Source organism: Copadichromis virginalis, linkage group LG11 (assembly GCF_057382275.1).
Source record: "Copadichromis virginalis isolate Kocher_CV1m ecotype Utaka linkage group LG11, C_Virginalis_male_GT1.1, whole genome shotgun sequence".
In the NCBI taxonomy this organism is placed as follows: domain Eukaryota; kingdom Metazoa; phylum Chordata; class Actinopteri; order Cichliformes; family Cichlidae; genus Copadichromis; species Copadichromis virginalis.
The window spans coordinates 30481129-30732937 of record NC_140628.1 but is presented as its reverse complement, the minus strand read 5'-3'; the positions used below and the strand labels follow the sequence as shown (position 1 = coordinate 30732937).

General features: G+C 40.9%; 5 protein-coding genes across 9 annotated transcripts; 3 read left to right on the top strand and 2 right to left on the bottom strand.

The window, feature by feature from the left end:
• The first annotated feature begins 2963 nt into the window (after nt 1–2963).
• hamp (hepcidin antimicrobial peptide) lies at nt 2964–3981 on the top strand. Its single transcript, XM_085471951.1, has 3 exons — nt 2964–3272; nt 3373–3450; nt 3594–3981. The coding sequence occupies exons 1-3, from the start codon at nt 3186–3188 to the stop codon at nt 3699–3701; spliced, it is 273 nt and encodes a 90-aa protein (XP_085328077.1). The 5' UTR covers nt 2964–3185; the 3' UTR covers nt 3702–3981.
• A 59606-nt stretch (nt 3982–63587) lies between these two features.
• Nucleotides 63588–174713, top strand: iglon5 (IgLON family member 5). Its single transcript, XM_085471950.1, has 8 exons — nt 63588–64200; nt 154633–154711; nt 159617–159849; nt 161532–161651; nt 168987–169118; nt 169353–169473; nt 170873–171024; nt 174381–174713. Exons 1-8 carry the CDS (start codon nt 64140–64142, stop codon nt 174482–174484), a joined length of 1002 nt encoding a protein of 333 aa, XP_085328076.1. The 5' UTR covers nt 63588–64139; the 3' UTR covers nt 174485–174713.
• A 14962-nt stretch (nt 174714–189675) lies between these two features.
• Nucleotides 189676–192862, bottom strand: LOC146699023 (free fatty acid receptor 2). Its single transcript, XM_085471949.1, has 2 exons — nt 192736–192862; nt 189676–192124 (listed from the first exon to the last, which is right to left on the bottom strand). Exon 2 carries the CDS (start codon nt 191891–191893, stop codon nt 190886–190888), a length of 1008 nt encoding a protein of 335 aa, XP_085328075.1. The 5' UTR covers nt 191894–192124; nt 192736–192862; the 3' UTR covers nt 189676–190885.
• A 21007-nt stretch (nt 192863–213869) lies between these two features.
• Nucleotides 213870–226745, bottom strand: LOC146699022 (uncharacterized). Its single transcript, XM_085471943.1, has 9 exons — nt 226672–226745; nt 226298–226355; nt 221534–221881; nt 220085–220351; nt 218659–218946; nt 218195–218308; nt 217961–218019; nt 215975–217864; nt 213870–215581 (listed from the first exon to the last, which is right to left on the bottom strand). Exons 2-9 carry the CDS (start codon nt 226335–226337, stop codon nt 215552–215554), a joined length of 3036 nt encoding a protein of 1011 aa, XP_085328069.1. The 5' UTR covers nt 226338–226355; nt 226672–226745; the 3' UTR covers nt 213870–215551.
• LOC146699021 (uncharacterized) lies at nt 226062–236919 on the top strand. Of its 5 annotated transcripts, none has more exons than XM_085471946.1 (6): nt 226062–226271; nt 229090–229149; nt 229819–230184; nt 234019–234258; nt 235969–236065; nt 236388–236919. In XM_085471946.1, exons 1-6 carry the CDS (start codon nt 226262–226264, stop codon nt 236446–236448), a joined length of 834 nt encoding a protein of 277 aa, XP_085328072.1. In that variant the 5' UTR covers nt 226062–226261; the 3' UTR covers nt 236449–236919. The 5 variants fall into 5 exon arrangements, with proteins under 5 accessions (XP_085328072.1, XP_085328074.1, XP_085328073.1 ...); XM_085471948.1 differs by lacking the exon at nt 226062–226271 and adding an exon at nt 227134–228588 and having other exon boundaries at nt 229093–229149; XM_085471947.1 differs by lacking the exon at nt 226062–226271 and adding an exon at nt 227134–228588.
• Nucleotides 236920–251809: the final 14890 nt, after the last annotated feature.

The following is a 251809-nucleotide window of genomic DNA, read 5'->3' as shown; positions in this document are numbered from 1 at the left end:
GTAGAGCTCACTGAGTGGATTATACCCTGTGCAAAAGCCAGTTTAACCAAACAAAGATTTAACATCTTTTTAAGCTATAAAATATCATGTATAGATGCTACATTTAAATGAAACACGGTTGACTGGAAAATTATGAGTAAAGCCTTTCACTTTGGCAGACAACCCCAGGTGTGCTTTTACACTGACATGGCAAAAGATGCTTTCCATTATGAGGGAAATGGGGGAAAGGAGTCATCTTCCCACTCTGAAATATCACCATGGTGTAGTTGCTCATGAGATACTAGATGCTGAAAAGCTAATTCATACTTTTTTTTCAAGCAGACTGCAATTATTGTGTTCTTTAGACTTCTATCCAAGACTAAAAGAAATCTCACCTCGGTGTTAAGCTGGTTTCCCCCCATGTGTTGTATCTGAAGGTACCTCTGAGAGACAAAATCTGTTTGACAAATTAAAACATTTCATAGCTTAAAGTACTTTTTTTTTCTTTGTAATGTTTAGCTTTTTTAGCCCTCTTTTTTGGGGCACATTATGATTTTATAATAGATTTTGAAAATAGATGAAAGGAGACCAGGCAGTAGAGCTGCACAATGACATGCAGCAAGGGTGTACTGAGTGTACAGTTTATAATTTAAATTTTTTCATTCATTGTTTAGTTGAAGTTGCTATGGTAGCATGAATAAGTGCTCTCTTGCCCGTTATTTTTATCTATTAGGACTGGTCTTACTTACTGAAATTTTGGAAGTTCCAGTAGCATATTGTAACCTGCCTCTCACTCCACGCTGACAGGGAAAGTCCCTGCATTGACCAGCAACCCATTAACCTGTACTCCATACTCCTCCCCCCTGAGTGATGTCCCAACACTGGTTCACTCGTGACCCAGTTTTGAGAGAAGACGTATTTAGGGAAATGGTTGACTGCATCGAGGGGCACTGTTTTTGTGTGATGGCTTTGGCAGCTGGCAGATATAATGTATGGATTGTCTTACAGCAGCCTATAAAGCATGTAGGAGCAAGGGGGAGGAGGGGTGACAAATGGATGGGGACAGCAGTAGGGTATGATGATGAAACAGAGACAGACGGGGGCAATGTCCTCGACCGGGGGCAAAGAAACTGGTAGAGTGGCGCCTGCTGAGGTGAATCTGTCCGCCATGCTGGTGCCGGCATTTGTTTGGCAAGTAGATTCCTACTGATAGCCACAGGGACTGCTAACAGACAGGGGCGCCCAGGAAAACAGGACAAAATGTGCACTTGGAAAACTCTGCTATGAATTCTTAAAAAAAACAACTTCAACGTCAGATCTTTAATTTTTCTTTTCTTTTTTTTACACTCTGGGGAAACTGGATATATTACTTTTGTCTTTGTACTGTTAACAAGCGTCAGATCTCGCATCTCACGAGTCATGCTTAGTGAAGCACATCAAATAAAATGACATGTTCATTATTTGAAGACATAACGTGGACTAGATATAGGATTAGAGCCTCTTCTCCTCACACGTGAGCATAAAAGACAAAAATCAAATGCATAGTAAGTAATGAAAATGTGATGATCTTGTAAAAATGATAAAACTATGGATGTGTTCCAACAAATGCGGAGCCATTCATGGCTGTATTTGTTGACACTGATGTTGTGGTCACCCAAAGCAAGCATGTGGGCCAGCGGGGTTATCAGTAAACGAGACAGACTGACGCAGAGGTCCTGTGACATGTTGTTCCTTAATTGAGTCAGGACGGGCGATTGGAAAGACTTTGAAGGTATAATGAGAATTCAAATGGCCTCTGATTTTTATCAGCCTCCACAGCGCGATCATTTATCAGTTTGTTCCTTTATTTAGCCGTTTTCTTATTTCATTTCCACCATTATTGATTTTTGTGTTTATTCACAGCCTGATGTTCCTGTGGAATAGTTTTCTTCCACTGACTGGTTAATTAATCTGTAGGTGTTTCTCATGGCTTCAGTAGCAAAGGAAGGAATGAGAAATCCGGTTTTCCAACAAAACTGTGAGCAGTCTGCTGTTGTTATTATTATGCCATTAAATAAACATGGTTTTTAATTGTGCACAGTTTGAAATTTATTCAGAAACTATGAGATTGCCAGGAAATGAGAAATGTTTTGAGGAAACAAAAGCAGCTGTTATTTTGTATGTTGGTTCTTAATTATCTGCTCTAAGAATGATGCATGAAAGAATAAAAACTATGACATAGAACAGATGCAGATTAAAATACCAGAAACAATGCAATTCTTTGTTGTCAACACACAATAAACCCCACTACATTATTTTATATTCATCTTTAACTCTTGCATATTGAAACACCTTGACTCTCAAATGGAGCTTTTTAATCCTGGCTACTACTCTCCAGCTCTCAAAGGGATTTAATTTGGTTCAACTGCAGGTTCCTGTGTATTATGCAAAAACTGAACGTGTTGAAAATGAGGGGCTAATTATTCCATTTGAGAGGTTGTAATTACATCCTTTAGACTGAGCAATGGATATTCCAAAGTGGCTCCTTCTCCTTAGTGAAGGATTTCCTGGGTCGAAACAAGTGTGACTCAGTCAGCCATGCAATAGATTGACCTATGCTGTCTAGGCCTTTTGCTGGAGAAAGTACTGTGCTCTTACCAGGGTTCCTCCAGAACAAAAGTCCAATTTACTTAATACATATTGCTCTCAGAGATTGTAAAAATAATGGTCTCCAGCAGCGTGTTCATGTGTGGAATTATGTTCTCACAGTGGAAAGTTATTCCCTTAAAAAGTCTGTAGATGATTTCATATCTTTCTCAGACACTGGGACCCCACAATCAAAAATAGATCAGTGAATTTCCCCTAGTATTGCAGGACTACAGTAAGGAGAAATGAAGAGGTCAAAAACTTCCCCATTGGAATTGGGTAACTGTTGCCAGGAAAGGGCTGGGCCTCCAGCAGCGATGAGGCAATACTGAGCCCAACTGTGTATAAAAACCAACACAGTCAGCATACCATCAAACAGGAGAAGGACACGAGCTGACAAGGGTCAGTGAAATATCTAAAGAAATCCACTTGCCCAGGCAATCACCATCCATCACTGGACCTGAAGAATAAATTGAAGGTATTGTGGTGTTCTTCGCTGCACCGGCACCCATGAGAGGGAAGACCCATCAACTCTAATCTTCAAAGGGTAAAACAACTTAACCATTTAAACCCCGACAAAAATGAAGGCATTCAGCATTGCAGTTGCAGTGACACTCGTGCTCGCCTTTATTTGCATTCTGGAGAGCTCTGCCATCCCATTTGCTGGGGTAAGAATTCGTCTTAAACTCACTTCATTTGCTTATTAGATATAAATGTTTTGCCAGGACGCTGAGATGCGCCTCCTCAATGTGCATAATTCATTAACAGGTGCAAGAGCCGGAGGAGGCAGGGAGCAATGACACTCCAGTTGTGGCACATCAAGAGATGTCAGCGGAGTCATCAATGGTATGTTCAATCGACTGAATGAATTAAACCAATTACCAAGAGCAAATTAAAATTTAAGTGGATGCATTTTCCCTGCAGAGTACCTTGGTATATAGAGCGGATGGAGTTGAACACCTTGCTCACGTCTTTTGTCTTTCCCACAGATGCCAAATCACATCAGGCAAAAGCGTCAGAGCCATCTTTCCCTGTGCCGCTGGTGCTGCAATTGCTGCCGAAGCAACAAGGGCTGCGGCTTCTGCTGCAAGTTCTGAGGATTCCCGCAACAGCCACAAAATATTAATTTATTATGCTTATTGACTCTTTCTTAAAGACTTTCTCCGTAGCATTTACTGTGCTATACACATTTTACATAATTTTGAGGAGATGTGAATTATGAAACAGCACCGAAATAGGAGAGCTTCTCTACTGTATTTATTTTATACATTTCAACCATTTTGTGAATTTCTTTTAAAGAGAAAGTCAGATGTGGACATTTCTTTCATTGGAAAAAGTTGATATTTGGCACTGAATAAAGAATACAAATTAAAAGCAGCTGCAAAAATGTTTTCTGTCATTTTTATGGAAATGTTCATCTACAACAGTTAGCAAGAGATTAGGTCTCAGGTTTATGTTATTATTAATCAATATCCTATCCCAATTTTACCTTTTGAGCTTCTACTTTGTTACATTAAATCATTATATCACTAGAAACAGCTGGCATGTTGCATATGCAATGTTTAATACTCACTACACACAACGCACAACTCATACACAATTAACATCAAAATTTGTTCTGCTCTCCATCGCTGACAAATCGTTTACACACTAGTAACTGAACTGACAGTTTATGGTCACATTTATTGTTAATTACTATACATGGTGTTCTATTAGACTCTTAAAATAACGCACAATGAGTTTTTCTTCTTGAGACAAATTACATAGTAAAAAAAAAAAAAAAAACGTTCTTGCATGTTACCTGAGGTTTATCTGGGGAACAATAAGCAGAAGGTGAGAGCAGAAGCAATATAAACATGAATTAGCCTTCTCAGCTGGGGCTATATTACAGATCATTATCATAATTTCTTATCCGCTGAAATGCATATTGTGATCAGCTCAAATTGATTATCTTTTAAAATGATCTCTAGAGTAAAGGGAAATAATGGAAAGCAAATAAAAGAAATCAGTGCTTATGTGGAAGAAGAGTCTCCTTCTCTGTCTTGTAAAGCATGTTAGGTAAGGATGTAAGAGTGTGCCGGGACCTTCAGGTTACCGTCGTGCTTAGCTAGTAGTATTAGAGTTACTACTGGTAAGAAAAAAGTTTGTGAAGTCGACTCAAACTCAAACATGTGGCTTTCACTAGTTGACCTTGATGAGGATGGTGAAAAAATGGTAACAAAATGTATTGTTTACTGATAATAATACATCAAGTTATGGGGAGTAATGAGTGATGGGGGGTGTTTATGGTTTATAATAAAAGTTTAACTGATCAGGTTTCAGGTAGAATGATAAATTATTGTATAATTAGAACTACATTGTGTATTGTTGCGTAAATTATTATATAAACAATATTTGCACAGAAAGAGCAGTTCTGTCATCCTTTTATGGATTTCTTTTCTATCACTTAGTATCGTGCATATTATGTATGCTATATTACACCAAACCTTAGAATAGGTGAGCTAAATATAAAAGCTCGTACTACTAAATTATTTTGGGGAAATGCAGTGCAATGCCACAGCAGGAATAAACTCACAGCAACAGCATCACAAATGCTGCCAGAATAAACAAGCTCATAATTTGTGATAAGCTGTGACCAGCTAGGGGAGCTTGCTAACATAGCAAAGTCGGTTCAGGCTTCTACGCATATGTTTAATGATTTCCCCAGAGCAGACAACAGACACAGGCGAAGGTGCATGCATAAAAGCAGCACACACAAATAAATTCACTGGAATTAGTCAATTTGAACAAAGAATTTGTTTTATAGCAATAAATGTAAAATGGTGGGAAAGCATTGTAAAAGCACTCTCCTGCACATTGTGCATATTTTTGCATCACCACAACTGTCATGCACACTCTAGAGGAAAATTCCAACTGACACCCTTCAACATTTATTATAATCTAACAGCAGCGACTTTAAGTGTGGCTGTTACGCTTTTCATTGGTGCATGCATGAGGAATCAAAACATATTCCTTGTGTTTTGGGCAGATTAGCAGATGAACATACACAGGAGCAGGAATAAATAGGAGCTGAAATGTTCCAGTAGGCAACAAAAATTGAACAAAAAAACAAAGATCTTAAATGTAGAAAAAAAAAAAAAAATATGTATATATATATATATATATATATATATATATATATATTACTAGACCCTTTTCTTTCAGAAAAGCTCTACCTTGAAAGATTCAAAATCTTTTTTGAATCATTTTTACATTCAGCAGTGTCTTTTCAAAATAAATTGAGTAAACAACATGCTTTTAAACTGCACTTTCATTTAAGTGCCTGGGAAAATGAAAGAAAGAAAAGAAATTGCCTACTCAATGGCCAAGAAATCTTATTAATGGCGCTATACACTATACATCCAAGCTTTTAAAGCAGAATTTCGCCTTCTTCATAAATCTGAGCTGCTATGTTTATTTCCAGTTAATTTGTGGACTGATCATTACAAATATTAATTATTTAAGTTATTATAGGCCCCAATACAGTAGATGGTGTATCCACCAAAGCAAATGTTTTACCTCTTGTGCCTTTAACACCATGCAACTTTTAAACTAACTTTCTAATTCTAATTAGAAATTAATTCCTTCAGCCATAAGCTGCATAAAAATGTGCATACACCCCTGTTGAAAGGTGTACCTGAGGGAAATGCACTGAAATACCAAATTAAGAAAATTCTGATGTCAGGAAGTAGCAAAGGTAACGAAGCACAGCTTTCAATAGTTAGCAGAATGATTAATAGCAGCTATGAGACAATTGGGTCTGAATATCAATACACATTTTAGTGGTATCATGTATACTTATCTGGTTTTGATTCCTCAACACTGCTTCATCTTTTAACTTTAGCTGCCTGAACATCCAGCATTATATTGGACTGGATTAATAAAAGACTTCTCTGGGAAGTAGTGTGAAGAACAAAAAAATGTAACAAAGCATGGTGCAAAACAAAAAGAAAACAAAATAAAAAAGTCCAGTGCTAAGTATCAACTGTTATCATTTTCTTTTTAGAAAAGGCAATCAAATTGAACTTTCATTTACATATTTTTCCATAAACGTCTAAAATCCATAGATTACTTAATATTGGGTGGTTCTGTCCTTTTCACATGCAGAGCTCTGTGTTTCTTCAACACCATGCACGCAAGAGTAAGAAAACAAAACAAAGCAACATATAATGGAAATCGAGCATTTAGAACAGTCTGATACTTGGGCTTGCACAGAGGTTACTTGTGCACATACTGACCATGTTTAATATGAGCATCTATTACTGTACCAGTATTTGACAGAAAATAAGGAAAATCCAAATAGGTCAGCTCTGAGAATAATTTAGAACCAAAAACAGAATTATCCTAGAAATCAAGTGGCCTGCATTTGCTTACTGCTTACAAATCTTAGGCTACCTCTGAGTAGAAGATTTTCAGAGAACCGAATGAACCTGAGTGAAGTGTTGAATCCAAGCACGACTTCATGCAATAAACTCAGACCTACTTAATAAAGCCAGGCTTTGGCCTTTATTATGTCCGGGCCACTCAAATGCTAAGAGGAGAAAAGAATCATCAAAAGAAAATCAACATCATTGAGGGCAAATAGAACTTCAATAAGCATTTTTAATGACACAACAAGAATGAATGCCAAAGGCATAACAAGCACAATGATCCCTGCGTTGTCTTGTCTTTGATAGTTTAGCATTTCCACCCCAGGCAAGTTTGTTTATTGGATTTTATTCAAATTAAAGTAGCCTCGTTGAGTGTAATAGTGCGTGTGCGGAAATTTATGTGTAGGAGGGAAAGTGACGAAGAGTCCATAAAAGTTGAAGGCTTCACAGGCAGTATATTGTCAGTAAGATCAGGCTGAAACCTGGCAACAAGCCGCCAGATGGACGAGGCAAACAAACAGGTAGACTTTGAAGCTCAAACAACACATAACATAACATAAGTCTAGCAAGTTGAAAAACTCCCTTTACTGTGCAGTGGGGACTTAAAGAGTAAATGAGAAACATCTGTTCAGGCAGGTATCAAGTAAAACATACTGAGGGCATCTAGTGGACAGGTATGACATTACAAGAACAAAAAAAGAAACTTATCAATGTAGCAAGTAATGGCCCCACCTTACATTCGCTCCTCCACATGGCTGATATTGCAAATTTTCTGTGTGTCATCAAAATGACACAAAGGCTACAATGCTGAGATCAATGAAAATTAATGGAGAAGTGCAGCATGGGCTGTAGAATCTGTTCATCTGTTGTGTGTTTGTGCATCACTTTCTTTGAACATTGAAAACATGTTCAAAAAACATGTTGAAGCTGTAGCTCCAAAGGGAAGCAGTGGACTGGGAAGGAACCAACCCCCTTATAGGAAAAAAAAACTATAAAATCAGGGAAGCCTGGAAACATGTTAGCAGGTTAACTGAGGTGCAGAATAGCATCCAGAGAGACAGGAAGATGTCCATAACTGAGGCTCACAACCAGAGATATACCAGAGAATAGGAGAATAAATGGGCTGCTCTCCAAAGATCAATCCAGGGTGTACTCTCAATGATAAGAATAATAGCATAATAGCAAAAAGGGCAGACTCACCCTGATAGAAGAAAGAGGGAGAAAGAGGCATTACCATTACCATCACACTACTGCCAATTGGCTAATGGATCTATCTATCTATCTATCTTGGACCCCTATCAAGGCTTGGACCCCAATTAATATTTGGTTAAATGCCCCTTAGGAAGCTGCACCCCCACCACATGCTTTGGTAGCCTGTCTAAACTGTTTTAACTTGCAGCATTTATCAGGGTTTGATACCTGCCAACAGTATTGAAATTTCATATTGAATTAAATGACCAAAATCTTCTTCGAAGTACCTTTATACTCAAATCGATTTTCTAGAATTAAATTCGAACATATTTTACAGTTGTGATAGTGCCTGCGGTATCAAGAAGGTAACTATTTGTCATAATTACATATAGATCTAGGCAGTACACCCTTTGGGTAGAGGAGCACTCCACAATGCATTTATGTGTGTGTGTGTGTGTGTGTGTGTGTGTGTGTGTGTGTGTGTGTGTGTGTTAGAGGAATGCCAAGATGGCCTAAGGACGCTTGAGACCCAGTGTGATTTAAAAGGACAGGGATGGGAATAGACAGTTGCTCTCTCACTCTCTTCCCCGTCTTTCATTGATCACCAGATACCTCAGAGGCTGAAGAGTGAACATGTTAATCGACTCCTTAGCTGCCGAGAAACAACCTTCCCCATCCCAAAGCTTTTGGAGAACATTAAGAAGAGTGGTATTGCTATTGACCTGCAGCCATCATTGAGATTCCAACTCTTTTGCCTGAAGAAAGGATCTTCCTCCTGCTGCCCATATCACTTCTCTATACACCTTGTATAATGCATCACACCATACCATTTGCATTTAGATCACCTTTTTTTTTCTAACATTGCACATTGTGTGTTGGGATCCGAGTCGATACTGCGGTGGGCTCCTAAGGAGAATGGATGGAGGTGGTAATGAAGGCGAACCACCAACACAAACAAGCCACCCGGCCGTTCCTCTGCCTAGCACCATGCAGCACCTGGAGTCGTTAGTTTTAATTAAGGGAGGGGAGTGATAGGAGCTCCTCACCCCCTCCTCTCCCACCTATCCACCCACCTATCCCCTCTGGTAAAGAGCAGCTGAGTACTGCTGTTCTCTCACACTTAGACTCATTGCGCATATTTTCTTTCCTTTCATTAATAGTGCTTAATTGCTAAAACAAAAGGAGAAAATAAACGGTGCTTCTACGATCTTCTAGGTCAATATATTGGTGAGAACAGTCAGGACTAGCCAATTAAAGCCTTTTTTCCTGTTTAGTTGTCCATCCCAGTTTTTCTCTTAACATATGCTGAACTGACAAATGTACAGACATTATTTGTTTAAGTATAAGTGCAGATGCCAGTGGATTAGGGTTAAAGAATTAAATACTGATTGAATTTCTTTACTCAATTAGAAGTGAAAGAGTACAGTCTCTGAAATGTACTCAGAGTTAAAAAGTATGTCTTTGAAGGATGTTTCTACCAGCTATTTCTGTGCAAAGTTAACTAAACCTCATGCTAAATTATTGCAATAATAATAAATAACATCAATAGCTGGAAAGACAAAGTTTTCTTGCTTTGCTTTCCATACCTGAACACAAAAATTAATACAGTGAGGGGTTAAAATAGAATTTACCCGTAGATCAGCTGCAGAAGTACAACTCTCAGTAATTTCTATTGAGAGTTCAAGTAGATTTTCTTTGGGTACAAGCTGTAATTGGCTGACCTCTGCTGCTGCCTCACTTTGTTGATTTACACAACGGAATTCAACAAGACATAAGCAGATGCTCCACAAGCGATCTTGGCTGATTTCCATCCCCTACACTGAAAGTATGCTATTTATACTGCCTTTATACTAGGCAGTATACAGCTGTTATAACAGTTGAACTCAGTGAATGAACCTGATGTAACCTAACACTGACCATGAACATCAAAAGCCACTGTGCATCAAAAGCCGACACAATGCTTTGCTGTAAATTTGCACAGCACATCAAAGCAACCCAATTTATCCTGCACTAAACTGCTGAGTGTTTTCATGCAACCTTTTGACAATACAAAGTTAGAATGCCTAGGTTTGTTTTGCAGGACGTTTGGCAACATAAAAAATGTAAAAGAACTTCGCATCATTTGCAGATTCAAAATCTGATTTAAAAAATGAGGACACTGCAGGTTTAAGATTTCAGTTTATCGAAGGTCTAGCTAGCAGGTACACTGCAACGAAATGCACACAGTCTCTATATTTGTCATTATTTGTTGAGTTGATAGAGACTTTACATTTGAAATTACCTGCCACTTAAAAAACATTACCCACTTTATGCTCCTCTTTAGCGTTAGTGCCACTTTAACCATTGAATATAGTGCTATAGAGTCTAATAATCCATACATATATATTGCCTCTTTCATCTCATGGTGCTTGTGCGTGTACCATCTTTTATATGTTATTGTTCTTTCCATTCAGGCTCAGTAATATCTCACCTCAAAGCATTAAACCTAAAATAATGAGACTAATGTACGTGTGTAGAAATGTAGGGAGTACAACAAAAAAATGTTAGATAAATAACTATGAAATTGTGAAAATTCTACCTAAGTAGAAACCGTGAACACGTGGCTGCGAGAATCTTTAGAATCTGTGCTGGCAAAAAAGTCACTTGAGAGTGAGAGTGAGTGATATATAGTTTGTCAAGTGAACAGCACTCAATAGCTATTTCATGAAATTAACCTCCTGACAGTTGCAGAAACTTGAACAGTAGATTCCAGCATCCTTAAACATCGCTTCCCCTTTGTGACCCTGCTCTCAACACTGATAAGACCATAGTCACCTACACTGCCCTGACATTCCACCCACACACTACACAGATGCCTTGTTAGCTCAAGAAGAGGAAAAAGCAAAGCCACCGTCCTCTAAATTCAGGAAAAAGCATGAGATTAGCCAGTAGGCACTGATAATGTCTTCTGATATTTTAGAGAACAGGATTGCAAATCTCCTGTTTGTCTAATATTACGGTCCCTATGATGGCTCCTCCAAGCTTTATCTATTTCATTCTTATTCAAAGCTGCATTTGGAGGATTTGGTTCTTGATAGAATCGCTCTGCTCTAACCCCCTCCCTCCTCTCCACTGAGGCGTATTCCATGATTTACATTACCTATCAAATCTTCCAGTCTCTTGCTGTCAAATACTTTACACAGACTTCCAGCCTATACTGCAAAAGCTTAGGCCCTACCTCATCCTCACAGTGCATATATGCCAAACTGATGGGATTGGAGGGTGCAGCATTTTTTGCAGACTTGTTTCTGAAAAATAAGTCCAGTGTTTTGGAAACCTGTAACACTCGGGTAATCACATTGGTATGTAAAGTCCTGTTCAGACTTGGTTCAGACATGTGGAACTTTTTTCTCATTTTCCAAAGCTTCTCCAGTCCCAGCCACACAGTAAAAATGTATACAGTGTAAAACTATTGTATGCTCCAAGTCCACGCTTGCACTGGGAAATGAGGCAACTTGTGTGGGAGAGGAAATGCCTCTGAGGTGAAGCAGAACTCCGAATCGTCCTCTCTTACAGTTCGTTTCAGCAAAGCTGAAAATGCACTTATGGAATGGTCTTTCTTGGATTGTGAATATACACACATCCACATGAGAATTTCCACACTGTGTGCTCATATAGTGACCTTTAAATATTTCACTGTTTGTCAAAACCTGCACAAGAAAAAAAATGCTACTCTTATATAAAATATTGCACATAGCCATGTGGTGAAATCTGCATAAATCATGTCAGTGTTACTCAGACTTATATTACCCTTGGGAGGGCTATGTGTTTGAGTGCTGCGCAGTACCCCCTGGTCCATGTTGATTATATCAAACAATATGCAGCACGACTGGAATACATAAGGAGACTGGGCACACTCCCCCCGTGGCTAAAACTCTGCAAGAAGAAGCTTTATCTCAGGGCTCAGTTTAATACTCCAGACTTCGGAGAAGCCACCCTGGGGTGGATAGATAGGCCTTGTCATTGTTTTACTGGCTCACACTCCACAATGCAGCTGTATATGCTCCCCTGTGTGCCTCTAGTCAATGTAACGGTGCTACAAAATCGTAGTGCATGGATTTGTCATTCCAGATTTCACGTGTGTTTCATCTCCTAGCAGCCGAAGTGTAGTGAGTCACAAAAATGGATGTCATTTCATAAATGCCTCTGCATAAATGTAACAGTTTCATATCAGAATGAAAGAAAAAAAACCATAATGAGTTTCTTTTTTGTGCCCTACTTCAAAGAGACACTTTGTCATTTGGTGCATGTTAATATGTTATTGTACGAACTTGTATGGATTCATACCTGTAGCAAAGGAACAGACTGTGAAAGCGTATCTAGAGATAAGTAGCTAAATTAGTCGCAGATTTATATAACAAACTAATACAAGACATACATTGCTCGGTGATCATGCATCGGTGCATTTCCATGTAATACTGTAATGCCTTAGAAGACTTATTTAATCTGTTTTCACACTCTAAAGGTCTTTCTCTTTCTCTGTCCGTCCCTCAGCCTTCAATCACATCCATCACGGTGAATGGCCGGTGGCCTGAAACAAGCTTTCCGCCATATAATGGATGGTTCCGATTAGCCGCTTCTGCGTATATGCTCAACGGAGGCATGGTGTGTTGAGCACTGTGAGGCTGGTGATTTGTTAGGCCACGTGTGGCGGTACAGTGGGGATGGATATTAGCGAGCCGTTTGGAGTCCCAGGAGAGCTGACTCCATCAGATCTGCAGGGAAATGTGCATCTATGTTTACTGATGCTCAGTTACCATACCCATGGCTCTTGCGCAAATAGCTTCCTCCCATACTTAAAAATGAGCTTTAGTTGCATCATGCATTGATCTGGAATTCCTTTTCCATCTCCCTTCCCCCAGTGTTTGTAAGGTTCTTTGTCAAGGCATCCCACTTCTCATGCTTCAGCTTGCTTCCCTGCTACATAGTTACACAAACTGCTCTTTTCTTTTGGTGAAAATTCAATTCAACTTCATTTCAATTCAGATTGTGCCAAGAAAGTCTGGATGAGTATTAAAGAAAGAAAAAAAATATGATGGGGACTTTCTGGAAAAAAGTAAAAACAGCTAAAAAGGGGGGAAAGTACATTCTTTTATCTGAAAGTGGGTCAGTAAACAAGAAGATGACACATGAATATATTTTGGTGAATAGCGCATGTTCAGATTTCTGGACAGCTGAGTATCTGTGTAACTCATCTCTAGTGGTGCAGACAATCCAAGGATGCCCCAGACCAAAGCATTATGGGAAAGGAAGAAAATGCATTTGAAGCTAGTACTGGAGGAAAATCATCCCTAATTAAGAAAACCCTTGTGTGGTTTGTTTAGTGTGCTGCGCTGTGCTCTTACATGCATACGCCCCCCAAATTCCTTGCATCCTCTTATGTAATTCTGAACTGATTCCCTAAGAGAGAGCCTTAAAGGGATTTCCTAAGCACCTCTTGAAAGGAACATGTTAACGATAACAACACAGCATTATTTGTTCTTCATGTCACCTCAAGGGGCTTTCAAGAAGGGTCTTTCTGTTTGTTCCTTGGGAAACTAGCTACAGCTTCCTTCCAAGCTTTGCTGAATAATCCTGTGTGGATAAGAGTGAACGTTTGTGAAAACTCAGCTGTTTCGTTATGATTGAAATGATCAATAAACTTGTTCAAATAGTTGTTATGTCAGCCTATGTCATAATGGTCCTCATTAAAAAATTATCATATATACACTACATGGGGGGGGGGGGGGGGCAAAGACTTTCCAAAGGGGCCTCTTTACTCCTTCGGGTAAAGACACTAACTCGAAGAGGAGTTATTTATTAGAGAGACATGCAGCATCTTTCCATCCTGCTGACTCGGCTCTCTAGTGGCACTCCAGAGCATAAATCAGCAAACCCGGGCCTCATTCCCTAAACATTCATCTATATATCCCTGCCCCTGGCCCTGTGAAGTGCTGCAGTATGTGTCTATCATCTGTTGAAACCAAATCTCCATCCAAACTAACGTTTTCCAGTGTGATTACATTCTGGGAGTCAAATGGCTACTGTACAGCATAGCCTGGAGGGGTCCCCCTGGTGCTCAACTGTGACTCTCCTCAAAACACATCCCATCTGTGCTTGCTGCTGCATGACAAGCTAAATGGTGAGGAACAGAGTTTTGGGAAGGGGAGCAAAGATGCACCCAGCTGTTCTCCCCCATCAGATGAGCTGTGCCTGTCCTGGCTTCAGTTAGGGAATCGTGTTAATCCAGTACAATCCCACCTATCCTCTGAATGCTAATTCACATTCTGGAAGACTTGTTTTCCAGCAAAAGATCAAGGATGAAAAGAACCAAAGTGTTGGCTGGTTGAGTGGGAACTTAGGAAGGGAGCATTGGCCATTAGCATTGTGGATGGATTACTAAACATCGTACTAGCACAGGCCAATAGCCCCTTGGATCAGATTCAAATTAAATTCTTGCATTCAGTAAAATGAAATTTTTGCAGCCAACTTGGAACACGTCTGGGCAATTACACAAACTGGACACTTCATTAGGTACACCTTACTTACTGCTAGGTTTGACCCTTTTTTTGCTTTCTTTTTTTTTTTTCTTTTTTTTCTTTTTTTTTTTGCCTGTCCCGTTTGGCTCTTTTGCCATCAGAATTGTTGTCTAAAGGCAAAGAAAGATGCCCAACGGATTTACTTTACCAAACTGACCATCCCAGCCTTGCCGTAATGGTCCATTTGATTCACCTTTTATTGTTTATTTTATTTTCACTTACTGAATACGGGACAGACTTGACTGGGGGAAAGAAGGGGAGAAAGAAAGAGGGAAAGAGAAACAGCTGAGAAGAGGGACGGGGGAGAAGGGCAAAAGACAAAAACCAACAGAACGGGCAGAGAAAAAAAAATGCATATATCAATCACCTGGATCACCTGCTGAGAAAGAAAAAAGAAAGCAAGCAGAAGAGAACAAGAGTAATAGAATAAACAACATCACAATGATATATGGGAATATGACAGTAAATACTAAATATTAAACATTATTGTGCAGCACATAAGATCAACAGAACACAGTGTGCTTTGAGGTAGGAGCCATAAAGGGTGTAGTTTGTGGGTGTGATCACCTGTGTGTACACCTGTGAGCATGGACGCGCTTGTTTTTTGTTTTTTAAAAGGTTCCTTCATGTAATAATCTGCTAGAGGGTGTGGGGGGGCCACAGCCCCGTCCTCCAGGGTATGAAGCAGGTATGGAGGAGATCAAAACTCCAGACATCCAGAGGCCCCCAGAACACAAGAGACCAAGGAAGACCAACAGAGGGGCAGCTGCGCCACTGTCCCGGAAAGAGCTGAGGAGAGTCCCAGATGAGGGCTCATTCAGCAGCCGCGGAGCAGAAGCTAGGGGGAGTTGCAGTGACGCGCCCGTGAGCTCCGCCGGCAGCCAGCTGCGCCTGAGTGACCGAGCCCCAGGCCGAGAGGCCGGGGGCACCCCACCTCCGAAGTGGCCCGAGCGAGCCCCAGGCTCCAGGCCCCGATAAGCGGCCGCCAAGGAGTGAGCCGGTGTGTACCTGGACGCCCATCCCGGAACACAAAGAACCACCAACGCACCGATGTCTGAGGGGGTCCGCCACTGGCAGGGGAAGTGGTGGTAGGGGGAGATAGGCCTCCAAACCTTGGAGGGCCCGAGATGTCCCCAGAGAGGTGGCGCCTGACACCCAACCTGACATATAGACACAGACATACAGGCACACACAGATACAAACATCCATTCCCACCCTCATGCTCTCATATGCACTTACTCCACACTCAACCAACGTGGAGACAGACATAAAGAGACGTTGTACACACGATCACACTCCCCAAGCGTACTCTACAAACCGGGTCTAGGTGCCCCCGCCCCTGGAGGGGGGAACTGCACCCAGACCCAGGTGGTGTTTCCCTTTTCCCTGCGGTGGGGGGAGGCAGACCACCCCGACTCCGCAGCAGCAGGAAGGCTCCACACTCCAGACCTTTTTTTGCTTTCAAAATTGCCTCAGGTCTTCCCGGCACAGACACAACAAGGTGCTTGAAACACTCCTCAGACAATTTGGTCCACAGCGAAAAAAATAGGATCACACTGTTTATGCAAGGAAAGATGGATCAATACTTTAATGTAGTTTGTGCAAAAAGGTGACTGTAGCATCCAGATGCTGTAGCAGAAATTGGGACGAATCAAACCAGGAAACAGTTCTCCAGTCTTCTAATGTCCAGTTCTGTTGAGCATGTGCAAACTGTAGCCCCAGCTTCCTGTTCTCTGTTGACAGAAGAGGCACCTGGTCTGGTCTTACACTTCTGTGGTGTATCTACATCAAGGTTCAATAAGTTGTATGTCCAGAGAGGCTCATTTGTATACTTTAGCATTAATTGAGTTATTTGATTTACTGCTGCCATTGCAAAACTGGCCGTTCTCCTCTGACCTCTGGCATAAAAAAGCAGTTTTCACCCAGAGAGCTGCCACTCATTGGATAGTTTCTCTTTTTGGACCATTCTCTGTAAACCTGAGAGGGGAATCTGATCTGCCAGCAAAATCCCAGTAGATCAGCAGTTTCTGAAATACAGAGATCAGCCTGTCTGGCACAAACAACCATATCATGTTCAAAGCCCCTTAAATCACCTTTCCTTCTTGTTCTGATGCTGTGTCTCAGCAGATCATCTTGACCATGTCTGAATGCTCAAATTCACTGAGTTGCTGTGATGTGGCTGGCTGAATTAATAAGCATTTAAATAGGTGTAACTAACAGAGCGGCAGATGAGTATATTACCTTAATGAAATTGCATTTCAGATATAAATGGAACATGAAAATAACATGTACACAATAGTGAGTCAAATTTACATGACCGTTTAAAAGCAACAGATGGCCGACCAAATTGCAGCAGAAATATAAAAAGTACTATAAGAACAATAAATAAATAACAATTTGATTAAACGGGGTTTAAAAAGTCTGCTGATTTTGACCTGAAATAGAATTTTAAAGAGCTGTTGCTGTTTTGCCATATATTTCAATTCAGTCTCATATCTCCTCATCATACAATCTTTATACTAATCTTTTAATACCAGCAATGTTGGGAAGGTTACTTTTAAAATGTATTCCACTACAGATTACAGAATATATGGCCCAAAATGTACGTATTAAGTTCAGTTACTTAATCTGAGTAACGTATTCTGAATACTTTGGATTACTTGATATATTGTTATGAATGTACTATTGCTGTGTGATTTATTCTCATTACTGAAGGCTACTCGCCACCTAGCTGACATTGTTAGCTGGCGTTAGTTCATAGACCACAGACTGTAGAGTTGATGGATAGCATTAACAACCTGCTAGCTGAAATAATCATGTGCAGTTCTGAAAGCAATACCAACTAGATTTTTAAATCTTAATATAAAATGAGTAACAGTAGGGTGGACATTAGGTAAGGCTTCACTTTTTGCAGTGATCTTGTATCGAAAACTATTTCTGTGTCAATAACATGTTTTCTTTCTGTTTGCTTTGAGAACTGCAGATGATCATTTGCAGCTAGCAGGTTGTAATGCAGCCTTCAGCAATAATAATAGATCACACAGCAAAACATACTGCCAGATGTTTCTTTAGGTTGGAGATGGAGTCTTTTGACACTGAAAGCAGCTCGGTTGCTGGCAAACAGTTTGCATTGCACGGTCAGATATCTGGTCAGAACCTCTTATTGGATGTTCTGTTTGGCAATCCGTGGAATTACAAAAATTTGAGAGGAGATAAAGAGGGGATAGTCTAACATATGACACAGGAAAAGACCGCCGTGTAATCCATTTATTTCAACAAAGTAACTGTATTCTAATTATCACTTATTTAAGCAGTAACTGTAACAGAATACAGTTACTCATATTTAGTATTTTAAATACGTAACGCTGGTACATGTATCCCCAACACTGATTACCAGTAGTGCAGGACTTGCTGCACTTCGTTCAACACAAATTGATTTAGGAGTGTCCATGGCTGCAGGGTATTTGAATTCACATAGCTGATACTTGAAGTCGTTACTTAAGTAATACTTAAGGTTATATGTGATTCATTGTTGCATTAAATGCATACATATAAATGTAAATGTTAGACTGAGTAAGCGATGAAGCAAAGAACCAAGTGTTTCAATGTGCGCCTTAACATATTTTTTATTCAGTTTACAAATGCCTCCACTACCAATACAAAAGTACAGAGGATGTACTGCAGCTGTCAAGGCCAAACCTGACTAACTCTACAAGAAAAAAAATGTTATGCTCAGAAAGGCTTTTCATTTTCTCATCTTCTCTAAAAATAGTTTGTGTTAAGATAAGGTCCCTGGGGGAACTTGTATAAAAACCCACTCCTTGCTCTTCCTTTTTTATGTTCTCCATTATTCTAGCAAAGCTGATAAAGTATTGACTTTTGAGCTTGTAAACCATTATGACCTTTAGTTGTTTTTCTGTGGAACAATCGTGGAAAGACAAAACAAAGGCACCAAAAATTTACCAGTGACTGTTTACTCTGGCTGAAAGCTGGAAGGGAATTATAAAATATGCAAAAGTGACACCAAATGAATACTAAGAATAACAGTTACTGATTAAACTTTAATTTGAGCTTTTTATTCATATAAAAGTTTTGAAACTTGAGGATTGTCAGCAAGCTTTAGACAGCTATAAACTGATTCCTAACCATTCAAAATTTCTTGAAATATAATTTGTCAATAAATCATAACGAATAGCATTATGAATTTGAGCCTCTTTTTATTTGGTTGCATCCTAAGTGCTTTGGGTATTTTTTTATAGAGCACTTTACTTCTCAAATGTAATATCTCTTTCTTCTCCGCCTTCTGAGCCTCCCCTAAAACATAAATCCACTCTAGACTAGCGTGCTCCGTAGTCCGCAACGATTCCACCGTCTCGCAGATTAAGGCAGAGTGATCCAAACAACTTGGCAACACTCTTCCTGACACTGCACTGATTTGCAAACTGATTACCATGTAAGAGGGGAAAAAACACAGCAGTGGATCTGTAGGGGTGTCATTTTTTTCTAAAAAGGAAGCAAATGACACAGAAAGTGTAAAAAAGGCAGAAGATGGCAGAGCAGGGAGGAGGGAATAGAGTGAGGGAACAGGAAAAAGGGGGAAAGGAAAGCTACAATACTACTGATTGGGATGATCTATCTGACAAGATGGGAAGGAAACAGAGTCACAAAAGAAGATGGGCTACCTGCTTTTAGAAAAGAATAAGTGGGGATGGGAGGGGGAGTGATGATGATAAATTTGCAACTCCTTGCAAAAAGTTTAAAAAAAAAGATGTATTTCAGTCAGCTTTTAAAGTACCTATAGTGTAGCTACTTTAAAATAAGACAAGGTCAAAAATAAAAACAGCATGCACAACAGACATGCAACACTTTGCCAGAAATAAATGTCATGGAAAAGATGGTGTTGCCATGTGGCTGTGGGGAGTCCTAATGTCTGCTTTTGTGTATTTGTGTGCAAAGCCATAAGCTTGCAGCCAACCTCCCAACATGGAGACGGGCCACAGTCCAGAGAGCTTAGGTAATTTGACAGATCGTGCCACTCAGGCTGGTGATGCTTGCAGCTCTCCCTTGCTATGGATTGTTTCCCCAAGCTTGTTTGGCCAGGCTGGCATGCCGACATAAGATGAATAGCGGCTCCTTCGCCCGGCCTGTCTGTCTCTGATCTGTCCTCGCTGCTCCAAGGTCAGCCAGCCGCAGAGTTGTGGAGAATAGGAATGTGGGCCTGGGTGGGCTGTTTGGCTGGCAGGCTGAGTGGAGAGAGAGGGATGGGGGCAGAAGCACCAGCAGAGGTGAGAGGAAGATATGTGTGTGTGTATTAAAGGGAGAAGATAGATTTCAGGGATTCTACAAGGAAGGTACATGACTTGGGTGTGAGCAGGTCTGCAAGTGCCCTGTCTTTGTTCTGTGTGTGCGCTTTTCTATTTTTGTGTGTGCAAAGAAAGAAAAGCGGTGAGAAATACATCAAACACCATCAGCATGCTGCTGTGATGGAGCCTGCATTCAGTTTGCTTGGCCACCTGCAGTTAAGTGCATTGGTCTCGCTTTGGTTTCCGCAGCCTCTTGGAATGGAAATCACCACAACTTCTTCTGTTTACCCAATGCTGCTGTTAGATGAGAAATCATCAGCCCTAATAGATAATCTGCAGGAAGAGATACAGGCTGTATTTCAGTCAGAAACACTTACCTACAAAAAAACTGAAATGGTTATGTAATTTTGTTGTTGGAAACCAGCTCAAGGTTTTGAGGATGCTCTTGATGAATATGAGCAAAAAAGATTAATCAAGACGAGAGCCGATCAGCTAATAAAAACATTCACTAACATATTATCAAACAAACAAAATGCAATTTATGAAATGGTTTTCAGCCGTTGAGTTTTATGTTAGGTGACTAAAACTGATTAAAGGGTTAAAGGAAAGCTAACCCAACACATGCTGGTCTTGGATATCCGGATCTTGAAAGTACGTGATGCATGTCTAATCACCAAAGTGACATCTTTTTTTAAATTTTTTTATCTGGTCCTCACTGAAGCAAGGGAAAGAAAAGAAATGCAGGCTTGTGATGGATTGGATGTAAAGGAAAGCTTGAAATTTGGGAGACATGTAACTTATAGGTGTTTGAGCACAGGCCTCTTCTGAGCCATAAAACGTATCATTTTCAAACCAGATGCTCAAATAAACCAGAACACAATGCAGTGCTGTGGTATGGAGGTCATTTTTGGATGTGTGATTTGTTTTCCTGTGCTACCTGAGATCAAATTCTTTTTTTTTCCCAGATTGTGACAAATTTGCTTTTGGCTGTTGTTGTTACTCTTTACACCCACTTGTTCAGATGTGGGTTTTATGTACAGTGTGTATCTCTGGCTCTAGTACCTTTCTGTTTGCATACCTGAGGGGTGTGTGTATGTGTGTGCGTGCATGTGTGTACATGTGTGTCTGAGTGAGTATGTGAGCCTCATGAGTGTACTGTATAAATGTCACTAGATCATCTCTTTGTGGATGCGGCTGAGTAAGTATAGCTCAGAAAAATCAATTTTGTGGCCCATAGGGGAAACATAAAACCACATTTTTTCATCATTTCAAGGCATGTTAGATAAGCTTTAGTCTTAAAGCGTGGCCCCTAAATCATGTGGCCATTTTTTTTAGAATAACGCTGCTGATATAAAAATAAAAATCCATGTACACTGCATTTTTTAGATTTTGAGCAGGTGACTGCTAAGTTAATTTAGGAAATTTGACAGATGGTACCACTCCTGTCGCTCCTCCCAGCTACTTTAATCAACTTTCCTTTTACATGTCATATGATTTGTATTGGGATGCTGTATTTATAGCAAACAATCTCTTGCTTGGGGACATGTGTTTCGAGTGGCCTCTTGAGCCTTCCAACTTCCAGTAATGATGTTTTTCTGATGTGCAACATAGAGCCTCCTTATTTCATCAGCCCACACTTCACCCCTGTGCCTTTCACTTTTGCTCTTAACTTATTTCCCTCTCCTCTCTCTTCCACCATGCCCGCACCCCCTTGTTCAATCTCTGCACTGTCAGTTTGTGGCTCTCGCCTCTCCTTCAGTCATTGATCATGGTGGCAATAGTGTAGTGTTTGCTGGTCTGGAAATGTGTGGCTCAGCAGGGAAGGAAAGGAGATCAAACACTTTAATTACAGCAGACTTGTAGGTGGTGCCAGCTACAGGCAGCAGTCATGTAACAAGGACAGGTAGAAGAGAAGCGCCTGGGAAAACACGGCAGCATCAGAGCAAATATCTCCTTAATCCAGATGCACTCACTCTCGCACCTGCACACATACCTTGACAAACATCATAAATACCTTGCCATTCTTGTGCTCATATATCGTGCTGACATTGATGTGCCCTGAATATGTATCAAATATGAATGCTAGTGAAAGCTCTGCTGAACATATTTATAGGAGAGGGGATCAGTCACTCATGTGTGCAAACACCGCAAGTGCATTAGCATACATCAAGAGTCAAAAACCAGCATGTGCATAGCGTACAATGCATAAACATTCATGCAGTTCATCCATAGCTCACTTACTAATCAAACTAACAAGCTTCATTAGCCAGTCTTCCACTAAAGATTCATCATCCTGTAAGACCTAAAAACCTTTTGTCATCCAGCTTTTATCGCACCGCTGATTCATTTGTATGACCTGCGTTGATTCTGCAGAGAACTACATAGAACGGAGAGAAAGCCTGACACACACTGGCACTGTGATTGATGTCCTGTCTCGCTCATCCCAATGCTGATTCAGAGCTCCAGGCACTATGGGAACCAACTCTCTACTTGACTGGTTTTTATTCCTACCAGGTAGTGCTCGTTGTCACTCAGGACCCAGTCATGACTGCACACGGTGTCAACCAGCTGATCGGGCGGGTTGAGAAACCAGGACCTACAGTACTTTGAAGACAGGCTCAAATGGTTGAATGAGGTCGAGAGATCGGGCTATGTGACCTAAAGGTTAAGAAATCAATATGGAATTGTAATCAGCTTTGGCAATGTGGTAGAGAGGAATAAGTGAGAGACTGATGAAATATAACAGATAGGATCAAGGAATAGGTAAATCATGAAAAGTCAACGGAGAAAGAGCGAGATAAAGAATGGGCACTCTAATTAAGATAGCTACACAAAGCCTTTTGCTGTTAGGATTAGGTTATAATTGTTTGGGCTGCTTTGTGGGTGTCTGCCTTAGAAAGCAAATTAACTCAATACTGATTTTAGTTCAGCCTGAGCAAAGTGTTTTCATTTTTCCTTGTGAAAAAACAGAAGTGCAATAAAACAAGTTGGCACAATGTAATCAAGGAGCCCAATCCTGCGTTATTGTTTGTGAACATAATTGATATTTTAATTCAGATTCTCTGCATATGTATTGCCCCTGACAAAGACATTGAGGACAAATTTAGAAAGATGTGTGAAATAATACATGACAACTGACGGTTGTATTAATTTTGGTGTTTCATCATTTCACATTCTGCAATATTACTTTTTATCTGCTTAAATGTAGTGTTTCAACCATTCCCACAGAGACTGCCGAACACATATCAGCTTTATGGTTGTTTGGTCTGGCTTGCACCACAGAAATTGATTATTTTTTTTCATAAAGAAGCGAGGTCTTTGATATGGAGCATCAATTTTTCAGAAGTGTTTTTCTTTGATAAACAAGGGCCTTTTCCTCACCGGCTGAACACAGGCGCAGGTTTGGACCTAACCCAGTGCAGGCTGGAACGAGAGCAGTCAAAGAAATTATGGAGAAAATAGAGAGAGTGAGACAGAAAGATGGAGAAAGGGGGGTCTTGGAGGGGAACAGCTGAAGATGGAGGCAGCAGCGATGAAGAGTAGAGAATAAATATTTATTTCCTGTAATGTTTTTGCATGACAGATTCTATATTATATTTCAATGTGGTGCTGCACCTCAACCATGAGAAATGTGCTGGCAATGAATTGCACACGCCAATAAAGCACATTGGGGGATTTGGAAAGAAAGAGGAAGGGTAAACAGATAGTAGAGCTGTGCAAGAGGGAGAAAGCTGTAAAAGATAAGTGAGAGAGGAAGCGAAGGAATAGGAAAGAAAGAAGAAAATAACTGATATGAAAGGAGGAGCCGAGGGAGGAGATACAAACAAAGCGCCGACATCAGAAATTGACATCACGGGCACGGTAAATGGGACAACGTACATCAAGCAGATCACGATAGTGTACACAGGGAAAGATGGCAAAAGAATGAAAGAGAGATTTGTGGCCTGCGGAGTGAAGGGCATGAAATGAATTGATCCAGGGACCCACTGGAGTGTGCCCTGGAGGATATGTGCGGTTGGGTCATGGAGAGGAGTGGGCTGTGGGAGCAGGGATGGTTTGGGGCTCTATAGAGCCAGCTAAAAGAAAGAAGAAGGAACAGACAAGGCCCATTAACTCAGGAATAGTAAGATCACCCAGGGAGGGGTGGCAATTTATATCTGCACTGACATGGGAGGGGAATGAGGATGTTTTAAATGGGAATCTGTAAAATCTTCTGTTTTCTGTATTTATGCCGTATCGCTTTTGGTGAGCTGCACAGTTTTGCACCATACTTACACCAACTTTAAGACACAATCTAAAGTTTCTTCTTAATATATGTAATTATAATAATATTTACTTTACACTTTGAGCCATGCTTAACAACTAAACTACAGAAATATATATAAAGAAAGAGAGGGCAGAAAGATTTTTAACAGTATCTCATCATGTGAAACTAAGGATTGTTGGAATATTTTGCCATTGTTGGGAATTGTGTTCATTCATTTATGGTTTAATGACATTATTTAGCATCGTAATGTTGGTCTGCTGGCGGAAAAAAACATGGAAAACCGGAAATAAATGTATGGAAACTACATGTGCAAATTTCAGGAAGAGTATGCAAATACTCATATAGAACTGTAGTGGCCATGATTTTCACACCAGCAAAGTTTAACAGCATAGCCAAACATGTACAGTTTAACAAACTTATGTGTTTTATCAACAATTAAAAGAAATTATCATATACAATCTTTAAAACCTACATTACAGTAAAGACATAAAACCAGCCATGTGGGGCCACAAACCAGAGTATTCCTGTGGTAGGTACTTCAAAAACTGGGAGGAACATAGGGTTACGTAAAAGAGTGGATGACAATGTACACTGCTGGATTTATCCTCTAGAAAAGTTGCCATCTGAAGGAGAGAAGAGAGTGCAAGGTGGTGTCAGGGGAGAGTATAGCAAGGCAGTATCGAACGCTAGTCTGTAGGATGACTTTGGAAATCAAGAAGGAAGAGGGTGAAGGCAGAGGCAAGGATTTAGTGGTGAAAGTTGAAGAAGAAGAAGAATGTTGTGCTGAATTCAGAGAAGAGTTGAGAAAGACTGTGTGATGGGGAAGAGTTACCAGACAACTGCGAAGGTACAGCTGTACTGCTGAGGGTAACTACCAAGAAGGCGTTTGGTGCCTTTGGAAAAAGACAAGAAGAGTCAGTGGTGAAATGAGGAAATACAGGAAAGTATTCAAAGGAAGAGGTTAACAGGAAGCCCCGGGGCAGACTCAGGACACGCTAGAGAGATTATATCTCTCTGCTGGCCTGGGAACGCCTTCCCACAGACAAGTGGAGGAGGGGAGAGGGAGGTCTGGTTTTGTCTTCTTAGGCTGCTTTTTTTTTTGTTGATTTTTGTTTAAATATCTGTAAATCAGTTTGTAAAAACATACATTTAGACACACAGTGTGTTTTTTGTTTTTTGTTTTTTTTACATGGACATCATATATTTTATCTGTCTGTATTTTACATATAGCTGGGACCTTACACCAGATTGTGTTCACTCATCAACAATTAATAGAACATAACATTTGTGTGCAGTTATCAGTTGGTAATAGGTTCTCTAGTGTGTGAGATAAACTGTGAGTAATAACACATACATTTGTATTTTTACATAATTATATTAACATAATATTGCCAGAGTTTAGCGATTTAAGACTTTGGCTGGTTCCTAGCTTCAGACTTTTAATGCAGACAGAAAATATGTGGATGGTACACCACAAGGAGCACATGTTTCAAACTGAGTTACAAATGTGATAATGAATGAATAATAAGAAATAATGAAATATATAACAAAGACAGACTGGAATAGGGGAAAAATCCAATTCACAAAAGATTAATTTAACTGGGGTGTATCAAGTGGTTTGTAATAATTGCAGTGCTCGATTTTAGTTTAATCTGCAGGGAATCTGTCACGTCTACTCTTTCAATATTCCTTGTGCCAGGAAAAGTGGTGGCAAATGGTGGTGAAATCAATGAAGGCATTTGTGTTTTGCTGAATCAGACAGATGTGAACCTGCAGAAACCTGCATTCAGACTTACACTTAAAGAGAAGGAGTTATAACTGTGGCGTTATCGCCAATATACGATAACTACAGTTTTCGATTCCTTTTAGCCACTTCTACATACTGTTTTAGTTTGCTGTTCTATATTGTTAAGTCACTTCTGACTCACCAACTCCATGTTTAACTGTGGGCAGCCACATTCATGCACACACAATCTGATTGTAGGCTTCCTGCCCAGTGTGAAATGATGGCAAGCCAAATTATTTGAGTGGCTAGTGAACACATCCGAACACCCAGGAAGCCAGAGGGAGGCAGCTGTTTTACTGAGGAGTTGGCTGACTAAAGTGTGGCAAAAGTGCCAGTGAATATTGGACTTCATTCAACAGGTGGTGAGAAAGAGACTTCCAACTGAACGCTTATGTTGTTCTGTTTCTTCTGTATGTGTAAGCAATGCTTGCTAAATGTTTTCTAACACATTAACACTTTGATAAATGAACTCTTTATGAGAAATGTTGCTCTGAGTTTGATTTAGAGTCTGATTTCTGTGTACTACCCATCAAACTAATTCGCACACCATTCATTTTGCCATCCAAGTTGAAGGTGTCTAACAAAATGCACTGATTAGAACGTAATAGTAATGACAAGGACAAACTCAGTCCAAAGCCTTTGCAGTTTGTTCACATTGCAGCCTTGCACTATATATGCACACGAGTTTGCCCATGCACTTAAATGCCGTACAACACTGAGAAGAAGCACTGATGTGTGACAGACTTGCCTGATGGCTGGCAATGTGCTTTGCAGGCCATATCAATGGAAGTGTCTTCCTTGCTTCCCCTAAATGCACTCAGACAGTGACAAAGACAGAGGCTGCAGTCTGAATCACTGAAATGGACAGCCTTAGGACGCTGAGTGAAAGTCAGACAGTTTAGTGGAAAGTAGTTAGAGACTGAAGCCTAGTCTCCCGGATCCTGGTGAAACAGGTGAGTGTTGCAGTGGTGCAGAAGCTGACATATGCCAAGGTGGAGGGATAAGACCTCCTGGCTTCAATGTCATCTGTCGCCATTAGAAAATATGTGCCCATGTGGTCAAAAGAAAGAAAAATTATAGAGAAAGGGCAGAAAACCTAGGGAAGAAGGAAATGCAGCTCTGTATTCAGAAAGATAGGCTGGTATATTTCATAATCCAGAGCTGACAATCTAAACTATCAGTAGTACTCAACATAAAAGTGAAAACTTACTTAAACTTACTTAAAACTTACCAGCTTGACATTTAAAATTGTCTTTATAGTTGTGGATGTTGGATCTTTTTATCAGAAAAACTAAAGAGACTCAATGTTATTTAATTTCAAAGTCTTAAAAGGTCTCAACCACTGTGCAGTGTCAAGGTACATTATTGTGAGGTCAAGCTGGCACTTAATTGATATATATATATTTGATAGAAATGCTGCCTATTCCTTCCCTAGATTAAAAAGAAGCCATGCATTAAAGAAGCTTGATTCATTAGACATTTGTACTAACAAAGACAGATATTTTACCAGACTGCAGTTATATTCAATATACCCAATTCTCTATGTCCCTTCAACTTTGCTCCTTTGGTACACTCTCACTGCTGTGATATAAATTTCAGATGGTGCACTCACCTGCAGTCTAAAAACAACTGGCCCTTATCTGCCCACTATCAAATGTCCAGCAAACACGATTAGAAACTGGCAGGTGAACATAGCGGTGCATTCAGCAGCTAAGTGGCTAGGTATTTCCCTCAGCACCTGGTGGCAACCAAAACCAGGAGTAAATGAGAACTATTACTTCATGCTCATGAGACCTCTGTATCAAATTATAAATATTGTTGTGTTCAAAGGTTGTTTCCCTGTCCCCAAATGTCCCGAGAATCAGTTCAATAAGGACAGATCATTCGAAAGAATTGGACATGATTTATAGAAGAACAGAGTTTGAGTAAAAAGTTGTTTGGTGATTACGCCAAGTTACACAGCAGAGTGGAGTCCAAAGTGGTAGAAGTAGGTCAGGACCCCCCGGAATCTCGACACTGGTTGTAGCGGAAGAAATGTGGCAGGTGGAGACTTGGATGAGGATCTCTAACTGGCCAGAATGAGCTGGAGGCAGGAAGGATGCAGGTTGCACGAATGAGACCTGACAGGTGGAATGACACTGCCTCTGAGTTGTGGAAAATGCAATTAGAAAGACAGTAACGATAGCTGGTAACTTGGTGGGAATTGCATTACCAAGCTTAGAAAACATTTATAGGGACCAGGCAAATAACATTGTGAGTGATTTGAGACACCCACTTGCCTCCTCCTTTGAATTTCTACCATCTGCACAGTGCTGTTGCTCACCCATTGTTCACCAAAAACAGGTCCAAATGGTCTTTTATTCCTCAAGCCATCAAACTTCTGAACACGAGCAACACATAGGCTGCCAAGCTGGCCAAAATCGTCCTTAAAATACAAGGAGAGTGAAAGCCTCATCATGTGCTTTATGTTTTTTGTTGATTCATTTTTTTCTTTTCTTTTTTGTCCTGTCCTGTCCATGTAGCAACCAGAATTCTAGCATGAAGGCCAAAAAAATTCCCAACAGATTAACTTTTCCAAGTGGACCATTATGGCATTTGCTATAATGGTCCTCTTAATAGTTATTAGATCTTTATTAGGAGTTTTTTTATTTTGAGTTTTTACAATTACAGCGGACAAGACTGGGAGATGGAAAAGAAAAGAATAATGAAAGAGAAGTTGGAGAGAAAGTTATCAGAAGGGGAGGGAGAGGGAAAATGGAGAAGAAGATGGATAGAGAGAGAAGACAACAACAACACAGCTGACAAACCACAGCAACAACCGACACATGCATTAATTATAGTAAATAATAAATATTAAATGTTCCTGAACAGAATACTTGTTTTACTCATTTAGTGAGTAAATGAGCCTCAGTCATTTGACATCGTAACAGATGAGGTTCCTCTTGCTAAACACCTTGGCCAGCATACACTATGAAAAAGTCGGTTTCTTCTATAGTAGATTAACAAGGAATGGCGTAACCATGATGGAGAGGAGACAACAGCTCTGACCATATTCGGTCTAAGTTGAGCAGGTGCAGGCTCACCAGCACTTTCAGGTTAGCATTTATAAGAATGTCTGAATCTAGCAAATGTTGACAGTTAACCATGTCACCCAATGCTCAAGCCTTTTTAATTCAGTTCGTTTTTTGCTATTGTTACATTTTAATATACTTTTTAAAAAAAAATTTCATTTGTAGATCAGTGTTTCTGAGCTCATGAGCAACAATTTTTTTTTCAGGACAGCTGCAATAAACGTATGATTTATAGGATATGATGCTGGACATTAAACAGAATATAAAGCACTTATAATGAGATTAATCTTAAACATATACTGAAGCAGTAATGCTAATCCATTTAACACCGATTTAAGTCTTCAGCCAGGATGGAGTGCAGAAAGGTGAAGACGTCCTGGTGGGGTACTGACAGGCAGCACAACAGAGGTCATTTCTGCTTGCCTTTGTGTAAAAGTCACTGCACGCCACTGACATGGTGTATACAAATGTGTAATGATTTCTGCTGTAATCAAATTTCTTGACGGGAACAAATAAATTGATCTAGCTATCATTAGAAACACATGAAACAGAGACTGACTGGTTCACAGAATGCGGGCCAGAAAATGATTGGGCCAGAGTGATGACGACAGAATTACGTTGTTATTATTAATGTAGATAAGGGTAAAGAGTTAGACTTCTGCTAATTAAATCAAAATGTATTTCAACATTTGGTAGATTAAAAATATTCCACAGATTACAGAGCAAGCTTAGCTTCAACTTTACAGATGCAATAAGTAAACTTTTTTTGTCTGTTTTCCCATCCTTTGGGGGCCTATGCAACGTTCTTCAGTGGCTTACAAAAGTCATTTTCACTAAATCTAAAATATTCTGTCATCACCAAAGACTTCCCTTACAGAGCCTGAAATAAAGCTGGATGAGAAAAAGTTCATTCAGCAGAGCCAAACTTCAAGAATTCACACACACTTGAGCATATAGGCACTATACTTTATCATTCAAGTAATGCAAGCAATTTCTCATTTTATTCGTACTCCCCCCCAACCCCCTTTTGATGACAAGCTGCAAAGCCAGGCCCTTACATGACACACTTTCTTTTTGAGCCTATAACACCTTATAACCCCTCTTGAGTTCCAATTTATTATCAGGCAGCTGAATGAATAGTAGTTGAGGGACTTACAACCTATAGGTTGTAAGTCCCTCAACTACTATTCAACTACTCAACTACTACTAAAGGGAACATCATATATGATGTTCCCTTTCTTCCTTTTGTAGTCAAGGTAAAAAGGACACAGCTCAGCAATAAAGCCGTAAAGCTAATCACAGCTCAATGTGTGCCCAGCATGCATTTAATACTTTAATACATTTACTGCGCAATCTACATTGTGCCTCTACCCATCCATGCACTTTTATAGGTGGACTTAATAATTAAAACAAATTTGAGGACGTTGTTCTTTAGTATAACACAATTTAATTTACTGACTAGAATTTCCAATTAACTTCACCCACATCAAAACAAAACGTTTAATTGTTTGTGAATTAAATAACATATTTGGTCCTCTTTTCTTTTATACCACAATATGTATCTGTTTGGAGAGTTTGGCCTGTCAAAAATGCTACTTAATCCGCCTCCCTCTCGATTTAGTAAAGACCTCGCGTCACCTCCATCACTGCACTGTGAAACATTTTGTTCTGAATACAGAGCCTTCTGCTTCTGCCCAGTGTCTGCCTATTTTTCTTTTTTCATTTACTTCTTTTCTTCTCTTTTGCCGCAGGGCACAGCATGTCATTGTGCATAGCCGGTATTGCTGACAGAGTGTGACGTTTAGGTGAGAATGCACAATGGCCTTGCAGGTCACTTTTATTCATTATCAAACTTAGATCACAGTGAAATATTCAGCACAGCTCTTAATACGCGTCACCTGCATTGTCACTGTCGAGGTTGAGTCAAATCTCCCGAGTGTAATATCTGCCAATAGCCAGATGAGCTGATCACTTATTCTGAAATTACTTTCCACCTTCCCCAGAGCTCTCCTGTTGTGCTTTGAAATTATCTCTCTGGGTTCTAATATGCTGCTTTCAGAGGTAATCTAACAACATTACAATGTTAAATTGCTTTTGCTTAAGATTTGTGGAAGTGGTCACTATAATAAATCATTTTCTTTATGCAATGAAGTCAAATGGATGCTTTTGTTGTTAGCGCAGTTACTTTACAATCACTGCTGAGGAGGTGCAGGTGTTTGCTTTGACTTATTTATTCCTTATGAATATATGAAATGTAATCACTCAAAATAAATATTCTGTTTGTTGACAGCCACTGCGTCTCCTACATTAATATTCTTAAATGTGACCAAATGTAGATCCAAATAGTGTGTGTGTGTATATATATATATATATATATATATTGTTTTCATTTACAGAATTTGATCCATTCAGTTCATTAGGACTAGAAGACTGTTTTCTCCCATTGATGTGTGTGCAGTGCAGCAAATGAAGGATACTAATGCGTATGCTCTACAGGCCTTAAATTGAAGAGTCCAGCATCCGGTATTCATTTCTGCATAATACATTAATAATGAGTCCTTGCATGCAGTGAGGGTGATGGTGTTAGCTTTTGGTTAGACCAATCTGTAATGTAGGTACGCCTTTTATTATTCTGATTTGATCTGAATCACTAGGTGTGTGAGCGTTGAGAATGACTCAGTAGGTTTTGAAATAACAAAAATGAATAGGCCTAATAATGTTATACATGAGATGATTAAGTTTAGATGTTATTAAATACAAACTGTAATTTAGGCTGATGATAAGCATTTGAGTTTATTTTAAATCCATGTTTTTAAGAATCTATTCTGTACACATGTACTTTTGAATATAAGAATATGAAGGATGGATGTGACCACCATGACATTTGTGATCTTTAAAACTTTTCAGTTGAGCCTTATGGCATTGACAGACCATATTTAAATGAGAGGGTGGAATGCTAAGTTATCAACTATTACTATCAAGTTAGCAAGCTGCAGCTATTAAGTGTATTATGAGTACAACGCAGACTATTAAAATTTCATTTTCACACACCAAAACATGACCACAGACTTCTTTGTGAGAGTATACTTCACAGCAAGTTGCATTACTTCCATTAAAAAGCCATCAGCGCCACAAACACAGTGGAGAGGTCCAGCTCAATTACTTAAATTAGAGGACTTAGAGCTCAGCAGACAGCTGTTGGCCACATTTACTCGTGTCGGCACACCTGACATTTTAACACACCTAACTATAAACCTTGAAAAATTCCAAATATAGGGATTTACACAAAAAAAATAACTCACCCACTGTACATTTGTTGTGAAGGGCCAAACCAGCTATAGATGAAGTTCTTCCCTGGAGTTGGACTTTTTAGAGGCAGTATCAAATCATCATTTCATGTTGAATTGCTGCTTTTGGGACTTCTGCACTGGCTTCGTATTCATTCATCCAGCCACCCATTACTGTCTGCCACTGGTCTATCTGTGTTTTGATCTTTTGTCTTGGAAGTGCAGAAGCTCTCCACCCCTTTAGGGTGGAATTGGAGCCTTTTCCACTCCCTGGCTGGACCACCTGTGCCTCATCAGTTTAATCAGCTGCAGTGCAAAGGGACCAGCTCAGCCACTCAGACCTTGTCAGATTATCACTTAACTCAGTGTGCTAAACAGGCCAGTCTCTTTGCTGATCCTTTTGTAATAATTTCCTTTGAGAACAAACAATGTGTTCATTATCTCTAGTGTCTGCCTCTGCCGGTGGTTTAGCCATCATACTCACCTTTCTCCACAGAACGTTGGTTATCTCTCTTTCCTTAACCAATCGGACACTCAACTGCTTCCTTCACTGATCGTCCTCCTCAAACTAACACCTGCCTGCTCACTCTCTGATGGCTCCTTCTTTCTCACCGATGACAGTACTCCTCGCTGGCGCACTGGCGATGCACTTTGCCCGGTGCAGTGGAAACCGTTATTACGTGCCGCAAGCAATCGACTCTTATCCCCTCTCCACCATAAGACTCATGTTTGTGTGTTTGTGTGTGTGAACCACAAGGACCACACTGCTGTCCTTGTGCAGTTCTTGCGCTTGAGTCCATTAGCCTCCGGTTTAGCCGGTCATGACACCATCCATCCATCTTCTTCCGCTTATCTATGACCTACCCCAGCTGTCATAGAGCGTGAGATAAGGTAGACTCTGGACAGGTCGACAGTCTATTGCAGGGCTAACACAGGGAGATAGACAACCACTCATACTCATAGCCAACTAAATGCCTTCTTACTGTACCAGAGAGAAGCCACACAGACACAAGGACAACATTGACCCCTTATTGCTAATATGAGGAATTTGGAGATACAGTGGGGCAAAAAAGTATTTAGTCAGCCACCGATTGTGCAAGTTCCCCCACTTAAAATGATGACAGAGGTCAGTAATTTGCACCAGAGGTACACTTCAACTGTGAGAGACAGAATGTGAAAAAAAAAAATCCATGAATCCACATGGTAGGATTTGTAAAGAATTTATTCGTAAATCAAGGTGGAAAATAAGTATTTGGTCAATAACAAAAATACAACTCAATACTTTGTAACATAACCTTTGTTGGCAATAACAGAGGTCAAACGTTTACTATATGTTAGGATGCCTGGGTCGTTGACCCAGGGTATTTGAGTTTATTATATTATTTAGACTTTTTAGTCTTTGGTTTCTTTGAGTTCTGTCTTATGGTTTATGTCTCTGTCTTCTTTAGTTGCTCTGTCTCCCCTATCACCTGTATCCCCTTGTCTAGTTCGCGTCTCTGTGTATCCTTAGTTCCTATATCCCCGTGTTCAGTCAGTGTTTGTGTCTGCCCTGGTCCCACGTCTCTGTTCCCTCTGTAGTGCCTGCATGTGAGTCTGTGTTATGTGTTTCCTGTTTTACTTTGAAGGTCTCTGTCTTATCTCAGTGTGTTCAGTTTACGCTTCCTTTTGTCTCGTCAGTTCTGATTTGCCCCAGCTGTTTTTCCCTCCTGTTACTCATTCCCTGATTGCTCCCTCTGTGTATTTAAGCCCTGTGTTTCTCTGTGTCCATGTCGCGATCTACTGTTTATTTGCTGTGTGTTTTTGCCAGTCCACCGGTGTTAGTTTATTTGAGTTTTTTGCAGTTATGTTATGTTTGCGTTCAGCATTAAAGCTGTTTTGGTTTAAGTTTGGCTTTGGAGTCTGCATCTTGGGTCCTATCCCTGTCCGCACACAGCCGTCACCTAACACTATAGGTCTTTACCAGGTTTGCACACACAGTAGCTGGTATTTTGGCCCATTCCTCCATGCAGATCTTCCCGAGAGCAGTGATGTTTTGGGGCTGTCGCCGAGCAACACGGACGTTCAACTCCCGCCACAGATTTTCTATGGGGTTGAGGTCTGGAGACTGGCTAGGCCACTCCAGGACTTTCAAATGCTTCTTACGGAGCCACTCCTTTGTTGCCCGGGCGGTGTGTTTTGGATCATTGTCATGTTGGAAGACCCAGCCTCGTTTCATCTTCAAAGTTCTCACTGATGGAAGGAGGTTTTGGCTCAAAATCTCACGATACATGGCCCCATTCATTCTGTCCTTAACACGGATCAGTCGTCCTGTCCCCTTGGCAGAAAAACAGCCCCATAGCATGATGTTTCCACCCCCATGCTTCACAGTAGGTATGGTGTTCTTGGGATGCAACTCAGTATTCTTCTTCCTCCAAACACGACGAGTTGAGTTTATACCAAAAAGTTCTACTTTGGTTTCATCTGACCACATGACATTCTCCCAATCCTCTGCTGTATCATCCATGTGCTCTCTGGCAAACTTCAGACGGGCCTGGACATGCACTGGCTTCAGCAGCGGAACACGTCTGGCACTGCGGGATTTGATTCCCTGCCGTTGTAGTGTGTTACTGATGGTGACCTTTGTTACTTTGGTCCCAGCTCTCTGCAGGTCATTCACCAGCTCCCCCCGTGTGGTTCTGGGATCTTTGCTCACCGTTCTCATGATCATTTTGACCCCACGGGATGAGATCTTGCGTGGAGCCCCAGATCGAGGGAGATTATCAGTGGTCTTGTATGTCTTCCATTTTCTGATGATTGCTCCCACAGTTGATTTTTTCACACCAAGCTGCTTGCCTATTGTAGATTCACTCTTCCCAGTCTGGTGCAGGTCTACAATACTTTTCCTGGTGTCCTTCGAAAGCTCTTTGGTCTTGGCCATGGTGGAGTTTGGAGTCTGACTGTTTGAGGCTGTGGACAGGTGTCTTTTATACAGATGATGAGTTCAAACAGGTGCCATTCATACAGGTAACGAGTGGGGGACAGAAAAGCTTCTTACAGAAGATGTTACAGGTCTGTGAGAGCCAGAGATTTTCCTTGTTTGAGGTGACCAAATACTTATTTTCCACCCTGATTTACGAATAAATTCTTTACAAATCCTACCATGTGGATTCATGTATTTTTTTTCACATTCTGTCTCTCACAGTTGAAGTGTACCTCTGGTGCAAATTACTGACCTCTGTCATCATTTTAAGTGGGGGAACTTGCACAATCGGTGGCTGACTAAATACTTTTTTGCCCCACTGTATAATAACTACATTTGTTTAATTCAGTTTGATTTATTTTACAGTTGCATTAAGACAACTGAAAAGAGCCACATTTTGTGAACAGCCTTTGACCTCTGATGGGTGAGTATGTCTGATGAATGAATAATAAGCACACCCTAACTGGTCAGATGTCTTTTTGAGTTTGCCTTTGAACTCATTTGTGTAACAATAGCTAGAATATATGTTCCTGCTTCATGACTTCTGTATTTCAAACCTATAATTACTTGATATCTTTTTCTCTTGTGTATGAAAACGTTGCCTGTGATTCTATAGTTTGTGGTTCAAGTCAGACCTTAACTTGTATCAGATCTCTTGTGACCTCATATTAATTTGAACTCCTTCCTAAAGTTACTTACAGCTAGTTAAAAATACTTATTATAAAAAAAGAAACTAAAATATTTATTCAGCTGACAGTTAGACTGTGTAACTGGACACCATAGTCAAGCTAATTTTGCCATATGGATGTTAATGAGTTAAACATATTTTTCTCTGGCAGTAAATTATAAGGGTTCAAGATTGTGTGACTCACAAACCATTTGGAGCAAACTGAAGCCACACTCTTAGTCAAAAATATGAGGGAACTGAGTTCAACAGGGAAATGCATCCTACTTGGATGGAAGACCAGCAGTGCATCTTGAAGCTAAGCTTTTGGAAGCAGCCACCCAGAAGTGGTGCCTGAAGCTAGAATTATACTGCTCCACTCTCAGAGTCAATCTTTGCTGTGGGGAAATTGGCACTTTTGGCCTCCTTAAGCAGGCTCAGCATCCAACACCTGCTGCAGTCTTGGGTTACAGGTGCATTTCTGTCCCTTTAGGGCACTAGTTAGCAGCTCAGCCCATCATCCCAAGACAGGAATGATGCAAACTCATGTCAAATGTTATCTGAAAGACAACAGAATCCATAGCATGAGATTAGTGATTATTTGAAAATGCATTTGACATGTACAAGCATGCAAGCTCTTGGGAATATTTTGCATATAAAATACTTTTTGTCACCCACATTTTTCATTTAGTGTATCCTGGGAGTATATCCCCATTTGAATTTTGTGATTTTTATCACAACACAATCAGCAGAGCAATGTGCTTATGCAACTGCCTTAAAAAAAAAAAACATGTCTTTCTGGAAAACCTTGAGAGAAATGTTTTTCTCAAGGCAGCTTTTTCATTGCCTTCACAGTGAGAAACCTTTCACAGCAAGCCTTAAATGCTTGGGCCTGAACATGAGGGCCATCACTCACTGACGCCTTCTGCCAAAGCCACTTTCTACCGATGAAGCTTGGCACATCTTCTTTTTAAAAAAAGTCAAATTCTAAGCAGTGTTTTTAGAGTGTCAAGACCTTGTGTCATGTCGGTTCAAAGACAAAGGACCAGAGGAGTCCCAGAGAATCAGATTCTCCACTTTTATTCTGTAAATCACAGCGTCGCAAGCATTTCTGCTGTGGAAGGATTTTTTGAAGGCACTGGAGGGGAAAAAAGGGGACACAGAACGAGATCAGTGAACACTTCTCCACTTTCCCAGGGAGGACTTCTCCAAAGGTCACAGTGCCCATTCACACACCAATTTACATTGAGTAGCACTCTCCACAGTTCTTCTGCGCCAAGAGTTTTGCCCAGAAAGCCCGCCATAAATCAGTCATGGACTGAATCCAGCATCAAGTAAAATCTAAAATCTCTTCTTCCATATAGACAGTAGCTGCAAAGGAAGCTTTTTTTTCTTGAGATATTTCTTTGTGATGTTAGATATCGCTTGGTTTTGCTTCTCTAAGTTTAGTTTGCAATTGATGTAGATCAAAGCACAGAACATTTCACAAAGAATCAGACTGTGAATCCCAGCGGTCACTTGAAAGCACTGACAAAATCAGTAAATAAAGAGTGATGATAAATTCTCCTGACATTTATTCAGTTAATCTGTGTTTGAACATTGTTGAGCTGTTTGTATGATTAATATATCACTGCACGCTTGTCTTAATTGAGGTAAAGTGAACAATTATTATGATGATCAAGTCAGAGTTAACCCTCTATTTTGCTGTGTCTTCTTTTTGTTGCTCTGCACCTTCAGTTGTTTTCCCAGGACACCAGATATTAGACTTGCATGTGCATCTCAGCCAGCTGAATATATGCATACTACAACACATGCAAGATCATGAATATGAAAACTGAGCACACCAGGTGGTGAGAACCTAACGATGTATGATTTTTCTTAGTATATATGTAACAAATGTGTAGTCATGTGGAACTCGGCACCAGAGCAACTGCTTCAGCATCACCACATAGACAAGCAGCATACAGAAAAGCCATTATCGTCTGTCATCACTCTCATAGTTATTGTTTAGACATTTTTGTTGCCAATACAGAAGGTGTGTTATCTTGCTGTGATAAATAGAAAACAACAAGTATGTAGTACACTTCAACCTTTTCAAGTGAATAAGTCAGTGAAGAGTTTCTGTGAAGTTATTAAATGCTATCCTTGAAAATGTTTGTAGAATGAAGTTGATATTGTGAAAAGTTGATGTTTTTCCAACTCCAATCAAGTCATTGTTAGTACTTATTAATTACCTTAGTACTTATTTAGTGCCTTATTAAGTAGTTTTGTTCTCCAAACCTAACCAAAAGACTGACATTGTGAAACATTAATTTTAAAATCAGGTGTCAAAGTCATGTCATTGTCATTATACTGATTAGTTGTGGTAGAGGTTTTCGTCTAACTAGAGCTATAGAAGTAATATCAACTGATAATAGCTATTAATTTCAGGTATTATTCAAAATATGACACAAAAAGCTATAGGCGGATACAGTTAGCAATTTATGAGATTATTTAATAGGAAAAGAACAAATACATGTGTTATCACAAGTTCAAATACTTTCATGTATGTAGATAGAGAGTAGCAACATACTTACCTTATGTCACTTCTAATGTAAAAATCACAGACAAGCTATAAATGCCCATATAACATGTCTTTCTTGTCCTGCTCTCTCCCTCTTCCCTTTCCACCTCATCCTCTTCCTCCTCTTCTCAAGCCTCACTTCCTGAGCTGAAGTCGGGGCTCTGACACATGAAAACGTGTATAAACATTTTTATTTATTCTTGATATTATTGCAGTTACTTACAGGGCTTTGGAGCGTGATGTCACGGGGGTGGGCGTGGAAAGGATTTTGGCCTGATGCGCCATTTTCGGGGTCAAAACATCTTATAGCCAACAATATGGCTGTATCTTGGTCATATTACCCAGCAAAACCCAGTATGCAGGTTCATCTGTAACAGTCCTTGTGCCACGATCAACACTGTTGCTTCTACATTAAACAGAAGAGCAGCGACATGGGTGCAGGTCTCCGCGACTCCGGCCATACAGGTGCAGTGGGCGGCTTCAACCTTTCCTGTGATGCTCACAATGACCCATGGCTGCAATGCTGGTTCATTCAGTCTTTGAGAGTGCAGTACCTGAAACACACACAGACAAAGTTCATTTAAAGACAAGAACTATGAGCCAAGGCCAACACAAATGTGTTTCATCTACTTTATCATAAATGTAACAAAGTGTAATTTTTCATTTTTTTATGTATTCATCTATAGAACGCTGCATGTTATATTCTAACATGCGGCGGGTTCTCTGTCAGAAACCCACCTGCAGAAAATGAACCTAAAGTATCTAATGCAAGGATGTAATCACTTTAGAGATGGAGAAAGCATAAAGTGACAATTATGAATCCCTTAATACACTCAAAAAACAGATTCAGGTCCTCCTTTCAAAGAACACATGCAAATTATGTTAGTTGTTCACAAATGCAATTAAAAAATACCAAATCAATTTGATTTTCTTTGTGTAAACCTAAAATTATTCAAAACCAGCACAGGCTGATTCTGAACACAAAATGAATGAGTTTGTTGGGGCACTGGGGGTAGGGGGAGTACATTTTTGCACTTGCACATTTGTAAACTCAAAGAAAAAAATTCAAGCCCCTCATTAAGCCTAAACATTTTTTTTAATCTCACTCAACGCAAATGTAGCACTCCAGCGTTACTGCAACTATTATTCGTGTGGTGAACCTAAATTATTCTCCCTCAAAACGGTATTTGTCACAAGAACACAAAGTTGCTGAGTTACCCAACAGCCCGCCCTCTCCGAAGATTTTGCGCTCTTTCAGGATCATCAGAATGAATGCAGCTGCTGTTGGCCTCTCTCTGTACTTTTCGAACAAAACTACACCTTCAGGTAAGGTAACATTTTTATTTTTCATATATCCAATTGTGTATTACTTTATGAGCTGAATGTATGGCAATGCTATTTATCATAGAAGCTTTTAATAGTTGTTTTTCGAACTTTAGGTGGTGCTACCATTCTCTTCTCTGCTTGGATACTAATTTTTGGACAATATAGACAGGTCTTTTCAAAAGTGCCTTGTTATAGAGGAGAAATTGTGTAGCTGCCAACTTTTAAGTACTCAGAGCGTGTGCTAGCTTATCAGCAGCTAGCCAGCGGCCATGTGCTCAATGAAAGATGATGTCCTATAGCTAACTTCTTTCTTACTGTTTTTTTTTAATATAATCAAATAATGTGGTATTCTGTGCTTATTATCATATAATGCCATTTTCTAGTAGAACGTATTGTTTTGAGGTGTCTCTAAAAGCACTGCATAGTTTACTGAGGGTGCTACCAAAAGCGAACCATGTGGCCGGAAGAGTAACTGTAGTCAGCACAATGCGCACTCCCGTGATGTTCAAACCTACTTATTATTATGAAAGATTTCGGCTACGTCTACACATGCACGGGTATTTTTGTAAACGGAGATTTTCCGTTTTCATTTCAAGAAATAATCCCGTCCACACGTAAACGCAAAACTGAAGGAAAACGCTGCTAGGAACATGCCAAAGCAACAGGTGGCGATATATTCCTAACCGTGTAGAAATGTTGGCCAATCAGAAGTCTAGAAGCCTCGGCGAGAAATAGTAAACAAAGATGGCGCATAGCAGCAGAACTGAGACCTATGTGTAGAGGGACAGTAACTGTGTGTATATGTAAGCATTTAAACACTGCAGAGAGGACAATTAACAGTATTTTGTCTAAGTCCCCTATTGTAGAAATTAATTTCACCGAAACAATAACGTGGCGCACAGTGTGACGCCAAAAAACGCGCACACCTTTGACACTGCGTTTTCTCAATTTTTCTCATCCACACTAAATGCAAAAATGGAGTTCTCAAAAATATCCACCCTGGCAGGCGGGAAGTGTTGGAAGGAGAGACGGATGACAGTCGCCTGGTTTGTAGGGGAGAGCACTGTGAAACCAGTGAAGTGTGGCGGGCCATCGCGGAAAGTTATTCCCCGGGACAGTGAGCCCATATCGGATTGCCCTCGGAGGTTTCCCCGCTCCCTATACTTTATCATTATGCAGGCCGGTATTATTGAACGACTCTGTGTAGAACTACGATGACATGCCGCCTAACAAATGCAGTGAGCGTTTTGGGTCAGAAACGTTTCCAGCCCCTAACTTAACTTATAGCTAATTCAAGAAGAACACGGCCTCGTGAACGCGCATATGTCGCAGCATGCGCTCACATAAGGTGAAACTGGCCCAAACCGCTTCAAAATAAATCTAACCGATTTCTCTTCATGGAGAATTACTGCCTTTTTTACCCACATTTTTGTTGAAATTGTTGCATTCCAAACGTAAACTTTCATGAAAAAAGGAACATAGGCGGATATATTTGTTTTCAAATGCATGTTTCTTACTTACACATTATCATTAGTGAAACCTTTCACAAATCGTCACTTGTTGACATTATTCTCATGTTCTCTTTTAACTAGAAAATCGAAACACGACTACTAATAACTGTTCTGTCTGACTGTATTGAACCTCTGCCACTTCTATCTGTGTCCAGAGCTTTTATTGTTGCCTATATTACGGAAATATTCATGATGTTATTATGGGAACACTGTAAGGAGCAAGTAAAGAAAAACCATGAAATTATTCTTTTACCAATTAAAATGTTATATGATTTATTTTACAGTGTGATCAATTTTGAAGTGTGATCATCATTTTTACATCACTAAGTCACCAAGTTATCTGTCAACTTTTAAGTGTTGGTAAGTAGCACATTTCCCTTGTGTAAAACAGTTTTGGGATTCTATAAGCTTATTTTTCACTGATATTGTCTTATTTTTCTTTCTTTCAGGTAGTTGGATGTGGACATGTAAAAGCTGCAGTTTAGAATTATCTAGCAGGTATTTGTTGTTGAAACATTTTAGACAGGCTCACGGGCATATAAGAGGTGTTATTCGGTTTCCCTGTCCGTACTCAGATTGTCCATGTAGCTTTACTACATGGACTAAATTGTTAAATCACACGTACAAAAATCATTCAGAACAAACAACACAAAACAAATCAGAACAATCCATTTTTCAGTGTCCTATTTGCTCACGCAGAGAATGTATTTCAGAGAGAAATTTTTTCCAACACATAAATACACATCTCAGGCGTCACCAAACTGTCCAATGTGTGTTTAAAAATTGTGAATTTGAAACTAATATATACAGTACATTTCAGACACGCATATACAGAAAACACAACAAATACTCCCTTCATGATTTTAGAGATAATATTTGTATACATAATCAGTTGATTCAGCAGTCTGTATTTACTTAACTTCTAGTTTACTATATTTATGTATGTTTTATTTCCAGGTGAATGCAGAGTTCCTGCAGATCACTACAAAACCCCTGCAGGCAAAGTTCTTGGCTCAGCTGGACAACTTAACAGACAAGCTGATGCAAATTTTTGAGGGGAGCAAAGGAGCAAAGGGCCAAAAGATCAAGGATATCATGGCGATCAGTAGTTTGGTCAGTATTAATGATAAACCCATCAATTAAATGCAATCAATTACATTTATTTCACCCTTGTTTTTCACCCTTGCATTAGTGTGATGACATCGACATAAAGAGGGAGCATACTCTTAAAAGCCTGGTGATCTACTTTAATGAAGATCCAGATCTACTGTTCAAGGAGTATCTGGTACGCTTATCACACTTTCTTTTCTAGATTCAATTTGAGTTAGGTTCATCGCACGCAAAATCCTCATATATTCAAAAGAGACAATATAATTGTGAAATATGTATTATTCTTAATAGTCATTGTTGAAACTTGCACTGGAGAGCACTTTTTAAGGGGACAGTTTCAGCAAAAATTCAATTGTTCATTCTTTTGGTGCTGCCATGTAGGTATCTACTGCCTCTATAAACACAGTAAATGTGGAGAAAACATTCATCCATTTTCTGTCAGTGTTTCAATTCAGTTTATTTAGATAGCGGTATATCACAACAACAGTCATCTCAAGGCACTTCAGAAAGTAAACACTCCAATGGAGTTCAGTTAATTATGCCAATTAGTAAAAAGTCCTCATTATAAGGAACACAGCAGATTGCATCAAGACACTAACTAGTGTCACTGCCATTACAGCAATCTCCTGGTTTCAGGAATAATGTGCATAAAACAAGCTGTTTCAAAAGGTTCCCAATTGTGATGGAATAAGGGAAATTGACCCAGCCCCCACACACACACACACACACACACACACACACACACACACTGATAGACACTGGAGGAGCTGCTGCTCTATATCAAGCCCCTCCCAAAGGGAGGTACATAATACCTGAACCCAAACTATTGATAGGAAACAGATTGACAGGTTTTATTCATGTTTGGAGTGTTTATAGAGGCAGTAGAGACCCATGTTTCAGCACAAAAGGATACAAAAGCTGAGTTTTGCATAATATGTCCCCTTCCAAGTGACAGAGCCCTTAAACCTGAAACATCCTGTTTTTCAGACCTCCTCCACTGAGGATGAACGGTTGAGGTCCACTGCAGCAACTGTCATGGGTATTTACACCATCAGAAGAGAAGGGATTCAGGAGCCAGAGGATGTTGGAGTTGTCATTGAAGGTACTACAGTTATGAACAACCTCGGTAGTGTCATCATGGCATTCATCGTCCTCTTTGGACTGATTTATGCACTTGATCTGAGCTATCCAAATGACCACAAGTACACTTTTGAGTTCTGTCAGAAGATTTTGATGAATCTGGATGGACAAAGGCTCAGTACAAAGATGCAGCAAATGAAAATGAAGATGTTTGCTTAGGCAAACAAGACCCAGCACAAAAGTTGATTTTGGCCTTTTTATATCTTTTGTTCAAACTGTGACCTTTTTTTCTTTCTTTTTTTTGGCCAAATGGAAGTTGTCTATTTTTGTCTGCTGTTCTGTTGTGAGTGATGTGACCTTTAATCTGTACTACTATAGATGGATGAAAGGACTGGGGATTTAGCTCAGAAAAAGTTTCATGGTTGTAACCACCATTTTCTTTTTGATTGCTTTTGGGATTTGCAAAGGTAATAGAAAAATGTTGACAAGTTTTGTGTCTTCCAGTGTTTTAAAGTTGGTCTTCCCGTTCTTATAAGCTTGTAAATGTTTACATGTAATTGGTTTTGGAGAAGCAAAGTTGAAAGTTTTTTTTTTATTAAAATACCTCCCCCTTGGTAACAGAAAAATGTTCTTCATGAAAACACACACATATACATATACATATGTGTATATATATACATATATATATATATATGTGTGTGTATATATATATATATATATATATAAAAACACCCAGCACGCCCCTGCGGGCGGTTTATCCTTCAAGCTCGGGTCCTCTACCAGAGGCCTGGGAGCTTGAGGGTCCTGCGCAGTATCTTAGCTGTTCCCAGGACTGCGCTCTTCTGGACAGAGATCTCCGATGTTGTTCCCGGGATCTGCTGGAGCCACTCGCCTAGCTTGGGAGTCACCGCACCTAGTGCTCCGATTACCACGGGGACCACCGTTACCTTCACCCTCCACATCCTCTCGAGCTCTTCTCTGAGCCCTTGGTATTTCTCCAGCTTCTCGTGTTCCTTCTTCCTGATATTGCTGTCATTCGGAACCGCTACATCGATCACTATGGCCGTCTTCTTCTGTTTGTCTACCACCACTATGTCCGGTTGGTTAGCCACCACCATTTTGTCCGTCTGTATCTGGAAGTCCCACAGGATCTTAGCGCGGTCATTCTCCACCACCCTTGGGGGCATCTCCCATTTTGACCTCGGGACTTCTAGGTTATACTCGGCACAGATGTTCCTGTACACTATGCCGGCCACTTGGTTATGGCGTTCCATGTATGCCTTGCCTGCTAGCATCTTGCACCCTGCTGTTATGTGCTGGATTGTCTCTGGGGCATCTTTACACAGCCTGCACCTGGGGTCTTGCCTGGTGTGATAGACCCCAGCCTCTATGGATCTTGTACTCAGAGCTTGTTCTTGTGCTGCCATGATTAGTGCCTCTGTGCTGTCTTTCAGTCCAGCTTTGTCCAGCCACTGGTAGGATTTCTGGATATCAGCCACCTCCTCTATCTGCCGGTGGTACATACCGTGCAGGGGCCTGTCCTTCCATGATGGTTCCTCGTCTCCCTCCTCTTTCTTGGGTTTCTGCTGCCTGAGGTATTCACTGAGCACTCGGTCAGTTGGGGCCATCTTCCCAATGTATTCTTGGATGTTCCTTGTCTCATCCTGGACTGTGGTGCTGACACTCACCAGTCCCCGGCCCCCTTCCTTCCGCTTAGCGTACAGCCTCAGGGTGCTGGACTTGGGGTGAAACCCTCCATGCATGGTCAGGAGCTTTCTTGTCTTTATGTCAGTGGCTTCTATCTCCTCCTTTGGCCAGCCTATTACCCCAGCAGGGTACCTGATCACGGGCAGGGCGTATGTGTTGATGGCCCGGATCTTGTTCTTACCATTCAGCTGACTCCTCAGGACTTGCCTGACCCTCTGCAGGTACTTGGTGGTTGCAGCCTTTCTAGCGGCCTCTTCATGGTTCCCATTCGCCTGTGGGATCCCCAGGTACTTGTAACTGTCCTCTATGTCTGCAATGTTGCCTTCTGGTAGTTCAATCCCCTCAGTTCTGACTACCTTCCCTCTCTTTGTTACCATCCGACTACACTTCTCCAGTCCGAACGACATTCCAATGTCATTGCTGTATAGCCTGGTAGTGTGGATCAGTGAATCGATGTCTCGTTCACTCTTGGCATACAGCTTGATGTCATCCATGTACAGGAGGTGGCTGACAACTGCTCCGTTCCGTAGTCGGTATCCGTAGCCAGTCTTGTTAATGATCTCACTGAGGGGGTTCAGGCCTATGCAGAACAGCAGTGGGGACAGAGCATCTCCTTGGTAGATCCCGCACTTGATGGTAACTTGTGCTATGGGCTTGGAGTTGGCCTCTAGTGTTGTACGCCACATCCCCATTGAGTTCCTGATGAAGGCTCTTAGGGTCCCATTGATCTTGTACAATTCTAGGCATTCCAGTATCCAGCTGTGGGGCATTGAGTCATAGGCCTTCTTGTAATCAATCCAGGCAGTGCACAGGTTGGTCAGTCTGGTCTTGCAGTCTCGGCTGATTGTTCTGTCTACCAGTAGCTGGTGTTTTGCACCTCTGGTATTCTTGCCAATTCCTTTCTGTGTCCCGCTCATGTATTGACCCATGTGCCTGTTCATCTTAGCCGATATGATGCCTGACAGGAGCTTCCATGTAGTACTGAGGCAGGTTATTGGTCGGTAGTTGGAGGGGACCGGTCCCTTCTTGGGGTCCTTGGGGATCAGGACCGTCCGGCCTTCAGTTAGCCATTCCGGGTGTCTCTCGTTAACTAGCAGCTGGTTCATTTGTGCTGCCAGACGCTCGTGGAGTGCAGTCAGCTTCTTCAGCCAGTAGGCGTGAACCATGTCGGGCCCTGGTGCTGTCCAACTCTTCATACTGGAGACCCTTTCTTGGATATCTGCCACTGTGATGGTTACTGGACCCTGTTCAGGGAGGTCGCTGTGGTCTGCCCTCAGATCCACTAGCCACTGAGCATTGCCGTTATGGGTTGCATCCTTCTCCCATATGCTCTTCCAGTATTGCTCCGTCTCCAGCCTTGGTGGTGCTGTTCTCTTATTTTTCCCTTGCCACTGAGAGTACACCTTTGCTGGTTCTGTGGAGAACAGCTGGTTTATTCTCCTGCCTTCTATCTCTCTGGTGTACCTCCTCAAGCGGCTGGCCAAGGCTGTGAGTCTTTGCTTGGCAGTTTCCAAGGCCTCAGGTATGGACAGCTTGCTGTATTTCTTAGGCACCTTATTTGTCGCACCTTTCTGCAACTCCGTTAGTTGGCTAACCTCCCTCCGTGCTACTTTGATCTTGCCCTCTAGCCTCCTTCTCCATGGAGGGTACTGCCCCTTGTGGCTGTTCAACTTGTAGCCAAGCATCTCACTGATCACTGCTGCCGTATTGTAGATCAGCTTGTTAGTGTCGGTAATCGTGGTTGTAGGTATTGCCCGTAGTGCTGCATTAACATCATCTAGCAGACCTTCTGAGGGTACTTCACGTAATCTTGGTAACCGGCTACAGGGGATCCAGGTTTCAAGCTTGGCCATGATCCTATTTTTCAGGTCAGTTCCTCTCGATCCTTCACTTGGGGCTATGTACCCAATCTCGGGTGGGGGTGATGATATCTCCCCCCTGACCTGGCGTCCTGACTCCTCCTTGCCGTAGCATTTGTGTTGTACCTCGTCAATCTCTAGCTGTGAGAGCAGTCCCTTCTTTCGAATGTTGGAACACTGAGCTACTAGTTGTTTCGCCGTCATTGTGGATGTTGGGTATCGAAGAATCCATAGGTCCCTCATCCTATTCATGTAGCCCCTTCCGCCGGGGTTACTTGCGTAGTAGCATTCCAACAACGCCCTGTTTTCGTCCCTTGCCCACCGATGCCTTCTTGTTCCAGTAGCCCACTTTTCGTCAGGGTGCCCTGGTTCCTCAACACCTGACGCGGACCTTGTTGATCCGGGCGACGTCCGAGCCGGCATGCCTTCATATTTATCTGTCTCGCTCATGTCTGCGGTAGGCTTGCTTAGCATAGGGGGTCTAGCCTTAGGACCCTTACTGGATACAGACGCCCCAGGCAGGAATCGAACTTGCGATCCTCTGTTCCAAAGGCGTGTAGTTTAACCACTACGCTATCCAGCTGCTGTATATATATACAGATTTTGATATATCGTTCACATTTCTTCTGTTTTCTTCTGTTTTTTCACAGCCGTACTTTGCAGTAATGTTTTCTTTAAACTGTATACATGTATGTATACATACATATACATATATATGTATGTATACATGTATGTATACATATATATGTATACATACATATACATATGTATATATGTATGTATACATGTATGTATACATATATATGTATACATACATATACATATGTATATATGTATGTATACATGTATGTATACATATATATGTATACATACATATACATATGTATATATGTATGTATACATGTATGTATACATATATATGTATACATACATATACATATGTATATATGTATGTATACATGTATATGTATATATATATATATATATATATATATATATATATATATATATGTGTATGTATGTATGTGTATTTATGTATTGTTGGGTTGTTTCAAATTCTGAAGTGAAATCTGATTTTACAGATTCCAGTTTGTTTTCAGTATTGCCTAGTAGTACAGAGGTGTGTGCTATTCAGATTTGACATTCATTACAAATGTACGTCAGCACTTTTTTGTGAGCACTTTGATTTTGTTAAGGTTGATTTGACCATGTGACATGTATGTTTATTCACAAAATATTCTGTTTCTGCTTTTAATTCAAGTGAATAAACCCGAGTTGTAAAAACAAATTCATTTTGTCATTATTTTAATAATTAAATTAGTTTTCTGGTAATGAAAATTATGATTTAGTTGAACTCAAAATAATGATTTCAATGCAATGAAAATCTAGCTCACGTGAATGACACTGTATTGAGTTGGACCAACCAAAACCTTTCACATCATATTAATGTACTTTTTTTCATTTTAGCAGTATTTACAAAATTGTGTTCTACTGACTCAATTTAATTGAATTGTCACGATGTATGTAGATTAGGTTGGACCAAAGTAGATGTATTACGTGGAAAACCTGCCATCAGTCCAATTGAGTTCATCCAATGACTTATTTTTTTGAGTGTATGATAAGGAGATTCTGCAGGTCATTAATCAATGTATAAAATTAAAATAAAATGTATTTTTTAGTGACACAGGATACAAACATGGAAGCAATATGTATTATTAGAATTATTTATAATAAATATAAATAAATCATTGGAATTTCTTTAACCATAAAGAATAACTAAATCCTTCAGGACAATGTCACATCAATGCACTGAACTCACTATGTTATCCCTCTAACAGAGCCTCCACATGTTCTCACTGTAATTTCCCCCTTATGAATGAATTTATGCTGCACTAATCTGAATGTTTGGAGGGAAATCAAACGCATTTCACACGTAGTACCTGAGCTGACTTACCTTTGTTTGAATGACGACTTGTAAGCGCTGACTCCACAGACAAGGTACGAAAATATGTCAGGCTACATCAATAGCGGTTGGTCTTCAGGGTTTCTACTCCACGGCCGTATTTCATACGGGTCCACATTTCCAATGCACGCTATTTTCTGCGAGTACCGCCGCTTCGCCTCTGAACGCAATCGGTCTCCATACAGTCCATTCTCTTTTGAGCTGCTTTTAAGCATCTTTCTTGTAGTCGTCGTTCCAACACAGTGTGTTTGTTTTGATTTGTAGACCCCGAAAATGGCGCCACGCTCCCACAATGCATTGCGGCGTGACGTCAACTCCAAAGCCCTACTGTCAGCAGATTAGACACACGACTCTCCCACCTCCATTCAGCAAGCTAGCTACAGAACAACAGTTGATTATAAGCTAAGTCATGCCGAGCAATGTAAGGCTTGAGTCTCCTATAAAATCACATTTTTCCTCTAATAAACAGTTCAATTACATTCTCACATCATATGAGTTTATTTGCTAACCATCCAAGTCCAGCAATTTTAGATCTACAATGAAGAAACTTTGACTAATGCTGACTAACAGCAGCTAACAGCGGCAAAAACAACAGCACTTACTGACAGACAGCCGCCTCCAGAGTTAATGGACATCGACACCAGACATATTGCTAAGGTAAATGGCAGGCTGACAGTCTACACTCACTACAGATGAATGGTCTCCATAACTAGGATAATACACTTGATTTAGGAAGGGTAAAGTCGGCTGGTTTCGGTCATTATGCAAATGTACTGTTTATAAGATTGGGGAAACCTGCAGTCAGCTGAGACTGAAGAAGTCACTTGGATGAGTGACGAAACGTTTCTCCCACTGAAAACGCTACGTCCAGATTAGCACAATCAACTTTTGGAGATTTACTTACCTGCATGATTGAGCATGCATCAAGACATAATCCAGTAGATTGAAGTATGCAATGTATTGATATCTAGTATTGACATTTTACACACCATACCTTTCATAAATCATCTGATACATCCTAATTCTGATTAATATGATGAACTGACAAAAAATACATAACTAAACTAAACTAAAGACAAACTGTGAGAGCAGGAACACAAAGCAGAGAACCAGGAGAACATAGGAGGTAGACTCAGGAAGACGAGCAGACAATCTGACAAAGACAGAGTGAAAGACAAAACTAAAGGCTTTTCTCATATCTCTAATTTGTGCCTTATTGTCTCCTCTGTCCTCTGTCCTGTGATCCAGAAATCAATCTCAGTGTGCCATGCTGAAGAGTGTCTCAGTGATACTGCAATTCCTAAAATGCATCTGGAGGACAGACGAGATTTGAGACAGCAGGCTTGCTAGTTGTAATCGAGGATGCACAGGTGTGTCCTTTGCAGAAATGTTCTTACCTTTGATGACAGCATGACACACAGCTGCAATAAACACAACACAGTGGGAGGAGGAGTCTTCTGAAAATCAGTCCTTTGTATTTATAGCTCGTTTCAGTTAGTTGATCAACTGCATGACTGAAATGACTGAACTGCATTTCACTGTACGTCTGTGTGGGTGATTAAAATTGGCCTCATATCGTATCATATTATACCGCATTGGGAACTTAATCAGAAGTAGTCCCATATATAAAAAATGTCATGAATGCTCTGAGATCATAAAATACAGCAATAGTTTATTGATTTGTTGAGCTAGAACAATTTATGATGCAGCTGAGCCTACGGTCATATTTAATTGACATGGCTTTAAAATGACAGCTCAGAAGCAAAGATGTCTCATTCAGTTAAACAACGCTGTTGCCACAGCTTCTCTCTCCTCGTGTATATTCCTCATCTCCCCCTCTTGCATCTTTGGTGAGAGACACTAAGGATGTGCTCACAAATTTCCCTCAGAAAGTTCTTAACTGAGTGAAGTAACCCAGAAGTTTCTGCTTAGCCGACTATTTGGAAAGGTGCTTCAGTGCTTTCTTATTTTAGCACAGGATATACTGGCACATCCTTTATGAAAGGAAAAGCGATAAGGCCATCCCATAATTCATAGCAACACATCATCAAAGAAACCAACTTGTGGCAGTAATGGCATGTGAGTGTTCATTTTTATTTGATGCCATAAGCTGCTGATGTGTTTTTGCCTTGTGGTGTTTTCAGTCGAGGTCAAGGAAAAGCGATTAGGAAATGGAGGCAGGGAGTGAATTTTATTTTATTTTTTTGAAAGAAACAAGGAGATAAATCTAGGATGTATAACTGAGAAAGAGGTTAAATATCCACAGAGGGTTGATTGAGATAGAGGTGGGAACAAATCACATGTGAAAGCACTTAAGGTGGGGCAGATGGTCAGTAAACGAGGGAAAGGAACAACGGCACAAAGTAAACACCACAACAAGAAACAAGGAAACCTTCTAGCACAAAAACAAGCAAAAGTATTAAAGGGACATGTCAAAACCATCATATAATAACATTTGAAGCAGGTGAATAAGACCTTGATTTCCCCCACTTATTCTATAGTTCATTATAGTCATGAAAATAACAAAACTGATGTCTTAGAGCCAAAGCCTTTAGCATCTTTATCTGCCATTGTCCTGCATTTCCAAAGCGCTATGAACACATGTAAGTAAGCCACACCTTGGGCTGCGATTCTTAAATTGTCATAAGTAAAAGTATCAAGATGGTATATCCGATATGTTAACATGTAACACGATTATATACGGGTCCACATTTCCAATGCATGCATATATATATATATATATATATATATATATATATATATATATATATATGTATATATATGTGTGTGTGTGTGTGTGTGTGTGTGTGTGTGTGTGTGTGTGTGTGTATTGCAGGCCTTTTATGACTACTGCACTAAACACTCTGTCTCCCTCCTATAGCACAAATGCATTCTTTTTAATGTGCAATTCAAAATTGGCTGTAGGTGTTAATGCGTGGGTTGATAATTGTCTATTTTCAGTGTTATCCCAGCTCTCACCTTATAGCTCCATCTGCTACACAAACCTAAGCTGGATAAATGGTTCAATAGGTGGATGGATGCATGGATGGATGGAATACTTTGATTGTTGCTGCTGTTTGTAAATTGTTCCTTAGAAGTCCCATTCTAACTATTTGTTTAACTTTCCTAGAGTGTGCGACTAGTATGGGTGCTGTGTTGGTGTGGCTTAAAAAAAAACACTTCAGTATACTGTAATGAGCCGTACACCGGCATTTTACGCTACACATCATATTTGCACCAAAATGTCTCCTTCAGATGCCTCAGGACATTTCAGTAGAACCTGAGGAATTCTACTTGAACTGGCTATTAGTGCGCAAAAAAAGATGACCAAGCAAATGTTTGTGCTCCTGCTGCCTGATGCCTCACCTCGTAGTTATATTCTGCAGCGTCATCCAATGAAAACTGCTGTTTGGTCTCTGGGAAACAGCCTGAAGCCCCCTGGTGATGATCCTTGACAAGAACACTCAGACAGTTTTACACAGAAGTTGATGTTTGCTTTCTCTGCAAGTCTGAGGTCCATTGTGAAATGTCATACATGGAGGTGACCAAAATAGGACATCAAGGGGTCTAAAAATAGTAACTGGTCTGGGAAGAGGTCAACATGACATGACCTGAAGAAGATCAAGAAGAAATCTGTTTGTTATAAATCAGGTATGTTTATGATTTTTCATGACCTGCCTTGTAACATCTTTACAGTATATAGCACACTTATGTTTACGCATTAACACAAAGCGTGGACATGTAATTATTCTGGTATTTGGCCATAAACAAGTGTGGACTATGGAAAAACAAGATAACGTTATAATTTAATGTAACAGTTCAGTTTCAGTTTCTCAGTTTCAGTCTGAGTCAATGTGGTTGACAAACCAGCCAATATTCCCATCCTAAGAATCACACAAGTCATTAGCATGGCTGCAGAGCAAAGTGCCCATCTATTTTAGAAAATTGAATTATATATTTGGATGCATTTTTAAAGATTTGTACTTGGAGTTGAGTGGCAGACACAATATTGCTTTTGGACTTAATAAGACAAATGTAATGGTAACACCTCCATTATCCTTTTATTCAATAATTTTGTCTCATAAAAAATGATTTTCAGAGTTGGTGGCCTCCTAACAGGTGGCATGCTGCCACGGTCTCAATGCCAAAATAGATTATCCTAAAGGTGATGCTATTTTGCAAATGCATGATAATGAGATTCTCACTGAGTTGCAAATCTGTTAGCGTCAGAAATTTCACTGAACGGCATTATAGCAACATCTGCCGTCCTGTCATGACAACTCTATCAAACAAGACAAAGCATTCGGTCTCAGTGTTCATTTCCACCCCAAATTGTCCTGTATCATTTCGCTAAGAACATTACAGTTCAAAAATAACACCCAAAACTTGGACACGACATCTGGTTAAACTTGATCAATGTGAATCCAGAAAAGAGATTTTGAGGGAGGTCAAAAGCGATGGAAGAAAAAGCTGCAGGGGCTGAGAGATAGATGGATATCAGCTGGGTGATTGAAATGCAGAGCAACACGGACGGACAAGTTGAGAAGCCGGTGATGCATCATTGATTGGCACCGTCTCAGAGTCAGGACAGATACTGTATCACCGCTGAGGTGTTCGATTCAAATTGACAAATGTTCAATCATGTTTTGGAAGGGTAGAATGTGTTTAATTATTGGGTGAAATGAGGGGTATATGTGACCAGTAAGCAGGGCAGAGGGGAAGGGCAAAACTGTAACTCCTATACACAAATTGCAGAGAAGCTTGGCACTGTCAACAATCAATACATTAATTACGGTAGTGTGTGATAATCAAGGAGCGATGCTGATGACAGTCCTACTTTGATTAATGATTTCACTGGGAATCGGTCCAAGCTCAAAGCAAATGTGCCAGAACCGTGACATTAACAGTATAGCATATCTGGTATACGACTGTTTAAATGTCTCTTGATAGACCACGGTAAATGGGTTAAGGCACAGCCAAGAAATGAATGGCAGCACCATAAACAATCAAACATTTAATGGCACATTCCATTCCACTTAGTGTATTCAGTTCTGTGCAGTAATTGATTTTAAAAGCCAACTAGTTTGGTATCAAGAGTGCTGAATCTGTGTCTGGATAGAATTGAATGCACTGTAAGCATATTAAAGTCATGTTGAAACCTTTAATACTTCAGCTCACACAGTGCTTTATCTTCCTTCATCTCACAATTCGAGCCCTTGTGTTTTTTTTCCTCTCTTCCTCTAAATCTTTTTTCTTTGCAAGCATTACAAACACAGCAGAAACCTTCTGAGAAAATACAGTGTGGCACAGATTGATTATAGGTCTCTGTTAATACATTGGAGACCATCACAGTGTTGGGATGCTGCCGAGTTTTGAGGGGAAATGAATAAATCTAGCAGTAAATGCTTGTCTGATTGAACTGCACAAACAGCTGACTTTAGCTTCTTTTAGAATTTCGGTAAGTCTACAAACTGATGAGAAGTTTATAGCGATGATGAGTGTAAATACTTTTGTATACATTTCTGTTTGTCAGTGGAAACCTGCTCTTTCATTTCCCCCCATCAATCACACGTCCCACACTGCGGTACTTCTCGAGGTGAAAAAAAAATTAAAAAAATGTTTCCAAGCAACTGCTGAACAGCTGAGACACAACTATCAAAGACAAGAATAAAAACACAGCACAGTTGTGTGCAAGGCCATTTAGCTGCTTCTTCAAAATAGTTTGGGGGTTAAGCTGAAAGAATCAATAGCTGCCCTTTCTGGTTCTTGTAAAAACATTTGTTATACTATGAGGCAGCACTGAAGTTATTACTACAAAACAACTTGCATGTTTAGCATGATTTTGTAGGTTTAAGGGTCTCATTCATCATTCAGTGGATTTTTTTTTTATCTGACTTCCACGGTTGCATTTATTTTTCAGTGTCAGAAATCATCTCTTTAGTTTGTTTAAACACAGGCAGGAGGCATTTTTAAAATCCAGGCACTCATTATTTTGAAAGGCAACGAGACATAGCTGTATATTGCTTCTGAGAGGAATGTACTGGATTTTTCATTAAGCCATGAACAGAAGTCAATATGGTACTTACATGTTTGGCAATTTTTCCTTCTGCTTTGAAAACTTGCTCCATGTGTTGCTGCTAAAGGCTTGGCAAATGATGGATTCACTCTGTCGCTTCACTCAAGCATCTCTTATTATCAGTATACTGACTTTGAAACAAACATTCTCACTTGGTAATCTTTCTTGCAAAACTGTACAGCAGCCACATCAGCACTCTGCTGATAATGAACTAATGGCTGCCAACATATTGCATGCGCAGCACCAGTTCTGCAGCACAGAATGCTTAGCAATGCCAGCCACATCCAATCAAGACATTGCTCCAGAACTCTGTGGAGGTTACCAAGTAAGAGGACAGAGCAAAGGAAGCACATATGTAATGAGTTGCAGTGGAAACTAGAGCGGGGTAGATAGAGAATGCGATAGAGGAGTAGAAAAAGAGTGAAACATATAAGGCGAATGGACTGGATGAGCTGGCGAGAGCGGATTGCAGAATTGCGTCAATGATAAGAAATGGTGAAATCAATTCTGCACAAATTGAGGCAGATTGATTTGTGAGTGAAAAAAAGGAAATAGTGATGAGAGTAGTTACGGGAGAAAGGAGGGAGCGATGGAAGGGTGGTAGAGAAATGGATGTCACCTATAGGTGACTAGACGCCAGTGGAGAAGTTTATTTTTAGGTTAGTTTAATGTTCTTACTTTGGACTAATTTGTACTTTGATAAAAGCATCATCAATAACTATCGTCATTTATTAACTCTTTTGTTTATTTATTCTCTTTTATTCACAATTCATTTCCTCTCTTCGTTAAAGCCATGGTAATATTAGTCCCTAGTGATCTTTAAGATAAATGAGAATATCTACAGTACCATTATTCTTTCACCTCCTCTTGGCAGAGTTGCTGGACTGTGTGGGTTGCCTTGTGTGTCTGACAGTGTGTATCATCATTCGATTTTTACTTTTCTTAACTAGGGGAACCTTGGAGAAGCAATTAACAGATAATAATAAATCTGATGATTCCCAGTGGCGTAATTGTTTATTGTACTCAAATTATAGATGCTGTGATAATAATCACAGATGATTTATGGATCATTACAACTCTAAAAGAGCTGCACATGCTCACATGGTCCTAAAAAGCAACTATTAATTTAAACATATAGCTCTCATTTTGCACACAGCCCACTGCCAGTCTTGCTGGACTACAGTCACACTGAGAGGCAGGAGTGCATTTGTGCATCTGCTAAATTCATTACTGCAAATATAAAAACTACCTGTCTGTTTGTCTGTGTCCCTGGCCTTGCTCTCTCTCTTTTTCACTCATCCACTTATTCCCTTTTTACACCTCGGGCAAAAAGCGAGGTTCCTCTCCTCATTAACCTCCCTGCCTCTCTCTAGCTCACCTCAGGCCAGCCCCACCTTAAGCTGCACTCATTACTGCTGAATGGGCTCAAGCTGGGTAGACGGAAACTGAACTGAAGTTGGGAAGCAGAGAGAAGGTAAAACGGGGCAAGACAAATAGTCGGTTGAAGAGGGAAGACAGTCATAATGGGTGAGAGACGGGATAAAAAAAGAAAGAAAGTGAGACAACAACTGGGGGGGAAGAAAGGTGCTTTAGTGTGGTTAAAGGAGAAAAGAATAAAAGAGACCGAGCGACCAAGACTACCAGGGCAGAGAATCCATTAGAGAACTCATGAGTGGCTAAGATGATATAAGCAGACATGCTCAAAGCTTAAAACTGTGCCACTTGGCGTGGTTATCCTTGATAGATACCTACCTTCAGAAACCTGTTATTCATCAATGCCACATTTCTGTTGGAACGAGACCAACAATTCATGCTCTGAACAAAGTGTTTCACAGTGTGGACCTATCTTTTCTAACATTTTCACCAGACTGAAGTGCTTTTATAGACCTGTCTGCAGCGCCTTTATTGCTGAGTCAGAGTTCAGTAATCCCAACAGATTTATCATTGATTAATGAGTTGCTGCTTTAAGTACAACAATTATGGATAGAAATGGATACAAAAGTACTCTTGATGATAATGAAGCAAACTGTTTTGTTTTTGCCACTGCTAAATGTTCTGCTTTTTGCTACCCAGATCTATAGGATATGTAGGTGATTAATGGCTTAAGGAATGCTCTTTAAGAGCTATCATTAAGATTTTCATCTTCTGTTTTTTTAATTAGAAGGGGATCGTTTGCGGAGTGAGGGGCAGAACTTGTTCTCAGAGAGAGGAAAATTAACAGCGCTCAGCATCAAAAGCCTCCTCAAGGCCACAAGGCAAACAGCGGACGCTAACTAAGGCAATGATGTGACATGAAACATGACTGGCCGTTCTGACATCAGTCTTCTCTAATAAAGTAATTATGCTGATGTTTTTTTGTCATTATACTTCAATAACACCAGTGACTTGGATCTAGAAAGTAAGAATGCTGCGATGATGGAAAAATTTGATAGAGTGGAGAATTAAAACGAATGAAAAATAGCAGTTGCATTTTAAAAGCCATGAAACAGAGTGAGCGCAAAAGAAGGAGAGAGTGTTAAGCAGCAGACATGATTAAATTCCATCATCTATTACGGCTCGGCTCGACGCTTTCATCTGGTTTCAAGGCCGAACTCTCTGACGCGCTCGGGCTCCGTTCTCAAAAGGTGACTCTTCCTGTGCCTTGTTTTGCCATTTATTATTACTATTACTCCATGCCTATGAGGAAACACATCCATGTATATATGCCCATGTATGCCCACACACACTTGCCCAGACACTCATCATTAGCAGGGGTAAGATCCTTTCAATTTGACTTTCAAAGGGAGAAACTTTTAGTCTCCCTCTATTCACTTCTTATTTTTTTCCTTCCGTTAAACATTTTTTGTTCCTCTTTTCTCTTGTCGAGCTTTTCTTTGTCATCTTCTCTTCAGATTCTAATGCACTTTCTCTATTTCAAGGTACTTTGCAAGCATGGAACGTTGTGGCAGCAGCAATCGGCAATAAAAACAATTGCGTGCTTAAAAAGGATGTTATAACGTTAACTAGTGAGGCTCTAGCAGCAAAGGTTGTGTCAGCGGTGGAAATGAACTAAATTAGCAGGTTCTGGTTAAAGAATCCCTTTTTTAAAATTAAAATCTAAAGCTGTTCTATCCCAACATTTTTTCTCAATTTTAAAAGTTTGCACAGGATGAAAACCAATTAAATGACAGGCGAAGTGTTAACGTCACTCGACCTCTCTCGTCTTCTTCTGACCTACCACTCCCAGCTTTTTCCATCTCATCTTTTTCACATCAATCAAATATCCTAACACCCCCTCCACACACACACACACCTCCCACCACACCTAGTCCCACAGATCCAGCTATCAATCTTCGTCCGTAATCCCCCATATGAATCTCCTACTTCTTCCCCATTCTTGCCTTCTTCCATCTGCAGTCCTCCATTTTCCTGGCAACAGGGAGCTCATATCATAATTCCTCTTCAGCTTCTTTCTTTCTTATCCCTCCATGTTCCATATCATCCTTTCTTGCTTTTCCCCTCCCTGTCTGTATGCTTCCTTGCACCTCTTGGGATGACATAATTCAGGGGACAAGCCTTTCAAGACCAAAGACTCTCACTCGCTCTGCCTGTGTCCCGCTTCCCTTCAATCCTTCTCTGTGGGGTTCTCAGAGGGACAGTGATTACAACCAAGTGACTGATGCCTCTGCCATGCCAATTAATGTGGGGGGCTTAAAGATGGAGCAAAGAGAAAGAAGGAAAATGTGCCTGTGCCCGCATCTCCACACATTACCATATTAAACAGGCTGGTGGGGCATCTCAGCCCAACTGGTAGCTTTAAAACAGACACTTCAGGGACAGGTTTCCCCAGCCAGACATACTCCAAGTCAGACATGTTTGCATAAACGGCCCCACTCTCTCCAGACAAGCTTGGCGACGTGTCCTTCTGTGTTTGTCCTTACAGTCAAGGTGCTAACATTTGACATTATAGTATGGGTCTGCTTTGTAATTGGGTGTGAAATTACTGTCATTCCAGCCTAGGCACTAACATTGTCTGAGTGACTCTGCCTGTGGGTGATAGGTGCATAGAGTCAGGCATACACTGCACATTTGAGCACAGACAAACCTGGCCATGCTACAATGCATCATACACCAACGTGTTTTAAAGTTATAATCCATCAAACTAACTTCAATGTTCCTCCTCCTGTTGAGTAATGATGCACTCAATCCCACTGTGGCCATTCATACTCAGCCATGCATCATGACCCGCTTCGTACATCAGTTATACTGAGCAAAAAACCCAAAAAACAAAACACAGTGACTAACAGTTTGCCACAAGAAAGCCAGGAAAGAATCAAAGAAGCATGCTAGCTCTGTTTAATTGCACCGCGACAGCACCGTGACGCTTGTTAGCCAAGTACAAGAAGAACTACAAGATAATGGTCACTCACTGAAGTCACAAAACATGGGAATGGTGATAGTGTAACATTTTTGCAGTGAGAATTGGATTATTAAGACAAAAGTTAGTTGCAGTAATTGGTTACTGTGGCTAAAAGAACCTTCACTTACAGAGAAATTAAAGACTGAAGCTAAAAACAGAAAATCTACTAAAGGTCAGAGCTCTGATATGACTACTCTAATTAGTGTTACTTTGGAACAAGATGAGGTCTTTCTCCTCGGCAGTGTCTCCTGCTGCACTGTCAGTAAGAAGGTCTTTTCATTCTGCTAGTATATTACAAATTTCTTTTTCTAACAAAGGTGCCCAGTTCCTCTTTAAGCAGCCCCGCGCAGCCACTTCGCCTCAACCAGTCTTTTGCATTACTTTGCCTTCAGCCAATATTTATAATTACTGCTGAAGTGCACGCTCATGCTCATTCCTGACCTTAAACATGTACTTTGCAAGTTGTATTATGTACTTATCTTTTCGTGCTATTATGTTGATTTTGTTTCCTATTCCATTTTCTACTCGTTCATCACAAACATGTGCCCTCCATCAACACAGTTTGAGATGAAAAGGGGTCTTATTGAGCCCTTGTTTAGTGCAGCCTCTCCAAGTCTGCAGGAGCCCTCAATCCCAGCTCACTTCTCAACGCTGCACACTGATGCAGAATTAATATGATTGCTTGTGTTCTTCTCTGCAGTTTCGCCCTCCGTGGGACTAAAACCAGACACTGGACCATTAATGCCTTCAGATAAAAAATAATAATAATAATATTTAATAAAATAGAAAACATCAAACCAGGCTTAACAGCCATAATGACTCTAAAGTGAATAATCAGAACCTATGACGAGATAATAACGCTCTTTAATTCATTCCTGTATATTTCACCCTCAAATGATAAGAGAACCCCTATTCAATAAATGATTATTTATCTTTGTAGCTCCAACATGAAATATCTGCCGTGTGCTCAAATTGGCACCTCTCAAAAGATGAAGCACACAATAGGAGAAAATGATGGTCGGGCTCGTGCTGCTTTATCATCACATGCCATAAACACTAGGTGATTGTGTACAGTTTTTCAGTTGTTTATATGTCGCAAATACACTAAAAACATAGATTTATATTTCACCGAACATCCATCCTCTACTGTTGTTTTCTTTTCATCGTGATTTTTTTATACTTGTGTATTAATTTATGTTTTTGTATTTATATTTTTGGGAGCTTTGATTTTCTTTGACTTCCCATCGATGTCACTTGAGGTCCTGCTGGGTAGAGGTGGGTTTATGCTATATTGCTTGTGCTGTTTCATTGTAAGACTGCAGCCTTGACAATTTTTTTAAAAAGCCTACTGATAAATTTATATGTGCAGTGTAACACTTGTTAACCCACTTCCTGTGTGTCCTTCTGACTCATGTTTTTATTTCACTTACAGCCCACAATTTGCAAAGCTAACTTGTGTAATTTTGAGGAAAAAAATAAAGAAACCTAAAAACAAAATGGGACAAATGATGTTTCCACTGATTCACAGGCTTCTAGTGCTCAGCAAGAATATCTAGTAACTTGCCATACTTTGGCCTCACTTTTTCATCGTGGGAGGAAGCAGAAATTTCCATATGATGATGCATGTCACTCTTTGTAAAAATTAAGAAATATTCCTCTGGCTCAGCTCCGCTTTCCTGCTTACACTGTGCTCAAGGTGTCATGCAGTTTGATGGGAGCTGACGAGGTCTGAGGGTAATTGGCTGTGTAAAGTCTGCGTCAAAATGCAAATTTATGTCAACATTTTCTCAGGTGTTTCTACTTTTATCGCAAAACTTGGAACAACAGAGTACAAACAAACTGCAATTTGTGACAGGTCTATAAACAATATTTGTGAGTACACAGGAACTCAGTTGAATTACTGATTGCAATCATGAATACCATTAATGAAGCTTCCCAAGTGCAAATACTGTATCTCTTGTTTGGATCAGAGTTTTTAGCGTCACACAGAGCCAATCCTTCTATGCTAATGTGGACGCCGTAAAATGGCTGTCCTGCGGCATTTACTGAACGTCCAAGTGAAGAGCAGGAGGAGGATATGCTGATTAGAGGAACAGTATACCATGCTGTGCTTGGCTGAGTTGTTTTGTGCAAACAATAGCAATATAAGCCCTTTTTAAAAATAAAAAAATAACATAATTCAGGCCAAAGACCAGACCTAGACGGCATTTATCAAGCTCTTTTGTAGCGTTACTGACCACTCAAAGCACTTCACGCTATAAGCAATCTACACAGTGCTTCGCTCTATACACTTAAGTGCTTTGTTTCACATCTAAACCTATGTGCAATTTAGAAACACCAATTAACCCCGCATGAAGGTCTCTTTAATGTAGAAGGAAACCCAGGCAGGCACAGGCAGAACATTTAACTCACACAGAAAGACTTCTGGAAAGACCTGTTGTCTTTATGCTGGTGCTCCTGTGATCTTTATACCTTTGGCAAACTAAAAAGAGGACTTGTATTGATTGTATGTCTCTGTCAGATCGTTTTCTTCATCACAAATAATGAAATCAGACAGTAGGATTTTAAAACAGTAGCCAATGGTTAATATTATAAACATTATTGGCTCCTGATTCACTCTACTTTATAAGATCTAATTAATATAGAATACTATTTATAATCAATTCACCCTCTATACATAACTAATGCTGAGCTTTGATTAGCTGATTCATTAATCAGAGTTTTCTTAGTGCTTGTCCGTTCACCTTCCTCCATCTTTCATCTGAGGGAGATATGTAGTCCATTTATCCCCAGCTGTATTTATTCTAACTCTCGATTATAAATCACCAAGCAAAGCTTTATTACTTATGCACTTAGGGGTAATAAAGCATTAATTGGTTATCCTGGGAATAAAGAAACAAATGGAACAGTTAATCACCTAATATGAAAATAATAGTCTCAAGGATGTGATCAATTCTGCAAAAAAAGAATGTACTCCAGGGCACTGAATAAGCTGTATGTTACTACCGGTAACTGAAAAGGCCAGCCGATGTGATGCAATATGACTGTAATGAATTGCCAAATGTTGGGAAAGTATGCAAAAAAAAATGTTATCAAAGTTTTCTGAGATTCATAGCTGCCTATCTGTGTCTCCTTTTTAGCTTTAAAGCAAGATGATTAACTCACAGTGTGAATGGCCCTTTAGATCTTTACAATAGGCAACTGCTTTTTCCGCTTTTAGTACCAGATGCAGCACAGACACTAACATGTTTACAAATGGCTCATTAGGACTCCTGCATAAATATAAAGTGTCTCTCTAAATGGGTTTATGTTGCCTACCATTAAGTCAGGAGCGTAATCAGATGGGGAATTTTCTGCAGCGCCACAGACATCAATCAGTCCAGCGCAAAACTTTAAAGTGTGCGGTTTTCTCGTGCTCTTCACAAACTTCACCATTTTCTGTATCCCCTGACATATATTTACATCAACTGGGCAATATATTCCCACGACAAGATAGCCTGTCATTCTCCCTCATTTCGTTTTCATACATCATGTACAAACCCTACCAGCAGAGCCGATGTGGCTTCACCTGTCCCTTAGCCTTCACCTGTGTTCCCCTGTAGTTAAAACGCCTGCGTGTCCGCCCTCTGGACTGTTTTCTCTGAGTACTGCAGCATCACCAAACCGGCTATAAATCACATTGCATTATCACCGCGCCGTGCTTTGCCTCTCGCTGTGCCCGCCCACCGCACGGCTTCGATTGGCCTGTGCAGGTCCTTGGTCGGCCTCTCTGAGCGGGACATCGGCGCAATCGTAAATCCCGCCTCCTGCTTCGGGATCGGTGATTGGAAGAAGGGGTTTTCTGCTAACTGTCAGTCAGGCTCTTTTCTTTTCGTGAGTCTCGCATTCAGTGCTGCTGCCTGCGACGCGCTGAGTGCGGAGCGAGGAGACGCGCTGCATACCAACAGAGACATACGGAGAAGGCTAATTTTTGGCCAGGACGCACACAGACCCCATCCCGCTCTGTGCCAAAAACAAATTTATATCTGGTCATTGGACAGTTTACATTTTAACCTTTCTTCTCATGCATTTTCTGAAATATTTTTTCTGTCCTTCAGTGAACTAAAAAGCCAATCAAGTGTCTGGGATATTTGTTCTTTCTGCTGTATTTTTTTTCTGGTTGAGGGATTCTGCTCCGAAGAAGATAAACAGCCCTACCCACCCCTCTCTCTCCAACGGGAGTCACCAAAAGGAAAAGTCAAGACTGATGTTTTCATCCACTCACATGTAGAAGCGTTTGGACTATTACTGTTGACACTCGTTCACTGGGTCTTTGTTTTAATATATATATATTTATATATATTTAATCAGATTTCCCGCAACTGCACCCTAAGGGAGGAATACCGAGACATTTGGCTGCAAAAAAGGGAAAAAAAAAAACAAGCATAAAATCAATCAGAACTCCATCATGGGCTGCCCCCTCTTGCGGAACGTGTTTGCTGCTCTGATTCTGGTTCTGCTGTCTAAAGGTAAGTTCCTTATGAGCTACTTTATTGATGTGCTGACGGTTCTGTGCTGCTGCGCCTCTACGCATGCATCTTTCATTTTCTGAAAAGCGGTTGTGGAGGTGAATACTAATGACGATGATGAGGAGGGGGGTGTTCTACCTGCTTGTGAATCACGCGTGTCTGCCGTGTACTACGCTCCAGCCTTCTATTTGCTTACACACGGAGATGTAGAGAAATGCTGTGTGTTTTTGTGCGGGCGCACACCAGTATGCGCGTACACGTGAGCGCAGCGCCAGGTTCATCTCTAAGCCAACCTCGTGGTTGAGTGTATAAGCACGAGTGATGCATATTAAGATGTTTACTACGGAAAGAATTGACTCGCATCCGCGGTCTTCTGTTAACATTCCTTTACGTGGCATGGACTGCCCGGTACCCCCGCGCGCACGACGCAGCATCAGTGCGGGTGGGGGTTGTGAAGTTAACGTGAGTAAGGGTAGTAGCAATGCAGAGACTCGGGAGATAGCCTGTGTTTTGTTCTCTCACTTCAAAACCAAGGCCGAGAGACACAGAGGGCTACATGTTGAAGGATGGACAGTTGGGAAGGCTTAGGGTTTCCAATATGCGCTCGCTGGGTAGTCAAGCTTTAATTCCCTGTTTTATTACTGCTATAAAACATCCTCCCAACAGCTCTACAAAAGAGACAAACACACTTCATTCATCTCCTCTGAAATTCCTCCACTTAAAACTGTTTAGTCCTCAGATAACTTTCACAGCCCACATGATGTGGAGGGTATTTAGGCTTCTTTATTATGAGGAACACAGACTTGAGTGCTGATTTTCAAAAGTCTTCTAATATCTTCCTCTAATAATCTCTCCATGCTATGGGATGTCCCACCATATATTAACCTGTGCAGCGGATTCTCACCATGCACTGTAATTTCCCCCTGCCCATCCATCATGGAAAAAACACACACAAACACGCACATACACATGAGCACACAAATATACACACCTGGCTCAATTAGTCCTGCCTTAGTCCTGTGGGAAATCAGTATATAAATAAATTACTCTGGCCCTTAATAACAATAATTGATGTGTCAGTGCAATAAGATGTGAGGTTAACAACCTGCAGATGCAGACGGGCCCAAGCCCCCTTCGCCTGGGCTCCTTGTGGGCAGGAGAGCCCAACTGGTCATGGTTGGCTTGACACAGCAAGCCCCTTCTCCACACCAGGCAGCGAGCAGACGGACTGCCCTGCAGGATGTACACAGCACACAAACACAATAGGCTCAGCACCTCACAAAACGAGCCCTGCAATCCCATTGAGTCTCGTTTCAGTTTTAAGCCGTTTGCGTTTGGACCCATGGGTTTTGTGATGTGAAGGTGTGACCGATAATTTAAGCCACAGTTGCGGAATGATTGAGTATTGATGGGAATTGTGCACACCAGATTCGTCTTGGAGAGAGTTCCTGCCTGCTCCTATGAGTTTCTGTAGGTCCACAGTGTGTCCATCTTTTGAGGTAAAGAGCATGCATTATAAAGGAAGAACAAGACTGTTAAAAGGGCACCGTTCCCTGGTTGATAAATCATGCAGCAGTGGAATAATCTTTTGAATCTGTGCCCCTGACATTCAAGCAAGTGTCGTGTGCGTGGTTTAAATGGTTAACCAAAACTGTTTAGTAGATTTGTTATTTCCTGTGAGTTTTTATTTCCTGTTTAATGATGTACAAGATGAAAATCTCTAAATGGTTGTACGGCTTTTACGGTATGTTATTCATTTGAAGACATTTCTTCCTCTGGAGATATTTCATCCCCTTATTAATACTCATTTAGTCATTCATATCATGAATGACCAACATTTTTAAGAGAGCGGCATTGTACTTCACAGTGCCATACCAACCAGGTCAACAAAGGTCTTTTCTGTGCTGCATAACACCATTAGGCTATTCAATGGTTTCCTACTGGCTTGGCGTGTGAATGCACAAACCTCTCCATGGGTGTTGCAGCCAGACCCTGGCTTGACATCATATCTTTCTCTTCCTCATTAATTTTCTCTTTTTTCTTAAAATGCATGAGTACCATTAGGCTAGAATGGTGGATGGCCACTCATATGTGCAGTAAAATACCTGCATATTTCTTGCACAAAAGCTGCCTGCAATTACTCCAAAACTGTTTCATCAGTGAACCAGGCCAGTGATGAAAGATTAAGGCTGGAGTCGATCTCCACACACCTCCACACAAAATTAAACAATTTACCCTCTGTTCAGATGATTTCTGTTATGACAGAAACCTGAAATATCTAATAATGAGAATAACAGCCTCGCTGATTCAGTGAAAAGTGAAGATGACAAGAGAAATTGCTCCAGCTTAAAGGTCACAGCAGAGGACATTTAAGGTTATTTCAAAGGATATTATGTTAATGCTGTATTTGGATGTTAAAAGAGTTCTACCTTACAGACATGGATCGGCTCCATTGCAAGAAATTCAACTTTGACAATATACTGAATACAAAACATAGTAAGTTACTAACGTTTAAATAGCCCAACAGATGGATTTTCCCACCAACATGATAGAGGTCGTTGTAAGAGGAAGTGTGCAGGGCAGGAACACAGGTGAAAACAAGTGGGGTCGCTTTGTAGCCCGCCATCCTTATTGTTTCAGCAACATATGGGGGCCAAGTGGGGTCAATGCACATTGCACATGTTAGCACGTAAGCACCTCCTTCTTCCCTGTCTCCTCTCTCTCTCTCTCTCTCTCTCTCTCTCTCTCTCTCACACACACACACACACACACACACACACACACACACACACACACACACACACACACACACACACACACACACACTCAACTGGATCACCAGTCTTGGCTTGGAGATGAAGAGAAGGGAGATGCCAGCATCAACAGATGCCTAGTGCTCCTATTCTGGAGGGGTCTCTGCTTTTTCTCCCTCCCTTTGAAATCCACGGTCTCTCTGTGCTGTTGTTCTCCATGTTTGGCTTACAAATGGTTTGCCATTTTGGCAGGTTTTATGTATCTGCAAATGTTGGAGTAAGAGGGCCTGGATTTGGGCTGAAGAGCTTTGGGGACTAAGGTTGGAGGTATAACCAGCCTTGAGAGGGCCTGTGGTCTGAATATTTTCCCTGAAGGTTTTGCTTTTTTATTTTGCTCGATGTTGTGTGGTCGACTTTAGTGCAGAGCATTGAGCGTCATAAACGGAATAATTTCCTCACATGTAGTGAAGCAGATCAGACCTAAAGAACACTCAGCTGTGACTGGGGCGGCTGTGGCTCAGGAGGTAGAGTGGGGCGTCTACCATTTGGAGGGTCAGATGTTTGCTCCCTGGCTCCTTCAGTCTGCACATTAAAGTATCCCTGGGCAAGATACCGAATCAGGAGTTGCCCCTGTTTGTTGCTTTGCTTTTTTTCAAACCTCATATTAAAAAAGTGGAATAGAGGGGAGAATAAAGTTGAGATTTTTCCAGTCTTAAAGTACAAGAAGAATTTTGCAAATGTACCAAATGTTATTACTTCTGACTTAAGACAGTGTGAAATCACTTGAATTGTCTAAATTAAATACTACCACCAGAAATGAAATGGCTATTGTAACTTTACTTGAATTGTGAATGCAGCACAATGAATTATGATTCATGGCAACCACTAGCAGTATTTGTATTGAATCAAGGTTTTAAGGATGCATCTCAGGGACTGTAAAATGCAACCAGTTCATTTTAATCTTTATTGTCTGCAGTAGGGAGCCTCTGCTTCCGGCATACAAGAACAGAACACTCCAAAGTTGATTGTTGGGTGCATAAAACAGATTAAAAGTGCAGTTGCGGTAGCAATAGTATTAAATGACCAAAAGACCAAAACAGAAAATGACTTCTGCTGTGTTGGTTCTTGTTGCCTTACTGTGTGAGGTTTTCCAGCCGTTTTCCAGCATATCCAATTAGTTTATCAGGGATGAATAACCCCTCAAGCAATGACCGTTTGATCTGTCGTGCTGAAGCTGAAATCTGCGTCTCATAGAGTTTGAAGCTATCTGAGGTCATGGGTTCAAGTCCTTTGAGGATGGTTACCTAGAGTACTGGTGTGGTTGGTAGTTGGGTTCAGCATCACCTTACTGCCCTTGAGATTGTTCCTGTCGGTCATGATTAACACTTTCATGGGCCTCACATATTGGTTTGGCAATTACATGTGATGTCAGTGTTATAAATAATAATTACTGCGAGGTTTGTTTACACTTATATTTATAGTTAAAATATAGGATATGGAGTTCAGCGTAATGGAAAGTAACCAGACTGCTTTCAACCTGGGACACGTGGTTATACAGACTAAAATTACCACTGTAATTCATTTTGTTACAACCTCCCCTCATCTTCCTCTTCTCCCACTCCCAGCCTGAATATGAACTTTATTGTTGGTTTCTCAGTGTTATGAATCCTTATGTTTTATTTATTCCAAGTGAAGGATCATTCAAAAGGTAGCTGAGTGGGTGTATAAGCAGTAGTAAGCAGTGGCTTGCGTATTCATGTGGACTTGTGCCCACAGAGGGACATATGGACTATTGAACATATGTGTGCACACACCGTGGAATAGTCCCTTTACTCGGGCCATTGGGAAGATGAATTTCAGCAATTTTCCCACTAAAGGTGTTAGCAGTAAAATCAATGGAAAGCCAGTGAAAACGTGACATCTTTTCATATACATCAGTGTGTCTATTAATAACTCTCAATGTTCTTCTCAATAGCATTCACATAGAGAAATCAAATAAGTCTCTGAACAGTGCAAATTTCTTCCATTTGGGCCACGAGACTTCAGTCCACAGTGCAGATTTAGCTATCTGCAGGGAAAAGGAGAAACACGAAACAGATGTTTTCTTGTTTGGTTATGTGGAGATGTTATACATTTAGGAGGAATGAATACTGTTGGAAACAGAGAAAGAGAATAGCTTGTGATTTTCTTGCCTCTATTCCGCTTCCTTCTAGTCTTTTTTTGTGCCACAGAGTTAGTGTCACTGGAAACACAATTCAGATTAGTGCAGGCGGCTTGTCCTCAGGGAGCCGGGAGGGACGAGGGTCCCGCTTTTCTCCCTGTCCTCATTACCAAAAGACAAGGAGCTCGCCGGCAAATCAATGGAAAAGGCTTAGGCACTAATGCAGGCCATGTCTGGCGATGGGACTTAGCTTTGTGTGCGTTTTTGTGCCTCGGTGTGTTCATGTCCCATTTTGTGTGTGTGTGAAAGTTTAATCATTTGTGCTACAACAGAAGGCTGGAGAAAAACATTAGTTTCAAACGACTGCTGAATTGCTCGCTGTTGGAATAACCTCAAAAGTCCTGGTTAACTGCGCTGATATTTACCATGGGGGCGTATGATAGCACAGAAGCCCTTTAATTATGCGGAGATAACGTAAGATTCATCTGTGAATCCATTTAGTCCAGCATTAACGCCGTTCCCATTGCAATTATAATGGCTCCGGGCATTGTTGCCATGGCTACTACTACTACTTCAATAGCCAGCAGTTGTGTACAACTTCCTTTACACAGTCAAAAAAAAAAAGTGGAAAAAAAGAGCAGCACCTTGGTCTTTCCCATCAACAGCCCCCTGCAGTGTATGTTGGTATAAAAATATGTGGAACGATCCACGTGTCTCACCGCTCAATCTGTTCTTGCTCTGCTTGATGCGGCTGTCTGTCTGTTGTTCTTGCATTTGCCTTCATCCCTCGCGTGTCCTATTTTGTTTACACAGGTAAAACTACTGGGTGCAACAAATGCTAAATAATGGTTTTATGTTGTGGATTTTCAGCCGCGCTGCTGCCTCTGACATCTCGTGGCGCTGGAGGTGTTCCCGGGTCTGCGCGAAGGGGAAGGGAGAGCAAGAAGGAAGGGGGAGAAATAAATAAAACTGAGGAAAACAGATCAATAAATATTTCAGCAGCTGCTCCCTTCACAGACTTCTCCTGAAGCCATAAGAGATGGAAAGAGAGACAGGGAATGGGGAGGGATGGATAAAGTGGAAGAAAGACAGGGGGAGAACAGGGGTAATTGTGTTCCAGACACTCATTCGCAGTGAACGAGAAAGATGGAGAGTGAACGAGAGCAACAAAAAATGGGGATAATTGTGTCCCAGACTTTTATAGACAGAGAGAAGAGGCATGAGTGAGGGGTGGAGAAGCGACACAGGGCGTGCTAACGAGCACCACATACCAACATTGTCTTCCATGGGAACAAAAAAAGCCATCTGAGAGCAAGAGAGAGAGAGAGCTCCCAGACTTTGGCACTCTATAATAGTGACTATAATAGTAAGAGTCTCTCTCTTCCTGACTTTCACGTAATTTTAATTCCTGTCAGGAGTTAGCAGCAAACCGTGTGGGTGTTTGCAGTTTGTGCAGCGAGTATCTCTAAATGATAATGAGCCGGTCAACAGCTGAGACGGCCAACATGTTGCTCCGAATCAGGCGTGGCCACTGTCATTGTCACTGTGCACCCACTCATCATGAAGTCCTGGTGCCCAGGATGCATATTACATGCAGCTTTCGGCGCACGTAATGTATGTTTAATGCCGAGAGCAGAAAAGGAGAGGAAAAAGACAGAGGGAGCTTATGAGGATGGACAGGCCAGAGAGATAGAGGAGTTATGAAAAAATGATTGAAGGAGGGCTGTTGGGAGGGAGCAGAGAGACAGATGGTGTGAGGGAGGAAGGGGAGGAGGAATTCAAAGACCCGCAACAGGCAGTGATCGAGATGGATTGATTCTGCAGCCAGATGATTAGGTGGAATAAAAAACATGGCAGGTTTATCCTGCCAATGAAAACTGTGTTTGGGTGATATTGCTGTGAGTGGGAGTAGTAAAATTGTTTCAGGGTCACTCGTTGTGTGATATTGCAGCATTAAGGAGCTGGTGCTAATGCGATATGCCACTGATTAGGGAGTCATTCCAGTGAGGCAGCACACCTCTAATAAGACGCTCATGCAGTGTGCCCACATAATAACAAGTGGATTGGTGCTTGTCAAGAATCCAGACTACATAAAATATCATATTTAGATAGCCTTTTAAGTTGCCAACATAGCAATCAAATGTCAGCGCTACGTGTTTCGTTGTTGCTGTTTGGAAAGCTACATAATTAGGAAAACAAATCATGTTGATGCCCAGTTGCAGACAGTACTTGGTGCCATCCACCCAAGCTTGCACTGCTATTTAGAGACATGCCACAATTCTCTTGTAGTTTGCGGCTGGCATGTGGCTCTGGCTCCAGCTGTGAAGGTGCCGGTGGGATTTCTTGTATTAAAGTGTCTATGTTAGCATGACATACTGACAGTAAAGACTCAGTTAGCCAGAATTTCACTAAGGATTTGTCTGTGACAGCCCATAAATTGTCTTGCAGGAAATGTTCCACAGCGTCTGATTCCTTTCTCCAAGCACAGTGTGTTTGATGCTTAAAAATTGCTGCAAAATCATTTTCAATCAGAAGATTAAAGAAAATACCGTATTCGTGATATCGTGGTCCTATTGTGTTAATTGGGATGTTAGGTGAGATTTCATTAAACATTCGTGCACTATAGAATCTTAATTGGGTTTGGGAGAAGAGGCTTCCTGTATTATTGTGTTATGATATTTCACTAATTAAACGTGGAGTTGGATAACACTAAAAGCCCTTGCAGCTTTTCCCAGTTTTTGTAATGCACTGAGCGAAATTCCATTAGTGTTTGGACCAGCATCGGAACAAATAGGGGCACATTTTCCGACTCTGATTATTTAAGTCATTTCAAGGATATAGCATGCTTTTAAATTGCGCTTCAATCACATTTTTCTTCCTGTATTTACTGAGGGATGCGGATGAATAGGGCTTACCTAATTTGTTGTGTAATATCATTCCTGGGGTGCCACTGTGAAGAATCAGCTTCTTTTTAACATTTCAAGGCTGTGCTACAACCCTTGTCAATTACTTTATTTCTTGTCTTCTGTGCTTTAAGAATGAATATTAAATATATAAAGGGTTTTGCCCAAATTATGCTCAGTGCAATATATAATATGATTCTGGGGACGCAAATAAAATTCTCCTATCTTCCCGTCCTCATTTGGTTGCTGTTCACTCCTAGTTGCAGCAGTTATTGCAAAAGTAGAGCACACGGAGATGTATCAATAAAAATGATTGCCAGAGCCTGTCATCCAAAGTCTACTGGGTTAATATAATGTTTGATATGCAGATTAAATATAGTGCTTGAAGCCACACATAGCTTTAAAATTCAAGTTTTTTAGCAACTCTCCCTTTAGAAATGACTTTGTGAAATCGTTTTGTCACAGCACCAAAACATCTCACTCTCTTCCCATCAAGGGGGCACAGGCTGTATCGATGTGACCTTTATCCGGCCAGCAGACCTTCAGTTCCATTAAGAAATAATGAAGGTGTCAGAAAAGGGCAATTAGCTGCTTAATGTTGGGCAACAGTACTCTAATACAACATAGTGTTTTTGCTGACAAGTCAATATCTATCTGACAACAAGCACTGTATTTTAGGACAGACTAAAATCTTATTGGAATAGCTGGCATTTGAGAAATGACTTGGATGAAATGGGCTTCTATGCCTCTTTAAGAAGAAGGCTATTTCTGCTGCGGTAGGTTGGAAAAACAACTATTATAGACTTTGTGATAATGTGATGATGAGATGCAAACAAAAGAAAATGTGGGAAGCATCAAGACAAACGCACGCAGACGCGCGTACACCTTTGCAAAACAACAAAACAAATTTAGTATCAGGGTGATATCAAAGCGAGACCCATAGTATTGAAGAATAAGATATTCGGATATCTGAACGGCTGGAAATAAAAAGAAACCCTTATTATGCCTCATGCTGGCCTGTTTACTGTAAATATCTGCTTGATCAAACCTTCAGTTAGCTTTGTTTGTTATTTTGAGTTTGACATCTGTAATCAGAATTGATCCGTATGCTACAGGGAGGCAGCTAAATCAGACATGACAAATGCAGGGCAGACAGTGCAGGTGCTTTCTCAATCAGGCCGACGTGATTGATCCTCTCTTGAATCCATCATGATCAAGCTTTATTGACATTGGGCTTCTATTAAGATTTCTTTTGACAGTAGAGAGAAAAGAAAGATGGCAGCTTATCACAAATGAAAAAAAAAGTTTGAGTAAAAGATTGTATTTCACTTCAGCTCTACAGAGCATTTATAAAGCCCCAAAAAATGTTGAAGGACTTGTTCTAGTGCTATTGATTTTCCTTTAATTAGATTTATTTTCTTTTTTTACGATCAGAGCAGTTTTGTGTGCTGAATTAATGTGAGTTATGATGGTGAGACCACACTTGTGTTAAGGCGCTGACTTCATACATGCAGAATTCTGGATGTAACTGAAACATAAACATTTGGTATAGAGCTGAGAACATGATTCACTTGAGAAAATCAGATTGATATCATGTACTCAATAAGAAGCACTTTTGCCAATGTCCATCATTTAATGCCTCATTTCTGCTCCCTGAATCACAGCAAAGCTTTTATTCTAAAAATGTCTGTTGTCAGCGTTTTGACAATAGAGTTTGATGTAGCGCGATGATTTTTTTTCTTCCCCCCCTCCTTAAAGATGGGACTTCTAAATGAGCAAAGATTCCCTTTCATATGAGTGTGCTGCACGGGCTGAAAGCAGAGATGGCACAACAGAAGCTGTCAAGCCATATAGACTAAATGGCTTTGAAATGCTGCCTCTTTGAAACTGCAACATTTCAATTCAGAGGACAGCAATTATGCAGTCAAACGTGGAAGTGGATAGAATTGCATTACAGTAGCGCCACATTTAATATAATGTAAAACCCAGCCAGTTTGTGCTTCACAAGTTATGCTTTAGTGCTTAGCCTGGGGGACCCCGCAGCCCTTCTAACTCTGCCCGCACTGCCAGAGCCCGCTCTCATCTCGTACTTAAAGACACGAGTGCATAACCTAAGGACATCTGCTTGCCTTTTCTCAGGTTCCTTTGTTTCTGCAGGGATGCGGACATATGTGATAAAAGTACCATCAGCGTTGTTAAGCTGTCTGCTCTTATTACCTGGGGAACACCACATCTTCACAACCGCTAATAAAAGCTGTCCCACCCTTGCTGTGGGGCCCCGGTAACATACTCCCTTTGCAGCAAGCTTAATGAGATATTAATTACTTTATTCATGCCATGTTCGGTCCAACAAAGAGAGATATATCCATTGGTGAATATACTCCCCTGGCGGGCTGTTCACCTTAAATGGTAATATGGCTTTTTTCAATATCACAGTAGTACAAATAGTTTTAGAAAAGCTATACACAGATGGGCGACAAGTCAATGGAAAACCAAGCAGCAATGTCTTACTAGGTCTCGGGCCTCCATGTACCTCTATAACGGCTTTCAGCTTTTCTTTTAGTGTGTGATCTCTGAATCCTTTGATGATTATGGAAATTATGTGATTCATATGCTGTGACCTTTGCAGTCACAACATCTCAACACAATTGAAAACCTGTGGGAGATTTTGGACTGACATATCAGATCGCACTCTTCAACCATCATCCTAGATGAGAACACTCCCGTCTGGATAGAAATGTTTCATCATGTAATAAAGGTGATCCCTCAGAACAACCTGGTATTGATTTGCAGTGAATCTTCCCTCTAGCTGGACACGAGGACCTCAGACCTGCCAGAAAGTACCCCCCCCCCCCCTCCCCACCCCACAGAATAATAATGCCACTTTCATGGCAGAAGACAAGAGTTTAGGTTTTTCCTTAACTTTGTTAGTCGTCTTCTTCATTATTGTGGCACATTTATGTAAAATTGGCAGTTCCCAACTATGCTATTAAAATTATAATCAGGATGTTTTGTTAAGTAGTTTAGTTTCTTTACACAAATTTTTTTTGTAAACAATAGCACAGCACCAACATACAGGTTTGACCAAATTGTACAAATAGGACATCTATGCTATGATCTCAGTCTCTAGTTTCTTTATGAAGCACTTTTCACAGGCATGTAGTCACAAAGCGATGTGCGACAAAATAGAATAAAATAAATAAAAGAAGCAGGAAGAGACACAATAAAAAAGTAGGCCTATAACAGACGAGTACAGTTAGTAGCAATTCAAAACCAAGACATGGAATAAAACAGAATAAAAGGAAATTGATCATTTAAAAAGCAGTCAACAGAAAGCTCGGTTGAACAAAAAAGTTTTTTATCTGTTTCTTAAAGGAGTCCTTAGAGTTAGCTAAATGTAGCTGTATTGGGAGACTATTCGAAAATGCTGGTGCCAGTGTGTGAAAGACTCTGCCTTTCCCCCAAGTCTTCAATCTAGTATAAAGAACAACTAACAAATTCTGAGCCTGCAATTGAAGAGTACAAGCAGCAGTGTGTTTAAGGAGAAGATGGGCTAGACAGACTGGAGCTTGTCCATTTAGTGCTCTATATGTAAGTTTAAGCATCTTAAAACCATTTGTAAAATCCACCAGGGGACAATTTAGAGAATATAAAATAGGAATAATATGAGGCCACTTACTAGAATGCAACCGTAGTCTGGTTTCAGAATTTTATATTGCTTGTAGGCGTGAAAGAGAACTTTTTATCTATGCATTTAAAAAGTGCTATGCAAAATATTAACAATTGGTACCATGTTTATTTCCTGTTTTTTACACATTATTTGTATTTTTTTTTCTTATTATTATTATATACTAAAAATATGGTGCTTAGCAGTTTGGATAAAGCTAATCTAAAAACCGATCTATTAATAAAATAGATGCTAACATACACATATATGGAAATTTTAATGCATATATGGTCTCGATGAATGCTCAATCATCCAGGTAAGTAAATCCTCCAAAGTTGATTGTGTTCATCTGGATGTAGCGTTTTCAGTAAACTGAAATGCGTAACTGAAAATGCTACGTCCACGTGAACAGAATCAACTTTTGGGGAAATGCATATATGATTACATTTTAGTTCAAAGAAGTGTGAGCCACAGCTAAATTTAAAGGATAAATCCCCTGAATACACTAACACCGGTATAAAAGGCTAGAAAAACTACAACCTATTAAACTGTGTTTTCAGCTCACATTTAAAACAACAAACCAATGATTGAACCTACCCGACTGAGGATGGCTTTTCCAAATGATGTCAAAACAAGATTGGCATGGCAAAGAATAAAAGCAGCTGCCCATCATTTCAAAAGCAAAGTTTAGCGTTAGATGTTGGGAAGTTTGCAAGACAAAGGGTACTGGTGTGACGTTTGAATTACATGGAAAAAATATTACTTGGGAACAATCGATCGTGACAGTGTAACACTAAGGCACTTACATTTCAGGGATACCAGGCTGTCCAGTTCAGAAGCACAAACTATTATGAATCTGTTTCACCTGCTTTGATACAAATGAAAGTGACAAGAGGAGCACTGGAGAGGCAAAAGCTGAGTGTTTTTGCAGGTGGTGGTCACAGACCATTGCTCTCTCCTTATCCTTGCAAAACCATTATATTTTGGGGGGGGGGGGGGGGGGGTTGTCATGTTGTTCGCTCTCCCGTGCACCTGTTGTCACTTTCATTTGCACCAAAGTAGGTTAAATGGATTCACAATGGTTCATGCCTGATGGTTAACTGAATTTGTGTTGTACTGTGATTGAGCGTTCCCTTATTTATTTATTTAGTTATTTATTTATTTTACCAGTGTATGGAAACTGTGTCCGAAAAAGTAATGTTTCACATTCAAAGACGGGGTTGGCAGTGACCTTTATAACAATCCCAGAGACAAAAAAAAAAAACTGCATAAATGATCATTTTTCATTTGACTGACATTTTTTTGGTAAATAGATTCATGCACAACACACAGAGGCCTGTAAAATAACTGACTTTAGGGTGACACTGAATCGAGCCCCAGTGTAATCCTTTTTGCATTCAGGTCAGCAGAAAGCATCACCTGTAATGGTTCCTGCATGTAAAAAAGTGGAAGGTGAGGACAAAACTAGAAGGTTAGTGGTTTCACTGTAAGGCCACTTCTGAGATGGACTGTGCTTTGTCCAAAGAATAATTGAGGCAGATAGAGTTAGCTGAGATCGAAACACAGCAGATGGAGGGTTGTGTTTGGCTGCGGTTGGTTGTTTTATTTATTAGCTCTGCCAGGTTGGTTGCTGCATTCATTTCATGCCTGTGTTACCCCACCTGCATCTTGTGTTGACTTCATGTAGCTCAATAACAAGGGAATACAAGGTTTTCCTCAAAAATAATAATTAAGCAGTGCCAAACTGTGCATTTATTGTAATTATAAATGATTAATGTGTTTAATTTGTATGTATTAGCTTTAAGCCTTTGATTGCGTGCACACACTGGCCTTTTGATCTCTTATATTCCCTTTTCAGTTATAGGTTGCATTATTGAATGCTGATTGCCTTTGATATAAATGCAAAGTCCTGATTTGAGCAGCAGCTTAACTGTGGGTGAAAAATCAACTCAGCTGTCGTGCATTGACTAATATTTACTCTTATCATGTTCCCTGGCATGTTAGCTTTACTTTCGTTTAATTTCACAGTTGTTCATCATAAGGTTAATTATGAATGATTTGAGGAGATTTTTTTGCCGGGTTCAAATGAAATGAAATATTTAGAGATTAAACAGTCCTCAATAGCCCCCGTTTCCAAAATGAGATGGTAAATCTGTGTTAAATTTGAGTTGCTTAAAAATCAGACTCACACATCTGCTGTGTCACGGATTGGGTCTGTGTATTTAGATTTAGCCCTGGCCAGAAAGACAGGTTGCTTGTGAACTGGTAAATTGGCAGTGGCAGACCAAACTGAAAGGTGGTCGAGTCTGACCTCGTGGTCAATTAATCATGATTAGTTTTCAGAGTAGAGGCTGTCAGTGGCATACTTTTTCTATCACACTGAAATTAATTCCTGGAAGAAAAAAAGCAAGCACAGCCTCAAGAATCCATAAAATACTTTTTGACATGCATAATATTTATTTATTTCATATCGTCTGTTGATCTCCTCTGCAGGTTTCCCATAACTAGTATAATAGGGAACAAGTGGCTTCTTTTGTGTCTGTAACAGGATGACCTCCCTGTCTAAAAGATTGTCTGAGACTGCGATTGAGGAAACCAACCCGAGAGTTGTCTCATGATTCATCAAAACCTAAAGGGAAACCATTCTCTCTTTCCTTTTTTCTCATATTCCCTCCACATATCAAACAGGCAGCCACTGCTAAAAGATTCATGCATATGGACTTTAGGGTCATTAAAGAATGATCCACAGCAAAGCTGTTTTTTTCACCCTCATAATGAAATCCAATATTCATGAAATAGATTTTCCTCTCTGCTTGCCCACTCACTCCAGTCACAGATGTGCGTTTACTGTGTATTTAGTCCATGTGTGCACAGGCTTGTTAGGCTAGCATGGGTTAATGGTATCCTAAAGGCGCATTTTCAGGCTACCCAGTTAATTACACAGGGTTGACGGATGACCTTGCCACACGTTACTTGTGTAAAGCAATGTAGAGTTGGGTCGTATCTAAGCTCTTCGAAGATTGGGGTCAGAGTAGAAAAATACATGCCAAGTGCTTCTAGTCGGAGACGGCAAGATAATCAGATAAGCAAATATTTATCTAAAAAATATGGTATGCAAATTTAAAAATTAATATTATTATTCCATCTCATCCTGACCCAAGTGTCCTGCCACAGAGAAGATTCATGCATGTAATGAGGGAGGAGATGCAGAGTGCTGGTGTGACAGAGGAGGATGCTACGGTTAGGGTGAGGTGGAGGCAGATGATTCGCTGAGATCATATCCATCAGCCTATTTTTAATAATGTAAAATTCAACATATGTTGAGCTGTATACCCTTTGCTGTGCATTTATCAATCATGTGGGCGTAGTACTTAAAGCTCTTTACCTGTAGCATCATTTTGCTCAAGGAATTTGATTTGCTGCATGTATGATTATCCATTAATCATACAGCATGACTCGGATGTTAAGGCCTAATTCTTTTATGACGTGATACTCTCAACAGTGACAACGCAATGTAATAACTCCTGAAACATAAAGGGAACCACGTCACAACCCTATCTCTAATCAGTCTGTAAAAGAGGATCTGATTTTTCAGGATCTGACCACCAGGTGGCATTTTCATATTGTTTGGTTTAACCATACCTTGGTGGAACTCCTTAAAAATATGCAATTTATCAAATTTAAATTCTTTAATTTCTTCCAGACATATACTGGGCCTGAATGCCGCAGGTTATTTATTGGACAGTTCATCAGTATGGGTGACAGGAGTTAGGGTTGGACCTTCACTGTCTGAGGGGAAAGGGGTGGAAAAGCTTAAAAGCTTAAAGTAATAACTCACTTCTGTATAAAATGGCCATGTAGGCTTAATTTAATTTTAGGGTTAGCAGTCGGATTAGATTTTAAATAAAAGAAAGCCAGTGACACCAGTGTTGATACCCCAGGGCAGTAATTGTGGTTGAATATTCATGAAGTCATATGGAGGATTGTGTTTTACAATGAGGAGCGAAGGAAAAAAAACAAAGAACATGTAAAATCTGGAATCTCTGTGATTAAAATTGTGCCAGTAAAATACCACTATCATCACTTGCATCAGTAGCAATTTTAATCAAGTCATCTTTTTTGTCATATCATCAAGACATTATGCCACGTTTGATCCTCACCACCTTCATTATGATAACCACCAACACTGTTATCATCAACACTGATAATCAGCTGAATCTTTTCTCGCCATCTTCTTACTGTTATCTCCATCTTTATCACCATCTTTATAATTCCAAGCATCACACTGAAAGCTCTGTGTTTTGTTGTCGCAGCAAGTCACGGTGTTTTTTACTACAATTACATACTCCACTGAAGCAAAGGAGGTAATCCTTTCTCTCACTTTGATTATATTTTATTACACTCGTTCTTCAATCCACCATCACTCTGGTCATCACCCCTCCTCAATTCCATGCACTCTCTCCTGGAATTTCCTGGAATATGACCCCTTTTTGCTCCTCTGATTTTTGACTCGTTTCGCTTTCATTACCACTTTTTCTGTCCGTATGGGTCTTCTTTAAAACTCATTTCCTTGTTTTACTTGAAATGTCTCTTTCTGTGCCTTTGGGTGTTCCTCTCTCAACCCATCTGCTCATCATTTCTGTTTCATTTAACCCACCCTCCTGTTTCCTCACTGTTATGTGATGGACCTCTGTTTCCCTTGCACTCATTCTGCGAGATTGCTGTGTAGCACCAGGCATTCTGCTCTGTGTGGAGATGTTTGGGCTGCAGATGGTATGCAACAGGGGTGCAGGCTCTTCAATTGGAAGGGCAGAGTGTGTTTGTGCACATTTGTATGTGTGCATGGCCAGCATGCACGCATGTACATGAGCGCATTTGTTAACCAGGCCTGTTCACAGTGTGAATCTAAGTGAATCCAGAATCCTGGAAGAAGTACTCATATCAGGAGATCTGTGCCTAGGGCTGCTCGATTATGGCAAAAATGATAATCACGATTATTTTCACTGAAATTGAGATCGCGATTATTTGACGATATTTATTTAACCCTTTAAGACCTACTATAGAACCAAGTCCGCCAGAGCTTATATTATTTTTTTTACATGTTGTAGTGCCGTTTGTGGGAGCATTTCAATTTGCTATGCAACTGTTATAGCCCATATTTTAATAATATGTATGCATTAAGTCCATAGTAATTACATTAATTGCAAAAAAGTGTAATAAACTACAAAAAAATTGAAAATCGTTTTTGTTTTTTGTTTTTTACATATATTTCTACTTGGAGAAATTTAAGAGGTTTATCCCTCAAAACTTTAAATACAAAAAAGTTGCAAAAAATAGTTTACAACAACAGGAAATTTATTTTGAGTGTCTTCATAGTTTTATTTTGGAGATACACCAATTTTTATATACTGCAGGAAAAACGAAAAAACAATCCTATGATGCAAATTTGCAAAGAAAACAGCAGGTGCATCAAAATAAACTATTTCCAGCAGTGCAATTCGAGTTCTAAGCATCCCAGAAACTATTCAGAAAAGTCAAACATGAGCAGTATAGGCTTTTAAGGCCTACAAGTAAAAAACTACAATTTCCGCGAAAATGACGTCACTTCCGGTTTCGGGCAGGAAATGGCGGACATGCGACAGTTCGCGCTGATGTCTGTTTCACTGTGGGAAGTGTTACGAACAGCTGATCGGATCGGCAAAGCGTGTTTCTGGAGTATTATGTTTTTGTTGCTGCAAGCGCTTTTTATGCAGTTTTTGCAAAGCTTTATGTGGAACGAAACCGTGACCGAGGACAAGCTGATGGCATAAGATGTAAGTACAACTCCTCCGGTTTCATATGCAAAACAAATTATTGCGCTAGCTTACACGGTTCAGGTTCTACAGGGATTTAAAAATAGTTACACAACACGGAGCGTGCTGCTCTGACCGGCTTTAAAGGGTTAACAATGACTTTAGAAAATAATATAAAATAGTGTGCAACACCACTGAAGTTTTTTTACCTCTCTTTTCAACCAACAGCAGTCACTCTCCTCTCCAAATAACTTCTGCTTAGCTTTCCGAGCTTCCCTCGGGTCCTCTTAATCAGCGGTCTCCAACCTTTTTTGTGCCACAGACCGGTTTATGCCCGACAATATTTTCACGGACCGGCCTTTAAGGTGTCACGGATAAATGAGGGAGGGGCTAATAATCGGCTCGGTCATTTTTAATGATCGTTGAAAGCCCAGATCGTAATCGTGATTAAAATTCGATTAATTGAGCAGCCCTATCTGTGCCTGTGTGCACACATCAGAATGTTCACGTATGTGTGCAGCTTGCGTGCATGGCTCCATCTTTGCGTGCATGTGTGTGACGACCAGAGATGGGCAGTAACGCGTTACTTGTAACGCGTTACTGTAATCTGATTACTTTTTTCAAGTAACGAGTAAAGTAAGGGATTACTATTGCAAAATCGGTAATTAGATTACCGTTACTTTCCCGTAGGAACGCTGCGTTACTGCGTTACTAAAACCGTGATTTTTTTGCGAGAATGTCTCATGACAGTGACGTAAGCAAGTGCGACGTTGGTGACAGCAGCTGTGTGCAGATCAACAATGGATAATATATCGAGTGCGGGAGAGAGTATGAGCGTGCAGCGTTTAAAGTGTGGAAGTACTGACCTTACTTTGAGTTTGATTCCATAAAAAGTGACAAAAACATTAGCGTCCATCGTGCGTGGGAAGAAAACTTCTTTTTACAGCGAAAAAAACCCCTAAACTTCCGAGCAAGCACCGAGTAGCTACGACGTGATGGGAAACTCACAGAGACACTCGCGCGGATTCTTCAACTGACCGCAGCACACCTGCACCAGGGTAACCCTCCGCCTACCCTGCTCCTGCTTTACAGGTGAAAATAGAGCAAAAGGACCGCTGAGTCTTTGACTTTATTTATTTTCTGCTGTGTTTTACTTGCATCTGTTTGAAAGAGTGAGTGAAAACACAAAAAATATTTTATTTTATGTGCTGGAATGTGTAGAAAATAGGTTTAAATGTTAAACAAATTTATTCAAGTCAGAGAATGTTGCATATAATTAAATGTTTTGCTTGATGCATAAAGTTAAAAGATTAAAACTGATAAAACAAGTTTTAAAAAGAGACTTTTCCATTTGATTACATTTTGTATGATGGATTATGTAGAAAAAGTAGAATTGGGCTGAAAGATCTATCACTTTATCACCTCTTCAGGTTGTAAATCGTGTTTTTAAAAAGTAACTAAGTAACTAAGTAACTAAGTAATTAATTACTTTTGAAAATAAGTAATCAGTAAAGTAACGGGATTACTTTTTGGGGGGAGTAATCAGTAATTAGTTACTGATTACTTTTTTCAAGTAACTTGACCAACACTGGTGACGACAGAGCGATGGGTCACGTCAGTGACGACTGAGGCTTTGAACACACAAGGAGGCTGTGAAAAGGTCAACACAGGGTAATCCCTCCTCCTCCTCTGAATGAGTCATCACAGAAAGTGAAGGACAGCGGAGGGTCCAGTGCAATGCGTACCACACGACTCCCTGAGAGCATGGCCACCCATGGGGACAAATGTCATGTTATCTCAGCGACTGTGTCGTTCACACCTCCATTGCCCCTCACCAATACACACACACAGCGGCTGGAAGAAGAGCATTTGCTCCATTAGCAGGTGTTTTCAAATTGGCTCTGAGCATTGACAGACAGCCATGCAATGAACAAGAGCTTTCTATAAATACAATCTAACAGGCCCGCTTCATCCCATCGTGAGGCGCAGTAAAAGGAACGCTCGCATGCACACTGAATCATGCACACACACCTGGCTTCACACAGGCACACGTGTACACGCGTACGACGCACAAGTTCGACAAACAAGTGAATAAATCAAGGCTTGAATAAATCAGGAGATCTGGAGGGTTTTTTTTTTCGTTCTTTCCTGTTGCCTCATCCATTCCTACCTACTGCTTCATCTTTCAGCCCCAACAGGAAAAGAGAAATTGAATTAAAAAGTGCTTTTGATATCTCTTCCTTGCTGCAGATAAATAAAATGATCAGACCCTGTCAACGGGATGACTTCCGCTCCTGTTTCACCCTCCTCCTAGTCTTTTCAGCACACCCTCATCCTTCCATCTCTGTACCCCCTGCCTCACATCCCACTCCTTTTCTCTGATTGGAATCTGGAAACCCATTTGCTGTCTTGCTCTCAGACCCAACTCAGGCCGTGTCAGGTAGTCTGCACACGTCCCCTTCAGTGCTTGTTCCCTCATTCCCCTCCCTCTCTCCTCCCTTTCCCTTTTTTCTCTCTTTTGCTTTCCGCTTTCGTCTTTATCCCCCCGCCGTCTGCTGCAGACTCTGTGGAGAATTTGCCCAAATTACCTGTCATACTGGCAGCTACGTGTAAATAAGCCCGGAAAGTATGTCGCTTTTTCTGTGTCCCACTCCCTCCCTCCTTCTCTCTTCCCTTCCCTCTCCCCACCTCTACGCTATCTTGTCTCACTTCAAACCAGTCCTCCCCTTCGTTTCAATCCATCACATCTTTCCCCGATTTCTTTTTTTTTCCTGTGGCCTCAACCTCAATCTCCCCTTCTTTCTTTTTTTGCATCTCCGCTCCCTCAGTTCTCCAACAGAACTATGGGGAGGCCGGGGAAGTCTTTGTGGTTCTTTCTAGTGGTGAAAATTAGTTTGTTGCTGGCTCTGTGGGAGGAATTGCATGCAGAGAAGCAGGCCATTGACTACCTGTCATTTAGCCTCTGGGCTTAGAGAATGAGAAATTTCAGCTTTTGGTCTGCTGTCCTGCTCCAAGCTGCTTTGGATGGTGGGGAACTGGGGAGCAGAGTGTCTTGTCTGTACTCACTAAAGAAAAACCAGAGTTTTGTGTTATTTCACTTTCATGTGCTGAATTTATATGTACTTCATCCAATAAATCTTCATGCTCGTTACTTTCCTTTTTAACTATACCCATATACTTCAATATGTAATAGTGCTTTCAGCAAATCCCCATAATAGTCAAGATGGATGGAGGTGGAGGTGTGCCAGTGAGGCCAGGGCCAACCTCTAAGTTCAATTTCTGCGTTGGAAGGTGTAATCATCTTTCACCCAGGGGTTACAGGTGCAAAGACTGTGATTTGGAGTGAGGGAAGTGGAGGATGTTCCAGAGAAGTGGAAAGAGCGATAAGGGAGAAGACATGAAGAGAAGGGGTCCTTAAACCTTGTCCTGGTAACAGTGGCAGGCTATAGCAAGCCATTTTTTAAAAGTTTATGGAGACCCTCCCCCACCACATACTGTACATACACACATACAAATGCAGGCACACGTGCACACACTAACTATAAGCATGTATAGATGTTTGTAGAGTTTTAAAACCTGGGCTACTTCTTTCATCACAGTGTACTGTGGGTTTGACATCTTTAGATTGATTTAATACAGAGCTGGAACTCACTGGGGGTTTGCCTACACAAATCCAGGAAACCACCTCTGTTGCAGAAATTGAACACCTTTTTTTTTTAGCTCTTATCCTGAAGTCCAAAAGCCCATTTTCAGTGTTCATTCAGTCTGGGATTTCATGCTGTGCCTCTCTTTGTCATCAGATAATTTATACATTTGTTCATCTTTTACACCTTTTGTGGAGGGCTATGAGTGTGAGGTGCTGGCAAAGGTTTGCAGAGATGATAGCACCTGTTAGCTAAAGGGGGCTCAATCATGAGCAGTCACGCACCACCTCACTATGATCCTGCCATGTGGGAAAGAGGGCAAGATATGCACACTGAGCCCAAGCTGTAATGGGGATGGAGTATAAGTCCCCTAATTGGGGACGGCCTGCAGGAGGAGGTGATAAAACATGGGCATTTTTGTTTGTTTTTTTGCCTGTACATGAATCTCAAAGGATATAAAACACCTTCTGAAGAAGCATACCAATACAAAATAACATATAATTTTCCATAACATCTTGCTAATCAATCTACAGTAGTATAATATGTTTATGGCTCACATTTATTATGGAAGAAAACTAATGCTTCCTTTGAGTAAACTATTAACATGCCTGGTGTTATATGGACCTCAGGCTGTTTTTTCCACATGCGGAGAAAAAACAGAACATGTAAGAGATAAAGGTGGATGAGCAAGTGTGGGGGGACATTCAAAGAAAACAACAGGTGCTATTTCCCTGGTGCATCACATTTTATCTCTGCAGCTTTTTCTCAAAACCTTAAAAGATGACAGCGAATCTTAAAGGCAACACAAGGTATCAGGTGTTGTGAATTCCAACCTTCTGCACCTCCAGACTCACACACGCTGATAAAATCAGTGTGTTCCAGGCAGTGTCTTCAGATTTTTCTTTTGAGGCTAGCCTCTACCCATATTAGTCCAATCCCTCTACTAGTTAGTGAGTCAGGAAGCCAGAGCCAGAGAAGCAACAGAGAAGACGTTAAAAACTGACAGCAAACTGAGAGAGACCCCTTTGATCAGGGTAGCTCTGTGACTCCACACAGCCCTATTTACTCTGGTCTCCCTGACACACAGGACCCTCTTCCTCACTTCCTCTATGGCCCACTGTTAGTCTGACAAGCTGACGCCAGGTTTGATTTCTCCCACGGTTACTATGCCAAAAAATATCCTTAGAACAAAAACCCAAACAAACATTCTCAAATTAAAAAAGAATACATGAAAAATGTGGGAACCCGTGAGGGAAAAAAAAATCTATCGGCATATTGTGCACCATTACGAGCGAAGAAGGAAACATGCTTTTCCTAATGAGCTCAGGATAAAATTCCCCTCCATGCCATGTTGGCTTTTCATGGCTTGATTTCACATCCATTTATCCGCCCCCTCACAGCAAATGGGCTTGAGAATTTATGCTTTTCTACGACAGTGGTGCTATCAAAGCGAAAGGCTGCCTTTGGATGGAAGAAGAGATAATAAAAGGGGGTATACGACTGGATCAATACCACAGCATTCGTTTGTGTTCAGGCAGCAGCATAAAGGTGTAACAGAGATTGAGCCAGATGGTGAAAAGACATGCTCTAGTAAAGAAGTTTTGTAGGTTTAATTTTGTTTCCATTTCCTGAAAGAGTAATTCATGTCCGAACTGCCAGGACATCCTTGGCTTCTTTGAAAAAGCGCCGCATTACGTTTTACGCTCTGCTGGTGTTTGGTTCAGTGTCTCCCTTTTTTCCCCCTCTCTGTTTGATCTTTTTTGTTTGTTTGTTTGTTTGTTTTCTTTTCATTCTTGCACGCAGGACACAAACAGTAAGGCGGAGCTGGATCACATACAGTTTTGGCTCTCCAAAGATGATTGAATTCCTAAGCCCATTTCCCTTCAGAAAGCGAACGAGGGACGGCAAAAAATTATGCATCTCCCAGGCGCTGCAACAATATCTTCTGCCTTTTCATTCTCTTTCCAATTTAACTGCGTAACAAAATCCCAAGTTCAGATTGAATGATATGACCTGCTTATTCACTCTTCTGTTGTACTTAATACAAGCAGAAGCATTTTTTTTCCAAGCAGTGACACTAAAAACAAAACTTTTATTGGATTTTCTCCATAAATTAAATTTAAACTTTTTAAAAGGAAAGGGCTAAGAGACACAGGGGTTTTGAGACATTGATTTCTGCACATTTCCTTGATGGGAATGCTTTGCAGCTGTACAAATGAGAACATAATGGTATCCCCATGATGCAGTCTTATTGGATTACTCCAGTTTACAGGAACGTGTCTGGTCTATATGTTGGCAGTGCAGTGAGTACCTGAACGTTCTCAGATTTTGATTGATTCAGCACCTTGCATTACTACAACGCTTGTTACTCATCAGCATTTCCCCAACCACTAAATTATCTGGAAAACCCAGAGCAAAGTAGCCCTAATATCCAATTTACGAGCTAGCCTGAGTGTTCGTTCAACAATGTCCAAGAAACGTGTCTTCCATGGTGACTCAAGGTTGAATTCTCAGAATTGTTGCAGCTGGCTACACCATTTAATGACAGTGAGTCTCCTAAGGAAAGTACATCTGCAAGGACTATTACTCATACTCTTTTTTTGTTTTGTTTTTTACAAATGACATATTAGAGCAATGTGAGTTGATGTGATTCCTGAAGTTTGTGGATTTGTGCTGTAGCTCACTTGGAGACAGACCATAGCTTTCCTTTACTATTAAGAGGAACTCTGAATGTGCCACAGAGAATATCTGGGATCCTGTCAGCTTCTCTACATTTTATTGGAAACAGAACTGAGTGCAAGTAAGAAGGGAGAAAGAGTGAAGGCATAAAGTGGGGTAAGATAGATGGGGGAAAATATGTGTATTTGTTGTAATGGAGACAAGAAGTCATGGCAGTGTCGAGAGAAAACACTTTGCTGATGACAGCAACGCTGAAGAGTATCGTTAGCCGTGGTGGGAAGTCGTGCAAATGAAAGTGAAAGGTGAAAAATGATTGGTGAAGGTAGATGGTCAGAGCAGCTGCACATTTTACAGTGACGATGAGAACAAAGAGACTGGGAGAAGGTGACATACAGACACAGAGACATAAACCCGGCTCATGTATTATTGCTGAACATATTGACTAAGCTGGGAAGACAGAAAAACAAGAGAATGACTGACTGCTGTGAAACCAGGTACTGATGGATGGGAGCAATGGATGGCAGAATGACAATAGTGTTATTTAGATGAATGAGGCATTCAATCTTCTTCGTGAACAACATTGTTGAGACTAGTGAGCATTGAGTGCATTGCATATAGTTCATCCTAACTCTGTAAACAACGTCCTTTCAGAAATTTATAAGGGAGGATTTGTTACCCTTCTAGGTTAGAGGCAGATGATCTGTCGACAGAATGATTGCCGCCAACACTCCCAGGGAGGGCAAAACGCATGTTTACCATTGCTGATTGTTTTTTGAATGACTAATACAGGCAAATACAAAATGGTTGTTGTCTGTACCACTTTCTCCCCACAGGCCACAACCTCTTACAGAGGCAATTAGAAACTGAGCAAAGACATAGACGTGCGAACGGAGGGAGCGCTACGTCTGGCTCCTTCTCCCCTTGGGGGAAAACCAGTGTCTGTGACCTTGAGCAAGGTATGCAATTTTCAGTGAGTGAGCATGTGACAAGTGCAGCAGTTGCACTGAACAGAGTCTTATCAATGTGGGAGTCATCTCATCAAGCTGACATGCAGATAATAATATCACTGAAAGAGGAGAAAGACAAAATGTTTAGGGGGAACCGCTCTCGGCTCGGCACGTCTTTCTCCGAACAAGCTCTCGTCCTTGGCCTCAGCCCGGGTTTACTTGTTCTCTGGGACTGTGTGTGTGTGCGTGCAACATACCCAGCAATGTGTTTTCATTCTGTTTGCGTGCATCCCCGTGTGAGTCTGTGCGTGAGTGATCTGTGGTTAGTGCCATCCCTCAGGTGTCTGATATCTGATCGTCTGGATTGATCGGCCCAAGGAGAGCGTGACATTCAGCTCGTACTATCATGCCACACACTCACCCACAAGTCTGTGGAATGACAGTGGTGGTACAGCCCTTTGTTAAAGGGAGTTAATTAAGTCTTTTCGAATCACATGTGAAAAAAGGGGAAAAGGACAGAGTAACTACTAGGAGTTATGTTAATTTTCCGGAAGAGTAGACCCTGTGGTGGGGCTTTCCACAGCTATGATGCAGTGTTGGGGGGGTTCCCCCATACTGCTGTAAGGTGAGTCCCCGGGGATGTCAGCTTCATCTTTAGATGAGACATAGAGGCTTTTAGTGCGGCTCCAGGCAGGAGAGATAGTACCCTGCATGCACTGATCTCTCATCTCTTTATAAGGAATTGTCATCCATGACAATAAAGTGCACCCAGGCATGTCTATAAGACATGGTGCCCTAAAGCGTAAACGTCAGAATGTCTATATGTCAAATGAAAGTTTCAGCATGTGTGGATTGTTGCTAATGGACTAATGGAGTTTAATGGCCATGGTAAAGAGTGCATAGTACCTTTTAAATTCAGTGAATGTGTAACAGCTCTGACATCTCTGTATTTGCTTCCAGTATGTTGAGAGCTTACAATGCATATGCATTTCTATAGTTTTGGGATAAGAACCTTCTTTTGATGTTTGAGTCAAGAATTCAATCTGTGTTGCATCCTGCTTTCCATGTCTTATAATATTTTTATTTTTTGTTTTATATGCTGTCTCTCTTTTGTTTTGTTTGTTTTATTTGTTTGCTTTTTGCTTTCTCATCTATGTAAAAAAACTTTAAAGGAAATCTTCTTTACTTATTTTATTTATTTAAAAAAAGATCCCCTCAAGCTACCAGAGGCCTGGTAGCTTTTGGGACCTGTGCAATAACGTAGCTGTTTCTAGTACAGGAACAAGGATCTTGACAGGGATGCCAGTCCTGGGATCTGCTTGTGCCACTCACCCAGTTTGGAGGTCACTGCCCCAAATGTTCCAGTTTCCACTGGAAGGACGGTTACCTTCACCCTCCACATCTTCTACCAACCCTCCCCTGGCCTTTGGTATTTCTCAGGCTTTTTCCTTCTTTCTGATGTTGCTGTTATTCGGTATAGCTGCATCTATCATTACAGCCTTCTTCTGCTTGTCCGCCACTACTATGTCCAGTTGGTTAACCATCATTAGTTTGTCTGTATCACAGGATCTTAACTTGGTCATTCTCAACTATCCTAGGAGGGATGTCCTATTTTGACCTTGGGACGTCCAGGCCATACTTGGCACAGATATTCCTGTATACTATGCCAACCACTTGGCGTTCCATGTATTTCCTGCCTGCTAGCATCTTGCACCCTGCTGTTACAGTATATGCTGGGTTGTCTCAGGGGCATCTTTACACAGCGTACACCCGGGGTTTTGCCTGGTGTGTTAGATCCCAGCCACTATCAATCTTGTGCTCAGGGCTTGTTCCTGTGCTGCCATGATTGTTGCCTCCAGGCTGTCTTTCAGTCCAGCTTTGTCCGAACTGATGTTTTGTCCACTCCAGGCATGCTTGATGTCATCCATGTAGAGGAAGTAGCTCCTGATTCTTCCTTTCCGTACTCGGTATCTGTAGCCAGTCTTAATGATCTGGCTTAGGGGTTCAGAGCATCTGCTTGGTAAGTCCCACGCTTCATGGCGACTTGTGCAATTGGCTAGAAATTGGCCTCTAATGTTGTCTTGTACATTCCTACCTCAATTCATGATGAAGGCTCTTAGGGTCCTGTTGATCTTGTATAGTTCTAAGCATTCCAGGATGTTTGTGGTTTGCAGTCAACTTGTAGTCAATCCAGTCAGTGTACAGGTTGGTAAGTTTGGTCTTGGAATCTCAAGTTTGTTTATCTCTGTTTACTAATAGCTGTGGTGCTTCTTTTTTTTATCTCTGGTATTTCTGCCAAATCCTTTCAATGCCCTTGTATTGGGCCATGTGCCTATTCATTTTAGCATCTAAGATCTCTGACAGGACCTTCCATGCTGTGCTGATGTAGGTTTTTGGTCAGTAGTTGGACGGACCTGGGCCTTCTGAGGTCCTTGGGAATCAGAATTGTGCGGCCTTTGTTGTGGCCATTATGGGTGTGTTTCATCCATTAGTAGATGGTTCATTTGTGCTGCCAGACGGTCATGGAGTGCAGTTAGCTTCTTTACCCAGTAGGTGTGAATCAGGTACTGGGTAAGGAAGGTGATGGTTACTGGAACCTGATCAGGGGCTAGATTTCCCATTCAATAAAAAGTATTGTGGGCAATAATTTAAACAAAATCTTGTGGTAAAACTTCAACACAAAACATATGATACCATTAGTGATCAAATATATAGAATATCACTTTAAGACTCACAGTGCATTAATACTGAATGATATATCAGAGATTGAAGCAACGCACGGTGCCAACGTCTTTTTTCAGCGACACGGTGTCAAACTATATTCTGCACCCTAGTAAAGAATCCACTTGCTTTCACACACTGGGGAAACTTATTTCAAACTGAAAATTATGACAACTACAGGGGCAATGAAATTCTATATTAAGCCAAAAAGGGAACTAGAATAGTGAAACTCCTTTCTTCATCAAGGTCTGTTGTCAAAAGAAAAGGTGGTGCAGCACAGTGCCAAATCTGCCCATGTCATGAAATGTGCCGCTGGCATCAAATCAATCAGAGTAAATAAATACATAAAACAACTGAAATGTGATCTCCAGGATTTTTGGATAGTTGTCCTTTAAGTCTTGGTCATACATTATTTGCAAATAATTACATGTATTTTAAATGTACATTTTTATGGAGCATACTCTTTTGAAAATAAGGATGTGCGCTTAATCATACAAGACATTCCTGGACTTCTCATAGTGCAGCGGAGGCCAAAAAAACATAAATATTGTTTACCTGTCTCTACAATTTATAACAAGGCTTTAAATACTCCAGGAGCTTGCTTATTGGGAAGGAGCTAATTAGAAAGACATGACATTTTAATGGAAAACAGTTACTGTCAAATAAAGATCTGAGGATTTGTTTGTTTGATGGATCAATTCATCAGTTTTGTTGCTGGATTAAGCTTGGCTCAAAGTAATTCTGCAGATGATTTCCTTACATTCAGTTGTTCGTCCACAATTAATGTTATATTACCTTTAAATTTCCTCAAATTTGATCAGAATGTTTAGGAGAGAATTAAAGAGAGGTGAAAACGAAGAAAAATTGAGACCAAAAATAAATAAATAAAAAGAAAAGAAAACAGATTCAAGATTTGAAGGACAGGTTAAGTCAGAAAAGAGAAAACTGATTAAAAATCAGTCTCTGGCCTCACTGACAGGTAGAAAAGCAGGCGGGAAATAATGAGAAGGTAGAAAAACTTTTATGGTCTAACCTAATGATTTTTTTTAAGACCTAATCTAAATCTAATCAAGTTCTAGACACAGCATTGAAACACCATAAAATACTTAACAAATGTGTTGGCAAAGGGCGCAGCTCTATGTAACAACTGCTATTTATTTATTGCTGAGGTTAGAGGGTATTTACATTAAAAGCTGATTAGTTACAGGAATAAAAGTAACCAGTCCTAATAGTTTAGTTTAGTTCACAAATCGGTTTGTGTATTTTAATTAAAAACACTGAAAATGACTATTGACAGTTAACTGTGTTTGAATTAAGTATGTTATTTTTTTCACCACAGCTCTGATTATGGGCTGAAGTGATATAATGTTCCTTTATGTACAGTCTTTTCTGACGACAGATCTAACCCAGGCCATCAATTCAGTGAATAGTCTTTTCTTATGTGAGCCACAGGGCCACTTTCTCAAAGCAGAGCAGTGGGACAAGCACGACAGCTCTCCCCATTCAGTCTTTTTTTCTTCTTCTGTAAGTTCCCTCTTACAAAGCTTTCTCAGTAGTTGCCAATGGGGGAAAAGTTCTGCATCTGCATACACACGAAGACCTGTGCTCACATAGCATGACACTATAGATAATCGTCTTATGAAGATTTTTTTTTTAATGAAGAGTCTAATTCTGTAAAAAAAAAAAAGAATTATTAGTTGTTATCAGAGAGCTCCAGGGGTGCTAGAAGTCATAGTGGATCCCTTTGGATCTAGATCAAGAGTCCTTCTAGTTGATGATCCCACAAGACATCATTAACATTAGCTTGGATATCTGGCTGCAGGGACAAATACTGTCTCTAATTCCATTTCCTGAGTAATTCCAAGTCATGAAACCCTCTTTAAAATGTGCAACCTAAGCTTGGTCATTATGGACTAAATTAGGTAATTCAAGATTAGTAAAAGCAGACAAAGGATTTCATGGACAACTAATGAGACATTATTCAGTTTTTGTGTTCAGTTTTCCGTGTGCTTGTGCTGTTGTTGCTGCAGTGCCAATAGTATTTTTCTAGCTGGCATTGTATTGATAGAGCTGACATCGTAGTCTGCATTCATCTGGCCAGCAGCCATGGTCATCAGTAGCAGTTATGCCCGTCTTTGATCATCAGCTGGGAGGGCAGTGCATCACACTTCACAGCACCTGGTTGCCTCACGCCCCCAGATACGATACACCTACCACTCTTCCCTGCAGTCTGTTGTGTCCTTCCAAACTCCTTTAGCTAGTCCTGCACTCCAGATGTCCGCCACAGCAAACAGGATGGAAGCAGGGGTGGGGGTATGGAAAAGCAATATTTTATAAACTGGAATTTGCTGAAAGAACCGATCAAAGACTCTCTTGCCGTTCTATTTAAATAATTCCCACTGTTTTTATTACTAAAAGCAGCTATGTTGCAAGGATGCACACTATGTATTTGTTGCAATTCTAATTAGGGACTTGAAGAAGAAGCCGAAGAAGCAGCAGGTTCAGAATAAGGTGAATAATTTTTGTGGCGAGGCAAACAGTTTGTCACACTATTAGACATGTGGCCTTTAGATGTACCCTTGCTGATGTAATTGCATATGTTTAAGTCACTACTTGTTTTGCTCCCAGAGATCAAATGGCTTGACCAACAGTTTCTTAATGCGTGTATTTTCTGAGGTCAATGCCCCCTTTCTTCACCAGTCATTATATGCACAGCATCTTCTAAACCTTTCATAATTTGCTAATGTAGCATTTCAGCTCTGAGGTCTGCTGTAATAACACATTTCTCTGAACATTTAGCCTTATCCAGCGTTTTGCTCAGAAAGCACTATTAATGTTCCATTCCAATTTGTTATTGGTAAACACTGTGAAATTGCATGAGTCAACAGCTTCACTGAAGACCTGATTTGCATGAGTTTGCCTTTTGAAACAACATCCTCCCTCTTAAAGTATGGTTTAGTCAGTACCATCTGGTCCTTAGTTCAGTGCTGTATCAAGCACTGAATAGTCAATCTTGCACCAAGAACGGAAGGTTTCAATTTTCTTCTCAATATATCCATTTGTAGCATTGAGTGTCAAAAAAACAGAGTAAATTATATGATCTAGGACGTGTCATGTCATTTGCCGTGCTGAGTAAACCCTAATGACTATTTTGTGGATGGACTAACATTCGTCTTCCCTGTAGATCTCTGATTCCCGTCTTTAAGTTTTTCCTGTGAAGAGTGTTTATTTTTCTCATCTTGAAATGCCAGACAGTACAGACCATAAAAATCTCTTCTGCGTAGCAGTTGCAGTGAATGTACCTAATGTGTATTTTTATCACGCCTTTGAAAATGGGTGACTGCCAAGTGGAAGGATAATAAGATGTGGAACGTGCGGGTGAATTTTAAAACAATTCCAATTTTGCCCTCCGTTTCCATTATCATAATCTTCAAAGATGCTTGTCTTGTTCATTTTGCTCATGACCCCGGCAAGTAAGTCATTGAATTTCCTGAAATAACTGCAAATAAGAGAGCCATCAATAAGATCCCCAGTGTGTAGGAGTGATAGGACAGCAGAGACTTCAGATATGAAAGGACATCCAGTTGATGGCTTTGCAAATGATCTGAACTCCACTCATGACATGAATGCAAATCTGTCAAGTTTTCCACTTCCTTCTGCAGTGCTGGCTGACCCCCATAATTAGATGAGTGCTGAGAGATGTGTTCGGCTTGTGGCAGAGCTGATGTGAACGAGAATGTTTTTTACATAGTTTAAAGGTTGTAATACACAGGGCGACTCTGATAGTAACACTGTACCTTGAATAGACTGTACCTTGAATAGTCTCATAAGACTGCTTTACTGGGCTCTTTCTTTCCTTTTTGTTGCCAGCGCACTGCTGCCAAAAAATGGCGCCAGTATGTATAGAGGATTTTTCCATATCAGTGGTAACAACATAACAGAGAGCCCTTTTTGATCATTAGATAAATATATCAGCCTTTTCAAAGCATCTGTCTTTAATGTCATCTTTACGCAGGCAGCCATACAAAAGCTTTACATAAGCTAACGCTATCCAAAGATCCAAAGACTGCTTGCATCATACCTGCTAATTAGTGCTACACAACATAATAAGAAAAATAAGCTCCTAGAAATTCACTCTCCAAAAACGGGAAAATAGGAGCACAAATTTCTTAGAAATCCTGTTAGTGCAGTAAAGCACACAGTAAACAATTTTATTTGCCAGGTAATTCGATTAAAAATGCTCCAAAAAGCACCAACACCTCAAACACAGTTTGAGCGGTCCAGTTCAGTGACTTGAATTGATACGGGTGAAGCCAGGCAGACAGCTGCTGGCTACAGCTGCATCCTATTCACACTGCCCATAACTTTAAAATCACACCCTATACAGCTGAAGGAGTAAATTAGCAATAAAGCCTAAATCATTTTGGTACCGTGCTGTAAACATATTTATATCTGCTGTAAAGTTGGGCGACATGGAAATCTATTCCAAGATTTACTCACTTTTGGAGCCAACATCAGGAGGCCACTCGAGGAACTGCGATTTCTGGGATATCTGCAAAGAAGTGGAAGGCTGGACTGCAGTGAGCACAAAGAAAACCTAGGAGAGGTTAAGGAAAACAGAAAAGTGCATCTATACACAGAGTTTACTGTGCGTGAAAGCCAGGGGCAGGGGCATGAGGCATGACTATGGGAAGGTGAACAGATGACACCAAAACAAAGGATGCAAGACAAATAGAAATTGGCACAGACAAGGTACAGAATTCACAAAATCATAAAAAGAACCTCAAGCCATTACAATTTTCAAACTTCTGGATATAAATCGGAAAATATATGCGATTACAGCATAATTAGATTAGATTTTAAAAGGATTGTGATTCTGACATTCAGCATTCACACTGTACCGATTCTGAAGCACCTCGAAGCAAACTTGTGATACGTGATGTACGCTTATATAAATAAAACTGATGTGAGCTGACTTCTTACCCACAGCTGTAGTGACCCAAAGCAAGAGCAATTATGAGACAGCCACAGAGGCCAAACAACACCAAAAAAAAAAAAGGGAAGCATGCAAACAGGAAAATCACAGAAGAGACAGAGATCATGAACAGACAGACAACACTGAAAAGGACAACTGCTGGCCAGAATTGTAGCATAAAAGGCAGCCAGGCCTGCAGTAAACATGGGCAGAGGAGGGCTCAGCCTATCCAAATCAGACAGAGCTCTGAGGAGCTTTCTCACAGGCAGCCACGTAACTTTGGAACAAATCACACCTGCTCCAAAATGTGTGTAAAAACGGTTTAGTCTTCCTCATATTTAAAGATAGTTGGATTTTGTTTTGTCTATTAAAGTTTTATGGTATAAAAAAGTTTAAGAACAGGAAGAAATTTTAGCACAGTTCTCCCTCTTTGCCTTTTTTGGCTCCTATGACAGTCACTTTTTCGTTTTCTTTTCCTATTTAGAGTTTCCAATATTACTCCATTTTTTCCCCCATCTGACATTTCTAATGCCTAGGGAAAACACAAGCGCCATCCTCTTGCTGTCTTTTTTGCGTAATTGAGCCTTCATTTCCCCTTTGAGATTTTGCTCCCAGTAGTAATAAAGTGTTGCATAATCAAAGCAGTGTATCATTCCCTAAAAGCAAGCCTTATGCCTATTCAGTAGCCTACACATCCTTCATAATAATCCCAGCATTACCAGTTTAAATTTTGGAAAACACTTTCTCCATCTAGAGGAGACAGTCTGTGATTGCTTTTGTCTTTCAGAACATTATGAGGAGATCATTAGGAAAGGATCATTTCAGACATCAAGTGGAACTGGCCAATGAACCAAACTAAAGCCATTCCACTTGGAGATGGATTAATGATAATAACCAATTCTAATTTTATATTTTTCGGTCTAATTAGCTGATTGTGTTGTTGTAGTCTATACACATGGCTTAAAACTCTTTTCGATGAACTAGACTGATTGAAAATCTATTTGATCAATCCCATTTTTTTATATTGACTCATTAGAATGACTTATTTTCCTTGTGTAATGACATCTTTAGAGAATATAATCAGAAAAGTCAATATTGAGATAAAACAGGATAGTAAAAACCTCTACAGATGCATTCCAGTGGGAGTATGTTAATGATAATTGCAATGTTCAATTGCATTTGAACTAGTTTTTTCCACCACGTCTTTTTTCTCATGCTTAATAGCGGCGTGGTATCTGTCATTATTCATTTACATCATGACTTGTACATGTTACATATTAGGACTACAGAGTTTTGTTTCTGTGGATAGGGAATTTTTGGTTGGCCCGGGACTTCCATTGCACCGTTTTATGAGCTTCCATTGAAGTACACAAAGCCCCAAGGTGAGCTGGAGCATCCAATACTTGCCCTACTTTACTGAAGCACCCTTATTCTCCATTCCTCTACCAAACATTTCTCTTCTCTTAATACAATATTATCAAAAATGTATTAAAATATACTCCTTATAGCTTTGTGTTTGATTAATTCTTGTGTTTTACCATTCGGTGAAAATTATCCTTGAGCTAACTTTTAAAAAAGTGTCTGTACCACTTTGATTTGCTGTTTAATGAGAAAAAACCCTCTGAAATTTATATTTAAATAAGTTTTTTTTTTTCCTAAAATGAGCCACTGACCATACTAATCATTTTCTGAAGTTTTCCATGAATATGGGAGCTGCTCTACAAAAGTTTGCTGCACTATGATGGTTTAAAAAGAGAAGAAACAGCAAATTGTGATAAGCTGCGCAATAAATTATGCTTCTGGGTCTTTACTCTAATTAGCTACCATACTAGTTTCTGTTTTGAGAGTTGACTTTATTAGTCTTGTGAGTTATGGGTTGCTATTTTTTCGCCATTTTAGTCTCAGTTAGAGATCATTCCAAATGATGCGAGTGACAAATGTGTGCACACACCGTGCCACTGTGTAATACAGTATTCTCTCAATGTGTACGTTTGATCTTTTTAAGAAACTATTTAATTGTGAAATGCAGCGATGAATGTCTAATTGTGTACATTACAGAACCGTATGGTGCTGCTCTAGGTCAGATGTGAGGTGCGCAGGGTTGAGGACACACATAATGGGAAATACGACTGTGCTGAGAAGCAGTTGCTGCACTACACACAAATAAGGCGTGCTGAATGGTAGTTTGGGATCAAGGGACACAGCAGGGGACAAAGAAAACTCTTGATTTGCTGTGTTAGAGAGCTTTACCAAGCACATTTCTACGTGGTACTGGAAAAAAGAAAAAAACAAACAAAGCTGAAAGTGGTGGAAAGAGAAATGCAGTGCAGCACTTTGATCCATTTTCAGGTTTGTCGCGGCCACATGGCGCTACGGTAATACAAATTGCCATAGCGTTACAGTAAGTAAATAAAATAAATAAAAAAAACAAAGTCGCAAGACCACATTTGAGGTTATAGGATTGTAATTTAACTCAGGGACAAGGTAACAAGCATAAAATCTCCTACACCTGGCTGTGGCGCGTGTCCAACTGGCTGTCGGCAGTGTGGAGCCAGCAGCAGGCCTAAGGACTAAAGTGACATGCTACATGCTTTTTTTCCTCCGCTGGTGCTTCTCCCTTTGAGACTTATTGTTTTATTCTGTCACTTATTCGCCTCATGACCACCCTAATCTAATGCAATTTAAGCCACTTACATTTTTCATACAGTGCGCATTAGCGACTTAGTACTGCCTCAATGGACCAGGTTAAGGACCTTCCTGAAGGGCAATGTCATTGTTAAATGCTCCCTCATCTTGGGTTTTATCTGTTGTCTTGTACATTTTTTCTTTACTGTTCTTTCTCCACCCTAGTGTGGAGTGGATGCAAGGGCTCCTTCATGCTGGGGTTCCTCAATGGGTGGCTTAAAACCCATTTGCAGGCTTGAATGGCCTGGTTCTGCTCCAAAACACAACCTTTTGTTTTCATGACATTTTTTTCCCCTTGTTTTGACTGGACAGTATATAACACTGCATGAGAGGAAAGGCCCAGACTGTGGTGGTATGGGAAAATAAAAAAGAAACATAAATCTCTCAGTGGCTCCCCTAAGCCAGAGCATAGTGAGTAAATGACAGAGTTGTGGCTTAACGTTAACATGACATGCACGGATAGAACAGAGACATTAAATTTTACGCGTGTTAGCCTTTATTTGTGTGTTTTTATGAACGTCTTCAGCCCTGATGTGCATATTCAACCTTGTAAGGAGACCCTCCCTTTGCTCACCTAATACAGCTTGTTAACTTATGCTGTGGCAGTCCAAGGGCAGAGCTTATTTTGCATTCAATATTCTCGATTACATAATAGTTATGTTTTACTTATGAAGCTGTGTACAGCCCAGGTGAAATAAATCCATCAGGGACAAGACATGGAGCAGAAAACAGATGTTATCCGGGGCTTTAAATATTAATAAATAAAAGAGTGCACTTGTTAATGTTGGTTGCAAAGATGTTAATGGCCTTGCACTCCACCACTCTTTTGCCCTCTTGCTTTGGTGCATTTCTGCTTTGCTTCCTTCATCTTCCATCCCATTGGTCTATCACGCCATCGTGGAGGTTGTCAGAGATGGAGGAGAGTAGTCTGGCTATAGAAACTCACATCGATCTGCTTGCCTGCAGTCCACACCCAAACCTGCTGACTCCCAGCAGAAAATAAAGGGAGACAAAAAAAAAGTCAACCTTCAGCTCTTTTTATCCTTCTCCACCCTTCCATTATCACAACCATCAACAATACAGGTCACTCTCACACTTTTTTGGTGCTTCTTCCTTCCCTGTGATCATACCATGCCATTTTCTGTCACAACAACATCATCCTTACATCAGATGTGATTTTCCCTTCTGTTTGTTCTCCTGTTAAGCATTTTTTTCTCATTCTAAGATCCAATTTTGCAATTCTCCTAACCGTCTCTCATATTTCTACCTCTCATCCATCTATCTTTCACCCTCTCTTTGCATCCTCTCTGTTCTGCTTCCCCCTGCACATCTATTGCTCTGAGTACACAAACACAGATGATGAAACACACACATATGCTTGCATGTACACACACACACACACTTCCATTTTGCTCCGCTCCTGGCCCCCCCCCCACACCCCTGCTGTTTGCAGCCCATATTGGAGGCTCAGTCATAGGGGATTAGCCACAGACTTGATCAGAGTCTCAGTGGTTGCCAAGGTTGAATCTGTGTGGCATGAAGATTTACACCAGACACTTAATAACACACATGTTAAGGCCTTGATCTTGATGTCTGTTTCTTAGCTTTACAGGGCAGGCCGGACTGCTCATTGTGTGCTTTGAAATTAGCTTTCTGAAGACATGAAAGGTCCATGCTGTACAAATTATCTCTACACCACCAAATACAGCATTTCAACCTGAATATGTTTTGGCGTGCATCATCTATCTGATCCCATCAGTTTTACCTTCTGCCCTCTAGGTGTCACATTATCCCGAAGAGAAGATGGACGTTCCAAAAATATTCACTACAAACGAAATTCCTGTAATAAAAAAAAAAGAGACGTATATCTAACAGATTTATTAATGGATTAAAATGAAACAAATGAAGGTGTTATTTGAAGATCATAACACTTTGTACCCTTGGATTTTTGGACATATTAAATGACGAGTTTTGAATAATTATTTTTTTTCATTCAAAATGGATAACACTTTGGAAAAGAACTCTTCAAATATTAACCGATCGAGGATTTCAAAGAGAAAGCGCAAAATTTCTTTGTCATGAGCCCACTGCTGTGCGGTCGCGTGCACATGTGCCCTAGAAGATCTCTCATTCTTTTTCTCTCTCAGAAAAAAAGGTATGATATGAAATTCTTTGAAAATAACTTTTACTGAAATTTTCTTGATTGGTGGGATGAAATGCTTTTTTTTTTTTCTTTTTAATCAATCACCATTTAGAGCTATTAAAAGACTGTCAAAATACCTTGATGACGGCTGCTCTGTCCAGAGCTTGAGCATTAATTCAGAGCCACTGTGATTTAACACATTGCATATTCACTATCCAATAAGCATGGCAGGAGTACATTATATATTCAGTTTTCCATCATACGACTCTAATTTATAGAACATTTTCATCAAAGCCTGAGCCAAGCTGCTGGATCAATGGGCGTCATGTCTCCTGATTTAGATTGATACTGAACGACAGGAGAATCAGTAACAATTCAGCTCGCGTCTGTTTACAGTTTGGTATGCAGCCATGCTATTACGATACAGCGGCTGCCAATGAGTTGACAGTCAGGAGGCTAAGAGCTTCCCCTCTCTCTACTGTGATAAGACAGATCTGATCCGCTCCTTCGCTTGGCTGATGTCAGCAGTATCATTAGAATAAATGAATCACCATATTGCACTGTCTCCGCTTCTTCACTTCATGCATACAAGAGGAGGAGACTATTGGCAGAAACCTGTGTACACGCTCTGCTATTTTGCTTTTCATTTATTGACCTCTGTGCAAGAACACATGCGTTTGAGCTGTCCAAATCCAGTCAAAAAAACCCTGTTTATTTACACAAATGAGTGTCCATGTTCCTCGTTAGTTCTCCAAACGAGGACTTAATTAGTTAATTGGCTTGTTACGCCGATTGCTCCCAGGGCAGCCGGTGTGGGTTGGCTGTCATTCATAGGAGTCTTCAACATGCAGTAATAGAGGAGGAGCTCTCCAGACCAATGTGAGACAAGGAGGCAAGCAACAGGGGGAAGCACCGTGAGAAAAATGTGGTAGTTGCTGGCTGATTTAATAACGTGTGGCAGTTCAGTGGCTCGACATTCCAGAGTGGGATCCTTGCAATCTCTCAGTCTGCTCTCAATTTCACAGTAGAACAGTGGGTGAGGGGTGACTTTCAATTAGCAGAATGAGCTTAATTAATCAGTGAGGAGGTGATCTGTAATGGGGACCAGCGGCACGGCGTGCTCATCACCGTGACAGGGTGAGAGGTTTTGCTGGGTCTGTCGACATGTTGTGGTGACCTTTACTGCTGCAGATGGGGACCCGCAAAGTGCACACATGACAGCCCAGAATCACTCTCATCCTCATTACTGAGCAATATGGTTGAAGTTTTGTTCATTGTCATACATATTGCAAGTAACCTATGCATGACGCCATTGTCAGCTACAAGGTTTGGCACGTGACAGCAATACACAGATTTTGACTCATCATCATGTACTTGCTGTATACCTCATATATCGGAGGAGAGAGCTGTAAACATTTCTGATTAAATGAAGAGTGGTCATTTCAAGGGACCAGAGAACCAGTTTTATTATAAAAGCAGTTATTTAACTTAAATGTGTGAAATTATGTTCAGTCACAATAAAGGAAATGGTAAATGGCCTGTATTTGTGTAGCATTTTACTTAGTCCCTAAGGACCCCAAAGCGCTTTACACATCCAGTCATCCACCCATTGGTGATGGCAAGCTACATTGTAGCCACAGCTACCCTGGGGCGCACTGACAGAGGCGAGGCTGCCGGACACTGGCGCCACCGGGCCCTCTGACCACCACCAGTAGGCAACGGGTGAAGTGTCTTGCCCAAGGACACAAAGACCAAGACTGTCCAAGCCGGGGCTCAAACCGGCAACCTTCCAATTACAAGGCAAACTCCCAACTCTTGAGCCACGATCGCCCGAAGGATCGAAGGAAGCATAATATTAGCATAATGGTGATATTTTACCACAAGAAGTGGGTGCAGGTACTCTTCTCCTATGTCACACCAAGTTGACTTAGAATTACATAAACATAATTCACGAATATGGCTGACATAGAAGAAAATGATAATGGTTTGTGAAAAGTTTGTAGATTTTTGTGATGCCCTAAATTATTTTGGCTGTGAGTAGGTCAAAAATAAAGGCAAGCAAAGTTCACTGTGTTACGACTGCTGTCGTAATGTTATCTCATTTGCAAATCTCAGTGTGCAGGTGCCTCTCCATGATTGGTGGATCCAGAGGACGGATCATACAGATTGGCTAACTAACTGGAGATGACTTATATGATGACACCGCCATGGACGGGCAGTCATTCATCCTCGGCTCATCCCAACCAGCAGACCTTTCGCTGTTCGCCTTAATCAGGAGTTTGTAGGGGTGGACTGCCTTTTGTTTGATTATAGTTTTCTCCTGTTTTTCTTAGTTAGGGAGGCAAGTTCTGTCATTTGGTTCGATTCTTTTGGTTCGGTAAGTCTGGTAAATCCTTGGGCTCCTTTTGTTTGTTGTTTTGGCGTTGGCCCGAAGTTATAACCAGCTCCTTCTTTTGTGTCAAATAACCTAACAAAGTAATATATTGTAAATAAATCACTGTTAAACTTTACCAATTGTGTGATGTGGCTGCTTGGGGTCTGATGAGGATGGATCACCCTTATGTTGTGGACTGGCCACCCCTAGACGGGCCATAACAGCTGATTTTGATAACAGCCCATGCAAGTCAAAGACTAGACCTCATTTTAATTTCTCCAATTTCACATTCAAACCATCTTCTCATGTATCTCCAGACCACTGACAGCACAGCTGCTGTTTTATATCACTCTTTAGAAATCTCATCACGGCCACTTTTACTGTGCTCTCGGCAACTTCACTATGAACATCAAAACTGAGGAAACAGAGCAAGCAACAACTTTTCAAAGTGACCTGAAGTAGGCATGATCAGTGGGAACAAGAGCCTGCTCATTAAAGCGCTGTGAATTCATCCCCCAGGACTTGCCGATGCAAGTTTTACTGTTGTGTCCTGAGGTTTCTAGAGGAGAACAGTGCCTTTATTCTGTGGCTCACAGCACACTGAAGATGTAGGAGGATACAGCCGCACCAACACAAGCGCCACCTGGCTTACCCGCAAGTCTTGCCTCCTGTGATTTTGTCCATTTCCTCATGGCTAAAACCGAGTTGTAGGGTTGCTGTTTTGACTCACTGGTGTTGATCTGGAAGCATAAGTGCAAGGGGAGCAAACAAGACTTCCAGGGAGCAATCTGAAAAGTAAGAGGGAAAAAGGGGAAGTTGGCCAAAATCGCATATGGCCTTTGATTTTTATGGGCCAATTAATTCCTGTAATTTTTTCGCCTCTCAAGTTAAGCAGTCTAATGCAGTAAAGGAGGCTTTTGATGATGCAGTGGGCCTCAGCTGTGAAAATTTCAACTCAGATGAGCTTCATAATACCTTCTGTGCTCCTCACTGTGCTGTGACGCAACAGACTAATTGGCCTGATGTGTGAATTTGCAAGGTCACATTAATACAATGTAGAAGTATGCTGGAGCATGAACCTATTTACGCATGAGTAAATATATGTGGAGAGCTCGTTTGCTGCGTGAGTTTGCTTGCTTCATATGTATGAGGTGTGTACATGAGTTACGGGGAATGGCGTGGGTGTTGATGGTGCATTCGCATTGGCAGTGGACTCGACAGATCTTCCTCTTAAGGCTAAAATGTTTGCACTTGACTAAAAGCAGAACACCCACATGCAACCAGGCTTTTCATAACTAGCTGGCTGTTATACAAGTTGAATGCTGATGCTACAGCTCCATGGGATCTCTCCTTTTTTTTCTTTTTTCTGCCTTTTCTCTGTCATGATAACTGCATCATAGATCGCTTCAGAAGCAAAGTTTCACAAATGATGTTACAAGGGTGCAAATTATTGTCAAATCCATTTGCTTTCTATTCATCACCGTAGCATTGTGTTTTGTTTAATTGACTGTGAACCTGCTGGTGTGCATCCAGCTCGTGTTCAACAGACGCCAGGCCTTGCAAATGAGTCTGGGGGGAAATAAGAGGAGGCAGCAAATTAGCCAATTCGCATGCATGTCAGAGTGTTGAATTTAGGGTGACGGTGGTGTGATGGACTTGATAGACAGCAGAAACAATGTGAAAACACCAACAACTGTGAGAAGGTCTACTGCTGCATATTTTCTTCGTCACTGGCACAGAAGAGCATTGCACAGAGGTTTGTGCTCCTCTTCTCTATGTTCTGCACAGTCGCTCTCATGCTGAATAGACTACTAATTACTGAGGTACATGCACATAAAAACATTATTTTCTCCTCATTCCTGTTGCATTTAAATTTATGCCTTTGTACCAGATCCATTCACTGGAGGTGAAAATTTGTGACACTGAAATTAATTTGCAAGACTACTGCATGGTGAGTAAATGCTGAGCCAGAAACAAGCAAATGAAAACATACCATATGAGCCAGTTTGGATGTATATGATTTCCTTGATTTGCCAGGCAAAGCCTCTGTATGACTTTGAAAACTCAACCAGTGACATGGAGTGGCAAAGAGATCACAGATCACAGGATTTAATTGCCACTGAAGGGTCAATATGAGCTTGTGGAGTGTGTCTGTGTGGGTGTGTGTGTGAAAGAGAAGGACAGTAAGATGGAGACTAACGGAAAGTGAGTGGCATCTTCCTCCTACTTGCTTTCTGTTTTAGCTCTTATCACATCAAATGTCCCATCACTTTAACATCAATTTGTCACTCTCTCCACAGCACAACTCCAGGGCCTCTTTCATTAGCTGCTATTTTCAGTTGCAGGCCTTGTTTTTTTCTTTTTTTTAAATTATACTTATTTATGCATTATGAAGCTGTCAACTTTAAGAATGCTGTCAGGATCTCAGCTACATTTGACCCTTTCTCCAGAAGGTCTTTAGTGGTGTGCAATCATGCGTCGGCTTGGTCTTACCGGCTATCGCTCATATTGACTTCCTTTTTTTAATATCCTCACTCTAACCATTGGGCCACCAGGCATTTTTAAGCCTCCATCAAATGAAAGTGAGAGTTGATATTAGGGCTGTTCGATATAACGATATATATCGGATGACGATATAAAAACCTCTATCGTTTCATTTTATGCTATTGTTTGTTTCGTGTCGTCGCAAAATAAACTGTTTACGGCAATATTTTTTCATCGTTTTGATCAATGACTGTTTTCTACAGTCATTGGTTTTGATGGTCACTGTAGTGGCTATATTAATTTCCTAAAGTTCTCTCTTTCTCTTATATTTAATATATCCACACTATGGACGGACAAGCGCCTGTTTCTATGCGTTGACATTAGCAACAACGACGGTAAAACTGTCGCGTTTCCGCTTGTTTATTTTCCACATAAACCTTTCACAATAAAGCTCAAGATCCTGTTGAGACTTTTCAAAATAAACTGAATCACGTGAAATAGTATGCAGAGTTTTGACGGATGAGAAGCAAAAAAGAGCCGCCAGGTGCTAAAAAATAAACCTTAGACTCAAACATTAGAACAGGCTTTTCCCCGCAGCACGCCGTGTAATAAATACTCACAAAGAAAACGGCGGCCGTTACAACTTATGTCTAAAAATATATCGTTTTACGCATCAGTTAAAACACTTGACTCCAGCTACACGATGCCCAGCTAGAAACACTCCACGCAAGTCGAGCTGCCCGAGATCGGACGATAGATGTCTTATATCGGGATATGAGATTTTGGTCATATCGCACAGCCCTAGTTGATATTCCTGTCTGAGTGACATTTAAACTTGTGCAACTTGATATGCTAGCATTGGACTTCTTGTTACAGTGAGGGCTGCAGCCTACCACTTCAGGACTCATGTTTTCTGGAAGTCATATAAGTAGCCTAGGCTGTTCGGATAATTAGCAAATTGAGTGGTTTCTTTATACAAGTCAGTAAGCCCATCATGTTTGCCTCCTAGCAGGCTGACACTGACAGGCATGCATTTAATAACTATAATTAGTGATATCCCCTATTCCCTCATTCTGACAAGAGTTCATCTGTATGCAGAAAGGATTGTTGTGTCAAGATTTATGTCCAAGCTAATGTATTTCTTTGCTGTATAGGAAATCCCCATTATCCATATAACTATGGTGATTCTTATCATAGCAACACTGCTTCCATTCAGTTTTGTCACAGATTAGCTAATAATTACACAGCAGGGGTAATTATCTACTGTAATTGTTATGAATATTGTAGTATCAATAACTTTTAACTCCCGACTTTTGACTTTCAGAAACCCATGTGTACACCGCAGCTGTTACTGCAACAAATCAATACAATGAAAAAAATTTTTTAGACCTGCTGTAAGAACATGTGAAGCTGACCTTGATTTTTATCATAAAATTTTAAACCATTCACTAGGCCAGTATGGGAAATCCACCTCATAAACCTTACATCTAGTGAATGTTGAGTGGTGATTCCCCTCCTAAGTAGAAAGTTAATGTAGGAAAATGTTAAAATTTAGTCCACAAAAGTCAATTTTCAGCATTTTAGGGGCTCATTTTAATTATACAGCTAAAATGCACGGTATATTAATAGGTTACATTTGTTGATACAGCTGGATAGGTTTCTTCTGAGGACAATTACTGGATATTACTGGTATTTTTTTTCTACAGAGCAATTCACCACCTGGCATCAAAGCCTATTCCAATATCAGCACCTCCTGCATCCACCCAAGCTGTGCCAAGAACTCATTAGAACTTCCACTGAGTAAAAATGAGCATCTTGGGACAAAGGGAATGGAGAGTAAGCAATACCACTGACTTTCAAAAATTTCAGCAAGTGCATCCCACAAATCCATACTTAATAAAGATTTTCAGCACAGGTGGAACTGGATCACTCACTTTGGATTGGAAGAACAATTCACATGGGAAAATGTGCTGACCTGTATGGTGGTATAGGCTTAATGCATTGATTAGCACAGGGGTCGGCAACCTGCGGCTCCGGAGCCGCATGTGGCTCTTTAGTCCTTATAGTGCGGCTCCGCGTGGTTTGGGAAAATAAATTAGATTTAGCTGAAGTGTATTTTATTTATGTTAGTTCTTTTTTAACTTGTAGTTCTAAATTGGAAGATTATTGTGATATTGAAATATAAAAATAAAATTATATTTTATTAATTTTTCATCACGCAAAATAAGCGTCACACTCGCGGAAGCCGGTGTACTGGGCGAAACGGAATGCATTTATCGACACTTTCAACCCCAGGTAGGCCAGTTATGGATCTTCGGATCCACATTATGTCAGCAGCTATTCTCCACCATGAACTATGTTAAAAACAAACACCGCTCACGCCTCACAGATGACAGCTTCCAGTCCTGCGTAAAGATGAAAGTGACTTCGTACAACCCCGATTTGCAGACGCTGTGCGCAGAGGTTCAGGAGCAGAAGTCCCGTTGTAAACATATCACGGCAGACGCGACACTGTTTCCATGAACATGCTTTTCAGCATCTCTTTATTGACCGCTTTTCACACACGGTTGCTGTACGCATACAGTCGGCTGTAGCTTTTCAGCTCGCAGCCCGACATATACCAACAACAGCATAGATAGCACAGACGTTAAGGCGGCGAGGCGTGATTGCGGGTGCCGCTCAGGTGCGTCCGCCTCCCCTGCAGCGGCGCTGCAGACGATGCCCCGCCATACACATTAACCAGGTAAATTAGCAGAAATGAAAAGGGAGCATCAAAGACAGGGACAGCATCATGCACCAGTCTTGATGTGTGAGCTTTAGACCTCATAGCTTTATAGTAATAAAAAAAAATTTGGACAGAATCAAAATTAAGCTCACCAACCATGTTTTTGTAGCTGGTAAATGGTCTGTATTTGTATAGCACTTTACTTGGTCCTGAGGACCCCAAAGTGCTTTACACTATACACAGCCATCCACACACTGGTGATGGCAAGCTACAGTGTAGCCACAGCCGCCCTGGGGCGCACTGGCAGAGGCAAGGCTGCCGGACACTGGCGCCACCGGGCCCTCTGACCACCACCAGTAGGCAACGGGTGAAGTGTCTTGCCCAAGGACACAACGACCGAGAGTGTCGGAGCCGGGGCTCGAACCGGCAACCTTCCGATTACGAGACGAACGCCCAACTCTTGAGCCACGATCACTATCTTGCAAATCAGTTATTCAAATAATTTTTTAAGTTGCGTATGCTTTTCCTTCTATATATCCTATGTATATCTATGTATATTTACTGTTTCCAATGTGTGATGCTCAACACGGCCAGAGTTTTAAATAATGAGATCAGTGGATGTATAAATAACCTCTTTGAGCCAAAGGTTCAGGCTTCACATTGCTCCAAAAGTTCAGTTTCCAGCTTGCTTTTGAATCTATATAATATCAAAAAGAGGGTATCACAATATCAATAACCGGACCTCATTATGACCGTATCATGATTATCTCAGGCTGTGAGCTGAGATTGGAGCTCCACCCACCAACTCTGGCTGACTCAGAAAGTTTTTCCACCACTCTGCAGCGGATTACTCGATAACTCTTGGTTGGCCAAAAATGCTTTTTCGATGGTGTAGAAAAGTTCAATTTGATTGCGTCACTTAAAAATGAATGTTCAGGACAACACTAGATACACTTTCTTTTTTCATTCCACCAACAGCCTTTTTCTTACCCAGCCCAGTGTGAAGCTAATCCAGGCTAATGATAGAATACAAGGCTCTTCCATCTGTAGCTGAAGGGCAATGTTGAAGAAACAGAACTCAAATGACACTAACATTATTCACTGTGTGACTTAATATTTGGTCAAAATGGCTTCTGACCACATCTTCTGTGAAGGCAGTGGTTGTATTTGCAATTTAGCTAACATAATTTCTTTTTAATTATGTTGGGGTTTTTGCACATTGAAGTCTACAGCAAAGTTTGAACATGAATATGTAATTTTCACTGGTCTTTCTTGCTATCAAAGTAAATGAGAATATGTAATATAGGACATATACATGAAAAAACTGATGAGTATTGGCTAGTTCAACTATAGAAAAAAAAAGTCCAGCATCCCGCAAAGTCAAATATTTGAGCACACACTAATACAAACAAGATTTACATACCAATTATTTTTCATGATATATATTTAAAAAATAATAATAGTGGGTTAGGGTTAATTAAACAAAAGGTCAATCTGGACAGTCCAGAATTTTGTTCTATCGGGGTTAAATTATCTACTGATATTTTTGCTCTTATGGTACAGCTTGTGATATTTGTTCAATCCAACCTGGAAGTTAAATGAAAATTTCATTTTCTTCATTTTTATGACTACGAATTTACTGCTAAATAGTATTCAGTGTTTTAGTTTAGCAATATGGTGAAATATCAGTATATATTATTCAGAAATGGCCACTATTTGCTTGTCGCAATGTAACTTTTTTTTTTTATTAGTGTGTGCTCAAATATGTGACTTTACAGGCCTGCCTGAATGTTTTTTCACATCTTAACTACCTAATGCGCAGACATCTATTGATGGATCTGTCCCAAATTATTAATCCCCGTTCTATATGATGGTAATAATGGACAGAGAAAATGTCAGGCTTTTATCTTTAATAGTCTTTGAGATAGTAGTGTTCAAACATTGCCATAGATTTCAATGTGCAAAAAAAAGAGGCATGAAAGTAGGTTGATGGACCATTTTTCCCCAAAAAAATATGTTCTGAAAAGTAGTTGATATGCAATGCTAAAATTTCACAGCGATCATTATAAATGTTCAGATTTTCTACCACAAATTTCTTAGGCAACTCAGACACGGCTCTGTTGATTTGAGAAGGAATGAGTCATGTGTAAAAGTTGTTGTTCATGGACTTAATACACAGACATTCAAAAACAGCAGAATAATACTTTCCTGGCTATGTTATCTTTGTTTTTTCTTGACAGAAGATGACTTCAGTCATCATTTCTTTGCATTTCCCTCATAGACACCTTTTAACAATAAAAAGAGCTAAAAACATGTCTGTACAGTCTTAGGTTTGTTTTCAGAAACTCCACAAAAACAAATGTTGGCTTAAAGGGAGGGTGGACTTCAGGGAAAAGCAGCTAAACAGCTTGGTTCAGACACTGGATAAACTAAGTGGCTGTGTGAAGACCAAAATAAGTTAAATACGGATTTTGTTTTTTGACTGTGAATCATGCAAAGGTACTCTAAATGAGGATAGATGGTGCTATGATAGTCCGTCCACTTTAATTAATGCACTAATACCAAAATATGAAAACAAGCAATATGTAGTTAAAGTATAAAAACCCCTTGACTTCTCAGAGGTGCATCATATTCTATAAAATCATGTTTGTAGCATAGCTGTCCTGTGAGAACCACATATCTCTAAAGAGTCAGCTTTTCATGAGCTCAGACAGCTCAGCCCTTTTTTAATCTTTGTGACAATGCATTTTCCAGCTAATCCAAGAGGGTTATTAAATAGTTTATTTAGCTTAAGAAGTGGGGCAATTTTCTCAGCCCATAAATCAACATTTAATCCTTCAGTTTATCACAAACATTCAGCATCACCACATTTGGATATACAAGGTTTTCACCTGACAGGAAAGGTATGAAAAGGAAAGGCAGTTGTATACATGTGGGTTTTTTTTATTCATATTATATAGCCAACATTTATTTCAGAGGAGAATCGGTCAAGAAGACACCTTTACAAGGTTAGAAAAATTATCAAATTAACTTAACAAAGTCGAGTAAGACATATAGCATTTGCCTTTGGAATTTTGTGGCATACAGCCATCAGGTAGCACAAGTGCCTCGACTTTGGGCTAAAGTTCAGTACTTGAGTGCTTACATTCCACCACAGAGTGCAGTTAATCAGTGTTGCCTGTCCAGTGCATGTGTAATAAGGCAGCTCCGGTCTGCAAAGCAGGAGTATTAACACGCTTGAACGGACTAATTAAAGGGATCACTGTAAATCATTTCTGTGGCTGCTTAGCGGTCAAAGCGTGTCCTACGCTCTGACCTTTAGCCTTTGCCAGCCAACTCTGCTCACTACACCCGCCTGCTGGACCTGTCCGCTGGATTCAGGCTAACAAGCTATTAGACCATCCAGATGGTAACAGTGGCTGGGGAAACAGGCTTAAACAAGGCTGATCCATTGTCTGCTGCAACTCTGTGTGCGGCTGAAGCCATTTTGTCTCCCTGGAAGCCGTCTCAAGCTCATGGTTGCAGGCTGATATGAAGGGGAAAAAAATAATTCTATGCGTTTTTCATTGAAGTCATTTCACAAGCACTTATAATCTCTTTAGAGGGAAGAAGAAGAAAGCTACTGCTGCGGTTCCTTTTGTTTCCCCTCTTTCCCATCAGAAGCACTCTGGAAAGGAAGCAAACTGGAACAAAGAGACAACAGGGACCAACCACAGAAAAAAATATAAATCTGCTGATTTAATCAGGTTACCATGCCTGTCTCTCACCAAGTGGGTTTACTCCCTGCCTCCAGAACAGGAGGGGGCTCCGGCAGGCATCTCACTGATCTAGTGTAACCATGAGAAGAGATAGTGTCAGTCTTCTGGGGGGCATGCAAGTTCAGGTACTGTTTAATTATCATCTCATTAATGCATGTCTTCTAGACTTAAAAACTAAATGAAACAGCCAGTGTGAATTATTAACCAAATGACCAGTTGAATTTGGTAATTAAGGCTAGGAGTGAAAAGGAAATGAGCAAGCCAGTTGGACTCTCAGAGGGAAATCAGACCACACCTGGTGCTGGCTAACCTTCTCCTGCGTGATGCTCCAGCCCACGGAGCCTCAACATGCTCCCACAGCTGCAGGCCCACTAGGAGATCCCAGCACTGGAAGACCAATTTAGAGCCAAGTTGGACGATGAAATCATGGAAATAAGACTGGCTGTGCATATGAAACACATAATTTCTTGCCAGTCCTACTCACTGAGCTAATCATGAAATCCTGCAGGAGTGAAACTGGGTCTCGATGTGCTATGCAAGCATTCCAGCAGCACCTCGATGTAAATATGTGTTAGGTAATAAGGAGGAGGAATACAATGGAGGCAAAGTACGAGTCAGGTTTTGCAGCCTCCGGGGAAATCACAGTTCCAAACAGCGCCGTCACATGACAGACTGAGGTCCTCATATTAAGAACCAAAGCTAAGGTTCTTAGGTGTCAAAAGAAAGCAGGGGGCTTTGATTTAATATGCGTCAATGTCAGGCACCTTGTGACAGCTGATGGGGAGATATACAGTGGACTGTGTACCATTTAACCCACATGACACACTCCCTGATTCACTCTGGCTGCCTGACAGATCCGCAGCCTCAACTGGGTGAGCTGACTGACATAGTAACTCACAGAAACATGAAGTCTCATTACAGGTAGAGGGGGGAAACGGAGACCCACGAGGCTGTTCCAAGAGCATCTCACCCTCCCCGTGCTTCTGGAGGTGATGGGCAGGATGCTAAAAGGGCAGAGGTTGTGTTTAAAGATTGCTCTTCTTAGATCACACGGTGAAAAAATTATAATGAAAGAGTGAGTGGATGTTAACATCATCAATGGAGGCAACAAGCGGCCGTCTAGCCAGATCTGAGGGGGTGTGTTTGTCTTTTTCAGATCAATAACTCCTAAAATGATGCCCCGAAAGACAATTTATGAGGCATAAAGGACAGACACATTGGGCCATTTCCAAGTACCCAACCTTGGATTCTGAGATATCTTTGTCTGATTTTCTCATTTATTTTTTACCCCTTTACACACTTTCACATCTGATTATCCATTATTGTGATTTCATTTGTGCTCTCTTTGCCAATCTCTAGATTTGGCAGCCAAATAATCCAACCACTCTTTCATCTTTTAGTGTTTTTTGTCACCCTTCTTCATCTTTCTCTGGCTCCCCTTTATCTTGCCACAGCTACATCTCTTTCACTATCCTTCCCTCTTTCATTAACTCCTCCTCTCTTTCGTCTCTGCCCCCCATTCCTCCCTCCCACCCCGCTATGCCGCTGTGCCAGCTGTGTGATGAGCCAGGGGCTGATAAGCGGTGGTCAGCCTCTCTCCAGATGGCAGCCTGAACAGCAGCTGCCTGGGGGGTGGGCCCGTGGGTGGTGATGGTGAGGGGGGTGATTACAGTGTTGTTGCATTTCCAGGTGAAAATGGGCACGCACAAAAGAAAATCAATTGTCGGCAGCATGCTACGTTTTGCCTGTTTGAGCCACAGTTTGACACACACAGGCAGCCTCTCTGCTGTGCGGTTTCTCCTCTGTTGCCGTGGGTGCTGTGTGTGTGATGGTTCAGATTTGTGGAATCTCCACTCGAGAACACCACTGCCTCTGGTTCCGGAAATGACATCCTTGCCTTCCCATCTGACATACTTCTACCACGGCAGCCTGGAGGAAACAGTCTCAGCGGGGATTGCCGCCATATGTGGAAGAGACAGCAATCTAAGTGTGTGCAGTGTCGGGTTAAGCGGACCTGTTATGCAACCACATGAGCGATGTCTGGAAAAGGAAACACAACCTCCCACAATATTTGCTTTTGAAACAAGTCACTGACTTGTCATAATCCTAATTTACTTTGTCTGCATAGCTGGATATGAAGCAGGGCCCTTCTATTCACATCCTGGTTTTTCTCTGTGTGCATTCACAGTGTGGCTCTGAGTGAGAGGCCATCGCAAGGAAAGAACTCTTAAAACAGAAACTAGTTTTAGACAAAGTGAAATTTCTCACAAAACCAACTTTTACAACTATCATACGATAGTCAAATCTTTAAAATCAAAGTGACATCTGGTACAAAACACACACACAAACAAACACGTACTGTAGCCCTGGCATGTACCACTGAGCACACACTTATATTTATGTTCACCTGACTTGCTCCGTCGATTTCCCCAGAATGTTTCTGCAATTTCCTCCAGTTTCTCCCCTCTCTTAAGCCCCCCTTGTCTTAAATTTGGATCCTAACAAGGGCTAAACTCTCTCAGCATCTCATACATCCACTTCAAACAAGGCCTGTTTTCTTAGAGCTGTCGGTGGGAAAAGCCAGCGCCAGCAATAGAGGGTCTCCAAGGGACTTGTATGAGAGGCATACAAGAGAAAAGGGAGTGGGAGAGTCAGAGTGGAAAGAGAAGGATTGGGAGAGAAAGGCAGTGAGGAGAGATACCCCATGTGCATGACAATGAGGAGACCATTCAATTAGCATCGCTTTATGGCCCCTGATGTTGATTACCTCAGACAGGCCAGCAAGTACCATCCTTTTACTGATTAAAACCAAGAGGAGCACAGCAATGAGACTCTTGGAGGGATTGGTCAGACAGTGGAGGCTTTCTAATTTCTGTTTCATAAGTAAGGAGAAACAAGGTCAATATATTCTTGGAAACAGAGCCCACTTGTGTTTGTCACTCCTACCTCCAGGTAATTGGACGTAAATGAAACACAAGCTGGGAAAAGCAGTCAGTAGTTGTCTTTTTTGAAATGGCCTTAGTATGTATGCCTTGCATGATTCTCATCCACCAAGGTAAGTGGTGCTCCACATGTGATTAATTACACTCAGAAATGTCATTACCCCTCACTGAGTAATCAGGATGGCTTCCAGAGGTGTTCTGCACTGATTGCCAAAATGTGTCAACAGTGTCAGGCTTTAAAGATTGTCCAGTTCCGCGTGCGTTAAGGTGGATGATTTTCAGTTTCTAGAGTGGACACAGCTTGATGCTCTCCGACTTCTTTTTATTAAAACAGTCATCTAATCACGGAAAGTTTGTGCAATCACTAGTGTATACAGTCATTCAGACATCCCTCATGTGAATGCACGGCGAGCTGATAATTGACTCTGCCATATTATATTCAGCAGGAAAAACTCCGTCAGAGGAGCAAAAGCTTAAGATTTGGTGTTTGAAAAGCAAGACCCCCCACCGTCTTGTGTCAGTTTTGCACCATCAGTTAAGAGCCATCCTGTGCCATCAGGCAAAATCAGGAAGACATGCCGTTCACCCGAATGGCTTGCGAGTTCCTAAAAATATTCGCCGTGTGTTTGAGTTCTCACCTGCTTTCATGTTTGTCCTCCTCTGTTTTCATGGCTTCAGTCAAGGTGACACTGTCGTCAAATGTCAAGTGGCATAATTGTGGGCACTGGAAAATAAACACTGACATCAGAGCCTCAAAGGCCACTTGCAGCAAAAATCTGTGTCTTATCTGCCTTCTAAAAAGGACTGTGACAGACAGCTTTGACATCCAGTATGGGGGCTGATGTAAGAAGAAGAGCAGAAACAGGAGGGATGGATGCGAGCGGGCAGCTCGAGCGTGTATGGGTTTTTGTGTGTGCGCGTTGTTTTTTTTTTTTTTTAAATTCTCACTGCCACTGCCTGCCTGCATGTCACTGATGGTTGTTGCTTATTTAATAATTGATCCCAAAGCCACTGACCCACTCAATTAAATCCTCCGCAATTCCATCTTACATTTTCCCTTTTCGCAGAGAATATAGAGAAGACAAATAAATAAAGCAATTTCAATGTTCAAACAGTTGCGGGGAGGGATAAACAAGCGGAGGGAATTGGTAAATATGATTGCCTCGGTAATTAAAGAAAGAAGGCGAAAAAGGAGTGGAATAAAAGGAAAGGGGAACGGACGGGAGGATGTGTTAGTCATATCTGAGACGCGTTTGTGAGGAGATTACATGAAGAAAAATAGAAGCGGATTACAATGGGGCAAGAGGGGAGGAGACATGAGAGAGGGAGTGCACTGAGGCAAGAATTGGATGAGGTCTCGGAGGCCCCGAGGTGTAGACTTAGACCTACACTGTGAAAGGCCAGTGGATGCGATGTGTGTGTGTTTATGTGTAACCATACAACAAAAGCATATGGGACAAAGAGAGATAAGGAGAAATAAGGGTCTGATATAAATTAAATATACAGAAATGTTTATAGTAAAACTACATAACTGCTGTTTGTGCACGTGAGTTTGTCACTCCACTTTTTTTTTCCTTTTCCTTTTTTAGGGACAAGGATACCCATCAAGTTCCCCATTGAGTTCCTTATGGCCTTTGCTGCCACAGCTTTGATGAGGGGGGCACATGCCAGTGCACTCGTGTGTGTATTTCTGTCTTTCTGCATACAGTGTGTGGTTGCGCGAACATTTTGTGTGGCTTTGTGAGTGCACTATGGTTCACCGCTCCTCTGAACCTCATTCACTCAAAAGTGCAGGCAGCAATGGAAAGTGAACAGCGGGTGGATGTGCAGTGGGGTGGAGAGAGGTGTGAGTCGCAGCAGTGTTGGCGGGCTGGGAGTGGTGTTTTTTTTACGTGGGGTTGGCGGCTGGCAACCGGAGGTGATGCTGGAAACAGTGCTATGATGGCAGAACTTGGAGGAGGGGATATGGCCAGTGAGTAAGCGGCAGACTAGATCAATGACACTGCGGGTGCGGCTAGAACAAAGTGCCCCAGCCCTGTGTGTTGATGTGGTGGAAATTGCATCTTCAAGGAAACATGCTTGATGAGATTGTGGGATCAATAGAGGACGAGGGCTGCCAGGCTGCTGAGCGGCTAGAGAGGCAAGGGAGCTGAGTCTGGGGCTGAATGAGAATGGGGAGCACAGACCAGGGCTCCATAACCTTCCTCTGATGGTCTAATACAATATGTCATCTCACCCACCAGAGGGGTTCAGCCAGAGAAGTGGGAGGAACGGGCCTGCCAACAGTAACGGCTGTTAAGGTCTTCGGAATCCAGGAGTAAATTGAACAGATTAAATTCCACCACAGCAATCTGGGGATTGGCGGAGAGGTTTTAAGCAGGCTGTGATGCTTAATGGGCCCGTTATGCATGCAGCAAATGTTAGCGATGTCAACAATCTACCACCCTATCTCGTTTACAATGATGATATGGATTAATGAGCACAAAATTTAATCAGTATCTTCACATGTCAGTGGATGGCCATGGCCACACGCAGCAGGATGATGGACGGTTTATGTTTGCATTTACTTTCTGGAAGACATTCAAAAATAATTAACAAGTACACAGCTTCTTTTTTTTGTCTTTGTGTCCTTCTCTCTCTCTTTCAAAATGAACATAAAGACACACAAAAAATTTTTCCTCAACAAGTACTTGATCACAAACTCATTCATGAGGTCTCTATGAGACAAGCGCACACATGCACACACTCACACATACAAAACACTCATCTAAGTCGAGCAATGCGGCAGAGATTTTTCCCCCTCCCCTACTATACAAGGCTGTTTCTATGGCAACAAGATCCAGTTTCTGGCACTGAAGAGGGGAAAGTTACAGGAAGTATGAGCGGCCTCCAAGAGGCGGGCATGGGTATTGTTGGAGGACTGAGTTGGAGAGTTTGGGGTTCAAGAGGAAGGCTGCTGTGTGGGGACAGATTTCCGCTGAATGCTCAATTCAATGCATGGTCTTAATCAATAGCAGCTAATTATTCAGTCTACCCATTTCTTTCAAGCTTAGTATTTAATCTCTTATGATCTCTTTATCTGTCTTCGTGGTCTGTCCTTTAGTTTATTTAGATTCATCAATGGCTCCAGATTGACATCAAGGAATCTGCAGCCAAAATTTAAATGCAAATGGAGGGCCTTTGTGGTTCCACCTCAAGGCCTGACATGTAGGTCAAGGGTGCCTGGAGACAGACAGCTTGTTACTCATTTCTTTCAGTATGTCAGTTTTCCGTCTTTCTCTTCCCCATTAAGATTCTCCCGCCAGTACTTTTCTCTCCTCCTTCTGGGCTTATTGAATTATTCCGTTCACTTTTGAGCTGGTTTCGTGGAAGATTTATCAATGCCTCACCTATAATCTCGGCAGCGGAGTGACCAAGGCTTTGTGATTGCTTGAGAATCCTTCAGTCCTGAATTATAACACTAAGCATGGGTAAACATATTACAAATGCAGCACCATGCAAGTGTAGCTTCATTATCTGCCTTGAGAATTTTCTTTTTCTTCCCGTGAATATGAGCGCCTGTTTGTGCTATGGAATATTTGCCTGAAGGGGACAAGCTGATAGCTTGGCAGTTGTACTGGTGAACAAACTGGAGGCCATTTTCACAGCTAAGTCTTGCTTGACTTAGTGCAATATTAATATCTCTCTTCATCACCAGCCTCACCTCTCCCATCACCTCACTTCCTCTCCAGAGAGATTTCCAATGTGACTGCGACAAACATCTAAGCTTTACTTTTCTATCTTTTTGTTGCTCTTGGTTGCTTCGGCTTACATTCATGGTGTCTTTTTCTCTCACCTTCCTTTTTGTTCCTTTTCTTTCAACTCATTGTCATTTCATTTCCTTTCTCTTTTTTTTTGATTGTGGTGTCTTTCTTCCTTCAGCTCTTTTTCGGCATATGCTTCAAAATGACTGTGATTGACATACCTAAAGAGAATCCCATAGCTTTCATGACTTTTTAAAAATGATTATATATATATATATATATATATATATATATATATATATATATATATATATATATATATATATATATATATATTATTAAGGCAAGACATACACACGTATTTTAATACATTTCGTTCACAGCATTGATTGATTGATTGATTGATTGATTGATTGGTAATTTATTTCAACATGTGAACAATATACAAGTACATTTAGAAAAGAAATGAGAGAAAAAAAAATTATACTATACAAATTACATACAAAAAAACATTCTGATTAATTTACATGTTGAAAGGGAGTGGGAAGAAGTATACACTTATTTAATCCCACCCCTGTCCCATAAATTATCAGTGAATATTTAGTCAGCTTCCTTACTGATATAATTTGTAATAAAAATAGTGAACAGATTTCTGATATACTATATACTATAATATCACATCATGAATTTTTTGTTTGTTTGTTTTTAAATAGAGACATTCACTTAATTTAAATATTTTCCTTTTCTTTATAGATCGAGAAGATCATATTTTTATAACTCTTTTTGAACAGTTTTATGTTTGGACATTGCTTTAATTCCATATTCAGTTTGTTCCATAGTTTCACTCCTTGAACAGAAACACAAAAGCCTTTTCTTGTAGTACGTACCTTCATTGTTTTGAAGTTACAAAAACCCCTTAAATTATAACTTCCTTCTTTCAAAAAAAACATACTCTGAATATTACCTGGCAGTTCTTTATTTTTTGCTTTGAATAGAATTTGTGCTGTTTGGAATTTCACTATATCGTCAATTTTCAATATTTCAGACTGCAAAAATAGTGAGTTTGTATGTTCCCTATAACCTGCATTGTGGATGATTCGAATTGCTTTCTTTTGAAGAGTAAAAAGTGAATGTAATGTGGTTTTATAGTTATTGCCCCAGACCTCTGCACAATAGCTTAAGTATGGTGAAACCAGTGAACAGTAGAGAATATGAAGTGATGTTCTGTCGAATACCTGTTTTGCCTTGTTTAGTACTGCAATGCTTCGTGATACTTTGGAATGAATATATCTTACGTGAGCTCTCCAGTTAAGTTTTTCATCTATTATTACCCCCAGAAATTTATTTTCACTGACTCTTTCAATATCAACACCATTTATTTGAATCTTTGCATTTGTATTTAAACTACTATTTCCAAATAACATAAGTTTAGATTTATTCAAATTTAATGATAATTTGTTTTTATCAAGCCAGAACTTCACTTTACTTATTTCATTAGTCATATCCTCCAATAAATTCTGCAGATCATCACCAGAGCAAAAAATGTTTGTATCGTCAGCAAAGAGAACCATTTTTAATACTTTGGACACTTTACAGATGTCGTTAATGTACAAGTTGAAGAATTTTGGACCCAAAACTGACCCTTGGGGTACACCACAAGCAATGTCCATACATAAGGAGCAACCACCATTTATTTTCACAAACTGCTTTCTGTCACTTAAATAACTCCGGACCCAATCTAAAACTACCCCTCTGACACCATAACGTTCCAGTTTTCTTATTAATATATCATGATCTATAGTGTCAAATGCCTTTGTCAAGTCTATGAATAACCCAGCCACATATTGCTTTTTGTCTATGGAATTTGTGATGTATTCTATTGAATCTAATAGTGCCGATGATGTTGATCTGCTTGATATGAATCCGTACTGACTCTCAGTGAGTAGTTTATGTTTATCTATAAAATTTTCCAGTCTGTTTTTAAACAGTTTTTCAAGAACTTTTGAGAATTGAGGTAGTAAAGAGACAGGCCTGTAGTTTGTGAAATGGTGTTTGTTTCCAGATTTGTATAGAGGTATAACTTTTGCTATTTTCATTCTGTCTGGAAATCGACCAGTTTGAAATGATAAATTACAGATGTATGTAAATGGTTTTATAATAGCCTCAATGACTCTTTTAACCACTATCATATCAATATCATTACAATCCAAAGATTTGTGATTTTTACATTTTTTGACAATTTCAAGAACTTCATTTTCATCAACGGCTGTGAGAAACATAGAATATGGATTTCTGTCAATCAGTGTATCGGGTTTTTCCTGTGCTTTCCCAGGATGAGTGATTGTTCTTGCTAAATTTGGTCCAGCAGTTACAAAGAATTCATTGAGACTATTTGCCACAACATCCATATTGTATTCTTCATGGTCATTACAAATGAAATACTTGGGATAGTTCTTTTGTCCAGTCCCACATTTTATAACACTGTTCAGGATTTCCCATAATCTTTTATTATTATTTCTATTTATATCTAATTGCTTCTTATAGTATTCCTTTTTACTAGATCTAAGTATATTAGTTAACCTATTTTTATATCTTTTGTATCTGATTTCAGCATCTTTAGTTCTCGTTCTTAAGAACTCTCTGTATAGAGCATTTTTCTTTATACATGCATTTTGCAGACCTTTTGTTATCCATGGACAGTCCATATATTTCTGTTTCCTACTATATTGCTTTATTGGACAGTTGGTATTGTACAGTAATGTAAATATTCTAAGGAATTTATTATAAGCACTATTAACGTCCTGTTCCTGATATACTTCACCCCAGTTTTCCTTCAATAAATCTTTTTTAAATGCATTCATTCTTTCTTCTGTTCTTACTCGTCTGTACTCTTTTTTACTGTCCATTTTATTGATCTTGTAATTCCTATCATAGATTGTAAAAATTGGAAGATGGTCACTTATGTCGTTAATCAGGAGTCCACTTACAGTCTTATTTTCAATGTCATTTGCAAAAATGTTGTCTATGAGAGTTGCACAATGTGATGTAATCCTGGTAGGTCTAGTAATTTTAGGGAATAGATTCATACAGTGCATTGTGTTTATAAATTCCTCAGTGGTTTTATGTTTATTTGGGTTTAGCAAATCAATATTGAAGTCTCCACAAATGAAAACTTTTTTGCGAGCTATTTCAATAAATGTTTCTTCTATCCAGTCTTTAAATGTCTCAATACTACTACCTGGAGCTCTGTATATACAGCTAATGATTACATTTTTACTTTTTTCTTTACAAATTTCAACTGTAATACATTCTAGTACATTATCAATCACCATCGTCATCTTTTCCACCACATTAAATTTCAAGGATTTGTCCACATACAAGGCCACTCCTCCTCCTCCTTTGTTTCGCCTAGTTATAAATGTGAATTCATAACCCTCCAGTTCAAAGTCTGTTCCTTTTTCCATATTGATCCAAGTTTCTGATAAGGCAATGACACTAAATGGATGTGAAAACTGGTTAAGATATTCTTTGATATGACTAAAATTAGCATAGAGACTTCTACAGTTAAAGTGGATAATTGATAATTTATTCTCAGTTTTAATCCTCTGATTGTAGTCTTTATTTGTATAGTAGCAGCAATTGTTATTGTTAGATGAGAAAAAGTTGTTGTCTGGATCTATTTCATATTCCAAGTCGTGTGTATTGTGATCCATATAGTTAAATGTTTTCAGTTCCAATTGATCATATTCTGCAACTGTCTGACTGATGCAGCTGATTCTTCCAGATGTATCTGAGTTCTTCCTTCCAGTGTGTGTCATAAGTGAGTGTGTGGTTGTCTGTTACCTTGTTTGCCGTCCAGATCGTGTTGCTCACTGATATTTTTCGAGATCCGCCATATTTTTAATGGTCAGAACTTTGGCTTCCTCTGGTGATCCGTTTAGTTTAATGAATATTTTGCAGTTCGTCGTCCAAGTGCCTTGGATTTTTCCCAGCTTCTTAAGGTGTCGCGCTTTTTTGGCTATTTCAGCGTTGTGTTTGGTTAGATGTTCATTGATAAAGACATTAGATCCTTTTAATTTTCTTCCTTGTTTCAGCAGCGTAATCTTGTGCTTTCGATTTACAAACCTTAATATAATAGCCGGTATGTTGCCGTTCCTCCTGGGAAGAGGGTGGCATGCTTCGACAGAGTTACAGTCCAGGGCAATCCCTTTGGACCGCAGGAAAGCAGCCACCTGTTGTTCCGTGGAGCTAATGTCAAGCTCTCCAGGTTCCTCGTTGCTGTCAGCGGTCACCGCCTGAGCGTATGACCGGGGTTTAATATGGAGCCCAGTGATGATGACGTCGTTTATCCTGGAGTATTGTTCCAGGTCAGCGACCTTACTTTCCAGGTATGCAATCTTTTTATCTTTTTCGGCATTTTGGATGCGGAGGAGCTTTACCTCCTCCACAGTTTCAATGATATTTTTCTGCTGCAACCTGATAGTAGAAATTTCCTCCATTATGAAGTCAAGGGACTTTTTAATGTCCTCGACTTCCTCAGCTGTCGGTGTCCTCTTCGGCCCCATTTTATCTGGTTACCCTGGTAGCAGGTTCGGTCAGCTGATTCCTCAGTCAGCTGTTAGCCTGGTAACGCGTTGGCTAGCCTGCAATTACCTCGTTAACTCCGTTAGTCCAGTCCAATATCCTGTATCAAAGTCGTAATCCAGACAGGGTTGTACCAAAAGTTCTACTTGATCCCAGTGGATTTAAAGGTTTGCACACTTAACAGCTGGTTTACAAGGTGAAATGTAGAGTGCAGTTGCAAAATGACAGTATTTATGAAGGTTGAACTCAAACATTGTACTTGCATCAAAGACAGACATATGGGGTACTTGATCGTACTGTTCACTGACAAGACTTATGCCCAGGGTTAAGTGGAAGAGTATTTTATAAATCATGGACTTTCACCTCGATCTTCATCACATAGTAAGTTCTATTGCTGCTCTTCAATTCATCTGCCCCTCCAGGGGAAAGCCCAAGAAAAAGAACTTGACAAGTTTCCTGCCTTCTCTGTTAAACATGTCAAAGTAGTGCTGAACTATTCAGAGTTATAATTTAAACAGGAAAGATTGGGGTGAGCTGGGCTAGGACATATAGTGTTTGCAAGTACATAAACTGCCTCCACTGCCTTTGCCGTCTGAATAGAGATATCGTGCTCTCTTGGTGAACCAGTATTCAGAGTGATTTAGCTGGAATCTATCTGCCCAACTTAAAATTCTGTGATCAACTCCAAAACTTTGAAGATGCCTCTGACTGGCTTCTGTAAATGAGTTTTTCTTATTTTTTTTCTCCTCTGCTTTTGGTTCATAATCCTCCCATGAGTCAGTGTTTCTTTTTCTCTCTATGTTCTCTTGGCTTCTTTCCCTCCTTGCGTTTCATCTCCACACTCCCTCTACCACTTTTTCTGCCTCTCTTGCTCCAAGTCTCCCTTGTTTACCTTTGTTCTCCCTTGAACGGACTTAGAAAAGCCCAATTCTTCTGACCCTTGGTACCCTGTCCTGCCTCCAGCCTTTCCACGGGAATGAACAAATCTGATGATCAATCCTGTCTCCCTTATTGCACACACAATCTGACAAACACACACACACACCAAACTGTCTAGCTGCCTGCCAGCCAATTACCACACCACATCTCCAACACCGCTACCTGTCCCTACTCCCCACCTGTGTGACTCCATGCTTTAATCTGTTCTCAGCCACTTCCTTCTTCCGTTACAATCCACACTTAGATTAGTCTACTTTTATCACATTTAATTACTCACTGTGCCAAAGTTCGGCCTCCTACAGGGCACGGACCTCCGATTGTCTTGCACCTTCACCTCCTCCATGAATCCTCTGACAGCTCTTGCCCTGTCTTCAACTTGTTCACAATTATCACCTTAGTTTCTTTCTCTTTTTTTTTTCAGCTGTTTGTTTGCTGCTATCTTTCCAGAGCCCTGCTGAGCAAGCACCCCGGTCTTCTAGATGTTTTTTTTTCTGCTCAGCGCTAATTGAAGGCTCTTTGACACGAGCACCCATTTTGTACAACTCCTCCTTGAGTGTGTAACAGACATGTAGTGCGATCTCATTAAATACGCATCTGTTACATAATGAATGCCTAACACTTGCTAATGGGTATCTCTGTCATTTAGCCTCATGTCATCTTGTGTTGTAGGAGAGTGAAGGCAGTGAATGTTTCCTAGATCAGCTCAAAGACTTGAATTGTAGTTTTGCCATCAACTGTTTGCACATGATGTCAAATTTATTTATTTTTTTGTATGTATGGGTTAAAGCTTGGCAGTTTAGTGAACTGTGGGTTGTTTGATTTGCAGGCTCATGAGCTTATTGTTCTGTAAGCTTGACTAGACAGACACAGTGAGTCTTAGATTTTCTAAAAATGGTCTTCCATCACACTTCAGCGCTTCATTATACTAGATATATTTTAGTATGAGGCCCCAGCTGCTTCTCTAGCATCTCCACTGCAGTGTGGGTGTGATGGCAATGAAAAATTGAATGTCCGACAAAAGCTATTGTGGCTTCGGCTTGCAGCCCTCTGAGTTCTTTGCCCTTTTATTACCTAATTTGTTTGGCCAAGTGTAGTTGGATTAGACATGTCATCCTACTAACTGGCACTGGTAGCCACAAGGTCAGTGGTTAACAGCTCACTTGAACTATCCTGCTACCTCCTGAAAAGCACATTTTTTCAGTTGGAAGGTACTTTAAAAGTGAGAGCAAGGAGACACAAGGGCTGGGAGGTTAGAGGCCGTGTCATCCAGTTAAAGCTGTTTACATTTAAGCAAGCCTTAAGGAGGGAAGGCAGGTCTATTGCTGCTGTAAAACAAGATTGTCACGATTGCTGTTATATTTCCAAGAAGAGAGATGCTTGTTTTTGCCTTATTGTATTCATTATAAGTCAAAACTGCTAGTCTAGAGCCCTCAAACCTCTTTGATAGCCCTTTTCCAGCAAATAGAAACAACCACATTGAACAAGGATTAGCCTTTCTGTACAGGTGTCAGGTTGTGTTAACAGCAGAGCACTTATTTGTCCCATTCATCTGTAGTGTTTTTGACCTCTTATCCTCCATCTGAGCAGCCGGCATCCTCCTTCTGACTCTTCACCTCAATTTGCTGCTTCACATCCACAAGGCCCAGGCTTCAAAGTTCTTGTGACTGATGTGCCTGTCTCTCCTCGTGTTTCAGAAGTTCCTTTTGAAGTAAAAGTTCAGTCTGGAACATTTCACGACCAACTTATTTTCTAGCTGTTTCCTTGATTTTCTATTGATTCCCATCTGCCTTGGTCGGGTGGAAAAGGAGATGAAAAAGAGAAAAAGGAGACAAAAAAAGGCAACACCCCCGAGGATGGTGGTGGATCGATGCTAGCTTGACCTCCCATGGGGGGTAAGGTTGGGTGTATTTCTGGTGAAAGTAATTAACCATTTCTGGCTTGACAGTCTGACGTAAAGCAACATACTAACTATAATAATTAGGATGTTATTCAAATTTCCAAAGCTACCTCAACATTCAAGATATCCATGCAGCCCCCTCTGCCATCTGCCTTCATATTGAACTCACAAATTGTGTGACTGCGAGACGTTGGTTGTTATTGAAAATCATTAAAGAACATCAAATTGTGTGCTCAAGGCCAACTTTGAGAATGATTAAGGCAAATATCTGTATCCAAAGTAAGCACAGACAATGTAATGCACTGCATTACTAAATCTTGCCTTGCAGCAGTTTCTCTACTTTTATTGCATCTCTGAGTCTGCTATCACCAGCCTGACACACTGATCGGGAACTCGGAGCACTTTGTGCTACAGCCGTGAACTACAGCGCAGGGGGGAGAGTTGCGTGGAGAAACAGAATGATACTAATCACAATCCCAGATGCTTTCCCTTAAAAATACAAATTAAATTGACATGTTTTTGGCAAGCCACTTATTAATTATGGTAATGTGGTAGACCTCAAAACCTCAATTCACAAACTCTGTATCCCTTCTCTGTGTACTCTGTATCCCAGCGCTGTATTCCTAGAGACTCCTTACAGCGCTCCCTCACCAGTCGTCCTCCATGGCTTTGGCCAAGCGTGCAAATGGCAAATGGACAGTGGGCGCCCCAGTGGCCCTTTCAGTCCATGTCTTATTCATGAGCATGGGTCAGCGCGATGCCCCTCGTCACACACCATGTCAGCAACACACTCTGTCCTGTGCACTGAAGCCTCTTACCACACTCCCCCTCAAAACCTCTTTCTACCCACTAAAACTCCCGTGACATTTTGACTTTATATGCTGCTCTGCCGCTATCCTGCCTAGCAAAGTAGGTGATAATAGTAATAGCGAGTCGTAACAGCATGAAACACTCAGATGAAAAGTAATCCAATGCAGCATTCAACTCGCAGCTAGTCACTCCTCCACTCTAAGTCACACAGATGCTGCATAAATATGATAATGTGATTACTGGTGGGGTTTTCTTATATCGCAGCACATCAGTGAAGAAAATGTAATGTTGTGGTCAGGCTTCAGGCAAGAATGCAGCCTGCCCATCTCATCAAGCATCTCATAAAGAGCAGAGAGGGGTTAGATGATTACATGGCTCTGTGGTTTCATGAAGATGGGTCCAGTTTCCCGGGAACCATGACATCAGTAGTCTGACATTCAGGATAAAATGTCTACTGTGCAGCACTGGCACTGCTAAGCCAGTGAAGTCAATAAAGTAATAAAGTTGTATTGAGTACCGGGCTTTGTTTAAAGGTCGGGTCTCTTTTGGTGGCCAAGTGAAGGTGCTGGCTGTAGAGGAGGCAGTCGCATTGTCAACAATAATATGTGAGCTTCGGAGAACTGCAGCATTAATTGTGTTCAATCTAAGAGCAAAAAAATTGAAAAAAAGTCCTTTGTCATTTTGACCCGATGTTGCAACAGTGTTTCTCAAAGTTATTCTGCTGTGCTCCTTTTCCAAGGCAAAAACAGTTACAGCCTACACCCCACAATTTCTGTCAGTCACTAACAATAAAGCATCCATTATGAATCTTTGTGCAATAAACATCAAAATGATAGCCTCGATTAGGCTTTGCTTTTCATTTGTGTGCTTCATGTTCTGTATAGATATATAATTTAAAAAAAAAAACATTAAGTGCTGGTGCCATGCCCCATCAGTGGGGCACACCCTGCATTTTGAGAAACACTGTGTAAAAGCAACAATACTGACAAGAAGTTTCCCCCTAGAGACTTTCTTTTAGAGGGTGTGCATAGGTGAGTAGAATGAAGCCAAATTAAGGAACTTCACCTTTATAGTAGCTTCATCTTTTTTTTCTTCCTTCCCCTAAGTTCTGGCAGCTTCATTGAGAATCAATTGATCGATTAAATTTTAATAAGACACCAGTGATGGGCTCTCTGCAGGGTTTAAACATCCAATCTATCATGGCCATGGCACTCCTTCTTTCGCCTTGTACTCAGCTCTATCCGTCTCTTTCTTCTAAATGGTTTAGGGAAGGGAAAATTATCTCTTGATTAAAATTTAATTAAAAGCCATTTAAAATGTTCCCTCCTCCTTCAATGCCCTTAACAGAAACAACTTTCCCCTCTAGGTGGGGAGCATCCCACTTTGGTGACCACTCAACTATCCCTGGGACAATGATTATTTCGCAGCTTCTTTTATTGCACCTATAGATCAGTGCAATTAAGGTCCAAAAAGAAGGTTAATGAAAATGCCTTTTTCCTCTTGCTATAGTAAATAAGCACTCTCTTGGGGGTCTGCATGGAGATCCCACTAACTGTACACGACTATTAATCCTGTTTCTTCCCCAAGTCTAGTTTAAATTTTAGTTGAAGAAAGCAGAAATCAACTCGAATCCACTCTCGTTTTATTGATTATAGTGGCTCTGACCTCTCTTGCTCTAACTCGACTTTGGCTGGAGATCGTATCTTGGGCTCTGTCCCCATGCTGTCTCGCTTGGGTCGAGTGAGATGCAGTGGCAAGGGTCAGGATGCACAGCCACACAGAGGTTGCAACGAGGATCCCATCTTCTCAATTAGCCTCCTCCTGAGTCTTCTGGGCCTTTGGGGGCTCAGGATTTAATTAAGCAATTGAATCGATGATTCCCATTTGGCTGGCTCAGGCTACACTGGCTCCCCCTGTGGAAAGTAGCAGAAAGTAATGTGCATTTATGTGGACAGCGTGCCATATCTCTCTCTCTGTGTCCCCTTTAACCACCCTGGTAGCAACGAAGCAGTACTGCTTCTTTCTAGTAAGTCACATTTGAGTGTCTGTGAGCTTATGGATCAGTGTGCCTTTGTCTGTTCATGTGTGTGTGGTCATCCTCCGGCTGTGCTGCTGTGCCTTAATGACCCGTGCAGTGCCTGGGAACTGGGGGTGTCACGGCATCATGACTAACAGCCTGGGCAGATTGGCTGTTGCCAAAGCCACATCGCACTCCTGGCACACACACACAGGCACACCCACGCAAACACACATTTCTACAGTGTGTATCCTGCTGCTTAGATTCCTCTAAATGTGCTTATGTTGCTGTGGATGGCTGCCTTAAGACCTTATTATGAATTTATGTGTCTCCAGGCTAAAGATGTGTGCGCGAGGGCAGAAACGTGTATGCGTTGAGTGCATCAGTATGGAAGGATGAGATTGATTGTGCAGTTGTGACAGACCGCAGCAGGAGGGAACATGTATGTGTATAGCTTAACAAAACATCAAACCAGAGCTGAATTAACCTGCTAGGGGTTCCTGGGGGAAAATAGTGTCCCCTTTATAACTTCCTGTTTTTTCTTTCACCAGGTAAAATGTGCATGTTGAAGCAGAGATTTGAATTATTCTTGCTTATTATTCTCAACAAACTTTGTTTTGACAGTTAAAAGTCATGATCATCTACACAAGGAGAAGTCACATGGTGGTGATATAAGTGTGCCCAAGGATAAGCAGACTAACAGCTGGCAGGGTAAATAAGGTTTTTAATGCAAAACGTAAACAGTGTTTAGCGCGCCACCTTGAAATACTCTAGCAGGAAGAACTCCAAGGCTCAGTTTTCCCCCACAGACGCTCACATGGACGAACCATCGCCCTGAGGCACTTTTTCAAAAATCCCTAACAGGATATCTTTTTGCGACAAAGCTTGACTCCACGGGTGAAGGCATAAACCTTTGCTGATTTAGTCCTCTGGCACTTTTGTGGCATCAGGTAATTTCTTCATAGACGATCACAGGCATCTCACTAATCGACAAGGTGGAAGTCTATGGCTTGGTGTTGAGTTTTGGCTCCTTAACTCCTCTTTGTTGTCAGTGTGTTCAGTTTTCCTGAACACACAGAAGTGAATCAGTGTAACATACAGATTTCAAAACAGGTTAGCATACCAGTGAGCTTGACAGTTGAGCTAGATGGAAGGCTTTTAAATGCAGTTGCCGATCGAAAACCCTTACCAGCAGTAGTCCTTGAGTAGCGGATGATGATGTTTTAGTACACGAAGCTAATGTTTGCTAGCATACCACTGTTGTCAGATATTTATGTCTCCCAAACATTTTCTTTTCCAGAATCATTCAGCCTGTAGTGTTTGGTTTTTTCCCTGTAAAATATTGCTTTCACTTTAAATCAGTTGAGGTCCCTCTCGCACATTAATTTTAATAATATCCTGCAGTGTGTGTTGAGCTATTATCTCCAAATCTTGTAGCATGTACATGATTTAGATCTGAGAAAGAAATTCTCTGAAGTTTCCCCTTTTGTGTGCATGATGCAACCTGATTTCTTAACTGAATGGGATTTTAAAACTCCTGTCGTTTGAGCCCAGCATTAGTTCTATTCTAGGTAACATTTAAGAGACCAGAGATAGAGGATCTTAGGGATCTGAAAGGAGCATACTTAACAATCAGATAATTAATCACGAGTTAGTCCATTTAAGTACTAAAAGAAAAATCTTAACATAAATTCTAAAATACTGAAGAGCCTTTGAAATGTGTTTAGTTTTGGTGCATCATGAATCACATGTTTGCATTAGGAACTCTTAGGTAGGACTATCCAAGTGGATCCATGTAATGATGAAATACAAGTTCTGGGAGCTTCACAGACAAGAAAGGTTGAGGCAAGGATTCAAATTTTATTTTCAATTACAAGGTTGGCTTCCACATATGTGCTGCATTGTGTTTCACAGTGATTCTCAATGCAAGCTTTGCGTTTCCCTGAAAGTATGCAAGAACTCCAGGCTGTTGTGGGTTTTCCTTATTGTGAGGCAAGATAAAAGGACCTTTGGTCAACAACAATAGAAAAATCAATTAAGCTATTTGGAAAAACATTACTTTCAAGGAGTTATTAAAGTTCAACAAATATAAGTGGCAAAAATAACCCTGTTTCTGATTTTGCCATAATCAAGGAAACTTCTAAGGAAACTCTTGTGACGTATGCTGCCACCACTTCATAATAGAGATTGTTAAAGTTGCTTTGTCTACAAAGGATAAAAAAGCTGACAGTCATACATACACTAATAGAGAAGAAAGTATGTGACATAATTGGCTCCTGATATCACAGTCCCTCAAGACTAAGGAAAAAGTAAAGGAGGTCCATTTGTTGATGTTACACTTGTGCACATTTTATGTGTATTGTTTAGTTATTTAATTTAAGAATAAATATCCTTAATAATCACCTCTGTTCAAGAAAGAGGTAAGCCACGGAACCACAAGTCAGTATGTGTGTGTTTGCCTGGAGTTATTCCTTTACCTTTTAAATCTGTTGGAACAGGAGCATTATAAAAGCATCTTGGTTATTCTAAGGCTTAAAAAGAAAAATTAATACTCAGACACTAATCGATTATATTAGATACTCATTTGCAACCGTATTGATCCCAGCAGTGCCATCTTCACCTCCTGACTCAGTCCATGAACAGAGATCGTTCACCTTCAGCCCAAAGATTGTACCTTACAGCTAAAGCCAGCATGATTCAGAAGGCGCAACTTCTACTTTAAAGACGAACACTCTTCAGTTTCAGGTCGCACTCTTCACAGTCTCACAACTGCTAAGCGAGTGGTTGGTTAGTGTTTGCAGGCAAGCTGGTATTTACCATATAATCTGTGCGTGACTGTGGCAATGGCAAGGAGGTTTTCAGTGTAGCATTGTATATGTTGCTAACAACTTCAAGCAAACCCTCGGCAACCAGTCAGGCAATAAACATTTTTCCCTAGTGACTGGTGGTTACCATGGGGTCAGTGACCAATCTTTAGGCCTGCATGACCGGAACTTAGCAATCAATTTCACAGTGACCACCAGCAACCACTCACAACCTGTTGGGGAATGCTCATTTTCCCCTAGCGACTGGTGGTTGCCAGGCAGTCGCCTGTGTGAGTGAGGCCTTTGACAAATAATACTTGAGCTTAGGAATATAATACGATGTCACTAAAATAAAGTAGAGGGCATATTATTAGATCTTTTGGTTAGTCTTTGTTTCTGCTATTAAAATAATCATAAAAAATGGTAACTTTGGGGTTTTTTTTCATGTTCAAATAAAGTGCAAGAAGGTGGTGGAATCATTTATTTACTATATCATGCATGCACTTGTAAAATTCACTTATGTTCAGTGTTATTTAGTCTACATGGCAGTTCACATTAACAATCTTTTTATAGTAAGGTGGAGCCCCTGAAAAAGACAGAGTGAATGATAATCCAGCAATCCTACAACAGCAGGCAGGAAAAATTCTTTTTAACACGAAGAGAGCCATAACCAGGCTCAGGCAGTGTCGGGAGTGAGGGGAGAAAATACAGATAACAAACAACAAACATTTCAAACGAGACATCAATCTTTTACTTGTTATCTTCATATATATATATATATATATATATATATATATATATACGATGCACAGAAACACCCTGGTGTGCATGCTTTCATTGGCTTGTGCTGGCCTGCATGTGTGTTCACATGTACAGTATGCTGAGCAGCTGAGTGATGACCACTGCAGTGTTTTGGTCAAAGAGCTTTTGGTTAGAAATCACAAGGGACTGAAGGGACTTGATTCACCCTTTGCTTGGTATAGATACAACCCCTACTCACAACATACACATGCTCGCTCGCACACACAAACACGCGCACACCCACAACTCTTGGAGATATGAAGAGAGCGAGGAACAGAGACCGAGAGGTGAGGGGAAGACGGAACCCACATCCTTTTAACTGGGTCTCATAAATCACAGACAGCAGCATGGCAGGATTACGTTGTCAAGTAAAAAAAATGTGATTTTGTGTGTGTGTGTGTGTGTGTGTTTGTGCTATATAGGTACTTTTTTGCGATTCTGCCTGGTAGGACAGGTGGCATTGGTGCAGCATTGTTCTGTTGTTGTTTGTTGGGGAAAGAGTACATAAAGCCACCTCACAAGGTAGAGACAGCTGAACAACTTGAAAAGACTCAAATGAAAAGCTGAACAGGTGGAGAAGAAGCTGAGAAGGAGTTGTAAAGGTTTCACGGTGAGGCAGAGGGGGGCACCCAGTGTGTTTGTATATGTATGAGAGAAACTGAGAGTGTGAGAAAAGAATTAGGATGGTTCAGTTGATTCATCACGAGAGAGAGAATGAAGAAAAATGCTTGAAAATGCATTTTGATAGCATGGGGGAAGTGAAGTGGGAGTATATTTAGAGGCGGAGGAGAAAAGATGGAACGAATGAGAGTGAGAGAGATGGCGGGGGAGAGAGTCCATCATAGATCTGTGGTTGCAGCCTTCAATCAATTATTAACGCCATGCAGATTAGCAGCCGAGCCGACAAACGATGCAATGATGGCTGTCAGTTTCCCCCGCACCGCCGCCTACCTCAGGGAATGATGGAGAATGAGAAAACGACAGAGGGAAAAAGGCAGAGGGGGTGAGCAATGATGAGAGATGAGATGGGAAAAAAAAGTTGGAGCAGACTTGTTCTGTGGTGTCCTTATTCCTCTCAGAGAAAGACTGAAGGAGTTACAACGTGTCTGCATGTGAGGAGTGTGATATGTTAATAAGGCAAGCTGAGCAATGAAGTACAATCATCTGCTCTCAGCGCTGGATACGGTACAGTTTAGTTCAGTAGCTAGAGATCCCGAGGCCATAGTCTAGGAAGTCGTTTGGGAACATGCTATAAAAGCTTTCTAAGGTACTTATTGTGTTAAAAACTCTGCTCTTCATTTTGGGGCAATATTGTAAATCAGTAAGTTTCATAGCTTTTTGTGCTTTGGCAAATTTGATAATCAGTGAATAATTTAAGCCATCTTTCAAAAAAAAGTGCAAAAAATTATCTTTTGGCTTTTTAAAAATGTAAAAATATGCATGTTTTATGTCAAGGCAGAGTGACTATTGATGGCTTAATAGAGCAAGGACTTCAAATGTGCTGTTCAATCAATTTTTTTAAACAGAATAAATCACTGTCAACTGATAAAAAAAAGAACATTGGTTGTTAATAAAGTAATTGCTGGTTTTATCTCTAGACTGCTCCATGTTGTAGAGATTATACATTTAAAGCATGTAGATCTAATGCATTGATTTTAATTATTTAATGCACTCAAATAAGCAAAAAAAAAGCATTGCCACTGTGCTATTTTTGCTACTTAGATTCACAAGCCAAATCAGTTCACATCTTTATGAAACCTCTAAAAGCTCATTTTAGTTTCTGTTGGTTCATTTTGTGGCTGATAGTCTCCCTGTATTATGTTCTTCATGTCTTTTATCTTTTCTAAACAATGTTACTGCCATTTGCTTTAAAATGATGTAAAGCACTTTACAGACTTTTTGAAAATGATCTTTTCCTCCTGTTTTTAGAGTCACACTAATAAATTTCCTTTGCTTATTTATTGTTTTAAGCTGTTTCTAAATTGTATTTCCAGACTTAGAGATTTGGGAATTCACAAATCTCTAAGTCTGTGATAGAAGATTACATCTGTGCCTATCTACTGTTTTAGTTTAAGAAATAGTCATTGCAAGGGGGGGTTTGTAATAAATAAATAAATAAATAAATAAATAATAGTAATAAATAGAAAACATAGTGACAAATTATAAAGGAAATTTGGTTACATACAATGTTACATAATATGATCTACTAATAACTGAGGATGTAGCACGGTATAGGTGTGAAATTTTAAATAGAGTGCAGAAGCCACAAAGAAAATCATGTAACACCAAGGAGAACAAATATAACTTCAAGTCTGCATCAGTAGACTTGAAGAGACTGTTTTCCTGCTGAAGACCCCAGTGTCTGGGATTTTCTTCCCATTTTTCTTCCCCCCATGGGTACTTTGTCTATAAATGTCAGTAGTAGTATAAAAACGCAGCAAGGTGATGTTGCCCACTTTTCTAGAAAGTTGGGAAATATATAAAAAGACTTGAACTTCAGACCTCTGCTTGGGAGAACGGTTTTCAAGTGCTGCATTGCAAGCAACCAGCATTGTCAAGGGAAATGATGATGATGACGATGCAATCTGCAAAGGTAAGAGAGAGAGACAGGAGAAAACGGGGGATAAGAGGAGGAAAGTAGGTGAAAAGAGGAGAGCAAATCTTTAGACTGTAGGTTTGTTTGGCCCTAAAATATATAACATAAGGTCTATCAAGGTCACCACAGCTTGGATGCCCTTCATTTGGCGCAATTAACCCATATGCCCATTAGTGCTATATATAGCTATGTATAGAGCATAGAATAGTGTTGAACGATGCCCTTTCAGCAGGTTAAATATCTCAAAATTTAAAAGTCACTTTGTATTACCCCAGAATGTACTGACCATATAGTACATAATGTTCCGTCCTATATTTACATTATTATCTTTATTCACACAATTATGTTACACTTGGCTAGAGGAAATAAAACACGCTTACCTGGTGATTACACAAAGGCTCAGTATAACTGGTAGACATTTTACATGTCACCAAATCTGAGCTCTATCTGGAAATGAAAAGCTCACACGAAATGTACATTTTGTCCTGCTCATTTTCTGTTTTTAATGTTAATGTTTAAAGTTTTACATCAGTGGTTCCTAACTTTTGCACATTATAATCTCTCAATATGAAGTAAAGTTCACTGGTAATTACTGCTTTCAGTGTTGTAAATGGCATCAAGCTGTAAGCAGATCTTACACTGAGGCATTTTCAGCCTTCTTTTTTCATTTTTTTCTTCTAATGTTGTTTCAGTTGAGTCGTTTTTGGAGGCCTGAGGCAAGAAGAACAAGTAAAAGTTTCCAGTTTTTGGAGGAAAATGCAAAAGTCAAGAAAAACACAAAACAATTTAAGTGGCTAAATAATTTTTTGTAGTCTTCTCTGTAATATAGTGTTATCATCTGAGGTTTGTCACAAACCACTGATAGAGACGATCTGGAAGACCTAAACACTGATTTTCTGCCACACCTAATTAAGTTATAACCAGGGATTAAGGTATGATGTGGCAGGTGAGGGTACCCCAGGATCCGATTTAGTAGTGCAACACAGAAAAATGTCTTGCCTCAGTGCTTGGATTGTAGTTGGTTAGCACCGTTACCTGACAGTAAGAAGGTTCCCAGATCAAACCTTCTTGCTGGCTGCTGGCTCTGTGCTAGCTGGATTTTTCTGGGGGTTTTCTGGTTTATTCCACCACCCAACTTTTTTCCTTTTTCCTCAAAAATCTGTTGTACAGAAGCAGACACATACTTGCTGCTGTGAGATATAAACTGCTCAAAAATGCCTGAAATGATATAAATTAATAGTCAGATTGGCAAATGAATGTTCATTTCATTTTTTCCCAGTTTCCAAAACATTTAGAATTGTATTTCAGTTATTTCATTGTACAGGACTAGGTTTGAATAAGGCAATACATGCACCTGTACTCCACAATATATAACCAGCTACCACTATCTTGCTTCCTTTCCTACAGCTTGTCATAGTGAAAAACTTGAGAGTTTTACTAATGAGCCCTATCAGCTTGAATTCAAATTGATGACGCCACCCTTGACCTAATCCAACAGTGAGCATAGAAGCATCAGTCTGACCTGCACCAGGCAAATTTTACCAGGCAATAGTGGTTCAATGTGTTCTGAATGAATGATTTTTACCCACTTTTAATTTCATCTGGTTTATCAAAATGTCAGTTGCTGGCCATTCTGAATTTTTTCCATCTTACCCTTTGTCCTCTCATTCTTACATCTCCAACGCTGCCATCTGATAAGTACCAAGGCAGCGAGCCAAGTTTTACATTAAACAGATTGCATGTTTGGTGCCATTTGTTTTTTTTCTTTTAAAAACAGTCAAAATTATCAGTTTTAGCCTGTTTCCCTTCTGTGGCTCTAGTTAGATGTATATGATATGATCTGCAGCATGTGTCTGCATGGGATATAATCTGCAATAAACAGGAAATGGGCTTATGAAGGTATTGTAATAAGGCTTCGAAGCATTTTGTAGATCAAATAGTTGTTACAAATCTGTCTTCGTCCAACACTTCACGCATGCTTTCATTACTGATGCCTTTACCCATTCCTTAATGCGTTTGTAGGCTCTCAGAGACCAAGGGCAAAATAAATTATGCATGGATCAAGCAAGGTGTGTAAGCTGAATTCTGAAAAAATATAGATAAGGGTGTGGTGCTGGTTGAAAGGTTAGAGTGTGAAACACAAGTTAAGGTTTGCTTTCCTTGCCCGAAGGCTCCCTTGCAGGAAAAGAGGTTTCAGGCATCCCAGAAAGGAACAAGGCTTTGCAATTAACCAGAGTGCCACTGATGGAAAAAAAAGATGATGAGAGAGTGCTGGTGAAAAAGAGCGAAATGAGAAACTCCTCAGGAAGAAAGTATGGGGTATTTGTGGTCACACTGACCATCTGACTGAAGTGTGTATATATCAGTATCTCCACGGACTGGATGAAGTGAGGTTTAAGTAAGGTCACATTCTCCAATGTGTTGGTTTCTATCAACTTTTGAAAGGAGGTGATGGCAGGCTGTCTAGTGCTGTACCGCTCTGTCTGTCTTTCTTTCTCTCTGCCTTTCCCTCTTGTCAAGCTAGGGCCCTGACGCCAGTGGCTGCCTGCTGCACCATCTGTAGCTGAAAAGTGCCCAAAATTCATTAGTGAAGAGAGGCAAGGGAGACGAAAAGCAAAAATCCACCAGGAGAGTGACACAGAGGGAGAGAAAAAAGCAAGCAGGGAAAAGAGGGCAGGGGCAGGCAGGGTAACAGAAACTGAGTTATGAAGCTTTTTAATGAAACATCTCTTTCAAAGGAATGCAGAAGAGTTATAACAAGGAAAAGGAAGAGCAGAAGGGAAGGGACAAACTTAGAGAAAACAGAGTCAAGTAGGCGCTCTGAGAAAATGAGAGGAGAGAGAGATGAGGCAGAGTAAAAAAAGAAAAATGAGAGGAATGGTGTGAAGCAAATGGAGAAATGAGGTGGAGACGAAGTGACAACAGAGAGAAAAGCTTGAGGATAGGGGAGCCAAAGAGGGGAGAAGATGAGGAGGACCCACGGTGGTGGTGGTGGTGGGGGGGGGGGCTCTGCGTGGCAGCAAGATGTTCCTTGAGCCTGTCAGAGTCTGACTAAAGATCAGGATTTGTGTGACACATCTGTACTAAATCTCCAACAACGACATTCTGCCTGCCTCTGTCTTTATCTGGGGAGCTGCGTCTCTCACTCATTTTTATCTCATTTCTCTGTGTTTTTGGAGGCATTTAGTTGTTTTTGATCTGTTATCCCTGCTCTGTTTCTGTCCTGCTTTCGTTTAAAATTACGTCATGGTATTTCTGCTTTGTTTGACATAATCTGCAGCGGTAGGTGACACAGAGCATAAGAGAGCAGATTAAATGCCGTAAAGATTCTGAACCTGAAGACTCACGGGTAGCTGGATTTATTCTGCCCATCCAAAAGCAAGTCTCTTTCATTTCCCTTGTACATTATTTATTTTTTGACTCCTCAGATTTCTATTATCTTTGCCCTCTTTTCTGCACTTCATTGCATTTCATTTTTTTCCGTCGCCCCATTCTCTGACTACCTCAGCATTCCCAGGCAGTGCTTCCTCGCCCTCCACCTCACTTTCTGTCACCTCCCTGAACCTCCCGCACCCCCGCCTCCCCAGCCCTTCCCCTCCCCCAGGCAGCTCTTACGCCGTCATCTATCTGCAGCACCGACTCATGATTCCCACGAGGGCTGCGAGGTGACAGGGATCATAGAGCTTTGTGGAACTTGTATGCTCAGATAAGCAGCTGAATTAGACGTAGGAGAAGATCAGCTGTGGCATTGCAGGGGAGAAGAGATGAGCAAGGGGTTGAGAAGATAAGAAAGTAGTGAGGGAGAAAAAGGAGGTTGAAGAGACATGGCAAAAGGAGGAAAAAGGGACATTATGGCTGGATATAGCAAAGTATTTGCTAAGATGTTTTACAAAGATTTTACATCATTGCAAATGCAAACACAGACAGATGCAGACATCACAAATGTGGAGTTGTTCTAGGCAAGCGGAATTGCTGCACAGACACTTATGCAGCAAACGCACAGAGCCTTTGGCACAACTGTGATAAATGAACACTCGGGGTTAGTTGGGAGTTTGTAAATAGAAAAAGTAACTGGTGAGGAGAGTTTCAGCGGTTAAACCTGCTGAGGTCTACACTACTTTTGGCAGAGTCATTCCGACTCTCTATTTGAAGTTGCTGGTTATCCTTGTTTCAACATTTTCCAGTGGCCACATGAGGCACATTGTTATTCATTGTTACTGGTAATGTATAGCGTACTTCTTTCTTTGTTTTTTTAGGTCAGTACCAGGACAGGTCTGTCTATATTAGCATAAATTCTGTTCATATCCAGGACCAGCTCCTCACACAGGAAAAACACCATGTCATGACGGTTCTTGTTTGGTAGGTTTATTTATTAGTTTTGCTTCTTCTGAAATCAGAAGTGACCATATTTTAATCAAACAGTGGAGTTAATGTAATAATAATAATTATTAATAATAATTATTGCAAAGTAGAAATATTTGAATTCCTCCCATCAAAACTGGAGCACGGACTTCTTGGACTTTGGACATTTTGGAGGGAGTCAGGTTGGGATATTTTTCCACATTTAACCTGTGATGTGTCATAAAGCAAGAAATTGTCTGCTTTAGACACATTTACACTGCTGGAAATGCTTTTGGTTCTTTTGGGAGTGACCTGGTTAGTGTGAGCAGAATGCAGCACACAAGATGACCACTTGTTAACGGCAAATGCACCGATCTGTTTGCTACACCATTCGTTCACATGTCAGCACAATCCCACATTACCCAGAGTTTGCTCTAGGAAGCTGGCAGGTTAAAGAAATGTCTATTCCAGTTGCATTCTTACATGCAGCTCTGCCAGGTGATGTCCAGAAAGGTTCAGGACTGCAGCCTATGTGTGAAAACGGCTTTTTCAACATCACAAGCTATATTATTTGCAAGGAAATTGTATTAAAAATTCTCCAAAAAGAAATGCTGTCAAATTCAGTTACTCTAAGTAGCTGAGATAATGACCAGTAGATGCAGACTGTCGGCATCCAGCTGTCAATTCAAGTGGCTACGCAATAATGCAAATAATAGTGCAAGCTTTCAGCCATGATATCATTTAAGCTAGTGTGTTGTAAAAAAAAGAAAATGTCGGGTTTCAAGGACATAAGTAATGTTTCCTGGATCTGACTTTCTGCTCTCTTGCTCTAAGAATGCAATTTTAGGGAACTACATGAAATGACTAGCTTTGAAATAAAGTCCAACAGCCATATCGCTACAAGGTAGATACACTAAGGAAGTAAATAACCTTGCTTTAAAAAAAACCCCAAAAAACCCCTACAAGACCTGAAAACTACAGACTTGTTGATGAAATTGCACAACAGCATAGAAGAATTATTGAGTTTTCTTGAAAAATATTAATCTGATCTTGTTTCTCGTTATTGTTTTTGTTGAAAAATGTCTTTTTATTTAGGCCTAAATGTACTGATTCAAGCACAATCACGTCGTGCAGGTGGTTAACTTATCTCAGGGGTTCGATTTTAATCCTTTGCTCTACACTCATGTGCAAATTTGGGAAGAAAAACATCTGGCTAATGTGTTGTCGGGTTCATTTTCGAATCAAGTTTGTGCCGATTCAATAATGAGTGAGTAAATAAATGAGACACCTTGGAAAAAAGGTTTGAACCGCAATAACACTATAGCCCCTTAGTCACTAGCTTAATAGCTGTAATAAATGCAATTTAGAGTTAGTCTCGAGTCTTGATTTTTATGTTAAGCTAAACCTATAAAAACATTTTGATTAGCAGCACTCAACTTTAAAACTTTTAATCTGTTTTTTGTAAACATTCCTTATAGTAAAGAATATGCTTTCAGCAGTCGTTGCCATACACACCAATTTTAACACAGTTTTTTGACATTTGCAATACACCCTGGTGGCTGTGCGTGTTTTATTATTAATATTTCAATTTATGTCTCAGGAAGATGGTTACGTCTTGATGTCCCATTGTTCCCTGGCGCATTTTACGCAGGAAATTGTAACGCACTTGAAAAAAACTAATTATTCTTCAGTTCCTTTTGCTGTGGTTGTCAACAACTGTCAAGGCGATAGAACAAATAAATTGTATGCGTGTATCTAAATTTAATACCTGCTATTATATTGTCATATCGTTATATGCATTTGAATAAGGGATGTCTGCAGCCTTCACATGCTTGTGCATGCTTTTGGGCACGCAGTAGTAAAATTGTTTTGCAGCTCATTCACACATGAGGGAGAAGGAGCCAGAGATCATTTTCAGTGCTCCACATGAAGGAGCATTAATCCAATTCAAACAGCTCCAAGGAGACGGCCCTCTAATAACTTATGGTGACTTAGGAATTTGTTTATATTTGTAACAGTGCACTGAAAGATTAATAACGTCCACAATAGGAGTTGTACGGCAATATCTGCAAGAAAACACAAAAACAAAATGCAGAAACCCATGTGTAGAGATAATTGAAAGGCAAATTAGCCAGTGGCGTTGTATTTAATTACACATTACTTCTGTCACAGCTCTAGTTATGCTACTGACTCCCTCCTATTCCTCGGTAGCCTCGGGCTTTGGTAAAACAGCTTCATCAGGAGCATGAGCCAGCAGATTCATAAGTGGCTCAGTCCACCAGGGTTGACATAAACGCACAGCTTAGTTTCACCCCAAGTAACTGGCTGCATGCTTGTTTCCCCCTCAAACAGACTATGACACATTAATTCACCTTTACCTCTCTTTTCATCTTTTAGTTTTTCAGTATTTTCTGGATGCCAAACACAAACCCCTCTCAGTTTTGCTCAGCTGCAAAGATTAAATGGACTCTCTATTGATTGCTCTTTTCAAATGCACTGGCCTTTCTAAAGGAATATCAAAAGCATACCATCACCTAGTGAAAGAAGGGGCTGGAGGGTGAAATAGGTGGAGGTGTGGGGGGCCAGACTTTTCTACAAAGTCTGAATTAATTTTTTAACTCAGTGGGCCTCTTTGCTCAGCAAAATGAAGAGGCCAACCAGTTATCATGTGAGCGAGACTATCATGCTGTCGAGAGAATGGATAAGGGCTTTTCTGCAATTGAGCAGTGGCAGTACGCTGGTGATGCCAAAAGCTAGCCGGGGTGTCATCCTGCTCCCATCTGGTGTGCAACAATAATGCTGAGAGTCAGACAAGGGAGCCCCCGTGATTTGGTTAAGGAGAATACATTCTAGCCAAGAAAGCCAGGTAGCTCATAGAAGAAAATGACGTCAAGCAAGCTCCCTCCAACTTACAGGCCTGAGCTTGTGCTGGTGGCTTGAATGTCTGCCACGTGCTCTCCAACACAGCTGTAGCCAGACAAAACTGGCACAGCGGCTATGTGTGCCGGATCTAGTGGTTACAACTCACAGCACTGGAGCAACAATGGTGAAAGCTGCTGCGATTCCGAATGCAAATGAACCCCATCCACAGCTGTAAGGATAGCTGTGGGCACAGCCAGGCGGGATCTAACTGCACACAAACAGGGAGAAGTGTGCAAACACTTGCACAAAAACACACACTTAAAATACACACACACAAATATTCACAAACATGCGCGTAGCAAACAGATTTATACAATTTTGCAAATGCACAAATTCACATTCATTATCTCTTTGCCCCTCTCCCACTCACAGACACACACACACACACACACTGATGCTTACTTCATCTTTACTTGCCAGCATCTTAGTGCACTGCAGCATGCCTACCTTCCTTTTCTCTACCTCTCCCATTCGGTCCCTCTGGAGCTCCCTGCTAAGCAGGTGTTAGCTGATTTCTGTTCCCTCAGGTAATTCTGTTTTGTTCTTCGCAGCAAGTACTACTGCTGTGAATTATTCTGACAGCACCTTACTCTTGGGCTCTGGCCCTCACCTTCTCCGCCCTCCTGCCCCAGACTATTTTCCTTTTCTTTCCCCGAACTCTGCGCCTCCATCCATTCTTCCATGCTTGGATCTCCTCCCTTACCATCCCCTGTGGTGTGGATAGCAAAACCTATGGACAAGCAGCCCAGCGGTCCAGAACACATTAGCCTGCACACACAAACACCCGTGGCTGCCACAGTGAGTATACACACCCTCAAAAATGTTAACTCAAACACACATGTCGAGAAATGTACACACATACATCAATTCACGAACACACACGTCCTTAAATGCAATTCAGGGGCACTTGAAACCATCACATTCCAGCAGCACACGCAGTTATTTTTGCATTCATTGAGCTTAAAGTGTGTTGATGGAAAAATGTTGCCGGTTTTCGGTTGCCAAAATTTGGTTCCCTCCTGTTTTGCTGTTTGCAAAAGGCAGAGACAAAGAATGACTTATTTTAGATTGCTCATTACCACGGCAGTTTCAGACACCAGCTAATTGCCCTCCATTCAGTCATTACAATTAACTGGTCTTTTTGCTCTGTTTGAGTATATTACATATTTTGCATATTTCAACAAAAATATGTCATTATCAGAATGAAATGAATGGAAGTGGAAAAATTAATAAGCTAAGTCAGTAGTTGTGCTGTAAAGGCTTATGCATGCAAAAAAAAAATCTAAACAAAAGCTAAATTAAATCTTTTATTCTGCTCCACAATGACTCCAGACTTTGTTCGAAATTCACTGAATGTATTTGCAGCGTATCTTTTGTCTTTCGTGGAAATTGCATGATTTCACTGTAAGTTAATGTCCAGATTAACAGAAGTGGCAGTAATTTTCAGGCTTTTGTCAGACTCTGTTTTTCTCATTATTCCTACTTTTCAAGTCTATCATAAATGACCATTGGCAGCTTATATTGCCGTGGTCATCCATTTCACACGCATACGGCCCAAACACTTGACAGACTTTTTGATGCCTCATTCCTTTTGACTCCACTTTACAGCCAATGGTCCTATCAAAAATAACTGTGTCCATGCTATTACACTTCTTTGTTTCCTGTCACAATCGGCCGGTAATTGCTGTTTTTATTGTAGCCTCTTAAAGGCTGGAGTGTAAACTATAGGGCAAGCCTCGCCACTGTGCTGGAAACTTAATCGCGTGGCTGGAAATATTTGCTCGGTCTCTCAGCGTTGCATGAGTAGATGTGCCATAAAGATGGAAAATATGGAAAATCAGAACATAGTGAGAGTTTTATTGCAGATTTTATTGTGAAATGTGGGTAACTTTTATCTTTATTTACCTTATAAAAATAACTCACTGTTTTTTTTTACATGTAAGCTTTGTGTTCGGTAATTTGTAACAGTAGAGGAAAGTTAACAGAGTTAAAAATGAACATTGTGTGACATTGAAATGTCCTAGCAAGAAAAATGACAGGATCAGCCATTTCAGCAACTGACGAAAACAAATGACAAAGCCTCCGAGCAGATGTAGAAATTATGACTGTTGCCCATCGGGAAATCGACTCCTGTTCATTTCCAACTTCCCTGCCAAGACTCAATGCTACTTGAAGGATAACTTTGCTTTATACGTTTTTCTTATTGTCGACAGACATCAAGAAAAGATAAAAACTAGTATTGTCTTTTTACTCCAAAAGCCTGATTTAGCTATTTTCTTGGTGCTATAGAACCTTGCTATTATCCCCAAATTAATCAAAACACATAACTCACTCACACTACTATACAGCATGCTGTATTTGTGCAGTATAAAAAAATGTCAGTACTATTTGGAAAATGCTTCACAGTCTAATAACAGTAATCATTTTCGCAGTTGGAGAGCCTGTAAAGTGTATAGTCAGATGCATGTCTCTTTTCTTAGCCTACTGTGTCCATATGTTTACTTTGGGCTACATTTCCTTTAAAGGTGTACATGTGTTCAGTCCAACAAGCATGAATATATTGTACTATGTGCACTCATCAGCCACTAATTTAGTTATAGCTTGCTAGTACTTGATTGGACCCTCTTTTGCTTTCAGAACCACTTCGGTTCTTCGTGACACAAATTCAATAAGGAAACGTTACTCAGAGATTTTGGTCCATATTGACATGATACGCCTTGGTATTCCCCCGGATAAGCTGGAGGAGGTGGCTGGGGAGAGGGAGGTCTGGGCCTCTTTGCTTAGGCTGCTGCCCCCGCGACCCGGCCCCGGACAAAGCGGATGAAGATGGATGGATGGATGGATTGACATGATAGCATCAAACAGTTGCTGCAGATTTGTCAGCTGCTGACTAACCAATGATGTGAATCTCCTGTTCCACCACATCCCAGTGGTGCCCTATTAGATTCAGATCTGGTAACTGTGAAGGTCATTTGAGGCCTCCGGTGTACTTACTCCCATGTTCAAGAAGCCAGTTTGAGATGATTTGAGCTTTTGACATGGGGCATTAACCTACTGGAAGCAGCCATTGGAAGATGGGTACACTGTGGTCATAGAGGAATGGACGTGGTCAGCAGGCTGTGATATTTAAAGGATACTCAGCTTGTACTAAGTGGTCCAGAGTCTTCTAAGAAATGTCCCCTACACCATTACACCACCATCACTAGTCTGAACCAGTGATAGAAGGCAGGATGGATCTAGCTTTTCATATTGATTGTGCTAAATTCTGACTCTACCAGGCAACATTTTTCCAGTTGTCTATTTTGGAAATTCAAATTGTAGCCTCAGTTTCCTGTTCTTAGATGACAGGAGTACGGACTTCTGCTTCAGGGTTTAACATGTTTTGTGTTCTACTGCATACCTTGGTTGTAAAAAGTGGTTATTTAAGTTATTGTTGCCTTCCTGTCACCTCAAAGCAGTCTGGCCATTCTTCCCTGACTTCTGGCATTAACAAGGCACTTTTGCTCAAAGAACTGCCACTTACTGGGTGCTTTTTCTGTTTGTTTTTTTTCTGTTCTTTTTCTGTAAATCCTAGAGATGGTGAGCAGTTTCAAAAATTGCACACCTACTGGAACCAGTTGCTTCAGTCCCCTTTCTGCACTGCCCTTATGAGCGGTTTGAACTTCAGCAGATTGTCGTGACCACATCTAATTGTCTAAATACAATGAGTTGCAGCAATGCAAGTCAGGCTGTTTAGATATTTGCATTGGCATTATTATTTTTATTTGCAGAACTGTTTGGTCACTTTGTTAACCACATGTTAAAAGGCAAGCATGACCCACATGCGAAAAGCTTTCCCTCTATTTTTTGTTTAGTAGGGTGACGATTCCCACACCCGGTGGCGTGATGGAAACACCGAATTCTACTTTACTTGGACTGTGATGGCTTACAAGAGCCTCACAAGAACTACACTTTGGACACTGTGTTTGTAGTAGATTCTGATGTAGTGGAGCTCAATGGAAACCATCATTAAGCTAAGAAATGTCAAAAGAAAATTTATAACGATCGGTGCTAATAGGATCAGAGTTCACTTTGTGACGTGTCAGGGATTTGTAATATCCAGCAGTCCATTTTCTTATCCATATTAGGGTCTGGAGGTTATCAAAGCTGTCATATGGTTACCAGTTAATCATAGCGTAAACACAGAGAGACAGACATTCACACCTAATAATTGCCACTGTTGCTTATGTAAACTGCAGCAAGCGCCAAAAGAAACATCACAACCGCTGGCACGCGCTGTGCTTTGATGTCGTTTTGGCTTGTTGTGCATCTCTCGATTTTTGTTACTTTGGTACGCTCAGCCAGGTTGGAGACATGAGTGTACGAGTGGGATGGTCTTTGGTTTCATTTCAATGATCAATGTTGAAGCAAAAAAATACCCAGATTGAAGAGAGAGAGATGCAGCAACAACTTGAAAAGTGAAATATTCTGGAGAAACCTTTGAAACGCTTAAGTTAATGATATCAAGTGTATCTACAGACTATCTCTCTTAGAAGACCCACTGTAAAATAGAAAACATACACACAAAATAAACTGAATGTAACACCAAGGTGCACATCTGCAGCTTTGATTTACTTGGCGCCATAGAAGGCATCATGCTGCTGTTAGGTTGTCTTGCTGTAGGTATGATATTCCTTTTGTTGCCAATAAAGTATGTTATTGTCAGAGGAAGTTGGATGGCGAGCTAGTTGCAGTGAATCAGTATTTTAAGCTTCTCTTTTAAAGCTGTGACAGCACTTAACCACAAATCTGTCAAATTACCAGTGCACTGGGTGTATTTAGGGGGGTCTACAGGGCCTTGTGTACGGCAGGCAGGAAGGCAGGCCGGCACGCGCCTGTGTGCGCTCGCTGAAAAAGGAAGTAACAGTTTAACTGCTATATTGATCTCAAGAGTGCTAAGGGGTTTAGGCGCCAGTCCAAGGAAAATAGGGGGTAAAAGAAAGCGGTGTGGGGCTCGTCCCTGGTTTTAACACGCTCGGCTTTTCTCCCCAGCCACGCTTGATTCAATGGTAAAGATCTGTGGCTGCCCATTGAAGTTGTACAACTGGTGCATTGAGTACTGTATGGCTCTGTGCACTCTGCAGTGCTCTATTGATTGATGTGTGAAGAGGGATTAGTAGGTGGGAGGGAGCTGAGGGAAGGGAGACGCTGGGTGGGAATGAGCGATCAGAGGCGGAATTGTGGATGCAGCATGTGTACAATAAAAAGGGGCAGATGTCACATCTTTGGTGAGGCCAAGCTAGACACCCGGGGGTGATGACCTGCTTTTCTGTACATGTTGATGGTTTTCATCCTTGTGAGTTCAAGCACTGTTAGCAATTGCATATGTGTTTTTATATATCTGGTCCCTGCAACAGCAGAAAAATACACGACCTTGAGTGATGAGCAGCTAAAAGTCCATCCTGTCCTCTCAATGCCTGAGAATGAGCTTACTAGAGCACTCAATGCCAAAATAAGCTTCAGTCACGTAAACACTCATTTTAGTCATTCCACTGCGTTGCTTCAGCAGGAAAAAACATATTTGGTCTGAAAGGGAAAAATGATATTACCAGACAGATTCAAAACAATTCATTCACCGTGACTTCCCTGACATTTCTTAGATTTCCTGTCAAGTGGAATCCCGCCGACATCCATTTTGCTTCACCAGCAATTGTGAAAAGCAAGCGACCTGCATATCCATCTTGTTGTGCTGTTTGAGTGAGGGATCCAGGTGGTTTCTCACTGCTTGCCCATCACTCTCTCTTTGCTCTCCTGTTGCTCTGTCCCTGACAGGTGGTGCTGAGGGTGGAAACAGCCAGGAGGGGAGTCGGGGATTTCATTGATAGGGTGTAGACGGTTTGAATGAGCAGTGAAGTGAAGGAGAAGAGGACAAGGAGGAAGAGGGTAGGAAAGGGGTTAGTGGTTGGGGAGCTCCAAAGAGGTGGACGTGAGGTTGGATTTGGGCCGTCCAGAGTTAATGGGATCAGACGAGGTAGAGAAAGTGATATCGGTGCTGGTTAATGTTTAATCCCCCCATCCCCAACCCCTTGTCTCTTGCCTGCAGTTCCCTGCATCTGATAATCCTTGGGCTGCCTCTCTTCATCATCAAGGTGTCGAAGGGAAGTGCCTCTGTAAATATTTAATTGGCTGCAGCATGCCGGTGTTAATTATGCGGGTGTGTTTTTCCTTTGCTTTGCTCTCTGCCCCAGCATTTCTGACTATGTCCTTGCACTTTTCTCCCCTTTCATATTAATATTTCCCTATTGTTCCCGCTTTTATGGTTACTACTAAGGCCAATACTGGTATTATCACGCAAAACTACTGCTACAAAACGGCTATATCTGCTTCTCTTGATGTAGTTACTGTCAGTACATGCTGTAATTCTGTATTCCACTACAGCTTTTTCTCTTTCTCAGTAACTTTCTTTCACCTCGCCCCGGTTATTAATCTTCAGCTTTCCCCTTCCACCTTGTGCTATACCTCTCTCCTTCTCTTTTCAATTTCAAAACCACAGCAGCCCCCTTTAAAATGGATTATTGTTATGGGTTTCATTATAGCCTCTGCTGTTATCCGTCTTGACGCCAATCATGCTTTCAGAAGTAGCTTTCCCTCCTCTCTGTGTTTATTTGATCGTCAAGGGCAATGCGAAATAGATGAACAGTACAAAGACAGCCTTTCAAGGACTTTGCAGGCTAAAGTTGTACAGCTCAATAGGGCTATACTCATAAGTGTCTGCCAGTAGCAAGTGCAATTACAAACAGGCGCATGTAAAAGTCAAGAGAATACAAATCACATAATAGATGTCTCGTGGGTACTGAGCAAGCAGCCTTGCAATGCTTTTACAGACAAAAAGACACAATGTAGGGGAGCACAGAGACAAAAACACTGGACCACAAGTGGAGGGAATTATGACCAAGTCTACATTATGGGCAGCAACAGATAATGCGTTATCCACAGATGAGCAAAAGAGGTTTCTGCTTCTGCAGGGTGTATAAAAACAGAATTGAGTAGCAATGCAGTAGTATTGTGTAATCCCCTAGGCATCCCCATACAATTTTATTCTCTTAAAATGTCAAATCCAGACTTGAGGCTCAATGCTATGTGCAGACAAAGGCTTAAGGGGGTCATCTGGACAGGATTCAAGGATGCATTTGTGTCTATCCATGTGCATGTATGATTCTGGAGGAAGGAGGTTCCATTTGTGTGCTAAGCAGGTCGTAGCAAGGACGAGAGATACCAGTAGGCATGACAAGACTGTATCTGGCGTTGACAGCAGCGAGCAGGGAAATTCAATATGCCGGTGGCCACACCATCACCAGGGCTGGCTCTGTTCTTTATTATTCATTCTCATCAATGTTTTTCCCCATCCTTGTTTCAGTGTAGTAAAACAAAGTGAAGATAAAATATTTTTGTGTGCGTGTGTATGTTAGGTAAGCTAGGTAGCTGGTCGTTCAAGATTCCCCGTTGGCAAGCACATTCCTTAGCTGGGTGTCAAGATTTCTGAATCATCCAGGTGGGTGCAGTTTATCATCCTATATGCTGAGGGCCCCAGGAGGGAGAAGAGAAAATGGAGGATTTGAGTTAGGGATCAGTAAAGCTGAATGCAACAGAGAAAAGTGACATCTGAAGATTCTGTTTTGGCCATGAAACAGCACAATAGTGTTTCCACACAGGCCTCATTATTGTTTTGTTTGGCCGCGCCTGTTGTGTTTGACCAACGACATTTGAATTAATAGCCTGAAAGGAGTAAACACCATGGTGGGAGACACATGCTGTCATTCAGTAAGATGATGTTTACATTTTGTTTTACCCTCAACACTCCCAGTTCACACTGCGGAGCCAGTCTTTTTGTTCCTTCGTCAGAAGCAGGTACTGACTAATTTCCATCAGAAAACATTGTTTTATCAGGTAGTTTAGACACATGTACTGCTGCGTGTAGGACACAAATTCAGATCAGGTAATGCATGTTTGTGTTCATGACTGGATGACTTGGACAGTCATTTCAAAAAAGGAGTACAGTGAACCCAAAGCACATATATTTCTATTTACAAATTAGGGCTGCCAGAAACAATTATTTTGTCAGTGTCACCGATTATTTTTGCGATAAGTCAACTAATCAGATCATGCATCCATGTGCACATGTGAAAACTATAACTTTAATCTGAAAAAAGCCAAACAATAACATTTTTAAGTTATCGAAGTGACCTATATATCATGTTTAACCTGAATAGCAAAGGACCGCGGGGGTTCTGAAAATGATTTGCTAGGAGTCCGGTGTTCTCACCGGCTCTAGTGAGCCTTAATCTTCCAGTCAGCTCGTCTCCAAAAACGTCGGTGCACTTTTGTGATGTCCTGATAAACTGAGCAGATATTTGAAGTTTACACAGCTACATTCTCGCCTGAAAATATCTTAAAAGTTTATTTTGTGACCCAGAAAGAGCAATAAGAGTAATATTAAAACTAAGTAGCTGTCGCAATTGTTGGAAATTGGAATTGGCTGGGCCGCGCTATGAATCCTGGGATAGGTTGGGCCACGAAGGATACACCCGACCCATCCTTCAAATCTGCGGAAAAGGAGGACGCATTTGTTGGAGTCTTCGAATTTGGACAGCCTTCCTCGCGTCACTGTCACGTAATCAGCCTATAAATGCGAAGGATGCAGCCCCTGAATTTGGACACAGCTACGATACCGAGCTCCTTCTTCTTCTTTGGCATTTAACAGCAGCGGGCATCCTTGTAGATGCATTGCTGCCATCTTCTGTTTCAGTCTGTTATTACGCTCTTAAATCCTACTGCTTATTCCTGTGTCCTTCAGGATCTTGCCAGCTATTAAATTAGTCATCAACGATGACATAATAGTGACTAGTCGACTAATCGTGTCAGCCCTATTACACACACACACACACACACACACATATATGTATAGATAGATAGATAGATAGATATAGATGCACGTTGACATCATTGTTTAAACCTCTTTTCTACACCTTTCCTTACAAAGCACCATGTAATTTTGGACATGTAGCCCATCCCTGTGGACGTGGTTTGTATGCTTTGCCGTCTGTATTTTTATCAACACGGAGTCGTCCACCTGTCAGGCTCATAATATTATGACTGCTTTTTACAGAATGCTTTTCAGGAAAGTGTATGGTCCCCGCACTGCTCCGAGGGCACCTTTGTCTCAGGACAGAAGTGTTTTCTCAAATACAAATGCTGGTCCCGTTGCATTGATGCATTCGAAGTGACAGGGGTCAAAAAGGGTTATACAGAGGTGAGCGTGTGCTTGAGTCAGGTAGATATTATGCTAAATGTTTGTGTAGGTGTGTTCCTCTGTGTCATTTTTTTTACTCCCGTGTGCCTACATGAAGTCACATTTGTATTTTCCTCAGGGAATGCAAAGGGAATCTTTTCTATTTTTGTTGTCACGGTGGCCTCTTTTATCTCGATGGGTTTGGTCCATAGAAGAGCGTGTGGGTGTACTCACAGACTTGCTCGTCTGTGATTTGTCCTGTGATTCACTGTGGGAGAGGAAGTGTGTGGTGAATGTGTTGACCTGGTTATCATGTTTTGCGGCGCTTAGGAGCGCAGGCAGGGTGATACAGGTTTTAGAATGCAAGGTGCCAATCGAGCTGTGAAAATGGGAATTGAGTAGGGAAATGGGAATAGCTCCCTGCTGGTTTGTAACCTTCGCAATGTTGTGTGGAGCATTCAGCGTATGCACACATCTTTTATTCAATCGATGTGGGTGTATGTGTGTGCTGCATGCGCGTCTCTGTGCTTACCTTATTTGATAGAGTGCACCTTTTCTCTGCATGTGCGTCTGTAATTGTGTCTGTGGGGTAGCATATTCATGACATGTCACACAACAGAATTGAATTAACCTAAATATAGTCTAGTGGGTAGAGAGTATAGAGCACTTGAAAGGGAACAGCTGAGGGATTGAGCCGAGGACCATCTAAGTCTTAGATGGAAAGCATAAGCACTGCAACGGTGTGCAATACTACTCCAGAGTAAAAACCACAGACAGCTTTTAAACACTGGACATGATGGCTAATGCGCTACGCCCCTCCTTTAAGCTGTTCTGAGAGGAAGGGAGAGATGAAGCCAGTTCTGGGATCCTTGGCCAGCCTAGATAGCGTAGCAGCAGCACCCATTAATGCGATTACAGCTTTTAGTGGGAGATTTTCAGGGCCAGTTTTATTCTGAGACGTCATTAGTTTATCCTCCTTTCTTGTTCCCTGTCGGTGTGTCAGCAGACAAATATACACATTCACATCGAGGAGCAACCTAAACCTAGACACTCTGATTGCTTATACGCAAAATGAGCCGCATTTGCACTGGTTCACATGCATGTAGCCAACGCATGACTTAATGAACACACATTCATGATTATAGCCTATATTTGCCATTGTGCAGCCACAGAAGTTATTCCACACTTATATTTACAAAAAGCCAAAGAGAACAGGCACAATTAGTCTTTATTTAAGAGATGATAAATTAGTCTGTAGTGCAGTTAGCACAACTGTCTGCGCTGCAGTTTGAAAACCTTTTGATTAGCGGTCCAAAATGTGCCTTATAATTCAGAAGCCTTTATCATTATTCTTTGTAATCAAAACATGATTTCACAAAGACCCTCCTTTAATTTAAAACTCCCATTTCCCATTTATTTAGTGGTGCACTGCCATTCATTTTGGGTCTCATCTGTTCGAAAATTCTTATACGGCATGCTTAACATGTCGTGGAATTTGTGTGGCTGCCTAACAAACCGTGAGGTTCTTCTTAGCAACTCAGTGCAGCAGGTTCATTTCATAAAGTCACCATTTATTAAACCTCAAGGCTAGACAGCAGCAAAAGCCTATATTGAGGTCATCTTTCAGGCAGTGGGAAGAAAAGATTGTCAGAGACGGAGGGAGGACACAAGCCGCGATATCTAGTGTCATGCTGTGTTTTGGCAGAGTTTAGATGGACAGAGCCAGGCGTCTTACTGGGGAGCGGCTTGCCTCAGTAGGCAATATCACTGCCAGCATATAAGGTCTTTGAGTGCGGTCCAAAAAAGTTTGCGAAATGACTTCAAACTGTTTACTTTTTTTTCTTCGTACCTGAGCGTGTCAGACACTCAGGAAAGCACTCAGGTGCTCTCAGGATTTGTGTCTGTTCTTGTGTCAGTTTGTAATATATGTTTGTGCTACTGCAAGCATGTGCCTTTTTTCTTTGTGTGTGTGTGTATGTGTGTATTGGTAGGCAGGATGAGCATCCCTTCTGTTACCGTTGCTGTCCCTTCATTTCACGCTCCGGCAGCTCCGCGTGAATCCTCTTCCCTTTGCTCATTATCAGTGCTGTTCAACGAACGAGCAGCCCACCAGAATGCAGGGTAAAACCAAATCATTATTCAAGTATGGGGGTCAGTGCAGACATTGTGACTCTTTTGTTTAGTATATTTATTACTTTCCCTTCAGAGCAAGCAGGATGCAGGACACATCTCTGGCCTGAATGATTTTGTGAGGTGGTCGATCTTTAAGTATCTTACCTGAGATAGATGAACACTAGCGGAGTGTCTGGTGTTTTTATTGGATGCTGATTGCACTCTTCTCTGATTTTTCTTGGCAGGGTCCAGCGTGCACGGAGCAGAATTCGGGCACCTGCCGGACAACATTACAGTGCTGGAAGGCGAAAGCGTTACTTTGAGGTAACTCTTGATCCTACACCTGCACTGACTGATTACATGAAAAACATGTTTGCCTTCCCACCACCTGTCACACTAGTATAATTGCCAATCCTCTGTCACATAACTTCAATTAGGCATCCTATCCTGTGCCATATCTTCCATCTCTGTTTATTGTAGCTAACTGACTAATATCTGTCAAATGTCACTGGAGTCACCCAGTCCTTCTGAAGTCCAGTCCTGCTCGGTTGGTGGACCCTCACTGCATCCAACCACCACTACCTAGCTGTGAGTGATAAATCAGAAATCACAGCTTTTCTCTGCTTCCAACCAAGCAAAAAAAAAAACCCAGCCAACTTGCTTTTTTTCCTCCTTGCATAGATGTGATCTGGCTTGGCAGTACACTCAGCAGTGCTAGAAAAATAGTGCCCCCCCCCCCCCCCCCCCCAAAAAAAAAAAATTCAAGTCAACATTACTTCCATCACCTTTAAACCTACATATCTCCAACAGCTCTGAGCAAATTCTCAAGTTCCCTTTTCCTTTAAACGAAGACTGGCCTTCCACAAAGATCAAAGCTATTATTCTGAAGCCAAGTACATTCTGTCAATTTTCATTAACATGAAAATGTCTCTCTAAAAAATTTTAATGAAAAACGCTGGAAACCCCATTCTTTTCAGGAAATTTAACTTTAATGGTTCTATTAATAAATAAAGTAATGTGTATAGGATTGTTTTGACCCCCCCTCCTTCCTTCATACAAGGTCTTTTAAAGTTTTTCTTTAGACACTGGCTACTTTTTTACAGTCCTTGTACTTGAACATTTTCAAAGAAAGGTTTTATTGTTTGTTTGTTTTTAATGTATTTATATATTTATCGTATATTTATTTGTTAAGTCAGTTAATGACCTATGAATCAGTTATCTGTAGAAGAAGAACCTACATCAAGGGATAAGCCAGTATTGTGTCTTTACAGAACAACGTAGAACCAATTTTGAGGCACTTTGTTACTAGCAGCCTGTTGCAAAAACACATAATTTGTTCTCATTTCTTAGTTGAAACTATGAAAAATGCCACAGAAAGCAGAGTTTGACAGGCGTAAAATAGTTTTTTTGCACCAACAAAGTGATTCTCACAGAGCTATTAGCCAAACAATATGACATATCTCAGCCTAGTGTGCAGTGTGTCTTTAAAAAATTAAGGAAACTGGACGAGTAGAGGACAAAAGTGGCAGGCCTAAAATACTATGTGCAGCAGATAACCAGTATCTGAAAGTCATGTCCTTAAGAAATTAGAACAAATTCAGCAAAGACCTGACACAGGACCTGAGAGATGCATTTGGCAAGTGGTTGATCCATCTACTGTTCACTGAAGCCTCATCAAAAATGGTCTCGGTGGAAAGGTGGCTGCCAAAAAGCCATTCTTAAGGAATGGAAACAAGAGGAAAAGGCTGAGAGAGAAACATCTGAGGTGTGCCAAATTACTCAAGAACTGGACTGAAAATAAGTGGCAACAGGTTTGACGCAGTGATAAATCCAGATTGGAAATTTTTGGGTTCAAGTTACTGTTAATATGTACAGAGGAGGTCAGGAGAGAGATACAGCGATGAATGTTGAAAGCCATCACAGTGGATGCTCAGTCATAGTGTGGGGCTACATTTCAGTCAGTGGTGTTGGGTATCATGTCAAAATGATGGAATTATAAACTCAGAAAAATGCCATCAGATTTTGATCAACCATGCAATACCATTGGAAGGCGTTTAATTGGGAGCACCTCCATTTTTGAGGATGATAATAATCATGAACACAGCCAGTGGAGTGAATACCTGGATAAAAAAAACACACACAATGGAACACTATCATTCATGGATTAGACTCCCAAGAGCCCGGACCTTAACATTATATTTCATTTCAAGCAGTATGGGATCATTTTGACACAGTGCAGAACAAAAGACAGCCAACAGCCAAAGAAGAGTTTTGGAAAGTCCTTCGAGAAGCCTGGTGAACTATTCCTGAAGACTAGTTAAAGAACTTACTTGAAAGCTTGCCTAAGATACTTCAGGATGTGTTAAAGGATAAAGGTGGTCATACCAAATATTGGCTTTCAAACTCATTAGAAGTTCATTATACAGTATACTGTATTTCCATTTATATTTTCACGTTTCCCATTGTCTTAAAAACTATAAACAAATGAGGGGTGGCTCAAGAGCTTTGGCTTATTCTAACAGATAACATGCAACACCCGGTGATTGGGTGTGGGTTGCACTGTCACTTCACAGGGTATCTTAGAGAGTTACCCCGTACATGGGGAATAACGAAGTTGAGAGATAGTCTTGACATGATAAAGAACGTTTGGTTATTTTGTAATGTTGGTTCTCGGAAGGAGAGACTGTCCAGCCTCAGGCTGCTTGGAGACACATTCCGATTATACCTGTACTGGTTTCATGTCTGCAGAGCTGTTTTATACGTAAGCTGTGGGTCGTGGCTGGCCTAGCCGGAGTGTCTTAAAGAAGTATCAACTAGCCATGGCCTGGGGGCCGAGGTAATTCCCTGTACATATGGAATATGTAAGGAAGTGGCGAAATAGCCTCTCAATCAGAGAACCAAGGTTTCAAAGTAACCGAATGGTCCCAATGTTAATTAGAGGGTTTAAAAGCTTCGACAGTGGGGCTGTGAAGGCATGTTTCTTTCTGAAATGTGTGTGCAAGTTTAGTCTGTGCCGGTCAGCAAATATCTGTCATACAAAAGACTAAAGAGCTTTATAAATAAACTACATTTTAATGTAAAATCACTTGTGCCCAAGTGGCACAAATACTTGTGTTATGCTTGAGACAATGCTGTTTTGTTGACTTTGATGCGGGCCATTAAGATGAGGCGCATTTGATGCTATTATGGTGCTCATTTCCTCTGGGCTTGCAGTCCTCTAGCAACATCATCAGTGCAGAAGTGATTAATTTTAAAAATAGATTAATAGAGCGTTTGTACACAGATAATGAATTTTTATGATGTATTCTTTCTCAATTCAAGCACACAATGCACAAACAGAAAACTAAGCATAATTTAGTCTTAATTATTTCTCTTCCTTTATTCCTCTACCTGCTAGGAACACGAACATTCGCACATGTCTTCTAGGGCATTGGTTAATAGCTTTCAGGTTTACCTGTTTTATGGGGTTTTTTCTATTATGGTGCTACCATTGCTGGCCTGGCAAGTGATCTAAGATTTACTTTAGTTAAAATTTATCTAGATCAAGTCAGTTAAACATAAAGACAACAGTTGAAGCTGGGTAAGGACATCTAGTGGCCAAGCCAGGTCAAGCCAAGTCTCACCTTTGGCACCTTACACCTCTTCTGCACCATGCCTCAGAATTTCAGCCGCTTTTACTCAAACATGCCAACAGGCTTACATCAAGACTTAAAGAGTGTGTGTTTTAGACTGTATTTAAAGTTTTCTTCCAGAGAAAAACAATGTAACTAAACTGTAACTAATAATTTACAACCGCTTTTTGTAGTAATGTGTTGCTAACAAGCTGTTTTATTTATAATACCATTAAAAGAGTTTACAGACAAATCCAATAAAAGTACAAGTAAAAGAAGCCTATGGTATTGAATGGAGAAACATAACAAATACAGTTACATAGCCTACAGTTACTTAATGGATTGATGAGTATGATAATGAGGTGACTCATAGGCTATAGCCTTGGCAGTCACAGTCTTTCCACCTAATTGAACAATCAGCGCTCACTATCATTATGAAAACACCAGAAGAGGTACTATTTTAAGAGAATGTTGTTTCTTTTACTAAAACTCAAAGACTGAAGCACACATTCAGCTGTAATGTGCAGGCTGCTCTGGTGGCTCGTCGATGCTTAACACTGTACTAAAAGAGAGGATATGCCTAATATGGTCATCAGGGGCATAACTCTTTGAGCACATAAGTCCCACCCATCTCCTATTTGAACCGTTTGCAAAGGGCAGCCAGTCAGAAGAAATGGGTCTAAAGGGAGGAGAACATGAGCTAAAACAACTCTGTTTACAAGGATGAAGTGAAGGGCAGCAGCCAGAGCAGATAAGTAAGGATCTGTTATAGTCCAGGATTAAACATGTGGAGCTTGAAATGAGCATGTGTTTTATATAGATAGCTATAGATAGATGTGTGTGTGTGTGTGTGTGTGTGTGTGTGTGTGTGTGTGTGTGTGTGTGTGTGTGTGTGTGTGTGTGTGTGTGTGTGTGTGTGTGTGTGTGTGTGTGTGTGTGTTGTAAATTTACCAGCTTTCACCTACACCAATGAAATATTTCAGCAGGTTTAAATATGTGGGATCAGCCATCCAAGGCAAGTGACAGTGGACAAGAGAGGTGAAGAAGAGAGTGCAGGCAAGGTGAAGTGGGTGGAGACAAATGTCTTGGTGATTTCTGACAGAAGGATAGCGGCAAAAGCGAAAGGTGAGGTTTACAAGCTGGTAGTCAGACCTGCTATGATGTATGGTTTGGAGACGGTGCCACTTACAAAAAGACAGGAGGCCAAGCTGGAGGTGGCAGAGCTGAAGATGTTAAAATTTTTTGTTAAGCGTGACCAGGATGGACAGGGTTAGAAATGGGTACATCAAATGGACAGCTTAGGTTGAGCAGTTTGGAAACAAAGCATCGCAGAAGCAAGGCTGAGATGGTTTGGACATGTGCAGGGAAGAGATAGTGGATGGGACAAACAATCCTGAATATAGAGCTGCCAGACAGGAAAAAAGAGCACGACCACAGAGAAAGTTCGTGGATGTTTTGAAGGAGGACGTGTGGACGGCTGGTGTGATGGAAGAGGATGCTAGGGGTAGGGTGAGATGGATATGATTCGCTGCGGTGACCCCTAAAGAGAGCAGCCGAGAGAAGCAGAAGATATACTGTTTATATTACACTTGTTAATTACTTCCTGTTTTCCCCGCAGATGCCGTATTGACGAGGAGGTGACCCACAAGGCCTGGCTGAACCGCTCTAATATCCTTTTCACGGGGACAGATAAGTGGTCTCTGGATAGGCGTGTGACGCTGGTCAATAGCAACAACAGCGACTTCTCCATTCATATTGACAAGGTGCAAGTAACCGACGAGGGGCCCTACACCTGCACCTTCCAGGCCAATAACAAGCCGCGCATCGTTCATGTCTACCTCATTGTTCAAGGTCAGCAGCTGGGTTCAGTCAGAACAGGAATCTATTATAAGTGGCTGTTTATTGCATCTGGTACTCTTGGATAATTTCTCTAATATATCCAGAGTGCAGATTTGATTGCCAGTGATGCCGCAAAAAAGTATATATTACACCCATGGTACTGTAAACTGCCCTGGATCTGATTAAAAAGTTTAATTAGGCTTTTTGCTATTCATCCAAACATAGTGCTGTCAGGAGGGTGTGATTGAAGTCTGACTTCCATGGAAGCAATTAAGATGGTTTCTATGGCAGTGTGTGTCAGCATTAGTTTTCTGTAAAATCATGATTGAATGTATACCTAAAATCTATGATAGACAACTTAGTCATTAATGTTTATGATGTCTTGGTGTTTAAGGTATTTATATTTATATGAATGTGAAATTACTCGTGTCTTCAAAGCTCAGCTGGCCTGTGTATGTGTGTGTGGCTACAGTGATGGAAGACTAGTGCAGTGACAGATGAGCCCATTTGTTATTTTCATATGGGCTGTTAAGATTACTTGTCTTTATAAACAGAAAGTTAGGCAGATCAGATGGATGAGCCTGTATGTTGAGTAGATGAGGTACACAGGAGGCTGTCCAAGTGCCTGACTAAATAACTGACAGTACTGGACCTCGACTGGAGCTCAGTCATCAAGTCAGCAGCTAAGTGAGTGAGTGTGTGACTGATCCTTAGTGACATGATGTATCGATGCAGGACTGCCTGGAGGATGGATCTAAGGCCTTTTCCCCCTGCATGTGTCAGATTGTATGCATATTTTGGGGCTACGGAGTGCAAAATGTAGCCATACATCACCGGCAGATTGAGACCAAAAACTTTTAATAGGATATATTAGGTTAAAAATTACAGGGATAAAAACACGAGGTCTGGCTCAAAGCTCACAGGTGGCAGAGACAATGTCATCTGCTTTGCTGGAGATTTCACATCACACTGCAGCCAAGTAACACTCTTGTCTGCAGGGTCCAAAGCTTGGCACAGATGACCATATATACCCAATTAAATGCTCAATTCCAAGTCACCCACATTTCCCACCCTTGCTTGATAACACACAAAATAATTACACCCTCAAGTCAGTGTATCAAGCAGGAGCAGCTTTACCACCACTCCAATCTGTACTTTATTGCTGCAAGTATTCAGCTCCAGCAAGATAGAGAAAAGTATCTTCAGTAGATGTCTCACAAAAAAGCAATCTCAGAGCCAGGCTCATTAAAAACAATGATAATGGGCTATTTAAATTCAAGGGCCACCTCGTTATCAAACTAACTACATGCACAGCATCCCCAACACTTTGAGTTAGGGCCAAAATGGTTTTCAGGGGTGGTCATACTCACTGAAACAGTAGAAGTAAAAATTCCTCCAATACCACTTTTGCAAGTGCCCTTTCTTTTTCAAGACAAAACTAGAGTCAGTGTCAAGAGAGGGAAATGGTAATATCCATTTGCAGGAATTTAGGATTGCTGCAATGGAATGAAGGAAGAATATTGTTGCACAGTTCAGTAAACACTCAAGCATAGATCATTAATCAGCGGATTGTGTGTCTGTCTAAGCTGCAGAGATTTGCATCATATGTTAAACACCTTAATAGGATGTAAAGCTGTACCTTATCAATAATGTATTTCGAGGTCATATTTTAATGGTGCGATCCTGTTTTTCAGTGCCAGCCAGAATCGTCAACATCTCAAAAAATGTGTCAGTGAACGAGGGAGAGAATGTAAACCTCTATTGTCTGGCAGTCGGCCGGCCTGAGCCCACTGTCACCTGGAAAGAACAGAAATGTAAGCTACCCCTTCGTGCTTGCTTGCCTTAACATACAGAGATCTAATGTTCACAGCTTCACCTTTATCTCCCTGCCTTTACATTCATCCCTGACACTCATTCGCCTGTTAAAGCCTTTTTTTTCTCCCAGCCTATAAGCTTATCAGCATTCAGCTCATGTTCACGTCTTTATCCCTGGCTTCTGTGTCATCATTCTTAAACCCAGCTGTTTAGTTTGTCCCCATCTTAAATTCATACTCCCGCATTTCCCCATGTCCCAATGTTTTGTCCCAAATAACCACACATTATACGTAATTATCCCCACCGCGCCGCCCGTAATCATCAGCATCTGTCTTCATCCACCTTGTCAACCAGCATCGTGATGCCAACAGCCACTTTTGGCACCAAATCAGCTATTTTAAACCTCTTCTGGTGTGAGGAATTGGAGCTTGTTCAGGGTGGTCAGGAAGCGCATCTTGATAGATGAAGTCAGTCAGTCCATTTGATCTAATCAGCGCAGCATTATTCCATGTTAGCTCTCGTTTTCGTCATCGCCGATGTCCAAAGTCAAGCAAATAACCTTTATCTGGTCTCTAGAGATTGAAGAGTTCACTTTTTGGTCTTTTACTTTTTTGCCAAAATTGCAATTTGTAGTTTCTGTCTCATCTGTTTGACACATAAAGAAAATTGCTATGTACTGAATATACCACTGTGCTATGACTCAGAGTTTCAGCTGTTTGTTTTCAGAGAAAAGGTTGAGATGTTAATTTATTTTCTTGCTGTTTCTGTGTTGTGGGATAAACTGGAAGCTTAAGAGCTCTGTGACAATGGGTGAATTATCAGAATTGAACTTTCTTGTTTATAATATCAGCATGTGTGCTAGAAAGTTTCATAATATCCTTTGCAACTGACAGATGAATATAATAGGAAGCTGCGAAGCAATAAGGATCATTATTTTACAGTTTTTCATTTTTTATTGTTGGTTTCAGCACTTTTTTGCAGACTTTTTTTTTCACACAACAGAATTGGCTAACTTGTAGCCTGACTACAGCTGTAGCAACACAGATCAAATACAGTAGCAAGCAGCAGTAATAAATAGGTCAGTGTGAACAACTACTGAACACGATGTAATTATACTGCCGATAAATGCACAACCTACTGTAGTGCTGCACTTACAGACAGCTTTGGGCTTACTCAGAGGCCTGTTCCTTCTCTCTTTCTGTTTGTGACTGGGTTATCATGCTGTGAACAGTATGTCCTTCGCTGTACAGTTAGTGCTTATGAACCTACACAGTACACTACAGTACCTCAGGGAGGGACAAACCCAGGAGTGATCACACACACCCACAGACACACAAAATATAGAGGAGAAAAGGAAAGCATGCATGAATGCACACCTGCAGCAAACACGCACACAACCTCACATCACAAACTCTGTGCAGTTGTCCTCTCTTGAAAGTCCACAGCATTTCTCCTCTCTCAGCAATAATCCTCCCTCTCTAACCACCCCACCAACTCAAACTGCTTCCCCACCCCCCTATAACCCCTCTGCTTGCAGAGAAAGAGATAGGGCCCACATTGCTATTCCGTAGGAGTCTCTGCAACCAAGCCATCAGTTGCAGAGGACCAGGGGTGGTAGAGAAAGGAGGGGGGTCGAGCCCAAAGAAACAGCAAGAAGCTGCCGGCCATCTGTCCCCATTACTCAGAGACTGCATAGAGAAACTGCAGGGAGGGGCAGTGAGAAGAGGAGTTGAAAGTTGAGCAGAAAATGCGTATGCAGTACACCAAGACGTGGTAGAATAGGAGGAGGAGAACCACCCGAAAGGTGAGGGGGATGAGGGGGATATGCTAAAAGTCTTTGACCCCTTTGCGTCCCGTCTGCAGCTACCAGACTCCTTATTCACATACAGATAGTAATACCGCTCGGCGCTGTTATTTGCAGCCGCCGTCTCCTTCATCTTCACCAGAAGCACAGATACAATCTTTTGCACCCATTCACTCTCTCTGGCATCCATCAGTTGACCCACACAGAGGCATACAGGCATTTTGTCTTATCCAGTTAAATACACCAGCACAGCCCAGGCTTATCATTTGACGTACCATCCATTAAATCCTGCAGTAACACAGTCTTAGAATAGATGCTTATGGCTGTGGAAGGAAGGTGATATTCTTTTGGTGCCAACTAAAACTCTCGGACAGGATGATAAGTATAATTGTTGCGTATGCTTATAAAATATATAAATAGGTTAGTTACAGTTGATGGCAGTAGATTGGGCTTTGATATTTCTGGTAGGTGTTCTATGGGCTGGGATGCTAAACTCAACAGCAGTGCCGTCATAATTAAAATATGGTTTGTTTGGCTCCAATTCAGTTCGAAGGCTGGCAACAGGAAGGCGGTAAGCAGAGGGAAACAAATCCAAATGGCCTTTATTGTACTATATGGGTACAATAAAGGATAGATGACTAGATGATAGATGACTGTCAGATGACCTGTGTATGTTGGCAAGAACACTGAATACTGAGTACAATTTATCATGCACATGTAATTTGGGAATAAGGAGCATGTGTGCAGGTGGGTGGGGAAATTAGGTAACTGGAAAGGAGGAAAGAAGTCTGATGGCTTCCAGTCAACAGGTGGTCAAACAGTGTTCCCAGAAGCACCTTTATTTTTTCAACTGTGAAGTGTTTCCACTAAGCATATATGTCGGACACTGTGCTTTCATAAACAAATGTTTATGGATTTGTGTTAACGTGCAAGACTTGGACTGCGTTATATCTTGATTTAACAATCTGTTAATCTATTTCCTCAAATCATAATACTTTCCCAGCTATGAGCACATTTGTTCATTCTAAACACAATAAAACTTTAAAAAATTGCTTCCAAATATTTAATGAGTCCCCCAAAAGACCTGGGAACTGTGAAATGTAGCAAATGTTAATAGGTTGTCCTTTGTTTTTACATCCCACGATCAAAAAGGAGCTTGAAATTTAAGTCCATTGCTGATCAAGCAACATTTCGCAGATCCAAAGTGCAGGAAAAAACATGGGAAAAACAATTTGAAGTGTTCTTGAGGAATTTTAGTCATACACGTGTAAAGCACTGGGGTGCACTGGCCTTGAAATTCTACTGTATCATTTAGATCAATTGACACACATTACAGCTGCTGTATGCTACCAGAATGACTGGTTTTATCATTTGTTAGACTGCCCACCCATCTCTGTTTTAACCTCACATCAGACCACTCTGCCTTGACTGTAGTTTTTGTAATGGAAATGGATAAGAGGAGCCGAGAAATCAAGTGCCCTGGTAGTCTAGTCAAGCTCAAAGTGCTGCCGGGGAAATAGAGCACGGTTTCACTGTTGCGGGCCAGAACTCTTGATCCTTTTCCCCCCTCTTATTCACAAACCCTGTCTCTTCCAAGGTGCAATCCAACTATCTCTGGTGGTCAGGAGTCAGGCTCCTTCAAAAGCCATAAGTGGTTCATGGAGCTGTATTTTACAGACCATTGTGAGAGTGCCAAGGGCCGGCTCCGCTCAGATATGATCTCCCACCAAAGTGGAGAGAGGTGTGCAATGCAGGTCCAGAGATCTCAGGGGATGGAGAGGGAGGGGAATAAAGGGGGAGTGCAAGGACTGCTTTGCGATATTACATCATACATAGATGCTATGGATGAAAAGTCCATGAAAAAAACCTAATATCAAATAACCAACCTGACATCTGTCACTGTTTCTCTCGTTATGTTGCCATTTCTCTCCTTTTTTCTTTATCTGTACATCTGTGTATCTCTTTCAGTCTCTTACACGGTATCGCTGTCAAATTACCACACTCTCTGTCTGTAATTCTCAATTTATAACTCGATTGCTCTCGGGTTTTTTTATTCTTTGCTTTGTCCTTTTGATTTCTTTCGTCACCTGTAACAGCCTCGTGTGTAATTTCTCCAGTGTTAGTTGTCTGATTCTATCTCTTCTCCTTCTTCCCTCTACGCTGCCACGGCTCCCTCCTCCTTGCAAAGCTGGGTGCTCTGCCTGCTTGACAGAGATGTCACAAGAGAGCAATATTTATTAGACTAATCGAATGAGTGAATAACATCTCACCCACCCCACCCCATCAACCACGGCTCACCCGGGTGGCACAAGCAGCCATCACGGCGGTTGTCGCTCGCTGCTCAGCCTCTGCTGCAGCAGCTGCAAATAATCGTCTCCAGCTCAGTAGCCGCACTAATAATCCTCCAGTATAATCTTCAATTAGAACCGCCACGCTAATCTCTGACAGGAATAATCGTGGCGTTTAGCGTCTTTTTTATGTGTGCGTGTTTGCGTTGGTGTTCCTCTCAAACGTACTCAGGAGCTGTTTGTGTGTTTGTTAAGGGAAGTAAAGGTCTGCTGATTGACAGTGACTTGGTTTGTGTGTTTTGGGAACTGGGTGGGGGCTTTGAAAGGGGAAAGTGTGCAGCAATTTAAGAGCTGGATTTCCTTGTTAGTGGTGAGATTATATATTATGTTGTGTTCCACAGTCTGACTTCTTTAATGGGGTAAAGGCAAAAAAAAAAGGCCTAATGGTTTCGGAGGCTGCGAGACAGCTGGCTGCTGTGCTTACAGGAGGAGGGGGTGCACACTCGCTATCATTCTTCTTCTCCTTGCACTCTTTCTCCCTCGCTCTCTTTTCCACTGTCGAACCAATAACACCCACAGCATCCATTCCCTCACATGAAGGAGCAATAACTTGTAGCCTGTCCCCTCGACTCTCCTCTCTGAAGAGATTCTGTGGCTGTTTTGTCGCCCAAGGAAAAAGACTGAAAGTGTGAGACTGACTAATTTGTTTTTTTGTTCACCTGGGAGTTTGTCAACATCAAATAACCGCCAAATATTCTTGCTCGCCGCGTAATGTGGTGAATGAGCAGTTCCCCCCCCCCCCCCCCCCCCCTCCCAGTGTGTCCAACGCTTAGAAAGCAAAGCTTACAATTTCCCCCGACAGTATAAAAGTAGTAAAAGAGTCACTGCTGTCACATTGTGTTTACTTACTTTGCATGTGCGAAAACATCAACTGAAGAAATGAGCATTTGGGCCAGGAGATAAAAATTGAATTATAATATTTTTTTCGTAATTATACACACCTTAATGCTCATAATAAGTATCATCATGCACTGTATTGTTGCATTGTTAACTATTTGAGGTTTTTCTATAATCCAAATTAATATTTCTAAATTGCGATAAACAATAAATACATGAGGAAGTTGCCATTTGAGTATTGATAATAAAAGAATGGACATTCAGCTGTTCCTTTAAATCAAATCAAATCAAATCAAATCACTTTTATTGTCACATCACATGTGCAGGCACACTGGCACAGCACATGCGAGTGAAATTCTTGTGTGCGAGCCCCACAAGCAACAGAGATGTGCAAACACAACAACACAAACGAGCAAAATACAAGAATGGCCAACCTGAAACTAATAAATATATGTACAATATATAATAGTATATGCATTTCTGGATGTGTATACTAAATATTTTCCTACGTGTGTGTGTGTGTGTGTGTGTGTGTGTGTGTGTGTGTGTGTGTGTGTGTGTGTATACACATTTTTACAAATTAAATAGTAAAAAAGTAAAAATAATAATAATAATAATAATAATAATAATAATAAAATATATAAAATATACAGAGTTGAATATGTGCAAAACAAGTGGCATTTATATACAGTGTGGAGTGCATAATGTTGAAGTTCCAGTAGTGAAGCTGAGGTGTCTATGACGTGTTCAGCAGTCTGATGGCCTGATGGAAGAAGCTGTCTCTCAGTCTGCTGGTTCGGGACCGGATGCTGCAGAACCTCCTTCCTGATGGAAGCAGTCTGAACAGTTTATGGCTGGGGTGACTGGAGTCCTTGATGATCCTCCCCGCTTTCCTCAGGCAGCGCTTCCTGTAGATGTCTTGGAGGGAGGGAAGCTCACCTCCAATTATCCGTTCAGAGCACCGCACTACTCGCTGGAGAGCTTTGCAGTTGTAGGCGGTGCTGTTGCCATACCAGGTGGTGATGCATCCAGTGAGGATGCTCTCAATGGCACAGTGATAGAAGGTCCTGAGGATGCGGGGGCTCATGCCGAATCTTTTCAGTCTCCTGAGAAAGAAGAGGCGCTGCTGCGCCTTCTTCACTGTTTTGTTTGTGTGTACTGACCACGTAAGATCCTCAGCCAGATGTACTCCAAGGAACCGGAAGCTGCTCACTCTCTCCACAGCAGCGCCGTTGATGGTGATGGGGGTGTGTACTTCTCTGCACCTCCGGAAGTCCACTATCAACTCCTTTGTCTTTGCGACGTTGAGGGTGAGATGGTTGTCTTGACACCAGTGGGTCAGGGCGCTGACCTCCTCCCTGTAAGCCGTCTCATCACCGTTGGTGATAAGACCCACCACTGTAGTGTCGTCCGCAAACTTCACAATGATGTTGGAGCTGTTAGTGGCTGTGCAGTCGTAGGTGTAGAGTGAGTACAGGAGAGGGCTCAGTACACACCCCTGTGGAGCACCAGTGTTCAGTGTGATGGGGGATGAGGTGATGCTGCCCAGTCTGACCACCTGGCGTCTGTCAGACAGGAAGCTAAGGATCCAGCTGCAGAGGGAGCTGCTCAGTCCTAGATCCTGCAGTTTCCTGTCCAGTTTCGAGGGAACGATGGTATTGAATGCTGAGCTGTAATCTACAAACAGCATCCTCACATACGTGTCTCTCTTCTCCAGGTGTGACAGGGCAGTGTGTAGTGTCAGGGCTATGGCATCATCAGTGGACCTGTTGTGGCGGTATGCAAACTGTAGAGGGTCCAGTGAGTCGGGTAGTGCAGAGCAGATGAAGTCCCTGACCAGCTTCTCGAAGCATTTGCTTACGATGGGGGTCAGGGCTACAGGTCGCCAGTCGTTTAATGAGGAGATGGTGGAGGATTTGGGTACAGGGACGATGGTGGCCATTTTGAAGCAGGCTGGGACTACAGACAGAGAGAGGGAAAGGTTGAAGATGCCACGGGGTCAGATTTCACACCAGGTGCCCTTCCTGATACAGACCTCCCATTTATCCAAGCTCGGGCCGAGCGCTTGGTTTTGACCCCCTGAGGCTGTTTTTGTGTCTCATCTTGGTCTCAAACTGTGAGTCTTTCACATGTAGGGCGAATGTGTTAACCACAACTTAAGTAGTAACCAAGGTCAGCCCAACGTCACTTCTTGTAAATGTTCTTGAATAATGCATTATATGTTGTCATCTAATATGTGCATCTTGGCCTCTCAAATGACATTAGCCTCAGCTAAAAAAGCTTAAATCAGTTGCCTGCATCACCTTGCATATGATTTTTAGTGACCTTTGACTTCTACCTAATAGATGGGACATTGCGTGAGGGGGAGTTCCTGGAGATCACAGAGATCACAAGGCAGCAGGCGCAGGACTACGAATGTATCACCAACAATGGTGTGGCCCCTCCAGACCAGCGTAAGGTCATAGTCACAGTCAACTGTAAGTATCCCACCTGTGCGCTGCACAAAATGAACTCCATGTCCACAGTGATGTATTAATAATATATGTTAATGATTTAGATGCTTTATTATGTATACATTTTAAATTTGTTCTCTGCAGGTGCTTTTTAACCTTGTGGCTAGACCTGCCTTTTTGGTTGAAGTGAAGCTAAATGTATACACATTACTCATTCCAGTCTCTCTGTTTGTGTTTTCTCCTATCCTTCTCTACCAGACCCTCCCATGATCACAGACATGAAAAACATGCCAGCCCATTTGGGGAAGACAGCCATCTTGCGCTGTGAAGCCATGGCAGTCCCGCCGGCCTCCTTTGAGTGGTACAGGGATGATCATAGGTGAGAACACTGTCAATTTAGGTGCCAATTTGTCTGCTATGAAGCCTCCTGAATCTTTCAGTTATAACATTTGGTACTGTTCTACTTACACGGAATAGGCAGACTGGGCGAAGATCACGTATACGCTGGTTGAGGCAGGTGTACCTGTTTGAAGCCTGATATTTGCTCGCCAAATCAGCATTCCATTTAATATCACAGTGAATTACAGGTGCGCCCTGCTTATCAAGCTAGAAAGACATCGCTAGCGTTGGCTGCAAATGCCTGAGGGGAACTTCAGCTCTCATGCAGATTTAGTCATGTCCTGTTTCACAACCTAAACCCACACACGAGTGGGTAAACTCATGGTTGCTCATCTCCATCTTTTACATACGATCTATGATCCACATTTAAAATATCCTTTTTTATATATATATATACATGAGTTGAAGCTTTATAGAAAATGCTTTTCCTCAAGGGGTTATGTTAAGCAAACAACTTGCAGGTGTCATTAACTCGTGTTTTTGTTTTGTGGCATTGATTTGATTGGTTGACAACTCAGTGCAGCGCCACAAAAGTAACAGTTTGTCTGGTTAGAGGGAGTAATTATAAGCCACAGCCAAACCACTGTTTTTTTTTAACCATCTGTCGATAAACAGTAACAAAAAAAAAAAATGCAATAATTAAAATGTGACTTGAGGATTATTAAAATCCATCCAGTGCGCAGCAGGTTAGAGAAGAGGGGGGAGAAAGAAAACAGATTTAGCCATTTAAAACTCAATAATGTATTCATCTTCTTTTGCATTTTTGTTTTAAAACCCCCAGAATAAGGAAACATTATTCATAAAATTTGGGTAATTTTGTGTCTTCATTCTCATAAGAGAATGGTTCAAATTGAACATTTTCAGACAGAGAATTCATTTTTCAGCCATGTACTGTAGATGTGGTTTTGGCTGCTGCTGATGTACCTAACCTCTGGCATTAGTATATATCTGAGATAATCATGTATATATTGCCATCTCCGGAGAAATATTAGCTTGTTGGCAACATATTTCCTCTATATTACAGACACATAAACTGCCCCTCCAAGTTTGTAAAAGGTCCCAGAGAGCGTAGAGGAGTCAGGGTGATTTGGCATCAGGCGAAGCACGACACAGAAGTACTTAGACAAGGCTTTGCTAGCCAGAGAGAGTTGTTAATAGAGTATAATAGGCCCCAATAGGAGGTATCAGTCATTTATGGGCTGAGACTACAAGGTGAGACAGAACATAGAGATGAGGGCTATTTTGCACGTTCGTCTCTCTGAGCAAAAAGTTTCTTGTTCACACTGACTCGAGTGTGATGTTATTTTCTGTCACCAATTTTCTTGTCTTTCCTTTCTACTTTCTCCCTTTGCTTTTGTTACTGCACGATGGCTACCCAGGCCGGTAGAGAGTGACAACACCCTAAGGATCAAAAATGAGAAGACACGCTCGCTGTTGCTATTCACCAATGTGACAGAGAAACATTTTGGCAACTACACCTGCTTTGCCTCAAACCGTCTGGGGGCTTCCAACGCCAGTATGCTGCTGTTTAGTAAGTTATCACACACGACTAACTAAACGCAGGGGCTTCAGCACACAGCAGGGTATATGTATGCAAAGAGATTTCAAAAATACACTTACGTTTGACATCAATCATCGTGCAAGACTTGAAACACGCATGACCCACTACCACAAAATTATATGCAATGACATACTGTTTTTCCCTCTTCGCCCACTCTGTTTACGCTCTGCACACAGCACAGCATTTTCACAGCCTCTTCCTGCCTCCTTCTTCCCATTTTCGTTATTCTCCGCCCCATTAAAGCTTTGCTTGCGTATATTACCATCTCTCTTCCCCGAGTTCCTTCAAACTCTCCGTCTCTCGTCCGTACACATTCCCGTCTGCACGCACACACACAGACTGTCGCTCGACTCTGTCCCGTTACCCAAGAAGTTGTCATTTCTCTCGGAGCCCAATTCACATTAACCGTCCCCAATGAGCGATTTCCTACCCTTCCATTTCCCGACACCCCCCACCCCCCCTTTGGTGCATTCAGCATTACCATCTTAAGTGAGTCCTTCATCTATCCCCTTTCTTCTTTCATTCCCGTGCCCATTATCTCGGCCAGTCTCCCTTCAATGACTCACTCCTCCGTCAGACCCATATATCTTCCTGCTCTCTTTTTCCACCACCGCTGCCACTTCTGTCAGCCTATCTCTCCATCATCTGTCCTTCTGCCTCCTTTTTCCTTCCTAATCTCCTCCTGCCATCATTAGAACACAACAAACTCCTTTCTGTTCTGGACCGGGCACAGAAAATCGCAGCATAATCGGATACCTTTGTGGCATTTCTATTCATACCCTGTCCCTCACTGTCATTGCCTTCCCTGACTTTCTTTCCCTGCTTTCATACAGATTGTTTCAGCATTTAAAGGTGCCACATGCAGCATTTTAACATCAACAACCACTATCACATCAAAATTGGCATATTATCATAATTACCCCCTACCAATGAGTCCATTACTGAGACCACTGGCAGTCTGTACTAGGTTTCACTTCACACTGATACTTTATAAGCCACCAGGTTAGATTTTTGAAACCTAGTAGACTACATAAAAGCACAAGAGTGGGTTAATTAAGGGTTCTTACAGTTGCCCATTCAAGCATTATGCAATGCCTTACTGCAAGTACCATATTCTTGATGGTATGCTGAGTTACATTGAATAAGCTGCTGTATTAACTTTTATTCATGACTGTTCCTCTTTAATAAGGTTATGCTGTATCTATAGTGGTTCAGCGTGTAAGCTCCATAGATCCATCTCTAAAATAGGACTACACATCCCATCTCAGGCCCACCTTATCATAAACAACACATGTGCCTAGCAGCACTGAGGTGATACCTGTGGATGGAATCTGACTAAATTATAAATCAAAACACACCCTGGAGGACCAACAACAGAATTCCTGCTTAGCCTGTCCCTGTACTATTAATCCAGTTTTAGGTTATCACTCCAGCATTTAATGGCTTTGCAACTTCAGATGAACCACTTTAACTTTCTTAAGTTTCACAATAGCCTTTTTTCCCCTTGCTTTTAACACACAGGTGTAAAAATGAATAATTTATCTGGGTCACACGTTGTGTGGGTTTCCAGCGCCAGCAGTGTTGCACTGTTTCGCTGTTTGACAGGCTAAATGGAGTGAAGCGTGATGAATGTTATTTACATTTAATATGTCAACCCTGAACATGTTTCATGCTAGCTTTTCATGGGTTGTAACTTGACACTGAGTATATTTGTGTCGCTAAATTAAGAAATGTAATAATTTAGACCTCATGGTGAATATTTGGATATGTCAAACTGGTAATATTAATAATTGCTAAATTTCATTTCAAATGCCCCTTTCATTATGAATGTTATGACATGTCAGAATCAGACGAAACGTGCATCCATTTCTGGCTTTTCAGTGTCATTTGAATATATTAAATGTTGGTTTAATAGCGTTACTTTCTTTTAAAATTAACCCACCCCTTATCTTTTGATAAGGTGCAGTGATTTACTGAAACATGCAAATATAAATGTGAATACAGTATATAAGGCACGAACTACATTGTTAGAGTAAAATTGTAACAACCTTGAAAGTCAGTATTTGGTAAAACCACCTTTACTTTTAAACACAGCCTGAATTCTCTTAAGCAAGTTTTTTTTTGTCATTTCTTTGAGTAGTCTTAAAGAACAGTTCTCCAGGGTTCTTGAAGGACATTCAAAGCTCTTCTTTGGATGTTGGCTGCTTTTTATTCCATTCTCTGTGAAAATGACCCTTCAGGAACGTCAAGGTCCACAACTGATAGTACTCGATTGTGTGTTTTCTATCCAGGTATTCTTTTACTCTTTTGCCAGTGTGTTTGGTATCATTGCCACGCTGAAAATCAGACACTTTCAAGATGGATTGCATGTTTGCTCAAAATCTGATGGTACTTTTCAGTGTTCGTAATTCCATCAGCATTCACAAGCTCTCCAACACCACTGGCTAACAGTGTGTTTTGAACTCACTTCCTGTGTAGATATTTCAACCAAACATTCTCTCAGTTTCTATGTCGAGTCTTTGATGGATTTTTCCTATTTCTTGAGGACGTGGCTCTCAGTTACTGTTCAGTCACTTGCCCTTTTGTCCTCTACTTTTCCAGTTTCCTCAGATTTTTTAAGAACACACTGCACACTATATCAAGATTTTACTTAATAGCTCTTTGTTAATCACCTTATTAGTGCAAAAATACTATTTTATGTCTTTCGATCTATGTTGTCTAAAACGTTGAACTACATAAAGAGGAACACATTATGCTTTATCAACAGGCTGCTACTAAAAAAGTGCCTAAAGACACAGTTAGGCAGCTTTAGTTGTGCTTGAATGGTTCAGAGGTCAGTGCTCACAGTTGGCTTAACAAAAAAACAACAACAACAAAAAAACCATTCTCCTGAAAATAGCCAGGTAGGGGTCAGAGGGGTGGATCAAAACTTTTGCACAGTACTACGTGCTGATTACCATTTCCCTACTAAGTACACAGTGATATCAAATGAGACCGAAAACTCGGCTGTTTCATCGCAAAAACAAATACACCCCCCCCCCCCCCCCCCGCCTTTTCCTAGCACTTAGAAAATAGGAAATGTAGTTCATATTTCAAGAAACACCATTTCCCTAATGTAAAACACATTGTTTACAGTAATTATGCCAGAGTATCAGAATTAATTCTGTTAATTAACTGTAATATGTTTAAAAATTTATACAGGCTGTCACAGAAATAGACTCCTCATTTATACCGGTGGTTGTAGCGTTCTTTGTGTTTTTAACAATGCGTTTCCCCGCTGCCCCCCTGTGCTCCCCTCTCCTCTTCTTTCCATTCTCTCTGTCCAGGACCGGGGGCCCTACAGGGGCGAGGGACCGGTTTACACGCAGGGATAAGTGTCATCGTGTGCGTTTGGGTTTCCCTCTCTGCTGCTCTTCTGCTGAAGGTGTAATGATCAAACTCCACCTGGAAACGTCCCTGAGCACCCCACCTCTCCCTCCCCGCCCTCTCTCCCACTCAACGGAAGGAAAACGGAAATGAAATTCTTTAATTGCGAACCCATCACTGTGAACAAAAAGAATATGCATTATTCCAGGAGCCATTGAATCATTGCATCAAACACAAAACTCCCCCCATCACCTCACCCCACCCGCCCAATCCCCCACCCCCACCCAGCGCCCTCAATTTTAAGGTCAGCTCACACTCATTATCTCTTTCTCTCACTCTTTCCCTCACACACGTACAGTCTTTCCTTTTGTTTCCCAGAATGCCTTGCAGATTTCTCTGACTTGGTACTTAGCCTCTTTGTTTTTCCCATTATTACCACTGGGCTGATGTTAATAGAGAGTGTATATTAAAGATAATTGTGTTAGTGATCAACAACAAAATAGATTATCTAACAAGCGGAAGATCATTTATGTAATATATTACATAGACTATTGACTGACCTACAATGTTTGCCTTATGGAAATTATACGTGAAATCACAATGTTACGGTGGATATTTAATGAAATTATATGATGATAATGATGCATTATGATATGGCACTGGCGGTCATGTGCCCTTTTTAAAAATTGTCCAGTTGGTGGCTGTGTGAATTGTCACCCTTTGATCTCACACCTTACATACTCACACACACATACGTATGTTTTTTTGATTTTTAACTGTGTAGCAGAAAAACTGCTATGAATGATGTCAAAATGTATTTTAAAAAAACGGCTGGGTGGTGATGGCGTCAGTCTTAACTACCCCTCTATGTAATTTGGGGAGTTTATATTAAGGTTTCGCATGTAGACTCGCTCACTACCCAAACCTTTTTAGCTACCCGACTACCCCTCTGTTCAGCGTGCTCTGTCTAGTCCCCCCTCGCATCGCTGTAGTGTTCTCTGCTCTATGTCTCCTCCTCCCTCCCTCCCTACGCTTCCCACCCAGTGTAAATATATGCAGTACAGAGGCCATGCTGGCGACTTCAAGTTGCCTCGGGAAGAACAACATCTCCCAGAAGCCTCGACTACGCTCCAGTGTTCTGAAGCAGCAAGAGACTGTCCACTGACAACAATATCTTCTGTTTCAAAAGCTGAGGCTCCATCCTCTTTGTCGCTTGTTGATAGCATGTACCGGTTAGAGATGTTCCTGTTGTGAGTCCATACTCCCTCTACACTCCCTTCCTTCCCTCCCTCCTCCCCTTCCTCTCCCTCCTTCCCTGCACTGTGTCTGTTTTTCTCTGCAAGGTTACCTGCTTTTACTTTTTTGGTGTTAATAATACTACAGATGATGACGATGATGATGTTAATAAGTATTTGAATAACTATGAATAGTAATTCCATGTGAGAAAAAAAACGAACAAAATCTGATGGTAAAGAGTCGTGCGTGGGGAAAAAAAGAGTTCTTTTGTACTTTACTCACACACATTGAACAAGTACAACGAAAAAACAAAACTACAAAAAAAAGGTGTAAAGTTTTCAAAGTGACGTGCTCTATTTTACCATGACAAGCTTTTTAAAGACACATTTGAAACACTCTGAGGGATCATTTCAACCAGCTCCAGAAGCTATGAATGATAATGTAATTTATAATTTGTAACAGTTTATGTATTTGACTCTTTTTGTCATGCTGTTAGCTGCACCTCACACACACATTTACTGCACATCCCTCCACTTATCATAGTGTGTCTTTCTCTGTTTTGACCAGCTAGATAAATGTCATCCTCTGGTCATGGCTGTAAGTCATTCCTAGTTCTGCCAGACCGCACTGAGATAAAGATGTAATTAGCCATTACCTGTGGCTGGCTAAGTGAAGGAGTCCGGGCTCCACCTGTCCTTCCTGCCACCCAGTTATGGCCCCTATAAATCAAGCTCAGCCCTGCAACTGACAGGAATCCTCTTCAAGGACAACCTCACCTTGGTGCACCAGTACTCCATCCACTGTGTACCTGTGACATGCAGGCACGGGCACTACCAAACCCCCATGGCACAATTATCCAGCCACTTCCCCCACATGGCACAAACAGTGGGAGGAAGGCATATATTTCAATATGGCAGAGCCCTTTTCTCTCCTAAAGCACTGTTCCACTCACATGCAGAAACTATATGCAAATTTGCCATAACGAGCCTGAACATCTCCCTGGCTGAGCCCTGACTACACCGACATGAAAGAGGAATTACTCGATATTGAATCAAATGTCTGAATGTGTGTGTGTTTTTTTCTTTTATTTATTTGTTATTTTACTCAAATTTTTGGTTCAAGCCAGCAATAACCCCTAATTCTACTGTGCAAGAGATGTCAGTCATGGTTAAAGCTGTGGTGTAATATCTGAAAATCTGCCATTAACAAGGTAAATCAAATAAGTCTGTTGTTGTACTTTTATTGTGTACAGTACTCTGAAATGATTGTGAAGCTCTGTTTAAATGGCCCTTATTCTAAAACATTACAATACATGTTGTTCTCAAAAGTCTTGCCCGCTGCAATGTATTTGGGTCGTCTGCGTGACAAAACGCCCGTTGTGCATGCATCTTGTTGCTTCATAAACAACGACGGGTTCCATTTCAAGCACAAGAGCAGGTCATTTGGTCAGTGTTTCTTATTTTTTCCTGTCTCCTGTCACTATCTACATGCCTCTTATGCTTTTGTTTTTAGTTTTATCACTTACCGTTTTTTTTGTTCCATGTAAGCGTTCCGCTGGATTTTTCAGTGGCGTATAACATCTCTATGTACATAATCTGTCCTTGATGAAGAAAAAAGAAAAACATAAAAAAAAAAAAAAGAAACAGAAGAAAAAAAAAAGTGGATAAAAAATAACATACTGTCATGTTTCTCAGTGTGGGTTTGAAAAAGCACGTCAATATTTGTGTGTGGATGGATTTTGAAAAAAAAAAAGAAAGAAAAAGAAAAACAAGCAAATAGTCTGTTTTGTTGAGGTCTGTGGGTAAAGGGTAAACGCGGGGGAAAACGGGGAATATCACCTGCCGTGGAGTGGGTTAAACTGAATGTGAGAATGTGTATAAAAACAATCTGCAAAAGCACACAATTCCATGCGTCATGATGTATGCGCGGTGCTGTGCAAAGGTTTTAAGTGTTCTATTGATCATACAAATTTTAGTTACTAGAAATTACTAAAAAAAACTGAATATTTCACGAGACCACTGTGTGCTTTTAAGACCCATCAGTTCCTCTACCAGTTCACGCTTTTTGCAGTGTTCTAAACATCAAATGAACTGTGGCCTGTGTGCCTGCTGTCGTTTTGTGTAACCTCATTGAAATGTGCAATCGGCGGGAGTCACAGCTTTTCTTACGGGATTTTCTCTGACTCTGGCTGCATCTGAAGCCATCCTGATTGGTATGTGATGGATAACAATCAGAACATCTAAAGCACATCTGTTAAAACCTTTGCACAGTACTGTAAACAAGTCCCACTTGTAGTGTCGCAGAAGGAGAGGGTGTTAGTAAGAACACAGCAGATCCCCTGGGTGCAACAATCTGAGGGTGGATGAGGAGGCTGTTGGGAGAGCACCCGGTCTCATGGACCAGTGGGAGGATAGCCTGACAATGTAAATCCAAAAGCTGAGAGCCAGAGGGAGATGGGATGACACTAACCAGACAGTGAGCTCTCCATTTAGGGAAAGAAGACAGACAGGCACTCATATTGCATTTCCAAATATGAGAGCTGTGGTCTTTCCCAGGGGAAGGTGTACCACACTATTTATGGTTGCACTATGTAATATGAATAGAATTAACATAGCCTTAATCACAAACACAGCCTGGCCTACTTCAAGTGGATAAATAACACCCAACTGGGGTTCAATGAGTTTACAGTGATATAAACAAGACGTTTCCTGAGCCCCTAATTACATTCACTGCACCCTGATGAGAAAGTGTTGATTGGCTCCTGTAGCTGAAGGTTGTGATGATCTGTTTACAGAATCTTTTTTTTATTTAATGTGGCGCCATCAAACTGTTCTCACAAACCTCATCTCACAGAACTAGCAACTACTGCCATTTTACAGTATATTATATAGTAGTATCTTATCTGATGGATTTTATGTTTGTAGTTGTGTTGTTTTTTTCATCAGTTTTTTTTACAGAGTTATAAATTTGTTTTAAGAGCAGGGGATTTAAAAATGACTTTGAAGTACATTTCAAAGCACTGTGCTGTTTGCTAAAAGGATTCAGGTAATTAAGCACCAAGCTGGGGTGTAAGGACAGATACTGCACATCACTCCTGAAATGTTGCAGTGAAATATTAAAATCATAATTGTACTTCAAGACTGAATAGTGAAATAAATGTTAGCCTAAATAAGGTGTGCAGGTACCTCTTTCTTTGTTTCAGCTGCAGCCTTTCTGCAAACACCCTCGCTACATAGCACAGATCCCGGACAGACTTTCAATTCAGAACGCAATGGTTAATCAATACATTCGACTGAATGGCTTTGGAATAGAGCAATTTCTCCCTGGCTTGCCTTACCAGGTCCCCAGAAGCTGGATTGATCAAGTGTCTATAGACCAGCCTTAGAACAGAGAGCATAATTTATCATGCCTGATACAAGACACCCCTAATTGCACATTGATTTTAAGCCCGTCTCTGAAACTATTTGCGCAAGTTGTAATGTCAGCTCAGTAAACTATGTGTTCAGGGCTGCGGTTCAGATCTGGGGAATGAAGAATTAATCATTTGTTTTTCTTTTCATGTCTATCCAAGATGGTATTTGTTGTTTCTTTTTTTTCACCTAATATACTGTAAACTGTAAAAAATGAGCCTTCCTACGCTGTACGTGTAATTTATTGGGTGCAGTAGTGCTGCTGTATTTTATTAGTAATGATGAGATATGACATGGAGATTTTGCAGTTGCAGTGTTAGCAGCCACATCTAGAGGCATATGTAATAATAATACACACTTATAAGGTGTCGTTGTGTGCAATACAATAATAAGACATTATGTGTGCTGTAATTTGATAATGTGACAAACTGACGGCATGACAACACTAGAGTCGGTGCACCAGAGGGATACGCTATACAGACTAACAATTATATATGAATGATTTTCATTGTGCTAAATCCCCTGCTCATGTCCTTTACTCCAAAGCACGCCGAATTCCAGTATATTATCCTAATTATCCATTGTTTACCAAATATCTACAGGCTCATTCAGTTCTCATGGGCAAAGTCAATGTTGCAAGTCTATTAGGGCCTAGTACTTTTCCATTAGCACAGCCAATAAATGCATTGGTGTACAGCTTGGTACACAGGATTGGTAAGAGATAGATAGATAGATAGATAGATAGATAGAGTGTTAGGTGTTTTATTTATATTTAAACCTCAGCTTGTGGCGAAGATGTTGGGCCACAGAGTGATCAGTTTGCCCTCTTCCTCTCTGTGGCCACAGATGGAGCCTTGTCAATCACTTACCTCTAAGAACTGGAGCGTCTGGCTAATTAACAGCATGCTGCACTCCGCCAGCTGAGCAAAAGCAACATTCGCATGGACTGTGCAACACAATTGAGGCATCTCGCCCACCATGTCTCCCCTAGTCATTAAGTCGCCCACCTCCCATCTCCAGCATAGAAAGAGTCCCATTACTTGGCCTCTCTGAATTACCATCCCACGCCTGGCATTTTCCTTGTCAGTCAACCGAGGGGTAAATATTGGTTGTGGTGCTGAGAACTGACAGGGGAAACTTGGATTTCTTTCACAAGTGACAGCACCAACTGGTGTTTTTGTACTGATTTATACTGCAGTTATGAAACAGGGGGGACACCAGACTGTGGTGAAGTTACAGATGCACCATACACGAGCGTTTTGTGTAAGATGAGCTACAGGCTGGCATACGCGGCATGATATATTGTTGGCACTGGTCAAGTGCTATGTGCATCAAGAGGGAAATAACAGCGTTCAGACTGCAGGAGCCTTCCCTGCAATGTAATGGAAAAGTGTCTCATTTAGAAAGTAATCACAACTTTTACCTGGAGAGTCCACCGTGTATAATTGCAGGAATGACCACACTTGGGTTAGTGTCAAATGTGGAACCCATCTCGCCTTCTTTTTCTCTCTGCAGACTCTCAGTTTCTTTTAATCTTGCTTTCCTCATTTCTTTTTGTGTGGCGATAACCTCTAGAAATGCTCTCCCACCCCTCAGTGCTCCAGGTTTGCCCACTCTGCTGTTGTTGAAATAAATGGTGTGTGTGTGTGTGTATGTAAGTGTCCCAAGTGTCAGTGTTCAAGTGTGCATTGTACTCCACGGTGAGCATGAGTAATTTAAGAGCCTTCGCGAGTAGTATGCAGCATGTCTGCATCTGTGTGTGTATACGTGCGTTCTCTTAGCTCCACAGGGCAGGTTGTTTGGTTCGTTCCGATTACACACCTGAATTACAAGTGTGTCTTACATTTTTCATGATCTTATCAATGTAAGGACACGAGACAGAATGAAAAGAACATTTGTCTTCCACCCTGACAGATGTTCAGTGCTGTGAAGCGATGATTATACTTCTTTTTGATTCGTTTACTTGCTGAAGTTGTCTTTTTTCTTTTCCCTTTCTTCTGCTTTTATTTATTTTTGTATTTCTTTCCTTCTATTTTTTTTTTCAAAATCCATGAAGTGGAGTTAAAAATGATATCAAGTGGAGGGAGATAAAAAATAAATAAATAAAAATCATTTTTGTTTTTAACAGAACTTTTTGTGTGTGGTTTGTCGCCGGAAGCGGGGCTCTCTGTCGGCCCCTGTGGTTAGAAAGGAGGTGAGGTCAGACAAGTTTTGCTTCAGCTTGCTTTTTTTCTTCCTGCTGAGTACGAAGCATCTGTTTTTGTTGCGTTTGCAGGTTTGTCTCAGAGGCCTTTTTATTTGTTTGTTTGTTTATTTTTAGTAAGCTATCTGAATATCTGGTTAGATGGGACACATTTTCCCGCAAATTATACAAATGTTATTAGTGAGTAATAACTTAATGGTCTGTAGCAATTACCAGCCATTAATATGGAAATTATGGCTGTCGCAGTGTGGTTGGAGGGAATTTCTATTTTGCAGCTACAAATTAGAGACTTATGCACAGGTGGAAACTCTTCACTTGTCCTCCCTTTGTCAATGACAATCATCTGAGGCTCTTATCTTCAATGTCAACGCAGCTTAACATATTCAGTAATGAATTATCAAAAAAAAAAAAATGATAATCGCGTTGGGGCTCTAATCTGTTCTAATTACTTTTCAAAAAGCAATATAAGCACCATTCCCTTTGATCTTTTCAGCGAGGAAAACCATCAAGTTGTATTCAACATGTATCCAGTATGTTTTCATGTAACTCTATGCTTAAAAATGCATATATAGTTTCTGCTTAGTTTTTGTCAGTTTTTCTTTTTAAAGAAAGAGTTGGTGAAGCCAGTATTAGAATTTAGAATTGGCAATCTAATACATTAAATAAGTCACTAACTAAGTATAAAGTGCATATATTATAGAAGTGAGCTCATTCATCAACTGTAGGAGCTCAAAGGTGACACTTTGACTAATATGTTCAAGTTTTTACAATGTGCAGCGTTGAGCATCACTGAGTAATAAGCAGTTTCTCACCAACTTTCTGCCTTTCGAAGTCGCTGTCTGAGCTGGGCTGTCTAATTTGAAAGTCAAATCATATGCATTGCAATTTCTGATGTTCCTTTACTTACGAAAAGCAAAGCAATGCTCCTTTAAGTTGCTGTAATGATGGTGTTTTTAGAGTTGACCCTCTAACATTTCGATTAGGTTAATTAAGTTTTAAGCAGGCCCTTTCCCCCCTGCTTGAACTTATATTTTGAACTCTCCCTTTTCCAGCTTTAATGATGATTATTTCACCTAGCATTACATGTTTCCTTCCCTCAGAGGACACAGATATGAATTCATTACACTGCTGCTCATTAGAGCACTGAGGAAATTCATTTTTATCAGCTGCCGCATGAGGAAAAAGTCAAAAAACAAAATCAAAACAAGAGTAATAACACACATATTAGTGCGCTTCAAGCCTTCGACAAGAGGGGAAAATTTGTTGCATGACTGAAATCTCATGCTCGTTACCTTCACATGCAGGTTACAACGTGCTGTTGGATTTCTTTTCTTTTTTATCCTTCAATACTGACACACATATTTTAGAGAGCTGTAGAAATACTGTGTGAGAAACCTGTAGACTAACGATAGATTGCTTAGCGTTGCACTTTCCTGTCAACGTGCAGACGTGTTTGTTTGCCAAGACACTGACATATGTAGTTTTTCACCCCAGCAGTGTCTGAGATCAGGTTTGTGTTGAAGCATGACCTATTAATGAACTATCACCTCTAACCATAGAGTGCAAAACAAAACAAAAAAAAGAAAGCTGACACCATCAAATTTTAATGCTCACCGAGCCTTCAGACTTTAAGAGTACCTGAGAAATAATTTCACCACTCAAGTTTAACAGGGAACAACAGCAGCATGGCAAAATGGCCTCAGCTGTGCTTTTTTCTTTTGCTGGCACACCAAGTACCAGGTCAGTCTGAACATGTGTCTGTTGTGTTAGAAAATGTGTTATTGTTATATCTTTTTATAGCTCCTTTAGCCTGTTACGCATGCACATTCGGTTTTGTTTAACCAGGAATATATTATAATCATTTACTTTTTAGACATTTTAACACCCGTGACAGTGTTCATTAGTAATCGTCAATATTTCTGATGAGACATTATAATAATTGATTATAAAAGCTGCTACAAGTGTGAGAAATCCTTCCATCCTATGCATAAACCAAGGCCCTGGATCCAGAAGAGCATTTAGAACTGAATTAGTTTGCAATATTTTGTCAAGGACATCAAGTGGACGTCTCACAATTTCTAATATTTCAAGTTGATGTGAGTTTATGAAGGTGTAGCTTGAAATGCCCAACCTTGCCCTGTCTTGCTTAGCTACTACTAGACTCCACTTCTAACTCTCTAAATAACAAACAGACACAAGCAGCCAATCACAAAACCTTCCTGCTAAAAGTAATTAATATAAATAATGTGATAAAATTTTGTAGAGTAGGATTTTTGTGGTTGCTGATTTTTTTTACAGCTCTACTGTTGGGTGTTTTACCGCTTATCTTATCGCTTGTATTTCATCATTAAACTTAATGATCGCTGCTCACACTTGGCTATATAAGCAGCTGCTACAAATAAATCTCTTCAAAGCTGGTGAGACCCTTTGTGTTTGAGTGTTTCTGCAGAAGTGTTTTTTTCTATTATCTTTTGTTTTTCTCAGTGGAAGCCATTTAATAAGTTGCGTGTTATAAAAACTTCACTAAACTAAGTAAAGTCACTGTTTGTTTGAGCTTTATGTCTGATCTTCTCTGTCTGGCATATCTCACTCCCAGCTGTCACCCAGGCATACTAAACACACATTTTAAAGTATTTGTAGTTGACCCAGAGGTCTGATCTGCACTTTTTAAAAAGTTGCTTGTATGACACATTGTATTAATGGCTCTGTCTTTAGCGCTGACAGCAACCCCGGAGGGACTGAGGGTTAGGCAGCATCCTCCATCCCTCAGTGTGATGCGGGGTGAGACGGCAACTCTGTCCTGTCATTTCAAAGTTGAATCCCTAAAGTATGGAGTTCAGTGGTTCAAGTCAGAACAGCAGCTCATCTCAAACTCATCCAGGCAAATCGTTGTGGCGAAGAATCAAACTTCCTCCCTGGTGATCACTAACACTACAATTCAGGATTCTGGGTGGTATTACTGCGAGGTGAACGTCCTGAAGAAGGACCCAGAATGGGGCAACGGCACCAAGCTGGTCGTCTTGGGTAAGAAACAAATCGCTGGTTTCAGAAATGAACATGCCCACAATTTATTAGGACCGCTCCGCCCGGGTGATGTTGCCATGCTGGTAATTATGTCTCATTTGTATCTTTTGTACACCGGAGCCACGACGTTCAGTACGAGGCAGCTCGATACAAGCACCGGCAAAAAACATGTATCACCATAAAACGAACGTAAGGGCTCAATCTATAAAAATTCAAGTCATGTGAAATTCCCTCAGAGTTCATCTTTTTGCCTGAGCAGTTTCATGACAGATCTAGAAATAATCACCCCGGCACCATACGCAGTGCCTTGTATCGATCTTGCCCAGGGAATTGAAACTCCCCAGAAAACAAGGCAGGGAGGGATGGCCAAATTATTATGTGGAAATCCTTCATGCGGAAGAAAGCTTCCTTTTGATATTCCCTGATTGCAATGCTGGCTCCACCGAATAAAAATGGATACTGCATGTTTTTTCATTTTCATTTAATTTCTTATTCAAGCTTTATTCTGCCGATTTGAATAATTTTTTTTAATCAGAATGTTATTGATATAAGTCTACTTGTTGTTAGTAATCTACGCAACATTGCTTTCAAATTATATGCAGTTCAAACTGCAATACTGGACATCAGTAGTAGTAATTGATTCAGTGTAGCACTATAGAAGACCCTTTGCAGCATTTATTAATACACGATTTCTTTTACTACTAGCACCACCTTCTGCTCCAAAAATATACCTCCAGATTCCCCCAGAACCACACACCGATCAGTGGGCTCTCCTGTGTCTCACCGGAGGTTTCTACCCCAGTAGACTCACGCTCACCTGGACCTACCAAAGCGCAGCAACCGTTATCGATCACCTCTCAGTCACCAATTGCACCCTTCCTGCTGACAAGCCTCACAGCAACCTGTCTGAACATCCATCCAATGAAGCCCTGCTGTCTTCAGATTTGTTGGTGAACTCTGAGCCTCGGCGCCAGTCGAAGTGTCTCCAGGTGATGGACAACCACAGCCGGGAAATGTATCTCCTCAGTGTTTTTTCTCTCCCAAATAAGCAGTCCTTGAAAACAGGCATAACCTTCACGTGTTGGGTGCAGGACCACCCTGCCATGACAACTGCTCTGACTGCCTCCTTCACTTGGGGTAAATAAGGCAGGAAAATTAATTAATTTCCTAAATATGTTAATCTTATACAGGAGAAAAGTGTCTCAAAGGCAGCTATTGAGATAATGAATGTAGGATTTTCTTTTTTTATATAATTTAAATTCCCTTTTGGTATTTTTTTAATCAAATTGTTATCTTCCCAATGAAAAATGGGACTTTATGCCACAAGTTTTAATTATTTATCTTTGTTTCTGAAAAAATGTGGTTTTTCTTCTGTCGGTTCAGCATGACAGATGGTTCTAAATATTACGATACCTACTGTTTGTTAAGGAGAAGGCTGTCAGGGGCATGAATCACTGCTGTAGCAGATTTAGAGCTCATGTCACAGCACAAACACAGCTCCTAGCTGCTGAATTCATCTAACTTTGACCCAGAATAGGAAAGTGAACTAATTTAAACTACTGAATGAATTAAAATGTTTTAGCTTCAGCCTGTTGTTAGCACTTCACACAACCTTAATTAGATTTTGTTTTTTGTTTTTGAGAATGCAGTCGACTTTTTATGTAAACTATTGATTAGCTGGCAGGTGCCCATTGTTTATTAATGTCACATAATGCTCTTATCTTGATATTTTTCTGACATCTGATAAATGTGGGCTCGGTAATGTCTGTACTTTCAGTTCTGACAAAACCAGCCTGCTTTTTAGCCAATAAACCAAAGACTGTGTTCACTCACTGTCTGTTAGCTTTGTGCTGTTAAGTGTTTGAGGTAGAAGAATTGGGATTTTGAAAGCTTATGCCTGAAGCGTCTAAAAGAGCAGAAAGTAAAATGGATTAGCAGATTTATGTGTAAAAGAACAACAACATATAAAAACACACAGTCAAGAAAACAATGAGCTAAAAGCACAGTTTTTATTAGATGGACATTAGCACTGCAATGTCACCCTCTGGTTTGTGAAGCCCTTGTTTGAAGCCTCTATATTAGCATTTTAGTTTTTTTTGTTATTACATATTGTTCTTCTGGAGCCAGAAGTGACCATATTTGGACGACGGAGTGGAATGCTCAGCTATCAACTAACACAGGCTTGATTAGAAAGGTGTATCCATAGGCTGTATGCAGGCAGGCAAAGAAACCTGGTAATCAGTACAACGCCACAAACACAGTTGAGAGGTCCAGCTCAATAATTGAAATTAGCACAGGCGACAGCATCCACCTCTCTACCCTTTCCACTCCTAATTTAATTGTAACAGTGATTTTATTTATTGATTGCTTGTTTTAAAGTTTTTTAACATGAGATTTTTTGAGACAGTATAAAAGGTGGACATAGCTACAATGATGGCGACCGTGGCTCAGGGGGTTGGGAAGCGTATCTGTAACCGGAAGGTCGCCGGTTCGATCCCCGGGCTCTCTGTCCTGGTCGTTGTGTCCTTGGGCAAGACACTTCACCTACCGCCTACTGGTGTTGGCCAGAGGGGCCGATGGCGCGATATGGCAGCCTCGCTTCTGTCAGTCTGCCCCAGGGCAGCTGTGGCTACAACTGTAGCTGCCTCCACCAGTGTATGAATGCGAGAGTGAATGAATAGTGGCATTGTAAAGCGCTTTGGGTGCCTTGAAAAGCGCTATATAAATCCAATCCATTATTATTATATCAGATGGTAAGTTTGGGCTGTTAATGATTTCTTTGAATTGTTCTTTTTCCAGGGTGGAATGGTTGTACAGCATGCATCTTTAATGACTTTAAAAAAACAAGAATTTGGTGAACAAGTTTATTGCACATATATACACACCCACTAATATTCCCTTTGCAAGTTGCACTTTGAACAGAAACCTTTGGTAGACAAAACCAGGCTCCTGGTGTAATTGTTGTATGGATATTTGACCGGCCTTCTTGGGAGAATTTGTAGACTTCATTTAACTTGGTTGGTTTCCAGGCAAAAGTCCATTCCAGAAGAAATTTCAAAACAACTTCCAAGAGCTTTTGTTCAAAGAGCTGTGCATAGCATACATAAGAATACAGTTATTCTGATGTGTCAGTAATTCAAGATGATGAGAGGAAATTGGATGGGAACAACCCAGAAACCACCAACACTCAGGCCTGCTATGAACTGGAATCTGCTGGAACACCATGTTACTGTCCAGAGTGAAGCCAGTTTTATATCATATTTGACTCAAAGGCTGTCACAGAAAATATTAATGGGGGTGTATGTATATATTTTAGATTTTATGTATAATTTTGACCCTGTGTTAGTTACAGAAAAAACCTTAGACTCAAACCATGACATTCATGCCTGTGATGAGTCAAAGTAAGCTTGTGAGTTTCACTTTTGTTGCCAGCCTCAAGTGGCCAGTTGAGGAACCGCAGCTCTTGCACAGTGGATTTCATTTTTTAGCCCAGGAGACAGTTGCTTCATTTATAGATGCTAAAACATAACCTCACAGGAAAGGTAATTACAGGCTCATGTCATTACTTTAAAAATTTGTTTGAGGAGCTTTAGTTTTTTTATGTATACAGGCCTGTGTCTTATTGTGGTGGGGCGTGGTCTGCGGTGCCGTGCAGGGAGGGTGGACGCAACTGCACGGCATCCTTGATCACGCCCACCTAGTTATAAACACGGGGACTCAGGGGTTGGTGTGTTGTGGTGTGACAAATATTGAATAAAATGGCTCAAACCTATGATCCCTGGACCCTCATTCACACCACACTTATACTTTATCAGTCTGATATTTGTAATGCAGTAGCTCTGCCTACAAAACAAAGATTCATCAGGAGATTTTTTTTATATTCATCACAGGCTCAGAGGGGCTTTAACCACAGGTCCCGTTACTTTGTCAAAGCAGACTTTTTTTTACTGGAATACCCCAAATCTCTTTTTAATCTTCTTTAGTGATCTATAGGAAAAATCCCTTTAATAAACAATGTCTTCACGAACCACAGGTCCTGACATACTACCCGTCACTTGCTCAGTATTCACTACCACTTCACTCTTAATCTGGGTCACACATTGATCATTCCAAAGCAACAGATTGCCTGCAATACTGCATACTTGAACAAATTAATGATTTTCTCCAATCAATCCTTACACACCTCTCCTCCCAGGGAGGAGGAGAACGTCCGTCAGCCAAAGCCAGCTCGACCTCCTTGATTTAAATCTGTCACGCTCAATAACATGATAAGTCGGTGCTAATCAGTGTTTATTTTCTTCTTTTTTTTACAGATGCCCCACCTAATGAGCTGATTTTATACTTGAACATTGCAAAGATGTGTTTCCTCTCTGCAACGACCATTTGGTTTTTATTGAATGGTAAGAGTAATTCTGTTTAGCATTGCATGTAGTTGTTAAAAAAAATGTTTTTAATTTTTGTGATCATCAATTTTCTCAATCGTGTGCCACACAGCAGTCAGAAATATCTGGGCGAAGGGAAAATGAAATCTGCCACGTGAGTACTGTATTCTTCAGCCTTTGACAAACGCACATAAGCACACACACACACACACACACACACACACACACAAGGCTGATTTTCTTATTGTTTTATCCCTGTAACCTATCACACATCATTAAGGAAAAGTCAACAGTGATGCAATAACCAAATATTGTGTTCCAGGAAAGACAAAATGAAAAAGGAGAAAGGATTGCCAGCTGTTCAGCTGAGCTCTTCTCATCAGACCAACCTTTTACAAACAACATTCAACTCATCAGGAAAAGAAAAAACAATTATCAGTGAATGACGTGCATAGGTCCGTCTCACTTTTTCATGTGAAAAATTCTCCAGATTTTAAACCACATCTGTATGCATGTATATTCTGCTGTGCTCTTTCATAGTGTATAATCTGTAATCGCTGATGTGTACAAGTGACTCATCCCTGTAACTTTTTATCCTATGGCATGCTGACTCGCAGATTTTTGGATTTGTGCGTCGTGTCAATGGCTGTTAACCCACACGTCTTAGTCATTCACTGGGGTCTGTTTGTCAAAATGAATGATTCATGCACGATCCACCTGTCAAACAGATACAGTGATCGGCTCAACCTCTGTGCAGGCCTAATCCTCGCTAAATAGGATTACAGCCGATGCCAGCGCTTGCTTGTGTGATAGCATTGTTTATGTTTGCAGCGTGTGGGGTGAGATCTTGATTCACTTTTTGGAGGAAGTTCATTTTAAATTTAGACCTGCCCACACTGCCAAGAATTAAAAAAAACCAAATACTGGCAGAAATGATAAACATTGAACAGCTGAGTGAGCTGATGGATCTTCAGTATAATCAGATTAGTGACATCAAAAATCAAAGAGGCAGCTCAGTAAGCTTTCTATTACTCATCCTGCTTTTATGTGTAAATACATAAAATGTGCATAAAAACATTTACATATGATATCACTGATATGCCGATGGCAACTGTTGATCACTTGATGCAAGCGGTCTTTACGGGCATTTTTCATATTTCTCATCCCCCTTCTTTCCAAAACAAATTAGTCCTTATCTCTTTTCTTCCACTCACTCATACGCACACAATCACCTCGTACCTGTCTGCTGCCAATGTTAAGGTTATTAATTAACTCAATTTATTATTGTACAGTTTGTTTATGAAAATAATGTTTGTGCGGTTTGCTTTTGCTTCCATCAGTCCTTTCTTCCTTTTCCCGTCATTTACACTCACACGTGTGTGTCCACACAAACACTGTTTACACCTGCTGGCGTGGTTTCTTTACAAAATAATGCATGAGTCAGACATCATGCAAAATGTATAATCTTATTTGAATATGAAAATAAGCTTTATTTATGTGTTATTATATTATTACAACCCCCGTTATGCATATATATGTGTACATTCATACATCTCTCTTTCTTTATATATCCCATATAAATATAAGAACAGCCATCATCTTACAAATGCAAACATATGTACAATTACAAAGCGAACTGCTCTCTATTTTCAGCATGCTTGTATCTGCATGAAGATGCCACACATTTTCTCTTTCTTCTGCTACTTCTTCTTCAACCACCACTGCTTGACACATAATGACCGTATTGTTGCAAGCAATATCCTGTTCACGACTAAGGATGTTGGTTGGAACATTTAATCTCCAATTGCAGAGAGATGACGTGCAACGCTGTTGCTTAGATATTCATTTTGTTACAGTCTCTGCTGCGATGCTCCACAACACCTGCCTGCATTTAAGGGTCTCTGTACTTCTCTTACACTATGCGAGAAATGTTGTTATGTCCTGGTGACAGTTCAAAGTAGGCTGTCTCTGAGGTTTTACCCGATGCGCTGCATACAAAATTGGCATGGCGTGCTTAGGAAGACTGAAGGTTACCTGTCTTGTCTCATTTCCAAAAAGGAATGTCATCAAACAAAAATACACTGCACTGTATAAAGCCAAGTCATTTTCTCACATGTGTAAACATTAACATGGCATTAATTTTCTGCTCCCAGGGATGAAGAAATAAGACAACAGTAAAGGCAGCCACTTACAGGTCCCTTTCTGTCAGCTCAGATAGCATTGATCTCCTCTTGCGTGTGTTCCTTATCTTGTGCAGTCTTGGTAATTCCCCCGCACAAGGCCTGGAGCAGGTGACAAGACATGCACCTCTGGAGACGGCTTTTAACCCCTTCCATCACACTACTCACATTCCCTCTCACAGCAGAGGAAGAAAAGTAGAAAATAAGAGGGTCTAGACAGGCATTGAAGGTGCTGCACAGCAGGGCCTTGTCTCTCCACGCCGGACTTTTCTTGTTTATAAAACCAATGATGTGTGAGACGTTGTAGGGTCCAAAACATAGAGCAAACACCACCAGGGTTCCCAAAGCCATGCCCATGGCTCGGATGCGCCGGCGCCGGTCAATGTGTTGCAGCTTTGAGAGAATTCTGATGAAGTTGATGTAGCAAAAACTAGAAATCAGGAAAGGGATGCAGAAAAGCACCACACAAAGCTCCAGGCGCACAGGCAGGAGGACGTTCAGCTGAGACTCGGTGAAGTTCTCATAGCATTGTTTTCTGCTATCGCTGCTAGGGTGAGCTGAGGCGTTGAGGCGTTCAGTGGGGATAAAGGGCACGATAAACACGATACTAAGTTGGGCGGTGGAGAAAATCCAGAAGAAAATGCTGGCAGCTACAGCATACACAGGTCGCCGCTTCAGAGTGTGCCGAATGGGGAAAGCCACACCCAAGTAGCGCTCTACACTGACTGCAGTGAGGAAAAAGGTGCTGTTGTAGATGGTCATGTAGAAGATAAAGCCAGACAGCGGACAGAGGGCATAGGGCATGTTCCACATCATGTCGTTCATTGCTTCCTGCATCTTGAAGGGCAGGAAGATGAGGAAGAGGAGGTCAGAAATGGTCAGGTTGAGGAGCAGGATGTCAATCGGGGTGGGTTTCTGCCTTACTTTCTTACAAAAAGTGTAGAAAGCCAATATATTGGCCGGGAAGCCCAGCACAAAGGTAATGACGTAGACAGAGAGACAAAGTGCTGTGTGGCACCGCTGCGTGGTGGGCTCCATGTGAATCTTTCAACTCGGTCAAGAATTGAGATGTGTCACATTATATCCCCGACCCCGGGGATGAATAGACTGCAGAACAAGGAGGTTTTATCTGTGGGGCAGCACCGACCACAGAAGACGAAGGCTTCTTATTGGCTCAGTGTCCTGGAACAAACCCAACGAGACAGAGCAGTTTTTCTGTCCCCACCAATAAACCACAGCTCATCGTTTCCTCCAGGGCTTTGAGCTCTGCTGATAAGAAAGAATGAAAAGAGATTACCACACAGCACAGCAAACTATTTTAAACTATGAGTATAAAATTGACACTTCATTTGAAAATGTGCTGTTCATACAATAAATGTTTTTCCTACAAAAAAAGGTAGGAGGCATCCCAAAGTATGCTGTAATTCTGTTTTTTCTATATTCCTTCTTAATTTTCTTCCACATCACTACTTCAGAGTTGATTGTGGTTGTGTATTATCTCTTAATGAGAAGACAGTGTTTTAACCCGGCACACGAGTTTGTATACAAACCATAATACTGTGTTATTGCTTGTTCCTTGTTGTAAATACAGTGCAGCAGTGCTTTTATCATTAAGTCCCAGCCCTTGTTCTTACTGTATACACAAATACTGGACATGTTGTGAAAATGATAACCCTCATAAACTTAATGAGTTAACTACACGAGGGAAATTAGCGTCTCAAAGCTTTACTTTGCCACGACTTTTACAACACAGTTCTATCTGTATCTGTTTCCTGTATCATCGTATAAAGGAAATAGAAAGTCAAGACAGCGGTAAGGAAAGTTTTATAATCTATAAATCAACCTATTGGAGGAATATTAAAATGAAACTAGTTTCTTACCCTTTATGGGGCAACGTCCATCGAGTGAATATCTGTGTCAGACGCTCAGCTCTTATAGTCCAGTGTCTGAGAAGAGGAACTATTTTTTTCTAACTATTCTCTATAGTGCTGTGATGAAACTAAAGATTTTACACCAATTTAAGCAACTCGGACAAGTCCACAGTGACAATTTTTGTCAGCTCACAAATCCTCACTCCTGCAACAGACTTCCCATTCTTGGCATTTTTCATGAGCAGCGTGGCTTACCTCCTAGTGCGTCTTCCTTGCTGTTTTGTTTGATCACCTCTGCGCACCTTACCTCCAAGCTGCTGTCTCTTGGCACATCCCCCTATTTACCTGTTAATCTAAACATCCAGTGCAGATAATAGAAATGACTATTAGTGAGATATTGCTGCAATTTATCTCCCACTCTCGCCAAACATGGTTTCCCTGGTAACAACTGGCCTTTTTTTCAGCATGAGCGGTACAGACGGACTCCGTCAGGCTGTTTGATCGTAGGTTTTCTTTACTATATTTAGTCATCAATGCCCAATGCTTCTTTACATTTGCCTCTTTAATATGAGTCAGTGGAGATAAGCATTGGTCAAGGGAGATGGCCCAGTGACAGAGCGGTCCCTCCTTTTACAGCATGTGGTGAGAACAGCAATGTGGATGATGTTGCTTGAATAGTCATATACTGCACACAGTAATAAAAAAATCTAATAACCCGTGGCTGACTTGAAGACTGGAAAGGCTTTACTTTTAGAGATAATTCTGTATCCTGCTGCAGCTCAAAAACACTCTGAAATATCAGAGGTCAGAGGCCCTTTTTTTGTATTTATCACCTGCTGCTTGACCCTGCTCTACCATCCAAGAGCAGGGTCAAGTTTAAATTGAACAGGTTTAAATGGAGAAGACTGGTTTATTTCAGAAGCAGAGACGTGAGCTTTGGAAGTTAAAATGACTCAAAGGTGAACAAAGAGTTCTTTTGATGTTGCTTAATGTATGTAAATCACTCTGAGGCGGTTTCACTTGTGCTTAAATGCCTGACTCCAACGTTTGACTTTTGGGTATTTTGTCTGACCTAACTTCATGTTAGTTATTTATCCCTTTACCAGGTCAGTTACGTCTTGGTGATGCTATTGATCCCATTTAAAAGCCTCCTTTCAACTTCCGTACACCCCAGGCAACGACCAAACAAACAATGTGTGCGGTTCACGCAGTGCAGTTATTTCAACAGACAGACACACTGTGTTGCACAAGCTGTTGTGTCCCGCTGCGTGAGCTGATTTTACAGAGTGACATCACGTAGTTTCTAAGATTCTATCTGTCCAAAAAGTTTACTGTAACACTTTGTGGTGTTTCATCATTGGAGGACAATTTGACTTGGTGAACAAATCAAATCCAGGAACAAATTTTTAAAAAAAAAAATTAGTTTCATTTTTCATTTTCTTATTTTATATTTTATTCTCTCCTGTCCTATAAAATGAAATCATATTCAGATTATTATTTATTATATTACAGTTGCTGTCACTACCAATGGAAAAAGTGTTGTAACAGAAACCTTGCCAGGGTGTCATTGAACTTTCTCTTATTTTGATCATAGCTTTGAGTACAATAATGAGTTTCATCATTCTTAGCAGAAAGAGGAAGATAGGGGACTTAAAAAATATTCCCAAAATTAAATTTCTCAACATTAAGATCTTAGTGAGTTTTCAAATCCACACAGATGATGACAAAATTCTGGTGGTCAAATACTGATCTGATTTTACTTCCTTAATCGTCTTAAAATTACTGGAGTTCAAGTATTGGAATTTCAGGAGTAGGACCACGCCTCCATAAACACTCCTTCCGGTTCTCTTCTACATAAGTTCCCCCTGTTCTACAAGCTGTTCATTCTTGTTTACATTACCCTCCCTCCCCTTTTCAATTCTTTAACTTCTTCACTTCTATTTAGTAGATGGGGATCTGCCAGGCCCGGGAGCTGCTGCCGGTATCCTTCGAGGCGTTCCCCAAACCGCAGCTCAATTCATGTCCAAATCATTCACCTTTACCTACTAAAATGCTGTTAAACCTAAAATAAGGACGTGGGCCCAGCTATTGAAATGAGTCCTGAAATACTTGCATCACTTGCATACTACCATATATGTTTTATGGAAACATTAGATTAGATGAAACTTAGGTTCCTCCAGGAAACACAGCAGAATGTGAGCAGAAATATACCATATATACAGTTTCACTTTAACTTAACCCAAAACTCAAGACAAACATCAGCCAGTAATTCATTGACTACAATTTTAGAATTATAATCCAATACAGCACAATTTCAGTTTAAGAGGTTTGTGTCTTACCTTTTAGCAGCGCCCTTTGTAGTCAAACGAACCACCGGGATCGTCTGTCCACCTCCTGGCCTCCAGGTTCTCCCTGAACACCTCCAAAAACACCTTTATTGCCTCAGCCAAACTGTCACGAGTTCGAAAATGTTGAGCAATGAAACAAACCAACAGAGGCCCAGGAGAGTGCAATCAAACAATGAGTTTATTAGTACACACGCAGGAGAAGAAGTATCACATCAGCACACGTCTCGTGCTAAGAATACACTTGAAAATGATTTTATAACATCAGGGTTAACGCGTCCTTCTTGCGTCGATTACAGATCAAATACATCGATTACAGTAAATGGTACATCTTAGATGGCTAAAAACAGACACAGAAGTTCCTCCTTCTATAACACCTTCTGTACATGGCAATAAATTTCAAGCCTAGATGGTCTCTAAGGGCTTGTCCTTTTCTTAACTGGTCTTCTGTCATCTGTTACTAAGTAAACTGAAATGCAGTTAGAAGAAATGAATTTCAGGCCTTTGGCCTGGCAGGCTTCTGGATTATATGTGTGTTGTAAGCGTGTATGCTGTCTATCCTTCTATGCTCCAAGTCACCCACACAATAGATTGTGAAGACATAGTGCTTCACAAAGCTTAAAACCTTCTTTAATAGACTGAGCAGCAACACTGAATGAGCACAAACATGCATGTGTATAAAATAATCATAGCTGCACCTGTAATAAAAGGTTAACGTGGTGGCAATAGCTTTAATAAACATCTTTAATGCAATATCAAGGCTGTAGGATATATTATTAATGCAATGTTAATAATGCAGGTTATATTCTAGCAGTAAAATAATTTCTGTATCTCCACAATACACATATACACATATACACATATACACATATACACATATATAAATACAGAGTATATAATAGGGATAAATATAATAAATAGGAATAAGAATACCAGAGAACTGCACATTTCAACTATTGTGAGTCTATTGCACCGTTATATATTAAAAAATATATATATTGCACAGTGAAAAAGGCACTACAGCGCTCTCTTTGTCCCCGTTTCCCCTCCCTCTCCCCTCCAGCGAGGAGTTAAACAGTTTCATGGCGTTTGGGACAAAGTCTTTAAGTCTGTTGGTTCTTGACTTTGGGAGAAGCAACCTGTCACTTAACAGGCTCCTCTGGTTGTTTATGGCTGTGTGCAGAGGATGCCCAGCATTGTCAATAATGTCCAACTTAATGTCGTCTTCTCTGCCACTGTCACCAGAGTGTCCAGCTTCATGCCAACCACAGAGCCAGCCTTCCTGATTAGTTTTTCCAGCCTGGACACTTCCTTCTTTGCTGTGCTGCCCCCCAGCACACCACAGCATAGAACATATACACTATACTACTGTACTCCAAAGAAAACTACATACTTTATTAGGTACACCTCGTGGGACCCCGTTTTGTCTTCAAACTGCTTTAATTCTTCATGTCAGAGGTTCAACAAGGTGCTAGAAACATTTCTCTGAGATTTGGTCCATTTTTACAAGATAGCATCAGCAGATTTGCCAGCTGCTCATCCATGATGTGAATCTCCCGTTCCATCACATCCCAAAGGTGCTCTATTAGATTTAGATCTGGTGATTGTGGAGACCATTTGAGTGCAGTGAACTAATTTTCATGTCCAAGAAACCAGCTTGAGATGAAGAGCGAGTGGCATGGGATGTTATACCACTGGAAGAAGCCACAACAAGAGATGAGCACACTGTGGTTATAGATTCTTAGTTGATAAGGTTGGCCTTCTGCTGATAAAGCCCATCTGCCTCAAAGTTTGGCATTATGGGCGTTCAAAGATGCGCTTCCACCTACCGTCGTTGTAACGAGTGGTTATTTATGTTGTTGTTGCTTTGTTGCTTTCCTATCAGGTCAACAAAATCTAGCCATCAACAAGAGATTTTCACCCGGAGAACTACAGGCTCACTGGATATTTTTCTCTTTTTCTGACCTTTCTCTGTAAACCCTACAGAGAAAGGTCACCTTAAATCACCTTTTTTTCCATTCCCATGGTCTGCTTGAACCTCAGCAGGTCTTTACCGTGTCTGTGTGCCTGATTGCACTGAGCTGCTGATTGACTGTTTTTGTCAACAAGCAGTTGAAAAGGTGTACCTAATAAAGTGACAGGGAATGCATAATAGTTTTCCAAACAACAACAGCATCAGTGGGCAAATGCTGCAAATCAACATCTGTTTTCAGTCAAAGCCTGCTATTGTCTGTGGTAATTATGACTGGAGAAAAGGAGGAAGATAGGTGACATTATCACAGAGCGACTAGTCTGAATAATGAGGGGGTTGAGGTGGATGGATGGATGGTGCAAAAGACTTTTATTATTACTGGTTATTAGTCTAACCATTATGATGAAGGCACCATAGCATTAAAAAAAATAATCACTTTGAGCCAAACCACATTCAGACCCTTAGGTCAAATCATAAAAGAGAAGTAACTGTGATGATTGTTAGGAGGATCAGATTAGAACATATAAAGGTGCTAAGCTCAAACAAATTATATATTTTAACCTTTAATTTAAAGAGCCTGTTGAATAATGCTTATTTTTATCTGGTAGGATGTGCAGTTAGGCAGTAAGTAGGCACATTAGCTGTGTTATTGCTAGTGTACTTCAGGGGCTGTGATGAGCCTCATGGAACAAAAAAAGGGCTGATTCATTCTTTCAGGTGTGGTATGTGTGCTCCTAAAGCCACAAAATAAACGAGCATTGACGTTCCAGGCGGGTGTTGCAGGTATGTGTGTAAAAGGGAAACAAGGGATTTTCCCAGCGGTACTGGACAGGTTGAGTGGTGTGAAAACAGGCTGTGAATGGCAGCAACAGACTCACAACCCTAAGGTGTTTTTCAGAGCTCTGAACACTGGGAATGTAGTCAGACAAAGCTGATGCAATAGGATGATATTTGTGACAGTACACACAAAATAGAACAAGGACATGACTCGGATGCAGAATGTCGAAGTACAGAGAAAAGCGTTCAGAGCGGCGGTCTGTGTGGTGACTGAAGCAGCAGGAATAAAATCAGGCATTATATTAGCGAGGGTTGGTGATGAAAAACAATATCAGAGTCCTCTGTCTGCCTCAAAATAATAGCTTTTATTTGTGCATTTATTTTGTATTATTTTACCACAATAAAATAGCTAATTACCCACAGGAGACTATTTTTTTTCCTCTGAGGCAGTATCCCAGAGGTACACTAGACAGAGTGGTGATAAAGTGTTAATGCTCCTGCTAATTATAAATTGGGATTTATTTTATTCTGATGAAGTTGTAATATTTATACCAAATTTAGGAAAAAAACTAATATGGATGTTAATATATATTAATAATTGAAGATTTTAATAATTGTCAGCCATGAAAAAAACTGCTTGAATTTCACACCGTTGTGTGATATGATTAAGATAATAAACTAGCCGTTCCAGCGTCCATCTGCTCTGTGCTCAGTGGGAAAGGCCACTTTGAAGTTGAATTGTCATGGCTGTTACAGAGTGTCAAGTGTTTGTATTGCTGGAGAGCACAAACATGAGCAACAGAGACAAGAGCTTTGCTGTCTTATCAACAGCCTTTTCAAGAGAAATTGCAAGTGGTTAGAGATGCTCACGCAGTGGAATAAAGGGGACACAACTACGTGCTTCACCTTCACGTTTCTCACTAAGTGGTGAAAATACAAATTAGGTCAGGTTTCCGGAGTCTTTATGAGAAAGAGGAAGTAAATAAAAAACGTTCTGTTTAGGTAACCGCGGCTGTTTGCGACACTGTTTTGTTTTTCTAAGATGCAATGACTGTGAATGTTTTCCACCAGCTTCTAATCATTTCTGTGTGGGAACTAAATACATTTTCCATTTAATGTCCGGTGGAAAGAACAACATTTTACAGTCATACAGTAGGCTGAATGTTGGGCTATGGTGGAACTCAGTAATCATAAACTAGTGGTTAGGGTTTGTGGGATCATCAGATGATTAATGCAACAGGCAATTTTTGTTTTGTTGCAAATTTTAGGAAATATAGTTGTTTTATTGTCTTTTGACCTGTTTTTGTTTGTTTGAAGTTCTTTTTGGTGAAATAAGTCATGGTCCTGGGTTGGTGACCCAGTGGTTTGTGTTTTGAATTAATAATAGTCTTTGCTTTCGATCGTGGGGCGATCGTGGCTCAAGAGTTGGGAGTTCGCCTTGTAATCGGAAGGTTGCCGGTTTGAGCCCCGGCTTGGACAGTCTCGGTCGTTGTGTCCTTGGGCAAGACACTTCACCCGTTGCCTACTGGTGGTGGTCAGAGGGCCTGGTGGCGCCAGTGTCCGGCAGCCTCGCCTCCTTCAGTGCGCCCCAGGGTGGCTGTGGCTACAATGTAGCTTGCCATCACATGTGGATGACTGGATGTGTAAAGCGCTTTGGGGTCCTTAGGGGCTAAGTAAAGCGCTATACAAATACAGGCCATTTACCATTTGCTTTCATTATTATTTAGAATTTCTCATGGTTTCTGTGCCTTCCCCATGTTCCACGTTTAGTTACTCTTGTCTCCGTGTTTCTTGTTCTCTCTGTTCCCTCTGTTCCACTAGTCATCCTGTCTCCGGGTCTCAGTGTCTAGTCTTGTCTCTGTTTTAATTTCCCCAGTCACAGTGCTAAACTCCCGTGTTTTGTCTGCATCTATAGTGGTCATGCTTCCTGTTTTATTTTGATAGTCCTGTGTTCAGTATACTGAGTTCTGCTTCTCCTTTGTCTCCTTATATGTGATTATTCCCAGCTGTGCTCTCCTCCTGTCTCATTCCCTCCTTACCCCCTTCTGTATTTAAGCCCTGTGTTTTCCTCTGGACGTTGTCGTGTTGTCCCGTGTGCTATAAGTTTCTCTGTGGTTTTTCAAGGTCCTGGCAATGTCTAGCTTCCTGGTCTCTACTCTTTTAGTCCTTAGCCTTCCTGTTTCCAGTTTAGATTTCGATTTCGTGACTTTCAGGTTTTGTTTGGTTTTCAGCTTCAGTGCAATAAAAGCTGCCTCTTTAACGTCCCCCTTCTGTGTCTGCGAGTCCTGAGTTTGGGTCCTCATCCTGCCTGCCACATTCTTTTTTTGTAACAAGTCCAGAGAGTTGTCCGTCTATCCGTCCATCCATCCAGCAGTCAGAATAAAATCAAGGTGGAGGGCTGGAGCCTTGCTCAGCTGTCATGGGGTGAGAGATGGGGTATCAGTCTGTTGCATAGCTGGCACAGAGAGACAGAAAACCATCCGCCTTCGAATTCACACCTACAACTCATTTAGAATCACTAGTTAACCCAGCATGCATATCTTTAGACTGTGAGAGGAAGCCAAGTACTCAGACAGAGGCAACACGGTTATAGTTGTGTGTGTCTTTAAAAAATTATACTATATTCAGACTACTGAATACTGAGCTTCATTATAATGGAGAACCAGCTGTACATACGTCACATTATACTCTTAATTTCACAGTTTATCTGATCACAGGGGCAGCTGCCTCTTAAGAGTACATTTGTTTTGGTCTAGAGATTAAAGATATCCTGAAGCAAGACTACATGGGAAAAAGAAATGTTGACTACTGCTCAATTCTGGTTCCATGTTAAAAGCTATAAGACCTTGGATCATTTAAAATAAATTAATTAATTATGTTACATCAAGTAGATATTTCAACAATGAGGAGACTGCTGCTCTGCGCTTCACGGACTTGAGCATCCCAGAAGCTTCCTCGCTAATCCCCCTGTTAATACCCAGAGCATGAACCTATAAGCTTCCTTATGTTTGTAGCAGGCAGAGGGAAAAAATAACAACATAATTCTCCCATCTCTGCAGAAGAGTTCAGTGGCTGTTAGCTAACATATTGCTATTTGAAGAGTGACTTTGGGTCCGACATAGCTGGACTTATTTAATTCCCAGTGATACAGTAATGAAATAAAGCTTGCTATGTTGAAAAGATAATCCATTTGGCTGGCAACCTTATCAGAGATGAACTAAGTCTAAAGAATAGCTGTGTAAAAATAGACACCACTACAAGTATCACAGCAAAATAAATAGATCTTCAGTCCCTGGCTACCCATCCATATCAACTAATCACTTTTATAATCATCACTTATTTTCTTTTTACATAGAAATACCAAGAGGAAACTCTGTAGTCTCATTACAAACTGCTGTGCAGTTTACACTCATTGCCAAACATGTGCAATTAATGTTTCAGCCAATATGTCCTTTGTGTAAGTCTCTTTAACACAGAAGCCATTATTAACTCTCAGTATAACTTAGCATGACCTTCTTTCTATTGGGAAAAAGGCCAAGTCCCACACCTGTACAATGAAACCAGTCATGGACATTTATTGGATTATCTGCTGTTGCTGGCAGTAAAAGTAAAGCTGATGTCGAGACTGCTGCATGAACGGTTGTTGTTTCGTGTTCTGAGATCTCAGACATGTCGTGTTTATAGTTTCGAAACACTGATGGTCTCACGTCATCGGCCGCTCATCACGAGCCAGAAAGATATGAATATGCAAAACAGGAAATGGCTTGTTGATTATTTATGGAACTTGAAGAACTGAGCTCTTTGTGTCACCTGCCAGCCAGCATAATTTATCTGCTTTTTATTTACAGTACAATTAGATCTTTGATTACTCTTGTGCTGCAGTTACTCAGCTTTGATCCAGGTATTGAATACAGAGTACTTTCAGTCCTTTCGTTTCCATTAAAGAGGGGTAAGCTGTTAAACTGCTAAATGAGTAAAACATATTGAACTGGATAGCTAGATGTTGAAAAGACGCCGATCCTCAGACCAGAAGCTTGGATCTCAGAGATTAGACGGAAAAAAAATGTGTCTAAGGATCAAAAAGCATAGTAGTTAAAATGCATCTCATTATAGGGGCAGAAGAAAGTTAAATCAATGGTTTTGTCAAACAGCGGGTGATTGGCAAGATGAAAGGAGCCTTCGATTGGACCAAAGCCACAAGACCGACACATTACACTTATCCTTGAAGGTAGAAAAAACTTGAAAGTCACTAGTCTTGTGGATGTAAGTGTGAAAATTACTCGGTAACAACAGAGAATACGCTCTTCAGAGTATTTGCAGTGTAATACAAAAGAAAGCAGGAAAGCAGCTGTGCTTCCATGTTAAGATGAGATGAAATTTTAATGATCGCCATGGGGAACATTAGCCACATTTGGGAGCATTAAGATGAGAAGTGAGCTGGTGATGACCTCACACCAGCACTTTTCTGTAAAAGGAGTAGCTCTAATACCAATAATTGCTCTGCCTGATTTTGCTTCTTAAAGGAGATTAGAAAAAAGGTGACTGGCTAAAAAAATGTTAAAAAAAAAAAAAAACCACAAAAAAACTCATAACTGAAAATCATTTTGATATATAATTGAGGAAGACGTTCCTCAGTGGCAGAAACCAGCACTAATAATTAAAACTGGAGAGCACAAACATGAACAACAGAGACAAGAGCTGCTTTGCTGTCTTATCAACAGCCTTTTCAAGAGAAACTGCAAGTGGTTAGAGATGCTCACACAATGGAGAAAAGTGGACACAACTATGAGCTTCACCTTCACGATTCTCACTAAGTGGTGAAAATATAAATTAAGTCAGGTTTCCAGAGAAAGAGGAAGGAAATTAAAAAGAAAACTTTCTGTTTAGGTAACCACCACCATTTGTGACACCTCTTAATGTCTTTTTTATTTCACTTACTTTAATTTACTTTACTTTTGCTTATTAGAGGCTCAGCTGCCTCTTAAGAGTACATTTGTTTGGTCCACCTTAGAAGACACTAAAGATATCCTAAAGCAAGACTACATGGAAAAAAAGAAATGATGACTGCGTCTAGATTCTGGTTCCATCTTAAAACCTGTAAGTCCTTGGATCATTTAAAATAAATTGTGTTACATCAAGTAGATATTTCAACAATGAGGAGACTATTGCTCTGCACTTCGGACTTGAGCATCCCAGGAGCTTCCTCGCTAATTATTTTCCAACTATTCCAATAATTTTACAACTGGGAATTATTTTTAACCATGACTACTCTAGCAGAACCCAGAAAAGAAAAATATGGTCCTGGAAATTAGCATAATAGGTCAATAATAGGACAAAATCAGCAACAATGACCGATTTAGTTTTTGATCTATTCTTTCATCAGGACTCTGTGGGAATGTTTGATCAGAATTTATTGATAGTAGCTCCGTTATATATTACAAAAACCTATCCTGGCCACTGACATCAAATGTTCTGAGCTCTGACTGGTGCACGGACTGTGTGACATCACTTTTGTGTAATCTGAGGAAAGCAAAGCACAAAGAAAAGAAAAAACCTTTCATATAAAATAACAAAGGATGGTCATCATTTTTGAATATTTGAGTTTTCATACATTTTCATCCTCCCTGCATCTGTGTGTGTTCTCTCCAGGTACTCCAGTTTTCTCCAGCAGTCCAAAGACATGCACAGGGTTAGCTTAATTGGTGATTCTAAATTCACTGTAGGTGTGAATGAGAGCGTGAAGGGTTGACAGTGTGTCAGCCCTGCAACAGATTTTTTTTGTCTTTTGTCCAGGGTGTAACACACAAGCCACCCTATGACAGGTAGGGATGTGATCCCCAAAGATTTGAGTGCTTTCTGACATAAAACATATATTTTCTCTGTTTCTTTGTTTTGGGGGGATTTAAAATATGTAAACTGAAGAAACACCTATAGCCAAAGATCCCTATGGTATCAAAAAGTCTTGAATGAAATTCCTTCAAAACCTACAAAAATGAGGGTCAACATAAACTCTACGAGGTCAAAATTCTGCCACAGCTATTTGCAGTCATTTGAGATCCATTTGGGGTAAAAGTCCTAAAAATAGCCCAAACGTTTCTAGTGAAAATGGAAACCCATTTTAGCTGGAGATGCCCATTCCTAGAAGGAAGAACATCTATTTTCACTTACACAGAAAACATAACATTCACTAGAAAATGTGTTTTCAGGGCATATAATATTGAAATATTGATTATAGCAGCTTAACATAAATGGACTAATGACTCCTAATTAAAGCATCCATATGGAAAATGCACTGCCATGCTAAATAAACAATTTCATCTCTTATACATATTACATATTGACCACTAAAATAAACTAGGCTTTGAGGCCTCTAAGCATGCCCTGCAGAATTTAAGATAAATAAAACATATTGTATATAACAGTGTTCCTGGCTTTTAAGCGCTCCTTATTCAGCGTCCTCTTTGAAGGCTGATAGAACAACAGAACTTTTTGTAGGTCAGAAAAATGTCACTTCGTTGAGACCTTCAACATACATTACAATGTCCTTATCAAAAGCAGTTCAAATATATATGATAGAGAGCAATTTTATAAACGTGAAGCCTGCCAAAAAATTGTAAATGTCACTGTTAACTCCCCCAGAGGCCTGCTTAATGTGAGGTCACATGGCACCGCAGTGGCATTTTAAAGGGGCAGAGATATTACGAGATTCCCCGGGACTTCGCTTTTTTTGCAACACAAAGTCGAGGCAGAATAAGCTGAAACAAACTGCTACTCACAACATGTGTAGCCAGTGTTGATTTTCAGTGTGGGTTGTTTTTCTGATTAAACGTTTAGTTTTAAATGCCACAACTAATAACAAAAGCCAGTCATGGGTTTGCAGAAGTCATGTCTGTGATTAACTTAGTCTGGAAAAACTAATTATTGAAAATGAAAACCAAGATCATTTTGACGCAAGACCAAAGCAATCAATAGAGTCCACCACACCACCTGCACTGCTCTCATATATTGATTGGTGTGTGCGTGCACTTATCTTGGGGTCTGCTAATTTTTATAAATCTTTTTTTCCTTTTTTTTGTGACCTGTTTTGTTGTTTTCTTATAGGTCAAGAATAAAATAGGCAGTTGGAACCATTAAACTGTAGGTCCCCTTCAAAACATTTAGGTTTTGATCATTTTCACCTGCGTGATAACTTAGCAACTGTTCTTTGTCTTTGGGAGGTCCTTGAGGCTGACAGTAATGTCAATGGAGTAACTATACAAAAAATTAAAGGAACTCTTAAAAAACACATCACATCTCAGTGGGGGAAAAATCATCCTGGATATCTGTACTGATACGGACTAACTAATGTGTCGGGAATGAATGGATGCTATATCATTTGATGAGAAGGGAAATTATCAACCTTCAGAGGGCTAATTTCAAAGACATCCCGAAAATCAAAGGCAAATGATGCGGCAGGCTATCCCTGATAATATCGGGACCTGCTCATAATGAGAGAACAGATGGTGTTCTGGAGGATCTCCTCCCAGATCTGAACCAGGGCATCACTGAGCTCCTGGACACTCTGAGCTCCAACCTGTCAGCCTTGGATGGGCTGAACCATAATGTTCCAGAGGTGTTAGATTTAGGTCAGGTGAGTGTGGAGGGGCCTTCATCATCCAGGAATTTCCACATGAGGACAAACATTGTTGTGTATCAGGAGTAACCCAGGACCCACTGGGGTAGGGTCTCACAGGGAGTCCAAGGATTTCCTCCCTACACTGAATTACAGGGGGATGTTACCAAGCCTGTAGAGGTCATACCTTCAGTGACCTGCCTCCCAAGACCATCACTGACCCACCCTCAAACCTGTCTGTTGAACAATGTTATAAGCAACATAATGTTCTTCACTGCTTCTCCAGACCCTTTCACATCTTTCACATGTACTCAGGGTGAACCTGCTGTCCATCTGTAAAAAGTACATGGTGGCAGTGGCTGACCTGACAATTCTGGTATTCTATTGCAATGCCAATCGGGCTCCAAAGTGCTGGGCAGTGAACACAGGGCCCAATAGAGGACTTTGGTCCCTGAGGCCACCATCATAAAGTCTGTTTTTGATTGTTTGGTCATTTTGAAGCTCTCTGGCCATGTTCATCTTGTTCCTCCTTACACAAAGGAGCAGATACTGATCCTTTTTGTGGTGTTGAAGAACATTTGAGGCCTAGCCCATATCTCCTAGAGTAACTGCGTGTCTCCTAAAATCTCCACCACGCTCTTGAGACTGTGCTGGGAGAAAAAGCAAACCTTATGGCAGTGGTACATATTGATGCGCCATCCTGGAGTGGTCTTGGTGAACTTGGTGCTCTACTCTGGTTGAAAACTATTCCTTTGAGCCGTGTGTATACAATTCTTAGCCCCAGAATTTACATCTGTGTAGATGATGATGTTGCACCATGTTCATCAAGTTCTGTTCTAGCCAACAAATTCTAAGTCATGTTTTGCTAAGCATTCAAATTTTACTCAATGCATGCAAATCAGTTTTGCAAATTTAGCAGGTTATCACATAATTATTTCCCCCAGTGTAGATTTGGATTAACACTCTTTGCTATCAAGGTAGAAAAGGGTCCTGTGTGAAGGATGAAAAAAGACAGAGGGTGAGAGAGCAAGCTGTAACCTAATGAGAGTTCCTCTGGGATGCAGTTTGAAGGTGAGCCCTGGAGCTGTGTTAGCTAGCAGGGTCATGCTGATGTTGCCACATTAGGTAGATTTCTCCTTTTAGAGCTTGCCTGGCTAAGTATGTGAGTGTTGAGATGCCCAGGAATGCTGACAAAAACTGGTCGAGTCCTAGTCAGTTTTGGGTTCGACGTGGTTCTCCATTGGCAGTGCATTAGCTACGGACAGCTGGTTTACTTGCAGAGAGTGTCTGTTCCCAGATGGCGGCAGTGTCCAAAGTATGTGGTAAACTAGTCTGTAGGCCTCTCTTGCTGCTGCTGCTGCTGCTGCTAGTTCATCAGGCAGCCACAGCAAAAAGCAAACTTATTCAAAGAACTGAAGTGAAACCAAATGTTAAAAACCAAGTGTCTACTACAGCCACTGTCTGTGCTTTTCATCCCATATTTTTCACACTTCTCCGATTCCAGGTGAACTCCAGAACCGAAGAAGCCTGTCTTCCTTCTCCGTTCCAGCCCACCTGTTACCCAATCAGCCGACGCACAGTTGGGACACCTTCTGTTGGGGTTTAAGAGAACTGCACAGGACCACTTTTGTGTAGTTTCCCGAATTCTTTTATATGAGGATGAGAACAAACAAATACTGGTCCAGATGAGTTCAGTCAAGCAATGATTTTACTAAACACACGCATGGGGAGATGTACACCGTGGCATCATCAGCATAGATATCCGCTAGAAAGCACACTTCAAAATGGTTCTCGCATCAGCAAACAATATAACATGCATTAGTTACAGTTAGTAACAGTTAGACAAGTTTCCGTTATCAGCAATTTATATATATATATATATATATATATATATATATATATATATAGTGGGGCAAAAAAGTATTTAGTCAGCCACCGATTGTGCAAGTTCCCCCACCTAAAATAATGACAGAGGTCAGTAATTTGCACCAGAGGTACACTTCAACTGTGAGAGACAGAATGTGAAAAAAAAATCCATGAATTCACATGGTAGGATTTGTAAAGAATTTATACGTAAATTAGGGTGGAAATTTACGTATAAATTTATATATATATATATATATGTATATATGTATATATATATATATATATATATAACCATACAAGGCTATTTCAACTGTCTTAACCTCCAGATGTTTCCTGTTGATTTGCACTTCTTATGCTTATCTTTAGTACATTGTGTCCGAACTGTTGCTATATAGGCACAAATGCAGTTACGAGCAAAATATATATCTCTCCTCTAAACTAAAACTTAATCTAGTCTTATTTGTGTCTGTAAGCTTGTTTCCATTGGCCTTCTTGCGCTCTCAGTCACTTACACAATATGTCGGCCTGAGCACTCACGCCAGACGAAGCTTATGACCTTAAATTGGACTGAGCGCCAACTCTTCATGAGCACATTTGCAATGTCTGTATAAAATGACTACGACTACGCATTTAATAAAAGTTTTAATAAAATGCCACTAATAAAAGCCATGTTAGCAATGATATATTTTCTTTCATTTCCACAGTAGGTTGAAAACCCCTCTCCAGACGCTCTTCATATTCAAATACCGTCGTAAACAGATACAACCGTGGTACCATAAATCAAGCATTAGAACCTCGGCTAGTGAAGGTATTCGCTGCCCTTTGTTCTCTACATTCAATGTGTTACATGTAATGTAGGTGGTTAGTAATTTGATTTGCTGTAGTTTCTACTAGGAAGCCATTGAATTCTTGAGAACCCCGGTTACCCTGGCTAGCATAACAATTTGATTTGGCACTACAAGCTTATGCTTTGTCTTTGTCTTTAAGTAGTAACATGGTGTTTACACTGACTCCTACATTTGTGTGGCCTAACCTATTTTCTTATTTTCTTGGTTAAGATTAGTAGTGTTCAGGGGTTGAGTTGTATTGAACTAAGAGTAATTGCTACTGGTATCACCCTAGTGTTATGTTCTTTCTTCTGTTGCCAAGCCAACTGTTAAAACACTATTATACTCCTTTCCAGTGCAGCGTGTTTCATCACTGACGTATGCTGTGGTGCATATCAAACAACTGGTAAGATGTAGGCTAATTTAAAAGCACTATTGATTTTTCTCCATTGTAACCTGAAGCCATGTTTTATTACTTTATCTAAATCAACATGTCCCTCTAGTAAAACTGGATCCCTACTTCACTGTCTCATGTTTTTTACTATTATAAAGAAAGAGTGTGTGTGTGTATATATATATATATATATATATATATATATATATATATATACATGACAAAATACATTTTCTGTCTTTTTTATTTATTTGGTGTTCAAATCAATATAAAAACATTTTAAGAAAATACTTGAATAATGTTGTCATTAACGTTTTGTATTTAAGATTAAAGTTGTGACTAAGGTCTTTGCCAACAAATCGTCCTCGACTTTCTGCATACTGCCGTCAGAAATATATAATTAATTACTGGAACACAGATAAATTTATTGCAGCTGACTAATCTGTCACTCAAGACCAGTCTTGGTTCCTACTGTGGGTGTAAAAGATATATTTAGAGTTTAAAAGTAGTCACTGCTTCTGCCGAGCCCAAATAAGTAGGTCAACACATCCACATCAAATAACATGCTGTTTTTAACAAGAATATATATACATGTACATAAGAGTCTGATTGTTAACATGCGGTAAAACTATAGAGGATACAAACTCTATGAACTTGAGAACGGTGGCATCATTAAGCTTGTGTGTTCAGCAGGTTCTTTATTTTATTGTTCCCTGCCAACACGTGAACTGATATAGTAGCATATCACACAGTGCAGCTGTGAAGTACCTTTCCTTGAGTACATACTGTACATTATAACTGCCGTCAAGACTCTTTGATAAGTCGAAATGAACAATCCCCATTGCTTTTATACTGGTCAGGCATAAATAACCACCTAAAGAAACAAAGTCTAAAGACTTCCTGGCATCTGGTTAACAGGGAGGGCCTGTTTTTGGTTGTGTTTGCAACTCATGCTTTGTAGTCACAAGAAAAGTAGGGCAGTGGCATAAACCAGTCCAGGAGAATGCAGTCCATCCAGCTGGTAGCATGCAAACACAGTAACCAAGTGAAGGATCTGTTCTGTGGGGTATTTAAAGCTCCACTGACAGCCCTTTGATTGAAAGTATGTGGGACTTTACTTTCCGTGCTTGATGAACACATTCTTACTCCCAAATTGTCACACACAAAGTCATAGTCAGGACCTTTTTTGCTGTCATTTCAAAGCACTAGTATTACATTAACATAGTTTCCGAAAATTACTATAAAGACTCTAAAGTCTCTGGACTTCCACCTGGATGACAAGAGTTTTCCTGCCGAGTGTTGAACCACTATTCTTAGCCTGCGTTAGCTGTGTGACAAGTTGGAAATGAGACCGCTCTGCTGTATTTAATTACGCTGCTATTGCAATACAGGCTTACTGTACCCTACCTCACACTGGTTTTCAAAGGAGTTGGCTACAGTGATCTGCTAGAAAAACGCAAAGTCTCCGAGTTCTATTTTTACAGCTTATCCCATGATAAACTGTGCAACATGGAGAACGGCAGAAAGAAAAACAAAACTTCTGTGAACGCTGTGGCTGCAGGTTTACCTCCACATTCATCATCTGGTCCCCATCACCGCCACCTGGTATGCTTGGAAGTCTGAATTTGAACTATTTTAAGATCTGTGTTATTTTACTGCATATATTTCCTCATACTTTGAATGACACTTCTTCAGAAAGAAGAAATATCACAACCTTTCTCTTAAAGTTGAACTTGCTCAAAGTTCATGTATTTGAAATCATGTGCAAACTTCTGTTCTGACTCTGTTCACTAACTCTATGACTACTTTCTGCTTGTGCACACTACATTTTGGCATTTACTTTTTCCTCTGCAAATGTCACTTGTGGCCATTATATATATACAGTCAGCCTTGCTTTACAGTTTTTCTCACTTGCTTTGGCTCAGTTCTCAGATGATCCCTGATGCTGGCCACAGCGTGATAGTTTTACTCTGCAAAATATAAGCAATCACATGCAGAAAACAACATCTAACTGTCAAAATATAGTTGATCTAGACACTTTTGTTCCATGCAGTGTTTTGTGCATTTTCTTTTTATTTCTGGCATTATCCTGTGTTGTATGAACATTCTCATTAGCCTCCTCGTTAGGCAAGTGTGCATTGTTTGCAAAGCAGGAAATAACACTTTGTCTCCTAAAATGGGCCTCTGAAGAGCATTCAGTGTAGATCACATTAGCATTCTCAAAAAAAAATTTCTCAGAAAAATAATAGTCTGCTATCGCAGCTATTCACTACCAGAGAGAACATGTGGGACAAAAGTCACTCTGAAAAAATATCTGAACATTATGAACACCGTGGTTCACACAGTCTCAAAAGGACTCTTTTTTTTTAGTTTGGTTAGTTATTCAGTAACATAAGACTCGATTTTGACACATGAATTAATGGTTGCAGCTTATCTTATCTAGTATTTTGCTGCACGTAGCCAATGACTTCAAAAATCTTTCAAGAAAAGTGCCAAAACAATAGAGAAATACTCTAATTTCTAATATTTCAAGCCACTCTTCGCTGCGATGAAGACTTAATTCCACCTAGAAGTATGTCTTCAAGGAGTGTTTGTGCCTAGAAAATGATTGGAAAGGTTTTTAAATACAAATTATATGGATCAAAAAGCATTGTGTTAAAGAGCTCTCTCTCTAGCAAGTATCTGCAGTGCTGCATGTTTCACTGTTCTTGGCTCACAAGTAGTTTTACTGAGTTGCGCATCTGCTCAGTTTTGCACAATCATCTTTCTTTTTTTCTGCTGATGTTGGATTTTTCACAACTTAATTATGAGAACTATCTGCACAACAACTCGAAGAATCTGCTTTTTCTGAACACCAAAGATGAATGTGCACTTACTTCTGGGTACCTCCCACTCCTGGTTGCAGCTTGCATACAAGGAACCTATGTTTCATTTGAAAATGTTGTACACGTTAAGTTTGGTGTCATTCTAGCAGACGGTGACATTTATGTTCAGTTTCATAACCCATGCACTATTCTCAGCATCTCTAATGAACATTTAAGGTAAAGCTCTAAACTATAGGTTATTTCTACCCTGAAACTTCTGCTTCAAAAAAGGGAAGTGTCCATGAATGTGTCTGTCTTCTTATAGAAGAGTATTCACGACAAATAGATTTTTTTTCATTGCTGTCTGTTTATGCCACAGAAGATTTGTTGAATAGGTTTTAAGATACAGAATTTCTACAATGATTCAGGCTTGTTTTGGATTTACGTTACTGTGAAAATATCAATAAAACAATCTGCTTTTATTTGATAGCAAAAGCATGGCGAAAATATTAAACACAGCACGATATGCTCAATTGATCAAACTGAAGATTACGCTGATACACAAAAGTCTGTGAAGTTATTGTATTTGATATGTATCCCAGAAGGCAGCAGGCACCCTTATACTTCTGTAAACAAGTCTGTGACAATTAAGGATATTCCTAATGCTGTATATTGAGCTTTTTTTTTTTTTATTGTGTTTTAATTTTCTTAGCTGGACCACAGACAAAAATTACTTTGCCTTTGGCTTGCATTTAATTTCAGCACACATTGTCACAGTTGCACACATGGCGAAGGCCTTGAGGAGGAAGAAAAGTGGTAGAAAGCGATCAATAGAAGCGAAAAAAAAAACTTCTCACATGGCTCCCCCTTGTGGGTTAGGTGGAGGCATGGAGTCTGTAGTTGACACAGTGCAGTTTTGACTTATGATTTACATTTTAGACGCTCCCGTCTAGAGAAATTTACAGCTAGTGAACTGCTGGGGATTCACTGTCCTGGTCAAGGACATTTTCCAAGGATAGATGACTGTGGGACAGTCTAGAGTCATAAATTTAGACTCATAGCCTTTTTCAGTTATCCTGTGTGCAAAGTTTAATCATAAATTTGTTTCATTTCGTATTCCTCTGACACTCATATTCACATGCTGTTTCACCGAAGGGGTCAGCGCACAGCAGCAGGGGTTCAGTGTTTTGCCCAAGGACACTTTGAGAGGGATGAACAGCATTGATCTCAACGGGCTTTGCAGCTCATCTCAATGATCATACAGTCTTATGAGGACTGCCGTGCCTGGCCTCTTTCTTTCGCCTTGTGCTGGAATAAATCACCATCAATGCTGTGAACAAAAGAAAGGAGGTATCATCAATTTTTATTCACTCTGAGAGGTTACTTAATTGAACTAAATTTGGTCTGGGCTTTATGGCCATTCCCCTGTTATTTCCAAACTATAAAATGTCATCAAATATACAAAAAATATGCATGCCTGCTGAGCTGCGCTGAATTTAAATTAAGATTGGATTAGGATTATATTGGCCATCTTGTGGCATTAAGGTTTTCTGTGCAAATCTACTGCAGTCTCCTGAGTAAAATCAACACTGGCTCTCTACACACTTGAGTCAGGAAAGCTCGCTGCTGCAATTTGACACACTCCACAACGAGCATTCGTCAATACAGAAAAATGCCCTCTTTGCACACACAGCACTTGAGCTATGTTTTCCTTTAATTTATGCCACCAAAGGCGTGTGTAAACAATTACAATTACTTGCGGCAGTCACAGTAAATCACTTTAAATCAGTATACTAAAACAACACGAGCAGATTTACATGCAAATTGGCCCAGGGAAGGTGGCGACATAAGCTTTTGAGGTTTACTGTGCTGCGTGTTCGAAGACTCCAGAATGTCTTGCAATTTCCATTGAGCTGTTTAGGAAATAAACAACACACATCCCTCCAAAGATAGCAGGAGTAGCATAGTATACAAAGTACTTCATTTGTAAAACCGCTCCAAACTTTTCATAAATCACAGCTTTCATCTGGAACTGGTAGGCAATGGTGTAACCTATTCTGGTACCAGGTACTCAAATGCACTCCATCTCCACTCATTACAGTGCTAGACTACCGTGAAGTGTCTCCAATAGTGAGCAGCAGGCCTGTTCATCAGAGGTGACGTACAAGTGGGAGCAGGGGATTGGGAGACTGATGGAGCTGTGATCCAAACACACACTCTGCACCTCCACAGCAAGCCGAAGGAACAGATTTATCTGAGCGGAATCAACAACAGCACTCGGTATACACAGGCGCCATGAATAATTAGCACTATAGACACAGTGAGCAGAAATATGGCTAGACTGCAAACAGCTCTGTGATACAGAAGAACACCAGAATAAATAGGCGCTTATATGGATTGACTTACTGTCAACATCCATGCATACAGGAGGTATTTTTGCACTGGAAATCCAAAATCCTCATGTGTTTGTGGGGGTGCATTTGGCTGTGAACAGTCCTTGAAAAGTGTTGTCTAGCGCGATGACAGCGAGATGACAAACGCAGTAGCAAAATATCTTTATTTTTATTGATAAAATAAAAATACAAATCTGTTCATTAGTCCCAAATATATACACATTCTTCTCATGATAAATACTGTACTTTTATCATCTCACTTGGAACATCTGTATGAACTGTTTACAAGCATTCATTTTCCAAAACAAGAACCAAAGGAATTATGGTGCTCCAGATGTCTGGTTGGAGCTTCCATATGCGCTGAGTAGTTTTTCATGTTGGTTTCAAACGCTGAGCTTATTCATTTCAATATTAAAGAACAGAGTTGGGGATATTCTGTGATTTGTATTCTTAATGCCAAATAAGTTCCAGGGGAAGAAAAGAGACTTTTCAATTTCTTAACCTGAGGCTTTGATTGACATATCCACTTTTTGTCTGCTAATAATAATAAAAAGGTCACAAATACATGCCCTGTTTTTAAAAAAAAATCTCGTAACAGATGCATACTAGCGGTAAATGGTTTTGCTGGAGGCTCGGGATGTGACATTTTAAACCCTTTGAACTTTTAGCCAGCACAAAATTTATGTGACACAATTCATTTCCAACTTTTTGTTACACATTTGGTGCAACGCAGTGCCCGAGCTGTTGGTTCTGTTAGGAGAAACAGAACTATATCAGTATTAAATAAAACATACAAAACAACACCACCGATATCAATTAGTGCAACTTATCATCAATATAAAATTATACCCTGAGTTTAAAAAAGGGGAAAAAAAAGCTAATAACGACAATCTTTCATTTTTAATGAGCCGTCTATGAACCCGTAAATTGTTACACTGCTTTTTCAGCAGAAAGTGCGGCAGCTCAGGTTTTTTTTTTTTTTGTGCTGACCTCATTCGTGCACGGGTATGATTATTTTCCAAGTCATTTAAGTCACATAAAAGCATTTAATTAATAGGTGCCCATCCATTTGGGGGGATCCCCCTCATAGTAAGCAGAGCATTATTTCCCAGCACCACTGGAGCGAATCCCTTTAATTGAGAAGTGTCATAAGAGGCATCTGTAAACAGAAGGCACAAAATAAATAGCTCCAAGTAAATCAAGACCACCCCTGCTGCTAATTTCATCATTCATGACTGCTCCCAGGGGCCGAGTCCATCTTGTGCAGGGTCCTTTCTCATTTATTGTTTGTCATTACTGGCTCAGGTAGTCACGGATATTCACGCAGCTACCTCGTGTGCATTTTATTTGGGCAGTTTAGTTGTTTAGTGCTGCTGATAAATAGATGAGAGGACATGAACTTCTTCAGGTCCTATGGATCACTGCACTTTAAAAAACAAAAACAAAAACAGGCCCTTGGCAAATTGTGATACATGTGCTTCAGAAGTACAAAGCAGTCCAATAACTGGGTGTGGGACACAGTTATTGTATTTCCAAAGGTTTGTTGATTATGGAGCTTTGTAGTAAGTGTAATTTTTTCCCCTTAAAAAGGGTAGCTCGAACCTCCTTTAAGATAATTTCTAATATCTTTTCAGAAAACATTTCTCACCCCAGTCTTCGTTTTTTTTTTTCCATAAAAAAATAACTGATTTCAGGAGTCAGTTATGACAGCGTTTGACAGCTTTTTAAAGTGCTAAACCCCGTGCAGTCAGTCTTGCTTGGTGGTATATTGGATCTCGTCTGTCGGCTGTTTGTTCACAGGACAGTTGCAGAGTGTAGTTTGCTGACATCTGTCATCATCTTGGTCTCCCTCTGTGAGCCTGTTGCTGGAGACACACAACAAGCCCTTCATTGCCGATGTGACACACACAGACACCAAAAAAAAGCAGGACACCTGACACACAATGCTACTTTAAAAACTGCCACAATGTCACAAACACTCGAGACTAAATACAATTTTACGGCACTGACAAACACTGTCAACCCAAAAATTGCAACACTTTTTAAGACTGACTGTCAAGCATCTTTCAAAAAAGACTGAGGCAGCAACTGTTGAGCAGACAGTGAAAGAAGGAGCAGGCCTCGTATAAATGCAAGTACGCAGGAAGCAGGACAACACAGGCACAAAAGTGCACGTCAGAGACAGCCGCATGCTGGAAATCTGCAATATCAAACATATGGCAGCTGTTGGCTGCTATCGTGCTGTGTCTCACACTCACCTGCCTTTGGTGAGCTAAGTGGGCAGGCTGCCCATGGCCATGAGCATGAGCGTGGCCGTGCCTGTGTGCGGTGACATGCATGTGGCCATTCCGAGGTTGGTGATGATGGTTGGTAGGCATCACGGTGTGATGGCGATGCGCATCAGGTCGCTGAGCCACTGGCATATTAACTGGAGGTCTTGGGGGCTCCGGGGCTCTACCAGGGGATTTATGGTGTTTGCGCTCTTTAGGGAGCGTTTGAAACTCTCTGAGGGGGATAACAGGAGGAGGAGTCGGTGGGTGCTGATCCCCAGCAGCTGGAGCTTGAGTCTGTGGTCCGGGGTGAAGCAGGGCAGCCTGGGTCTGCTGTCTCCGATTTTGAAATGTCTGAGCCCTTGCAGTGTGGGCTTTGAGTGCAGCCTGGGTTAGATTGCTGGGTTTTTGCTGGCTGGAGGGATATGGGGCTGGAGCAGTTCCCCTTTGGGGAGCTTGACCAGCACCATGTGTGACAGGCTGTGTCTGTGTACCCACGCCTTGTGGTGCTGTTTGAACTGGTGCTGTTTTGTTTTGCTGAGCCATGTGTGCCTGTTGAAGATGATTAGGATCAGCCAAAGCTCTTGTGTCCGCACCCTGCGGTGCAGTCAGTCCCTGTTGTATGGTGGGTCCTTGTGAGACAGCAGAGTGGCCTACAGAGGCAGTGGGAGGCAGTGCCTGGGGGTTATTGCTGTGAGTGGCTTCCTGCCTGGGGGCAGACTGGCTACGAGGCGAACCTCTGATGTCTCGCTGAGCACTTTCCCTTTGTGTGTGGGGGCTTCTCTGTGTGCGTTGTGAGGACTCGTGCTGGGTTAAAATGCCAGAGAGTACCTGCTGAAAATCAGCCGAGTGGTGCCGCGAGCGTCTGTCAGCTAATGATGCATCTTGTCTGGGTGGAGTCCTGCTACGGGAAGCAGTTTGTCTCTGAGTTCGAGGCTGAGATCTGTTTGTTGTTCTTCCTTCGCGTATGGGAGCATGGCTGGTATAGTCTGTAGTATCACTGGTGTACTCAGATGATGTCTGTCCTCTGTCTTGCGTGCCGTTGGGATACGCTGGTGTCCCTCTGAGGAAATCCCAAGACATCTGTCGACGGGAGGAACTAGGAGTGGCCTCTTGTCTTCCAGAGTTCCTGTCAGACCTCCTGTGAGACTCTGGTTCCTGGTATGTTTGTGTGTTGGCATTCCTCTGTGAAGTGTTATTACTGTTATAATGTGTGTATCCAGTCGGAATAAGTCCTGGTTGATCTTGCTGATATGCGTTTACTTGAGCATCCTGGGGGTCACTAGGATAGGGTCTGCCACTTTGCATTCTGGGATTAGACTGCCCTGCAGGCATCAGGCTGTGTTGGATTTGTGAAGCGTTATTATTGGCTGCATTGGTAAAGGGAAAAGAAATGTCTTGCTGTGTCTGTTGGCCACCAGTTGGATACGAGTTAAGATTGACATGAATGGCGGGCAACTGTGCATTGTTGTTCGGCTGGGTAGTTTGCGGCAGCGCGTTAAGGCTGACATGAACCGCCTGCGGCTGGCCGCCGCCCTGGGCAGGGCCAGTCTGTATGAGAATGTTAGGATTTTGCTGCTGTGTGTTTGGGAGTGTGTTTGTATTCTGAGCATCGGTCTGCACGAAAGCCGGGTTGTCAATGCCATTATGTGGATATGAATTGGTGTTCTGAATAGCATTGTGTAGGAGTCCATTTGTGTGCGTATGGCCATTGTGTTGGCGTGTGTCAGAGTTACGCAGCCCATTTGGCGGCAGTGTCTGCAGGTTGTCAAGGCTTTGGCGTGCAGCTCTGTATAAGCGGTCAGAGTTGTGTTGATAGAGGGGAGGGTTGGGACCTTGATCCAAATCCCTTCTACCATTAGGCTGTGGATCTGCGGGCTTAATGGAAAGACACAGAAAAAGGAAAAATGGAATGAGAACAAAAAAGAATTGTCAATAAATCAGATCTGTAGTTAAAATTTTACAGGGGCTTACCACAGGCCTTTGATTTGGGTTGGTCTTTGGAACCAGCGCAGTTTCCCTTTGTCTTAATGCTTTAATAAAACAAATAATATTGCAACATTGCAAGGAAAAATTAATGGACTACTTTTAAAGTAAAGATGCTAATAAAGACTGTGATGAAAAGTGTTTTGCTTCACAAAATATACAATAAATTTTTTAAGAGTGGACAAACACAAGGTTTGTGGTCATACACACACACGAACTCACCCTTCCTTCTTCGCACAAGAAAGAAAATGAGCACGATGAGGAGCACGATGATTAAGATGCCCAGGAAAGAGCCAATCACAATCCCCGCCACTTCCCCTCCGCTGAAGCATACGTCTGAAATAGAAGGAATGGTGTCACAGGGGGGAGAATTAATAAAGATAATGAGTCTGGAGGCTCAGACAAACAAGAGGAGGCAAAGAAAAAAATGAGACAAGAGGAGGTGAAGATTCTAAAAAAAGGAATGATAAAGTAATTGCAAAGAAAGAGGGGGGTGAGGAAACAAGTGAAAATAAAGGGATGAGTCGGGCTGGTTCACTGAATGACTTTGACCGCATTCTCAGCAGATCAATCTCCCAGGATACTTTCTGTCCCTCTCCTGTCGTGAAGACAGATATGAGGACGGAGTCCAAAACCAACTGTCATCATAATCAGTCAGAGAGAGGTCAGCGTTCACCATAACTCACCCACGATGGCAAAGACTGTGCTCTGGGTTGACGTGTTTCCAGTGATGGCGTTTCTGGCCGTGCAGGCGTATCGGCCGCTCTGATTTTTCGAATAAGTCTGAATGGTGAGCGCCCCGCTGTCCGGCGGGCTATTTGTGATAGGCTGTCCGTCGAGTTGCCAAGAGAAGAGCGCAGGAGGCAGCGAGTTAGACGTACAGGTGAGACGAGCCGTCTGTCCCACCACCACGTCCCCTCCTCCGACACACTGTTTCGGGGTGTCCTTGGTCAGCACAGGGGTGTCAGGGCCATCTGGTTTGTTGATTATTAGAGGACAAAGTTATCAGCACCAGAAAGATTTACTTCACAAGTACAATGAGCACAGTTTTATATCTCAAAAAGCAAAGGCACGGATTATATGTTCAGCTAAAGGAGTTATCATTTTGTCAATTTTATTTTAAAGACATCAAGATAAATCACTCTGGTGAACTGTCTTTAATCTTGACTGCAAGTTATTCGGCTAATGGAGTTTTCCCATACAGAAAAAATAAGAAAATGTTCTCTCTGAAGGTTATTTTTACATGTATTGCATGACTTGCATGCCTCACAGTATAATTCACTCACTGAAGTGGCAACTTTTGTATTTTTCTTCTTAAAACATGATTATAAGCTAGTACGAATCAAGTACGACTTAAATAAACATTGTGTATGTTGTTTATCGGAAATATGGATGGAATTTCTCCCACATGATGCTTGTTTCAAACCGCCATGTATTCCCAAGGACACTTTGGCAGCTTCAGTGTCAAAAGGACTGAACCACCAAGAATGCAGTTAGTGGGCAAACATTAACTACTACCCTAAACTCAGCTGGTCTGATGTCAGCACAGCTTAACTGAAGAAATGCATTAATTTAAAAAAAAGATGGAAACTATTGTAAATATTTGCTTGTTATAGTTTCCCACATGCAGGCTTTGCAGATTTACTGCCCATTTCACCAAACTGGGAAATTGTGGTTGAAATTGAAAAACTGACCTGAATAATTATTGGAGAAAAAAAATAAATCAAGAGATAAGGTGACATTGAAAGTAATCATTAGCTGCACTTTCAGTTTTACCAGCTGTTATCAGTCTACAGTACAGCAGCCCCTGTGAATGAATACGTCTGTGGCTACAGAGGATGGGATTTATTTCGGACACACAAAAAATACACGTTAGATCTTTGAGGACACCGATCAGAAGCATAGCAGTTGTAACATGAGAATTACTGAATTACTGTTGTGATCGAAACAAAGCCAGAAGCACAACAATAAGCTTTTGGACAATGTTCTGTGCACTCTGAGTGCACTTCAGCATACTGTATGCAGTGCAATGGGGGTAAGCAGATAAGCTACTGCTATTTGCAGTGGCTACAGCAGATTAGCTTCCTCTTGTCTTAATCACTACAAACTCACAGTAGATAGTGAGGCTCTTTGTGGCAGTTTGGGCACTGACGGGGTTGCTGGCTGTACATGTGTACTCCCCCGCATCACTCCGTCTGGCTGGGTTAATGATGAGAGAGCCACCGGAGATGGTGATCCTGGAGTCAGCAGTGACTGTTGAGCCTCCTTTGCCCCACTGGACTGTAATCTCCGTCCCAGCAGTCCATGTACAACTCAGAGACACATTTCCCCCCTCCAATGGTACTAAAGGCACAGACAAACTCACTCCGGCTACGGCATCTATGGGAAGAAAAATAAACTTTACCAAAGAGCCGCAAAAGCAGAAATGTTGAGAAAAGATTTTAAAATTAACGACTACTATAGGTATGAGCCTGAGTGTTTGAGAGAGAAAGAGAACGAGAGGGAGCTCACTTCAAAAGTTGGAGTGACAGAACAATAGAGGGCAGCTTTATGTATCTGTTGAGGATAATTTGTTGTAATCAAAGCAAGTGAGAGCTGAGAAGGGACACCGTTCAGATAGAGGCACAGATGGCGAATAAGGGGGCAGACGGTGTGAGTGGTACCCGAAATGCCTCTTGGCGAGCAGCCTAAGTTAAATAATTGGAAAAGGAGAAGAGGGGGCATACGGATGGAGGAGGAGGAAGCGGTGACTAAGAGAGAACCTCAGCAGCTACAGCAAACAAACAAAAACATTCGAGCAACTACTAAATAACTCCAATCACTCCTGTTTTTGCAGATCACCTGTGAATCAGCAGCAGGATTTATATTTTAGCATTTTGGCTGCCTTTCATTTCAAGAGGAAGCTATGAACGAGTAAGTAGGAGGCTGAGAGTCGTGCAGAAGGACGCGGCTGTTCCATGACATGAACTTGCTGTGGTGAGTTTGGAGAATGTGACCTTTCAGCAATAATAGACTAGTGCCTCTAACAATTCGGTCTCTCTGGCACCCTATTAGCACTGGTGGTAAGAAGGTTGAGAAAATCTGTACATCATCCCTGCAGCGTGGGCAGCTGACTGAAATTAAAGAGAGACCCTCAGCTGTTCGGGCTCAATTACAGTACTGAATATAAATGAATGCAAATACAGTATGTACTGTATGCAAATGCAACGCTACATTTAGACTGCTATAATATCAAACATCTAAGAGCATGAATGCTGCATATTGGATGAGTTTTAATTAGCATAAAGCCCTGAGCCACTGGCTTCATCCCCTCCTCTTTTTTCATTAATTTTACCTCGCCTACTATGGGTCACTAATTTCATTATACCTCCCAGACTAATTCTCTTACTTCCCGAATCCTCCCTCTTCTCTTTTTACTCCCTGGTATTCCTCCCTAACATTATCGCTTCCCTCAAAACCTCTCTCCCCCCACACACTCTACAAGCCCTCCACTTTCCCTTACCACCCCACTTCCCAACTCTCTCTTAAATCAACTCACAGGGGCACTTCTTTATCTCTTACCAAACACTCTCAGCTGTACTGATCCGGTGTTCACAGACAGGTTTGTGTTAGAAGTGGGAAGCACCGTTGCCTGGTAGCTCCCCGCATCCCGGAGCTGGGCACTTCCAATTCTGAGCGTGTTGGCAGTGATGGAGACCCTGCCCTGGAACTGCGGTGGTGGTTCAACCGTTGAGGTCCCTCCAGCCCACACGCCCAAAGGCCTGTTCTCATACAACCATGTGATGGTCAGGACACTTGGTAGGTTCAGCAATGTGAACACTACATCAGTACCAGTTTGAGACAACACTGGGTTTGTCTGGAAATTGATCACCACCGGTTTCTGACCCAGTACACCGACGGGGAGGAGAACTAAACAAACAATCAAAAAAAGAGAGATATTAAAGATGCAGTGCTTACAATGTTTATCATTTCAATTTAGGGTGGAGGAAATGTTTTATATTTCAAACAACGTGCAGCAGAACCTGATAAGAATGTAATCTTTTTTTACGAAAATAAATATACTAGATAGTGAAATTAGCCGTCATCATAATAGCACCTGAGGACACATGACTGTTTACATCAAATTTCAGGGTAATCCAGGCAAAGATAAGCATAAACACGGTGTATTTTTAAAAATTAAATCAGTGCATCTCAGCGTTTTTGTTTTGTGACCTTCTGCAGAAATTAGAAGAGTCTAGACAAAAGAGTCTTAGAAAAAACTAAGGAATAAAATCAATGTATGGCTTTTTTATTTCTTCCTTCCTCAATAATGAGTCATCAGTTCATTCAACAAACAAGTAATTTAAAACCAACATAAACAGCAAAACGGTTCTCATACTTTGATGGTGACGCATTATAGTGTCATTTGAGAAGCTGTGGCTTCGACCAAAACCAGAGACAGATGGAGAAAGTTCAAACAACTGCCTAGCTGAAAATGGAGAGCCAGTTTAACTATTGGGAAGAAAAGTCACCCTCCAAAAAGCCAGGCGAAAGCAAGGCCATCCACTGCAACAGCCCACATTACTTAGATACTCCCACAAGGGAACGGGTCATGTTCAGGTCATTTTTCACTATGAAAAATTGGTCAAACTTATGTCTGAGCTGGATTTGGTTTCTGTTCTGTTTACAGCAACAACTAAAAAAGAAAGAAAAAAAAGAGAAAAATAAGCATCTAGTGTTGGTTACAGTAGCAAGTACTGAAAAGAGGGGATTCTCTTGAAAGTTAAAAATGCTATTAACAGTCCATGGGCAAATACACTCCCACTTTAGTAGGTACAGCTGTTTAACTGCTCATTAATACAAATGTCTAATCAGCCAATCACATGGAAGCAACACAATGCATTTGGGCAAGTAAGCACTGTCAAGACGACCTACTGAAGCTCAAACTGAACGTCACAGGAGAAAATGTGATTTAAGTGACTTTTAACATGGCATGGTTGTCGATGCTTGACTCACTGGTCTGAATATTTCAGAAACTGTTGATCTGTTGGGAGTTTCCCCACACAACCATCTCTAAACTTTACAGAAAATTATCCAAAAGAAGAGAATATCTGGTCAGCAGCAGTTTTCTGGGCAAAAATATCTTGTTAATGTCAAGAGGTCAGAGGAAAATGGTCAGGCTGCTTTGAGCTGACAGGAAGGCAACAGTGACTCAAATAAGGACTCGTTATAACCAAGGTATGCAGAAGAGCATCTCTGAATGCGTCAAACCTTGAGGCAGAAGACCACAGAGGATGCAACTCCTGTCAGCTGAGAACAGGAAAATGAGGCTGTAATTCACACAGGCTCATCAAACTTGACAACAGAAGATTAGAAACACTGACTGATGTAACGAGCTACAGTTTCTGAAGCAACAGAAAAGCATGGATCCGTTCTTCTTTGTAATAGGGTGGTGATGTTTGTGTAGTAATGCGGGGACTCCTTAGCACCAACTGAGTCAAAGCCGACCTGAGTATTGCTGCTAGTGTACCCATTTTCTGATGAGGTTAACATGTCGAAAAGCTCAAATCATCTCAAATCATCTCCAAGAATAGATGATTGGCAGCCGGGGGTCAGTCCGACTGGCAATAGTTTGTTCCCTGTATTAAAATAACCAGATCTCAATTTAACAGAGCACCTCTGCAGCAGATCAGGAAATTTGCATCACGGATGTGCAACCAACAAATCTGCTGCAACTTTGTGATCATATCAATATGGACCAAAATCTTTGAGGAATGTTTCCAGCAGCTTGCTGAATCTGAAGAATTAAGGCAAGTACTAGCATAGTGTCTGGTGTGTGTCTGCATGTTTGTGTTACCGCGATATAATAATGCAGATTGGTGAATAAGAAGGGGAAAGGTGTGGGACACATCTCTGAGCATTTTTGTTTTGGGAGCAGAATGGAATAAAACGGTAACATTTCTAAATTAAAATAATAATAATGAAAACTGAAAAAAAAATGGTATTTACAAAAATGTTTAGGTTACAGAGATGCACCTACATGTTTTTTAGAATGAAAAGAAAGCATCTGCATTTTCACTTATATGGGGTTTTGGAATACTTCTAATAGCATAGTATTCTTAAATTTGTAGTTTTACTCCAAGGATCTGAGTACATCTTTCACCACTGCAGAGGAGAAAATCTATAGATACACACAGTGGGCTCAGGGGGTAAAAACCCATTAGTAAGGTACACACTCTTTCCTTCCTCATTGATTTCACACCATGATTTTTGGATTGTAAGTGATCCCAAACTAAACATCTATTTTGTGTTTTTGTTAGCCTGACTTATTGTAAGCCATGTCATAATCATATTTGCTGTCTCTCTTCACAAAATCAGTGGTGCATAAGCGATTTTTTTAAGCAACTACATTCCAAAGAAAAACTGAATTTAAGTTCTTCTGCTGTTTGCATGTTTGTCAATTTGAAATCTGCATGGGAATAAAGAAGGAAATATGTGCTTTTGTCTTTAGCTACCATTCCTCTCTGTGTGTGTTTTGTGTTAGTATTGCAGATTGAAGCTGGAAAAGCCCTGCTGAATTTTCAATGCCTTTTTTTACTGGCATATAAAGCTTCTATGCGACAACACACCAGCCAGTGATTTATAGTGAATAAATCAATATGGTCCTGATCAGTCTCGCTGGACTGCCTTTATACGATTTTCACAGGAGAGCAGAGAATAAAATGACACCAGTGAAATGGCCTGTATTCAGGTTTCCCCACTGATTTCTTAAAGACAACAAAAGTGTTTTAGGCTTTTAGGTTTGTTGTCTTCTTAAAAAAAAAAAAAAAGTCAGAATAAAGGCTAATGAGTCAGAAGTGAGAAATGATAACGAGTGAAGCAGCCCAGAGCTGATGCTTTCATGTGCGGTTGGAATGATTTTACAAGGCCGTTTTTACAAGGGCACCTAAAATAAGATGCATTTATGACATCATTAAGAGTTAGACTTTAATAAGTAAAGCCTGTCTAATAAATCACTATTAAAGTGATTTAGTTGGATACATGGATCTGAAATGAACTGCAGCAAAGAGTCCAGAGGCCATGCCAATTGCAGCAAAAGCGGAGTGATGATGAAACTTTCACCTGCAAACTTGTACCCAAAGAGGCTGGACTTTAAATCTGTGGGTTGCTCCAGTGGGTGTGGCGGTTTCTTTTGACAGTCCTTCTCGTTAAGTCACTTTCAGCTGAACAACATTTCTGGAGATGTAAACTAAACAGCTTCTTGTTTACCAAAGAATTTATCAGAAACGCATCCACCAAACCGCAGGCACAAGAACTGGAGAAGTGCTTTCATGAGCAGTGTAGGTTGAATGAGAACTGTGTAGAAGCAGCTGCCGATAGCAGCAAAATGAATATTTAATCATATGAAAATGTTGATGATTATTACTTTAATAATTATCTCTCATGCATGAAGAACAGCCCTTAGTTAATGAACAAATTAAAATATAATTTACATTCCTGGCGCTAATTCGCTTTCAGAAGCTTGTTGCCTGATCTTTTTTGTTTTTGAGCAAAAGGTTTTCACAAACAGGAAACACAAGGCGCTAAGTGCGGCTGGCATTATTTTATATTTTTTGCTACTATCAACAAACCCCGCGAAGAAAAATCGTGTTATTCTGCCTCTGAACCTTTTCTGGGCTCACTTGTTCCTGCTGAACTCATAAATCTTTAAAAACATTTCACAAATACATAGAATCACTCCCTCTCTCTCTCTTTTTCTTAAAATACAGTAGATCTAAAACAAACAAAACAACAAGAAAAACAGAAAAAAGGAAATGTAGTTTTTTGTTTTGTTTTTTTTTAATAAAAATAACTGAAACAAGAGCAAACTTCGCCTTTCTTGGGACTTATGCAGGCGTTTGCTTTTTTATGTCATGTTTTCAAAACAATAGCCAGGTATCGATGCTACTAGTAGTCCTATTGTTCATATTATTGTTTTCAAAACCTGTAGACTCGCCCTTCCCATTAAAAGAAAAAAAAGACACTCTTCGTTCTGAATCATGAGATGAAAGCTCAGATGTTTGAGCCTGTAAGCAGGCCCTGAAGGCATCACGTCACTCAGTCGGCGCACCGACGGGAATGCAGCCGCGCAGGTTTAAGAGCGGTTAAAGGCGAGCTTTCTGCTTGAAATGCAGTTGTTTTAAAACGTGCCTGGAATACCACGGCGTCTTTTCCCCAGCCTTGTTTTCCCTCCACTCTCAGCACAGACTCAGTCGAAACTCTTTGGACTTTACAGACTTTTGTGAGCTGTTTGAACCTTGCACGCGGGACATGAGGAGAGGTGACTGTCAGTGCAAATTGTTTTACCTGCCAGCGACAAGCTGATAAGGAGCAAAGGTTGTCTCATGTCGTCAGTCAGGCCAGTCTGTTGGGAGATTAAAGCATTAAAACCTTAACTATACAAGATATATATATATATATATATATATATATATATATATGCATGCACACAATAAATGTATGCATGTGTGGATATTTTTAAAAATCCCTAAAGACATTCTCTCCGGTAGCTGGGATAGGTGTGGATATTTCTTCCAATAAATGCTGTGTGGACATTTTATCATATTGTTACTGTGCTGGCTGGCTATACATCTAGTTCGGTTTACATCTGATTAATAAACTTACAAACATAAACATCTTAAATATAGTATGTAGTATAGGTTATATTATAATAGGCTTACCTCTGTATAGCCCCTTTGTCCACATATTAGTTTTGTGCTGTAAGGACGAAAACACTTGTCGGCTACTTCCTACATTTCTGTTCATACCTGTGACGGACACGCCTGTTTTCTTAAAGAAGACGCAGTCATTTGTTTGCGGTAGAATGGTCAGTGGGTGGGAAATAACTTTGAAGTAACAGCTGTTGCATTGCAGCGACAGCATTTGGAGAAAGTCGATTCCTTTCACATTCATCATTCATTGGCATTTTCCTTCCGGTAGGTGATCTCAGGTCAGCACAGTGGTTAAGACGCAAGACTGAGATGCTTTAGACATGTGCAGAGGAGGGCTACCAGGGAAAGGATATTGAATATGGAGCTGCCAGGCAATTGAAAAAAAATTAAACCACAGGGGAGATTTGTGGATGTAGTGCAACGGGTTGACAGAGGAGAATGTAAGGGAGAGAGGGTGAGATAGGAGATGATCCGCTGTGGCGACCCCTATAGGGAGCAGTCGAAAGAAGAAGCCATGATCCCCTAGAGCACCAGATAAAATCATATAATTGCACCATCTTTACACATTTGAGTCTTTGATTCAGCTGCTCGCTTGTGCAGTAACACATTAGCAAACTGAAACAACCCCAGCAAGTAATTCATTTGCATATGGAGCCAGAAGCTTATAGATGATGTCTGCTGAGGAAGAAGAAGGAAAAAAAGAAAAAAAAAGCTGATATGAGGGCTAACAGTGTTGATATTTTTCAGCTGTTGTATTAGTGCCACCCACTGGTTAATTCCAACTGACAGCACTTTTCTGTAGACTCAGTGGGGGCCACAGCTGTGATTCCCATGATTATTCGTAAATCCTTTGCAAATACAAATGGTTTTATAATCATTTTTAAATCGCTCATTATATCCGTGCCCCAGGATGTGCTCCCCAAAGTGAGAAACTGTGGAGCTAACCTCTGAATAAGTGATGTCATTATGCTTCAGTGCTCTAGTGGTGTAAGAGACACGTGTGGCAAAACAATCTCGTGTCAGAGCTGGTTCGGAGGCTGTTGTGGCGCTTTCGATCATATCAAATCATCTTGTTTGATGGATTCATTTGTATCCGCTTGCAGTTTTCTTTAAAACAGCTGGCGATCAGATTTTAACACAAAGCTAAACTTTCCCAGGGAATGAAATCGCTGGCATTCCCCTTAACATGCTTGAAGAGGTTTCTCAGTTGCAAGCAAGGGACAATTATTGGAAGAAATAAAAATAGAGTAAATCGTGTATTAGTTCCTCTTTACAATTCAACACCAAAACAATGCATTGTGTCTGCAGGGCAACTAGTGTTCGTGCCGGATAAGAAGCCCGCAGTACAAAACCTATTTTGTAAGAATGCGTTTCAACATTGTCAGTGATTTCCTTCCAAAGAAAGCCATTTCTTTTTATCACTATTAACAAACAGCTCAGAAGCAGCTGTGTGAAAATCTAGAATCAAATATGCTGTATTGTCCAGGGAGCGTGTGCTAGAACACAGGCCCAGGAAAGGAGCAGGGTGGTGCTTATAATAAAAAGGGGGTGGTTTTACAATAGACAGTTCAACTTATTTAAAGCACAAAGCAGAAAAGAGCATTGACTGTACAGGAAGTGGTGGTGGGGTGGGAGGTAGACTGTTGGAAAAGAAAATGACGCCTACGTGACACACAAGGGTTGGACATGACGAGAAGGGGGGAAAAGGCCAGAGAGAAGAGAAGAAGCTCCAGAAGACATCTGGCTTTACTGCTGTTTCAAACTGGAATATTTCTTACAATGGCAAGCCCTTTAAAGGTATTGCGGTGTTTTGGGCCATAATTCTTCTCACTGAGGTGAACTGCGCTGCACTTTAACCTCTGAGAAAGTCAATACAGAGCAGAAGACCTCTGACTCAACTGTGCTGTCTGTCTCGGTTTTAGAAAGGTAGGTGAGTCCCGCTGCAGAGGGTTTTGATGTGGATAACTTCAAGGTAAACAAAAAGGGGAATTCTAGGTTATATTTAATGCATGCAGGTTGGGTTGTGTTCTTGCACCGTTATCTCTGTTCTCTCTCTGTGTTTTCCTGTAGCAGCTGTGCTTGAGGGGCTTCATTTTAGTTTTGGCAGCAGACGTGTCCCGGTTTTGTTCCAACTTCTGATTTTACTGCAGTCTGCAATGCCAATACTGTTGTTCTTTGGATACTTCACAAATAAATTAAGAGGGGAGAAAAAAAAAGAATACCCTAAACATTTGGCTTACATTTTTTAATAGAAGGACATGCTGGCTGTAATTGTTTTTGCTCTCATTTTAATTTCACATTTTCTCTGGAGGTGGTGTTATTATTCTTGCTGCAGTGGCACCCCTGCTGCCTGAGTACAGAGGAAATTGTGTGCCGCTGCTGAGGTCATGGACAAATTCCTCTTTCTCTACTCTCCGTCTACATCAGCAGGTGTTATGGATCTACAGTATTTCCTGTGCTGGAGAGTTGCCCCACTGTTTCTCTTGAGTAAGCCTTTTTTTGTTGTACCCGCCATATTAATGATTTTGTCATTAGGCAAAAAAAAAAAAAAAAAGCAAAGAAGGGAAAAAGTATTGCTATGTTGCTTTGCCCTTTTTTCTTTGTTCTTTGTTCAAGCTGAGACAGTGGCACAGTTTCTGTTCCTCAGCCACACAAAGAATGATCAAAACAACCCTAAGACGTTGCACTGTTACGCAAAAGTGCCTCTTGCGTTAATGACCGCACTTGCATTATTTACGTTTCCCCCATCCTTTGCCTTTCAAGTTAAGACACATGATTAATAGCTCTCATGGTAAATGCAAACAGGCTTACCAGGCTTTGACACAGATTTTAGGATATTGATGTGGTTTGATGGATATCACATTAGGCATGTTGTCATGCATTATAAATCATAACTTGACATTATTTGACAGCAACTAGCTATAGTATATTCATAAAGTGCATACAGAGAAGGATGGCGATGACATATTATGTTATTGTTTGTTTCATTAGCTTTCTATTTTGTTCGTACAATGCAAACACTCCAGAGGCAAAAGTCTGATTGAATACTGCAGGTCTTCATGGCCAGTGCAGTAGAAATATGCACTGTATGAGTCACGTAAGTGAAAGAGGCACAGAAGACGATGTAATAAAGAACAGTGCGATCTTTGTTCTCAGTGCCATGTGGGCTCCATTGTATGTCAGTGCACATCCTCAATGAAGAGCCGGTGTATGTAGTCCCCGGATCCAGCCTGGATCTGAAAGCCCAGATCAAGCGTGGACACCTGGAAGACATCTCCACAATAACCTGGGAACACGAGCCGGAAACGGGGTTTAATATTGAGAGAGTGACACTGGCCACGTGCTCTGGCAGGAGTCTCAAGTGTGCTGGTACGAGGCCAAATGTCCGTGTGAGCACCGAGCAGCAGGAGACGACACTCCAGATTAATGGATACACCACAGCGGACAGCGGCGTGTACACTCTGACTGTGACAGATCGCCAAGGAGCCAACACCTCCACACAATGCATCGTCAGGGAATACGGTACAGTATGACGACCGGCACGTGAGAGGATTTATTGTGACAGCCTTAGATAAATCCCCTTTTGTTAGTAAAATATGTGCACAGTCACTTTAGTATGCTGTCCATTTATCCAGGTCCCCACTCCACAAAGGCTTGTTGTAACAGACGTTATGGAGAAATTTAAAGACACTGCTGGTACAGTGCAGGGATAAACAACTGCTTGAGTGTTAAGATGCTCTATATTTACTATAGTTGATCATTTAATTCAAATTATGAGCATTTAAAGGTTGTCGCGTAACCCCTCACTGACTCTGGTTCTGACGGAAGTTTCTTCCTGTTAGAAGGGAGTTTTTCCTTCCCACTGTCGCCAAGTGCTTGCTAAAAGGGGGGCGTTTAGTTGTTGGGGTTTCCTCTCTACTAATGTAGAGTCTTTACCTTACAATATTAAGCACCTTAAAGTGTCTGATGTTGTCATTTGGAAGCTTATAAATAAAACTTCAGGTTCAAGTTGACTTCCTACCAATCTCAGTACCTCCAGGAGCAGCTGGTCAGCTGACCTGAGAGACCGACAGGGTGTGTGGAGATGAAAAAGCTCAGAGAGGCAAGGCGGGGCAAGACTGTGAAGCATTTAAAAATAAACATAAGAATTTCAAAACTCTAAAAGACACAGGCAGCCAGTGTAGTGAGGCCAGGACAGGGGTTATATGCATTCTTTTACGAGTTCCTGTTAGGAGTCGTGCAGCAGCATTTTGAACCAGCTGCAGACATGAGAGCAACGACTGTCTGACCCCCACATAAAGTGCGTTACAGTAGTCCAGGCGGGAAGAAATAAAAGCATGGATCACTATTTCAAGGTGCTGCCTCGAAAGAAAAGATTTTACTCTTGCCAGTCGCCTTAAATGATAAAAACTGGACTTCACCACTGCTCTGATTTGGTTGTCCAATTTAAAATCACTGTCCAACTTAAAACCAAGATCAGTAACAACAGGTTTAAAATAAACTTCCAGAGGTCCCAAATCTACAGAGGAGGACTCACAGGGACCACTGGGTCCAAACACCAACAACTCTGTTTTCTTTTCATTAAAATTTAAAAAGTTTAGAGCCAACCAAGCTCTAATGTCATCTAGACATGTCATGAGAGGTTTTATGGAGATGCCACCCTTCTGCTTCAGTGGCAAATAAATTTGGCAGTCTTTGGCATAACAATGAAATGCAATCCCATGCCTTCTACGGATAGAAGCCAGAGGCAATAAATACAGTAAAAACAGTAGTGGCCCTAAAATTGAGCCCTGTGGGACACCGCATGACAGAGGAGCAGAAGATGAACCGAGAAGGCTGACAGAGAAAGTTCGATCTGACAAAGAAGACTTAAACCAATTGAGTGCAGTGCCACCAATACCTACTACATCACTTAATCGAGAAATTAGAATATTGTGGTCTACGGTGTCAAAAGCAGCAGTTAGGTCAAGCAAGACAAGGACAACATGGTTACCAGAATCACATGCCAGAAGGATGTCATTAAAAACCCTTAATAATGCAGATTCTGTGCTATGAAGTGTTTTGAAACCTGACTGAAAAACCTCAAAGATGCCATTATCATCTAGAAAATCTTTCAGTTGACTAAAAACGATTTTCTCTAAAACCTTGGAAAGTAAAGGCAGCTTGGAAATAGGCCTATAGTTCGCTAAAACTGTGATCAAGGCCAGGTTTCTTAAGCAGTAGCTGCACTACTGCATGTTTGAAATTTGCAGGAACCACACCAGAAGACAGACTGCTGTTAATAATTTCAAGGACATACTGCCCTATACTAGGAAAAATGTCTTTAAAAAATTGTGGAGGAAAAGGATCCCGAGGGGAACCTGTGGGCTTAATATGGTGAACCACATCCTCTAAAGTGGAGAGCGTCACAAGTTCAAACTGAGTAAAAACAATTTTGAATAATAAAAGCTGAGGTATCTTGTTCAATTAGACCCAAAGCAAGTTAGAAAAAGTAGGTTTTTAACAGCATTTTAAAACGATTGAGAGGCTGGTAAGCTAAGTTGATCAAAAGATGAGGAGCCACCACTAAAAAGGCTCGATCACCTCAGCTATTAAGCTTGAATCGGAAACATCTTAAAGCAGTTGGTTCGTAGACGTCAGTGCTCTGGCAGGATTGTAGGGTTGCAAAAGTTCAGTTAAGCAAGGTGGTGCTAAATGACTGAGACTGAGAAACATGTAATAAAAATTTTAATTGGATCTCGAAGTCTGTGTAAGGAGCAAGTGTAACAAGAATATAGGTGATCACGTCATTTCTGTTCTGTCAAAAGGCAAACTTCTGCATTTTGCACATCCCAGAGGCGATGATGAAACGACTGGTCAAAGTCAACATATAAAGAATTGCAATAGTTTAAACAAGAGAGGTAATAAAAGTGTGAATTACTCTCTCAAAGTCATGCAGCGGGAGAGGCCTTCACCTTACTGAGATGCCTTAGTTTAGCAACAGAGCTCACCTGTTTATCAAATTTTGAAGCACTGTCAAAGTGGTAAGAAGCTATAAGACCAATTAGCAGAGAGATACCCATCTAACATGTTGGGTTGCCCGAATAAAATATCTTGCTTTGGTTTTGTTCAGCTTGAGGACAACAATGGTGGGCACAATGAAACATTATAAATAACAGGCAATAGGTTAACTACAAAAAGAAGTGTATGGATTATCTCATAATAAATATTCATTAACAACAGTCCTAATTCTAGATGATACACAACAAAAGTTTTTGCACAGTAATGAATGCAGATAATTAAACACTGATGACTTTGAGGAAAGAATATTACCACCAAGCTACTGTACATTTTTTACTGTGTAATCCATTATTTTGCCTTTAACAAGAGACAAGAGACTCATGAGAGGGTATGAATTTTTAAGTATAAATCATTAAGTTAGAAGCGTTTTGATGGTTATATCCACTGATTGTAAAATTATGGTGTAATTACATCCATGCGTCATACCTCCACCTGGTACTTGTTTAAAGGTTCAATACGGCAGCAGTAAATGCTAAAGCAGCAGTAAATTAACATTAAGACGTCCCAGTGTAAAGACGTGGGAACAAAAGGTCCTACTACATAGTGGGGCTGCTGGAGAATATACCAACAGTTAGTTGAAATATGAATATAAATGTTGTTTGCTTTAAATTATTTGAATATGTTGCTGCGGCAGTTTATGTAAAACTTGGCCTCTTTACATGAATCTCTCTGAGTAATTATATGAAAGAAAGAATACATCAAATACTCTCCAGCTGACTCTGTTGTGGCCTTTCAAGTGTTAACTCCAATAATTACCAACAGTATAACGAATGCGCTTTAATTTCACAGTAGAAAGCATTGTTTTCTTCTGTTGGTAGATGTCTCATTTAATAATGTAACACTTGGAATTAAATTTGCCTACAGGCTCCACTTTCCCGGTCTTTCTTTTTGCGTTTGTCCCTCTAGACGAATCCAGTCTCCCCGTAGTTTCTGTGCTTTTACTCTCATTTGTCTGCCCTAACAGTATCAATTCATCAGCTCCACTCTTCTCTACATCTGCTCTCTCGGCTTCCAGGGTTTTCCATCATCCCATTCTCCAACATTATGCCTCTCTCTCTGATCTCATTATTGTCTCTGAAACTGAGCCAGTTTCTCCTGACAGCATTAAATGTCTCTCATGATTCTTTGTCTGAGACCCTCTTGGACAGCCGTGTGCCATTATTCTTATTCTATAACAGATAGATGCCCACGGCTGAGCACTTAATATATCCTCTTGTTTCCATCCAGCGCTGCATTCTTTACCTACATACTTGTCACATATTTCCATATTTCACCTCTGTTTGTCTGTCTTTCCAGAGGCAGTCCACCACGTCTCCGTCAGCATTAACGTGTCCCACTCCTTGCTTGTTTGTAACGAGGCCTGGGGGACTGATCCCAGATTCAGCTGGCGCCACGAGAGTGCCGACATCACCAAGGCGGTGGGCAAAGTCTCCAACAATGGAACAATATTAATTATTACCATTTCTCCACTCTGTGGCCACTTCACCTGCATTGTTAGCAACAAGCTCGGCCATAGTTCCGCCACCTACACTGCAGGTACTGCTTTACCTTTTTTAATCAACACTTATGACATTAACAGTGGAAGTGTAAAGGGAAATATCCCCCCCACAGGGATGAAGCCACTGATAATTATCACGTCTTGGGTCTGTGGGTTATTTTTTAGCTTGGCTTTTGTGGTTCACTGTCACTGTTCTTGACTTAATTTCCAGCTGTTGTTGTCATAAAAAACACTGAACTCTTCCTGTCTGACATCAAAAGACAGACACACAAAGTCAGAGTGAAGCTGATAAATGTGATCCAGCATTTAGCAGCTAAATGGATAAAGGAGACCATAAGAGGTCTAAAAAGGAGTGTGAACATTGGGTTTTTGAACTCTTAAAATATTCTAATTATAAACTTTTTTTTGGAGTTGGTTTTACAATTTTTAGATGGATCTATTTACTTGAACATTTCTCTTAAAAATCCTCTACATTAATTTGATCGCTGTCTTGTTATCTTGCAAATTGAGACATGCATAAATTTATCATAAAGCAATTGAAAATCATCTGCATATGTGTGAATAAAACATTTTTTAAAATATTACAAATGCTACATGATCTATAATGCATCATGCAATAGACTCACGTTGCAGTAGACCACTTGATTTTTTATGTGTCAACAAAATGCTTGTAATACTCAGATTTTATCAATAATTTTGATAAACTTTGCACAAAATTAAGGAGGTTTGTGTTTGGTTGATTTTTATTTTTATTTTTGTAACAGTGCTCCTTGGCAACAAATCTTTCCCTTAAATGGCATCACGTTTGTAAGGAAAATGCGTTTGTGGGTTGAGCAGCAGAGTTGAGCAGCAGAGTTGAGTATGTGGGTTGTGGCCATGAAAAACTTGTCAGAGCTGTTTGTGATTGGCAAGAGAAAAATTGGAAAGTTTTTAATGGACACAGCCCACATACTCAACTCTGCTGCTCAACCCACAAACGCATTTTCCTTACAAACATGGCTTCATTTAAATAAGCAGGTTTTTCAAGGTGTACGATTTATTGGCAAGAAATAATCTACCAAATACAAATTTCTTTACTTTTTGTGTTTATATATAAAAATATACTCTCGTGGACTTAAGTCAGAGTTATCTTTGACTTGTAATGCAGCACTTTTTTCATGGTCATACTGCATTTACTTGGGATGTAAATCCACATTTCTCCACATGAGATTAAAAAACTCAATGCTTGATCCCCATTTGGCTGGAGCAGGCGGTTCGATGTAAAGGTGGCTACGCCTGTTGACACTTTATTTAAAGCCCACCGTGCTGTGTCATGGATATTCAGGAATCGGACTCCTGTACATAATGCATTGTGTCTATTGAAGCTGTGTCCTGATTGCGCTTCTGTTCTGTTCTGTGTATTGTATCACCGGTGGTGTTTCAGTGATAAAGGATTTTCCAGAGTGCAATCAATAAATCACTACCAACACTACTGCCACTGCCGCTACCACTGCTGCTAAACAGGCAAGACAAATGCAATTCCTCGTATCTGCCAAGAGGCATGATGATCCAGCGACAGTCAGGGTATTTTAGGATGCCTCCTGTTATCCCTTGGTGTTCCAGTCAGTTTAGTGACTGTGTGGAGTTGTTGCAGGGGACCTCTTTGCCCTCTAAGAACAGCCATGCCAGATGACCTCTGTTTTTTCTGTTTCTTTGGGTTTGTTTTTCTTTGTTCCTCCTCTCATCGGCTGTTTTTTCCTGGTTGACAGCACCTTGTGAGACCGAGAACAGAAGTGCGACGGCAGCTGTAGTCTGTCTCCTGCTCCTGCTGAGTTTAGGAGGAGTGCTCGCATTTCTGCTGTGGAGGTACGGTAAAGCACACAGTCACTGGCAGACACAAGCACAAATCTCATTTCAGGCTATGCTCAGTTGATAAAGCCATATGCAGCGAGAAAATAAGACACTGGTAGTGGATGCTTTAGAAAACGACAAGGAAAAAAAAAAAAAGGTGATGGTACAGAATGAAACAGCAAAATGTGACACGGTGTCCTCCCACACAATACTGTGCAAACATGAGGCGTGACAGGCCAGCCTGCGTCTGCTGACAAAACAATTGTCATTTTTACTCGAGCCAGTGTACAGTTTGTCACTGTTGCTGCACTAAATTGAACACTTGGTTTCTTTTCAGGAGGTACAGGCACAATAACAGAGGAGAAAGGCTGCACGAGCATTTAGATGACACCATCTAAAAAAAAAAGTGCCTGAGCCACATTATGCTGCTCAGGTGTCTCAGAGAGGAGAACAGGAAGAGCACTGGCCTATGGGGGAGGGCCTTCCTGTCCTGTGAGCACTATGACCTTTCACTGCACTGAAACAATGTGAAGAGCGAACCGCTTCTGGACAGATAAAAAAAAAATATATAAAAAAAGTGGATATGTGGATTGAAGGGCCAGCCTTATACTGCCTCCCGCTGGGCTTTACCTGAAACTGTTCAATAAGCATTCATTTTGTAACCTTGTGTTAACTAAGCTGTATGCTTAAAATATGCTGTAAAATATTGCCTTTATGCTGAAATCCCTCTACGTAATGTGATGGAAATCAACAGTTCACAAAGATTGTTTAAATTAACGGTGCTTTTTGTTATTTTATTTCCTTCAAGCATGTATTTTCACAGATATGCAACAAGCTTATCAGCCTTCCAATAAAGTTTGAAAGCAGGATTTGGCGTCTTTATGAAAAAACAAACAACTCTGTGAATGAAAACTGTAATCACTGATGGTCATGTGATTATTAATTTGAGGAAAAATAGTATTTGGTTTGTTTGAAATACTTGGAGAAGCAAACATTTGATCCTCTTTGATACTTAGTAAAAACTCTACTTGAATAACACCGAGAGACAAAAATATCTTTTTCAATCCATGTGATGTTCTACTGTGGAATAAGAGAGTAAGCCCTTGGCACCAGAAGCTACTTTTACCCCCTTTAGCTAAAATACATTCTGGCAGGTTTCTTTGCATAATTATCCAGACTCTGACATCAGCTTAGTGAAAATTTTACCCGCCTTCCATGCAAAATTCCTTTAGAGGCAAGATCTTTAAGAGTTTTCATGCAGTTTTTGTGGTTTTCACATCCTTCCATTTCCTCGTTTTGAGTCATTCCCTGGTGGACTTGCTAGTGTGCTTTGGATCATTATCCTTCCAAAATACCTACTTGCTGCTTAATTTTTCAGGCAAATGGGCTAACATTTTATTCAAGTGCAATTTAATATGATGTAGAATTTAGAGCTGAATCAATGACCATGAGCTGCCCAGTCCCCGAGACAGCAAAGCAACTCCGGACCATACTTCATAGATGCCTCATGGTTCTTATCCTGAGAGGCTGTCTTTGGTCTGCACCAAACAACTCTTATCTTTGATTTGTCTGTCCAGAGCACATTATTCCAGAAGGCCTGGTCTTTTCTCACTGTCAAACTGCAGTTTATCTTTTGCTTGGCACACCTCCCATACAGGTCAGATTTGTACAATCATTTTTTGATTTTAAATACCTACAATGATGCCAGCAGTTTCGAGAGTTACCTGCAGATCCTGAGATGAAAATCACGTTTCGTTTTTTTGTTACAACTGAAATTGGGGGCTGAAATTGCTCAGGTAGCCGTGACTGGACAAACCGGCTGTGGTTTGAAATCTATGCCAGCTGTAGATGATTTTCCTAAATTAATTTTTTCAAAAATCACTGCCAAGCTTATAGCCATCTACAATCTTTTTTAAGAGGCTAAGGGAAGAGCTTTCCATATCATGACATGATCACGCTCTACACATTTTAACAACAAAAAGAACACCATATCAGTGTGAGATTTAAATTAAACAGGTCCCACCTGTCACTACTTAAGGATATTCTAATCAGCAGAACATAATCTGGGGCACTGATTATACCTTTATGTGTTTGAAGGTGTGATAAAGGTAGAGGTGTACTTCTTCCATGTGACTCATCCATTTTTTTCAGGTACTGTCACTTTCCACCACAGTTCAAAGACATGTTTGGTTAACCAGTAACGTAGTCCCCCTGAAAGCCTACTGGTTAACAGGATAAGTGGTTAAGAGGATGGATGGATGGCCTTTATTAAACCAAACACATATTTATGCACAAATTTATTATTAAAGTAACCAAGAAGCAAAATTCACTCAAATTCAGTTTTATTTATATAACACCACTCAAAGCGCTTTATATTGCGAGGTGAAGAACCTGCAACCTTAGAGGGAAAAACTCAACAATCAGACAGCCTGCTATAAGCTAGCACTTGGTGACAGCGGGACGGAAAAACTCCACTTTAACAGATACGTCTAGCAGAACCAGCCTCAGGGAGGGGCAACCATCTGCCATGACTGAAAAGAAAAGAAGTCACGAAGAAGACGTCATGTAAAGAAACGGATGATAAAAGTGTAAAATAGTAATAACATAAAAGCCTGATGAGTACATATGAGATTGTCTAACAAGAGACAACTTGAAACCTCTGGATTGTTTATTTTAGGTAGTGAACACAGGTTGAATCAGTGCATTCAGTCCAGTGGAGGTCCCAGCCCACTATGAGTTCAACTTGTGTGATTAGGAGAGTAAATTTATCCTCTGGGATTCCTGTTAGGTTCAGTTTTGTTTTTGTTTTTCTTCCTCTGGCTGAATGAAGTGTTCTTGGTGTTCATCCAGAAAGCTGATTGTGTGTGCAAAATAACACTGTGGACACATAATCACTTTCACGGTACACCCATCACGCTAAAATCCTCTAACCTCCAGCAATGTTTTTGCCGTGCAGTACAGTGAGTCACACTGAAGGAAAAGGAACCAGAGAGCCAGAGGTGAAGAGGAGGACAAGTTTTATCGGGTGTGGGAGGAAAAAAACGCAACAGAACATCAACATGAAAGTTTAGGTGTGCCTCTGGGACTGTTAGCCAAAGAGTTTCTGCTTTCTATGCCCTGAATATTTCAAAAATATCAAAGAAAAGTCATTCAATTTTCTACAAAAGTCCTCTGTATTGCTAAATCCTAAATTTAAACAGGGATATTAGCTATTAGAGCTTCCAGCTCCCTAAAGCCATATCCAGAGGTAGAAAAGATAATGATGACATATTATGAAAATGGAAAGAAAACCGGAGTTACGAGTGTAGAATACAAATCACACTGCTGAAGTCAGACAGTGTGCACCTGCTTTTTTTTTTTTTTTTTTTTTTAAATGACATCAGAAACAGCAGTATGCGACATTACGTGATGGCAGAGCTTCAGTTCATCCTTTGTCTTTTTTTTTTTTTTTTTTTTTTTTTTTTTTTTTAAATAAATAGGACAGGGGGAATGAATGAGAGAGAGAGGGGGAGAGAAAGAAAGAAAACCCAAGGGGAGAAGAGACGGTGAGAAGGGGGGGGAAGAGAGACAAAAAAAACAAAACAAAAAAAAAACAAAAAAAAAACAAAAAACTCCTGGGTCACCTGTATGGAGAAAAAACAAACAAACAAACAAACAGAGGAGACAGCAAACAACAAAGAGCAACATAATAATAGAGAAAACAAAGCACCATCACAATAAACTAGCTAGTCATAGATATCAGTATTTACTAAGTAATAAACGATATTGTGCAGCACGCAAGATAGACAGCGCACAGTGTGCTTTGAGGCAGCAGCCAAGAAAGCTTTAGTCCGCGTCTGTGAATACCCATGTGTGCATACCTGTGTGGATCAGCATGCTTGCATTCCAAAGGTTTCTCCATGTAATGATCTGCTAGGGAGTGTGGGGGGGCCACAGCCCCGTCCTCCAGGGTGTGAAGCGGGTATGGAGGAGATCAAAACTCCAGACATCCAGAGGCCCCCAGAACACAAGAGACCATGGAAGACCAACAGAGGGGCAGCCGCGCCACTGTTCCAGTAAGAGCTGAGGAGAGTCCCAGATGAGGGCTCACTCAGCAGCCGCGGAGCAGAAGCCAGGGGGGGTTGCAGTGACGCGCCCGTGAGCTCCGCCGGCCCCCAGCTGCGCCTGAGTGACCGAGCCCTAGGCCGAGAGGCCGGGGGCACCCCACCTCCAAAGGGGCCCGAGCGAGCCCCAGGCCCCAGGCCCCGACAAGCGGCCGCCAAGGAGTGAGCCGGTGTGTACCCGGACGCCCACCCCCAGACACAAAGAACCACCAACACACCGACACCTGAGGGAGTCCGCCACCGGCAGGGGAAGTGGTGGTGGGTGGAGATAGGCCTCCAAACCTTGGAGGGCCTGAGATGTCCCCAGAGAGGTGGCGTCTGATACCCAACCTGACATATAGACACAGACATACAGGCACACACAGACACAAACATCCATTCCCACCCTCATGCTCTCATATGCACTCACTCCACACTCAACCAACGTGGAGACAGACATAAAGAGACGCTGTACACACAATCACACTCCCCAAGCGTACTCTACAAACCGGGTCTAGGTACCCTTGCCCCTGGAGGGGGGAATTGCACCCAGACCCAGGTGGTGCACCTGCTTTCTTAATATGCCATGCTGCATGAAACCGAAATGCAGGCTTCACAAGAGTCTGCGAAATGCAAATGTACCCAATGTATGAAGTCTACATAAATAGACTGGACTGGCCCGTGTGCAGAGAATGCATCTGAGGAGCACTGAGTGTATATAAGTGCACAAAACGGAGGAATAACATTTCGCAAATAGCTCTCTCATTCAGATTTGTGCTAAAATCCCGTCTGTCACTAACTCATTAGCACTACTTCCATTGTACTGTTAGCCTACCCTGTGCTACCTTGCATTCGTGTCCCTCCCGCTAGACTACAGAGAAGATGGAGGTGCAGGAGAGGCACATTCATCATCAAGTAGAGAACCTGAATGTTACAAAGCTGAAGCTGGATGTACAAAAAGTGAATGTGTTACAAGACATCCTCAAGGTTGCATAGATCCAAAGGTAATGGAAAGGTTTAAAAAGGAAGGAAAAAGAAAAGTTACCCTGGGAGATAAATCTTTATGTATCATACAGTTTAATGTTGTCTAAAAAGTGAATCATAAATTTATCAATTTACTGCCTCTATAGCCATAATCCTCCAAACAACTGGACCCACTTACTTCAGTGATTAAATCTGCTCCTGTATTTGTCCATCACACAAGGTCATCTGATAAATGTGGCTGAAAATGGGTCAATGGGTGTTTCTTTTTTTTTTGTTTTTTTTCAGATTTCCTCTTAGTGATGATGAAACTTTTCAGTAAGAGGGAAGAGGTTTGTGGTTGAGAGACAAAAATAGGCACATCTAAAAGGACGCTACAGAAACAGACTTTATGGAATTTGTTGAGGAAACAAAAAATATCACCAATGGAAAACTGTAAAATGACTATAATAAAATTGCTTCTGTTCTAACATTTTGGCTGCCGTCATGCTGGCTTTTGGTGGAGAAAGAATTGACAAAATTTTCAAGCTTCTTTGTCGAGGCTGCGACACTGCATCAAACAGGCACACATATCTGCACATTAGTGATGAATAAAACACTAGAATTACACTCACCAAAACTTGAAAAGTGCAGTTTCTTCGATAGTTCGTTAATTTGTCACATGATCCCTCCAAACTGCACATATTATAGTGAGGGCATAGGAATGGAGGAGTTGAAAGAGGAGAAAAGGAAGGGACATATAAAAAGCAAAACCATCAAGCGTGTCCTTTCTTGTCCCGTTGAGCGTTGGGTGCTGTGCATCTGTGGTCCACCTGTCTGCACAGAGCATTCAAACCTCAGTCGCTGTGATGGTAATGACCCACAAACCCTGGGCTCGTGTGACCCTTAATCGCTCACGTAATCACATAATCAATAGTGGGTCAACGAGCCATTAGGCCACTTCCAAGGCTGGCACCAGTTGTTTTAAAGCTGAAGAAGCCTCTTGGGTTAGAGATGAAACAATCCAGCTGCCTTCTTTTTAAGCCATAATGTGGATGACTGACAACCTATACAGACCAATGACACATTGCAAATAATTAAATTAGGGTTGGAAAGAAAGTTTTAAGTGGTCATTATTCACAGAATTGATTCAGTCGAAACAACTAATCCTTGACGGCTGAGTGCACAGATTCATCATGACACATGCAAACACCAGTTTCCTCTGTTGATCCCAGTTAATAAACATCTGTAATTCCAGCCGAGTTACTCTTACTTTTTCCCATAATTCTGCACATTCATGTTTATAGATGGGACCAGCCAGTGAAGGGCCAATGCCTAGATTTATAATCTAGGCATGCTATGAGCTTCTTAACCTTTTAAAACCCTTGGAGGGTCTTAAGGACATTTATTGTCTTTTGCATTTTTAGTTTTAAACCATCTTCACTGTGTTGAGTGGAATATAGCCAAATTTGTCAAAGAATGTTTTTTTTACTTATTTTTTTTAATTGTGGTGTAAATTCATTAAATCAGCTTAAAATGGCTAAGTTACAGCAATGCATCCACCTTTAGGCCTAAGGACAAAAATTGTCCCATTGAAACCCATTATAAACGCTATTTTTCACGCCAGAAAAATTACGGTCAAAGGGATCGTCAGGTTTCCAGCTTAGGTTTCGTTTTGGACTACAGGCCTTAGAGTTGTAATTTTTTTATTTGTCCACCGGGTGGCGCCCTTGCTTCACATTTGACCTCTGCTGGAAAACAGCGGGCTGCTTGGACAGACCTGCCGGAAATGAAGCCTCATTTCCGGCGTGCAGCAGCGGCTTCGCCCGCTGATCGGGCGGGACCATTTTTTGGTCCCTAGGACCATGAGAGGGTGCATTTTTTTTTTTAGTCAACAGGAAATGACGTATTTGTTGTCACGTGGTATCGCACGTGTCTGCTGGAGAAAGGAGTCCCACGCAACATGCCCCGGTTCTTCGTCGCGACTTACCCCGGGAAGAAGCACTATTTTCGGCCTAGAAGAGCAGCATTGACCGCCTGGAGACCGTTTTGGGCTCCGGAAAAAAAAATTAAAAGTAGATCGAAATTAATTTTGGTGCCAATCTTTGGACCATCTAAAGGCCTAATTATAATAACAATCAAATATTACTTCAAATGTTTTTTTGGGAAAATATTTAGTTTTTTAGTTTTTTTTTTTAGTTTTTTTGTAATTTAAAGGGTTAAAACAACGAAAATATAATTAAAACTTTATATGAATATTTCAGGGAGAAGTAGTTTTAAAAGACTGACCAATTTAAAGTGAAAAAAAAATTAATATTTAATATTTTTATTGCACTTTTTGGGGAATTGTCCTTAGGCATGCATTTTTTTAATGTGCTCCTGCAAAAAAAATAATGGCAGGTCAAAATGAATTTTGGTGCCAATCTTTGACCCATCTAAAGGCCTAATTATAATAACAATCAAATATTACTTCAAATGTTTTTTTTGGAAAATATTTAGTTTTTTTGTTTTTTGGGGCTAAAAAAACAGGGCGCTCATGTAATACAACTGGGATTTAAAGGGTTAAAACAACGAAAATATAATTAAAACTTTATATGAATATTTCAGGGAGAAGTAGTTTTAAAAGACTGACCAATTTAAAGTGGAAAAAAATATTACTATATAAAGTTTTTATAGCACTTTTTGGGGAATGGACATTTATTGTCCTTAGGCCTAAAGGTGGATGTCTTTTCTGCACATTCATGTTTATAGATGGGACCAGCCAGTGAAGGGCCAATGCCTAGATTTATAATCTAGGCATGCTATGAGCTTCTTAACCTTTTAAACATCAGTTTGACATTTTAGGGAAAGAGGCTTATTTGATGTCTTGCTGAGTATTAGATAAGAAGACTGATAGCACTGTCATATCTGCAAAGTAAATATGAATCCAGAGAACAAGGGAAGCTGCGCAGAACTCATTGAAAAGCTTGCACTTTTTAAATATTTTTATAAAGATATGAGTTCTTTAGTCAGCTTAATAGGTCCTGGTAGGTGGGTCGGCAGACTTCATTAGGCTTTGCATGCGTCTTTCTGTCAATTTGCCCTTGAAAATGAAGTTAAATTCTACCATAACCTGATTACAGGACAGCGCATTAGATAAAAATGCATTTAAGGTTTTCAGCAGATTATTTTTCCACTGAAGAGAAAATGACATTGGGCCTTGACCGTCACTGCAAGTTAGTGTCAACCATTCTAATCAGGGAAGGTGAAAGGCAGATTCGCAGTGATAGCCTTACTTTTTGTAGGCAGAAATAATTAAAATTTACAAAAAGTAGCGGAAAAAATAACAACTCACACAGCTAAGTACAAAAATAAAAATTGCCTCATTTGAACTGAAAACCACCAGCTGCTGGTTGTAAACAAACAGAAGAGTGGTATAGATCTGTCTTCCAGCTCAGAGCGAATAAATGCATTTTCCCAATTATCATTTTGGCTCCAATTTAAAAAGAGATGTCCAGTGAATCAAAGTGCATAAAAATTGATCTACATTACTTATTCCCTTTCCAAAATCTATTAAGAAAGGTTTCTGGGCAGACAGTCAATTTGCATACTCAAAGATAGTAAAGCAGTATTATTAAATCAATATTTGCTGCTGACAGCGCAGATGCCAAATCTCATGCTGGGATGGCCTTCTGCAGTTTGTTGATTCTCTTTCACAGGCTGACTTCTGATAATTCCCTGCACTACCAGGTCGTTTGTCATTTGTGAGGCAGTAGATATTGGTGTGTGGTCTGGGAGTCAAATGGTTTTTCCCTGCACATCGTACACACTCCTAACAGAAGCACTGAGGGAGGTTAGAGGTAAAATGAACACTCAAAATACAGCGCTGAAAAATAGATGTCAACATGATGTGATATTTAAAAAAAAGAAAGAGGAAGAACTTTACAAATCATGGTAAATATGGGTCTTAGCCACATGTCTGCACATCCTTGTGTATTCTTTTTTGTTTCTGGTTCAGCCCTCGCCCCGGTTTCCTTCAAGTGTCTGACCTCGAACAAATACAGACACCACCTTCACATCCTTTTTGTACACTCTGCATGAGCCCTGGCAGTGAACACGTCTCTCCATCTGTTTCTCAGCCAACCAGAATTTTCCTTGGTGAACTGTTCCCACTTCTGGTGAGAGGTGGAACTGCAGGGTAGATTCTATTCAAGCTGGTGATGAATGCAAAACAAGAAGATGGACAGACATGATTAGTAAAGTCCCATCTGCAATTGAGACTGGATCCTCGAGGTATTGGATCGTATTTCCTCATACAGTCGCTGCCCTGAAGAAGACCAACAATGTGTGTTTTAAATGAACAAAAAGGAATATTAGTGACACTCATTCCTCAGACAAAAACATTTGTGTTACATTTAAGTGTTAGGCCACAATTCATTTCACTGTTTTTAGACAAAACATCACACTGGAGAGGTTTTGTATACACTGCCCATTTTTTCTTTTCTGTGTCCTTTGTGGCACACCATGTTCTACATCATTTTTTACCAAGCAAGCACATCAGCAGGCTTGCTTCTTTTAAAAAGAAAACAATACACTTCTAACAAAACCTTGTTTTTCTTTCTTTTTTAGCTGCTGGGTCAAGGTGTTACGAACAGCATCTAATCACTGATAGGTGATTAAGGAAACCTGGTGTGAAGACAGAAAGACGCAAACTAGAAAAACAAGAATATCAGACGAGCGAAATGCCAGCAAAGGGCAACAAAAAAAAAAAAAAAGATTTATTCCAAAGTTTTTAGTCAAAACAATCGTTAATGATAAGAAAGATGAAAGCGATATATTGTAAAAGAAGAGTGTAAATCTTATTCAGTTATTCAGTGAGCATCAGTGCAGCTCCAGGGTGGTTCAGTCAGACTGTTTCTGCATTTAATTTCCCTGTAAACTAATTTATATCAAGGGCTTTATCAAAACTGACATCTGATTTCAGTTGGTATTTCTTTTCATTAGAATCTGTTATGGAGCTTATTTGATAGTTCTCACTTTCTAATCAAGTGCTAAATTGCTGGCGCATCAGGAGTTGGCTCTGCACAGTCAAAAATGTAAGAATTATAACCTGTAAGAGTCTAAAATACTGTTTTTTTTTGTCATCCAAAATATCTTTTTGGGTGACAGTGCCTCAGTTATCCTATTTTTAGGTTAAAATGGACAAACTCTATCAAAGAACCTGCAAAAGTAAGCTTGTCAGGAGCTGTTTCTAGTGCAAAATCAATCAGTATTTCACTTGATAAAGAGCACGACTGCCGTTTAGTGAAACTGCTAAATCTAGATTGCTAAATCTGCAGTTTCTGGATTGTTGGAAGAAAAAGTGACTGCACTACAAGATGTCTAACACACGTACAAAATTCATACACTGTTATCAGGTTTACAGTATGTTGTTCTCAGAGATAGCTGTAAAATTCCACTACCTGCCCATCATTTATGAGAAATTACAAAGTCAGCAAGAGGCTGGTGAAAAATCGTGGAGCATAAGGAGTTCAGTGCTACACTAACTCAGTCAGAGGAGAAATTCCATCCCCTCCACAAACCTCCACAAATCAGTTTATCCCGGACTGTAACTTATTCAACATCCTCCGAGATGTTTCCATTATCTCGTGGATGTCAGGTGTGTCATTCTGATCCTCTCTTCTTCTTCTCCTTTTTATTTTTTTTACCATATTTTTTGCTGGACTTGCAAAAGTTCAGGTCTGTGAAGCATTCTGTGGATCGAAGTTACAATCCACTGTCACATAAATTTAAATTAAGGAAGCTAAGGTAGCCAGATCCATAACTCAAATGGTGATGCATTGTAATTATTGGCAAACATGTTCACAATATCCTTTATCTGCTTTTTTTGTCAATTTTTGGCTTGTTCTGCTGCTTCCATGTGGTCAGAAAACAAACTGTTGTGACCATTTTTTGACACTCAGGTTAAGTTTAACCCTAAATCTAATTTGGCAGATGCCTGATACGGAACACAGGGATCACCGATTGACTAAAAAAAAAATACAGAAGGATTTTCTGGTTGGCATTTAGTGTCAATTAAGCCTTTAACAGTTGGTTTTGTCACAGTCCTGCTGTAACATCATGAGAGATGAATGTGTTTTCTCTCAGGCGGAGAGAAAGTGTGACAGCTGCATTTAGGCCCGCAGAGGGGCGTCTGTTTGACTAAACGGCGGCTCTGCCTTATTTAAATGATATACGGAAATTAACACCATCATTTTGTCGATTTGATATAGTTGGGCGCACAGGGACTGACAGTTAGGATGTGAGCATAATAAGTGTTTAGTCCCACCCTGCAGAGCGCCTGATTTCTTGCAGAGAATCCATCTCGCCATGTTTTTAATGATGTTGCGGCTCAGAGATGATCATTTTCTGTTTTACTGTTGTTCTGTCATCAGGCTGCTGTAGCTTAATGCTTCCCCAGTTTCTTCCAACAATTTTTTTTATAGTTTTAAATGTGAAGAAACAAAAAATATGATAATAAATTTGTTATGTAGTTTAGGATGGGTATAAATGACAACTTCTCAAATACCAATCAAACAAATAAATGAAATTCTTGCTGTCATAAAAGAAAATGTGCAGTAAAAAAAAAAATCATAGTTAATGTTACAAGAGCTCAGTGTTGCTCTAAATTAATGCAGACTGTGTGTAACCCAGATCATTGTTTGAGTATGGGATTTCTGATTATTTGTGGTCACTGAACGCACCACTGTGCCGTGCGCATAGCCACTCTCTAGTCCAGCTACAGAGTTTTTCCTTCCGTTCGTCCGATGAGGCGCATGCTGCTCTCGTGCCCTCTACGAGCTGGAAATTCGGGTACAGTAGACATTTGAGTTGCTGTAAATAGTTTTAAAAACCTTTATATGTGAAGCTAATGATTTAATATGTTGTTAGGAAAAAGTCTTGTAGCGGTTACAAACGTGAAGCGGAGCTGAGTCCGACAGCATTCGCCATTACACGAACTCCTCTGGTGAGTTAGCGTGCAGCTCATGTTCGTATGAAATGTTTTGTGTCTTATTATACTGCAGCGAGGTATCAAATCTACTGCTGTCATGTTGTCAAGAAAGAGGCTAAATATTGTATAACGTGTGTTATTGGCTGACTGTTAGCAAGCTAGCCGTTAAGTGAGCCTAGCTAATGTCCTGAAATGGCGGCCGACACGAGGTCAGTTACAGTGTTATTATGTTATGCCTAAGAGAACAGCATTGATAAGCATTGTTAACTGCATTTATGTTCTGTTATGTTGTATTTTGACAAACCTGTATTATTATAATGGTAAGTCTGTTAAATAAGCCGTTAGTGACATGGACACTGAGTCAGTGGTACTGAGACTTATGAACATTTCAGTTAATTCTTCTGCACACTTGTGTGTAGGCTGGTTTGTTTGCCCTTTTGGTGCCCTGGATCCTACTGGATGAACTGCCTTGTGGAAGTCCTCATCTGATGACTCTGCCGAACCGTCCTGGCAAATAGATGGTCGTTGCTGCTTGCTGGATGCTATTATTGGATGCTACACCGTTCCAACAGAGCGGTAGGAACAATTCAAAGGGCCCCAACGATGCGCTTTATTTTTCCCTGAGCTCAGGTGATTTTCTTTTGGCCAAAGGACCTTAAAGGATACATATTTGTTTTTATTTATTTATTTTATTTTCCTTATGACACTGAGTGGAAAGACACTACAAAAAAAGGGGGTTTATTATTTAAAATTGTGTCTAATAAATGTGTTTATGTTAAGTAAGTGTGGTGTCCATTGTGTGCTGGAAGCCTTATTGTTCCTGTGGTGGAGCAGCTACTACCAATCTCCTTTACGAAACTAGCTTCTGACAGGATACAGGTATTTGGGATACATTTGATTTCTTGTAACCTATTTTTAGAGAAACTGTGATTCTGGGTTAAACATCGGGGTGAAATTGATGACACTGACACCTAGTGAACTGCCCAAGGTCAACAGTCCTGATTTCCACGCATTAAAGGTTTGGCGTAAGTACAGATTGCGTTACAAGTGGCGAGCCAGCCAGGAGATTGGTGAAAAGTAGCACCTTGACTTTCCAGCTCACAACACCTACCTCTTTTCCTTGACCCTATTGTGTTGGACATGGATCTTTGCAGACGTTTTGATGTAGATGGCCAGTGCTCACTTTTTGTGACTGGCGTTGAAGGGATTTACACAGATGATGACATTGCTAGTGTTTTTTCAGTAAATGGTAAAGTTTCTCGGATAGTTCGAATTCCAGATGAATCAAACCAGCCAGAGGGTAGAGTCCTGATACAATATTTGTCCGATCAAGCCATTTCCAAGATCAACCCCCAGATCTTAGGCGACTTGCCGAGCCCCAAGGATCCTGCTATCGGTTGGTCTGTCAAAACCATTCGAGATGTTGCTCAGGAAGAGGTAGGCAAGGAGTTAGCTCGTAGATATTTAGAAGAACTGAAGGCTGTTGGAGATAGTGGTAAAGCAGGTTTCTTGAGTGTTATTCAGAGTGAGGTCAAAGAAGTTCGACATAACTCTGAGATTCCTGACACACAGCCACACACAGCTCAGGATGGTGACACATCCCTCCATGACATTGTAGCTAGTGATCATGATGAACCTAATCACTACACACAGACCCACAATGCACCTGATAGTGCTGTGGTGAACCCTGTTAATATCGACCGCAGTCTCCTTAACCCACCTCAGATTCAAAAAGTTGTCGTTGAGCACGTTATCAGAAATGACTCAACAGCCCCGTGGTCTACACAAACCAGACTGCGCACCTTTTCTGGCCGTGCTCCTAGGCCCAATGGTGAGGTAGACTATGAAACATGGCGCACACAAGTGGACCTTCTTGTCAGTGATTGCTCTCTTAGTGATGTGCAAAAGGTTAGGAAAATACTTGAAAGTTTGCTAAGTCCAGCAGCCGATGTTGTTAAGTTGCTTGGTGTGAGTTCACCACCCAGGGCTTATGTTAGGCAGCTCGATTCCGCTTTCAGTGTTGTAGAGGACGGAGAAGAGTTATTTGCAACCTTTCTCAGCTCCAACCAGAATAGCGGAGAAAAGCCCTCAGCATATTTGAACAGACTCCATAGCCTCCTTACTCGAGCTATTTCTAGAGGGGGAGTCTCTGTCGAAACTTTGAGCGAACACCTACTCAGACAGTTTATTAGAGGCTGCTGGGACCAGAGTCTCATTATAGCTCTCCAACTAGAAAACAAAAAGAACAGTCCACCAACATTCCCAGATCTACTCCTTATGTTGAGGACCGAGGAAGGTCGTAGATCTGCAAAGCTAGACAGGATGAAAAAACATCTGGGTGCTACAAAAGCAGCTGTACATGCCCACTCCATTTTTGATGTACCCTCCTATGATGATGAGCCCGTTCCAACACAGACTGCAAAGCAGAGCGAAGCATCTAAGCTTGAGAGGAGAATGGATGAGCTTTCAAAGCAGGTAGAGAAACTGAGTCAAAGGTCCAAGAATTCTCCTTTTGACAGTGAGCTTAGTGCAGCGTTAAAACAGAGGCAAGAAGAAACTGTTAAACTTGAAAGCAAAATAGATGAGTTGTCTAAACAACTCAGAGAGCTCACTCAGAACCAAAAATGTCCTAAAGAGAATAATAGTGGCAAAGACTTCCTTACGGCAAGAAATAGCAGTGCCAGGAGACCAGTTAAGGTTCCCTCTATGCCAAAAGCATGGTTCTGCTTTAGATGTGGTGAAGATAACCACATTGCCGCTCGATGCCCAAATGAACCCAACCAGGCACTAGTCCGCCAGAAGAATGCTGAGTTAAAGGAAAAGCAAGGAAGGTTCCAAGCCCAACAGGTTACTGAGCCTTTTGCTTTAAACTTGTAGCGGCTCCTGCTGTGGGACGTCCAGGAGCTGAGACCAGCATTAGTCCCGCCTCAAGTGACCAAAGAATTGATGTTCAGAGCAAAATAAAGACCCAGACAACGGTTCAAGATTTCAGTTCCCAATCCCGCTTGCCACCCGGTCTGATAGGTCCTCGTTGTTCAGCTTCTGTTTTGGTTGAGGGTGTGCAATGCAACTCTATCATGGATAGTGGTTCACAAGTCACTACAATCTCCGAATCATTTCACAAGGATAAGCTGGCACATCTCCCCATTCAGCCCATTCAAGCATTGCTTGAGATTGAGGGTGCAGGTGGACAGCACGTTCCCTACCTTGGTTATGTTGAGACCCACATCACTTTTCCTCACAACATTACAGGCAAAGAGGAAGAGTTGGTTGTTTTGGCTCTTGTTGTGCCTGAGTGCCATTTTAACAGCAGAATACCAGTTTTGATTGGTACCAATGCACTGTTAAGACTCCATGATAAGTTATCTGAACGTGACGGTCCAGATTTCCTTCACAGACTGTGTTCCAGAGATGTAGCACTGGTTCTCCAGCACTTGGCTAAACAAATGGATGATTGCCACATACACCCAGTGAGGTTGCACGGGAAAGTACCAGTCACCATCCCTGCCAACCACAAGTGCTGTTTAATGGGCGATGTTAGGCTGAGAAAGAACACTCCTAACGTAAGTTTCGTCCTTGAACCAAATGAACACGACAAGTTACCTGGTGGTTTATTTCTTGAAACTGCTTTGATAGACATCCCTTACAAAGCTAAGAGTAAGGTTCCAGTCGTCTTGCAGAACTTGAGTGGGCATAGTATTGTATTGCAACCAGGAAGTACAGTTGCCCAGGTATGTGTAGCCCAGC

Coding starts and splice junctions, on each gene's coding strand:
- LOC146699021 (XM_085471945.1), top strand. CDS start 229,050: ATGGACAAATTCCTCTTTCTCTACTCTCCGTCTACATCAGCAGGTGTT. Junction 230,185..234,018: donor ATGCATCGTCAGGGAATACG/GTACAGTATGAC, acceptor CTGTCTTTCCAG/AGGCAGTCCACCACGTCTCC. Junction 236,066..236,387: donor CTCGCATTTCTGCTGTGGAG/GTACGGTAAAGC, acceptor GTTTCTTTTCAG/GAGGTACAGGCACAATAACA.
- iglon5 (XM_085471950.1), top strand. CDS start 64,140: ATGGGCTGCCCCCTCTTGCGGAACGTGTTTGCTGCTCTGATTCTGGTT. Junction 161,652..168,986: donor CACCTGGAAAGAACAGAAAT/GTAAGCTACCCC, acceptor TCTACCTAATAG/ATGGGACATTGCGTGAGGGG. Junction 169,119..169,352: donor GGTCATAGTCACAGTCAACT/GTAAGTATCCCA, acceptor CTTCTCTACCAG/ACCCTCCCATGATCACAGAC.
- hamp (XM_085471951.1), top strand. CDS start 3,186: ATGAAGGCATTCAGCATTGCAGTTGCAGTGACACTCGTGCTCGCCTTT. Junction 3,273..3,372: donor CTGCCATCCCATTTGCTGGG/GTAAGAATTCGT, acceptor ATTCATTAACAG/GTGCAAGAGCCGGAGGAGGC. Junction 3,451..3,593: donor TGTCAGCGGAGTCATCAATG/GTATGTTCAATC, acceptor TCTTTCCCACAG/ATGCCAAATCACATCAGGCA.
- LOC146699022 (XM_085471943.1), bottom strand. CDS start 226,337: ATGAGACAACCTTTGCTCCTTATCAGCTTGTCGCTGGCAG. Junction 217,865..217,960: donor ACCCAAATCAAAGGCCTGTG/GTAAGCCCCTGT, acceptor CTTTCCATTAAG/CCCGCAGATCCACAGCCTAA. Junction 215,582..215,974: donor ACTTAGCTCACCAAAGGCAG/GTGAGTGTGAGA, acceptor GTGTGTCTCCAG/CAACAGGCTCACAGAGGGAG.
- LOC146699023 (XM_085471949.1), bottom strand. CDS start 191,893: ATGGAGCCCACCACGCAGCGGTGCCACACAGCACTTTGTCTCTCTGTC.